Genomic DNA, 243,793 nt, shown 5'->3' on the forward strand with positions numbered 1-243,793 from the left:
TTACACACACTCCCACAAAAGCTTTCCAAACAATGAATTGAACACCTTAATCACCCTAAGCTCATTTGCAATCAGAAAATAGCAAAAAACTGTTCAACAAATTCCTTACCTGTTTTGAAGCACAGTGTCTGAGTAGCTACAAAAAACACAGCTGAAATTCTGCTACAATGGAAAAGCTCAAAGTTAGTCTCCTGAACATCTCAAATGCACTTAGTAATGCTGCAAGCTATAAATAGGCAAGCTAATACTATGTTGCTATATATACAATAACTCATACAAAGCTGTTTTGAAACAAAACATTTAACACCTTAATTACTCCATGCTCATTTGCAATCCGACAATAGCAAAAAACTGTCTAAGAAAATCATTACCTGTTTTGAAGCACAATGTCTGATTAGCCACTAAAAACACAGCTGAAGTTCTGCTATAGTGAAAAAGATCAAAGTTAGTCTCCTGAATATCTCAAATACACATAGTAATGTTGCTTTTAATAATGCTACAAGCTATAATTAAGCAAGCTAATACTGTGTTACTATATATGCACACACTCCCATAAAAGCTCCTCCCCCAACAAGAAATGTAACACCTTAATTACCCAATGCTCATTTGCAATCAGACAATAACAAAAAACTGTCTAACAAATTCCTTACCTGTTTTGAAGCATAGTTTCTGAGATACTACCAAAAACACAGCTGAAGTTTTGCTACAATGGAAAAGCTGAAAGTTAGTCTCCTGAATATCTCAAATGCACTTAGTAATGCTGCAAGCTATAAATAGGAAAGATAATTCTATGGTGCTATATATACACACACTCCAACAAAAGCTTTCCAAACAAAATAATTAACACCTTAATCACCCTATGCTAATTTGCAAGCAGACATTAGAAAAAAAACTGTTTAACAAATTCCTTACCTGTTTTGAAGCACAATGTCTAAACAGCTACCAAAAACACAGCTGCAATTCTGCTACAACGGAAAAGCTCAAAGTTAGTCTCCTGAATATCTCAAATGCACTTAGTAATGCTGCAAGCTATAAATAGGCAAGCTAATTCTATGTTGCTATATATATATATACACACACTCCCACAAAAGCTTTCCAAACAAAATAATTAACACTTTAATCACCCTAAGCTCATTTGCAATCAGAAAATAGCAAAAAACTGTCTAACAAATTCCTTACCTATTTTGAAGCATAGTGTCTGTCATGGTCTTACCTTCTTGCTGTTCTCCTTCGTTTGACATGTGCTGGCGGCCATCTTCGTTTCTGGGTTTCTTGTAGCCTCCCACCCTGCGGCTTCTCCTTCCCACTGGGAGGAGCTGGATGCCTAGCTCATATATATAGGAGGTCTGTGGCTTCAGTTCCTTGCTTGGTCCTCCTGTGTTCACATGCTTCTAAGACTGCTGCTGCTTCTGGTTCCTGATCCTGGCTTCGTCTGACTACCCTGCTGGTTCCTGATCCAGGCTTCGTCTGACTACCCTGCTGGTTCCTGATCCAGGCTTCGTCTGACTACCCTTTCCGGTTCCTGACCTCTGGCTTCGCAAGACCCCGCTTCGGTTTAGCCATCCGTTTGGACTTTTGCCTTACAGCTTGATTTTCAATAAAGCCTTCTTATTTCCACTTACCTCTTGTTGTACGTCTGGTTCATGGTTCCTTGACATTAGGACCAAGCCATGAATTCTGACGGTACAGGGCCATCCTCGCTACCTACGCTGGTTGCCAGACTTGATCAGCAGGATCACCTGTTGGGTCGGTTCGCTGTGGCGTTGCAAACCCTGCTTGAACGCACGGCTCATTTAGCTTCCGTTGCCGATGGGTCGGTTGTCGCTCCTGGGCCCGCTCCTACTGCCGCTCCGGTTGTTGCGCCAGAGTCTACCCCGACACCTGTTGCTGCGCCTGCGGTGTTTCGGGGTATGACCGGTTCTGCCCCCCTTCCACAGCGCTTTGGGGGAGAGCCAACTCAGTGCCGAGGTTTCCTTAACCAGGTGGGCATTTATTTCGAGTTGCTGCCACATGCCTTTCCTACTGAGAGATCAAAGGTGGGCTTCTTGATCTCGCTGCTCTCGGACAAGGCCTTGGCCTGGGCCAGCCCTTTATGGGAGAACAACAATCCGGTGGTTGCCGAGTTTTCCGGTTTTGTTGCTTCTCTTCGGAAGGTATTCGATGTGCCGGCTCGTGGTGCCTCTGCTGCGAAGCTCCTTATGTCCATCAGACAGGGTTCACGATCCGTAGCTGAATACGCCATTGAGTTTCGTACCCTGGCAGCAGAGGTGGGCTGGAATAATGAGGCTCTGGTCGCTGCTTTCTCTCATGGTCTCTCGGATGCCTTGAAGGATGAGGTTGCAGCTAAGGACCTACCAGTGGAGCTCGAGTCTCTTATTTCTTTCCTGATTTTGATTGACACCAGACTCAGGGAGAGACCTTCCTTTAAGGAGAGCCTGCGGAGGTCTTCTAACAGATTGGCGCCTACGTTTGCTGTCCCACCCGTGCCTCCCTCTCCTCCCACGCCTCCTGGGGATGACTTGTCTGGGGGTGAACCCATGCAGCTGGGGTTTGCTCGCCTGTCCGAGGGGGAGAGGGTACTCCGGAGACGCGAGGGCCGATGCATGTACTGTGGTCTCGGTGGGCATTTTCGGTTGGCATGCCCGAACCGTCCGGGAAACGCTCGCACCTGAGATCCTGTCGGGGGCAGATCTTGGGTGGAGTCTCCTCGTCCCCGGTTTCCCGTGTTGACAAACCACTGATTACTGTTGTCCTCTCCTGGGTCGGGGGCTCGGTGACGACCCAGGCGTTGGTGGACTCTGGTGCTGGTGGTTTGTTCATTGATAGTGTGTTCGCTGCCGCCAATTCCATTCCTCTGCAGCCTCGAGGTTCCCCACTGGCTCTTGAGGCGATAGACGGCAGACCCCTTCTGCCGCCACACGTGACTCATGAGACCCTTCCAGTGGGGATGGCCATTGGTGCCGTTCACAGAGAGTCGGTCTGTCTCCAGGTTATTTCGTCTCCACACTACTCGGTGGTCTTGGGGTACCCCTGGCTCCAGAAGCATAATCCGACTTTCGATTGGAGATTGGCCGAGATCCTCTCGTGGTCACCGCAGTGTGGGGCTAGTTGCATCCATGGGCCTGTCAAGTTGCTGTGTACTTCCTCGGACTCTCTGTTGCCTCCTGAATACGAGGAGTACCGGGATGTATTCGATAAGGTGCGTGCGGTTGCCCTACCTCCGCACCGCCCATACGATTGTGCCATAGAGTTACAATCTGGTGCCGTTCCTCCTCGTGGCAAAGTCTATCCACTGTCGGTAGCGGAGAATGAGGCCATGGAGGAGTACGTGAGGGAGGCGCTTTCACGCGGACACATTCGCAAGTCCTCGTCCCCGGCAGGGGCTGGATTTTTCTTTGTGAAAAAGAAGGGCGGTGAGTTGAGGCCTTGCATCGATTACAGGGGTCTCAATCGCATCACGATCAAGAACGCTTACCCGATACCCTTGATTTCCGAGCTGTTCGATCGCCTCAAAGGGGCCACGGTCTTTACCAAACTTGACCTGAGGGCGACATATAACTTTGTAAGGATCAAGGCGGGCGATGAGTGGAAGACCGCGTTTAACACCAGGAGCGGTCATTATGAATCCTTGGTTATGCCCTTTGGGTTGTGCAATGCGCCCGCAGTCTTCCAGGAATTCATCAACGATGTTTTCCGTGACCTGTTGCAGCAGTGTGTGGTGGTCTATTTGGATGACATCTTGGTATATTCGGAATCCATGGAGGCCCACATTCTGGATGTCAGACGAGTGTTGCAACGGTTACGAGAGAACAAGCTGTTCGGTAAGCTTGAGAAATGCGAATTTCACCGATCCCAGGTAACCTTCTTAGGTTACATCATTTCCGCTGAGGGGTTCTCCATGGATCCTGAGAAGGTTTCGGCTGTCTTACAGTGGCCCCAGCCCAGTGGTCTCCGTGCCCTGCAGCGCTTTTTGGGCTTCGCCAATTATTATCGGAAGTTCATCAGGGACTTTTCCATGCTAGCCAAGCCTCTCACGGATCTGACCAGGAAGGGCAGTAATCCCCAGGTCTGGCCGCTCAAGGCCATCCGAGCTTTTAAGGCTCTAAAGTCCGCCTTTGTGTCGGCTCCGATTCTGTCGCATCCCAACCCTGGGTTGCCTTTTGTCCTCGAGGTGGACGCGTCTGAGACGGGAGTAGGCGCCCTTCTGTCTCAGCGTAGAACACCAGAGGGTCCTCTGCTTCCTTGTGGGTTTTACTCCCGGAAACTGTCTTCCGCGGAGTGCAACTATCAGATTGGTGACAGGGAGTTATTGGCCATCGTGCAGGCCCTTAAAGAATGGAGGCACTTGCTCGAGGGCTCGGTGGTTCCGGTTCTCATCCTGACGGACTACAAGAATCTGACCTACCTCTCTGAGGCCAAGAGATTGACACCACGTCAGGCCAGATGGGCTCTGTTCTTGTCACGTTTTAATTACGTGGTCTCCTACCTACCCGGTTCCAAGAACATCAGAGCGGATGCCTTATCACGGCAGTACTCCGAGCTGTCCGGGGAGGAGTCGATTCCGACTTCGGTCATACCTCCGAATCAGATCCTGGCCGCCATTCGCACCAGCCTGACCTCTCCCCTGGGTGAGCAGATTTTGGCGGCTCAATCTGGTGCTCCTTCTGGGAGACCCAACGGCAGATGTTTTGTGCCTGAGGAGTTGCGCACTCGGTTGTTGCGAACCTACCATAACTCCAAGGCCGCGGGGCATCCTGGAAAGAATCAGCTGTCCTGGGCTGTTTCACGTCTGTTCTGGTGGCCTTCTCTACGTTCCGACATCGCCGCATATGTAGCGGCATGCTCCGTTTGTGCCCAGAGTAAGTCCCCTCGGCACCTTCCGTTAGGCCTTTTGCAACCCATAGCCACCGGGGAGCGTCCATGGTCACACCTGGGGATGGATTTCATTGTGGACCTCCCTGCATCCCGAGGCCATACGGTCATTCTCATGATTGTGGATCGGTTTTCCAAAATGTGCCACTGTGTTCCTCTCAAGAAGTTACCCTCTGCACAAGAGTTGGCCACGATTTTTGCCAGGGAGGTCTTCCGGTTGCACGGTTTGCCCAAGGAGATTGTGTTGGATCGGGGGAGTCAGTTTGTGTCCAGGTTCTGGCGCGCCTTTTGCTCCCAGTTGGGGATTCATCTCTCTTTCTCCTCGGCCTACCACCCTCAGTCCAATGGGGCCGCAGAACGATCCAATCAGGCCTTGGAGCAATTCCTTCGTTGCTATGTCTCCGATCACCAAGACAATTGGGTTGACCTCCTGCCTTGGGCTGAGTTTGCCAGGAACACGGCGGTGAACTCTTCCTCTGGGACGTCTCCCTTCATGGCCAATTATGGGTTCCAACCTGCCATGTTACCGGAGATATTCTCTCCCCAGGATATTCCGGCTGTGGAGGATCACCTTTCCGTCCTACGTGCTTCTTGGGTACAGATCCAGAGGTCCCTTGAGGTCTCTGCGCAGCGCCAGAGACTTCAGGCTGATCGCAGACGAGCGCCCGCTCCTTCCTACCAGGTCGGAGACCGCGTATGGTTGTCCACCCGCAACCTCAACCTTCGAGTGCCCACTCCCAAGCTGGCGCCTCGCTTTGTTGGTCCCTTCCGAGTGCTTCGCAGGGTAAACCCGGTAGCCTATGCCCTTGCGCTTCCTCCTGGCATGCGGATCTCCAACGTGTTTCATGTCTCCCTGTTGAAGCCACTGGTGTGTAATCGTTTCACTTCCTCGGTTCCTCGGCCTCGTCCGGTCCAAGTGGGCAATCGTGAGGAGTATGAGGTGAGCAATATCCTGGACTCACGCCTGGTCCGTGGTCGGGTACAGTTTTTGGTCCATTGGCGTGGTTATGGTCCAGAGGAGCGTTCCTGGGTTCCCTCCGCAGATGTCCATGCTCCTGCCTTGCTCCGAGCCTTCCACGCACGCTTCCCTCAGAAACCGTTCTTGACTCCGCGGAGGAGGGGCCCTTGAGGGGGAGGTACTGTCATGGTCTTACCTTCTTGCTGTTCTCCTTCGTTTGACATGTGCTGGCGGCCATCTTGGTTTCTGGGTTTCTTGTAGCCTCCCACCCTGCGGCTTCTCCTTCCCACTGGGAGGAGCTGGATGCCTAGCTCATATATATAGGAGGTCTGTGGCTTCAGTTCCTTGCTTGGTCCTCCTGTGTTCACATGCTTCTAAGACTGCTGCTGCTTCTGGTTCCTGATCCTGGCTTCGTCTGACTACCCTGCTGGTTCCTGATCCAGGCTTCGTCTGACTACCCTGCTGGTTCCTGATCCAGGCTTCGTCTGACTACCCTTTCCGGTTCCTGACCTCTGGCTTCGCAAGACCCCGCTTCGGTTTAGCCATCCGTTTGGACTTTTGCCTTACAGCTTGATTTTCAATAAAGCCTTCTTATTTCCACTTACCTCTTGTTGTACGTCTGGTTCATGGTTCCTTGACAGTGTCTGAGTTGCCACTAAAAACACAGCTGAAGTTCTGCTACAGTGGAAAAGCTAAAAGTTAGTCTCCTGAATATCTCAAATGCACTTAGTAATACTGCACTTGAGAATGCTGCAGGCTATAATTAGACAAGCTAATACAAATTTAACACCTTAATTTCCCAGTGCTCATTTGCAAACAGATAATAGCAAAAACCTGTCCAACAAATTCCTTACCTATTTTGAAGCATAGTGTCGGAGTAGCCACCAAAAACACAGTTGAAGTTTTGCTACAGTGGAAAAGCTCAAAGTTTGTCTCCTGAACATCTCAAATGCACTTAGTAATGCTGCAAGCTATAAATAGGCAAGCTAATACTATGTTGCTATATACAGACGTGGACAAAATTGTTGGTACCCTTTGGTCAATGAAAGAAAAAGTCACAATGGTCACAGAAATAACTTTAATCTGACAAAAGTAATAATAAATTAAAATTCTATAAATGTTAACCAATGAAAGTCAGACATTGTTTTTCAACCATGCTTCAACAGAATTATGTAAAAAAATAAACTCATGAAACAGGCATGGACAAAAATGATGGTACCCCTAACTTAATATTTTGTTGCGCAACCTTTTGAGGCAATCACTGCAATCAAACGCTTCCTGTAACTGTCAATGAGACATCTGCACCTCTCAGCAGGTATTTTGGCCCACTCCTCATGAGCAAACTGCTCCAGTTGTGTCCGGTTTGAAGGGTGCCTTTTCCAGACTGCATGTTTCAGCTCCTTCCAAAGATGCTCAATAGGATTGAGGTCAGGGCTCATAGAAGGCCACTTTAGAATAGTCCATTTTTTTCCTCTTAGCCATTCTTGGGTGTTTTTAGCGGTGTGTTTTGGGTCATTGTCCTGTTGCAAGACCCATGACCTGCGACTGAGACCAAGCTTTCTGACACTGGCTAGTACATTTCTCTCTAGAATTCCTTGATAGTCTTGAGATTTCATTGTACCCTGCACAGATTCAAGACACCCTGTGCCAGACGCAGCAAAGCAGCCCCAGAACATAACAGAGCCTCCTCCATGTTTCACAGTAGGGACAGTGTTCTTTTCTTGATATGCTTCATTTTTTAGTCTGTGAACATACAGCTGATGTGCCTTGGCAAAAACTTCGATTTTTGTCTCATCTGTCCACAGGACATTCTCCCAGAAGCTTTGTGGCTTGTCAACATGTAGTTTGGCATATTCCAGTCTTGCTTTTTTATGATTCGTTTTCAACAATGGTGTCCTCCTTGGTCGTCTCCCATGTAGTCCACTTTGGCTCAAACAACGACGGATGGTGCGATCTGACACTGATGTTCCTTGAGCATGAAGTTCACCTTGAATCTCTTTAGAAGTCTTTCTAGGCTCTTTTGTTACCATTCGGATTATCCGTCTCTTAGATTTGTCATCAATTTTCCTCCTGCGGCCACGTCCAGGGAGGTTGGCTACAGTCCCATGGATCTTAAACTTATGAATAATATGTGCAACTGTACTCACAGGAACATCTAGTTGCTTGGAGATGGTCTTATAGCCTTTACCTTTAACATGCTTGTCTATAATTTTCTTTCTGATCTCTTGAGACAGCTCTTTCCTTTGCTTCCTCTGGTCCATGTCGAGTGTGGTACACACCATATCACCAAACAACACAGTGATTACCTGGAGCCATATATATAGGCCCAATGGCTGATTACAAGGTTGTAGACACCTGTGATGCTAATTAGTGGACACACCTTGAATTAACATGTCCCTTTGGTCACATTATGTTCTGTGTTTTCTAGGGGTACCATCATTTTTGTCCATGCCTGTTTCATGAGTTTATTTTTTTACATAATTCTGTTGAAGCATGGTTGAAAAACAATGTCTGACTTTCATTGGTTAACATTTATAGAATTTTAATTTATTATTACTTTTGTCAGATTAAAGTTATTTCTGTGACCATTGTGACTTTTTCTTTCATTGACCAAAGGGTACCAACAATTTTGTCCACGTCTGTATACATACACTCCCACAAAAGCTCTTTGCAAACAAATGTAACACCTTAATCACCCTATGTTCATTTGCAATCAGACAATAGCAAAAAACTGTCTAACAAAACCCTTACCTGTTTTGAAGCATAGTGTCTAAGTAGCCACCAAAAACATAGCTGAAGTTCTGCTACAGTGGAAAAGCTCAAAGTTATTCTCCTTAATATCTCAAATGCACTTAGTAATGCTGCAAGCTATAAATAGACAAGCTAATACTATGTTGCTATATATATACACACACTCCCACAAAAGCTTTCCAAACAATAAATTGAACACCTTAATCACCCTAAACTCATTTGCAATCAGAAAATAGCAAAAAACTGTTTAACAAATTCCTTACCTGTTTTGAAGCAGTTTTTGAGTAGCTACCAAAAACACAGCTGAAATTCTGCTACAATGGAAAAGCTCAAAGTTAGACTCCTGAATATCTCAAAAGCACTTAGTAATGCTGCAAGCTATAAATAGGCAAGCTAATACCATGTTGCTAAATAAACACACTTTCCCACAAAAGCTTTCCAAACAAAAAATTTAACACCTTAATCACCCTATGCACATTTGCAATCAGACAATAGCAAAATACTGTCTAACAAATTCCTTATCTGTTTTGAAGCATAGTTTCTGAGAAGCCACCAAAAACACAGCTGAAGTTCTGCTACAATAGAAAAGCTGAAAGTTAGTCTCCTGAATATCTCAAATGCACTTAGTAATGCTGCAAGCTATAAATAGGAAAGATAATACTATGTTGCTATATATAAACACACTCCCACAAAAGCTTTCCAAACAACAAATTTAACACCTTAATTACTATATGCTCATTTGCAAGCAGACAATAGAAAAAAACAGCTTAACAAATTCCTTACCTGTTTTGAAGCACAGTGTCTGAGTAGCTACAAAAAACACAGCTAAAATTCTGCTACAATGGAAAAGCTCAAAGTTAGTTTCCTGAACATCTCAAATGCACTTAATAATACTACACTTGAGAATGCTGCAGGCTATAATTAGACAAGCTAATACAAATTTAACACCTTAATTTCCCAATGCTCATTTGCAAACAGATAATAGCAAAAAACTGTCCAACAAATTCCTTACCTGTTTTGAAGCAGTGTCTGAGTAGCTACCAAAAACAAAGCTGAAATTCTGCTACAATGGAAAAGCTCAAAGTTAGTCTCCTGAATATCTCAAATGCACTTAGTAATGCTGCAAGCTATAAATAGGCAAGCTAATACCATGTTGCTGTATATACACACACACACTCACACAAAAGCTATTTTCAAACAAATTTAACACCTTAATCACTCTATGCTCATTTGCAAGCAGACAATAGAAAAAAAACAGTTTAACAAATTCCTTACCTGTTTTGAAGCAGTGTCTGAGTAGCTACAAAAACGCAGCTGAAATTCTGCTACAATGGAAAAGCTCAAAGTTAGTCTCCTGAACATCTCAAATGCACTTAGTAATGCTGCACTTGAGAATGCTGCCGGCTATAATAAGACAGGCTAATACAAATTTAACACCTTAATTTCCCTATGTTCATTTGCAATCAGACAATAGCAAAAAACTGTATAACAAATTCCTTACCTGTTTTGAAGCACAGTATCTGAGTAGCCACAAAAAAAACACAGCTGAAATTCTGCTACAATGGAAAAGCTCAAAGTTAGTCTCCTGAATATCTCAAATGCACTTAGTAATGCTGCATGCTATAAATAGGCAAGCTAAAACAATGTTGCTAAATATACACACACTCCCACAAAAGCTTTCCAAACAAAATATGTAACACCTTAATCACCCTATGCTTATTTGCAATCAGACTATCGCAAAAAACTGTCTAACAAATTCCTTACCTGTTTTGAAGCACAGTGTGATTAGCCATCAAAAAACTGTATAACAAATTCCTTACCTGTTTTGCAGCACAGTGTCTGAGTAGCTACCAAAAACCATAGCTGAAGTTCTGCTACAATAGAAAAGATCAAAGTTAGTCTCCTGAATATCTCAAATGCACTTAGGAATGCTGCTTTTGAGAATGCTGCAGGCTATAATTAGGCAAGCTAATACAAATTTAACACCTTAATTACCCTATGCTCATTTGCAATCAGATAATAGCAAAAAACTGTGTAACAAATTCCTTACCTGTTTTGAAGCACAGTGCCTGAGTAGCCACAAAAAACACAGCTGAAGTTCTGCTACAACTTTTCTGCTCTGTAGAAAAGTTCAAAGTTAGTCTCCTGAATATCTCAAATGCACTTGGTAATGCTGCAAGCTATAAATAGGCAAGCTAATACTATGTTGCTATATATACACACACTCACACAAAGCTGTTTTTAAACAAAACATTTAACACCTTAATCACTCTATGCTCATTTGCAATCCGACAATAGCAAAAAACTGTCCAAATCAGCACAATGTCTGATTAGCCACTAAAAACACAGCTGAAGTTCTGCTATAGTGAAAAAGATCAAAGTTAGTCTCCTGAATATCTCAAATACACATAGTAATGTTGCTTTTAATAATGCAACAAGCTATAATTAAGCAAGCTAATACTATGTTACTATATATGCACACACTCCCACAAAAGCTCCTCCCCCAACAAGAAATGTAACACCTTAATTACCCAATGCTCATTTGCAATCAGACAATAACAAAAAACTGTCTAACAAATTCCTTACCTGTTTTGAAGCATAGTTTCTGAGATACCACCAAAAACACAGCTGAAGTTCTGCTACAATGGAAAAGCTAAATATGTTGCTAAATATACACACACTCCCACAAAAGCTTTCCAAACAAAAAAATGCAACACCTTAATCACCCTATGCCCATTTTAAATCAGACAATAGCAAAAAACTATCTAACAAATTCCTTACCTGTTTTGAAGCACAGTGTCTGAGTAGCCACCAGAAAACACAGCTGAAGTTCTGCTACATTGGAAGAGCTCAAAGTTAGTCTCCTGAATATCTCAAATGCACTTAGTAATGCTGCACTTGAGAATGCTGCAGGCTATAATTAGGCAAGCTAATACTGTGTTGCTATAACACACACACTCCCATAAAAGCTCCTCCTCAACAACAGATTTAACACCTTAATCACCCTATGTTCATTTGCAATCAGACAATAGCAAAAAACTGTCTAACAAAACCCTTACCTCTTTTGAAGCATAGTGTCTAAGTAGCCACCAAAAACATAGCTGAAGTTCTGCTACAGTGGAAAAGCTCAAAGTTAGTCTCCTTAATATCTCAAATGCACTTAGTAATGCTGCAAGCTATAAATAGGCAAGCTAATACTATGTTGCTATATATATATACACACACTCCCACAAAAGCTTTCCAAACAATAAATTGAACACCTTAATCACCCTAAGCTCATTTGCAATCAGAAAATAGCAAAACGTTGTTTAACAAATTCCTTACCTGTTTTGAAGCAGTGTCTGAGTAGCTACCAAAAACACAGCTGAAATTCTGCTACAATGGAAAAGCTCAAAGTTAGTCTCCTGAATATCTAAAATGCACTTAGTAATGCTGCAAGCTATAAATAGGCAAGCTAATACTATGTTGCTATATATATACACACACTCCCACAAAAGCTTTCCAAACAATAAATTGAACACCTTAATCACCCAAAGCTCATTTGCAATCAGAAAATAGCAAAACGTTGTTTAACAAATTCCTTACCTGTTTTGAAGCAGTGTCTGAGTAGCTACCAAAAACACAGCTGAAATTCTGCTACAATGGAAAAGCTCAAAGTTAGTCTCCTGAATATCTAAAATGCACTTAGTAATGCTGCAAGCTATAAATAGGCAAGCTAATAATACCATGTTGCTAAATATACACACTTTCCCACAAAAGTTTTCCAAACAAAAAATGTAACACCTTAATCACCCTATGCACATTTGCAATCAGACAATAGCAAAAAACTGTCTAACAAATTCCTTACCTGTTTTGAAGCATAGTGTCTGAGTAGCCATCAATAAACTGTATAACAAATTCCTTACCTATTTTGAAGCACAGTGTCTGAGTAGCTACCAAAAACACAGCTGAAGTTCTGCTACAATAGAAAAGATCAGTTAGTTTCCTGAATATCTCAAATGCACTTAGGAATGCTGCACTTGAGAATGCTGCAGGCTATAATTAGGCACGCTAATACAAATTTAACACCTTAATCACCCTATGCTCATTTGCAAGCAGACAATAGCAAAAAACTGTTTAACAAATTCCTTACCTGTTTTGAAGCACAGTGTCTGAGTAGCCACCAAAATCACAGTTGAAGTTCTGCTACAGTGGAAAAGCTCAAAGTTAGTCTCCTAAATATCTCAAATGCACTTAATAATGCTGCAAGCTATAAATAGGCAAGATAATACTATGTTGCTATTTATACACACACTCCCACAAAAGCTATTTTCAAACAAATTTAACACCTTATTTACCCTATGCTCATTTGCAATCTGACAATAGCAAAAAACTGTGTAACAAATTCCTTACCTGTTTTGAAGCACAGTGTCTGAGTAGCCACCATAAACACAGCTGAAGTTCTGCTACAGTGGAAAAGATCAAAGTTAGTCTCTTGAATATCTCAAATGCACTTAGAAATGCTGCAAGCTATAAATAGGCAAGCTAATACTATGTTACTATATATACACACACTCCCACAAAAGCTCCTCCCCCACCAACAGATTTAACACATTAATAAACCTATGCTCATTTGCAATCAAACAATAGTAAAAAATTGTCTAACAAATTTCTTACCTGTTTTGAAGCACAGTGTCTGAGTAGCCACCAAAAACACAGCTGAAGGTCTGCTACAGCGGAAATGCTCTAAGTAGGGTTGGACGAACCGTAAAGTTTAGGTTCGTACTGAACTTTAGGATTTTTGGACCCCGGACTCGAACCCGAACATTTTAGTAAAAGTTTGGGTTCGGTGTTCGGCGGTTTCTTGGCGCTTTTTGAAATGCTGCAGAGCAGCCAATCAACAAGCATTTAACTGTCTGACCTTAGAAGCCATCACAGCAATGCCTACTAATGGCATGGCTGTGATTGGCCAGAGCAACATGTGAACCAGGCTCTATATAAGCTTGAGTTACATGGCGCTGCATGTCACTCTGCTGTTACAAGTGTAGGGAGAGGATGCTGCTGGACTTGTGATTTCAGGGAGAGAATAGGACAGAATCTAACTCAGCGATCTACAAATAGTTAAGTGGGTGTAGGGCACAATCGTTTTACCCTGCCCTCATTAACCAAAAAAACCTAACTTTTAAAATTCTGTTAGTTAGGTGGGTGGCAGCCATTTTATGAAATCTCAGTGCACCAGCATTGCATCTGAGATTTTGGGACATTGCAAATCACCTTTTTGAAAACTACAACATATGGATTATAAAGTGTGTAATTTAAGGTAGAAATACACCCATCATTTTCTGGGGTTTTAAAAACAATTTTTATTACTAAAAAACTGCATTTTCCTGATCTGTAAGTGTTAAATGCAAGTTTAATAAATATAGCTTTCATATTCTGTTACCAAAAAAAAAGACTTTTTCGGCAATCTACAACATCTGGATTAGTCAGGCATTTGAAATACAGCCATCTAAAATACATCAATTTTGTGCAAATAAATATTTAATTTAGGCCTACACTGGTTCATGCCCTGTGAGATACTCCCTCTACATACAGGGGTTTGATTCAGGCAATTGAAATACAGCCATTTGAAATACAGCCATTTTGTGAAAATAAATATTTAATTTTGGCCTACACTGGTTCATGCCCTGTGAGATACTCCCTCTACATACAGGGGTTTGATTCAGGCATTTGAAATACATCCATTTTATGCAAAGAGATATTTAATTTAGGCCTATACTGGTTCAGGCCCTATGAGATACTCCCTCTACATACAGGGGTTTGATTCAGGCATTTGAAATACAGCCATTTGAAATACAGCCATTTTGGGCAAAGAAATATAAAATTTAGGCCTACATTGGTTCAGGCCCTGTGAGATACCCCCTCTACATACAGGGGTTTGATTAAGGAATTTGAAATACAGCCATTTAAAATACATCCATTTTGTGCATAGAAATATTAAATGTAGGTCTACAATGGTTCAGGCCCTGTGAGATACCACCTCTATAAACAGGGGTTTGATTCGGGAATTTGAAATACAGCCATTTGAAATACATCCATTTTGTGCAAATAAATATTTAATTTAGGCCTACACTGGTTCAGGCCCTGTGAGATACCCCCTCTACATACAGGGGTTTGTTTCAGGCATTTGAAATACAGCCATTTTGGGCAAAGAAATATTATATTCAGGCCTACACTGGTTCAGACCATGTGAGATACACCCTCTACATACAGGGGTTTGATTCAGGCATTTGAAATACCGCCATTTAGTGCACCAATATTGAATTCAGGCCTACACTGGTTCAGGCCATAGGAGATACACCCTCTACATACAGGGGTTTGATTCAGGCATTTGAAATACAGCCATTTGAAATAAATCCATTTTGTGCATAGAAATATTAAATGTAGGTCTACAATGGTTCAGGCCCTGTGAGATACCACCTCTATAAACAGGGGTTTGATTCGGGAATTTGAAATACAGCCATTTGAAATACATCCATTTTGTGCAAATAAATATTTAATTTAGGCCTACACTGGTTCAGGCCCTGTGAGATACCCCCTCTACATACAGGGGTTTGTTTCAGGCATTTGAAATACAGCCATTTTGGGCAAAGAAATATTATATTCAGGCCTACACTGGTTCATGCCCTGTGAGATACTCCTTCTACATACAGGGGTTTGATGCAGGCATTTTAAATACAGCCATTTGAAATACATACCGTATTTTTCGCCGTATAAGACGCACTTTTTCCCCCCCAAAAGTGGGGGGGAAATAGCAGTGCGTCTTATACGGCGAATGTAGCCGATTTTGCTTAGTTTTCAATGATACACCCGCCGCGATGCCGTGCGGCGGGTATATCAGCTGTGAGGGAGGAGGGGCTGGGGGCGGCATCTGCATTTATAATGACAGCGGGGCCCGTGCAGTGACTGTATTCTACTACACGGGCCCCGCTTACTGTACAATCATATCCCTAATACCGTAGTTAATTGTTGTGTGCACTGCATGTAAAAGCATAATGAGCGATGATGAGCGCTATTACTTACAATTAGAAGCGCTTGCCGTTCGGAGCAGGGAGGAGGGAGGAGGCAGGAGGCAGGCCGGGAGGACGGGCGCTGGCAGTGTGAGTCATACGTCACGCGCCTGCGCCGCCTGCTTCATGAATGAAGCAGGCGGCGTGGGCGCATGACGGATGACTCACACTGCCAGCGCCCGTCCTCCCGGCCTGCCTCCTGCCTCCTCCCTCCTCCCTGCTCCGAACGGCAAGCGCTTCTAATTGTAAGTAATAGCGCTCATCATCGCTCATTATGCTTTTACATGCAGTGCACACAACAATTAACTACGGTATTAGGGATATGATTGTACAGTAAGCGGGGCCCGTGTAGTAGAATACAGTCACTGCACGGGCCCCGCTGTCATTATAAATGCAGATGCGACCCCCACCCCCATTATAAAAGCAAATGCGACCCCCACACTTATGGAGGGGAACTGTGGATGACACATAGCATAAGATGCTATATATGTGTCATCCACAGATCCCCCCCATAACTGTCATACACAGATCCTCATAACAGCGCCATCCAGAGAGGATCCCCTATAAGTGTCATCCACAGATCCCCCATAACAGTGCGTCATCCACAGATCCCCATAACAGTGCATCACCCACAGACCACAATTAGTTCAAAATATTTTTTTTCTTATTTTCCTCCCCAAAAACCTAGGTGCGTCTTATACGCCGGTGCGTCTTATACGGCGAAAAATACGGTACATTTTGTGCAAAGAAATATTTAATTTAGGCCTACATTGGTTCATGCCCTGTGAGATACTCCCTCTACATACAGGGGTTTGATTCAGGCATTTGAAATATCGCCATTTGGTGCACCAATATTGAATTCAGGCCTACACTGGTTCAGGCCATGTGAGATACACCCTCTACATACAGGGGTTGGATTCAGGCATTTGAAATACAGCCATTTGAAATACAGCCATTTTGTGCAAAGAAATATTTACTTCCGGCCTACACTGGTTCAGACCGTGTGAGATACGCCGTCTATATACAGGGGTTTTATTCAGGCATTTGAAATACAGCCATTTGGTGCACCAATATTGAATTCAGGCCTACACTGGTTCAGGCCATGTGAGATACACCCTCTACATATGGCGGTTTGATTCAGGCATTTGAAATACATCCATTTTGTGCAAAGAAATATTAAATTTCAAATACAGCCATTTTGGGCAAAGAAATATTTAATTGAGGCCTAGTCTAGTTCAGGCCATGCGAAATACACCCTTTACATACTGCCTTTCTATTCTACTATTAATTAAACACCCATTTAGGGCAAGATCCTAAATTCGAAAAATATGAGGAAATCGTCAAATAAGGGACGTGGCCAAGGTCATTGTGCTGCTGGTGGAGCTCCTGTTGCAGGGAGAGGACGTGGTCGACCTGTGCCCGCGACACGCACAAGTGAAACCCCTTCCTCAGGTGCGAGTATGCGACAGAACCTGCTGCGGTATTTGGTCAGGCCTAATGCGGCTCTACGAATGGTGAGGCCTGAACAAGTACAAGCGATAGTAGATTGGGTTGCTGACAGTGGATCCAGTTCCTTCACATTGTCTCCCACCCAGTCTCCTGCTGAAAGACCACAGTTGGCACCTGCAGCCGATGTCCATCAGTCTTTCACTTCACCCCCTTGCAAATCAGCCAAGCAGTTTGAGCCCCAAGTCATGCAGCAGTTTCTTCTGCTTTTTGATGACTCGGTTAGCAGAGTTTCCCAGGGCCATCCACCTAGCCCTGTCCCAGAAGTAGTAGAGATTCAGTGCACCAATGCCCAACCACTTATTTTTCAAGATGAGTACATGGTGGTACCAGCACAGCAGAAAAAAAAGCAGGGTGCAAAAGCAGAGCGGCCGTCCTCTAGACAGTACGCCTCCTACTGCCTACCGCAGCAAGGGACCGAGCACACCAAAGCCAGCTCCAAGGAGTTCCCTGGCGTGGCAGTTCTTCAGACAATGTGCTGACGACAAGACATGAGTGGTTTGCACGCTGTGCAATCAGGATCTTAAGCGAGGCATAAATGTTCTCATCCTGAGCACAACCTGCATGACCAGGCATTTAAGTGCAAAGCAACAGCTGCAGTGGAGTAGACAACTCAAAAACCAGGCTCCTGCTGCTTCCACTTCTTCTGCAGTCTCGGCCTCTTCATTCACCTCTGGAGTGACAGTGTCACCTGCCACCCCGAAAACAAAGGATCTGCCAGCAACACCAACACCTGGGTCACCAAGCATCTCCACAATGTCCCACGGAAGCGTTCAGCTCTCCATCTCCCAAACGCTGGAAAGGAAGAGGAAGTACCCCCCTAGCCACCCGCGATCCCTAGCCCTGAATACCAGCTTTCTAAATTACTGGCCTTTGAAATGCTGTCATTCCGTCTGGTGGAGACGGATAGTTTTAAAGGCCTTATGGCGGTGGCTGTCCCACAGTACGTCGTGCCCAGCCGCCACTATGTTTCAAGGTGAGCCATCCCTTCCCTGCACAACCAAGTAGGGGACAAAATCAGGTGTGCACTGCGCAACGCCATCTGTGGCAAGGTGCACCTGACTACGGCTGCGTGGACCAGTAAGCACAGTCAGGGACATTATATCTCCATAACAGCACACTGGGTAAATGCAGTGGTGGCTGGGCCTGAGGCGGATAGCAGTTTAGCATGTCCTTCCACCACCGAGGATTGCAGGGCGCTTCAGTTTGCCTCCTGTTGCTTCCTCCTCCTACTCTGCTTCCTCATCCTCTACCAGCTTCCCATCTGGTCAGCGTAACACATTCCCCACCATTTTCAGCACAGCCAGGGATAAACGACAGCAGGCAGTTTTTAAAACTTATCTGTTTGGGGGACAAACCCCACACCGCGCAGGAGCTGTGGACGTGCCTTGAACAACAGACCGATGACTGGTTTGTGCCAGTCAGCCTCAAGCCAGGCCTGGTGTGCGATAATGGGCAAAATCTCGTAGCAGTTCTGGGACTAGCCGATTTGACGGACATCCCTTGCCTGGCGCATGTGCTGAATTTGGTGGTGCAGAGATTCCTTAACAATTACCCCGATATGTCAGAGCTGTTGCATAAAGTGCGGGCTGTCTGTGCGCGCTTTTGGCTGTTCTCACCCTGCTGCTGCTCGCCTGTCAGCGGTGCAACATAACTTCGGCCTTCCCACTCACCGCCTCATAGCAGACGTGCCCACAAGGTGGGACTCCACCCTGCACATGCTGGCCAGACTGTGCGAGCAGCAGCAGGCGATAGTGGAGTTTCAGCTGTAGCACGCACGGGTTAGTCGCTCGGCGGAACAGCACCACTTCACCAACAGAGACTGGGCCTCCATGCGAGACCTGTGTTCCTTGATGCGCTGTTTCGAGTACTCCACCAACATGGTCAGTGCCGATAACACCGTTCTCAGCGTTAATATCCCACTTCTATGCCTCCTTGAAAAAACGCTCCTGGCGATGATGGAAGAGGATCTGGCACAGGAGGAGGAGGAAGAGGGATCATTTCATAGGGTTTCCAGCCAGTCATTCGCAAATGGCTCAGAGGGTGGGTTCCTGCATCCATAAACCCAAGGTAAACAATTGTCAAGCCAGGGCACAGTTCTGGAGGATGAGGAGGTGGAGGATGAGGAGGAGGCGATGGAGGAAGAGAAACCATGTTCACAGCAGGGTGGCACCCAGAGCAGCTCATGGCCATCACTGGTGCATGGATGGGGGAATACAGAGGACACAGACAATACACCTACCACAGAGGACAGCTTTTCGTTGCCTCTGGGCAGCCTGGCACACATGAGCAATTACATGCTGCAGTGTCTCCGCAACGACCGTTGAGTTGCCCACATTCTAACTTGTGCTGATTACTGGGTGGCCACGCTGCCGGATCCCTGTTACAAGGACAACATACCGTTCTTAATTCCGTCACTGGAGCGTGATCGTAAGATGCGCGAGTATAAGAGCACGCTGGTAGACGCGCTGCTGGTGGCATTCCCACCTGACAGCGGGGGCACAGTGGAAGCACCAGGCGAAGGCAGAGGAGGAGGAAGAGGTTGCCAACACAGCTGGGGCACCGCCAGCACCTCAGAAGGCAGGGTCAGCATGGCCGAAATGTGGAAAAGCTTTGTCAGCACGCCACAACAACCAGCACCACCAGCTGATATGGAACGTTTTAGCAGGAGGCAGCAGTTCACCAACATGGTGGAGCAGTATATGTGCACACGCCTACACGTACTGAATGACTGGTCTGCCCCATTCAACTTCTGGGTCTCCAAATTGAGCACATGGCCTGAGCTTGCCCTTTACGCTTAGGAGGTGCTGGCCTGCCCTGCAGCCAGTGTATTATCTGAACATGTGTTTAGCACAGCAGGGGGCGTCATCACAGATAAGATCAGCCGCCTGTCCACAGCCAATGTGGACAAGCTCACGTTTATTAAAATGAACCAGGCATGGATCCCTCAGGACTTGTCTGTACCTTGTGCAGAATAGACATGTATACCGGCACTAAGCAGCCATTGTTATACTGCAGCGCAATTGCTCATGTTTGTATTTTGGATATTTCACACTCTTTTGGAGTGTACCTTAATTTTAAAAAATTAAATTAAAACCAAAAACCTGTGTTGGCTATCTCGTACTCCTCCCCCACTACGTCCACCGCCTCCTCAAACTCCTACTCCATATGGAACTCCACCTCATAAATGAATTTTTTTTTGTACGTGTTTTATTTTATATCATTTCACTACTTTGTCATTTACATTTTCTGGTGAACTTCACCAATGTTTGGGTTTATAGTACCACTGCTGTACCTAGTATGCCAGTTTCAAAATAAATAAATTGTCATTAACATTTTCTGCTGGAATTAACCAATTTTTGGGTGTATAGTACCAGTGCTATACCTAGTAGGCTGGTTAAAAAAAATCAAAAAAATCGTCATTAACATTTTCTGGTGAAATTCACCAATTTTTGGGTGTATAGTACCACTGCTATACCTAGTAGGCTGGTTAAAAAAGAATAAATAAAAATTGTCATTAACATTTTCGGGTGAAATTCACCAATGTTTGGGTGTATAGTACCACTGCTATACCTAGTATGCCGGTTAAAAAAAAAATTGTCATTAACATTTTCTGGTGAAATTAACCAATTTTTGGGTGTATAGTACCACTGCTATACCTAGTATGCCGGTAAAAAAAAAAATTGTCATTAACATTTTCGGGTGAAATTCACCAATTTTTGGGTGTAAAGTACCACTGCTATACCTAGTAGGCCGGTTAATTATTTTTTTTTTATTGTCATTAACATTTTCTGTTGAAATTCACCAATGTTTGGGTGTATAGTACCACTGCTATACCTAGTATGCCGGTTAAAAAAATAAAATAAATTGTCATTAACATTTTCGGGTGAAATTCACCAATTTTTGGGTGTATAGTACCACTGCTATACCTAGCATGCCGGTAAAAAAAAAAAAAAGAAAAGTCATTAACATTTTCTGGTGCGTGGATGGGGGAATACAGAGGACACAGACGATAGGATCCCTGTTACAAGGACAACGTACCGTCCTTAATTCCGTCACTGGAGCGTGATCGTAAGATGCGCGAGTACAACAGCACGCTGGTAGACGCGCTGCTGGTGGCATTCCCACCTGACAGTGGGGGGACAGTGGAAGCACAAGGCGGAGGCAGAGGATGAGGAAGAGGTCGCCAACGCAGCTGGGGCGCCGCCAGCACCTCAGAAGGCAGGGTTAGCATTGCCGAAATGTGGAAAAGCTTTGTCAGCATGCCACAACAACCAGCACCACCAGCTGATATGAAACGTCTTAGCAGGATGCAGCATTTCACCAACATGGTGGAGCAGTATGTGTGCACACGCCTACACGTACTGAATGACGGGTCTGCCCCATTCAACTTCTGGGTCTCCAAATTGAGCACATGGCCTGAGCTTGCCCTTGACGCTTTGGAGGTGCTGGCCATCCCTGCAGCCAGTGTATTGTCTAAACGTGTGTTTAGCACAGCAGGGGGCGTCATCACAGACAAGGGCAGCCGCCTGTCCACAGCCAATGTGGACAAGCTCACGTTCATTAAAATAAACCAGGAATGGATCCCTCAGGACTTGTCTGTACCTTGTGCAGAATAGACATGTATACCGGCACTAAGCAGCCATTGTTATACTGCAGCGCAATTGCTCATGTTTGTATTTTGGATATTTCACACTCTTTTGGAGTGTACCTTAATTTTAAAAAATTAAATTAAAACCAAAAACCTGTGTTGGCTATCTCGTACTCCTCCACCGCCTCCTCAAACTCCTACTCCATATGGAACTCCACCTCATAAATTAATTTTTTTTTGTACGTGTTTTATTTTATATCATTTCACTACTTTGTCATTTACATGTTCTGGTGAAGTTCACCAATGTTTGGGTGTATAGTACCACTGCTGTACCTAGTAGGCTGGTAAAAAATAAAAATAAAATTGTCATTAACATTTTCTGGTGAAATTCACCAATGTTTGGGTGTATAGTACCACTGCTATACCTAGTATGCCGGTTAAAGAAAAAAAATATATAATTAACATGTTCTGGTGAAATTAACCAATTTTTGGGAGTATAGTACCACTGCTATACCTACTAGGCCGGTTAAAGATAAAAAATATATAATTAACATTTTCGGGTGAAATTCACCAATTTTTGGGAGTATAGTACCACTGCTATACCTAGTAGGCCGGTTAAAAAAAGCATAAATAAAAATTGTCATTAACATTTTATGGTTAAATTCACCAATTTTGGGGTGTAAAGTACCACTGCTATATCTAGTAGGCCGGTTAAAGAAATAAAAATAAATTGTCATTAACATTTTCGGGTGAAATTCACCAATTTTTGGGTGTATAGTATTACTGCTATACCTAGTAGGCCGGTTAAAAAAGAATAAATAAAAATGGTCATTAACATTTTCAGGTGAAATTCACCAATTTCTGGGTGTAAAGTACCACTGCTATATCTAGTAGGCCGGTTAAAAAAAATAAAAAAAATAATTGCCATTAACCACTTCCCATCTGGGCCATTTGCCCCCTTCCTGACCAGGCCTAATTTTGCAAAACTGACATATCTCACTTTATGTGGTAATAACTTTGGAACGCCTTTATTTATCCAAGTCATTCAGAGATTGTTTTCTCGTGACACATTGTACTTCATGATCGTCATAAATTTGAGTCAAAATATTTCACCTTTATTTATGAAAACATCCCAAATTTACCCAAAAATGTGAAAAATTCGCAATTTTCTAAATTTCAATTTCTCTGCTTTTAAAACAGAAAGTGATACCTCATAAAATATTTATTATTTAACATTCCCCATATGTCTACTTTATGTTGGCATCATTTTGGAAATGTCATTTTATTTTTTTAGGACGTTAAAAGGCTTAGAAGTTTAGAAGAAATTCTTCAAATTTTTAAGAAAATTGCCAAAACCCACTTTATAAGGACCAGTTCAGGTCTGAAGTCACTTTGTGGGGCCTACATAGTGGATACCCCATAAATGACCCCATTGTAGAAACTACACCCCTCAAGTTACTCAATACTGATTTTACAAACTTTGTTAACCCTTTATGCGTTCCACAAGAATTAAAGGAAAATGGAGATCAAATTTTTAAATTTCACTTTTTGGGCAGATTTTCCATTTTAATCCAATTTTTTCTTTAACACATCGATGGTTAACAGCCAAACAAAACTCAATATTTATTACCCAGATTCTGCGGTTTACAGAAACACCCCACATGTGGTCGTAAACTGCTGTATGGGCACACGGCAGGGCGCAGAAGAAAAGGAACTCCACATGGTTTTTAGATGCCATGTCCCATTTGAAGCCCCCTGATGCACCCTTACAGTAGAAACTCCCAAGAAGTGACCCCAGTTTGGAAATTAGGGGATAAGGTGCCAGTTTTATTAGTACTATTTGTGGGTACATATGATTTTTTGATCATTCATTATAACACTTTATGGGGCAAGGTGACCAAAAAATTGGTTGTTTTAGCAGTTCTCTATTTATTTATTTTTACAGCGTTCACCTGAGGGGTTCAGTCAAGTGACATTTTTAAAGAGCAGATTGTTACGGACGTGGCGATACCTAATATGTATACTTTTTCTCATTTATTAAAGTTTTACACAATAATCGCATTTTTGAAACAAAAAAATTATGTTTTAATGTGTCCATGTTCTGATAGCTATAGTTTTTTTTATTTTTTGAGAGATTTTCTTATGTAGGGGCTCATTTTTTGCGGGATGAGGTGACGGTTTTATTGGTACCATTTTATGGGACATACGCGTTTTTGATCACTTGGTGTTGCACCTTTTGTGATGCAAGGTGACAAAAATTGCTTGTTTTGACACAGTTTTTATTTTTTATTTTTTACGGTGTTCATCTGAGGGGTTAACTCATGTGATATTTTTATAGAGCTGGTTTTTATGGACGCGGCAATACCTAATATGTATACTTTTTTTTATTTGTTTCACTTTAACACAATAATAGCATTTTTGAAACCAAAAAATGATGTTTTAGTGTCTCCATGTTCTAAGAGCTATAGTTTTTTTTATTTTTTGAGAGATTTTCTTATGTAGGGGCTCATTTTTTTGCGGGATGAGGTGACGGTTTTATTGGTACCATTTTGTGGGACATACGCATTTTTGATTACTTGGTGTTGCACCTTTTGTGATGTAAGGTGACAAAAATTGCTTGTTTTGACACAGTTTTTTGGTTTTTTTTTTTACGATGTTCACCCGAGGGGTTAGCTCATGTGATATTTTTATAGAGCTGGTTTTTACGGACGTGGCAATACCAAATATGTCTATTTTATTTTATTTTTTCTATTTTAATTTTTTTTTTATTCCTTACTTGGGGACCTTTTTTTTCACATGTGAAACTTTTTTTTATTTTATTTTTTTCAACCCTTTATTTTTTTTTATTTTTTTTTACACTTTTCGTCCCCCATAAGGTCATACAAGACCTCTGGGGGACATTTGCTACAGCATGATTCTGCGCTGTACAGCCTCATAGCAGGGCTGATCGAGGTCTCTGAGAGACCTCACACAGCTCCTGCACGCTCCGGTCCCGGCAGTCACATGACCGCCGGGCCGGAACAGGAAGCTTCCACAGCGCTTCCTGCTCTGCAGACACAGCGCTCAGTGAGCGCTGTGTCTGCAGCGATCTAGAAGGCAGGGACACTTGGGCACTGTCCCTGCCTTATCTCCGGGTTGCCCTGCTGTCACTGACAGCGGGCAACCCGATCAGCAGCTGCACGATTAGCATGCAGCTGCTATTTCTGAAAGGACGTTTTAAAACGTGCTTTCAGAAATAGAGGTCCACCCATAGGACGTTTATATCCTATGGGCGGACTTAAAGCGGTTAACATTTTCTGGTGAAATTAACCAATTTTTTGGTGTATAGTACCACTGCTATACCTAGTATGCCGGCTAAAAAAAAAAAAATTGTCATTAACATTTTTGGGTGAAATTCATCAATTTTTGGGTGTAAAGTACCACTGCTATACCTAGTAGGCTGGTTAAATATATTTTTTTTAATTGTCATTAACATTTTCGGGTGAAATTCACCAATGTTCGGGTGTATAGTACCACTGCTATACCTAGTATGCCAGTTAAAAAATAAAAATAAATTGTCATTAACATTTTCGGGTGAAATTCACCAATTTCTGGGTGTATAGTACCACTGCTATACCTAGTATGCCGGTAAAAAAAAAAAGAAAAGTCATTAACATTTTCTGGTAAAATTAACTAATTTTGGGGTTTATAGTACCACTGCTATACCTAGTAGACCGTTAAAAAAATACATTTTCTGGTGAACTTCCCCAATCTTTGGGTTTATAGTACCACTGCTATACCAACTATGCCAGTTTCAAAATAAATAAATTGTCATTAACATTTTCTGCTGGAATTAACCAATTTTTGGGTGTATAGTACCAGTGCTATACCTAGTAGGCTGGTTAAAAAAAATAAAAAAAATTGTCATTAACATTTTCGGGTGAAATTCACAAATTTTTAGGTGTATAATACCACTGCTATACCTACTAGGCTGGTTAAAAATAAAAATAGATTGTCATTAACATTTTCGGGTGAAATTCACCAATGTTTGGGTGTATAGTACTACTGTTATACCTAGTATGCCGGTTAAAAAAATAAAAAATTGTCATTAACATTTTCTGGTGAAATTAACCAATTTTTTGGGTGAATAGTACCACTGCTATACCTGCTAGGCCGGTTAAAGAAAATAAATATATAATTTACATTTTCTGGTGAAATTAACCAATTTTTGGGTGTATAGTACCACTGCTATACCTAGTAGGCCGTTTAAAAAAGAATAAATAAAAATTGTCATTAACATTTTCGGGTGAAATTCACCAATTTTTGGGTGTATAGTACCACTGCCATACCTAGTAGGCCGTTTAAAAAAAAATAAAAAATTGTCATTAACATTTTCTGGTGAAATTAACAAATTTTTGGGTGTATAGTAAAACTGCTATACCTAGTAGGCTGTTTAAAAAAATAAAATAAATTGTCATTAACATTTTCGGGTGAAATTCACCAATTTTTGGGTGTATAGTACCACTGCTATACCTAGTAGGCCGGTTAAATTTTTTTTTTTTAATTGTCATTAACATTTTCGGGTGAAATTCACCAATTTTTGGGTGTATAGTACCACTGCTATACCTAGTAGGCCGTTTAAAAAAAAATAAAAAATTGTCATTAACATTTTCTGGTGAAATTAACAAATTTTTGGGTGTATAGTAAAACTGCTATACCTAGTAGGCTGTTTAAAAAAAAAATTGTCATTAACATTTTCGGGTGAAATTAACAAATTTTTGGGTGCATAGTAAAACTGCTATACCTAGTAGGCTGTTTAAAAAATAAATAATAAATTGTCATTAACATTTTCGGGTGAAATTCACCAATTTTTGGGTGTATAGTACCACTGCTATACCTAGTAGGCCGGTTAAATTTTTTTTTTTAAATTGTCATTAACATTTTCGGGTGAAATTCACAAATTTTTAGGTGTATAATACCACTGCTATACCTACTAGGCTGGTTAAAAATATAAATAAATTGTCATTAACATTTTCGGGTGAAATTCACCAATTTTTGGGTTTATAGTACCACTGCTATACCTACTAGGCTGGTTAAAAATAAAAATAAATTGTCATTAACATTTTCGGGGGAAATTCACCAATTTTTGGGTTTATAGTACCACTGCTATACCTAGTAGGCCGGTTAAAAAAAAATAATTGTCATTAACATTTTTCGGGCTAAATTCACCAATTTTTGGGTGTATAGTACCACTGCTATACCTAGTAGGCCGGTTAACAAAAAAATAATAATTGTCAGTTACATTTTCTGGTCAAATTTACCAATTTTGGGGTGTAATATACCCCTCCTCTACCTAGTTGACAGCTTAATAAATTTCATTAATTTTTATTTTACATTTTCGGGCGACAATAAGCAATTGTTTTCTGTCATAGACCCCAGCTCTACCAAGTAGACAGATTAATTCATTTCTGTAATTTTTCTGTTACATTCTTGGGTTGACATTATACAATTTTAGACGTGAATAAACCCACTGTGAAGCATAGTGTCTAAGTAGCCACCAAAAACACAGCTGAAGTTCTGCTACAGTGGAAAAGCTCAAAGTTAGTCTCCTGAATTGCTCAAATGCACTTAGTGCTGCTGGACTTGAGTATGCTGCAAGCTATAAATAGGCAAGCTAATACTATGTTGCTATATACAGTCATGTGAAAAAATTAGGACACCCTTTGAAAGCATGTGGTTTTTTGTAACATTTTTAATAAAAGGTTATTTCATCTCCGTTTCAACAATACAGAGAGATTAAAGTAATCCGACTAAACAAAGAAAACTGAAGAAAAGTCTTTTCAAGATCTTCTGTAAATGTCATTCTACAAAAATGCCTATTCTAACTGAGGAAAAAGATAGGACACCCTTGCCCCTAATAGCGAGTGTTACCTCCTTTGGCTGAAATAACTGCAGTGAGATGGTTCTTGTAGCCATCTACCAGTCTTCGACATCGGTCTGAGGAAATTTTACCCCACTCCTCAATGCAGAACTTTTTCAGCTGTGAGATGTTTGAGGGGTTTCTTGCACGTACAGCCCTTTTCAAGTCACCCCACAGCATCTCAATGGGATTCAAATCTGGACTTTGACTTGGCCATTCCAGGACTCTCCATTTCTTCTTTTTCAGCCAATCTTTGGTTGATTTACTAGTATGTTTTGGGTCATTGTCATGTTGCATGGTCCAGTTCCGCTTCAGCTTTAATTTTCTAACTGATGGTCTCACATGTTCTTCAAGCACCTTCTGATACACAGTAGAATTCATCGTGGATTCTATGATGGTGAGCTGACCAGGTCCTGCTGCAGCAAAGCAGCCCCAAACCATGACACTTCCACCTCCATGCTTCACAGTTGGTATGAGGTTCTTTTCTTGGAATGCTGTGTTTGGTTTACGCCAAACATGTCCTCTGCTGTTGTGTCCAAATAATTCAATTTTGGACTCATCTGTCCAAAGAACATTATTCCAGAAGTCCTGGTCTTTGTCAACTTTATCTCTGGCAAATGTCAGTCTGGCCTCGATGTTTCTCTTGGAAAGCAAAGGTTTCCTCCTTGCACACCTCCCATGCAAGTTAAACTTGTACAGTCTCTTTCTGATTGTAGAGGCATGTACTTCTACATCAACAGTAGCCAGAGCCTGCTGTAGTTCTCGAGATGACACTTTAGGGTTTTTGGAGACCTCTTTTAGCATCTTGCGGTCTGCTCTTGGGGTGAACTTGCTGGGGCGACCAGTCCTGGGCATGTTGGCAGTTGTTTTGAAAGCCCTCCACTTGTAGACTATCTTCCGGACAGTGGAATGGCTGATTTCAAAATCTTTTGAGATCTTTTTAAATCCCTTCCCAGACTCATAGGCTGCTACAATCTTTTTTCTGAAGTCCTCTGACAGCTCTTTTGCTCTCACCATGGTGCTCACTCTCACTTCAACAGTCAGGAGCACACCAAACTAAATGTCTGAGGTTTAAATAGGGCAAGCCTCATTCAACATGCAGAGTAACGATCTACTAATTATGTGCACCTGGTGTGATATACCTGTGTGAGATCTGAGCCAATTTAAGAGGGAATACATGTGAGGGTGTCCTATCTTTTTCCTCAGTTAGAATAGGCATTTTTGTAGAATGACATTTACAGAAGATCTTGAAAAGACTTTTCTTCAGTTTTCTTTGTTTAGTTGGATTACTTTAATCTCTCTGTATTGTTGAAACGGAGATGAAATAACCTTTTATTAAAAATGTTACAAAAAACCACATGCTTTCAAAGGGTGTCCTAATTTTTTCACATGACTGTATACACACACTCCCACAAAAGCTCCTCCCCCACACACGTCTATGCTAATTTTACCTTTTTGTCTATGTCATGTCTGTCAGAATCAGGTTTTGTGTATGTGCGTTATATTTATAGGTCATCAATATTAAAAGCCTGCAGAACCCCTTTAATTACTTTTCAGTTTTGATAGAGGTATTTAGGTGTAAGGCTACTTTCACACAGGCGGCAGGACAGATCCGACAGACTGTTCACCCTGTCGGATCCGTCCTGCCGCAATTTTGCTGTGCCGCTGGACCGCCGCTCCGTCCCCAGCGACAGGGGCAGAGCTCCGGCACAGCACGGCAGTGCACTGCAGAAGGCCGCCGGACTAAAAATACTCTATGTCCAACTTTTTAGTCCAGGGGCCTCTCACCGTGAACTGCCGTGCTGCGCCGGAGCTTGGCCCCCGTCCCCACTATAGTCAATGGGGGCGGATCGACAGTCTGGCGGCACAGCGAAATAGCAGCAGGACGGATCCGACAGGGTGAACAGCCTATCGAATCCGTCCTGCCGCTAGTGTGAAAGTAGCCTAAGCGAGCAATACAGCATCAACTGCAATCAGAGTAAGTTCAAGATCTGTTGTGTTATAAACATAGACATGCGTATGGAATTATTCAAATATTTAAATAAAAAAAATTGATTTCACTCAGAAGTAATAGATTTTCTTAGTCCTTTGACAGCAGCATATGGTGCAGACCTGGGCCCAAGCGATATAAATCAGTGCACGTATGTCGGTTATTAATCGGCAAAGAAGCATTCATTTGTAATTTAATTTTATGACTTTTTTATTTTTTATTCATTCTATATACATGTGTATACTAATTTTACCTTTCTTTCTATAAGTTATGTTGGTCAAAATCAGATATTGTGCATTTCTGTCATATTTATGGATTTGGACACGGTGTGAGAATATAGAGGATGAGAATGGAGGCAGTTAAGAGAGGAGGATGTGGAGGTTGCTCCCTCTGCAGTGTCCTCTTTATATATAATGCCCCCCAGCAGTGCCCTCTTTGTATATAATGCGCCCTGCAGTATCCTCTTTATATATAGTGCCCTCTTTGTATATAAAGAGGAGCTCTGCTGGGGGCACCTTGGCACTGTTATTTCTAGAGTACATTATTTGGAGCATTGGGGAGCACAGTGTTGGGGTAGGAGCAGGATAATACTGTTGGGAACCAGGAAAGGGAGGATGATGGAAAAGTGATGAATAGGGGTCATCGGATTTGTGTCCTGGCACCAGAATAAATATTGGGGTATGCTGTGCTACTGGCCCCGAATTGTGGATGCAATCTGCATCGATGGCCACAGACGGCACAGGCTCCTGCGGGCACCAGGTGAAAACTCATACCGTGCCAAGAACCGCCACTAGATGGAGCCCTCTTCCTAATGTTGTTGTAACCGCCTTCGGTTCCTGTAGCTCCGCACCCTTCAGGTATTCAGCCCCCTCCTCTCCGCTACCCGCAGGCGCTCCTCTGCTCCAGCTGTAGACAAGCCGTTAGGTTACTATGACAACAACAACCACTGCGTTGTTTATCCCTAGGTAGTGTCTGATTGGCCAACAGCCTAATCACGTGATTTAAATAGCCCAATGAATGGCAAGCAACGAGTTAATGCTGCCAATGGCACATAGCCTTAATAGGTGTATGTACAGGTATGAGAACTCGTATAAAACACACAGTACAGAAAACTGCCACTAGGTGGAGCTGTTATGTTGATATCGTCCTCGGCTAGTTTGAAAACCTGCTTTCCTCCTTGTAGATCTGCGCCTGCCTCTCCCTTTAGGTGCTGCTCCTGTCCTCAAACGTTATTCTCTTGCTGTAGTCTTGTGCATGGGGGCGTGGTTTAAAGGGCTAATGAGCAGAGCAAATCGAGGAGTGTGGGCGGAGCTTCGCAGTGACAGGTCTGATGCGACAGCAAGGAGGCGGGGTTATTACTTAAAGAAACAAGCATCCTATTGCAGTGTGATCGAAGTGTTTTGACTATCATGGTATTGTGAAAGAAACAGTCCCCAACCGAGAATCTTCCCTAACTCCCCAAGGGCCAGATGTCTGGTGTGCCATGCCATGCCTGAGAATCTACCCTTAAGGGGCCAGATGGCTGGTGTGCCAGGCCCTGACTGAGAATTTACCCTAAGGGCCAGATGTCTGGTGGGCCAGACACTGACTGATAATCTACCCCAAGGGCCAGATGGCAGGTGTGCCAGGCCCTAACTGATAATCTACCCCAAGGGCCAGATGGCAGGTGTGCCAGGCCCTAACTGATAATCTACCCCAAGGGCCAGATGGCTGGTGTGCCAGGCCCTGACTGATAATCTACCCCAAGGGCCAGATGGCAGGTGTGCCAGGACCTGACTGAAAATCTACCCTAAGGGCCAGATGGCTGGTGGGTCATGCCATGCCTGAGAATCTACCCTAAGGGCCAGATGTCTGGTGGGCTAGGCCCTGACTGAGAATCTACCCTAAGGGCCAGATGGCAGGTGGGCCAGACACTGACTGATAATCTAACCCAAGGGCCAGATGGCAGGTGTGCCAGGACCCGACTGAAAATCTACCCTAAGGGCCAGATGGCTTGTGTGCCAGGCCCTGACTGATAATCTACCCCAAGGGCCAGATGGCGGATGTGCCAGGACCTGACTGAAAATCTACCCTAAGGGCCAGATGGCTGGTGAGTCATGTCATGCCTGAAAATCTACCCTAAGGGCCAGATGTCTGGTGGGCCAGGCCCTGACTGAGAATCTACCCTAAGGGCCAGATGTCTGGTGGGCCAGGCCCTGACTGAGAATCTACCCTAAGGGCCAGATGTCTGGTGGGCCAGACCCTGACTGATAATTTACCCCAAGGGCCAGATGGCAGATGTGCCAGGCCCTGACTGATAATCTACCCCAAGGGCCAGATGTCTGGTGGGCCAGACCCTGACTGATAATCTACCCCAAGGGCCAGATGGCAGGTGTGCCAGGACCTGACTGAAAATCTACCCTAAGGGCCAGATGGCTGGTGTGCCAGGCCCTGACTGAGAATCTACCCTAATGGCCAGATGGTTGGTGTACCAGGCCTGACTGAGATGCTACCCTAAGAGCCAGATGGCAGGTGTGCCACAGTTAACTGGCCGACATTCCTGACAGCCTCTTTAAAGTGAGGTGCATGTTCAACAAGAATTTGGCAAAACAGAAATTACCAGCCAGGCAAGAAATTGTAGGGATCATTATGTAACAACTGTGTATTTAGAGTAATAAAATGAATTTAGTGCTGCTAAATAAAAGTTAAAAAAAAAAGTTTGTAATTTATGTTTTATGTTGTATATTTTACCTTCCAGTTTAAGGGAGGAGAACAATGTTTTCATAGTACAAAATTTTTGCACCTGATCTTTCTTATGAAAAAAATAAAATAAAGTTGTAGTCATGTATCACGTGTCTAAGGACACAAGAATGATTCACTGTCTCTTTCACCTGAAATAGAGGTATTTGAGAATTTAAGATATAACATTTTTTGGGGAGAGATTCCTTCTCTGGATTGCGTCATTTCGCAGCATGTGCTCTCTGATGCCCACCTGTGCGACTCACCCATTCAGCTGCTAATTTCTCGATATAAAGCAAGATTAGGGAGACCAAGGCATTGGCTGCAGCTACCATTTACCAAAAGCGTATACCAGGGATCAGTAACCTTTGGAACCCCAGCTGTTTTGAAACTACAACTCCCAGCATGCACATTTGTTCAACTGTTCTCAGAAATCTCATAGAAGAGAATGGAGAATACTAGGAGTTATAGTTTAACAACAACCGGAGTGCCAAAGGTTGCTGATCCGTGGTGTAGACTATTGTTGTGTCTAATGCACAACACTATGAGGAGAGCCTCCTTAAAGGGGTTATCCGACCCCTGAAATGCCCCCAATATGCCCGGGCCCCTCCCACACAATGTACTTACCTTGCTCCCCGGCACCCGAGTCGCTTCTGAAGCCCGAGCGGCCGCCGCTGCATCCCCCAGTCGCGCGGATTAAAACATCCGGCGTCGGCTGGAGGCAGCCAATGGCAGGCGGTGACTGTTTCTGAAACTTCTATTCATTTCTATGGGTGTTATGGAAGCAGAGTAGCACTGCTTGATCAGATAATTCCATAATCCCAGCCAGCTTTGGTTAGTGTTGGGCGATATACTGGTATTCACGATTTACTGCGGCATTAGGAAATGGCGATATCGCCATTTATTAATTACTGCAGTATTTTAGTGATGCCATAGGGGTGGTCACACTTGCGCTGACCTCTTATGAAACTTCCACGTATGGCCGTCTGTGCACAATACCCATTAGTTCCCACAGCAGCCACCGCCTCTTCACTTCACCATGACTCTGCCCACCGACCCGAGAACAGTGACTCATCAGCCAAACCACGGCCACCCCGAAGGCACTGACTCGTCTGACATACCCAAGCCAGGCAGACGTCAGCAGTCAATGAGAGAGGCGAAAAGATGACGGCATCCTCACAGGCCTGGCTTGCCCTGTACCATTGTTCATGGTGGAGACTGTAAACGCCAGTATCAACATTTGTTGCCAGGCGCATTGTTTTTTTCAGAGGCATCTGAAGCATTGGCCAATAGAAGCTACTTACAAAAGTGACACTGGAATATACAACTTAGGAGGAGGACTGGACGATTTTATGGCCCCCTCAACAGTATTATACAATTACCGTATTTTCCAGCGTGTAAGACGACTTTCTAACACTAGAAATTCTTTTCAAAAGTCGTGGGTCGTCTTATACGCCGGGTATACTCAGATCCGATTGTATATTCTAACCACCAGGCGTTCCCATGGTGACGGGGAGGCTTGCCTAGGGGTTAGAATATACAGGGCCACGCCGCTCACAGGAGTACATTTATAAACTGTAATCCGTAACTTTAACTTTAAATCAGCGCTCATCTCTTTACTAGGGTACCTTACTCTCAGCTCTGGTAACAGGCAGTGCGGGCGACGCTTACTCACTGACGTCACGTGCCTGCTCCTCCCACTAGGAGTTACGGATTACAGTTTATAAATGTACTCCTCTGAGCGGCGGGGAGGGGGATCTGTGGATGGCACTGTCATGGGGGGGGGGGGGGGGAAATCTGTGTATGGCACTGTTATGGGGAGGGGGATCTGTGGATGGCACTGTTATGGGGGGGGGGATCTGTGGATGGCACTGTTATGGGGAGGGGGATCTGTGGATGGCACTGTCATGGGGGGATCTGTGGATGGCACTGTTATGGGAGGGGGATCTGTGGATGGCACTGTTTAGGGGGGATCTGTGGATGGCACTGTTATGCTATATAGTGTCATCCATAGATCCCCCCATAGCAGTGTCATCCACTGATCCCACTCCCCATAACAATACCATCCACAGATCCCCCTCCCCATAACAGTGCCATCCACAGATCCCAGTCAGTTCCCGGGACTGGAGAAGATCATCTTGAAGACAGGGAGGGCTGGGCATTCAGGGGTAGTCTTATATGGTGAGTATAGCCCAAACTCTATATTTAAAATTAAAAGGTTGGGGGTCGTCTTCTAATCCCCAGTCTGAATGTATACGCCCAGTCGTCTTATACGCTGGAAAATACGGTACATTATATACTGTGACAGTATATGCAGTGACACTGTAGGAAACGGACAAAGCGACTGCCGGGTCTAGTGTAAGATAATTATCTTCACTAGCCACAGGAGTGAGGCTTGCATGGGAGAAGGGGGATGCGGTGGGGCTCAGTCATTTCTTCTTATGCCACTGACATGTTCCCTAAATTTAGGCACAATGGTGTTCAAAAAGTTGCTAACCGGGGATTTGTGATTTGTGACTTTTTTAAGCCAGTTTCTGGTGTAGGGTGTCATACATAATACATGGCTCCAACTATGTTAATTGTACCTTACTATAAATCAATCAGTAAGGATTATACAAGCTTTGCTCTGTAAGGATAGTTTCACACTAGCGTTAGACATGTCTGGATCCGGTATTACCGGACACTACCTGATACCAGCTGGCCCCATTAACTATACTGGGGACTGGCGGAGATGTCCACTTGGCCGTTCCGCAAAAAAATGTGAACATTTCCTATTATTGTCCGTATTACGGATAAGGATAGGACAGTTCTATATTGGCCGACCTTTCCATCCCACAAAATGTGGAATGCCGTGGGCTAGTATCCGTGTTTTGCCAATGGTCGTGTGCAAGAGCCCATATAGTGTAAGATCACATCCTATAACACTTCCAGATATTCTTACCTAATGTTGCATTGTCTCTTCCATCTTGGGTTATTTGTTGGAAAATTCATCTTTCTGAGCTGTCTTGACCCTTGAGCACTGTTTCTGTCCAAGCCCATCCATTAAAAGATATGGAGGCGACAAGGCATATATACAATGATCCAATATGGTCTTATTTGCTGCAAGTAGCCATCTTGGAGGTGTATAGAGCAGTGGTTACATGATGGCACCCCATACATGGCGAACAAGCCCTAGACAGCCCAGGCAGATCACCGATAGAAAGGATCACTTGATCCGCTGACAAGCAAGAAGAGCTCGCACAGTTTTGGAGCCCATCCAGACACTCTTGTACTCTCATTACACACCGATCTCTGCCCAGACTATTTCAGGTGCATAGCAAAGGGAAATTTGGTGACACAGCACCCTTTACGTGTCCTGCCATTTACAGCCAGCCACTATCGCCTTTGTTTGCAGTGGTGTCGTGAATGAGAAACTTGGACTGCTATGGACTGGAACCATTCAGCGATGGATCGACGATGGTCCGGTTTGAGTATGAGACTTTGTGGTGAACGCTTGAACCCTGTCTTTGCTGTGGAGCAGCACTCTGCCCCAACTGATGGTGTGATGATCTGTCACCTCTTGTAGTGATACAGGGGACAATATCAGCTCAGCTATATGTGCACATGTGTTGTCTCTCATGGCAGGGCTTCCAACTGGAATTTTTCAGCAAGATAATGCTTGCCACACACAGCAAGGGTTCCCCAAGAATGTTTCCGCCAGATTGCAACATCACCTTGGCCAGCCTGGTGACCAGATTTATTTCCAATTGAGGATTTAAGGGACCAGCTGGGACATCAGCTTCAGCAACTTATTAGCGTGCAGGATCTACAGGCCCAGCTGCAAAATCTATGGGCAAATGTGCTGAAGGATTGTCACGGAATGTGTACAGGTAACAAGGCAAAGCAACATGTATAAACGACTCGCTGGATCCAAAAACTAAGGAACCAAGGGAGACCCCTGCAGAAGACCTGGCACTTTCCCTGGCTGCTCAGCCTATGCAAAGATCCTAATGGTGGAGGTTTGCATATCCACGAACCTTGACTATAAAGCCCTGAGCACCCTACTATAGTGAGGGGACACGACCACCGGCTCCCTACACAAGACACGGAGGGAGTCAGGGTCATCTGGGATCCAGCAAACAGATATTAACATATAAAAGTACACTTAGCTTTGAAGCAAACAGGAGGACAGATCAGCGTGCACACACACTCCAGGAAGTAATATAAGCCGCCCAGAAAAGCATTCTGGGGAGGCATTTAAAGGGAAGCAATTAAGACATGACAGCTGAGAGAGGCTGACGAGAGGAGGAGCTGAATACCACAACACAGAAATTCAAGGAGGAGGTTCTGAAAGGCCTCTGTCAGAGCTTCTCAGCTGTCTGGTTGTGACAGTACCCCTCCCTCTACGAGTGGACTCCGGACACTCAGAACCCACCTTCTCAGGATGGGACCTATGGAATGCCCTGATGAGACGAGAGGCCTTAATGTCCGTCACTGGGACCCACATCCTCTCCTCAGGACCATACCCCTCCCACTGAACAAGGTACTGAAGAGAACCGCGGACAAGACGAGAATCCACAATCCTAGAGACCTGAAATTCAAGATTCCCATCAACCATAATCGGAGGAGGAGGCAAAGGCGAGAGTACAATGGGTTGAACATAAGGTTTCAATAAGGACTTATGAAAAACATTATGGATCTTCCAAGTCTGAGGAAGATCAAGACGGTATGCAACAGGATTGATGACAGACAGGATTTTGTAAGGCCCAATAAACCTAGGACCCAACTTCCAGGAGGGAACCTTCAATTTGATATTCTTGGTAGACAACCACACCAGATCACCAACATTCAGGTCCGGACCAAGCACACGTCTCTTATCAGCCACACGCTTATATCTCTCACTCATGCTCTTTAGATTATCTTGAATCTTTTGCCAAATAGATGACAAAGACGAGGAGAATCTGTCCTCATCAGGTAAACCAGAAGACCCCTCTCCCGAGAAAGTCCCAAACTGTGGATGAAACCCATATGCACCAAAAAATGGTGACTTATCAGAGGACTCCTGACGACGGTTATTTAAAGCAAACTCAGCAAGGGACAAAAAAGAACACCAATCCTCTTGATTCTCCGCCACAAAACAACGCAGATATGTCTCCAGATTCTGATTGACGCGCTCTGTCTGGCCATTCGACTGCGGGTGGAAAGCAGAAGAGAATGACAACCGAACCCCCAAGCGAGAACAGAAAGCCTTCCAGAATCTGGAAACAAACTGCGTGCCCCTATCAGAGACTATGTCTGAAGGAATACCGTGCAACTTGACAATGTGATCAACAAATGCCTGCGCCAGCGTCTTAGCATTGGGCAAACCAGGAAAAGGGATGAAATGCACCATTTTGCTAAAACGGTCCACCACCACCAGAATCACAGTCTTCCCCGAGGAACGAGGCAGGTCCGTGATAAAGTCCATGGACAGATGTGTCCAAGGACGGGAAGGAATGGGTAAGGGAAGGAGAGGACCTGATGGCCGTGAATGAGGGACCTTGGCACGAGCGCAAGTCTCGCAGGCTGCCACAAAACCCTCAACCGACTTACGAAGCGCAGGCCACCAGAATCTCCGAGCGATGAGATCCAGTGTGGCTCTTACCCCCGGGTGCCCAGCAAGGACCGTATCGTGGTGTTCTTTAAAAATCTTGTGTCTTAAAGCGAGAGGCACAAACAACCTCCCAGGAGGACAAAGATCAGGAGCCTCTGACTGGGCTGCCTGCACCTCTGCCTCCAATTCAGGAAAAAGAGCAGAGACCACCACACCTTCAGCCAAAATGGGACCCGGGTCTTCAAAATTCCCGCCTCCCGGAAAACAACGTGACAGGGCATCTGCCTTCACATTCTTAACTCCAGGGCGGAACGTGACAACAAAATTAAACCTAGAAAAGAACAACGACCATCTGGCCTGTCTCGGGTTCAGACGCTTGGCTGACTCCAAGTAGGCCAGATTTTTATGGTCAGTAAATACGGTAATAGGGTGTCTGGCCCCCTCTAGCCAATGGCGCCATTCCTCAAAAGCCAACTTGATGGCCAACAATTCCCTATCTCCCACATCGTAATTTCTCTCTGCGGAGGAGAGTTTTCTTGAGAAAAAGGCACACGGTCGCCAATTGGCAGGAGAGGAACCCTGAGACAAGACCGCCCCCACACCCACCTCAGAAGCATCAACCTCAACTATGAAGGGTAATGAAACATCAGGTTGCACCAAGATGGGAGCGGAAGCAAAACTCTCCTTGATATCAGAAAAGGCCTTACGCGCCTCTACTGACCAAGAAGAAAAATCTACCCCCTTTCTGGTCATATCAGTGAGTGGTTTAACAATAGAAGAATAATTCAAAATGAACTTCCTGTAATAATTGGCAAAGCCCAAAAAACGCATCAGCGCCTTTTGATTCTCAGGAAGCTCCCACTCAAGCACAGCGCGGACCTTCTCGGGGTCCATGCGAAAACCAGAAGCGGAGAGAAGAAACCCCAGAAATTGAATTTCTGGAACCGCAAACACACATTTTTCCAGTTTCGCATATAATTTATTCTCCCGCAGGATGAGCAAGACCTGACGTAAATGTTCCTTATGAGTTTTGAAATCGGGAGAAAAAATCAAAATGTCATCCAAATACACCAATACAAATTTTCCCATCAAATGATAAAAAATGCTGTTCACGAAATGCTGAAAAACGGCTGGGGCATTCATCAAACCAAAAGGCATAACCAAATTCTCAAAATGGCCCTCAGGGGTATTGAAGGCCGTCTTCCATTCGTCCCCTTCTCTGACCCTGACCAGGTTGTATGCCCCTCTTAAATCTAATTTGGAAAAGACTTTAGCCCCAACAACCTGGTTAAACAGGTCCGGGATCAGAGGAAGCGGATAAGGGTCACGAATTGTGATATTGTTCAGCTCCCTGAAATCCAGACAAGGTCTTAAAGAACCATCTTTTTTCTTAACAAAGAAAAAACCAGCGGCAACAGGTGACTTTGAGGGTCGTATGTGTCCCTTTCTCAGACTCTCAGAGATATAAGTACGCATAGCGATCCTCTCAGGTTGGGAAAGATTGTATAAACGAGATTTAGGCAGCTTGGCGTCTGGGATGAGATTAATAGGGCAATCGTACTCCCTGTGCGGGGGCAAATCCTGAACTCCACTCTCAGAGAAGACATCCGAAAATTCAGAGAGAAAAGATGGTACAGTCTTAGTAGCAACCTCAGAAACAGATGTCGTGAGGCAATTCTCTCTGCAAAAGTCACTCCAACCATTTATTTGCCTTGCTTGCCAATCAATGGTGGGGTTATGTTTAGTGAGCCAGGGTAGCCCCAACACTAGAGGAGTCGGCAAACCGCTAAGGACGAAACATGACACATCCTCAACATGAGCATCACTCACAATTAAACGGATATTGTGAACTATGCCCTTTAATGACTTCTGAGAAAGTGGAGCGGAATCGATAGAAAACACAGGAATATCCTTTCTCAAAGCGCACACCTGGAAACCATGAGTTATCGCAAAGTGATTATCAATGAGATTAACCGCTGCTCCACTATCCACAAAAATCTCACAAAAAATGTTCTTGCTCTCTAGCGCCACCCTAGCCGGCAGGACAAAACGGGAACTACAAGCAAACGGAAAATCTTCAATTTCCGCCTCAATCCTGCCAATAGTAACAGACGGAACATTTTTCAAAGATTTTTTCCTCTTTGTTTCTTTATTATACCCAGAGAACTGCCTGAATCTCCTAGAGGGACAAATATTTGCCAAATGATTAATACCTCCACAACAAAAACAAACCCTCTCATGCGGGCTGAATCTTCTATTGTCAGAAGCAATCAACCCCAGCTGCATGGGCTCCTGCTCAGAAGGGGCTGACAGCGACTGAGACCCCTGCGCAGAGAATGGGACCGCTGCACAGTCCTGGGACCGAGTATGACAGGAAAGAGAGATCTCTCCTCTCTCTCTAAGACGCCTGTCAATACGAACGGCCTGAGACATAGCAGAGTCCAAAGAAATAGGCCTTTCATGAAAGGCAAATGCATCTTTCAATCCCTCTGAAAGACCATGGCAAAATTGACTTCGGAGTGCAGCATCATTCCAACCAGTATCAGCTGCCCAACTCCGAAATTCTGAGCAGTATATTTCTGCGGATTGTTTACCCTGGCATAGGAGACGTAGTCTAGACTCCGCCAGAGCAATACGATCCGGATCATCATATATCTGACCCAGGGCTAAAAAGAATTCATCCACTGAACGGAGGGGCCGTGCCCCCTCCGGCAGCGAAAAGGCCCAGGACTGAGCGTTACCCCTGAGCAGCGATATAATGATCCCCACCCTCCGTTCCTCATCACCAGAAGAATGGGGAAGAAGGCGAAAATGGAGTTTGCAAGCCTCTCTAAAACGCACAAAATTCTCACTACCCCCGGAGAACGTATCCGGGAGCGAGATCTTAGGCTCAGAACAAGCTCCATGAACGCAAGCTGAACCGGTCACTTGAAGCTGAGACAAAGTCTTACGGAGGTCAGCTACCTCCAATGAAAGACCCTGGAAGCGTTCAGCCAAAAGTGAAACCGGATCCATGCTTAAGACGGTTTTGGCGGCTTATAATGTCACGGAATGTGTACAGGTAACAAGGCAAAGCAACATGTATAAACGACTCGCTGGATCCAAAAACTAAGGAACCAAGGGAGACCCCTGCAGAAGACCTGGCACTTTCCCTGGCTGCTCAGCCTATGCAAAGATCCTAATGGTGGAGGTTTGCATATCCACGAACCTTGACTATAAAGCCCTGAGCACCCTACTATAGTGAGGGGACACGACCACCGGCTCCCTACACAAGACACGGAGGGAGTCAGGGTCATCTGGGATCCAGCAAACAGATATTAACATATAAAAGTACACTTAGCTTTGAAGCAAACAGGAGGACAGATCAGCGTGCACACACACTCCAGGAAGTAATATAAGCCGCCCAGAAAAGCATTCTGGGGAGGCATTTAAAGGGAAGCAATTAAGACATGACAGCTGAGAGAGGCTGACGAGAGGAGGAGCTGAATACCACAACACAGAAATTCAAGGAGGAGGTTCTGAAAGGCCTCTGTCAGAGCTTCTCAGCTGTCTGGTTGTGACAAGGATACCATACACAACCTGTATGCCTCAATGCTCATTCGTATCTCATCTTGTATCCAGGCTAAAGGAGTCCCTATGGGGTACTAGAGCGTCCTTTCAATTGTATAGTTTTCCCCAATAAACATCCTTTCACTCTAACATTGCAATCACTTACATCCTCATTATATTCACACATATAATGTTTTGTTCAATTCTAATAACTCCTCCTTGGTGCATTAGTTTTTATTTTTCAATGAGTATATGTACTGTATATCATTGACATGGTATGCACAATGGTAACACTTTTACTATTGTGGCAGCAACATTTTTGTGCCAACTGTCGCATCACATGTTAAAGGGAACCTATCGACTTTATGCTGACCTCACTAAGAGCAGTATAAAGTAGTGTCAGACACACTAATTTATGTGGTGTGTCATTCATGAGCTTAAAGGCTATGTACACCTTCGGAGGCATTTTTAACAAATGATTGCATGTTACTCATTTTTGGCTAAAAATATTTTTTTTATTTGGCCTTTATTAAAAATATTGAGCTGTTCTGTCACAAAAGGTTAACAGTTTTTCTAATAAACCTCATCTCTAAACTACTAAGAGGTCATAAACACATATTTAAGCCACATTCTTATCAGTAAGATAAGGACTGAGCTATAATGAGTATTTATAAGGGCAAAGATCAGAGATAAAGAGTCCGTCTGCTCCTGGTCTGACGAAAAAGACAGAAAATCCAAAGGGTACTTCTAAAGCATGTCAGTGGTTGCATGTCATGTAAGTGGTTGCTGTGAGCTAACATAATAATCATTGCAGCCAGGGCCTCGAAAAGAGTCCCAGGAGGCTGGGAAGAGTTCTAGTTATTCATGATCTCATGCTGTCCCTTCCTACCTGCGGATGACTGGCTGCTCTCTCCAAGGGATAAATGTAAGGAGATGACTGTCAATCATCAGAAGGTGGACGGGAAAAGCATGAGATTATTAATAACCATGACTCTTCGCAGCCTGCTGTAATTCTTATCCAGGGCCCTGCTGCAAAGATTATGATGCAGCCACTTTAAGCTCATGAATGACAGACCCCTGAAATTGGTGGGCCTGTCACTACTTTATGCTGCTCTTGGAGACGTAAGCATAAAGTTGATGACAGGTTCCTTTGAAATATATTTATAAAGCAAGGAAGCCCAAAAAAAAATATTCACTGTGTCTCACAGGCGATAATTAAGATGCACAATTTTTCATCCAAATTTTGTTACAAAACTCTGTTGCAAAGTAAGCCAAGCAATAGGTGGTATAAGCTTATAAATTTTACAAAGGATTAGTGTCACGGGGCGCCAAAGGCGCACTCGGTCTCCCATCAGCCGCAGACCTCCTTCTTAGCTTCGGGAGCAAGGATCTGTGTTTGGCCTCGTTCCCAGGGCGACTTTGCTAGTTGGGAGGCTCCCTGCTCCTAGGTCTGCCTTGAGTGCTGAGCTGATCACTCGGTGGTCGACTTGTCTGTCTGTTGGTCATGTGATGCTGGCCATGTCACATGACCCTCAGACCCCACTATAAATACAGGCAGCCTGCTGGCCACAGGTTGCCTGTTAATTCTAGGTTCCTGGCTATTTGTTGGACTACTGAATACTCACCTGATCCTGTTCCCTGACGATCCTTTGCCTGCTCCTCCTGTACTCCGCATTCCTCCTGGTATTGTGACCTCGGCTCCCACCTGACTACTCTTTGCGGACTCCTCTGGTACTTCTCTACTCTCCTGCTATTTGACCCCGGCTTCTCCTGACCATTCTTTGCTTAACCCTTTGTACTGCGTAGCTCTCTTGGCTCCGTTCACGTTCCATATTTTGTCTTGTCTGTCTTCCCTGCACATATCCTAAGTAAGGGACTGTCGTCCAGCTGTCCCCTGTCATCAGGACTCGTGAGGCAAGTAGGCAGGGCCAGGGGTGAGGGTGGAGCGCAGTGGTCACTATCCTTCCCCCTGTGTGTGTGTGGACGTGACCGTTACAGATTAACAGGCCCAATAACCACTTTATCATGAATCCTCTTGTGACCCTGACTGACCGTGTCTCTAACCTGACAGAGATGGTGCAGGAGCTAGGAGAGAAACTCTGTTCTTTTGAGTTAGGGCAAGGTTCTTCCGCTCCTCAGTTTGCGCCCCGTGTCCTCGGGTCCCGAGAGACAACGCGTGGGTATTATAATTTCTTTACTACATGGTGATCCCCAGGACTGGGCATTCTCGTTACCTCCTGGGGCCAGTTGTCTAACTTCTGTGGAGGTTTTTTTTCAGGCCCTGGGTACCCTCTATGATTAACCAGACAGGGCCCTGGTAGCCGAGATGGCTCTTAGGGCACTGGTTCAGGGCCATCTCCCTGCGGAGGAGTATTGCACCCAATTCAGATGGTGGTGTGTCCCCTCAGGATGGAATGAACCAGCCCTGAAGAGTCAGTTTAGGTTTGGTCTGTCTGATAATTTAAAAGATCTATTAGTCAGTTATAAAATTCCAGAGACCTTAGAGGAGATGATGACCCTAGTTGTCCGACTTGACCGACGAGTTAGAGAGAGACGACAAGAACGACAGTTCTGTTTTCAGATGGTGGTCCAGCCAGAGGCCTTTTCCAAGGACAACACTGAGGTCTCTACCGAGGAACGCATGCAGGTTGGCATGACCCGGGGTAATCTTTGTCACAGACGCAGAGAGTTCTTCTACTGTGGAGATCCTGGCCATTGGATCAACAAGTGTCCTAAGAGAGTCCTCCCTGACAAGTCTCCTAAGGCAAGACAACCTAAAGACCAGATACACCCTGATTTTTCTAAATGTAAGCTTTTGGTACCCATAACAATTTCTCTAGGGGTTAATATGTGGCCGGGTAAGGCCTTTATTGATTCCGGTTCAGCGGCCAGCTTTATTGACTGTGAATATGCTAGTAAATTGGGTATTCCAATGTTTGCTTTACCTACACCTATATATGTCATTGCTATTGATGCTACTCCCCTGATTGGTGGTACGGTGAGGTCATGTACCTCTGAAATGTCTCTAACCGTGGGTGGGTGCCACTCTGAGAGATGTTCTCTTTTAGTCCTGGAGAACCTACCGGTTGAGGTGGTACTAGGGTTGCCTTGGCTCTGTTTACATAACCCCACAATAGATTGGTCCAAAGGAGAGTTGGTGAAATGGGGGCCTAAGTGTGACTCATGCTTGTCTGTGGTCCAGGCTGGGGTTTCTGTAAGGTCTAATACATTACTCTCAGTTATTAAGGAATATTCTGCTGCATTCTCATCCCCTACTCCAGAGGTTCTACCCCCCCCCCCCCAGACCTTATGATTGCGCCATAGAGCTAATAGAGGGTGCCAAATTTCCTAAAGGGCAAATTTCTAATCTTTCTAAGCCCCGAACGCAAGGCTATGGAAGATTATATTAAGGAGAGCCTTGCTAAAGACATATTAGACCTTTAGTCTCTCCTATGGGAGCAGGGTTTTTCTTTGTTAAGAAGAAGGATGGTGGTCTTAGGCCTTGTATAGATTACCGGAGATTAAATAAAATCACTGTCCAAAATAGATACTCTCTCCCATTGATTCCGGATTTATTTAACCAGGTTCTGGGGGCAACCTTGTTTTCCAAGATTGACCTGAAAGGGGCATACAATCTAATCCGAATCAAGGAGGGAGACGAATGGAAGACAGCGTTCAATACTCCGATAGGACACTTTGAATATCAGGTGATGCCTTTTGGACTCAGCAATGCCCCAGCTGTGTTCCAAAACGTAATGAACAATATTGTTAGGGAGTTCTTCGGTAAATTTATTATTGTCTATCTTGACGACACTTTGATATTCTCTCATGATTTCGAATCTCATGTGTTTTTATGTCAAACAAGTATTAGAGGTGTTGAGGGAGAACCCGTTATCCGCTAAGCAAGAAAAATGTGTCTTTGGTGTACAGGAGATACTGTTTCTAGGGCATGTTCTGACTCCTCATGCCTTTAAGATGGATCCTGGTAAGGTTTTGGCAATTAAGGAATGGGTAAGGCCTTCACCCTAAAGGCCTTACAACGGTTTTTGGGTTTCGCTAATTACTATCGAACCCGATCCGAACTTCGTCCCGAACCCGAACCCCATTGAAGTCAATGGGGACCCGAACTTTTCGGCACTAAAACGGCTGTAAAACAGCCCAGGAAAGGGCTAGAGGGCTGCAAAAGGCAGCAACATGTAGGTAAATCCCCTGCAAACAAATGTGGATAGGGAAATTAATTAAAATAAAAATTAAATAAATAAAAATTAACCAAAATCAATTGGAGAGAGGTTCCATAGCAGAGAATCTGGCTTCCCGTCACCCACCACTGGAACAGTCCATTCTCAGATATTTAGGCCCCGGCACCCAGGCAGAGGAGAGAGGTCCCGTAACAGAGAATCTGTCTTCATGTCAGCAGAGAATTAGTCTGCATGTCATAGCAGAGAATGAGGCTTCACGTCAGCCACCACTGCAACAGTCCATTGGCATATATTTAGGCCTAGCACACAGGCAGAGGAGAGAGGTCCCGTAACAGAGAATCTGGCTTCATGTCAGCAGAGAATCAGTCTGCATGTCATAGCAGAGAATGAGGCTTCACGTCAGCCACCACTGCAACAGTCCATTGGCATATATTTAGGCCCAGCACACACACAGGCAGAGGAGAGAGGTCCCGTAACAGAGAATCTGTCTTCATGTCAGCAGAGAATTAGTCTGCATGTCATAGCAGAGAATGAGGCTTCACGTCACCCACCACTGCAACAGTCCATTGGCATATATTTAGGCCTAGCACACAGGCAGAGCAGAGAGGTCCCGTAACAGACAATCTGGCTTCATGACAGCAGAGAATCAGTCTGCATGTCATAGCAGAGAATGAGGCTTCACGTCACCCACCACTGCAACAGTCCATTGGCATATATTTAGGCCTAGCACACAGGCAGAGCAGAGAGGTCCCGTAACAGACAATCTGGCTTCATGTCAGCAGAGAATCAGTCTGCATGTCATAGCAGAGAATGAGGCTTCACGTCACCCACCACTGCAACAGTCCATTGGCATATATTTAGGCCTAGCACACAGGCAGAGCAGAGAGGTCCCGTAACAGACAATCTGGCTTCATGACAGCAGAGAATCAGTCTGCATGTCATAGCAGAGAATGAGGCTTCACGTCACCCACCACTGCAACAGTCCATTGGCATATATTTAGGCCTAGCACACAGGCAGAGCAGAGAGGTCCCGTAACAGACAATCTGGCTTCATGTCAGCAGAGAATCAGTCTGCATGTCATAGCAGAGAATGAGGCTTCACGTCACCCACCACTGCAACAGTCCATTGGCATATATTTAGGCCTAGCACACAGGCAGAGCAGAGAGGTCCCGTAACAGACGATCTGGCTTCATGTCAGCAGAGAATCAGTCTGCATGTCATAGCAGAGAATCAGGCTTCACGTCAGCCACCACTGCAACAGTCCATTGTCATAAATTTAGGCCCAGCACCCAGGCAGAGGAGAGAGGTCCCGTAACAGACAATCTGGCTTCATGTCAGCAGAGAATTAGTCTGCATGTCATAGCAGAGAATCAGGCTTCATGTCAGCCACCACTGCAACAGTCCATTGGCATATATTTAGGCCTAGCACACAGGCAGAGGAGAGGTTCATTCAACTTTGGGTAGCATCGCAATATAATGGTAAAATGAAAATAAAAATAGGATTGAATGAGGAAGTGCCCTGGAGTCCAATAATATATGGTTATGGGGAGGTAGTTAATGTCTAATCTGGACAAGGGACGGACAGGTCCTGTGGGATCCATGCCTGGTTCATTTTTATGAACGTCAGCTTGTCCACATTGGCTGTAGACAGGCGGCTGCGTTTGTCTGTAATGACGCCCCCTGCCGTGCTGAATACACGTTCAGACAAAACGCTGGCTGCCGGGCAGGCCAGCACCTCCAAGGCATAAAAGGCTAGCTCTGGCCACGTGGACAATTTAGAGACCCAGAAGTTGAATGGGGCCGAACCATCAGTCAGTACGTGGAGGGGTGTGCACACGTACTGTTCCACCATGTTAGTGAAATGTTGCCTCCTGCTAACACGTTGCGTATCAGGTGGTGGTGCAGTTAGCTGTGGCGTGTTGACAAAAGTTTTCCACATCTCTGCCATGCTAACCCTGCCCTCAGAGGAGCTGGCCGTGACACAGCTGCCTTGGCGACCTCTTGCTCCTCCTCTGCCTTGGCCTTGGGCTTCCACTTGTTCCCCTGTGACATTTGGGAATGCTCTCAGTAGCGCGTCTACCAACGTGCGCTTGTACTCGCGCATCTTCCTATCACGCTCCAGTGCAGGAAGTAAGGTGGGCACATTGTCTTTGTAGCGTGGATCCAGCAGGGTGGCAACCCAGTAGTCCGCACAGGTTAAAATGTGGGCAACTCTGCTGTCGTTGCGCAGGCACTGCAGCATGTAGTCGCTCATGTGTGCCAGGCTGCCCAGGGGTAAGGACAAGCTGTCCTCTGTGGGAGGCGTATCGTCATCGTCCTGCCTTTCCCCCCAGCCACGCACCAGTGATGGACCCGAGCTGCGTTGGGTGCCACCCCGCTGTGACCATGCTTCATCCTCATCCTCCTCCACCTCCTCCTCATCCTCGTCCTCCTCGTCCTCCAGTAGTGGGCCCTGGCTGGCCACATTTGTACCTGGCCTCTGCTGTTGCAAAAAACCTCCCTCTGAGTCACTTCGAAGAGACTGGCCTGAAAGTGCTAAAAATGACCCCTCTTCCTCATCCTCCTCCTCCTCCTCCTGGGCCACCTCCTGTTCCATCATCGCCCTAAGTGTTTTCTCAAGGAGACATAGAAGTGGTATTGTAACGCTGATAACGGTGTCATCGCCACTGGCCATGTTGGTGGAGTACTCGAAACAGCGCAACAGGGCACACAGGTCTCGCATGGAGGCCCAGTCATTGGTGGTGAAGTGGTGCTGTTCTGTAGTGCGACTGACCCGTGCGTGCTGCAGCTGAAACTCCACTATGGCCTGCTGCTGCTCGCACAGTCTGTCCAGCATGTGCAAGGTGGAGTTCCACCTGGTGGGCACGTCGCATATGAGGCGGTGAGCGGGAAGGCCGAAGTTACGCTGTAGCGCAGACAGGCGAGCAGCGGCAGGATGTGAACGCCGGAAGCGCGAACAGACGGCCCGCACTTTATGCAGCAGCTCTGACATGTCGGGGTAGTTGTGAATGAACTTCTGCACCACCAAATTCAGCACATGCGCCAAGCAAGGGATGTGCGTCAAATTGGCTAGTCCCAGAGCTGCAACGAGATTTCGCCCATTATCACACACCACCAGGCCGGGCTTGAGGCTCACCGGCAGCAACCACTCGTCGGTCTGTTGTTCAATACCCCGCCACAACTCCTGTGCGGTGTGGGGCCTGTCCCCCAAACATATGAGTTTCAGAATGGCCTGCTGACGTTTACCCCGGGCTGTGCTGAAGTTGGTGGTGAAGGTGTGTGGCTGACTGGATGAGCAGGTGGAAGAAGAGGAGGAGGAAGCCGAGAAGGAGGAGGTGGCAACAGGAGGCAAAGAATGTTGCCCTGCGATCCTTGGCGGCGGCAGGACGTGCGCCAAACAGCTCTCCGCCTGGGGCCCAGCTGCCACTACATTTACCCAGTGTGCAGTTAGGGAGATATAGCGTCCCTGGCCGTGCTTACTGGTCCACGTATCTGTGGTTAGGTGGACCTTGCTACAGATGGCGTTGCGCAGTGCACACTTGATTTTATCGGATACTTGGTTGTGCAGGGAAGGCACGGCTCTCTTGGAGAAGTAGTGCCGGCTGGGAACAACATACTGTGGGACAGCAAGCGACATGAGCTGTTTGAAGCTGTCTGTGTCCACCAGCCTAAATGACAGCATTTCATAGGCCAGTAGTTTAGAAATGCTGGCATTCAGGGCCAGGGATCGAGGGTGGCTAGGTGGGAATTTACGCTTTCTATCAAATGTTTGTGAGATGGAGAGCTGAACGCTGGCGTGTGACATGGTTGAGACGCTTGGTGACGGAGGTGGTGGTGGTGGTGTTGGTGGTACATCCCCTGTTTGCTGGGCGGCAGGTGCCAACGTTCCTCCAGAGGCGGAGGAAGAGGCCGAGGCGGCAGCAGCAGAATAGGCCGAGGCGGCAGCAGCAGAAGAGGTAGCAGGGGGAGCCTGAGTGACTTCCTTGGTTTTAAGGTGTTTACTCCACTGCAGTTCATGCTTTGCATGCAGGTGCCTGGTCATGCAGGTTGTGCTCAGGTTCAGAACGTTAATGCCTCGCTTCAGGCTCTGATGGCACAGCGTGCAAACCACTCGGGTCTTGTCGTCAGCACATTGTTTGAAGAAGTGCCATGCCAGGGAACTCCTTGAAGCTGCCTTTGGGGTGCTCGGTCCCAGATGGCGGCGGTCAGTAGCAGGCGGAGTCTCTTGGCGGCGGGTGTTCTGCTTTTGCCCACTGCTCCCTCTTTTGCTACGCTGTTGGCTCGGTCTCACCACTGCCTCTTCCTCCGAACTGTGAAAGTCAGTGGCACGACCTTCATTCCATGTGGGGTCTAGGACCTCATCGTCCCCTGCATCGTCTTCCACCCAGTCTTGATCCCTGACCTCCTGTTCAGTCTGCACACTGCAGAAAGACGCAGCAGTTGGCACCTGTGTTTCGTCATCATCAGAGACATGCTGAGGTGGTATTCCCATGTCCTCATCATCAGGAAACATAAGTGGTTGTGCGTCAGTGCATTCTATGTCTTTCACCGCTGGGGAAGGGCTAGGTGGATGCCCTTGGGAAACCCTGCCAGCGGAGTCTTCAAACAGCATAAGAGACTGCTGCATAACTTGAGGCTGAGACAGTTTCCCTGGTATGCATGGGGGTGATGTGACAGACTGATGGGGTTGGTTTTCAGGCGCCATCTGTGCGCTTTCTGCAGAAGACTGGGTGGGAGATAATGTGAACGTGCTGGATCCACTGTCGGCCACCCAATTGACTAATGCCTGTACCTGCTCAGGCCTTACCATCCTTAGAACGGCATTGGGCCCCACCATATATCGCTGTAAATTCTGGCGGCTACTGGGACCTGAGGTAGTTGGTACACTAGGACGTGTGGATGTGGCAGAACGGCCACGTCCTCTCCCAGCACCAGAGGGTCCACTAACACCACCACGACCATGTCCACGTCCGCGTCCCTTACTAGATGTTTTTCTCATTGTTATGGTTCACCACAACAACAAATATATTATTTGGCCCAATGTATTGTATTCAAATTCAGCGGGATATAAATTTGAGGCCTAGTATTTAGGCGCTGGGTGACAGGTATGGATTTAGTGACAGAATTAGACTTGGAAATGCACAGAAGCGTGTGTGTGAAGTTATTCTGAATGACCCAATGTGCACCTTGAATATTATATACCCTTTTTGGGATAGATTTCAAATAGCTCTGATATAGCAGGAACCACTAAATTATGAAATTACTAAATTGGGAATTGTACTTCAACCCAGAACAAAAAATGTGCTTTGACGGACACTAAATATCTTGCCCAGCAACAACAGTACAGCGGTGGGTAACGAGAGATTTAGAGGGATTTAAATTTGAGGCCTAGTATTTAGGCGCTGGGTCACCGGTATGGATTTAGTGACAGAATTAGACTTGGAAATGCACAGAAGCGTGTGTGTGAAGTTATTCTGAATGACCCTATGTGCACCTTCAATATTATATACCCTTTTAGGGATAGATTTCAAATAGCTCTGATATAGCAGAAACCACTAAATTATGAAATTGCTAAATTGGGAATTGTACTTCAACCCAGAACAAAAAATGTGCTTTGACGGACACTAAATATCTTGCCCAGCAACAACAGTACAGCGGTGGGTAACGAGAGATTTAGAGGGATTTAAATTTGAGGCCTAGTATTTAGGCGCTGGGTGACAGGTATGGGTTTAGTGACAGAATTAGACTTGGAAATACACAGTAGCGGGTGTGTGTGAAGTTATTCTGAATGACCCAATGTGCACCTTCAATATTATATACCCTTTTTGGGATAGATTTCAAATAGCTCTGATATAGCAGGAACCACTAAATTATGAAATTGCTAAATTGGGAATTGTACTTCAACCCAGAACAAAAAATGTGCTTTGACGGACACTAAATATCTTGCCCAGCAACAACAGTACAGCGGTGGGTAACGAGAGATTTAGAGGGATTTAAATTTGAGGCCTAGTATTTAGGCGCTGGGTCACCGGTATGGATTTAGTGACAGAATTAGACTTGGAAATGCACAGAAGCGTGTGTGTGAAGTTATTCTGAATGACCCTATGTGCACCTTCAATATTATATACCCTTTTAGGGATAGATTTCAAATAGCTCTGATATAGCAGAAACCACTAAATTATGAAATTGCTAAATTGGGAATTGTACTTCAACCCAGAACAAAAAATGTGCTTTGACGGACACTAAATATCTTGCCCAGCAACAACAGTACAGCGGTGGGTAACGAGAGATTTAGAGGGATTTAAATTTGAGGCCTAGTATTTAGGCGCTGGGTGACAGGTATGGGTTTAGTGACAGAATTAGACTTGGAAATACACAGTAGCGGGTGTGTGTGAAGTTATTCTGAATGACCCAATGTGCACCTTCAATATTATATACCCTTTTTGGGATAGATTTCAAATAGCTCTGATATAGCAGGAACCACTAAATTATGAAATTGCTAAATTGGGAATTGTATTTCAACCCAGAACAAGAAATGTGCTTGAACGGACACTAAATAACTCGCCCAGCTACAGCACTAGGGACAGATTTAGCTGGATATAAATTTGAGGCCTAGTATTTAGGCGCTGGGTGACCGGTATGGATTTAGTGACAGAATTAGACTGGGATATGGCCAAAAAATGAACAGACTATTGCTGGTTAAATGCACTTGGTGTGACAGCTTCACCCTGATGTAGGCTTTAGCCAAAAAACAACCACACCATTGAGGGTTAAATGCACTTGGTGACAGGCGCAGCTTGCCCCTGATTTTGTATATGGCCAAAAAATGAACAGACTATTGCTGGTTAAATGCACTTGGTGTGACAGCTTCACCCTGATGTAGGCTTTAGCCAAAAAACAACCACACCATTGAGGGTTAAATGCACTTGGTGACAGGCGCAGCTTGCCCCTGATTTTGTATATGGCCAAAAAATGAACAGACTATTGCTGGTTAAATGCACTTGGTGTGACAGCTTCACCCTGATGTAGGCTTTAGCCAAAAAACAACCACACCATTGAGGGTTAAATGCACTTGGTCGCAGCTTGTGCTGGCGCACCACAAGACACAAAATGGCCGCCGATCACCCCAGAAAAATGAGACTGACAAACGGTCTGTGCAGCCTAAAAACAGTGAGCAATTGAGGATCAGCAGCTCAATGATCCACAGCTGCAGATCGATCAGTTAATCAAGTCCTTTGGAGGAGTTAATCTGCCTAATCTCGCCCTACTGTCGCAGCCGCAACCTCTCCCTACGCTAATCAGAGCAGAGTGACGGGCGGCGCTATGTGACTCCAGCTTAAATAGAGGCTGGGTCACATGGTGCTCTGGCCAATCACAGCCATGCCAATAGTAGGCATGGCTGTGATGGCCTCTTGGGGCAAGTAGTATGACGCTTGTTGATTGGCTGCTTTGCAGCCTTTCAAAAAGCGCCAAGAAAGCGTCACAAAAGCGCGAAGAAAGCGACGAACACCGAACCCGAACCCGGACTTTTACGAAAATGTCCGGGTTCGGGTCCGTGTCACGGACACCCCAAAATTCGGTACGAACCCGAACTATACAGTTCGAGTTCGCTCATCCCTATTGCTAAACCATTTACCGACCTTACTAAGAAAGGGGCGGATTTGGAGAATTGGTCTACCAAGGCCATTTCTTCATTTGAAACATTTAAAAAAGGCATTTAGTAGGGCTCCCATTCTGATCCAGCCTGATCAGGAGAGACCCTTTATTGTGGAGGTGGATGCGTCCGAGGACGGCGCAGGAGCAGTCCTTTCACAAGGTCCTGCTAGCCTCACTAACCTGAGACACCCTCGGAGCCACTTGGGAATGACTGGCCGGAAACCCTACGAAATGATCCTTCTTCCTCCTCCTCCTCCTGTGCCACATCCTCTTCCATCATCGCCAGGAGCGTTTTTTCAAGGAGGCATAGAAGTGGGATAGTAACGCTGAGAATGGCGTTATGAGCACTGGCCATGTTGATGGAGTACTCGAAACAGCGCAACAAGGAACACAGGTCTCGCATGGAGGCCCAGTAATTGGTGGTGAAGTGGTGCTGTTCCATCGAGCGACTCACTCGTGCGTGAACAACCTCCATGCCAGGTTCTTTCAAAAGCCGGTGTGCACGTGTACCTAGAATAATTGATGCTGTTTTGAAGGCAAAGGGTGGTCTCACCAAATACTGATTGGATTTGGATTTCTCTTTTTCATTCACTTTGCATTTTCATAACTGATAAAAATAAAGTATTAACAGGGTCATCCAGGATGTTCCAAACATTTGGAGAACTAACCACAGATCTTCTGTAGATGTTGGCTTGGTCAAATCCTTCTGTCTCGTCGTGTAATCCCAGGCAGATTCGAAGATGTTGAGATCAGGGCTCTATGGGGGCCATATTATCACTTCCAGAACTCTTTGTTCTTCTTTACACTGAAGATAGTTCTTATTGATATTAGCTGTATGTTTGGAGTCGTCGTCCTGCTGAATAAATTTAAAGGGGTTTTCTTAGACTTATATAAAGATTATATAAAGATGATCTATCCTCTAGATAGGTCATCAGTATCTGATCAGTGGGAGTCTGACACCCGGGACCCCCACAAATCAGCTGTTGGAGATGGCACAGGTGCTCACAGTAGCGCCACAGCCTTCTCTCTGCTCAACAAGAACAGTGCTGTTCCATTTGATGGTGCCTAGTCCATGTGACTGATGAATGTGAGGTAGAATGGCTAAGGGAAAGCTGAAAGAAGGCTGTAGCTCTACTGTGAGCGCCATTGCATTCTCCAACAGCTGATTAGCTTTGCAGCATTTTTCCACACCTGCCTGCAACATTTGCATAGTACTGTATTTCTTATGCGTTTGCAGTTCTGTTATGTGGGTTTGTCATCTATACAGTATAGTAAGTATTCTGGGGGACACGTAGAAGGGGACAGATACTTTCTCAGGATACTGTAAACACCGAAGTATAATATTAATGTCTGTACTCCACCTATCATAATGCTGTACACATTATAGTAACTAGGTAGAATCTTGGTTTAAGATTCTTCTGTTTTTTGGGGAACCTAGAACTGTAGATAATGTGTGTTTTACTTACAGAAAACCCTTCCATGGACTTTAAGGAACTTGTACAAGAATTCCAGCGTAGGCAAGGTAATTATGCTCTTATTCTACGTATTGAGATTCCCTTTGTAAAGAGAGCAAATAGTGGCAATAAGGTGAGAAAGGCGCTAGGGTGAGTATGTCAAGTGAACATTAAATCCGCAGAAAGTAAAAAATGGTTTGCTCACCTATTTAGGTTGCACCAAATTTGGCACAACCACAGTGAAGGCCAAATAGAAATAGTTAACGGTTCATGCAGCCTGAACTTGTCCAATCGCCTAGGGCAGGAGCCACAGCGCCAATCAAGTAGACAGTAGAATAAGAGAATGCCGGACCATAGAAGCCAAACGTGCGGACACCAAGGGGTGCACTTTCGAAACCAGTTGATGAACAAAATTCTATTTATTTATTGAACTATTTGAGCTCAAATTAAAGGCATACCAGTGGCTGTTGTATCTGCATCCTTATACAGTAATTTGAATTCACCATGGGGCATTTATAGTGACACGATGGGCAGCAGTCAACAACTGGCAAAGCTAGTAGTAAAGCTGATACATCTCAGTGCCATTACATTTCAATGCTTCAACTGCTTACCCTGCTTTTGGCTCCATGGAATAGCTACATACCCCACATGTCTGGTATTTACAAACTGTGGGGCAGTGATGATGTACAGTACAGTATGTACTCTGCAGCCAGTAAGTTGGTAACTTCCGCCCAGTGGTGTGTTCGGTGACGTCACCGGCTCTGAGGGGCGGGCTTTAGCTCTGCCCTAGCCGTTTTACTGGCTAGGGCAGAGCCAAATCCCGCCCATCAGTGCCGGTGACGTCACCGGGGTTCCTGTCAGCCCCATGGAGAGCCCCGGTAGGTCACCGGAACTCTGAAAAATGCCTTTGCCCTGTGCAATTTAGCGCAGGGCAAAGGAGAGCATCGGAGCATGAACTGCTCCGATGCTCATGTCAGGGGGGCTGCCGGGGTGAAAATGGAGGGCTGTCCAGGTTCAGCTCTGAACCTGGACAACCCCTTTAATTGCAGCGTCTCCTAAAGGATCTGTGTTAAATCTACTAAATCCGTATTTCATCCCTTTAAAAATGATTACTTAATACCCGGTGTGACACGTACAAAATAATCCGCTTACATCAAACATCTCTACCTCGCTTAGATTGTGTATAAATATAGTTATACACACAGCGTGGTACAGATGTATGATCTCACCGGATGATTTCATATATATATAGTACAGACCAAAAGTTTGGACACAGCTTCTCATTCAAAGAGTTTTCTTTATTTTCATGACTTTGAAAATTGTAGATTCACACTGAAGGCATCAAAACTATGAATTAACACATGTGGAATTATATACATTACAAAAAAGTGTGAAACAACTAAAAATATGTCATATTCTAGGTTCTTCAAAGTAGCCACCTTTTGCTTTGATTACTGCTTTGCACACTCTTGGCATTCTCTTGATGAGCTTCAAGAAGTAGTCACCTGAAATGGTTTTCACTTCACAGGTGTGCCCTGTCAGGTTTAATAAGTGGGATTTCTTGCCTTATAAATGGGGTTGGGACCATCAGTTGCGTTGTGGAGAAGCCAGGTGGATACACAGCTGATAGTCCTACTGAATAGACTGTTAGAATTTGTATTATGGCAAGAAAAAAGCAGCTAAGTAAAGAAAAACGAGTGGCCATCATTACTTTAAGAAATGAAAGTCAGTCAGTCCGAAAAATTGGGAAAACTTTGAAAGTGTCCCCAAGTGCAGTCACAAAAACCATCAAGCGCTACAAAGAAACTGCATCTTGCAGCGGCATCCTATTCCATCCGGTTTGCGTTTAGTTGGACCATCATTTATTTTTCAACATGACAATGACCCCAAACACATCTGTGTAAGGGCTATTTGACCATGAAGGAGAGTGATGGGGTGCTACGCCAGATGACCTGGCCTCCACAGTCACTGACCTGAACCCAATCAAGATGGTTTGGGGTGAGCTGGACTGCAGAGTGAAGGCAAAAGGGCCAACAAGTGCTAAGCATCTCTGGGAACTCTTTCAAGACTGTTGGAAGACCATTTCAGGTGACTACCTCTTAAAGCTCATCAAGAGAGTGCCAAGAGTGTGCAAAGCAGTAATCAAAGCAAAAGGTGGCTACTTTGAAGAACCTAGAATATGATATATTTTCAGTTGTTTCACACTTTTTTGTTTGTATATAATTCCACATGTGTTAATTCATAGTTTTGATGCCTTCAGTGTGAATCTACAATTTTCATAGTCATGAAAATAAAGAAAACTCTTTGAATGAGAAGGTGTGTCCAAACTTTTGGTCTGTACTATATATATATATATATATATATATATATATATATTTAATGTGTCTTTTTGTTTATATATACTTAAAATGCAAGCATCATTCAGTATTTTAGTGGAAAAAGAAATGGTGGCTCTCTCACTGGTCCACTTCTGGAAAGGTGCACTCCCCACAGCACTCTCAAATGCTGGTGTAAAGAAAAAATGGTAGAATGGGAGTTGGGGGTCACTCAAATATTAGGCAAAACACACGATATAAGTAATCCACATAAATTTTATAGGCTTGAATATCACCACATTACGATATTACACATAAAACATTTCATAAAACACAACATTAGTTGAACACAGTATCATAAAATAAAATAAAACTGGAGTAAAATTATACACCGCACTAATAAGATCACACTAAAAGATCATAAACTGTGGACCTATATTTCAACAACACTAAGGGTCTCTGAATACTATAGGTGCTGATATAATTAGTTGTAAGCAATTTGCTGCAAGTTCTCTAGTTCAGAGGCAACTATAGCTGATGAATCGCAGGTTCTATAGTCCTGAAACAGTTGCATTTGACAAATCACAAAATGTCAGTGAATCCAAAATATATACGGTACTTTACCGCTCCCGTAGCTGATCCGCTTGTATGTCAGGTTAGCTGATGGAACGCTCTGCTTTGAGCTGTCAGGACCTGTGAGTCGGCTGTAAAATGAAGTTCCCCGGATATTTGCTGTAGGCGGTGGTATTTGTATTACCGCTTTGACCTTCCAGGACCTAGGTGGCGTCCCACGTGGTTTACTGGGCGGTCAGGTGTTTCCAGGCGGGGTTTTCAAACTTCTGCAATATAACAAACTTGCTCCGTACTCATATGTACATCCGATTGTATATTCTTCTTAATGGTCCCTCACTGTCATTCACCAAACGCGTTTCGGGGTAAGAAGACCCCTTCCTCAGTGGTTTGACAGTAGAGGTGTGAGGCCCCAGTTTATATAGTGTTCATAATTGGTAAAAATGGGGTGGGACATGGATTCAACCATGGGTTGGACTAGTGAGGGACATCATGAAGACCAGGAGTTAGGATCCAGATATTCAAAGTACATCTCTTCTTATAAATCTCAATATTAATAGATTCATCATTCTGTTTAGCCTTTCATGCGGTGTGTTTCACTTTAATACATGAATATAACTTATATAAGATAAAACCAGTAAAATCCAGAAAAAACGCATGTGCGGTTTTTGTGCGTTTTTTGTGCGTTTTTGATGCGTTTTTCTCGGAAACTATGTTAAAATGGATCTATGCATAAAACTAAATATATATATTTATAAAAAGTATAAAAAATATAAGTTTTTTTCTAAAATGATGTAGAATGAGTTCTGACATTGCGAGGATATTAGATAGGGTGTCGGTACTATTCTCCAGTTCAATAACTTGATTTCAATAGCTTGTTTGAGTATATCGGTGTAAAGGGGGAAGCTGAGCTGACGGGAGAGAGAGATCTGGGTGCTGATAAACAGCCAAACACAGATGTCTCTGTCCCCCCAGGCCAGACGACCCTGCTATAAAAATGCAAATAGTTCCATGTCAGCATTCAAACCTTTCGGTAACAAAGTATTAAATTCAAATATCCTTTTAGATTCTATTCTAGACATCTGGAGGATATGATTGCCTCCTCTCCATGTGTATTTAACTTTCTCTAGTGCCATATATTTGAGGCTAGATGGATCACTATCATGATGATCTTTATAATGTTTAGATAGTGAGTGTAGTTCATATCCCTTTTTAATATTTGCGACATGTTCCGACACCCTCTTCTTCAAAGTTCGTTTTGTCCTTCCAATATACTGTTTACGGCATGGACATTCAATTAAGTATATAATACTCGTTGAGTCGCATGTCAAACCTTCTTTAATATCCATAGAGAATGAATTCTGCGTCGACTGGGCTTTAGAGGTTTTTTTAGGGAAATTAGTAATTTTGCAGTTGGAGCATCGTCCACATCTGAAAAAACCACTAAACGACAACCAATTTTGTTTTTCTGCTATAGTATTTTTCTTCTTTTTTACCGATGGGGCAACTTTGAGACCCAAGTTGGGAACTCTAGTATATGCTATTTGAGGTGAGGTGTTCAAGAGGGGGCCAACTATCTTGTCCCCAAGCAGATGATGCCAATGTTTTTTGATTATTCTCTCCATGCCTTTGTACTGTGCATGGAAAGGTAGAATCATTCTCAAAGAATCCTCTATTGCTTCCCTCTGCTTGGGGACAAAAAATTCCTCCCTCTTCATTGTTCTGACTTCCTCCAATGATCCCTCCAAAAGATGGATAGGGTATTGTTTCTCCATAAATTGTTGTTTTAGTGTTTCTGCTTCCGTCTCAAACTGTGAATTATGGGTACAGTTACGTTTTATTCTTCTAAATTGACTTTTTGGCACATTGGTCAGCCACCTGGGTAAGTGGCAACTCGTATATAATATGTAACTATTTTTATTTACTGATTTTTGATACGTGTTACATATGAGTTTATTATCTTGTACTGTAATATTGAGATCTAGGAATTGTATGTTCGCCACACTAGTAGTGGAGGTAAATTTGAGGTTCCAATCATTTACATTTATATCTTCTAGAAATGACGACAGTGCTGTAGTTGTATCTCGCCATATAAATATCACGTCATCTATGTATCTTCGCCATAGTACCAGACCCGCCCCCAGTATTGGTCTGATGGTGGTGGCCTCCCACTGGGCCATAAATAAATTAGCATAACTGGGGGCGAATCTGGTACCCATGGCTGTTCCTTTCCTTTGTACATAGAATTCCTCATTAAATGAAAAGTAATTATGTGTCAATATATATTGAACTCCCTCTATCGTATACAATATCTGTTCCTCTTCCATAGCATTGTGGGTCATAAGTTGTTCACGTAGGGCCCACAAACCCAATTTGTGGTCAATTATTGTATAAAGTGAATTAACATCCAGGGTACCCAAAATCCATCCATTATTAAACTCCATCTCCTCCAATGTTTTAATAATATCGGTGGTATCCTTTATATATGAAGGTATATTTTTGACCGCAGGTTGTAACAATCGGTCTATATACCCTGATAAGTTTGAGGAGATGGAGTTGATCCCAGATATTATGGGTCTCCCTGGTGTTTTTTTAGGGTTTTTATGGATTTTTGGAATACAATATAGAATTGGTAATCTTTTCTCAGTACCCATAATGTATTTGGCCTCCTGTTCCAAAAGGATCCCAGATTCCGTGCCCTTCTTACAATATTGTGTTAATACTCTAAAATAATCTTCTGTGGGATCTCGTTTTAATTTCGTATAGGTGGTCTCATCCTGTAATTGTCTTAAACATTCCTGATTGTAGTCTTCTGTATTTAGGACCACTATAGCGCCTCCTTTATCCGCTGGTCTGATGGTTATATTATTAGCGGATTGTAATTGTTTGATGGCCTCAGTCTCTTTCTTAGTGAGGTTATTTTTTATATTATATCCTTTTAGTCTTCTCAAATCATTTTCTACACATTTTTTAAAAGTTGCCATATGATGGCTAATCTCTTGTTTTGGATATTGTTTAGAACTCATTTTTAATCCTGTATGTGCATATTTTTTATTGATAAAATCACCATTCATTTCTTTTGTTATGGGGTTCTTTATAAATATTTTTTCAAACAAAGTTTTCGAATAAATTTTTCCACCCCTATATAGGTGGAAAATTTATCTAGCTTAGTGGTTGGAGCATATTTCAAACCTTTATTGAGCAAGTTTTTTTGTGCCTCTGTAAGTTCAGTATTGCTCAAATTAACTATGTTCGATATGGGTTCTGTTTCTCGTATCTGCTTCGTCTTACAATGTCTTCCCCTTCTGATCTTTCGTCTCCTCTGTGTGGTTGTGTCTTCCTGTATGTCCTCGATTCGTAATCCTGTACTGGGTAGTGAGTCTGTGAGGAGTAGTGGTGATTGTGGATTCCGTCTGTATGGTAATTCCTTTACTGGTGTTTGTCGGTGTCGTAGGTTGTAATGATGTGTCTGTCTCTGATCCCTCCCTACTTTCCTTTTTGGTGATGGGGTCCGGACTTTTTTCATTTTGGTTTTGTGATGTGGGGGTGTGTAATCTAAAAAAAGGGGTGATGAGAGTGATTCAAATCTATTACTAGTAGGGACATTATATGTATTCATATGTTCCTTCTTATTAATATCCTGTTGTGTTTGTGGTTGTGTGTAATGATTTTGATAATCATTATTAATGTCTTCTACCGTACTAACATTTTGGACATCAATAGGATTGGAGTTTCTCAATTTTTTTTGATTTTTTATATATGATATCTTTCTCTAGGGCATCTAAATTTCTACATATTCTTTGTTGCCATTTATGTACTTGTTCATTACTAGGGAATTGGTCTGTCACCTTCCTCAAATCAGTTATTTGTTCTACAATATCAGCCAAAATCTGTGTACGTCTGTTTATAATCATATGGATTAGGCTGATTGACTGTGTTTTGAGGAAGGTGTCCCATTCTCTTTTGAAAGTGTCATTCATTAGGTCTGAAGCTGGAGTTTTGGTTAATATTAACCCTTTGGGAACAAGACCACTCTGAATATATTGGTTAAGTGCTCTTATTTCCCATTTATTTCGCAATTGTTTTTGAACTAATTTTTCTAGCTTGCCAAATGTATCATCAACATTTCTTGTGGAATCATCGTGGTTCTCCACCGATGTATCAAAATTGTAACTATCAATTGTCTTGTACTTAGTATCCATGTGTTGCCAAATATCCATGATGGATCAGTGGGAGCTCAACCAATGAGAGAAACAGGTACAATAGTGGAAAAAGAAATGGTGGCTCTCTCACTGGTCCACTTCTGGAAAGGTGCACTCCCCACAGCACTCTCAAATGCTGGTGTAAAGAAAAAATTGTAGAATGGGAGTTGGGGGTCACTCAAATATTAGGCAAAACACACGATATAAGTAATCCACATAAATTTTATAGGCTTGAATATCACCACATTACGATATTACACATGACCGCCCAGTAAACCACGTGGGACGCCACCTAGGTCCTGGAAGGTCAAAGCGGTAATACAAATACCACCGCCTACAGCAAATATCCGGGGAACTTCATTTTACAGCCGATTCATTAGGTCTGAAGCTGGAGTTTTGGTTAATATTAACCCTTTGGGAACAAGACCACTCTGAATATATTGGTTAAGTGCTCTTATTTCCCATTTATTTCGCAATTGTTTTTGAACTAATTTTTCTAGCTTGCCAAATGTATCATCAACATTTCTTGTGGAATCATCGTGGTTCTCCACCGATGTATCAAAATTGTAACTATCAATTGTCTTGTACTTAGTATCCATGTGTTGCCAAATATCCATGATGGATCAGTGGGAGCTCAACCAATGAGAGAAACAGGTACAATAGTGGAAAAAGAAATGGTGGCTCTCTCACTGGTCCACTTCTGGAAAGGTGCACTCCCCACAGCACTCTCAAATGCTGGTGTAAAGAAAAAATTGTAGAATGGGAGTTGGGGGTCACTCAAATATTAGGCAAAACACACGATATAAGTAATCCACATAAATTTTATAGGCTTGAATATCACCACATTACGATATTACACATGACCGCCCAGTAAACCACGTGGGACGCCACCTAGGTCCTGGAAGGTCAAAGCGGTAATACAAATACCACCGCCTACAGCAAATATCCGGGGAACTTCATTTTACAGCCGACTCACAGGTCCTGACAGCTCAAAGCAGAGCGTTCCATCAGCTAACCTGACATACAAGCGGATCAGCTACGGGAGCGGTAAAGTACCGTATATATTTTGGATTCACTGACATTTTGTGATTTGTCAAATGCAACTGTTTCAGGACTATAGAACCTGCGATTCATCAGCTATAGTTGCCTCTGAACTAGAGAACTTGCAGCAAATTGCTTACAACTAATTATATCAGCACCTATAGTATTCAGAGACCCTTAGTGTTGTTGAAATATAGGTCCACAGTTTATGATCTTTTAGTGTGATCTTATTAGTGCGGTGTATAATTTTACTCCAGTTTTATTTTATTTTATGATACTGTGTTCAACTAATGTTGTGTTTTATGAAATGTTTTATGTGTAATATCGTAATGTGGTGATATTCAAGCCTATAAAATTTATGTGGATTACTTATATCGTGTGTTTTGCCTAATATTTGAGTGACCCCCAACTCCCATTCTACAATCATTCAGTATTTATTTAAAAGGCACCGTCCATTTCATACACCCCCCACGTAATTTGCATGGGATTATAGATTATATATATACAGACGTGGACAAAATTGTTGGTACCCTTTGGTCAATGAAAGAAAAAGTCACAATGGTCACAGAAATAACTTTAATCTGACAAAAGTAATAATAAATTAAAATTCTATAAATGTTAACCAATGAAAGTCAGACATTGTTTTTCAACCATGCTTCAACAGAATTATGTAAAAAAATAAACTCATGAAACAGGCATGGACAAAAATGATGGTACCCCTAGAAAACACAGAACATAATGTGACCAAAGGGACATGTTAATTCAAGGTGTGTCCACTAATTAGCATCACAGGTGTCTACAACCTTGTAATCAGCCATTGGGCCTATATATATGGCTCCAGGTAATCACTGTGTTGTTTGGTGATATGGTGTGTACCACACTCGACATGGACCAGAGGAAGCAAAGGAAAGAGCTGTCTCAAGAGATCAGAAAGAAAATTATAGACAAGCATGTTAAAGGTAAAGGCTATAAGACCATCTCCAAGCAACTAGATGTTCCTGTGAGTACAGTTGCACATATTATTCATAAGTTTAAGATCCATGGGACTGTAGCCAACCTCCCTGGACGTGGCCGCAGGAGGAAAATTGATGACAAATCTAAGAGACGGATAATCCGAATGGTAACAAAAGAGCCTAGAAAGACTTCTAAAGAGATTCAAGGTGAACTTCATGCTCAAGGAACATCAGTGTCAGATCGCACCATCCGTCGTTGTTTGAGCCAAAGTGGACTACATGGGAGACGACCAAGGAGGACACCATTGTTGAAAACGAATCATAAAAAAGCAAGACTGGAATATGCCAAACTACATGTTGACAAGCCACAAAGCTTCTGGGAGAATGTCCTGTGGACAGATGAGACAAAAATCGAAGTTTTTGCCAAGGCACATCAGCTGTATGTTCACAGACGAAAAAATGAAGCATATCAAGAAAAGAACACTGTCCCTACTGTGAAACATGGAGGAGGCTCTGTTATGTTCTGGGGCTGCTTTGCTGCGTCTGGCACAGGGTGTCTTGAATCTGTGCAGGGTACAATGAAATCTCAAGACTATCAAGGAATTCTAGAGAGAAATGTACTAGCCAGTGTCAGAAAGCTTGGTCTCAGTCGCAGGTCATGGGTCTTGCAACAGGACAATGACCCAAAACACACCGCTAAAAACACCCAAGAATGGCTAAGAGGAAAAAATTGGACTATTCTAAAGTGGCCTTCTATGAGCCCTGACCTCAATCCTATTGAGCATCTTTGGAAGGAGCTGAAACATGCAGTCTGGAAAAGGCACCCTTCAAACCGGACACAACTGGAGCAGTTTGCTCATGAGGAGTGGGCCAAAATACCTGCTGAGAGGTGCAGATGTCTCATTGACAGTTACAGGAAGCGTTTGATTGCAGTGATTGCCTCAAAAGGTTGCGCAACAAAATATTAAGTTAGGGGTACCATCATTTTTGTCCATGCCTGTTTCATGAGTTTATTTTTTTACATAATTCTGTTGAAGCATGGTTGAAAAACAATGTCTGACTTTCATTGGTTAACATTTATAGAATTTTAATTTATTATTACTTTTGTCAGATTAAAGTTATTTCTGTGACCATTGTGACTTTTTCTTTCATTGACCAAAGGGTACCAACAATTTTGTCCACGTCTGTATATATATATATATATATATATATATATATATATATATATACAGTCCTGATCAAAAGTTAAAGACCACTTGAATAATGTAAAAAAATCATATTTATCATGGCTGGATCTTAACAAGATTCCAAGTAGAGCTTCAACATGCAACAAGAAGAAATGAGAGTGAGACAAAAAATTTTTGAGCATTCAATTTAATGAAAATAACAAATAAACTGAAACAGACTGTTTTTCAGCTGATCAAAAGTTTAGGACCCCATGCCTTTAAAAGGTAAATCTGTGCAAAGATGTGGATTCATTGTCATTTTCTGTCAGGTAGTCACACATTGTGATGGCAAAGGCAAAAAAACTCTCTCTTTTTGAACTTGGTCGGGTTGTTGAACTGCATAAGCAGGGTCTCTCACAGCGCGTCCCACCTCAGCAGCGATGGCGCTCTTTTTGGTATTTTTTTATAAATAAAAATTATTATTTTTTTACTTCATTTTACCAGTGTCATAAAGTACAATATTTGACGAAAAAACTATCTCAGAATGGCCTGGATAAGTCAAAGCGTTTTAAAGTTATCAGCACTTGAAGTGACACTGGTCAGATTTGCAAAAAATGACCAAGTCCTTAAGGTGAAATAGGGCTGAGTCCTTAAGGGGTTAAAGATATATTAAAGTTTTAACAAGCAAATAATAAAGTCTAGTTTTAAACAATAGACAATGTAAAATGCTGTGACGCACTGGATCAAACAGGATCAAATGAGGTGCTCTCAGAAAAATAGATTCACCCAATCTACTCAGCAAAAGACAATCTAGAAATCAAAGGTACTGGGCACTCTGGGATATGGGACCAATATTGAATTTATTAATTAAAAGTTTGTGCTAGACAATAAAAATCCAAACAATTGTAAAACAATTTCAATCATAAAAAAATCAAATCAAAACACCATAAAATATCATAAAATATCTAATAAAACAATAAATATAGCTAGTGGCTAATTCGCATTGAAAATTCCAATCACTAACAGCATTCAGAGGTGTAAATCCATTTCATTTGAATAAACAATCCGAATTTCCTATATGGAGATAAGGTTTGCAGGAGCAATTGGATCGACAAAGTCCGAATTGGATCGACAAAGTCCGATTTAACCACTTCAACCCCGCTAGCTGAAACCCCCTTAATGACCAGGCCACTTTTTACACTTCTGCACTACACTACTTTCACCGTTTATTGCTCGGTCATGCAACTTACCACCCAAATTAATTTTACCTCCTTTTCTTCTCACTAATAGAGCTTTCATTTGGTGGTATTTCATTGCTGCTGACATTTTTACTTTTTTTGTTATTAATCAAAATTTAATGATTTTGTTGCAAAAAAATGACATTTTTCACTTTCAGCTGTAAAATTTTGCAAAAAAAAACGACATCCATATATAAATTTTTCGCTAAATTTATTGTTCTACATGTCTTTGATAAAAAAAAATGTTTGGGCAAAAAAAAAAATATGGTTTGGGTAAAAGTTAGAGCGTTTACAAACTATGGTACAAAAATGTGAATTTCCGCTTTTTGAAGCAGCTCTGACTTTCTGAGCACCTGTCATGTTTCCTGAGGTTCTACAATGCCCAGACAGTAGAAACCCCCCACAAATGACCCCATTTCGGAAAGTAGACACCCTAAGGTATTCGCTGATGGGCATAGTGAGTTCATAGAACTTTTTATTTTTTGTCACAAGTTAGCGGAATATGATGATTTTTTTTTTTTTTTCTTACAAAGTCTCATATTCCACTAACTTGTGACAAAAAAAAAACTTCCATGAACTCACTATGCCCATCACAAAATACCTTGGGGTGTCTTCTTTCCAAAATGGGGTCACTTGTGGCGTAGTTATACTGCCCTGGCAATTTAGGGGCCCATATGTGTGAGAAGAAGTTTGCAATCAAAATCGGTAAAAAATGACCGTTGAAATCCGAAAGGTGCACTTTGGAATGTGTGCCCCTTTGCCCACCTAGGCTGCAAAAAAAGTGTGACACATCTGGTATCGCCGTACTCAGGAGAAGTTGGGGAATGTGTTTTGGGGTGTCATTTTACATATACCCATGCTGGGTGAGAGAAATATTTTGGCAAAAGACAACTTTTCCAATTTTTTTATACAAAGTTGGCATTTGACCAAGATATTTATCTCACCCAGCATGGGTATATGTAAAATGACACCCCAAAACACATTCCCCAACTTCTCCTGAGTACGGCGATACCACATGTGTGACACTTTTTTGCAGCCAAGGTGGGCAAAGGGGCACATATTCCAAAGTGCACCTTTCGGATTTCGCAGGCCATTTTTTACACATTTTGATTGCAAACTACTTCTCACACATATGGGCCCCTAAATTGCCAGGGCAGTATAACTACGCCACAAGTGACCCCATTTTGGAAAGAAGACACCCCAAGGTATTCCGTGAGGGGCATGGCGAGTTCCTAGAATTTTTTATTTTTTGTCACAAGTTAGTGGAATATGAGACTTTGTAAGAAAAAATAAAAATAAAAAAATCATCATCATTTTCCGCTAACTTGTGACAGAAAATCAAAATATGGGGTGATCACCCCCCTGTCATTGATTACCCCCCAGTAAGGCTCCATTCAGACGTCTGTATGATTTTTACGGATCCACGGATTCATGGATCGGATCCGCAAAACGCATACGGACGTCTGAATGGAGCCTTACAGGGGGGTAATCAATGACAGGGGGTGATCAGGGAATCTATATGGGTGATCACCCGCCTGTCATTGATCACCCCCCTGTAAGGCTCCATTCAGACGTCCGTATGTGTTTTGCGGATCCGATCCATGTATCCGTGGATCCGTAAAAATCATACGGACGTCTGAACGGAGCGTGACAGGGGGGTGATCAATGACAGGCGGGTGATCAATGACAGGGGGGTGATCAGGGAGTCTATATGGGGTGATCAGGGGTTCATAAGGGGTTAATAAGTGACAGGGGGGGTGTAGTGTAGTGTTTTGTGGTACTTTACACAGCTACCTGTGTCCTCTGGTGGTCGATCCAAACAAAAGGGACCACCAGAGGACCAGGTAGCAGGTATATTAGACGCCGTTATCAAAACAGCGTCTAATATACCTGTTAGGGGTTAAAAAAATCACATCTCCAGCCTGCCAGCGAACGATCACCGCTGGCAGGCTGGAGATCCTGTCTCTTACCTTCAGTTCCTGTGAACGCGCACGCCTGTGTGCGCGCGTTCACAGGAAGTCTCAGCTCTCGCGAGATGACGCGTATATGCGTCACTCTACGCAGAGCTGCCGCCTCCGGACCGCAGATCTGCGTTAGGCGGTCCGGAGGCGGTTAAATTACACCAAAGTTCGGATAAATAATAATGTCTTTTCCACTAATCGGCTTGCATGAAAGTACTTGAAGAATATTCTTACAGCGGCGTCCCGCTATATATACTTCTCAGTGGCGTCCCACTGAGACTAATCTGTGTATGCCAACACACGAAAAATTGGAACAGTCTTACCATTCGGTGTAGCTGAATGCCTGTGTCTTACTCTGGACATTGGTCTTGGTATATATTCGACCGTGGTCTTTCGAGTTGTGACGAATATTTGAGTCTGTTAATTCCACACCGGCCGCTTGTTTGCACCTGAATAAAACTCACTATGTGCAATCTTTCTCAAGCTTCCGAACATTTTTGTGGATGCAGGCACTGATTTTACCAGGCAATATTCTTCATCATTAGTCCATTCGTTATAGTTGGATCCTTTTGGGAAAGGGGGGGGGGTTGGAACCAGACGTGTTTCGGGGTCAGTGGTTACTTTCCCCCTCCACTACCCCTCTTTTATAGGGGATGTGATGTCATCTCCCCTCCAATTTGACTCCTCCTGCTGTCAAGACATTGGTCCATTTGAATCAAAGTTACTCCTAATGTCATCTCCAGGTGATTCTTATCACTCTCTCCACTTGCGAACCAATCCTACTTTTCATTGTTTTAAAATATCCTGGCAACATCAACAATAAAACAGTTTCCATATGTATAATATAAAATTAGTTGGTCTAAAGCACATAAATAATCGCAATGGAGTTCCACTGCAATAAAAATGTGCCCTTTATTTTAAAAAGTCTTTTTCCAAAAAAGTCTGTCTTAATACCACTTCCATTTATTGACATACATTTACTTTTCTTTTGGGATTATACATGTCTTAGCAACATCCGAAAGAAAAAAACCTTCCATACACTTATACTATAATACATATTCTATCTTCTGCCAAAAAAACGCACATATGTTCCCCATGCGGTTTTGATGCGATATTAGTGCGTTTTCTACTAAAATCCACTATAGGCAAAATATGGCTTGATCTAATATAATTGGCAGTCTCATGGGACTCTACTATACTTTATATTCGATATTAACCAATATTCACGTTGTGCAAATATCAAATACGAATTTCACTGTAGTGTAGTGGAATTAACAGACTCAAATATTCGTCACAACTCGAAAGACCACGGTCGAATATATACCAAGACCAACGTCCAGAGTAAGACACAGGCATTCAGCTACACCGAATGGTAAGACTGTTCCAATTTACTATTTATCGTGTGTTGGCATACACAGATTAGTCTCAGTGGGACGCTACTGAGAAGTATATATAGCGGGACGCCGCTGTACGAATATTCTTCAAGTACTTTCATGCAAGCCGATTAGTAGAAAAGACATTATTATTTATCCGAATTTTGGTGTAATTTAAATCGGACTTTGTCGATCCAATTCGGACTTTGTCGATCCAATTGCTCCTGCAAACCTTATCTCCATATAGGAAATTCGGATTGTTTATTCAAATGAAATGGATTTACACCTCTGAATGCTGCTAGTGATTGGAATTTTCAATGCGAATTGGCCACTAGCTATATTTATTGTTTTATTAGATATTTTATGATATTTTATTGTGTTTTGATTTGATTTTTTTATGATTGAAATTGTTTTACAATTGTTTGGATTTTTATTGTCTAGCACACACTTTTAATTAATAAATTCAATATTGGTCGCATATCCGAGAGGGCCCAGTACCTTTGATTTCTAGATTGTCTTTTGCTGAATAGATTGGGTGAATCTATTTTTCTGAGAGCACCTCATTTGATCCTGTTTGATCCAGTGCGTCACAGCATTTTACATTGTCTATTGATATCTTTTTCACCCTTGTGAGAGCACGGATCAAAACGGGATCATGGATTTGGGACCATATTGAACTAAAAAAACAGAAGGTAGATAATTTCCTTTTTGATAAAATAGACTCAACTACTAATGAAGAGATGTGGAATGTAACAGAGGTTTTTGGGGATTTAGAAGTGTTATTAACTCGCCAGTTAAGACAAAGGTGGGAAATTAAATCCTTAAAAAGATGTACAGAGATCAATCAGATCCCAAAGGGTTTAAGATTATTTAAAACCCCGGCTCAAGATTTCCCATTCAATTTAACAAAGAATGGGAAAATCTAATTACATGATCAATCAGTAGCGCTAACTAATTTAATAATCAAAAGGCGGATAGAAATATTGGAAGAAATCACTAAGAAAATCGCTGAGATTAAAATTGTAGTTGATAAATTTGTGATAAATGACGAATTGAATACCTTACAGTCCAAGCTGTGTCAAAATTTAGACAAAGCAGAACGAGAAATAATGGATAAAAAGATGAAAAAATTTAATTATAATAAAAGGAATTATAAAGAAATACAGAATCATGGAACAAATGGAGGAGAAAAGAGTATTGGACCTAACCAGGGGACCAAAAATTTGAGGATCACTAACACTATAGAGTTAGATAATGTAGAACACACTGAATATACTATACCTACACGCAATAGGTTTGATATTTTAGAGGAGAGGGAAATTTTTTTAGACCAGACTCCCACCCCCCCCCATCACAAAACACGCACGAAACCAAGATCACCAATAATGAGACCACAAACACCTTACCCGAACACCCCTATAGATCACCATTACAATTTAAGGAACAGATCACAACCATCTTATCACCAACACAAAACACAACCGACAGGGAAAACACACAATTATCACAACAATTATTACAGTCAGAATTACGGTCCCAGGGAGAGACAATACGGGAGAGAAAGGGGAAGACAAGGAGAGGAGGAAGGAAGAAGGCGGCATTATCCCAGATAAATGAATGTACTGTGGATAATGACTCCATTATCAATTTGAGTTCCATCAATTTGTCTATCACACAGAGTCAATTTTTGAACAAGGGGTTGAAATTTGCTCCTACAATAAGATTGAACAAATTTGAAACCTTTATAGGGATTGAAAAATTTATGAGAAGACTCTGCCTAAAAAAATACTTCTTGAAAACTCCAATGGTTAGGGAAGATGGTCAGGTAGACCAACAAGACCAATTTATACATACATCTTTGAGGAATAAATCCCAAAAATACCCTAGGAATGAATTGAGTCAAGAGATGATTACTTTCAAAAAGTGTGTGGAAAATGATTTACGGAAAATTAAAAACCCAAGGAAATATGTACGACAAAATCTAACAAAAGAAGAAATAACAGCCTTAAAGACACTCCAAAAAAATAATGATATTGTAATCCGCCCCGCAGACAAAGGGGGGTCAATAATAATTCAGGATACCGTTAAATATAATGCAGAGTGTTTGAGACAACTGTCTGATAGAGAGACGTATACGAAATTGAAAAAAGACCCCACCAATCAGTATTACCATGAGCTGTTTGAATTTTGTGAAAAAGGAAAAAGAATAGGCATTTTAAAAGAGCAAGAATATAATTTCATTTTAAATAAACATCCACTTATACCGTTTTTTTTTACTGTATACCCAAGATCCATAAAGATGCAATTAATCCACCGGGACGTCCAATTGTGTCAGGAATTGACTCACTGACCTATAATCTTTCGCACTATATCGATGTACTTCTACAACCAAGGGTTAAGAATATGCCCTCGTACACAAAAGACACGACTCACATTATTGAGGTAATAGAGAAGATTGAGTTCCAGGAAGATTGGATTATGGGGTCATTGGACGTTCAATCATTATTACGGTGATTAATCACACACAGGGTAAACAGGCGGTAGCCAATCAGTTACAACAGGAAGGAAGACTGACTCTGGAACAGATTGGATTTTTAATAGATGGAATCGATTTTATCTTATCCCATAATTATTTTAATTTTAATGGTGATTATTAGTTACAAACACAAGGGACTGCCATGGGCACCAGGTTCGCCCCCAGTTATGCTAATCTATTTATGGCCAATTGGGAGGAGCACGTTGTGGCCCCCAGACTGGGGACGGACCTGGTGCTATGGCACAGATACATCGATGAAATCTTTTTTACTTGGAAATCAGGTAAAAATGGATTGGATGCTTTTTTAGAAAATATTAATAGTAATATATTTAATCTTAAATTCACGGGTGTAACAAGCAAGGAACGTTTGGAGTTTTTAGATATACTAATTTATGTTGAAAATACGAAATTGAAAAGTTGCACCTTTATTAAGCCATCTACTAGGAATAGCTACATACTCTATAGTAAATGCCATCTTCCTAGTTGGCTTATCAACATCCCCCAAGGGCAATTTCGTCGAATAAAACGGAATTGTTCTACAAATGATCAATTTGAATTTGAAGCCACTAAAATGAAGAGTGAGTTCATGAAAAAAGATTATCCAGTTACATTATTAGATGGAGCACTAAAAAAGGTGAGGGACATGGAACGAGCTAGCTTTTTTGGAGTAAAAAATCAGAAGGAACAAAAAGATGATCTGCCACGAGTAATATTACCTTATAGCCAAGACCACAAAAAGATCAAAACTATTATACAGAAACATTGGCCTATATTGCAAAAAGATAAAATAATAGGGTCCTCCATTCCTATTACCCCATTGATTACATTTACTAATGTCGCAAATCTGGGTACTAAAGTAGCACCAACTACTAAACAAGATGTACTTTTTTAGGTGCGGGCAGTGCAATAATTGCAAAATTACTGCCTTCCCTCGAGTTACTAAGGAGGTAATATCCACTACTAATAAATATAAACATATAATTAGATATTTTTTATCCTGTAATTCTGAAAATGTGATATATGTTATTGAATGCCCAAGCAAACGGCAATATGTGGGGAGGACCAAAAGGTTATTGAAAAAGCGAATATCGGAGCATATTGCGAATATTAAAAAAGGGATCCATCAGGGATTACGTTTTCAGCAATTGATAAAGTGGAAAAGGATTGGAGAGGTGGCAATCATATTGCCAAGATGTCTAGGTTGGAAACCCAACGAATTTTTGAGTTGAACACCATGAAACCAGGCAGTTTAAACGCAGAGTTTGAACTTTTTGGCTTCCTCTAGACATCCTGGTGGGCGCCCTCTGCTGATGGTCAACTTAGCCGAGTGTTGTTTCTAGCCCGGCTGGTTTTCCCTTGGCAGGGGGCCCCCACCACACTCTACACTACAATGAAATTCGTATTTGATATTTGCACAACGTGAATATTGGTTAATATAGAATATAAAGTATAGTAGAGTCCCATGAGACTGCCAATTATATTAGATCAAGCCATATTTTGCCTATAGTGGATTTTAGTAGAAAACGCACTAATATCGCATCAAAACCGCATGGGGAACATGCGTTTTTTGGGCAAAAGATAGAATAAGTATTATAGTATAAGTGTATGGAAGGTTTTTTCTTTCGGATGTTGCTAAGACATGTTTAATTCCAAAAGAAAAGTAAATGTATGTCAATAAATGGAAGTGGTATTAAGGCAGACTTTTTTGGAAAAATACTTTTTAAAATAAAGGGCACATTTTTATTGCAGTGGAACTCCATTGCGATTATTTATGTGCTTTAGACCAACTAATTTTATATTATACATATGGAAACTGTTTTATTGTTGATGTTTTAAAACAATGAAAAGTAGGATTGGTTCGCAATTGGAGAGAGTGATAAGAATCACCTGGAGATGACATTAGGAGTAACTTTGATTCAAATGAACCAATGTCTTGACAGCAGGAGGAGTCAAATTGGAGGGGAGATGACATCACATCCCCTATAAAAGAGGGGTAGTGGAGGGGGAAAGTAACCACTGAGGAAGGGGTAACATAAGACCCCGAAACGCGTCTGGTTCCAACCCCCCCCCAAAAGGATCCAACTATAACGAATGGACTAATGATGAATAATATTGCCTGGTAAAATCAGTGCCTGCATCCACAAAAATGTTCGGAAGCTTGAGAAAGATCGCACATAGTGAGTATTATTCAGGTGCGAACAAGCAGCCGGTGTGTGGAATTAACAGATATAAATATAGCATCACTGGATCCATGCGATGCAGCTATAAATGAAGGAAGAGTGGACGCAGAGATGTTTTTTACACAGTGTGATAATGAAAGCAGCACACAAGTCATGAGTATCAAAGCCCTTGAATCAAAGATCATAAATTTGGCAGAAAGGGAAATGCGCCTGTTCTGGACTGTTCACTCCCTGCAATCCTACGTGGCCCAGAATAGAGTCCCTAGAGGACTTCGGGTATACAAACAAGTGTCCCAGTTTAACGACGACCCGGTTTTAGTGGAACAATGGAAAACCATGCACCTGGAACACTCCTTTGCTACCTGATGCGACTAGTGTTGTCCCGCAATCAAAAGGAATATAACACAGTGATTCTGGAGTTAAATCAAGTCAAAAATGACTTGAGAATGAGACGCACGGAGAATCGATACAAAGCATTTATGAAAAAACTGGAAAAGCAGCTAATACCTATACAAGCTGCAATAAAGGAACGTAAGAAAGATACGTTTTTACGGGATAAGAGTGACTTTGATAATAACTGCGTCTTTGACTGGAAACCTACTAAACAGCGATACAGTGACAGAGGCCGACGTAAGAGGAATAGGCGCCCACGCGACTATTGGACCTCCGAGTCCGACTTGAGCACCTCTGAGGAATTTAACAGCGCTACAACCTACATGAAGAACAAGCGAGCCAAGAAGCAGCAGCACAACAACCCCCTTTAGGAGAGGTACACTAAGGGGGAGGACAAGACGCAAGACCATAAAGGGGCGGATACAAGCGGAAGCAAGTGGCGTGGAGACGATACTAGATGTGGGTGAGATAAATCAGCTTTCACCAGGTCACAATGTGGTTAATCTCACAGACATTGTTCTGGACAGTGACTGCCTCTCATTATTGTCCAAAGGTCTTAATTATGGACTGATATCTGAATTTAATGTGGTGAATTTTGAAGTAGACATGTTCAAAGCTATAAGGAAATTAAATCTGCATAAACATTTCCAAACGTACAAGTATACTACAGAACATGTCCAGATAACACCATCTGCACCTATAGGTCCATTAGGCTTTCATTTGGCACATGGGGTAGAAGAGCTGGATAGACAGTTAGTTCTCACACTGTTAGACCTGGAGAATAGTGGGGACTCTGAGGTACAGACACATATGCAAAAATCAGAACCCTTTAGACAAGGAATTAAATCCACGTTTACTCCCCCCTTGTCAGCTGGAGGTAGTCTGGATCTCTTTTTCAAGCAAGTCTTGAAGGAAACCAAAGCACTGATATACCCACAGACTCAGTCTAATCTCAGTGCGGGTGAGCACAGGGCTCTGGCTTGGCTTGAGAAATGCAAAGAGATCATAGTCAAACCAGCCGACAAGGGGGGGCAATGTGGTAGTTATGCATAGGACATGTTACATGCAAGAAGCTTATAAACAACTTAAAGATATCAATACCTATGCCCCCCTCACCTCTGACCCCACTCCCAAATATCAACAGCAACTAAGAGCATTATTGTGGAAGTATGTTGACAGAGGTTTTCTAACTAAGCGCATAGCCGAAAAGCTCTATCCCCAGTTCCCTATCAAACCTGTGTGGTATATAGTACCCAAGATCCATAAATCGCTGGTAAACCCACCTGGGCGCCCCATAGTGTCAGGGAACGGTTCTCTGACCGAACCCCTGTCCCAATATTTGGATTGGATGTTGCGCCCAGTGTTAAAAGGGGTCCCTTCCTATTTGGAAGATACCACATGAATTTTTGGAGCTTCTGAAGGATGTACAATGGCAGGACGGCTTTTATTTAGCCGCGCTAGATGTGGAGAGTCTATACACCAGGATTCCACAGGAACTGGGGATAGAGACGATTAGGGACATTCTGCGCAGTATTAGCAAAAGTGACGAATATGTGGATTTCGTCACAGAATCCCTCTCATTCATATTGACACATAATGCCTTTACTTTCAATCAGAAATGGTTCAAACAATTGTCAGGCACAGCAATGGGGACACCTGTCTCATACACCCTGGCTAATTTATTTTTAGCTATTTTTGAAGAGAGGTATCTCTACAATGTCCAGAATCCATTCATTCGATATATCAAGGTTTTCCTTTGATATATCGATGATATATTCATCGTCTGGACGGGTGATCTGCATACATTTAGTGCATTCGTGGAATATTTGAATCAAGCTAACAATATGAACATGCGGTTCACCAGCACAATCAGTGCGGAGGAACTGGATTTTCTTGATGTCAAAGTGAGGGTTAAAGATGGTCAGCTAAACCCCACTATTTACAGAAAAAGTACATCCACGAATGCACTATTACATTATAAAAGTTACCACCCACCCCACGTAAAAACCGCCATTCCTTATGGCCAATTCATGCGTCTTGCTAGAATTGTGAAAGATGACACTGAGTTTAAAGAGCAATGTGGAGACATGAAGAGACGATTTTTACAGAGGGGTTACCCGGAGAAGATAATAGATAACGCATATCTGAAGTGCTTGCACAAGAGAGAGGTTCTGGGTAGGGACATCCACACGAAAAAGAGGAGACAACAAAATAATGATGGCGAGCGTAGAGCGGTGTTCACATTCGACTTTTCACCAATGGCTTCCACTATCAAAACAGTGATCTTGAACAATTGGCAGATGCTGCAGAGGGATCCCTCCCTGGCAGCCAGGGTAGACAACCCTCCCATTGTCAGTTTTCGCAGAAGTAAAACTATAGGGGACGCTGTTGTCAGGAGCAACCTCCCCCGTCCAGTTGATAACTGGCTGGGTAGGAGTGCTCCCAGTGGAAACTTCGCATGTGGACACTGCTCTATGTGCGCACATGTATACAAGCAGAAGTATCTGCAGCTGGGGCATGTAGGACATGTAGTTAAACAATTTATACACTGCAAGACCCAATATGTTGTGTATGCGATTTTGTGCCCATGCGGGAGATTTTACATTGGAAAGACACACAGGTGCCTATATGTACGTTTCAGGGAACACAAAAAATCTATTATCACCAGAAATGGAGCAACTAGATTAATTGAGCATATACATAATGAACATGCAGGGAGCAGTGAAATTTTGAGATGTGCAGGTATAGAAGTGGTCCACACCCCCATGAGAGGGGGGGACAGAAAACGCATTCTCCTGCAGAGAGAAGCTGCATGGATAATCAAAACACAGGCCATGGGCCCTCTAGGGTTAAATGACAAGAATTACTTAGCTGTTTTCATTTGATTGGTTTTAGCACACATATGTTTTTTATACCACTTGATTGTAACCAGTGACGTGTATGAGATGGGGGTATTTCTAGCCCCCTCCTCCTTCACGTCACAGGAGGCTTGACAAAGCGCAACACAGCGCGAAACAGCTGTTGCCTGTCCATTCACCTGTGTCCTGTCCGCATCCACGATGTGTATTTGAAAAATAAAACTGCAAACAGCAACTTTGTGACCAGTGGTGAGTGCCGCGGCGCTTTTTTTCTTCTGCTATCAGACTCAAATATTCGTCACAACTCGAAAGACCACGGTCGAATATATACCAAGACCAACGTCCAGAGTAAGACACAGGCATTCAGCTACACCGAATGGCAAGACTGTTCGAATTTACTATTTATCGTGTGTTGGCATACACAGATTAGTCTCAGTGGGACGCCACTGAGAAGTATATATAGCAGGACGCCGCTGTACGAATATTCTTCAAGTACTTTCATGCAAGCCGATTAGAGGAAAAGACATTATTATTTATCCGAATTTGTTGATCCAATTCAGACTTTGTCGATCCAATTGCTCCTGCAAACCTTATCTCCATATAGGAAATTCGGATTGTTTATTCGAATGAAATGGATTTACACCTCTGAATGCTGCTAGTGATTGGAATTTTCAATGCGAATTAGCCACTAGCTATATTTATTGTTTTATTAGATATTTTATGATATTTTATGGTGTTTTGATTTGATTTTTTATGATTGAAATTGTTTTACAATTGTTTGGATTTTTATTGTCTAGCACACACTTTTAATCAATAAATTAAATATTGTTCGCATATCCGAGAGTGCCCAGTACCTTTGATCTCTAGTTTTAAACAATCATAACACAATATGTGATAAAGGTTATATCAAGTGCAAATCACACTGTAACTGCATATTTCCCTGTGTATTTGACACTGCACAGCACCACGTCTCTTGTCCTGTATACATGACACTGCACAGCACCACTTCTCTTGTCCTGTATACCTGACACTGCACAGCACCACTTCTCTTGTCCTGTATACCTGACACTGCACAGCACCACTTCTCTTGTCCTATATACATGACACTGCACAGCACCACTTCTCTTGTCCTGTATACATGACACTGCACAGCACCACTTCTCTTGTCCTGTATATATGGCACTGCACAGCACCACTTCTCTTGTCCTGTATACATGACACTGCACAGCACCACTTCTCTTGTCCTATATACATGACACTGCACAGCACCACTTCTCTTGTCCTATATACATGACACTGCACAGCACCACTTCTCTTGTCCTATATACATAACCCTGCACAGCACCACTTCTCTTGTCCTGTATACCTGACACTGCACAGCACCACTTCTCTTGTCCTGTATACCTGACACTGCACAGCACCACTTCTCTTGTCCTGTATACATGACACTGCACAGCACCACTTCTCTTGTCCTGTATACATGACACTGCACAGCACCCCGTCTCCTGTCCTGTATACATGACACTGCACAGCACCACTTCTCTTGTCCTGTATACATGACACTGCACAGCACCACTTCTCTTGTCCTGTATACATGACACTGCACAGCACCACTTCTCTTGTCCTATATACATGACACTGCACAGCACCACTTCTCTTGTCCTGTATACCTGACACTGCACAGCACCACTTCTCTTGTCCTATATACATGACACTGCACAGCACCACTTCTCTTGTCCTATATACATGACACTGCACAGCACCACTTCTCTTGTCCTATATACATAACCCTGCACAGCACCACGTCTCTTGTCCTGTATACATGACACTGCACAGCACCACGTCTCTTGTCCTGTATACATGACACTGCACAGCACCACTTCTCTTGTCCTGTATACCTGACACTGCACAGCACCACTTCTCTTGTCCTGTATACCTGACACTGCACAGCACCACTTCTCTTGTCCTATATACATGACACTGCACAGCACCACTTCTCTTGTCCTGTATACATAACACTGCACAGCACCACTTCTCTTGTCCTGTATACATGACACTGCACAGCACCACTTCTCTTGTCCTGTATACATGACACTGCACAGCACCACTTCTCTTGTCCTGTATACATGACACTGCACAGCACCACTTCTCTTGTCCTGTATACATGACACTGCACAGCACCACTTCTCTTGTCCTGTATACATGACACTGCACAGCACCACTTCTCTTGTCCTGTATACATGACACTGCACAGCACCACTTCTCTTGTCCTGTATACATGACACTGCACAGCACCACTTCTCTTGTCCTGTATACATGACACTGCACAGCACCACTTCTCTTGTCCTGTATACATGACACTGCACAGCACCACTTCTCTTGTCCTGTATACATGACACTGCACAGCACCACTTCTCTTGTCCTGTATACATGACACTGCACAGCACCACTTCTCTTGTCCTGTATACATGACACTGCACAGCACCACGTCTCTTGTCCTGTATACATGACACTGCACAGCACCACTTCTCTTGTCTTTCTTATATGGCGCTATTCAGTTCTCTTGTCCTGTATATGACACTGCATAGTCCCACTCTGCACAGCACCACTTTTCATCACTTTTTGCATCAAAACGCATTGCACCTGCGCGGAAAAAACTGAACAACTAAACGCAACCGCAGACAAAACTGACTGAACTTGCTTGCAAAATAGTGCGAGTTTCACTGAAACGCACCCTGAACGCATCCGGACCTAATCCGTCACACTCGTGTGAAACCAGCCTTACTGTGCTGCGTTACTTCTCTTGTCCTGTGTATATGACACGGCATAATATAACTTCTATTGTGCTTTATATATGAAACTGCACAGTAAAGGTACAGCCAACCATTCAGGTTTCTGCATGCAGCTTTGGAAACCAAAATCGGGAGTAGATCATAAAAAGAGAGAAAAATATAAAGGGAAGATACAAATTCTCCTCTCCTGGTTTTGGCTTACAAAACTGCATGCAGAAACCTGACTATGTGGCCATACCCTAACACTTCTCTTGTGTTGTATATATGGACACCGCACAGTAGCATTTCTCTTTTCCTGTAGATATGATACTGCACAGTACAACTTTTCTTAATTTATTTTGGTCACTTATTTTATGGTCTGGTCAATGTTTTTTTTAAATTTTATTTTGTAACAATTCTGATGATTGAATCAGGACACAGTTTGGATTAACACTTTACTACTGTATTATCTATACAACACCCATCATGTACGGGCAGGTCCATAAATATTGGGACAACGACACAATTTGAACATTTTTGGCTCTATACACCACCACAATGGATTTGAAATGAAACGAACAAGATGTGCTTTAGGGTCCATTCACACATCCTGTTTTTTTTCATCCTGAAAAACGGTCCGTTTTTTGCGGATCCGTTGTTCCTGAAAATGTTTCCGTATGTCATCCGTATGTCATCCGTTTTTTGCGGATCCGCAAAAACGGAAACATGTATACATTTCAATAATCAAATAAAGTTGTTTGGATTTCTTTGAAAAAAAATTGAAAAAAAAAAAAAAAGTTATGTGTTTCCAGGAACGGAATCCGCAAAAAACGGATGACATACGGAATGACATCCGAATGTCATCCGTTTTTTGCGGATCCATTGACTTTGTATTGTACCAGGATCCGATTTTTCAGGACAAGAATAGGACATGTTTTATATTTAAACGGACATGCGGAACGGAACAACGGAAACGGACAGCACACATTGTGCTGTCCGATTTTTTCCAGGACCCATTGAAAATGAATGGGTCCAGATCTGGTCCTGATCTGTTCCTGAAAAAACGGAACAGATCAGGAAAGAAAAAACGGACGTGTGAATGGACCCTTAACTGCAGACTGTCAGCTTTAATTTGAGGGTACAGTATTTACATCCAAATCAGGTGAACGGTGTAGGAATTACAACAGTTTGCATATGTGCCTCCCACTTGTTAAGGGACCAAAAGTAATGGGACAATTGGCTTCTCGGCTGTTCCATGGCCAGGTGTGTGTTATTCCCTCATTATCCCAATTACAATGAGCAGATAAAAGGTCCACAGCACATTTCATTTCTGCTATTTGCATTTGGAATCTGTTGCTGTCAACTCTCAAGATAAGATCCAAAGAGCTGTCACTATCAGTGAAGCAAGCCATCATTAGGCTGAAAAAAAAAAAACATCAGAGAGATAGCAAAAACATTAGGCATGGCCAAAACAACTGTTTGGAACAGTCTTAAAAAGAAGGAACTCATCAGTGAGCTCAGCAACACCAAAAGACCTGGAAGACCATGGAAAACAACTGTGGTGGATGACCGAATAATTATTTCCCTGGTGAAGAAAACACCCTTCACAACAGTTGGCCATAATCAAGAACACTCTCCAGGAGGTAGGTGTATGTGTGTCAAAGTCAACAATCAAGAGAAGACTTCACCAGAGTGAATACAGAGGGTTCACCACAAGATGTAAACCATTGGTGAGCCTCAAAAACAGGAAGGCCAGATTAGAGTTTGCCAAATGACATCTAAAAAAAGCCTTCACAGTTCTGGAACAACATCCTATGGCCAGATGAGACCAAGATCAACTTGTGCCAGAGTTATAGGAAGAGAAGAGAATGGAGAAGGAAAGAAACTGCTTATGATCCTAAGCATACCACCTCATCAGTGAAGCATGGTGGTGGTAGTGTCATGGTGTGGGCATGTATGTCTGCCAATAGAACTGGTTCTCTTGTATTTATTGATGATGTGACTGCTAACAAAAGCAGCAGGATGAATTCTGAAGTGTTTCAGGCAATATTATCTGCTCATATTCAGCCAAATGCTTCAGAACTCATTGGACGGCGCTTCACAGTGCAGATGGACAATGACCAAAGCATACTGCAAAAGCAACCAAAGAGTTTTTTAAGGGTAAGAAGTGTAATGTTATGCAATGGCCAAGTCAATCGCCTGACCTGAATCCGATTGAGCATGCATTTCACTTGCTGAAGAAAAAACTGAAGGGAAAAAGTCCCAAGAACAAGCAGGAACTGAAGACAGTTGCAGTAGAGGCCTGGCAGAGCATCACCAGGGATGAAACCCAGCGTCTGGTGATGTCTATGCGTTCCAGACTTCAGGCTGCAATCGACTGCAAAGGATTTGCAACCAAGTATTAAAAAGTGAAAGTTTGATTTATGAGTATTATTATGTCCCATTACTTTTGGTCCCTTAACAAGTGGGAGGCACATATGCAAACTGTTGTAATTCCTACACCGTTCACCTGATTTGGCTGTAAATACCCTCAAATTAAAGCTGACAGTCTGCATTCATTTCAAATCCATTGTGGTGGTGTATAGAGCCAAAAATGTTACAATTGTGTCGATGTCCCAATATTTATGGATCTGACTGTGTGCTCAGTTTATGATATACTTCTCCACAAGTGGACTGTACAGCTTAAATTATTTATTCCTTATTTTTTCAAGGAAGGAACTCTACTAAAAAAGGAAACTCACATACTCCGAACCCCCTCCCTTCCAGTGCCACAACACCTATCCACCCTGCCGCTGCAGCAATGACTTGTGCATTTACCACATTTAACCACTGAGGCCAGTGATTGGCTGCAGCACTCATATGAGGTATACAGATGCACTTGCTTGTAAGATGTATGAACATCATCACTGCATTCGGTAAAATGAAGCCCAGTGGGGGAGGGAGAGCTGCACTGGAATAGAGAAGGGGTGGGACAGTGAGTGTCAGTTTTTATTATTCTAATGTCATGTCTGCAATTACAAAAAAAGTTGGACAACCCCATTTATATTAGCACTCACTTTCAAGCTTCCTCTTCCTGGCCCCACCTAAGAGCATCATGCTCCAGTCAGTTTTCCAGCCAGACCTTTGCCTTGGGTTCCACTTGCTGCTCCCTCAGCATTTTCTTCATCTGTGTCATGGCCAAGGGACTTGATCTCTCTAGAGAAAAGAGTTGCCCAGAAAAGGGACGTATGCCCAAGAAGCATTTTGTTGCCAAATTACCTTTCTTACTAGGTCCTTCTCTTCATCCCTTGAATGCAAAGTTTACGCACCCCTGCATTTTCTGATTTCATTACAGGGCCCTGACGAAGACCCTGTACATGACCAGCCACCTATGGACTGGTGTCTGGGATCATAGTTCCTACTGTTCTCCCACTGGACCAACTAGGAGGCGACTGCCCCAATATCTGCCCAAATCTACCCTTTGCCACTGGGCCAACTGCAACTGTGGTGTCCATTGTCACAGCAAAGAAAAATCACACAGTGTGAACATCACACTGATGAGCAGCTAAAAATGTGCACAACTGCAATGTAATTGATAGGTCTGTTCTAGAACTGCAGGTCCTGTTATGTCACAGTGCTGTGATGGGAGATCACACACATGCGGCACAAAAACTCATGCACACAAAGGTTTACTGTAAATTTGTATCTTTAAAAGTTAGGCTATATATGCTGATGGCTGCGCACAAATATACAGTATATACAGTATATGCAGTATGTGTTCACCTGTGCTTACCTGTACACTATGTACAGTGAGGAACCGATACACATGTACACATCAGACTATAGCAAGAAACGGAGGATAAACAATTTTTTTTTTTTTGCAGTCAAAAAAACTTTATTATTTATAGGAGATTGGAAAAGCAAATTAATTCATAGATTTTAGAGAGGTTTTTCTGTGAAGGGTTTTCCAGGCTACTGATATTGGTGACTTATTCTCAGGATAGATCATCAATATCCGATCAATGGGGGCCAGACAACCCGTACCCCCACTGATCAGCTGTTTCCTGCAGCCTACAGCAATGGAGTTAGTATTTTGAATAAAACAGGAAGCACAGCGCTGTACAAAGTGGCCATGCTGGGTTACTGCAGCTTCCCATTGATGTGAATTGGGTCTGAGTTGCAGTAACCGAGCATGACCACTAGGCTTTGTACGCAGCTCTGCTTCCTGTTTTAATCAAAATACTTATTCCATTGCTGGAGGCTGCAAGAAACAGCTGATCAGTGGGGGTGCGGGTTGTTTGGCCGCCATTGATTAGATATTGATGACCTATGCTGAGGATAGTTCACCAATATCAGGAGCCTGGAAAACCCCTTTAAATCGTGTTTCCCACTATAAATGTTCTTGGCATATTGATTATCTGATCTCAACAAAAAAACATGGAATCTCAACCAGGCTAGGATGGCCATAATAAATGTTATGATATTTATATCTAAACATAACAGTAAACTGTGGAATAATAAGGTTCCATTAGTAAAAAGAAAATACTTGAAGTTAAAAAAAATCGTAACAATTAGAAGAGTAAGGAAGGATGCCAAGGTGCAAAAGTGCCAAGGTGCAAACGTTTTCGATGTTGAAAATCTCATATCTTTCGCCATACTGGACACCTGTAAAAAAAAAAAAAAAAAAAAAAAAATTAATACTTTATATTAAGAATACTTAAATATCAGTGAACCTTAAAGGAGTTGTCCATTCCTTTTATATTTATGGCCTATCTATAGCTATCTGTTCAGCAGGGGTCTGACACCCCCGACTATCAGCTGTTCTGCAGTAGCCCCCGCATCGGAAGTAGGTGCAGTTCTGTCCACTGTATGGTGGATGGAGCTGCTCCCATTGAAGCAGGGAAGGAGCTGCTCACAACAGCTGATCAGTCTGGTGTCTGTTGTCGGAATGCGACGATCAGATATTCATGGAATATGGATGAGCCATCAATATAAAAGGACTGGACAAACCCTTTAAAGGGAATGTATCATGCTATCTGTTATTAAACATAATGGGGCACATTTAAATAAGGCTTTTAGAGCACAAAGCTTTCATTATAAAGTCACAAATGATAGTGCATGTCGTATATACACCAGAATTTGAATTATTTTTGTGCTTCTTGAAGCTATAATCAAAAAAGAGTGAGAGGTCAGATCTGATGTATGTCTGCGCTCTGGATTACCTGGAGTCAACACATAAATCAGAAAGGATAATCCTAAAACGTAACATTTAATTAGAAATGCAGATAAAAATAGTTAAATCCTAAATATAGTGTGCAAAGACGAACATTGGGATAAAGGGTCAATAACCACTAATCAATGATGCCAATGATAATCCCAAATGAAACAAGTTTCTTCTTGAAGCAATTCAAGAGTGATGAGACAAGGGGCTTGGCTTAGCTGGAGGGACATGGCTTTCCATGGGCCACTGGATTAACTATAATTTACGCCAGCAACCGGGATAAATTATAGATGAAGTCTTCTGCTAGAGTTGAACTGGCATAGATTCAACTTTCTGGCTCATGGATTGCTAGAGGAGTGCCTATATATATATATATATATATATATATACTGCAGTTTTTACACTTTCTGTGACGTAGAAATCAATTCTCAGCAGTCATTTCATTAACATCACAGGAAGGATTACAATAAAGGGTAACAACTATATTATAAAGTTGACGACAAATAACACAGGATCCTGTATGCCTAGACAACAGATTTCTTTGTCCCTGTGTTTGCATAGTAACAGAGCAGAGCAATGGTTCAGGCAAGATGGCAGTCTCATAATTAGGTAAAAAAATATAAAAAATCTCCAAGAAAAATAAATAAATAAGAATAAGTTCTAGTATATGGTTTTAATTAAGAAAAACAAATACATGTAGGTGATACGTTCTATTTAAAGAGTGGACTAAAATACAAAAAAATATGCAAAATTTATGTAATATACTTACCTTACAGTTCCATCACTGTTCTTTTCCTTTGTCCAAGCAACTTCGTATTGACAGTCCGGCATAATGGGGTGTCAATTAAAAAAATAAAATGTCACATGACCACTGTGACCTATTACAGCATAACACGGGGACATTTCATCCATAATGGCATAGCTCTGGCAAAAATTAACAGTTCACCTTTTTCACTTTATGGGTGATCACTATGGATGATATGTCATAACACCAGTTATTCAAGATGGAACCCCCGGGAGATCAAGGAAAAAATGTGTGACTGGGTAATGTGTCATGCAAAATGGTTTAAATCACATTTTATGTTAAATATATTTTGAAATAATTTTTGGTGATGTTATTTTTTACTTTCCATGTCTGTATTTGGAAAAAAATAATAAAATCTTGAAGTTTTTGCACTGACCACTAAGTCTAATAGCTTTTTGGTCTGTACAGATCACTTTCCAGCAGTCATCTTATTATCATCACAGACAGGGTTACAATGACAGACATCACCTATATATGGGTAACACATTCACAATGAATGATGGTCACAGCTTATATGCTCCTTCTTGTACAAGGACCTCTACCATAAAAGTCAGTGGGGGACAATCATCAAGACTGGCGCAACCATATGCTAGTCGTGATCTCCCTGCACTAGTGAGAGATGCCATAGTTTATTAAGAGGCAGATGTCCCTTAATAAATTAAGTGCATATTTGCCCTGCCGTGCGCCGGAAACTAAAGTCTACGTCAACTACAGGCTGGTGTAGACTTCAGTTATAATTTCTGCCCCTACTGGCAAAAGTTATAATAAATCCAATGGGCCGAACGAAAGCCCGCTGCCTTCGCTAAGGCTACCTTCACACTAGCGTTTTGGCTTTCCGTTTGTGAGAGCCGTCATGGGCTCTCAGAAGCGGTCCAAAACGGATCATTTTTGCCCCAATGCATTCTTAATGGAAAAGGATCTGCTCAGAATGCCTCAGTTTGCCTCCGTTCAGTCACCATTCCGCTCTGGAGGCGGACACCAAAACGCTGCCTGCTGCGTTTTGCTGTCCACCTGACGAAGCTAAGCCAATGTAAGTCATTGGGGAAGGATCCGTTTTCTCTGACACAATAGAAAACGGATCCGTCCCCCATAGACTTTCAATGGTGTTCAAGACGGATCCATCATGGCTATAGATGACATAATACAACCGGATCCATTCATGACGGATGCATGCAGGTTGTATTATTGTAACGGAAGCGTTTATGCAGATCCATTACGGATCCGCAAAAAACACTAATGTGAAAGTAGCCTAAGCCTCACCCCTTTCTCAGCACTTCAGAAAAGTGTGCACCATAATTTGTGACTTTTTATGCCACTATTACGGCGTAAACATGTTGGTAAATATCTCTCAATGAGTCCCCTCCAGTCTCTTGTGTCTATGGACCATGGTGACTGGTGTAAAGCATCCCTCTAAATACTGTCAATAACATCTCAGGTAAGATGGCAGCCCCCATCATCAGCAAAGAAACGGTCCTAATGCGCAGGTGCACGCTGCCATGGCTGAAAACAGAGGGAAAAAAAGAATGCAGCAGCACCCTGCAGTATAATAATGCCAGAGTCACAAAAATATTATAATGCTAATGCTACGCTTATTTATAAAGTGATATGCTTGGCAAAGGCATTTTGTACAAAATCATCTGAGCCCGTCTGACAGTCGTTAAGCCGATCTCTGTAAGACAGGTCCTAACACTAAATTTTACCTGTTATGCGCCATAATGGCCGCCATAAAGTTCAGGAAGTGTTGGATCCACATGCATGCTTTACCATTTACCACGCCATTTACCATTTTTGGTGCCAAAATGGCCTCCATTACTTACAAGGAATGCAGGTACCAACATGCATGCCGAGCCCACTCCACACATTTCCTTGTGCCAGACAGCTACCAATGAATGTAGTGAGAGCAGGCCACAGCTTTATACTGAAGCTAATTAGCCCCCATCATCATGTTCAGGAAATAGAATAAAAATAAAAAAAATCTAAAATCAGAAAATAAAAACAAAATCAGAAAAAAATGCCACTACTGAAAGACAAAAATTGGCACATTCATTGAAACAAAGTTTTTTGCCGGAATTGTGGTGCAATAAGTAAAATGGCGATTCGTAGGCCATGTTCCTTTTCCAGTGAAGCTCTGTCCCCTATTCTGCTAAGTATCACCCTCCTGTCGAGGATGTCCAAAAGAATTGTAGAAACCCTAGATGCACCAAATTGTGCCTGTAAGCGCTACTTTTTAGACAGATTTTTGGCACAGTCACATTAGTAAATCTGGGCCATAATTCTAATTGGAGAATTAGTATTTCATTCTTCAGTCTAGTTGGAGCCTGTCAGTTTTAATAGCAGTAATTAAAATGCAGATATATTATGTTAACAAAGTGAAGGTTTTTTATTAGTTTGAGAAAATTGCATGCTTTATATATAGCCTTGATGTACATCATCATCCTTGGGCTTTGTATACTAAGCAATTCTGATCAAAAAAAGAACAGTATCAGTGCTTCCAGGTCACTGTACTTTAAAGATCTTAGAATAAATCAATAGCATGAGAGAACGCAAGGAACTTTGTAATATATCTATTTAGACAAAAAAAATTCTCTGCCATGGGCATACTAGTTCTCACAAAGGCCCCATAGAAAAACTTACTTCTCTGACAAATGTTCAGATTTATTTCACACAGAGTAAGTTTTAATTTAAAATCTGGAATAAAAAGCATTGCTCTCCACCTCAACAACTTATTCTTATTTCTATGGTGGAAATAGTGGAACAGGTGCTTCACAACTATGGAACTCATTTTGAGCACTATAGTTCTCAATATATTTACACCAGACAAGTGGTGTACACCATAGCAGCGTCGTCGTCCCCCCCCCCCATAGCAGTCGCATGGTCTGCAAATGTTGAAGGTATACCACTGTTCTCCACTTATAATTCTCAATTCCACCTACCACCTTCATTCTAAACTGTTTACTCACTCTGAATTCACTGCTAAATCCATCTTGGGAGATGAGATTACATGCTACCTATAGAAGTCTACGGAGAGAGAAGGATTCGAGGGACAGAGACCCACACAGACATACTGCTGTAACTATAGTACGGTTTTTACTGTATTACAGCTACTGGATTTACAACTACACTGCTCAGTACCTCTCTATAATGGCCTCCATGCTGAATGTACTGTAGAGACATAGGGAAGCAGGATACTCTCTAGTTTCTCCATGTCACCGTAAATATATGTGCGTCTTGCCAAAATTACCACAAGTATGTGTAATAGAAAGATTGTTGCTTTGGTATTTTACCTGCACATCTCCATGAAGTCTTCTATAATGCAGATACCACCATTGAAGTAAATATTGCAAAGAATGATGCCAGTATTAAGGCTATTATTGATTTTTCAGACTGAATAAAGACCGAGGTGGATGCTGAATTCAATGTTGTGGATGAGTTGGATGCTGAATTCAATGTTGTGGATGAGTTGGATGCTGAATTCAATGTTGTGGATGAGTTGGATGCTGAATTCAATGTTGAGGATGAGGTGGATGCTGAATTCAATGTTGTGGATAAGGTGGATGCTGAATTCAATGTTGAGGATGAGTTGGATGTTGATTTCAATGTTGAGGATAAGGTGGATGCTGAAATGAATGTTGAGGATGAGTTGGATGTTGATTTCAATGTTGAGGGTGAGGTGGATGCTGAAATGAATGTTGAGGATGAGTTGGATGTTGATTTCAATGTTGAGGGTGAGGTGGATGCTGAAATGAATGTTGAGGATGAGTTGGATGTTGATTTCAATGTTGAGGGTGAGGTGGATGTTGAATTCAATGTTGAGGGTGAGGTGGATGTTGAATTCAATGTTGAGGGTGAGGTGGATGTTGAATTCAATGTTGAGGATGAGGTGGATGTTGATTTCAATGTTGTAGATGACGTGGTCACTGGCAAAGGTTGAGACATCGTGAGATGAGAGATATCTGTTAAAAGAACAAGAATTATTGGAAATAAATACTTTTGGCCATACAGTTTAGAATATCTGTCTGGCTCAATAATCTTTTAATTATTTTCATAAAGTTTTTTATCTTATGACTTACATATGGAAAATAGATTTTAGTTTTATATTTTTTTTATTACCATTTCTGTGCAGAATATAATTTAATTGTAAAGAGTCACTGTACTGTCACACAATTTAATTACATTTAATAGATAACAGTGTAACTAGCAAATTTCCAAAACACTTCATTTACAACATATGTCTGCATGCACCTAAAAAAAAAAGGTGTAAAGGCATGGCCACTAGGGGTCTCACTTCCACCTCCACTACATGTTTTTAGGCAAGATCCATTCCTGGTAACAGAGACACAAAAGACAGTACAGAAGAAGCGGGAGAGAGTCAGAGCTATTGTAGCTGAGATCCTGAGCCTGATAAAGTAACTGCTTCTACAGCTTTTACAAATTATAGAAGCCTCCTGTGTGTCTGTAAGTCTGATTTCCTCCTCCTTATCTCTTCTGTGAGGTCCAGAGATGAAAACAAACATAGTGGAAAGTAAAGGAAAGGATGTCACAGCAGTACAGTTCTGGCAGATTCCACAGAGGGGAGACACTCCCTGCTTGTGAAAGAAATGCATCTAGCTGTGCAGCTGAAACAGGCAATAGAAAGGATGGAAAAGACATTAAGGAAACCCAAAAAGACAGTTATGACTGTACAAAGAAGCACAGCCAAGTTTTTTGAAAATTTAGGTAAGTTTTAAGGGTCTGGCACAGCCATTTTCAGAACCATTGAAGTCTATGGATCTATTCATACAGCCATTTTTTTTAAACAGGCCTTGGATATCGGCTGTCTAAAAATAGGACTTCCTATTTTGTTCATATTTACAGACCGACAGCCCCCACATCATTTAAAGGGCTCGTTTTTATTTGGCATTTTTCAGAAAGGCTTCAGTGAAAAAATGGCAGATACAAATTGACAGTTTTGCTGTTTTTAACCGCTTGCCGTCACGGTAACGCCGATAGGCGTCCGGACGGCAGCGCTCTCAGGTATCAGTGACGCCTATTGGCGTCATCTCGTGAGACCTGAGATTTCCTGTGAACGTGCGCTCACAGGCTTGCGCAGTTCACAAGTTTAACTACAGCCTGCCAGCGCTGATCATTGGCTGGCAGGCTGTAGATTTTTTTAGATAACCAATCAAATAGGTATATCAGACGCTATTTTGTAAATAGCGTATTATATACCTGCTACCTGCTCCTCTGGTGGTCCCTTTTGCTTGGATCGACCACCAGAGGACACAGGCAGCTCTGTAAGTAGCACCAAACAGCACACACACATTATACCACCCCTGTCGCTTATTAACCCCTGATCACCCCATATAGACTCCCTGATCACCCCCTGTCATTGATCACCCCCCTGTAAGGGCCCCTTATCACCGCCAGTTACTTAGCTACTTGTTAGGTAGTTAGCGCCCAGCCCACTGCACCGCAGTCACTGATTAGTCGCTGATTAGCGTTATCGCTGTCGCTAATCAGCACTAGTACTTTATTGTATCTGTAAGTGATCAAGACTGATCACAATCAGATCTATATCAGTACATTAGGGTCACCTTAGGCTCTACAAAAAAACGCAGTGTTCGCCCGATCAGGCCTGATCTTGTGCCCACACTTGCGTTCAGTCTGCCCCTCCGCAGTGACAGAATTTATTTTTTCTGATCACTGCAAAAACACTGTAAAATCACTGCGGCGCCATAAAGATCACTTTTGAGCTTTTTGGATCTTTATTAGCGATCGCAGCTTTACTTCGCAAGCACTCCTTTTTACTAGGCAGGTGTGCTCTTTTTCATGGGTAGTCTCAGAGGAATACCCCCTAAATTTAGTTAGCCCAAAATGTCAAAAAAGGGGCATTTTTACGCATTTGAATTCCAAACTACTTCTCACGCTTTAGGGCCCCTAAAATGCCAGGGTAGTATAAATACCCCACAAGTGACCTCATTTTGGAAAGAAGACACCCCAAGGTATTCCGTGAGGGGCATGGTGAGTTCATAGAAGATTTTTATTTTTGGCACAAGTTAGCGGAAATTGATTTTTATTTTTTTTACAAGGTCTCATATTCCACTAACTTGTGACAAAAAATAAAATCTTACATGAACTCACCATACCCCTCACGGAATACCTTGGGGTGTCTTCTTTACAAAATGGGGTCACTTGTGGGGTATTTATACTGCCCTGGCATTTTAGGGGCTCTAAAGCGTGAGAAGTAGTTTGGAATCCAAATGCGTAAAAATGCCCTGTGAAATCCGTACTCATTGGAATTTGGGCCCCTTTGTGTACTTAGGCTGCAACAAAGTGTCACACATGTGGTATCGCCGTACTCAGGAGAAGTACGGCAATGTGTTTTGGGGTGTATTTTTACATATACCCATACTGTGTGTGAGAAATATCTCTGTAAATGACAACTTTTAAAAAACATTTATACAAAGTTGTCAATTTACAGAGATATTTTTCTCACCCAGCATGGGTATATATAAAAATACACCCCAAAACACATTGCCCTACTTCTTCTGAGTACGGCGATACCACATGTGTAACACTTTTTTGCAGCCTAGGTGCGTAAAGGGGCCGAAAGTCCAACAAGTACCTTTAGGCTTTACAGGGTTGCTCACAATTTAGCCCTGCCCAAAATGCCAGAACAGTAAACACACCCCACAAATGACCCCATTTCGGAAAGTAGACACCCAAGGTAATAACTGAGGGGCATAGTAAGTCCGTGGGAGATTTTTTATTTTTTTGCCAGAAGTTAGCAGAAATGGAAACTTTATTATTATTATTTTTCCTCAGAAAGTGTAATTTTCCGCTAACTTGTGATTATTATTTTTTTATCATACATGAACTCACCATGCCCCTCCGCGAATACTTTGGGGTGTCTTCTTTCTAAAATGGGGTCATTTGGGGGGTATTTATACTATTCTGGCATTCTAGCACCTCAAGAAACATGACAGGTGCTCAGAAAGTCAGAGCTGCTTCAAAATACGGAAATTTACATTTTTGTACCATAGTTTGTAAACGCTATAACTTTTGCGCAAACCAATAAATATACACTTATTGGATTTTTTATATCAAAGACATGTAGCACAATAAATTCTGACACAAACTTGTACAGAAATGTAATTATATTTGAACAATTTTACCAGAAAAGTTAAAAATACACTTTTTTGAGAAAATTTTGGTCTTTTTGGATTAATATCAGAAAAAAAAGAAAAATATTAGCAGCAATCAAATACCACCAAAAGAAAGCTGTATTTGTGAGAAGAAAAGGAGGTAAAATTCATTTGGGTGCCAAGTTGCATGACCGAGCAATAAACCGCTAAAGTTGTGAAGTGCCGATTTGTAAAAAAGGTCCTGCTCACTAGGGGGGTATAAACCTGTGGTCCTAAAGTGGTTAACAGCTTTTGTTTTCGCTGTCATGTGAATGTAGACTTTTACAAAAATCTAGGCAGCTGTATAGCTTGAAGCTGTGGACCAAACTCATGCATGTGACTGATACTTTTTGGCAGTGGCACTTTATATGGTTGTTTTGCCATTTGTTTGGCCATATATTCTGTTAACACATCACCTTACAGATAGGTTTGATAAAGGCCAAAATAGGATTAGAACATAGGTATTATAGTATAGGTTCATCTCAACTACTCAGAGTAGATAAGGCTACTTTCACACTAGCGTTCGATCGGATCCGTCTGCATTATATTAGCTAAAAAAAGCTAAGTGTGAAAATAGCCTTGGACGGATCCGTCCAGACTTTCAATGTAAAGTCAATGGGGGACGGATCCGCTTGAAGATTGAGCCATATTGTGGCATCTTCAAACGGATCCGTCCCCATTGACTTACATTGTAAGTCTGGACGGATCCGCACGGATCCGCACGCCTCCGCACGGCCAGGCGGACACCCGAACGCTGCAAGCAGCGTTCAGCTGTCCGCCTGTCCGTGCGGAGGCGAGCGGAGCGGAGGCTGAACGCCGCCAGACTGATGCAGTCTGAGCGGATCCGCTCCATTCAGACTGCATCAGGGCTGGACGGCTGCGTTCGGGTCCGCTCGTGAGCGCCTTCAAACGGAGCTCACGAGCGGACCAGCGAACGCTAGTGTGAAAGGAGCCTAAACTAAACAGATAGAGCAATGTAAGCAGGCTGATATGAGGAGGAGCTTTGGAACAACTCTGAGACTGCACTGATTTTACTAGGTTACATCACTCCATCACCTTTACTTTTTATAATTCACAAACAAATTCTTGCATTAAAACTGAACTTTATCTTTAACGTCCACTTGAAGGTGAAGAGCCACATCCAATTGAACAGTTACAACTAGGGATAAGCAAATCGACTTTGGATGAAACATCCAAAGTCGTTTCGCATAAAACTCTGTTTCAATACTGTACGGAGCAAGCTCTCCGTACAGTATTAGAATGTATTACCTCAGATGAGCCCAAGTTATTTCCCGAACTCGGGTTCGGTTCCAAGGTACCACTTTTTTACAGTATAAACCAATTTCTGAAGTTATTATGCAAAGTCTCGCAAGACTTCGCAAAGTAATAACTTCGGCTCTTTAGAGCCAATACATTGTAATACTGTACGGAGCATTCGTTCTGTACCGTATTGAAACTAAGTTTTATGTGAATCGACTTCAGATGTTTCATCCGAAGTTAAGTCGCTCATCCCTAGTTACAACCATTATAAACCAATTGATATTGGCTGATCTGAGGCTATCTACTCCTATTTCTTTATGTTTCTCACTGGTTAGCTCAGTCACTCACGCAGCTTCCATTCTGATTCTGCCAGCTTGGACTACTTGAGCCTCTCCCTTTTAGACATCTACTATGTCTCTTTTCTATTTGGAAGTCCCTCAAATGCAGTCAGTCCTCTCGTCTGACTGACATTTTGCCATTGACTGCCATCAGTGGGGTACGACTAAGAACACACCTGTATTCGAAACGCGTCAACTATGCTAGGGTGGAGAATTGTGTCATTTGCTACAAGAAGAAATAAAGTGCAACGAAGTTTCATCACTAGTGCTGGAACAGTTTTTTCCTATCTGCCATCAATGGGAGTCTGACTACATCCTCATCATATGTTTATGTAAATAGATCGGCACTCACAAATATAGGGGTCACGCAAATTCAATAAAAAATTCTATTTAAAATGTATTCATTAAAATTCCATATACATTAAACTTGCACAGTACGTATTGGCCAATACTCAAAAACGGATTCAGAAGGATTGTACAAAAAATATATCAAACTGAGTGGTTCTTGAAACAGTTTCTAAAATCAAATCAAAGGCTCATGTACAAAAACTCTGGTTAAATCCGAACATGCACATATTAATCATAAAGCTGGAGATTCTTCAAACATTATACTGGTTCAGTGTACACACTTGTTTAAACTCCCCTTATTGAATGATCGTAGTTGTTCTTCGATCAAAGTTCGCGTGATGTATTTATGCGAACTTTTTGATCCAAAAAATTCGATATAGACACTTAGTGTAGCAACGTTCATGAGGTGCACAAAATTCGATATAGACACTTAGTGTAGCAACGTTCATGAGGTACTCACGATTTTTCATTGTGAGTGCCGATCTATTGACATCTACTACTATTTACATAAACATATCTCATTTGGTAAACGGGGGCTTACATTTGATTGTGCACCTAGCCAGAATTCCCTCCATTCAGTAGAGCCATCTTTATCAATTAGTTTTGTTTGATTCAACATCCTTATCATAGTCTACCAAGCATAGTGCCATACATTATATAGTGGCTATGCTTGGTACTGCAGCCCAGGCCCATTCATTTGAATGGGAATGATTTGTCACATAGGTTATATGACTTGCGAATGTGATGTCATTGGCCTCACTGGAGTGCTGCAGCCTCTTCAAACAACTGATCGGCGGAGGTGCCAGGAGTCAAACTCCCATTGATCACATATTGATGAGCTATCCTGAGGATAGATCATCAATATTTTACTCCTGGAAAACACCTTTAAGTAAATACATTTGTGACGTACCTTCCATGGATATCGAAATGAAAGCATCTCCTCCTTTCAGGAAGTCCCTTCTATAAAGCCATTCTTCAGCCGTAAAGAGATATTCTCCATTGCCACCAGTTCTATTGTAAGCAGTCCCATTGGGATATGTATATTTCTGGCCATTCACCGCAGGATTATCCCACACATAATAACGATCTGAAAGCAGATAAAATCCACTATCAGTATGTAAACATTCAATATCATTAACAAGTACAGTTAGAGGGGTTCTCTGAGCTTTTTAGGAAATCCAACCTTTCTCTTGTCATGTGGAAGAAAGATAGGTTATTAGTATTTACCCCTTCATCGCATCATCAATGCTGCCATCTCCGCTCCACTCAGGCACTCTGCATGCTCTTCCACTCGGGTCACGACCAGATGTATGCCCTTCTCTTCCTGTTCAGTTTCATTTACAGAAAAGTACTAAATAACCTATCTTTCTTCAGGACAGAAGAATGGTCAGATTTCACAAAAAGCTTAGGGAACCCCTTAAAGGATTAGTTATATGAATGCAGGGCCAGGATGACGGGCAGGCGAGAATAGGTGCCCATCTAGGACACCTCCTCATTACCAAAAAGGGTGCGCACACTCGGGGGATAAGAGTGACAAGGGAGGGAGGGGGGGGAGAAGAGAGTGACAAGGGAGGGGGGGGGGGGAGAAGAGAGTGACAAGGGAGGGGGGGGGGAGAAGAGAGTGACAAGGGAGGGGGGGGGGAGGAGAAGAGAGTGACAAGGGAGGGAGGGGGAGAAGAGAGTGACAAGGGAGGGGGGAGAATGCCAGGATTCATCAGGCTCAAATTGTGCAAGAGTTGTTCAGGGAGCATAAGACATCATTTTCACACAGGGATTGGCCACCACAGAGTCCAGACCTTAACCCTATTGAGATTCTTTTTTTATTTTTGTGGCGATTTTTTTGGGGACAGGCAGTGTATATATATATATATATATATATATATACACACTCACCTAAAGAATTATTAGGAACATTCGTTAGAAATGTTAGACCATATTGATAGGATAGCATCTTGCAGTTGATGGAGATTTGAGGGATGCACATCCAGGGCACGAAGCTCCCTTTCCACCACATCCCAAAGATGCTCTATTGGGTTGAGATCTGGTGACTGTGGGGGCCATTTCAGTACAGTGAACTCATTGTCATGTTCAAGAAACCAATTTGAAATGATTCGAGCTTTGTGACATGGTGCATTATCCTGCTGGAAGTAGCCATCAGAGGATGGGTACATGGTGGTCATGAAGGGATGGACATGGTCAGAAACAATGCTCAGGTAGCCCGTGGCATTTAAACGATGGCCAATTGGCACTAAGGGGCCTAAAGTGTGCCCAGAAAACATCCCCTACACCATTACACCACCAGCCTGCACAGTGGTAACAAGGCATGATGGATACAAATTCGGACTCTACCATTTGAATGTCTCAACAGAAATCGAGACTCATCAGACCAGGCAACATTTTTCCAGTCTTCAACAGTCCAATTTTGGTGAGCTCGTGCAAATTGTAGCCTCTTTTTCCTATTTGTAGTGGAGATGAGTGGTACCCGGTGGGGTCTTCTGCTGTTGTAGCCCACCTTTCTTTCCCATTCTGACATTCAGTTTGGAGTTCAGGAGATTGTTTTGACCAGGACCACAACCCTACATGCATTGAAGCAACTGCCATGTGATTGGTTGACTAGATAATCGCATTAATGAGAAAAAGAAAAGGTGTTCCTAATAATTCTTTAGGTGAGTGTATATACCTGCACATTTATACATATATACACACACATATATATATACAGTACAGACCAAAAGTTTGGACACACCTTCTCATTCAAAGAGTTTTCTTTATTTTCATGAATATGAAAATTGTAGATTCACACTGAAGGCATCAAAACTATGAATTAACACGTGGAATTATATACATAACAAAAAGTGTGAAACAACTGAAAATATGTCATATTCTAGGTTCTTCAAAGTAGCCACCTTTTGCTTTGATTACTGCTTTTCACACTCTTGGCATTCTCTTGATGAGCTTCAAGAGGTAGTCACCTGAAATGGTTTTCACTTCACAGGTGTGCCCTGTCAGGTTTAATAAGTGGGATTTCTTGCCTTATTAATGGGGTTGGGACCATCAGTTGCATTGTGGAGAAGTCAGCTGGATACACAGCTGATAGTCCTACTGAATAGACTGTTAGAATTTGTATTATGGCAAGAAAAAAGGAGCTAAGTAAAGAAAAACTAGTGGCCATCATTACTTTAAGAAAAGTCAGAAAAATTGGGAAAACTTTGAAAGTGTCCCCAAGTGCAGTCACAAAAACCATCAAGCGCTACAAAGAAACTGGCTCACATGCGGACCGCACCAGGAAAGGAAGACCAAGAGTCACCTCTGCTGTGGAGGATAAGTTCATCCGAGTCACCAGCCTCAGAAATCGCAGGTTAACAACAGCTCATATTAGAGACCAGGTCAATGCCACACAGAGTTCTAGCAGCAGACACATCTCTAGAACAACTGTTAAGAGGAGACTGTGTGAATCAGGCCTTCATGGTAGAATATCTGCTAGGAAACCACTGCTAAGGACAGGCAACAAGCAGAAGAGACTTGGGCTAAAGAACACAAGGAATGGACATTAGACCAGTGGAAATCTGTGCTTTGGTCTGATGGGTCCAAATTTGAGATCTTTGGTTCCAACCACTGTGTCTTTGTGCGACGCAGAAAAGGTGAACGGATGGACTCTACATGCCTGGTTCCCACCGTGAAGCATGGAGGAGGAGGTGTGATGGTGTGGGGGTGCTTTGCTGGTGACACTGTTGGGGATTTATTCAAAATTGAAGGCATACTGAACCAGCATGGCTACCACAGCATCTTGCAGCGGCATGCTATTCCATCCGGTTTGCGTTTAGTTGAACCATCATTTATTTTTCAACAGGACATTGACCCCAAGCACACCTCCAGGCTGTGTAAGGGCTATTTGACCATGAAGGAGAGTGATGGGGTGCTGCGCCAGATGACCTGGCCTCCAAAGTCACCGGACCTGAACCCAATCAAGATGGTTTGGGGTGAGCTGGACCGCAGAGTGAAGGCAAAAGGGCCAACAAGTGCTAAGCATCTCTGGGAAGTACTTCAAGACTGTTGGAAGACCATTTCAGGTGACTACCTCTTGAAGCTCATCAAGAGAATGCCAAGAGTGTGCAAAGCAGTAATCAAAGCAAAAGGTGGCTACTTTGAAGAACCTAGAATATTACATATTTTCAGTTGTTTCACACTTGTTTGTTATGTATATAATTCCACATGTGTTAATTCATAGTTTTGATGCCTTCATAGTCATGAAAATAAAGAAAACTCTTTGAATGAGAAAGTGTGTCCAAACTTTTGGTCTGTACTGTATATATTGTAATTCCACGGCACTCCCAAAGCTGTGGTACAAAAGTAGTGTTCTTTAATCACCAAAGCGACGTTTCAGTCCTCTTACTGGGACTATTCACAAGCAGTGGAAAAAGTCACAGTAAGAGGACTGAAATGTTGCTTTGGTGATTAAAGAACACTACTTTTGAACCACATCTTTGGGAGTGCCGTGGAATTACTTTATTTTTATCTACACTGGATGTTTGGATCACGTCCGTAGCCGCTGACACACCAACCTAATTATTTGTGGATTGTTGTGCTGCTTTAATTGCACTATAAATATATATATATATATATATATATATATATATGTATATATATATATATATAGTGACCAAGTGAGAGGTTTCATCTGGGAAAACAGGTATTTTCCTCCCAGCATGTGCTTCTGGGCTGATTTACAGCCAGGTGAGTTCAAATACCAGACCGGATTTTAAATGCCTGTCCGGGTTTTGGCAGCACCTGGCTGTCCTTAAATAGGCAGCTGGGCTCAGAAGCCATGTCTCTGTGTTGGGATCTGGGAGCCTTGTGTCAGGCTTGATACCTGTTTGGTGTGAAAACAGGTTGGTGCTGCTATTCTCAAGGACTCTTTGAGGCAGAATTGCCGCATGGTGTGAATAACCACCAACAGTGTTCCCTCTAAGCTGCGCGGGTGCGCGGCCGCACAGCAATTATTGTGCCCCCGCACACAAGTTTAATAAGTCCGCTCAGCGCACCCGCTCGCAAAATGCCCACACTTGCCCACACTATTTATGACTTCTTCAACACTTCCTCCTTCCGTGAGCAGCTCAGCGGGGCGCCGCCTACTACATGTTCCCACGCTACTGCTGCCTCCTCCTTTTCTAACTGAAGAGGAGGACTGAGCGCAGCAGTGCACAGCACAGCCACAGGCAGAGGTAATGTGGCGGTCTGATTGAGAGAAGGGAAGGGCCCCGCTGCAGTGCTAATGTCCCCCGGCCCCATAAATCTCACTGCTGTGAAGGTGGAGGAAGGAGCAGCAGTGTTTTTGAAATTCTAATGTATTCCATCTCAATCCTCACATCCCGGATATTTCCCGCCCCAAAGCAGTCACCCTGAGTCTGACACCGCCAGTGCGCCACAGTAATAAGGGGGGACCGCTAATATTTATTAAACCGGACACACTCCGACCTTGACAAGAGGCATTCTGGGGCGGTGCCGGTAAGGTCTGTTCCCCACAAGGAAAAGTCACTTTGTGGAGTTTTGGAGACCAGGATACCGGTCCTATATGTGGATGCATGCAGCAGAGCTGAGCTTCTTAGAGTAGTAGAGCCGAGCTTGTTAAATGCAGCAGGGCAGAGCTTGTTAGATGCAGAGCAGGGCAGAGCTTGTTAGATGCAGAGCAGGGCTGAGCTTGTTAGATTCTGCAGAGCTGATCTTGTAATGTTAGGTGCAGCAGGGCAGGTGCTTACTGTATATGTTGGGGTACAACGTGAAATCCTACTGTGTCCTGACTCCTTACATTGGACTGTAGCCGCATGTACCGACTGTTCACAGCACAGACACTGCGGCCTCAAACAGTCCATTTACAAACCAAGCTCTGCTACATCTGTTCACAAATCTCTGTGTGCCTATACTGCAATAATATATATTTTTTTTGTTCTATCCGCTTCTAGAAAAGCTGGGTGAAAGCCAATATTGCTGCCATTCCGACTTTCACCCAGCTTTCCCAGACCGCAGAACAACAAACCCTGAGGAGCAAACGTCGGGTGCACCTCTGCCGGTATGTGCATTCCACCGAGGCCTTCTCCACACAGCTGGGGGGGGGGGGGGGGGGGTAGATATAGCCAGGGAGGCTAAAGTGAGTCTCTCTGGAACAGCTTTGCATTCCCTTCAGGTTTTGCATTGGCAATGTTACTTGTCTCAGCCAAGGAAAATGGGGGAAAAAGTAACATATATAATTATATACAGGAGATGCACAGGTTATACCAGCATGGTCCATATCACTGTATACAAGAAGATGTATAACTTATACCAGCTGTACATATATAATTATATACAGGAGATGCCCAGGTTCTGCCAGCATGGTCCATATCACTGTATACAAGAAGATGTATAAGTTAGACGTCCTAGCCAGTGTCAGGTTAGCACTTAGCAAGGTCTTTCTTCACTCTGCAGGAGACATTTTGTGTGCGGTTCTGTTCTGACCCTTATGTTAAAACATAACTTTCATTTGATTGCTTTAATACCTAAAGGAAAAAAAATAATTTAAAAAACCTGCTGTTTCTCTAGATGACCTTATATTGATAGTAGTGTTAATAGAGTCTCAAGGGTCTATAAAAGCAGCTACACTATTTTTACAGACCTTTGAGACTCTATTACCACTACTATCAATATAAGGTCATCTAGAGAAACAGCAGGTTTTTTAAATTATTTTTTTCCCTTTAGGTATTAAAGCAATCAAATGAAAGTTATGTTTTACCATAAGGGTCAGAAACTGGGTTTTGTTTAGCCTCTTGGTTAATAGTTTTTCTTTGTAAGTTCTCTGGATCAAAGATTTTTTTCCCCTGTATGGTTTTTATATGGAGAGCAATGTCCAGTGATCACAGAGAGGACTATACTGTATATTGTACGGGATGGTGCAGGGGTTATACTGTATTGTATGGGATGGCGCAGAGGTTTGTATGCTCTTTGAAGTGACAATTATCTTAGGTATTTCTATCGCCCACCTTTGATAGCGCTGTGCCCAGCTCTGAGCCGACCCCACTCAGCAGCTGCCAAGGCTTAGAGGGAACACTGACCACCAACACCGCAAGGTGACTTTTTGCTTGTTTATGACTGCTTGTTTTGTCACTTGCCTAAAGTGTGAATAAAACACTGAACTGTTTGATTAAAATAACTTGTTGTTGCCTCTATACTGAGTCCGCTAATCCTGTCTACCAGAGCGAGTCCCCACAATAGGATGCGGGCAAGAGCAGTGGGGCTGGCGTGAACGCCGATATTTTAGGTTTCTGCATTTTTCAGGCACGGTTGTATGTCGTACATTAAACCAGCTGTATTACAACCAGTGCCCAATGACAAAATGGAGGCTGTTCTGAAGGCCCTCATGGAGGCTAATCTGCAGCAGAGAGAGACAACATGCAGCAACATGAGGCTAATAAGCAGCAGCAGGAGACTAACCAGCTGCTGCTACAACACGTGATGTATTTGCAGACAGCAGGAGCAACCCTGAGCTTCCACGATGCCCAGAAAGCAGTCCGTGCCGCGATTCCTGAGATGACCTCCGCAGACAACATCGAAACCTACCTGGGGATGTATGAGAAAGTGGCTACCCCGTGACCAGTGGGCTGAGGTCGTCGCTCCATTCCTGGCATCCTGTCACACCGGGCGGGATCTCAGGCATACAGATAAACCAGCAAACCAGGCTCTAGGCGAGAAGCAGGGGAAGGGTCACCTCCTAGCAAATCCCGGACTTCTCTCCCTGCTCTGCTCAGCCCACATTCAAACCTTGATGGTAGGAATGAAGTGTCCTCGTGCCTGGGCTAAAACACCCTAGATTCCCATAGATGGTAAAAATGGGAATAGGAGCAGCCTGCTCGCACAGAACCTGGATGGGAGAGATGACACCAACACAACCAAGCAAACAACAAAAACTGAAAACCACACTTATCTTTTCTGAGCTGGAACTGGCAACCTTCCCTCCTTGCTTCCAAGGCCAGAATGATTTCTATTACCCGCTCAGAGCACTGGGATAGAGTGCTATTTAAACTAATGACCCCACCCAGTGCACCTGATGGGAGGCGGATCCAGCACGGCTCCAAAACAGAACACTAAACACGTGCTGCTATTCTGGCTGACCTCCGTACATAGTCAGAGCAGGACATGACACATCCTATTCCTAGTGGGTGCATTTCGACTTGCCAGATGATCAAGCGGCCGACTACCAAAAAGTAAAGGGTGAGATTTTGGCAAGACTGCGGTGAATGTGTTGGTCCGGGCCCAGCGGGTACATCAGTGGGGGTTTTAGTCAGCTGAGCCTGTGAGGACCCAGTATTATGACTTAGTCCACCTCTTTCAAAAGTGGCTACAGCCTGATGTGCCGAGTCCCCCGGATATGCTGGATAGACTATTAGCCGATATGCTCTGGAGGGCTTTCCCATACCCTCTCCAGCACTGGATAGGTCAGGTGTCTCCTGGCAATGCCCTTGAGATGGTGGACCTGGTGGAATGCTATGAAGCTACCAGGAATCTAAAGGAGGGTTCTGTCGGGAGGGGGGTCGGCAAACCTCGGAAATCTCCAACCAAGGCCCGGAGATTTGAGCTGATAAAACATCCCCCCCCCCCGGGATGTAACCACTGCGGACCTGGCTCCGATAATCTGCTGGCTGTGTCAGGAGCCTGGCCCATGGACACTAACTATGGCTACTGTCAGTCGCTATATGCCAGGAGGCTGTGTGCAACAGGTACCCCAGAGTCTCTAGTTCAATTGTGCCAGGTGGAAGTGGAAGACACTCCGGCCGAGACTCTGCTGGACTCAGGGAGTATGGTGACCCTAGTAAGACCTAGCCTGGTGCGGTCCACTGAGTATATTGGGCGAAAAGTCGGGGTGATGTGCTTCCATGGAGACTTAAAAGACTACCGCACCACGCTGGTGTGCCTAACCACTGTGGCCGGTAGATGGATCCACGAGGTGGCTGTCGCCACAAATCTACATTATGAACTCATAATAGGGAAAGACTTCCCGGGCTTCCCAGCACTGTGGTCTGTTATGAGAATGACTGATACCCATGAGACAGGGATAACCCTAGCAGAGTGGCCCGCTTAGGGGGAGACCAGAATCCTGGGAACCTGAGACCGAAGGGCCAGCGGTAGGGGTGACTGCCACTTCGGTGGAAGAGGGGGAGACAACCCCGCTAAGTGTGATGGTGGGAGACGTGGAGGTCCTGAATTTGCAGACCTCAATGTCTCTGGGGATAATTTTGGTACCGCCAAACGTCAGGACCCAACCCTATCCCGCTCCTGGGAAAATTTGTTAATAGTAGATGAACCACAACAACCTGGGGCAGAGTCAGTGTTTCCCTGTTTTGTGGTTCATCAAGATATGTTGTATTGGGTAAGCCAACTACAGGGTGAGCTTATTGAACAGTTGGTGGTCCCCAAGGCTTATCACAAGCTTTTGTTAGATCTAGCCCACCAACACGCTCTCGGGTGTCACCCGGGGCTGCAAAAATCTCAGGATCGTATTCTACAGCAGTTTTACTGGCCCAGCATATTCAAAGAAGTGGAAGAGTTTTGTAAGTCTTGCCCGACCTGCCAGATAACTAGCCCCCAGCCACATTTCCGTAGTCCCCTAGTACCTCTCCCGATTATCGAATTACCATTTGACCAAATAGCTATAGACCTCATAGGCCCAGTACCGAAGTCCGCCAGAGCGCATCAACACATCTTAGTCTTTCTAGACTACGCCACTCAGTACCCGGAGGCAGTGCCACAGCAACATACCTCGGCCAAACTCATAGCTAAGCAGTTAATGGAGATGTTTTCCCGAGTAGGACTACCTAAAGAGGTTCTGACCGACCAAGAGACCCCTTTTATGTCAAAGGGAACTCTATACGTTTCTGCACATAAAACAACTACGGACGTCCGTTTACCTTCCGCAAAGAAGACAGCCCGCGGCCAGGTTTTCTAGGAGAAAAGGTATCGGCCCCTCTGTCTGATGCAAGAGAGGTGGCTGCCGCAGTAAAAATTGCTTACAGCCTCTCCTCTAAACAGACTCAGGAGGCCAGGGAGTTTGTTAGTCGGAACATGGATGTGGGCTGTCTTCTGTACAGGTTTCCCTATCTTTTCACTGTTTGAGTAAATTCACATGGTAAACCTGCTTCAGCTTTCGCTGCCATGGCTGGTGTACCTTGTAGTTTACATCTCCAATTTTCTCGAGTACCTCCTAGGGCCCCTGCCACCTAGCTAGGAACTTACTGTCCACGTTTGGCACCAGAAGCAAAACCCGATCACCCGGGTTAAAGATCCGGACCCGAGCCTGCTGATTATAGACCCGACTCTGGGCTCGCTGAGCTGCCTCCATATGCTGCCTAACAAGAGGCAACACTGTCTCTATCCGATCTTGCATCTGGGTAATGTATGTACTTCATGACACTTTTATGTGGAATGGATTGTTGTTGGCCACGTCCAAGAGACCACAAGGGTGTCTGCCATATAGCAGTTCAAAGGGCGAGAACCCAGTAGAGGCCTTGGATACCTCCCGCACTGCAAACATGAGATAGGGCAGAAGGAGGCACTACCTTTTTCAACATATTTTTTAATGTTTGGTTTAACCGTTCTACCAGACCATCCGTTTGTGGAAGGTAAACGGATGTCCGTAGTGGTTTTATGTGCAGCAACTTACAAAGTTCCATCATCACCTTTGATATAAAAGGGGTCCCTTGGTCGGTCAGAACCTCTTTAGGTAGTCCTACTCGGGAAAACATCTCCTTTAACTTCTTAGCTATGAGTTTGGCCGAGTTATGTCGCAGTGGCACCACCTACAGGTACCGAGTGGCATAGTCTAGAATGAAAAAGATGTGTTGATGCCCTCTGGCGGACTTTGGTACTGGGCCTATGAGGTCCATAGCTATTTGGTCAAATGGTACTAATCGGGAGAGGTACTGGGGGACTACAGAAATGTGGCTGGGGGCTAGTCATCTGGCAGGTCGGGCAAGACTTACAAAACTCTTCCACTTCTTTGAATATGCTGGGCCAGTAAAACCACTGTAGAATACAATCCTGAGTTTTCTGCAGCCCCAGGTGACCCCGAGAGCGTGTTGGTGGGCTAGATCTAACACAAGCTTGTGATAAGCCTTGGGGACCACCAACTGTTCAATAGGCTCACCCTGTAGTTGGTTTACCAGATACAACATATCTTGATGAACCAGAAAATGGGGAAACACTGATTCTGCCCCAGGTTGTTGTGGTTCACCATCTACTACTAACACATTTTCCCAGGCTCGGGATAGGGTTGGGTCCCGACGTTGGGTGGTAACAAAATTATCCCCGGAGACATTGATGTCTGCCAATTCAGGACCCAGCGGCAAGTCCTCCGTGTCTCCCACCATCACACTTAGCGGGGTTGTCTCCCCCTCTTCAACCAAAGTGGCAGTCACCCCTACCGCTGGCCCTTTCGTCTCAGGTTTTCCAGGGTTCTGGTCTCCCCGGAGTTGGGCCACTCTGCTAGGGTTACCCCTGTCTCATAGGTCATGGGATCAGTCACTCTCATAACAGGCCACAGTGCCAGGAAACCCGGGAAGTCTCTCCCTATTATGAGTTCATAATGTAGATTTGTGGGGACAGTCACCTCGTGGGTCCATCTACCGGCCACAGTGGTTAGAGACACCAGCGCGGTGGGGCAGACTTTAAGGTCTACATGGATGTGCATCACCGACTTTCCAGCCAGTATACTAAGTGGACCGCAACAGGGTAGCCCTTACTAGGGTCACCATACTCCCTGAGTCCAGCAGAGCCTCCGTCGTAGTGTCTCCCACTTCCACCAGTCACATGTGATCTAGAAATTCTGGGGAACCTGTTGCACACAGCCTCCTGGCATATAGCGACTGATGGTAGCCATAGTTAATGTCCATGGGCTCAACTTGATGGGGACAGTCAGCCCTTACATGGCCAGGCTCCTTACACCACCAGCAGACTATCGGAGCCAGGTCTGCAGTGGGTACATTCCGGGTGGGTTTTATCAGCTCAAATCTCCAAATATGGGGTGGAGATTTCCGGGGTTTGCCGTCCACCCTCCCGACAGAACCCTCCTTTAGATTCCTGGTAGCTTCATAGCATTCCACCAGGTCCACCATCTCAAGGGCATTGCCAGGAGACACCTGACCGATCCAGTGCTGGAGAGGGTATGGCAAAGCCCTCCAGAACATATCGGCTAATAGTCTATCCAGCATAGCCAGGGGACTCAGCACATCAGGCTGTAGCCACTTTTGCACAAGGTGGAGTAAGTCATAATACTGGGTCCTCCCAGGCTCAGCCGGCTAAAACCCCCACTGATGTACCCGCTGAGCCCGGACCAACACATTCGTCCCCCTTGCCAAAATCTCACCCTTTACTTTTTGGTAGTCGGCCGCTTGATCATCCAATACACCCACTGGGAATCAGATGCCAGGAATGGAGCGACCACCTCAACTTACTGGTCACGGGTAGCTTTTCCCTGATGGCCACTTTCTCGTACATCGCCAGGTAGGTTTCGATGTCGTTTGCGGGGGTCATCTTAGGAATCGCGGCAAGGACTGCTTTTTCGGGCATTGCTCCTGCTGTCTGCAAAGCCATCACGTGTTGTAGCAGCAACTGGTTAGTCTCCTTCTATTGCTTATTAGCCTCGTGTTGCTGCAGGTTTGCCTCTCTCTGATGCAGATTAGCCTCCATGAGGGCCTTCACAACAGCCTCCATTTTGTCATGGGGCACTGGTTGTAATACAGCTGGTTTTATGTACGACATACAACTGTGCCTGAAAAATGCAGAAACCAAAAATATCGACGTTCACGCCAGCCTCACTGCTCTTGCCTGCATCCTCCACCAATTGTGGGGACTCGCTCTGGTAGACAGGATTAGCGGACTCAGTATAGAGGCAACAACAAGTTCTTTGGATCAAGCAGTTCAGTGTTTTATTCATACTTTAGATAAATGGCCAAACAAGGATTAATATTCAAAAAAAAAAGTCACTTTGGTGGTAATTCACACCATGCAGTATTCTGCCTCAAAGAGTCCTTGCTGATAGCAGCTAGTGATGAGCGGGAGGTGCCATATTCGATTTCGCGATATTTTGCGAATATTCGAATGAATATTCGTGTTATATACGTCGAAATCGAATATTCGCAATTATTCCAATTATCGCGAATAATATGCGATTTATTTTTCGCGGATTGCGATTATTTATCTTGATAGTATAAGGCAACGTTCCTATGCTAATTGACTATGGCTAGGCTATGTGTATTTTACGAAATTTCGTAATATTGCTCTAACTTCGTCTCTTAGAATATTACGAATATTCTAAAAGAAGAAGTTAGAGCAATATTACGAAATTTCGTAAAATACATATATAGATTGTAATTTAGCTAATATAGTGCTATAATCCCTTTTTTTTCCTCAAATTTTTTTTTGCCTCTTCTGAACTTAAGTTTTGTAAAATATGTACACTATTAAAAAATATTACTATAGCAGTATATTAGCTTAAATACAATCCATGTGTATTTTACGAAATTTCGTAATATTGCTCTAACTTCGTCTTTTAGAATATTCGTAATATTGCTCTAACTTCGTCTTTTAGAATATTACGAATATTCTAAAAGACGAAGTTAGAGCAATATTAAGAACATACGCAAAAGTCGAAATTGCGATGCGAGTAATATAACACGAAATAATCGCATGAAGATTTCAACTTAGCACTGCTATATTCCATATTCTAGCCTAATATGGAATATAGCTGTGCTAAGTTAGCACAGCTATATTCCATATTAGGCTAGAATATGGAATATAGCAGTGCTAAGTTGAAATCTTCATGCGATTATTTCGTGTTATATTACTCGCATCGCAATTTCGACTTTTGCGTATGTTCTTAATATTGCTCTAACTTCGTCTTTTAGAATATTCGTAATATTCTGAAAGACGAAGTTAGAGCAATATTACGAATATTCTAAAAGACGAAGTTAGAGCAATATTGCGAAATTTCGTAAAATACACATATAGATTAGATTGTAATTTAGCTAATATGGAATATAGCAGTAAGTTGAAAACGCCACTGACTGGAGCAGCCAGGAAGCCAGGAATCCAGAGGACAGGTAAGAACAACTTAAGGGAAGTGGGAAAGAAAAAAATATAACAATAAAAAAAAACGAATATTCGATTTCGCGAATATATAAAACGATATTCTAAATATTCGCGAAATCTCGAAATTGCGATATTCGAGAAAAAAAATCGCAATTCGAATATTCGCGCTCAACACTAATAGCAGCACCAACCTGTTTTCAGCCAAAACAGGTAGCAAGCCTTTATCCAGACACAAGGCTCCCAGATCCCAACACAGAGACATGGCTTCTGAACCCAGCTGCCTATTTAAGGACAGCCAGATGCTGCCAAAACCCGGCATTTAAAATCCGGTCCGGTATTTGACCTCACCTGGCTGTAAATCAGCCCAGCAGCACATGTTTGGAGGAAAATGCCTGTTTTCCCAGTATATATATATATATATATATATATATACATACATACATACACACACACACACGCCCTATAAGACGCACCGGCCCATAAGACGCACCTAGGTTTTTGAGGAGGAAAATGAAAAAAAAAAATTGAACCAAAAGGTGTGCTTTTGGTGGGTTTTGAACTAATGGTGGTCTGTGGATGACACTATTTTGTGGGGTGGCTGGCACTCTTATGGGGGCATCTGTGGATGGCACTGTTATGGGGGCATCTGTGGATGGCACTGTTATGGGGGATCATTGTGGGGGCATCTGTGGACTGCACTGTTATGGGGGCATCTGTAGCTCACTACGTCATGCACCTGCGCCGCCTGCTTCATTCATAAAGTTGGCGGAGCAGGCGTGTGATGTAGTGAGCTACGCTGCGATCGCCCGCCCGGCCTCCTGACTGCCAAGAAGTTAGTAGTAAGTAGTACAGCGCTGGATTTAAGATGATTTGAATACTTTAACAATACCCACAAGTTAGATATGATTATACTACAGTGAGCGGGGCCCGGTGTAGTAGAATACAGTGAATGCACCAGGCCCCGCTGCCATTACAGAACCAGATGCTGGCCTCCAGCCCCTCCTCCCTCTCAGCCGATACACCCGACGGTCGCAGCAACACTTTTGAGGGGGAAAAAGTACGTCTTATAGGGCGAAAAATACGGTATATATTATATATATATACACACACACATATACATATGTGTGTATATATATATTTATACAGTCAGGTCCATAAATATTTGGACATCGACCATTTTGGCTCTATACACCACCACAATGGATTTGAAATGAAACAAACAAGATGTGCTTTACCTGCAGACTGTCAGCTTTAATTTGAGGGTATTTACATCTAAATCAGGTGATCGGTGTAGGAATTACAACAGTTTGCATATGTGCCTCCCACTTGTTAAGGGACCAAAAGTAATGGGTCAATTGGCTTCTCAGCTGTTCCATGGCTAGGTGTGTGTGATTTCATGCAAAACTCCAAAAATGGACCAGACAAATTTACTGGCACCTTCAAATTATTATTTGGTTGCACCCTTTGGAAGAAATAACTAAAATCATTTGTTTCCAATATCCATCAACAGGCTTCTTACACCTCTCAACTGGCGCTTTGGACCACTGTACTTTTGCAAACTGCTCCGGGTCTCTCATATTTGAAGAATGCCTTCTCCCAAAAGCAAATTTTAAGATATTTTCACAGGTGTTCAATGGGATTTAGATCCAGACTCATTGCTGGCCACTTCAGAACTCTCCAGCGTTTTGTTCTTATTCATTTCTGGGTGCTTCCTAAAGTATATTTGGGATCATTGTCCTGCTGGAAGACCCATGACCTAGGACGCAACCCCAGCTTTCTGACACTGGCCCAAAAGCCTTAGGTAATCTTCAGATTTCATGATACCTTGCACACAGTCAAGGCACCCAGTGCAAGAGGCAGGAACACAACCCCAAAACATTTTTGAACCTCTACATTATTTGACTGTAGGTACTGTGTTCTTTCTTAGTATGCCTCATTCCATTTTCAGTAAATAGCAGAATGATGTGCTTTACCTCTTTCTTGGTCTCATCTATCCACAAGATGTTTTCCCTGAAGGATTTTGGCTTACTCATACATTTTGGAAAACTGCAGTCTAGCTTTTTTATGTCTTTGTGTCAGCAGTGGGGTCCTCCTGGGTCTCCTGCCAGGGCGTTTCATTTTATTCAAATGTCGATGGATAGTTCGTGCTGACACTGATGTACCCTGAGCCTGTAGGACAGCTTGAATTTCTTTGGAACTTCATTGGGGCTGCTTATCCACCATCCGGATTATCCTGCGTTGCAACTTTTCATCAATTCTTATCTTCCATCCATGTCCAGGGAGATTAGCTACAGTACCATGGGTTGTAAACTTCTTGATTATGTTGCGCACCGTGAACAAAGGAACATCAAGATCTCTGGAGATGGACTTGTAACCTTGAGATTATTGATATTTTTTCCACAATTTTGGTTCTCAAGTCCTCAGGCACTTCTCTTCTCCTCTTTCTGTTTTTCATGCTTAGTGTGGCACACACAGACACACAATGCAAAGATTGAGTCAACTTCTTCCCTTTTTATCTGGTTTCAGGTGTGATTTTTATATTGGCCACAACTGGTACTTGCCACAGGTGAGTTTGAACGAGCATCACTTGCTTGAAACATGCTTAAAAAAGGCGTTTACCCACAATTTTAAAAAGGTGCCAACAATTTTGTCCGACTCATTTTTAGAGTTTTGTGTGAAATTATGTCAAATTTGCCTTTTTTTCTCATTTTTTGTTGTTGTTGTTCCAATACACAAAAGGGAAATAAACATGTGTAATTGTAATCATTTCCTGGGAGAAATACTTGGAATTCTTGGAAAACATTTAAGGGGCGCCAACACCTTTGGCCATGACTGTGTATCTATATTGTGTCAATGTGAACATTGAGGTGTTGTTTCTCCAGGTTCCAGTCCGGGACTTGAGGCATGCTCATGTCCAGGGATCCTATTTAATCCTGCTACTGGATCTTGGGTGTGGATCACTCTGGAGTGTCTTGTGAAGCAGAGTCCTGGTGAGTGGTCTCAGCCGGGTGGGCTGAGGGGCCACGAGGCTAGACGATAGCGTGAACTTTGAGGGATGCGGTGACGCCTGTGAAACAAGGATCACGAGGCCAGAGTTTGGAGGACTACTGGGCCACAATCCCCCAAAAGGTATTGAAGTGTCACAGTCTGGAGGTTGCTGGACTGAATGGCTGAGGAAAGCCGCATTTGTGTTCCATGTGAACAGGGCTCTCTAGGTGAGTCAGGGATACACTTATGTGTTTAGTTAGAACCTAGCTGGGCAAGGGTTTGTTATTTTGTCCAATAAGTTGAAGCTGCAACTTCTCAACCTGTGCTTTACTAAAGTGTCGGAAATAAAGCAATCGTTACCGGCGTCCTCTGTGGCCAACGAGGATGCCAGTAATTGATTTGAATGGGCTCAGCCTCGCTGAAGAGGCTGAGAACATTCAAAGTGCAATTCTTATTTTGGCCACCAGATGACAGGCCAACATAAGAAATGAGAATGAGTCCAGTTTAAAAATACATGATTGTTCAAAATTAAAAATTAAAAAATAGATTTTGTAGTATCATATGTGAGCTTCAAAATCATTACAAAAAATTAAACTACTGTTAAAAAAAATTTAAAAAATATCAAAGTTTTAATTATCCCAGTTTTCGTGTAATAAAAATATAAATACCTAAATCACAAAAATATAAACGTCATAGGTATTACCATGGCCAAAAACACCCCTACTATTAAAATATAAAAATATTTTTCCAATACGGCAAATGCTATAACGGAAAAATGGTCAAAATGTATGAAATGTGATCAAAAAGTCACATGTACTCCAAAATGGTATCAATAAAAACTACAGATTGTCCGACAAAAAATAAGCCACTACACAGCTCAGTAGCTTTAACAAAAAAAAAGTTATGGATGCCAGAATATGACAAAGTTTAAATTTATTTTTGCACTATTTATACATAAAAAAACCTATACATATGTGGTATTGTTTTAATCGTAATGACCTAGAGGATGAAGGGTATGGTTCAGTTTTGCTGCAAACTGAACACCGTGCAAATAAAACCCATAAAATGGTGGATGAATTGCGTTTATTTTACAATTCCACATCATTTGATATTTTTTTACCGCTTCCCATTGTATGTCATAATTAATGGTGGGATTAGAAAGTACAGTTTGTCCCGCAAGAAATAAGCCCTCATACAGCTATGTGAATGGAAATATAAAAAATGTATGGCTCAAGGAAGATAGGGAAGAAAAATTAAAACTCAAAAACCTCTGGTATCCTAAGGGTTAAGTTTACCCTGCAGGCACACGTGAAAATAGTCAAGTGTGCCTGCTGAGGAAGGAGCCGCCCAGGAAACTGGACAAATGTGTACAGTTAGGGGCACATCAAAGGCAGAGTATCAAAAGACACCAGCACTCGTGCACTGCCTACAGACATCCTTGCACGCCTGCATGCAGGACCATTTGAGAGCAGGCTGTAGCTGGCCAGCTAAGACCTGTCCTAGGTTGCTAATACGGCTTATATGTTTATACAGCTAGACCTGCCAATAACCTTAATACAGTTCCTATGTTTATATGTTAAAGACAAAAGCAGAGTTATTTACTATGACTTCATGGTTTTGGATGTCATGTAACAGTTATTTATTGTGTTCTCAGGAGCAGAAAAGATAATATGCCTTTAAGATTCATTCTATGAATGCAAGGTAAGCTCAATGACACTGCAGACACAACAGAAAGCATAGAGTTAAACTGTTGTTACTGCCCAGGAGTCTTGACCAATCATAGCCCGCCTCACACTGAGCAGGAGTCTAGACTAATCACAGCCAGCCTCACACACAGATGAAATCCCCTAGCTGGAATCATTATTCACCAGAGAGAGGAGCTGAACAGACACACAGTTCCAGTCAGAGTTCAGTTTTATGGGAACAAGAGGCCAAAATAGGTATTTAGAACAGTTATATACTGTTCCTATTGTTAGTATTGTGATTAGACTGTATACTGAACCAGTTATGTGTTTACTTACAGTTCCACTGAACTGCTCATATGAGATCAAATTGCAAATTATGAACTTCTCAAATTGCGACCAAATTGCATAAAAGTAATCTGCAAACTGCTCAAAGCAATTGTACAGAGCAAACTGCAAACCAAGTACAGCAAGTAGAACTATTGGTTAAACCTCAGATATACCTCTCAGAGAGATCATAAAGTGCTTAAATAACTTAAAGTGAGAGTACAGATACTAAAAAGAGAAATATATCCACCATTTTATGTTGAACTACAATATTGAACAGTTGAACCGCCATCTTATGCATACCACCATTTTGTGATATTTTATTCAACACGTGTTTTGTACATGGACTATTTGCTGCGGAGGCGGCAGTGTTATATATGAAGAAAAGTTGATGTTAATAAAGAAGTTATTTCAAGCATTTGGTATTACTAATGGTGTTAGGAATATAGCAGTAACGGCAGGGTGACACGGTCAGGTTTCTGCATGCTTTTAGAAGCCAAAATCAGGTGTGGGTCATAATAGTAGAGAAAGTATAATGGACAGATATGACTTGTCTTTTTTTTATTCACTCCTGGATTTGGCTTCCAAAACTCCATCAGGAAACCTGCACGTGTGGTCGTATCTAGTGTTGGGCGAGCATGCTCAGCCGAATATCACGTGTGCTGGAGTCAGTGTATTTAAATCTATATTAGCCTCTATTTCTGAAAAGTTTCTGGTGGGATTCAAACTCACTACCTTCTACATTACAGCCAGGAATGTTAACTACTGCACTGCAGAGCTGCATGGCCAGTTACTTAAGGCCAGTTACTTAAAAAAAAAAGAGACTTCTGCTGTTACTAGTATTAAGTATTCATATACAGCAGAAGTCTCATTTTTTTTTTTTGTAACTAGCCATGCAGCTCTATAGTGTAGTGGTTAAGATTTGGCTGTAATGTAGAAGGTTGTGAGTTTGAATCGTGCCAGAAACTTTTCAGAAATAGAGGCTAAATTAGATTTAAATACACTGGGTGTCCCCAAGCACCGATTCCATATATGGACATAGCTATATATGGAGTCAGAGCAGGGACTCCTAAGCCGAACTAGAGTTCCCACACCCTCCCCTCTTCAGAGCAGGGGGTGCCTGGTTTAATGCTCGGGTTCTCCCATTGACTTCCATTGTGCATCGGGAAGTGTTCTACACAAGCATTTTGGTGCTTGACCAACACTAGTCATATCCTAATGGACTCCTGTGAAATTATATTTCTATGTGTAATTATTGCACAAGGAACAACTTACAAAAGAATATATAGATTATTTGACATAGGGTAATAGTGACATGATATAAAAGCTAAAAACCATACAAGTTAAAACAATATAGATAACACAACTAGGGATGAGTGGACCGCTGAACGTCCAGGTTCGAGGGGCTCAGCCTAACTTTGTTTCAAAGTTTGATTCTGGTTCCGAACTTGACTCCAAACAATGAACCCCAAAAATGGTTCTAGAAAGAGCTAGAGGGCTGCAATAGGCTCCAAAGTGTGCGTAAAAACTGTACAATTGCCCTGCAAACAAAAGTGGATAGGGAAAAGACAAACCTCATTGACCTAAAATGACATAAAATACATAAAAATAAACAACTGCAATCTTGAACCAAGAGGCAGAGGTCCAAATGGAGTAGGAAGTTGAGGAGGCTGTGTACATGGCAGCAAAGGCGGGGGAGGAAGCCAACACTCCTGTTTTCTTTTTTGCCCATGTGTACGTCAATTCTGTGTCAGCCATAAGGTGCCAGTTTGGTGCTTGTATTTACTGGGTTAAAACTGGGTAAAAAATTTCACCTCAGTTATGGATCTCACACCTCCCCTATCGGGGGACTATATATATATATATATATATATATATATATATAAAAAAATAATCTTTCTCCTACTACAGGGATGTTCTAAATTTCAAAAAATTGCCAGTGTCAGGCTACTTTCACACTAGCGTTCGGGGCTCCGCTTGTGAGTTCCGTTCAAAGGCTCTCACAAGCGGCCCCGAACGCTTCCGTCCAGCCCTAATGCATTCTGAGTGGACGCGGATCCGCTCAGAATGCATCAGTCTGGCAGCGTTCAGCCTCCGCTCCGCTCAGCAGGCGGACACCTGAACCCTGCTTGCAGCGTTCGGGTGTCCGCCTGGCCGTGCGGAGGCAAACGGATCCGTCCAGACTTACAATGTAAGTCAATGGGGACGGATCCGTTTGAATATGACACACTATGGCTCAGTTTTCAAACGGATCCGTCCCCCATTGACTTTCAATGTAAAGTCTGGACGGATCCGTCTGAGGCTACTTTGACACTTAGAATTTTTTTTACAATATAATGCAGACGGATCCGTTCTGCACGGAGCCACCGTCTGCATTATATGAGCGGATCCGTCTCAGACGGATCTGCTCTGAACGCAAGTGTGAAAGTAGCCTCACAAACACACTCCACAGAGGAATTTACTCTCCTACAACAGTTAGGCCGATGAAGGGGCTGTCCCTAATTTTTTTAAATAATTAATGTCTTTCACACACACTTCACAGAAGAAATTCCTCTCCTACAACAGTTAAGATGGATGAAGTAGCTAGTTAAGATGGATGAAGTTCCTATTTTTTATATTTTTTTATTTATGACTTTCACAGACACACTCCACAAAATAATTTCCTCTCCCATTTGGATGGATTCAAAATGGGTCCTCTTATTAATGTTCTTACTTTTTTTTTGGGGGGTGGGGGTGAAAGGATTGGTAATTGTGGACCACCAAACATAGGGAGATGGCAAAGAAAACGTACAAACTGTGCTGGAGTACAACAATGGCTAGGTGCACCCAGTATACTTCTCGACTTTGCCAATATAAGACATAACAATCTTGAGCCTGGAGGCAGAGGTCCCAGTGGAGGAGAAGGCGGATGGTAAAAGCTTTTCCACATTTTGCTCATGCTAACCATCCCTTCTGAGGTGCTGACGGTGCCCCTGCTGTGTTGGCGACTCCCTCCTCCACCGTGTCCTCCTCGTGCTTCCACTGAGCCCCCGCTGTCAGGTGGGAATACCATCAGTAGCGCCTCTAACAGCATTAGCTTTTACTCGTGCATCTTCCATTCACGCTCCAGTGACAGAAGTAAGGACGGCACATTGTCCTTATAGCGGGGATCCAGCAGGGTGGCCACCCAGTAATCAGTACTGGTTAGAATGTGGGTAACTTGGCTGCCATTGCACAGGCACTGCAGCATGTAGTCGCTTATGTGTGCCTGGCTGCCCAGAGGCAAGGACAAGCTGTCCTCAGTGGGAGGTGTATTGTCTGTATCCCCCAGACATGCTCCAGTGATGCCTGTAAGCTGATTTGGGTACCAACTTGCTGTGAAGGGGGATCCTCCTCCTTCTCCTCATCATCCTCCTTATCTTCCAAAACTGTGCCCTGGCTTGACAGTTGGGTACCTGGCCGCTGTTGGTGCAGGAACCCACCCTCGGAGCCACCTGTGGACAACTGGCCTGATAACTGTGGGAATGATCCCTGTTCCTCCACCTCTTCCTCCTGTGCCACATCCTCATCCATTAGCGCCTGAAGCGTTTTTTCAAGGAGACATAGAAGTGGGATAGTAAGGCTGATGATGGCATCATCACCACTGACCATGTTGCTGGAGTACTCGAAGCAGCGCAACACAGCACACAAGCCCCGCATGGAGGCCCACTTGCTGGTGATGAAATGCTGCTGTTCCGCAGAGCAACTCACCCGTGAGTGCTGCAGTTGAAACTCCACTGTCACCTGCTGCTGCTCGCACGATCATCTCCTGCAAGATGGAGTTGCACCTTGTGGGTACGTCACATGTGAGCAGAAAGGCTGAAGTTATGCTGCAGCGCAGACAGGCGAGCTGCAGCAGGGTGAAAACACCGAAAGCAGGTACAGACGGCCCTCTCTTTCTACAGCAGCTCTGATATATCTGAGTAATTCTTGAGGAACCTCTGCACCAACAAGTTCAGCACATGCGGCAGTCAAAGGATGTGCATCAAACTAGCTAGCCCTAGAGCTGTTAAGAGATGTCTCCCATTGTCGCACACCACCAGGCCTGGCTTGAGGCTCAGAGACACCAATCACTCATCGGTCTGTTCTTCCATGCCCGCCCACAACTCCTGCGCGGTGTGGGGTCTTTTCCCCAAACATGAGTTTCAGAACAGCCTGCTGTTGTTTCCCCCTGGCTGTGCTGAAGTTGGTGGTGCAGGTGTTGCGCTGACCTGATGAGGAGGCAGTACAGAAGGAACCGGAGAAGGAAGCAGAGTAGGAGGAGGAGGCAACAGGAGTCACCGAGAAACGTCCCGCAATACTTGGTGGCGGTGGGACAAGCGCCAAACAGCTGTCAGGACCAGCCGCCACTACATTTACCCAGTGCGTAGTTCTTATATAATGTCCTTGCCGATACTTACTGGTCCACGTGTCAGTGTTTATGGGGACCTTGCCAATGATGGCCTTGCGCACAATGCACACCTGATTTTTTCCACCACTTTTTTGTGCAGGGCAGGGATTGCCCACCTTAAAAAGTTGTGGTGGCTGGGAACCACGTACCATGGGACAGCTGCTGTCATTACATTTTTAAAATTGTCTGTCTCCACCAGACAAAATGGCAGCATTTCAAAGGCCAGCAGTTTTGAAATGCTGGCATTCAGGGCCAAGGCTCGGGGGTGTTTAGGGGGGTACTTCCTCTTTCTCTCCGGTGTTTGTGGGATAGACAGCTGAACGCTTCCATGGAACAGTGTGGACATGCTGGGTGGTGGTGGTGTGGCTGCCACATCATCTGAGGTGTGGCAGGTGCCCCTGCCCCTCCAGAGGAGGGGGAAGAGGCCGAGATTGCAGCAGAAGAGTGAGCAGGAGGAGCCTCTTATCTTTTGTGGTTCTTTAGGTGTCTACTCCACTTCAGCTCATTCTTTGCGGTTAGATGCCAGATCATGCAGGGGGTGCTCAGGTTGAGAACATTTGTTCCTCGCTTTAGACTCTGACTGCACAGTGTGCAAACCAGCCGTGTCCTGTCGTCAGCTTACTGCCTGAAGAATTGGCCATGCCAGGGAACTCCTTTCCACCGACTTTGGTGTGCTATGTCTCTTGGTGCGTTCGGCCGTAGCAGGTGTACTGGCTGGGGCACAGCAGCTCTGCTTTTGCACCCTGCTCCCTCTTTTGCTGTGTAGCTGGCACTGTGTGCCCCCCTCCTGCGCACGTCACTGGAATGACCTAAATGCCATCTAGGACCTCAACATCCGCCCCATAGTCTTCCAACCACTCCTCACCCCTGCACTCCTGGCTGGTCTGCACACTGCAGAAAGCCCCAGCAGTTGGCACCTGTGTTTCATAATCAGAGACGTACTGCAGTGGTTCTCCCAGGTCCTCACCCTCAAACATAAGTGATTGGGCATCAGTGCACTCAATCTCTGTCACTTCTGGGGCAGGGCTAGTTTTCAGCAGTGGACCTGGTGGAAAACAATGTGAAGGAACTGGAGGCACTCTCAGCCATCCAATCTACCACCGCCTCTTCTTGTTCTGGCCTCACCATTCTTAAAGCGGTATTCGGGACTACAAAATGTTGCATAACATCCTGTCACCTGCGTACACCAGAGAAAGGTGTTTCATTTGGGCATGTAGCTGGCACAGATCGACAACGTTCTCACCCTGCAGCAGGAGCTCCACCACCACAAACACCAGAAACACCATGGCCACGTCCCCTAGTTGATGCTCTCCTCATTTTGTTACAGTCACCCACAAAATTGCCTGACAGACGAACAATTGTGTATCCATGTTACGGATGTAAAAGAGGTGTTTGGAAAAAAATAAATTGGTAGGAACTCCTGGCTCCGGCCCCAGGGATGTAGAAGTGTGGCGCAGGAGGATACATGCCAATCCAAACCTATCCTCTACTTACGGCATACATCTCGCCCTGTCTCCCATGCTGGAGGGACCCAGACCTGATTCTGCCACGGATCAAGGCTGTATGGATTGTTTCATAATGAAGAAGGGGGCAAAGAACTCTGCAGGGACCGGCCACTCTAAATCAGCGAGACTCACCAAGATGGAGCTGCCTTCCCTGACGGCCTCAGTACTAGAGAACCAAGTGGACTCTGAACTATAAGACCATGAGGGCTCACAGCAGGTACCAGTAGACTAGCTGAACTGGTAGCCCGGAGCATGGCCACGGATATTTCAGAGACCCTGGTCCGCACAGTGGCAAGCACATTGCAGAGCCTGCTGAAAGAGATGCAGGAACAGGGTCAGCAAATAACAGAGCTAGAACGGCGGGTCTTAATGGCAGAGACTGATACAGAATATGCACGCATCAAGGTGCAAGATGCCCAAAAAGAATCAGGCATTGTGGTCAAAGGTGGGAGGGAGGGAGATTCTCAGTCCAGATGCCAAGGACTCCTTTAATGCCACTCCAGGTCTTGCCAACTTTTGATTCTCCAGCATGCGGCTAGTCTCCTGGAGCGTGAAGGGGTAAGATCCCCACAAAAGCGCACCCTGGTTTTGCAAAATTTAAAGCGAGTAAAGGCAGATATCGCAATGCTGCAGGAGACTCATCTAACTGCAGAGGATTTTAGGCATATGCAAAAGTTGTGGGTGGAAAAGGTGTTGGGATCTCCGGCAAGTCAGGGTAAGGAAGGAGTGCTGATCCTTTTGCACAAACGTGCGCAATTACAAGTACTAGGGGATGATCATAATGCGGAGGGCCGTATGGTAAAGGTGTTAATCTCTACCCCTATGGGAAATTTCAGCCTTTATAACCAGTATGGCCCCAACGGTTCTAACCAATCCTTCTCGTCTATGGTAACGAAGCTGTTGACGGGAGACCTGGTCCCCCTCAAAGTGGTAGGAGGTGACTTGAACACGGTACTTCATGCCAGGGAAGATAGAAGAGGGAATCTACGGGCCAATGTGGTACCGAGGGCAAGGGACACCGTTTTACCTACCTTTTTGGCCACTAATGATCTGATAGATTATTTGGAGGAGGGAGCACCCAGACAAAGAGAATATACTCACTACTCCCATGCAGAAAATACATGGTTGAGGATAGACATTTTGCTTACCAGCTCTCAGCTGGAAAGAAGGGTAGCATCTGCTGCCATAGAGGATCTGGTCATCTCTGATCATGCCCCCGAGTTTATATGGCGGTTCCCTGCATGGCGATAGGAAGATGAGGAGTTCCGGAAGATCCTACGGGGATAGTGGATGGAGTACGCTTCTGACAATGCAGCCCCTGATGGTCAGGCAGCCAAGTTCTAGGAAACCTCTAAAGTGGTCCTGCGAGGTCGCCTGATATCATATGCAAACACAGTATGCACAGGCTAGTACTGCAATGAGAGAAGCATATACAAGATTCACAAATTACCCTACATCAGCTCACAAAACTTCTTGGGTCATGGCAAGTGCAACATTCGAACAGATCCTGACAGATAAAGAACAGTATAGGGGCTCTATCAGGAACGCTAAATGCTTTTGGTTCGGGAACAAGATGGGTAGGCTGATGTCCAGTTTGGCAAAGGGAGCATTAGGCATTAAACCAGTGACCAGCCTGAGGTCGGAAGGGGGTCAACTGACCTCTAACCGTAAGGAGATTAATCATATTTGTCACTCTTGCATTCAGGCCCTCTACTCAGGAGACTCTTGACTCACAAAGGAAGGCTGGCTTCTTGGACCATCTCTCCCTTCCAAAACTCTCTACCGAGCAGTAGGCATCCCTGAACAAAGCGATCACATTGATGGAGGTACAGGGGGTGATTAAGGTGCTACCTGCGGGGCAAGGCACTGGGTCCAGATGGGTTCTCAGGGGAGTATTATACAAACTGGATTCCAAAAAAGTTGGGACACTAAACAAATTGTGAATAAAAACTGAATGCAATGATGTGGAGATGGCAAATGTCAATATTTTATTTGTAATAGAACGTAGATGACAGATCAAACGTTTAATCCGAGTAAATGTATCATTTTAAAGGAAAAATACGTTGATTCAAATTTTTACGGTGTCAACAAATCCCCAAAAAGTTGGGACAAGTAGCAATAAGAGGCTGGAAAAAGTAAATTTGAGCATAACGAAGAGCTCGAAGACCAATTTACACTATTTAGGTCAATTGGCAACATGATTGGGTATAAAAAGAGCTTCTCAGAGTGGCAGTGTCTCTCAGAAGCCAAGATGGGTAGAGGATCACCAATTCCCACAATGTTGCGCAGAAAGATAGTGGAGCAATATCAGAAAGGTGTTACCCAGCGAAAAATTGCAAAGACTTTGCATCTATCATCATCAACTGTGCATAACATCATCCGAAGATTCAGAGAATCTGGAACAATCTCTGTGCGTAAGGGTCAAGGCCGTAAAACCATACTGGATGCCCGTGATCTCCGGGCCCTTAAATGACACTGCACCACAAACAGGAATGCTACTGTAAAGGAAATCACAGAATGGGCTCAGGAATACTTCCAGAAACCATTGTCAGTGAACACAATCCACCGTGCCATCCGCCATTGCCAGCTGAAACTCTACAGTGCAAAGAAGAAGCCATTTCTAAGCAAGATCCACAAGCTCAGGCGTTTTCACTGGGCCAGGGATAATTTAAAATGGAGTGTGGCAAAATGGAAGACTGTTCTGTGGTCAGACGAGTCACGATTCGAAGTTCTTTTTGGAAATCTGGGACGCCATGTCATCCGGACCAAAGAGGACAAGGACAACCCAAGTTGTTATCAACGCTCAGTTCAGAAGCCTGCATCTCTGATGGTATGGGGTTGCATGAGTGCGTGTGGCATGGGCAGCTTGCATGTCTGGAAAGGCACCATCAATGCAGAAAAATATATTCAGGTTCTAGAACAACATATGCTCCCATCAAGACGTCATCTCTTTCAGGGAAGACCCTGCATTTTTCAACAAGATAATGCCAGACCACATTCTGCATCAATCACAACATCATGGCTGCGTAGGAGAAGGATCCGGGTACTGAAATGGCCAGTCTGCAGTCCAGATCTTTCACCTATAGAGAACATTTGGCGCATCATAAAGAGGAAGGTGCAACAAAGAAGGCCCAAGACGATTGAACAGTTAGAGGCCTGTATTAGACAAGAATGGGAGAGCATTCCTATTTTTAAACTTGAGAAACTGGTCTCCTCGGTCCCCAGACGTCTGTTGAGTGCTGTAAGAAGAAGGGGAGATGCCACACAGTGGTGAAAATGGCCTTGTCCCAACTTTTTGGGGATTTGTTGACACCATGAAATTCTGATTCAACATATTTTTCCCTTAAAATTGTACATTTTCTCAGTTTAAACTTTTGTTCCGTGATTTATGTTCTATTCTGAATAAAATATTAGAAGTTGGCACCTCCACATCATTGCATTCAGTTTTTATTCATGATTTGTATAGTGTCCCAACTTTTTTGGAATCCGGTTTTTAAGATCTTGAAGGATCAGATTGCTCCCAGTTTGGTGAATTGCTATAATTATTGGTTACAGGGCCAGCAACTCTTAGACGTGACTAATCTGGCACATATCCAGTTGTTGCTGAAACCAGATAATGATCTAACGCCCCCAGGGTTCTACCGCCCAATATCCTTAATTAATGCGGATGTAAAGATAGTATCTAAGTTAATGGAAAATCACCCTGCTTCTATTCTCCCCCACCTAGTGTGATCCCACTAAGTCGGCTTTGTGCAGGGACGGTCTGCACTAGTCAACATTAGAAAGGTATTGACTGTTTTAGATGAGGTGAGGGTGAATCCAGGGTGTCACTCCCGACCATCCCTGCTTACGCTGGATTTGGAAAAAGCTTTTGATAACATTTGGTGGGGGTGGATACCATTAAATTCACAAGCAGCTTCCGCTCATTCATGTGTGGCCTTTACCAATCTCCTAGGGCTCGAGTCTGCATGGGTAGCACTCTCTCTGACCCCTTTATACTGAGAAAGGGAACACATCAGGGTTGCCCTCTCTCGCCACTCTTGTTTAATCTAGCATTTGAGCCCCTGGCCCGGTGTCTGCATCGTGAGGTCGCCATATCGGGTGCAGCAGTGGGAGATGTGGTCCGATTGGCTGCTTTAGCCAACAATATCCTCTTGTTTCTAGAGGACCTAATCAGGGATCTGAAAAGAATCTTTGAGATTCTGGAGGAGTTCGGGCAGGTGGCAGGTTTTAGGGCAAATGCTTCAAAGAGCGAACTTCTTTGTTTAAAGGCCAATCTCACGTCAGCGGAACTGTCCCAAATGGGACCTTCGGTCTCTTTATCAAGGAACTATATCAAATATTTGGGAATATTGGTGGGTAAGATGCCAGAATCCCTTTACCACCTCAATTATCACCCTTTAATCAGGAAGATGGCGAGGGAACTTAAAGGCTGGGATAATTTACCATTATCACTCTTGGGGAGAATCTATTTAGTTAAGATGATATCCTTCGCCCGACTGCTATATCTGCTTCAGACAATTCCTCTACTTCTCACGCATAAATATGTATCCAGTCTACAGAAGGCGTTTCCGGCCTTTATATGGAGAGGGAAAAGACCCCGAATCTCTATTGTTAAGTTGTCCCTTCCAAAATCTCAGGGTGGCATAATTGGCTATCCCCATTACAGGGGTTACAATCTGGCGTGCCTTATAAGACATGTCTCAGACTGGTTAGGTCACACATTCCATTAATAGCCTGGAGAGTAACCTTGCAAGGCCATGGGATTTGGCTTCCCTGTTGCACCTTCCTTACTCAGATCTCCCGGGAGACATTAAGCAGTGTTTGGTCCTAAAGGACTATAGCGGCATGGAAGGAGGTCCGACGTCGATTTAAAGTGTCATATCAGATCTCTAAGTACTTGCCTTTATGGCAGAACCCATGGTTTTCTCAGGGAGATATGGTACAAATAAAATGTTTGTGAAGTGGAGGGAAGGGGGATAACAACGCTGAAGGCTTAAAGGGGTTGTCCGGGATCAAACTTATTTTTTTTAAAGTGGATCTAGGAGGATGTCTAGGGCGGCTCTCCCTCTGGTTGGAGATGGCAAGGTGCTCCAAACTGATGTCGCACTCTGTTCACCAAAATCAAATAGTACAAAAGGAAGTGAGTGGGCACTCTTATAAATGGATTCACATAGACTCAATATATGATGTGTCACTAAAATGTATTTATTAAATGGATGTAGGTATAAAATATAGCTAGAAATATATAAAATGTATATATAGAAAATGTCCGGACAGATATCTCCCAAAAAAAAAGAAAAAAAGGCAAATATATCTAGAGTAAAGCAATAGCAACACTGCGGTTATTCAGCAAGGTATGGGTATCAGCTATTAAACTTGTAAAATAGCTACTGAAATACAGGTTCTGAGATCAAGGCAGAGCTCATTCCAATCTCAAGCAACAATAGTCCAATAAATCATAAAAGTAATCTCGTGAACAAGTATCCTTAGAAACATAGTGTAAAAAATATATAATTCCAAATCTGTGCAACATTTATAATTACAAATCTGTTTTTTGGAGATATCTGTCCGAACGTTTTATATATATACATTTTATATATTTCTAGCTATATTTTATACCTACATCCATTTAATAAATACATTTTAGTGACACATCATATATTGAGTCTATGTGAATCCATTTATAAGAGTGCCCACTCACTTCCTTTTGTATTTTTTTTTTTTTTACATTTTACTCACCTTTAGTAGCCAAGTCTATGTTCCTAAGGTGGTTTGAGGTATCTTTTACACTGGAGCATGGCTCCTAAAGTCCTGAACACATGGTTTACATATCTGTTTATCTGTTCCTTCACTTCCTGCCGCACTGCACTGTGGGTCCCAGTGCTTCTCCTGTCTAACATCATGTCCCTGCACCCACCCCCTCATACATATTCATGCATCCTGCACAACCTCCACTCCTCCTTCGATCCGCCCACCTCATACATATTCATCCTCTTGCCTCATATTCCTCCCCCATATGTACGCCCATAAACTTCTCCTTGCTCTATCTCTGGCATCTGTCATGTGCTCAGTGTTTACAGAGCTTAGAGACAATCGGACAACATCACACTGTAAGGGGCACGCTCCCACATGTATCCATAAACATACCTGACATCATCACACTATAAGGGGCATGATCCCACATGTATCCATAAACATACTGGACACGTCACACTGTAAGGGACACACTCCCACATGTATCCATAAACATACCGGACACCATCACACTGTAAGGGGCACGCTCCCACATGCATCCATAAATCATATCGGACACACGCACACTGTAAGGAGCACGCTCCCACATGCATCCATAAACATACCGGACACGGTCACACTGTAAGGGGCACACTCCCACATGCATCCATAAACATACTGGACATGGTAACACTGTAAGGGGCACGCTCCCATCTATATATATATATATATATATACAGTGCTGCCCAAAATTATTCATCCCCCTGGCAAATTTTGACTTAAAGAGGACCTTTCACCGATTTTTACACTATGAACTAAGTATACAAACATGTAGAGCGGCGCCCGGGGATCTCACTGCACTTACTATTATCCCCGGGCGCCGCTCCGGCGGAATTCCTCCTTTCTAAAGCCTTCTGCCCCATTAGCTAGTAATTCTGATGGGAGGAGTTTTCTATGCTAACAAGCATAGTAATCCTCCTCCATTCATTGTAATACTGAAGGACCAGTGACATCACCGACTGGGGGCGGGGCTTAGCGCGATGTCGGCCGGACAAGTTACAGCCCCTCCAACCTCTCTGCATAATTATCTAGACTGCCAGTGACATCACCGGGCTCCCTGAGCAGAGGAAGAGGAGTTGGAGAAGCACCGTTGGTTGTCATTGGAAGAGTTACATAGTCAATTTAAGGTTCCGGTCACTAGCTATTTGCCTTATGCACAGATCAAAATGTTTTGTGGGAACCGCCTCAGGGACCAGTCTCAGGAGCTGCAGAAGAACGATTCGATGAGTATATCAAAGGGGGTCAGGTACGATGGTCCATAACCTGATTATACAGGGGCCTTTTGTCTCGTCTGTTGGAACCCACGTCTCTGACAAGGCTTTCAATCATGGAGTAGGATCTTGGAGGATGATGGTTTACCAAAAGAGATTGTGGAAGGGATGGATAGTCTGTAAAGCAGTTATCAATGAACATTGGAGGGAATCTCACTTTCGTTTCATACATAGGGCTATATATGCCTTTAATATCCCACCACATCCAGCGGCCCTACATCGATTGGTAGCATGCCCTAAATGTTCTCTCTCAGCAGCGGACTTATACCATTGCATGTGGCAATGCCCCTCAGGCATTTCTTTCTGGACAAACATAATAGCTTATATCCGAGAGATCTGGGGTGTTGAATTACCATTGGTCGCCCAGGTCTTATTGTTTTACGTGGCCCCTGAGACTGGTCCTTTCCCATTGATTGTGGTGGCAGTGCTTCTGGTGGCAAAGCAAACATTGCTCAAGTCCTGGTTAAGGCCTGAAGTTCCCTCGGTACATGAGGTGACCAACCAATTGGCTTTATACATGCATCATGATAGAACATATGCCCTGCAACATAAGGTTACCAAAATGGCCCCTTTTAAAAAAAAATTGAAGAAGTATATAATAGCGTCTCACGACAGGGAAGCCATTAGCCTTATTGTGACACCGTTTAAATATACGGAATGGTACCTAAAGGCTGATATAAGGTTGGGTGCTTTAAAAGTGTGTTGATTTTCTCTGAGCCACATGACTGGCGATCTATAAGAGTGTTGGTGGTGTGAGATCATTGGCATCTAGGCTGGGGGGAGGGAGTAGGGAGGGATTTAATGGGGGGAAGGGAATGTTATTTGTCAATCTGTGGATCCTGGCGATATGGACAGCGAAAAGCTAGTCCACACGTCTATGTTATTGTATGGTACAGTATATGGAAAAATGGCAAAAAAATAAAAAATACACACTGAAAAAATTAACTAGCTGAATAAGTGTTATATATCTCTTTGACGGTGGCAAGTACAGTGTATTTTGAACCCAAAAAAATAGGTAGGTCACACCGACCAAATTAAACGGCTGAATAACTGTTAAATATCCCTTTGACGGTGGTGTGTATTCGAGACAAAAAAAGGTAGGACACACTGACCCAGTTAACTGGCTGAATAACTGTTATATATTCCTTTGACGGTGGCAACTACAGTGTATTTTAAACAAAAAAAAAAGGGAGGTCACACCAACCCAATTAACCAGCTTAACTGTTATATATTCCTTTTATGGTGGCAAGTACAGTGTATTCTAAACCAAAAAACAGGTAGGTCACACCGACCCAATTAACAGGCTGAATAACTATTATATATTCACTTTAACGGTGGCAAGTACAGTGTGTTTTAAAGAGGTTATCCATGACTATGAAAAGCTTCCCCATATGCTTGGCCACTCACAATGAATATACTTACCTGGCTCCCCGTGCCACTCCTGGTTCCCGCCGCTGCTGCTTCTCCTCGTGCGTGGATGAAAACATACAGTGTCAATGGCAGGAGGTGACAGGGAAGAGCCTCTCTAGTGTCACCAGCGATGCTCGGGAGGGTCATCACCATTCCCGCCCACCTGCTCCCCCCAACACTGGATGTTTTAATTTGCGCATGGGAAGAAGCTGCAGTGGTGGTGTGGGGACCACAAGCGGCACAGAAAGTGGGGAGCCAGGTAAGTATATTCAATGTGAGGGGTCCGGCATATGGGGAGGCTTTCTGTAGTCTTGGATAACCCCTTTAAACAAAAAAAAAGGTAGGTCACACCAACCCAATTAACTGGATGATTAACTATTATATATTCCCTTTGATGGTGGCAATTACAGTGTATTTTAAACAAAAAAAGGTTGGTCACACCGACCCAATTAACCTGCTGAATAACTACTAAATATTCCTTTGACAGTGGCAAGTACAGTGTATTTTAAACAAAAAAAAAAAAGGTTGGACACACCGACCTAATTAACCGGCTGAATAACTATCATATATCCTTTGCGGTGGCAATGAAAGTTTTTTTCACCCAAAAATAGGTATGTCTCACCCACACAATTGATAGACTGGTTAACTATTATATCTCCCTGTCACTGGTGCAAAGGAGTAGGATTGCACCGAAAAAATGGGTCACCCTCAGACTGAACAGCATGATCAAGTATGGTATTTCTGTCTCACTGGCGCAAAGGAGCTGTATTGCACCCATCAGTAATGCTTACAGGTCACCTTCAGACTTATAAAAAAAAAAAAATGAAGGCCTAACACTCTCCCTGCCTACAGCAGAGTCCTTTCCTTACACTAGTCAGAGCAGAATGGCGGCGCCCCATGTGATCCAGCATTTATGCATGCATGGTCACATGGTGTGCCGGCCAGTCATGGCCATACCAATACTAGGCATGACTGTGATCGTTTCAACAAGCTGTATTTAAAGCGCGAGCAACGAACCTGGACACGGACTTTAGCGCCCAATTCCGAGTTCGGTACACAGACACCTAAATGTCCGGCACGGTCCTGAATGTGGCGGTCCGGGGTCGCTCATCTCTAAACACAACCCAGAGAAAAACTAATTATGCAATTATATAACTACATAGACTATAATTTGCATATTAAACTTACAGAATTCATTAGGATCAGTAGTAATACTCTTCATATTTGATGTCCGTTCTTGAGCATTTGGGTTTTGATCGATGAACTCCACTGTGACTTGTCTCCAGGGACATGGCCATTGAAGAGTAGCATCATTCGCTCCTGATACCAAATATACAAATGTTGCAATGTTGAATGGCAAACCTGACCAAGGATATTCTGTTAAGGATATCTGGTATGCATATCCATCTTTGGAGTAGTATGGGGGACTAAAAAGAGAACTTTTTAGCAAGTCAGGTGTAAAGTTTCTGATGTGCCAGACATTCTGAGGGCATTCTGTTTCTGACAAATTGATGTCATCAATTGAAAATCCTCCAGCGGAGTCGCCGCCTCCTTTTATTCCTTGAAATACAAATCTAAATTTGTTTTTTGCACTTAGTTTAGAATGGTGAATCTGCCAGTAATCAGCGGGTGGACCTGAAAAATAAAATGACCAAAATAATGAATATTCTCACTTACATGATCACACATTTACTACAAAACATAGTTACATAAAAGTGCATAGACTTAATGGAATTCCCCATCTCTTCTCTGTATAGAGAAACCTGAACATTTATGAAATAGTATTGAATGACTTATTAAATAATACATTTCTAAATAACAATACATTGGGTCTTCATTTCCTTAGCACCATTCAAATAATAGCAGAGGCCACTTCTAACTTGGATTTGTATGTATATTTATGAGAAACCCTATATACAACACCATATGGAAGCTCAGATATTGTTATACATGCTAAGAATATCCTGAAAAGGAGTCCACATGTTATAGTATGTACTATATCCTGTTCTATGCTGATTAATTTCATAATGTATATTAATGGAGGTAGGATCTCCAAATCTCCTAGTTCCTCTGACACAATCAATTAATGGCTGCCTGAAGTTACCACTAGGGGTATTTAAGATAGATTTATTGTATTGCTTTCAATAGGTGCTGCATAAATCTATATGCAGCAATATAATGATCCAAGCACAAAAATAAGTCAACATCTATCTGTCTGTAAGGGAGCAAAATTCAAGTGGCTGTCAAGTTTGGATAGCTTTTAGCTGTGAGAAAGTTCCCCACTCAAATGAAGTGGTAGAGGGTATGACCATGACGTGGTCAGAGGGGAAGACCAGCATTCCCGGATTCCCAGACAAGTTAACCTTTCACATGAGTCTGCGTCCTCGGGATGTGGAACCAATGGAAATCTATGCTAAGAGCCATTTGCTCCATGTACCACCATTTAAAGGGGTTTTGTCACTTCTGAAAATAGCTTTATTATGTTGAAAAAAAATTAATACAAGCCACTTACTAATGTAATGTTATTGTTCATATTGCTTCCATTCCTGGCTGGATTCATTTCTCCATCACATTATACACTGCTCGTTTCCATGGTTACGACCACCCTGCAGTTCGTCAGCGATGGCCATTCCTACACACTATAGAAAAAAACACCAGCCTAATGTGTGCTCCCATGGTCCCAGCCAGCAGAGAGGCCGGTACTTTTATACTCCTATAGCGTGCAAGCACGGCCACCGCTGATTGATCACATGGTGGTTGTAACCATGGAAGCCAGCAGTGTATATTGCAAAGGAAAAATGAAGCCAGCCAGGAAAGCAAGCATAATGGATAATAACAATACATTAGTAAGTGGCTTGTATTAACTTTCTCTACATGATAAATGCCACTTGCTGAAGTGGCACAACCCCTTTAAGGCCCCTTTACACTTGCAGGTGGAGAGGGTCAGTGGCGGGAAGGAAGAGTTCCTTCCAGATAAACCCCTGCTCGCCAACGGAGGTGAAGACCTGCATTTACATGCAGTGATCTCCTCCACTGTGTGGAGAGGAGTGATTGCTACTGCTATTGCTCATCCCCATACAGATTCATTGTTTCTGGGGAGCAGATCGCTGTTTAGACAGCACTATCTGCTGCCCAGAAACTATATTTTAGTTGTCCCCATGAACTAATCTTTCAGCCGATGAACAAGCTTTTTCGGTTGATCAGCAGCACCTTTACATTGGCAGATTATTGGGAACGAGTGTTTGTACAAACATTCATCCCCAATAAACTGCCCAAAAAAAGGGTCTTAAATCTTGTATGCCACAGGCTACTCTGGGACTGTGGTTTACAGGATAGGTGCATGCTGAGGATGCCAGTGTCTCCGCACAGGTGGTGCATTGACTGCATTGTGCTGCCAGCACTGAGACACAAGTAATGGGAGACTGTACATTTGTGATACTGTAATTATTGTAGTCCTAACTAGAGGGTATTGTTACTTTCAGGTGGAGGGGGGCATTATGAGGAGCATGATTACTATGTGGGGCTTAAAGGTTGCAATAAGTGGGTTTTAAAGGGGTGCTATTCATGTTTGGTGGGAACTAAGAGGAGTGCTGTTGCTATGGAATACTGTTGCTGTGTGGGACCTACTAATGCGCTAGCATTGTTTGGGGCACTAAGAGGATAACAGTTTCTATCTGGGGTTACAAAAAGGAGCACCGTTACTGATTGAGAGCTAAAAAGCGCAATCTTGCTGTGTGAAGCACAAAAAGGGGGTAAAAGTGAGGTATTATTGCCATCTGGGGCATTGTTGGCATTTGGAGAACTACAGTGGGATGCGAAAGTTTGGGCAACCTTGTTAATCGTCATGATTTTCCTGTATAAATCGTTGGTTTTTACGATAAAAAATGTCAGTTAAATATATCATATAGGAGACACACACAATGATATTTGAGAAGTGAAATGAAGTTTATTGGATTTACAGAAAGTGTGCTATAATTGTTTAAACAAAATTAGGCAGGTGCATAAATTTGGGCACCACAAAAATGAAATGAAATCAATATTTAGTAGATCCTCCTTTTGCAGAAATTACAGCCTCTAAACGCTTCCTGTAGGTTCCAATGAGAGTCTGGATTCTGGTTGAAGGTATTTTGGACCATTCCTCTTTACAAAACATCTTTAGTTCATTCAGGTTTGATGGCTTCCGAGCATGGACAGCTCTCTATAAGTTAAACCACAGATTTTCAATTATATTCAGGTCTGGGGACTGAGATGGCCATTCCAGAACGTTGTACTTGTTCCTCTGCATGAATGCCTTAGTGGATTTTGAGCAGTGTTTAGGGTCGTTGTCTTGTTGAAAGATCCAGCCCCGACGCAGCTTCAGCTTTGTCACTGATTCCTGGACATTGGTCTCCAGAATCTGCTGATACTGAGTGGAATCCATGCGTCCCTCAAATTTGACAAGATTCCCAGTCCCTGCACTGGCCACACAGCTCCACAGCATGATGGAACCACCACCATATTTTACTGTAGGTAGCAGGTGTTTTTCTTGGAATGCTGTGTTCTTTTTCCTCCATGCATAACGCCCCTTGTTATGGCCAAATAACTCCATTTTAGTTTCATCAGTCCACAGCACCTTATTCCAAAATGAAGCTGGCTTGTCCAAATGTGCTTTAGCCCACCTCAAGTGGCACTTTTTGTGCTGTGGGTGGAGAAAAGGCTTCCTCTGCATCACTCTCGCATACAGCATATCCTTGTGTAAAGTGCGCCGAATGGTTGAACGATGCACAGTGACTCCATCTGCAGCAAGATGATGTTGTAGGTCTTTGGTGCTGGTTTGTGGGTTGACTCTGACTGTTCTCACCATTTGTCGCTTCTGTCTAGCTGAGATTGTCTGCCACTTCGAGCCTTAACTTGAACTGAGCCTGTGGTCTTCCATTTCCTCAATATGTTCCTAACTGTGGAAACAGACAGCTGAAATCTCTGAGACAGCTTTCTGTATCCTTCCCCTAAACCATGATGGTGAACAATCTTTGTCTTCAGGTCATTTGAGAGTTGTTTTGAGACCCCCATGTTGCTACTCTTCAGAGAAAATTAAAAGAGGAGGGAAACTTACAATTGACCCCCTTAAATACTCTTTATCATAATTGGATTCACCTGTATATGTAGGTCAGGGGTCACTGAGCTTACCAAGCCAATTTGAGTTCCAATAATTAGTTCAAAAGGTTTTGGAATCAATAAAATGACAACAGTGCCCAAATGTATGCACCTGCCTAATTATGTTTAAACAATTATAGCACACTTTCTGTAAATCCAATAAACTTAATTTCACTTCTCAAATATCACTGTGCGTGTCTCCTATATGATATATTTAACTGAATTTTTTTTTATCGTAACAACCAACGATTTATACAGGAAAATCATGACGAATAACAAGGTTGCCCAAACTTTCGCATCCCACTGTATAAGAGTATGATGGAAAAGAAAGGATCTAATGATGTCTGGATCTTGTGCAGTGAAAAGTCACGAGAAGGAGAAATGTAATTGCATTATTTTTCAGATGGGGTGTGTGTGTAGGGCAAAACGTACAGCACAGACCAAAAGTTTGGACACACCTTCTCATTGTTATTTTTATTTTTTTATTGATAGGTCATATTGTTGCTGAGGAGATTCGTTGATGAGAACTCAGGGGCAGCTAGGGCTTACTGAAGCTCTGATTGGGAAACAATGTACTGTGCAATCAAAATTCCCTTTACACATCCTTGCATTTACCCATCTTGTCTGTGCATCACAGGATTAGATTGTTGATTTTAACACACTCCTGCTGATCTCATGGTAATAACAGGTGATTGTAACTGGGAGGGTTACGAGTGAGTCCTCGGGCATGACTAGAGTCCTATGGGCTCCAAGACAAATTTTTGACCTGGCTCCCCCATCCCCTAAGCTTGTTGCTTGGTCTAGTAGGGGTCCATAAAGATATACAGTATAGACCAAAAGTTTGGACACACCTTCTCATTCAAAGAGTTTTCTTTATTTTCATGACTATGAAAATTGTAGATTCACACTGAAGGCATCAAAACTATGAATTAACACATGTGGAATGATATACATAACAAAAAAGTGTGAAACAACTGAAAATATGTCATATTCTAGGTTCTTAAAAGTAGCCACCTTTTGCCTTGATTACTGCTTTGCACACTCTTGGCATTCTCTTGATGAGCTTCAAGAGGTAGTCATCTGAAATGGTCTTCCAACAGTCTTGGAGTTCCCAGAGATGCTTAGCACTTGTTGGCCCTTTTGCCTTCACTCTGCGGTCCAGCTCACCCCAAACCATCTCGATTGGGTTCAGGTCCGGTGACTGTGGAGGCCAGGTCATCTGGCGCAGCACCCCATTACTCTCCTTCATGGTCAAATAGCCCTTACACAGCCTGGAGGTGTGTTTGGGGTCATTGCCCTGTTGAAAAATAAACGATGGTCCAACTAAACGCAAACCGGATGAAATAGCATGCCGCTGCAAGATGCTGTGGTAGCCATGCTGGTTCAGTATGCCTTCAATTTTGAATAAATCCCCAATAGTGTCACCAGCAAAGCACCCCCATACCATCACACCTCCTCCTCCATGCTTCACGGTGGGAACCAGGCATGTAGATCCATCCGTTCACCTTTTCTGCGTCGCACAAAGACACGGTGGTTGGAACCAAAGATCTCAAATTTGGACTCATCAGACCAAAGCACAGATTTCCACTGGTCTAATGTCCATTCCTTGTGTTCTTTAGCCCAAACAAGTCTCTTCTGCTTGGCACCTTAGCAGTGGTTTCCTAGCAGATATTCTACCATGAAGGCCTGATTCACACAGTCTCCTCTTAACAGTTGTTCTAGAGATGTGTCTGCTGCTAGGACTCTGTGTGGCATTGACTTGGTCTCTAATCTGAGCTGCTGTTAACCTGCGATTTCTGAGGCTGGTGACTCGGATGAACTTATCCTCCGCAGCAGAGGTGACTCTTGGTCTTCCTTTCCTGGGGCGGTCAGCATGTGAGCCAGTTTCTTTGTAGCGCTTGATGGTTTTTGTGACTGCGCTTGGGGACACTTTCAAAGTTTTCCCAATTTTTCGGACTGACTGACCTTCATTTCTTAAAGTAATGATGGCCACTCGTTTTTCTTTACTTAGCTGCTTTTTTCTTGCCATAATACAAATTCTAACAGTCTATTCAGTAGGACTATCAGCTGTGTATCTGTCATGGAACCATGAACCAGACGTACAACAAGAGATAAGTGGAAATAAGAAGGCTTTATTGAAAATAAAGCTGTAAGGCAAAAGTCCAAACGGATGGCTAAACCGAAGCAGGGTCTTGCGAAGCCAGAGGTCAGGAACCAGAAGGGTAGTCAGACGAAGCCTGGATCAGGAACCAGCAGGGTAGTCAGACGAAGCCTGGATCAGGAACCAGCAGGGTAGTCAGACGAAGCCAGGATCAGGAACCAGAAGCAGCAGCAGTCTTAGGAGCATGTGAACACAGGAGGACCAAGCAAGGAACTGAAGCCACAGACCTCCTATATATATGAGCTAGGCATCCAGCTCCTCCCAGTGGGAAGGAGAAGCCGCAGGGTGGGAGGCTACAAGAAACCCAGAAACCAAGATGGCCGCCAGCACATGTCAAACGAAGGAGAACAGCAAGAAGGTAAGACCATGACAGTACCTCCCCCTCAAGGGCCCCTCCTCCGCGGAGTAAAGAACGGTTTCTGAGGGAAGCGTGCGTGGAAGGCTCGGAGCAAGGCAGGAGCATGGACATCTGCGGAGGGAACCCAGGAACGCTCCTCTGGACCATAACCACGCCAATGGACCAAAAACTGCACCCGACCGCGGACCAGGCGTGAGTCCAGGATATTGCTCACCTCATACTCCTCACGATTGCCCACTTGGACCGGACGAAGCCGAGGAACCGAGGAAGTGAAACGATTACACACCAGTGGCTTCAACAGGGAGACATGAAACACGTTGGAGATCCGCATGCCAGGAGGAAGCGCAAGGGCATAGGCTACCGGGTTTACCCTGCGAAGCACTCGGAAGGGACCAACAAAGCGAGGCGCCAGCTTGGGAGTGGGCACTCGAAGGTTGAGGTTGCGGGTGGACAACCATACGCGGTCTCCGACCTGGTAGGAAGGAGCGGGCGCTCGTCTGCGATCAGCCTGGAGTCTCTGGCGCTGCGCAGAGACCTCAAGGGACCTCTGGATCTGTACCCAAGAACCACGTAGGACGGAAAGGTGATCCTCCACAGCCGGAATATCCTGGGGAGAGAATACCTCCGGTAACACGGCAGGTTGGAACCCATAATTGGCCATGAAGGGAGACGTCCCAGAGGAAGAGTTCACCGCCGTGTTCCTGGCAAACTCAGCCCAAGGCAGGAGGTCAACCCAATTGTCTTGGTGATCGGAGACATAGCAACGAAGGAATTGCTCCAAGGCCTGATTGGATCGTTCTGCGGCCCCATTGGACTGAGGGTGGTAGGCCGAGGAGAAAGAGAGATGAATCCCCAACTGGGAGCAAAAGGAGCGCCAGAACCTGGACACAAACTGACTCCCCCGATCCGACACAATCTCCTTGGGCAAACCGTGCAACCGGAAGACCTCCCTGGCGAAAATCGTGGCCAACTCTTGTGCAGAGGGTAACTTCTTGAGAGGAACACAGTGGCACATTTTGGAAAACCGATCCACAATCATGAGAATGACCGTATGGCCTCGGGATGCAGGGAGGTCCACAATGAAATCCATCCCCAGGTGTGACCATGGACGCTCCCCGGTGGCTATGGGTTGCAAAAGGCCCAACGGACGGTGCCGAGGGGACTTACTCTGGGCACAAACGGAGCATGCCGCTACATATGCGGCGATGTCGGAACGTAGAGAAGGCCACCAGAACAGACGTGAAACAGCCCAGGACAGCTGATTCTTTCCAGGATGCCCCGCGGCCTTGGAGTTATGGAAGGTTCGCAACAACCGAGTGCGCAACTCCTCAGGCACAAAACATCTGCCGTTGGGTCTCCCAGAGGGAGCACCAGATTGAGCCGCCAAAATCTGCTCACCCAGGGGAGAGGTCAGGCTGGTGCGAATGGCGGCCAGGATCTGATTCGGAGGTATGACCGAAGTCGGAATCGACTCCTCCCCGGACAGCTCGGAGTACTGCCGTGATAAGGCATCCGCTCTGATGTTCTTGGAACCGGGTAGGTAGGAGACCACGTAATTAAAACGTGACAAGAACAGAGCCCATCTGGCCTGACGTGGTGTCAATCTCTTGGCCTCAGAGAGGTAGGTCAGATTCTTGTGGTCCGTCAGGATGAGAACCGGAACCACCGAGCCCTCGAGCAAGTGCCTCCATTCTTTAAGGGCCTGCACGATGGCCAATAACTCCCTGTCACCAATCTGATAGTTGCACTCCGCGGAAGACAGTTTCCGGGAGTAAAACCCACAAGGAAGTAGAGGACCCTCTGGTGTTCTACGCTGAGACAAAAGGGCGCCTACTCCCGTCTCAGACGCGTCCACCTCGAGGACAAAAGGCAACCCAGGGTTGGGATGCGACAGAATCGGAGCCGACACAAAGGCGGACTTTAGAGCCTCAAAAGCTCGGATGGCCTCGAGCGGCCAGACCTGGGGATTACTGCCCTTCCTGGTCAGATCCGTGAGAGGCTTGGCTAGCATGGAAAAGTCCCTGATGAACTTCCGGTAATAATTGGCGAAGCCCAAAAAGCGCTGCAGGGCACGAAGACCACTGGGCTGGGGCCACTGTAAGACAGCCGAAACCTTCTCAGGATCCATGGAGAACCCCTCAGCGGAAATGATGTAACCTAAGAAGGTTACCTGGGATCGGTGAAATTCGCATTTCTCAAGCTTACCGAACAGCTTGTTCTCTCGTAACCATTGCAACACTCGTCTGACATCCAGAATGTGGGCCTCCATGGATTCGGAATATACCAAGATGTCATCCAAATAGACCACCACACACTGCTGCAACAGGTCACGGAAAACATCGTTGATGAATTCCTGGAAGACTGCGGGCGCATTGCACAACCCAAAGGGCATAACCAAGGATTCATAATGACCGGTCCTGGTGTTAAACGCGGTCTTCCACTCATCGCCCGCCTTGATCCTTACCAGGTTATATGCCGCCCTCAGGTCGAGTTTGGTAAAGACCGTGGCCCCTTTGAGGCGATCGAACAGCTCGGAAATCAAGGGTATCGGGTAAGCGTTCTTGATCGTGATGCGATTGAGACCCCTGTAATCGATGCAAGGACCTCAACTCACCGCCCTTCTTTTTCACAAAGAAAAATCCAGCCCCTGCCGGGGACGAGGATTTGCGAATGTGTCCGCGTGAAAGCGCCTCCCTCACGTACTCCTCCATGGCCTCATTCTCCGCTACCGACAGTGGATAGACTTTGCCACGAGGAGGAACGGCACCAGATTGTAACTCTATGGCACAATCGTATGGGCGGTGCGGAGGTAGGGCAACCGCACGCACCTTATCGAATACATCCCGGTACTCCTCGTATTCAGGAGGCAACAGAGAGTCCGAGGAAGTACACAGCAACTTGACAGACCCATGGATGCAACTAGCCCCACACTGCGGTGACCACGAGAGGATCTCGGCCGATCTCCAATCGAAAGTCGGATTATGCTTCTGGAGCCAGGGGTACCCCAAGACCACCGAGTAGTGTGGAGACGAAATAACCTGGAGACAGACCGACTCTCTGTGAACGGCACCAATGGCCATCCCCACTGGAAGGGTCTCATGAGTCACGTGTGGCGGCAGAAGGGGTCTGCCGTCTATCGCCTCAAGAGCCAGTGGGGAACCTCGAGGCTGCAGAGGAATGGAATTGGCGGCAGCGAACACACTATCAATGAACAAACCACCAGCACCAGAGTCCACCAACGCCTGGGTCGTCACCGAGCCCCCGACCCAGGAGAGGACAACAGTAATCAGTGGTTTGTCAACACGGGAAACCGGGGACGAGGAGACTCCACCCAAGATCTGCCCCCGACAGGATCTCAGGTGCGAGCGTTTCCCGGACGGTTCGGGCATGCCAACCGAAAATGCCCACCGAGACCACAGTACATGCATCGGCCCTCGCGTCTCCGGAGTGCCCTCTCCCCCTCGGACAGGCGAGCAAACCCCAGCTGCATGGGTTCACCCCCAGACAAGTCATCCCCAGGAGGCGTGGGAGGAGAGGGAGGCACGGGTGGGACAGCAAACGTAGGCGCCAATCTGTTAGAAGGCCTCCGCAGGCTCTCCTTAAAGGAAGGTCTCTCCCTGAGTCTGGTGTCAATCAAAATCAGGAAAGAAATAAGAGACTCGAGCTCCACTGGTAGGTCCTTAGCTGCAACCTCATCCTTCAAGGCATCCGAGAGACCATGAGAGAAAGCAGCGACCAGAGCCTCATTATTCCAGCCCACCTCTGCTGCCAGGGTACGAAACTCAATGGCGTATTCAGCTACGGATCGTGAACCCTGTCTGATGGACATAAGGAGCTTCGCAGCAGAGGCAGCACGAGCCGGCACATCGAATACCTTCCGAAGAGAAGCAACAAAACCGGAAAACTCGGCAACCACCGGATTGTTGTTCTCCCATAAAGGGCTGGCCCAGGCCAAGGCCTTGTCCGAGAGCAGCGAGATCAAGAAGCCCACCTTTGATCTCTCAGTAGGAAAGGCATGTGGCAGCAACTCGAAATAAATGCCCACCTGGTTAAGGAAACCTCGGCACTGAGTTGGCTCTCCCCCAAAGCGCTGTGGAAGGGGGGCAGAACCGGTCATACCCCGAAACACCGCAGGCGCAGCAACAGGTGTCGGGGTAGACTCTGGCGCAACAACCGGAGCGGCAGTAGGAGCGGGCCCAGGAGCGACAACCGACCCATCGGCAACGGAAGCTAAATGAGCCGTGCGTTCAAGCAGGGTTTGCAACGCCACAGCGAACCGACCCAACAGGTGATCCTGCTGATCAAGTCTGGCAACCAGCGTAGGTAGCGAGGATGGCCCTGTACCGTCAGAATTCATGGCTTGGTCCTAATGTCATGGAACCATGAACCAGACGTACAACAAGAGATAAGTGGAAATAAGAAGGCTTTATTGAAAATAAAGCTGTAAGGCAAAAGTCCAAACGGATGGCTAAACCGAAGCAGGGTCTTGCAAAGCCAGAGGTCAGGAACCATAAGGGTAGTCAGACGAAGCCTGGATCAGGAACCAGCAGGGTAGTCAGACGAAGCCTGGATCAGGAACCAGCAGGGTAGTCAGACGAAGCCAGGATCAGGAACCAGAAGCAGCAGCAGTCTTAGGAGCATGTGAACACAGGAGGACCAAGCAAGGAACTGAAGCCACAGACCTCCTATATATATGAGCTAGGCATCCAGCTCCTCCCAGTGGGAAGGAGAAGCCGCAGGGTGGGAGGCTACAAGAAACCCAGAAACCAAGATGGCCGCCAGCACATGTCAAACGAAGGAGAACAGCAAGAAGGTAAGACCATGACAGTATCCACCTGACTTCTCCACAACGCAGCTGATGGTCCCAACCCCATTTATAAGGCAAGAAATCCCACTTATTAAACCTGACAGGGCACACCTGTGAAGTGAAAACCATTTCAGGTGACTACCTCTTGAAGCTCATCAAGAGAATGCCAAGAGTGTGCAAAGCAGTAATCAAAGCAAAAGGTGGCTACTTTGAAGAACCTAGAATATGACATATTTTCAGTTGTTTCACACTTTTTTGTTATGTATATAATTCCACATGTGTTAATTCATAGTTTGATGCCTTCAGTGTGAATCTACAATTTTCATAGTCATGAAAATAAAGAAAACTCTTTGAATGAGAAGGTGTGTCCAAACTTTTGGTCTATACTGTATATCTTTATGGACCCCTACTAGACCAAGCAACAAGCTTAGGGGATGGGGGAGCCAGGTCAAAAATTTGTCTTGGAGCCCATAGGACTCTAGTCATGCCCGAGGACTCACTCGTAACCCTCCCAGTTACAATCACCTGTTATTACCATGAGATCAGCAGGAGTGTGTTAAAATCAACAATCTAATCCTGTGATGCACAGTCAAGATGGGTAAATGCAAGGATGTGTAAAGGGAATTTTGATTGCACAGTACATTGTTTCCCAATCAGAGCTTCAGTAAGCCCTAGCTGCCCCTGAGTTCTCATCAACGAATCTCCTCAGCAACAATATGACCTATCAATAAAAAAATAAAAATAACAATTTAAAGTGTACCGGAGGTTTCAAAAATGTTTGCATAATGGCTATGCTTTTTTGTACAATCATTGTTGTGAATGAATGTGTGTTTTTTGGGCTTCCCTAATGTCTCTTTCAGCTATATTATGTCCTGTATTGGCTGCACAGCTAGATGTATGTCTCTCATAAGCAGGGGATGTCTCCCTTCTGTGGAATCTGGCAGCACTGTACTGCTGTAATATCCTTTCCCTTACTTCACACTATGTTTGTTTTTAGCTCAGTTGCTCACCGAACAGATAAGGAGGGATACATTACACTTGCAGACAGAAGGCTCCTTTAATTTTCAAAAGCTGTGTAGAAGCAGTTCTTTTATCAGGGTCAGTAGCTAGCTCTGACACAACCCCATTTCCTGTGACCCATCTTCTGAGTCTCTGTTACTAGGGATGGATCTTGCCTGACAACAGGCACTGGACTGCAAAGTAGGCGGAAGTGAGACCCCTAGTGGCCATGACTTTACAGCTTTTTTCAGGTGGATGAAGTGCAGACACATTTTGTCAAATTCAGTGATTTAGAAATTTGCTATTTACACCATTCTCTATTAAATTAAATTCAATTGTGTGAAAGTACAGTGACTTGTTTAATAGATAAGCAATTCTATTACTTCTTGATTCTCAAATTGGCTTGAATAAGCTGTCTAGTTCTACTGTTATTGGGGTGTCCACCTTGTTTAATAGGTAAGCAATTCTATTACACCTTAATTCTCAAATTGGGGTGAATGAGCTAATTTTACTGTTATTGGAATGTCATCCTTGCTTAATTGATAAGCAATTTGATTATGTCTTGATTCTTAAATTTAAGTGAATAAACTGTCTAGTTCTACTCTTATTGGGGTGTCCAACTTGTTTACTAGATCAACAATTCCATTAAACCTTCATCCTCAAACTGGGGTGAATAAGCTTTCTAATTTTACTGTTATTAGGAGTGTCCACCTTGTTTAATAGATAAGCAATTCTTTTACTTCTTGATTCTAAAATTGGCATGAATAAGGTGTCTAGTTCTACTGTTATTGGGGTGTCCTCCTTGTTTAATAGCTAAGCAATTCTATTACGCATTGATTCTCAATTTGGGGTGAATGAGCTATCTAATTTTACTGTTATTGGGTTGTCCACCTTGTTTAACAGATAATCAATTCTATTAGGCCTTGATTCTAAAATTGGGTTGAATAACCTGTCTACTTCTACTGTTAGTGGGGTGTCCACCTTGTTTAATAGATAAACAATTCTATTTCACCTTAATTCTCAAATTAGGGTGAATAACCTCTCTACTTCTACAAATGCAGTTAATGTTACAGTACAGTATGTCCAACAGACAGCTGCCAGGGCCCTCCAAAGGAATGGGCAGTGTAAAATATGTTGCTGGAGCTGACAGAAGTAGCAGCAGAAGAAGGGGGGTGGTAGTGTAAGTAACATAAGTGATCAGCAGACAGTAGTGGATGATGTAGCCAATCGCACATAGGAGCTGTGTGAAGAGGGGGCTTCATCATATTCAGGGGGTTAGGGTGACAGCTTGCCAATGAGACATTGGCAGGGTGGTAGTGTGCAGCCGAGCCAGTAGGGTGAAAGCGTGGCCGTGAGCCAGCAGGGTGGCAGTATTGTGGGATCTGGAGCCAAGCGTGCCCAGGATAGACCATCTGCTACTCAGGAGCCTACCTGTCCAGAAACAACTAGTGGTGAACGACTTCATAGAGGCAATGGCAGGCAGTCAGAATGTAGTGGTGGGTGTAAAATGCCATACTCGCCGGTATGGGAATTTTTTATCAAGTTGCTTGAGAACATCAGCATGGACGTATGTAGGATCTGTGGGCAGAAGGTAAAGTGCAGCCAGGGTGCCAGGGAGGAGCCTCACTAGAAAGTGACCTGGGAAAACCTTGGCGCTAATGTAGTGGTACAGCCGGTCGCATCTTCCAGTGGCCCGCACTCCTTCTCCAGCAGTCAAGGCTCCACGACTGTCAGACGTACCCGCTACAAGTGGCAGGAGATCGGTGAGACTGGCAACACGTGGTCTAATCTGACATGTTTTCCGTTTGGATCAAATGACATCTGTGTTGTTTCTGGTGCTTGCCACAACTTCTTTCCCCATGTGTGGCTATTAGGGTAATTTAATCTTCTCTATTTTTAGTTGCTTCTCCCACAATGCTGTGCGGTTTATAGGTTCTGTTTGGACCTTTGGATAGATTGTGGTTGGATCTCGGCTGAGTTCCTGGTGCTTCCATTGTTCCTTTGAAGTTAAGTCTTTCCTTTCCCTTTAGAATTTTGTTTGGGTTCTGTGTGTTGCATTTCCCTATTGTTTGTATTAGGCCTGAAGGAGACTGCTGTTCGTCCTTCCTTTTGGAGGAACAGGTAGTCTCGTCCCTGCCATTAGTACCAGGGTCTTGATAGGACTTGATAGGATTCTGGGTATTCCTGTGTATGAACTCGCCTACCTTTGGGGTCTGTTCATACTGTAGTCAGTCAGGATTTTGGTTAGGGTTTTCACTAGGAGATGTCCATTTTCCTTACCTAGTTCTCAGTCCTGATTCCCTGTCCCCCCCTTCCCTCCTATGCTCGGTGTGGTGTTTCCCTCCCACACCGAAGCGTGACTTAGCAGAAGGGAGCTGTATTTTATTCCTATTGTCTACTGGTCCTGATGCTCCTCCTACTCCTCGTCACGTGTTTCACAAGCAATCGATCACCAATGCGATTGCAAAGAAATAAGAGCATGATTGCACTCATCCAATGGCGTAGAAGCTGAATGTGTTCCTGGCCAAGTTGCTGGTACTACGATCCCTCCCTTTCCATGTGGTTGACTGCACATTTCAGAAGACTGATGGTCTGTGTCGAGCCAACATGGAGAGTCCGAAGCAGCCACTACTTCTCTGAAAAAGTTGATCTAGCCCTGCATACGTACATACAGCAGAATGTGGGCCAGTCCTTGAGCCTGTCGATGTCTGGTGCAGTTCAATACACAATATATATACTGGGTAAATGTGGTTCCTGCCCAGCCACACCAGCACCCTGGCCAGGTGATGGCAATGCGCCTCCGCGTTCTCATGCTGAGATTTTTGTGCCAATGTCCTCCTCTGCCTTTTCATCCTCCACCTTGTCCTTAGTCTCCATTGTAGGCACAGTTTGGAGTCCTCCAGCATATCACCTATGTAAGTGGTAGAGGCAGAGTGGCAGAGTGGTAGCCTCGAAACCAGAAAAGAGTGGCAGGGAGTAGGTAAGTATAGATCTTTTGACAGATCCCACTGGGGGAGGGGGAATTTAAAAAATATATCTTGCACAACCCCTTTAACTTAAACCTGTATACTATATGTCAATAGATAAATTGATCATGCAATTTTTTAGAGGCGAAATTCTGTAAGATGTTTTAAAACATCCTTGAAGAGATAGTTACTAACCAACTAACCACCTGGACGTAAACAACTGGTTAACCTTCCTTAGAACTACCACAGCTTGCTTGAGTGACAACGTTCTCTGGTTCCTGTTCATTTGTGAAGGTGTTAATGTTTGGTGGTTTGGAATTGACTAAAGGACTTTTCACATTCATTTTTCCTTACTTGGGAATTGTAACCCAGCATGTGCTATTGTGGACCCATGGACAAGACAGGTGTCACATGGTTCATACAGTTATCAGGGAGAGGTCTAGACACAGGAGATTAGAATACACAGTTGCAGAAACACTTTCAAGGGAACTAGACAAGCTAGGAACATTATTGCTCAGGCACCCTTCCATAGGGGAAGGTGCAATATATACCCCAAGGAACTGCTGTAATAGTCTGGGGACATATTATCCCATGCACATGCTGGCCCTTAAGAGCCGGAGGTGGCTGCTGCAAGTGACACAGACCGCATTGTAGCAGGAGAGGTGAGTACTCTGATGGCCTTGACCACTGAGAGATGAGAGATGTTTGGAGCCAAAGACTGCTAGCCTTGCATACATTGTTATGCATACATTTTATGTTTGTGTCCTCTTTTTTCACAAAAGGTAGTAAAAATTTATATTTTTACTGTACAGTTTCTTAACGAGATTGTCTAGCTTTTAGTAAGCGATGGCCTTCCTCAGGATGGGCCATAATTAACTGATCTTCAGGGGCCTGACACCCGCTCATAGGCTGTTTGAGTGTAGTTCCTGCGCTGGAAGACTACAATACACTGTCAACTGTGTAGTGGACAGAGCTTGTCACTGGCACGCTGCTCCCATTGACGTCAAGGGTAGCACCATTGTAGTAATGAGCTCTTTTTTTACTGCATTCAAATAGATATGCACTACAGACAGCAAAAGCAATATATGAACAACCCATTTAGACTGTGTTCTAACTCTGTCATTTATTGCTACCCACCATGACTTGATGCTGTATCTGTTAGATTTGTATATTGATTTTGATTCCAGGTAGAACACAACATGGGCTCCTTTATAACCATAGATCCTGTGTTCTCAAAACCTTTTTAATGTAACCCTGTGAAGTTACACAGGCTGCATTATCTGAAATGCCCAGTAGATGGCAGATGGACTCAGTATGCTGTTAATAAAACATTGAGCTTTGGTCACATGATTGTGACATCATCGAAGGTCCTGTAAGCTTTCCAGAAGTTACTACGTGCTCAGCCAGAAAAGGACATGTGTCTGAGAATGTGGGAGACTGCAGCACAGAGATGGAACCTTGCTGAGAGAACCTGCTTCACCCAAGATCACACCTGCTGAGAGAGAGGCCTGCTGGCAAAGACAAGCGCTGAGTCCAGACGTCTGGTGAATCCAGTGAGAGGAGACTGCTGCTGACTGACCTGGCTAATCGTGTTGTGAGGGTAAGCCAAACCTCTCCCTGTATCACCACAGGGCACCTGTCTCCTCACTCACAGTAAAGACTCTGAGGTCCAGTGACGGACATTACACAGCTCAGGCTGCTTCAGTGACCCTGCAGAGCAGGACTTATAAGGGCCCCAACTCTCCCATGTGCACCAACGGCCACTAGGGCGAAGATAAGCGGGTGGGACACAGGCGTGCTTGTGGGTGGGTGAGGAAAATCCACATTGCATTGTTACCTGTATTACTCTATTGTATTTTCCTATGTATGTTGGTTAATTTGCTGCTTACTATATAAAGTTAATTCCAGTTAGGCTGTGTCAGTCTCATTGCACTAAGTATGTTCCCAGTGGGATCCCACATCCCTACCCCGGATGCTCCACTGGGTGGAGGCACTGCCGCAGACATGTACCCCAGCTCCCAGATAGCGGAGGCTCAGGATCCGCCTGTCAGGCATAGTGAGTTAACTAGGGTTAGGGACCCCAAAGACACTAGGGGGCGCCTTCAAAACCCCGTTACATGTGGAGGCACTGCTGAGATGAACTGGGGTACAACCAGTGAGAATAAGTTAAGTCCTCAGGCCACTCCCTCCTTTGCAAAAGAGTGGGCCCAGCAAAGAAATGTACCATTACAGCAAGCTGTGATGTTATGCAAAGTCCCATCCTGCTGTGAGATGAATCACGTCATCTTGTGTGTAGAAATTCGACTGGGAATAGAAATGGCGACCGTCAGGGATATCCTGCAGGATTCCGGAGGCCAAACTTACATGTTAATATATTGTCATACGGACTTGGGAGACCATGAGATGCCTACCAACGTTCATTTATATGGAGCCCCGGATGAAGGATGCTCCTTAGTGTACGCTCTCCTTGATAAGAAAGAAGGGGTCTCACTGCAACAACCCTTTAAATTAGAACAGAGAGATTATGTCACAGAAAATTATTCTAAGCTCCTGACTCCCATCTCCGGAAATACCGGAGCCATTCCTAAACAAGCTGCCCATCCTCCTAGAGGACAGGGGATGATTACTCCTAAAGCAGAATCTCATCCATCTACAGCATTACTGAAACCAGACAACCCTGAAGTACGCACCCTGCCTACAGGAGGTAGTGATGTATCGGACATACTACAGAAACTCTCAGAAGCCATAGTGACGGCAAACCACACTCATAGTTACCGCAAACTAAAGGTGTTTTCTGGGAATCAGCCTGTTCCTTCAGGAGAAGAGCCTTTTGAGGTCTGGAAGGATAATGCTATGCAGTTGTTGGAGGAATGGTCTTGTACGGATACCATAAAGAAACAGCGGTTGGTGGAGAGTCTCCGTTTTCCCGCTACAGACATGATAAGACTGTACAAGGGAGTAAATGGGCAAGCTACTGTGCACGACTATCTACAAGTTTTACAGGATGCTTATGGGAGATCAGAAGATTTGGATGATCTGTTGGTTAAGTTCCTAGCCACTAAGCAGAAGGAGCATGAAAAAGCCACTGACTATATCAACCGGTTACAGCTATCGCTTGGAAAGTTATTCCATAAAGGAGCAGTCACTGCCTCTGAGTTGGATGCTCGGCTATCTAAGCAAATTCAGAGAGGTGGTTTGACCAATAATCCAGTTATGATCCTGCTGAGAGCCAAGTTGGATGATAAAGTTCTGCCTTATTCCACATTAATAAATACAGCCAGGAGATTGGAAGATCAGACGTGTCCACCCCTACAGAAGGAGAAAGAGGATACAGAACTGTCAGCTCTTAGGAAGAAGGTGGCTGAATTGGAGCTCTTATGCAAATCACCACCAGAGAGAGCAGATCCTCCCCCTGGAAGTGGGGGGCAACACAGGAAGACTCAGAAAAAACTGTTTCCTGAGGATTCACCCCGCCGAGGGGACTGCTTTAAATGTGGAAAGTCAGGGCATTTTCAGCGGGAGTGCCCTGCGAATTCCATGGAGGTGGATGTGGAGGTGCTGGCAACCGAGCTTGAGGAGACTCAAATGACCAGGTCTTACAAGCGACGGAAGACCCGGCCTACATATAGTTTATCTGTAGGGGCCAAGATTGGGCCAAAATCTTTGATACACGTGCAAGTAGAAGGAATTCATGCTTCAGCATTACTAGATACAGGTTCTCAAGTCACCATTATCTACAGAGACTTCTATGAACGTCATTTGAAACACATTCCTATGGAACCTGCAGGAGAGTTTCAGCTATGGGGCGTTGGGTCTCAAGCTCAACCTGTGGAGGGATGCATAAAAGTGACCATAACTATTCCCCAGTTAAACACCGGGATGATATGTCCTATGGAGCTGGAAGTTTTGATATGCCCTGCAGCCAAGAAAGTGTGTGCCCCAATAATATTGGGTACTAATGCAAAGATGGTACAGGATGTATTCAAGGCCTATCTGACCGAAGTGGGAGACGTCTCCTTAGACCGATTGATGGAGGTCAGCCCTGTCCTAGGAAAAGAGTGTAGACGACTAGCCCTTGAAACAAAACCAGGGTCGTGCCACTATTCAGGAACAGAATCCGCATTTGTGAAGCCTGCTGAGACCAAGACCTTACGAGCCATAGCCTCAATGCACCATGAAATGTTGGGGGGAACTGGACAATACCTTATTGAGTCTCTGCCTGAAGAGGATCAGAAGAAGGGGTGGACTCTCATACCTGAGGTAAAAGATTGGCGAAAAAGGTGGTGTCGGAGTTTTCCTGTGATGGTACAGAATTTAACCCCCACAGAAATCCGGATTGATCGTCATCAGAAGATTGGCGTGATACACCTTTTAGATCAAGTTTCGTCCATCATGTCTGTGAGTGCAGAACAGAAGGATCATGTGAAAGCACCTTTAGATTTTGATCTAGAAGATTCTCCTCTACCACAGCAGTGGAAAGACAGCCTTCGTTCAAAACTGGCCACCCGAGAGGGAGTGTTCTCCAGAGCAGAGATGGACGTGGGGTGTTCTAAGAGTGCCACCCATGCTATAAGACTTGCTGATCCTACTCCTTTCAGAGAAAGGTCAAGAAGAATACCCCCTCGAGATGTGGAAGATGTCCGGGACATACTCCAACAGATGGAAGGAGCAGGCATCATCACAGAGTCCCGGAGCCCCTATGCCTCACCTATTGTGGTAGTGAGGAAAAAGAATGGTTCAGTTCGGCTATGTGTGGACTACCGTACTCTGAACAAGAGGACTGTGCCAGATCAGTACACTTTGCCCCGGATAGAGGATCTTCTGAACGCCCTATCTGGCAGCCAGTGGTTCAGTGTGCTTGACTTGAGGTCTGGATATTATCAGGTACCCATGAAGAAGGAGGATCAGGAAAAGACAGCGTTCATCTGCCCTTTGGGGTTCTTCCAGTTCACCAGAATGCCACAGGGAGTCACAGGAGCTCCTGCTACTTTCCAGAGGCTGATGGAGAAAACTGTGGGGGATATGAATCCCAAAGAGTGTCTAGTGTATCTAGATGACCTAATTGTCTTCGGGAAGACACCAGAGGAGCATGAACAAAGATTGCTAAAGGTGTTGGATCGACTTCAAGCTGAAGGCCTGAAGCTATCAGTGGACAAATGCCGATTTGCCCAGAACTCTGTCACTTATGTGGGGCACATAGTCTCCGCTGAAGGAGTAGCCACAGATCCTGCTAAAATTGAGGCAGTGTTGAATTGGCCAAGACCAAATAACATCAGTGAGTTGCGGTCCTTTCTCGGATTCTGTGGTTACTACCGAAGGTTCGTGAAAGACTACTCAAAGATTGCTCGAGAGTTACATGACCTACTGAAGATTACCTCTGACGTAAAGGGTGCTAAGGCACTATATCCTAAAGATCCCTTTGGAGAAAAATGGACTTCAGGATGTGAAGATGCCTTTCTGACATTGAAGAAGAGACTTACAGAAGCTCCTGTCTTAGCCTATGCAGACCCTGAGAAACCATATATCCTCCATGTGGATGCCAGTATGGAGGGCCTAGGGGGTGTACTGCACCAAAGTTATCCAGAAGGATTGAGGCCGGTGGCTTACATAAGTAGAAGTCTTACAGGTGCAGAGAAGAACTATCCAGTCCATAAATTGGAGTTTCTGGCACTCAAGTGGGCCATCGTGGATAAGCTGCATGACTATTTGTATGGAGCAACATTCGAAGTAAGGACTGACAACAATCCACTTACCTACATCCAGACTACAGCTAAGCTGGATGCCACAGGACATAGGTGGTTGGCCGCCTTGTCAAGCTACAGTTTCAGCCTGAAGTACAAGCCTGGGCCCAAGAATGTCAGCGCAGATGCCCTGTCCCGCAGACCTAGACTCCCTCCTCACCAAGAAGAAGAGGAGTGGGAAGAGATCCCTGGGCCGGGGGTAGGAGCCTTTTGTCAGATGTATGTGGTGGCCGAGAGTCAAGAAGAATTTGCCGAGCTAAGAGGGATAGACTCCATTAGCCACTCTCCAGAAGCCGTGCCTGAGGTGTTCCATGCTCCGGTCATGCTTCAACAGTGGTCCAGTATAACCACAGAAGACAAGAGGAAGGCTCAAGCGCAGGACTGGTATATTGGGATAGTTATCAGAGCCATGAAGACTAAGAATCCTAAATTGCTGACTTCTCTACCTGTGAGTCAAAGAGAATTATACCGAAGAGAATGGAGCCGACTACATCTCGAAGATGGAGTACTCTATAGGGTTGTGAAGTATCATGATCACCCTGACAGAAAACAGTTGGTACTACCGCACAGACACCGTGGCATGGTCCTGAGAGCTCTCCACGATCAACATGGGCATCTCGGGGTGGACAAGACCTATGGCCTAGTACAAGATCGGTTCTATTGGCCTCGCATGAGGGAACATGTCGAGCAACATGTAAAGACATGCAGGAGGTGTATCCAGAGGAAGACCCTGCCTGTGAGAGCTGCCCCTATGGGTCATCTGAAAAGTACGGGACCCATGGATCTTGTGTGCATGGACTATCTCTGCATTGAGAACGATACAGCGGGAATTGGAAATGTGCTGGTGGTAACGGACCATTTCACCAGATATGCTCAAGCCTTCCCCACTAAAGATCAAAAGGCTGTGACTGTAGCCAAAGTCCTTTGGCAGAAGTATTTTATTCACTATGGACTACCCAATCGGATACACTCTGATCAAGGTAGAGACTTTGAGAGTAAGTTGATCAAGGAGCTGTTGGACATGTTGCAGGTGCAGAAGTCCAGAACCACACCTTATCATCCGGAAGGGGATGCACAGCCAGAACGATTCAATAGGACCCTCCTAGATATGCTAGGGACTCTCAAGCAAGTCGAGAAGCGGTCTTGGAGTAAACATGTGGAAGCCATGGTCCACGCATACAATTGTACAAGGCATGAATCTACAGGGTTCTCACCCTATTTCCTAATGTTCGGAAGAGAAGCTCGATTGCCGATAGATGTCCGTTTGGGAGTGTCTCCTGATGGAACAGATTCAACTTCACACTTTCAATATGTGAGGAACCTCAAACAAAACCTTCATCGGGCCTATGAGTTGGCTACCCAAGCTGCAGCAAAAATGGAAGAACGGAACAAAAGAAGGTATGATTCTAAGGTGAGATATCGGGAGATTCAAGCAGGGGATAAAGTTCTTCTCCGGAATCTAGGTGTGCCTGGAAAACACAAACTGGCTGACAGATGGAAAGATATCCTGTTTGAGGTTGTGTCCAAACTGGAAGGACTGCCAGTGTACAACATTAGGGGCCCGGAGGGCCGAATAAAGGCTTGGCATAGAAACCATCTGCTTCCAGTTTTGTATGCTGATGAAGAGGAAGAGAGTAGTGAAGAACTGGAGGAAAACCCAGCCGAGAGTCCTGGAAATGGGGCAGAGGAGACCCCGGGAACTCCCAGTGCAGAGGACCAGTGGTGGTCATCACCCGCAGAAGAAACACAGCAATTGCCTCCTTTAACTCCTGTGGTTTCACAAAGTCCTGAAATCTCTCCTGGGTCACAAAGTTCTCCAAGGTTGAATCCAGAAAGTCCATGTTTTGTGCCTGGAACTTCCCTTAGAGACTCTACTTCGAGGGCAGGAGTTGAAGTTCCACAGTTGATGTCCCAAGATCCTCTCCCACAGCGAGAACTGAGACACAGCACCAGAGTGCGGCAACCCCCTAGGACCCTAGTTTATGATAATATAGGAGAGCCCAGTTATGCCCCGCTGACACAAGCAGCATCTAAAATGGCCACTTTCCTACATGCACTAGCTGAAGTGGTAAATGTTAGCGACTCTTTACCCTAGATAACTAGCTAGCTAGGATGTACTGTGTTAACTGTACTGTATGTATGCTAAACCTTTTTTTTTCTGTTGAGTTTTTGTTAAGCTCCCTGGCTAGGACTTGCCAGTGGAAGGCAAGTATTTTCAAGGGGGAGCATGTAACCCTGTGAAGTTACACAGGCTGCATTATCTGAAATGCCCAGTAGATGGCAGATGGACTCAGTATGCTGTTAATAAAACATTGAGCTTTGGTCACATGATTGTGACATCATCGAAGGTCCTGTAAGCTTTCCAGAAGTTACTACGTGCTCAGCCAGAAAAGGACATGTGTCTGAGAATGTGGGAGACTGCAGCACAGAGATGGAACCTTGCTGAGAGAACCTGCTTCACCCAAGATCACACCTGCTGAGAGAGAGGCCTGCTGGCAAAGACAAGCGCTGAGTCCAGACGTCTGGTGAATCCAGTGAGAGGAGACTGCTGCTGACTGACCTGGCTAATCGTGTTGTGAGGGTAAGCCAAACCTCTCCCTGTATCACCACAGGGCACCTGTCTCCTCACTCACAGTAAAGACTCTGAGGTCCAGTGACGGACATTACACAGCTCAGGCTGCTTCAGTGACCCTGCAGAGCAGGACTTATAAGGGCCCCAACTCTCCCATGTGCACCAACGGCCACTAGGGCGAAGATAAGCGGGTGGGACACAGGCGTGCTTGTGGGTGGGTGAGGAAAATCCACATTGCATTGTTACCTGTATTACTCTATTGTATTTTCCTATGTATGTTGGTTAATTTGCTGCTTACTATATAAAGTTAATTCCAGTTAGGCTGTGTCAGTCTCATTGCACTAAGTATGTTCCCAGTGGGATCCCACATCCCTACCCCGGATGCTCCACTGGGTGGAGGCACTGCCGCAGACATGTACCCCAGCTCCCAGATAGCGGAGGCTCAGGATCCGCCTGTCAGGCATAGTGAGTTAACTAGGGTTAGGGACCCCAAAGACACTAGGGGGCGCCTTCAAAACCCCGTTACATAATATTTACGATTACAGATGAGCGAATTATTCAAAAATTTGATTTGGCTGCTTCGCTGAATTTTACAAAACAATTTGGTTCATGACAAATTACTTTGTCACAAAGCAGATTTCTTTGTAAGTAGTGGGTGCAATGGGCATCTGATATAAAAAACTGAGTGTACAATAAAAAAAGAAAAAAAAAAAGTCATACTTACCTGATCCATTTGCTCGCAACAGGCCAGCCGCTGCCATCTTGCTTCAAGATCTGGCGTGGCCCGTGGTGAAGTCATACGTCACTCCACATGGGATTTTGTGTGAGATCTTCCAGCAAGATGGCGTCGGCCAACCCGTCACGAGCAAATGGATCAGGTAAGTATGATTTTCTTTTTGATTTTTTTTTTACACTATTTCAGGTTAAATTGATTTGCTACCACGAAGCACGAGGAAATATGGGAACTTTGATTCGCTCAACACTATTGATGATTCTAATTGAACAAATAACATAACTTCAAAAATATACCAGAAACAGGCATACATACAGACTCATAGATGGACAGATAGACAAATTACCAGTTACAGAGTTGACAAATGTCATATTGCCGTTGGGGGAATCATTGGTGTATTCCTTGATCCAGATGTTCAGTTGGTCACTCTCGTTACCGCTATGATAGTAAAAGAATTCCAGGCACTGAAATCCTCTCGCTGCGTAGAAGAGTCTACTTTCCAGTATAGCTTCATCCCCAGTCTTGCCTATGCTTGTGTTGAAGTGCATAAAATATCCTACAATAATTAAATAAGAAAAAAATAAAGTTACGAATGAGACTTATGAATACTTTGTTAAGATGCATGAATTTATGCTATGACAGGTTAAAATGTACAAAAATAAAATAAGTTGAATACCATCGTAATTTTTTTGCAAAGCACTAGACATGTTAGACAAATTTTGTTAGACAAACTTCTTTTTGCCACCTCATGCACAGTGCACTAGTAAAAATAGGGTGTACAGCATTTTGTCACTTCTCATAAAGAGGTTGTACGGCCTTTAAACTTTATATTTTAACCTAAATCAGCATGAAAAAACTACACATGCGAGTCACATTATTATGATGCAGCTGCTGGAGCGTCCGTGGGGAGAATCCATAGAGTGAACATGATGATCAATGTGGTCCCACAGATGATCAATTAGGTTCATGTCTGGAGAATTAGGGGGCTAGTACTTGGAAGTCTTGGTCATGCTCTTCCAACCAAGGTCAGACATTTCTAGCTGTGTGACAAATGATGTCGAGTGAAGACAATCAGCATGTATGGGTGTATGTGATCTGCAGGGATGGATTCATACACAAATCGGTGAGAATGATTCCACATGGATGGGTGTGCCCAGAGAATGCCATGGAAATATTCCCCAGACCATAATGCTGCCATCACCAGCTTGTGTTCTTCCAGTAATGGTTGCAGGGTGTTTGTTCTCTAATGTTTCTCTCCTGACACGTCAACATTATTTGTTCAATGAAGCAGAAGATGTGACTCAATGGAGAAGGCAATCATGTGCCAATCAGGATAGGTGCAATTCCAATACTGCTGTGAAAATGGAAGCAATGTCTGCTTTGGAGCCACATACGCAGTAAGGTTCGCTGAACTGTTTTAGACACACGTCTAGAAGCCCTGGTTCATTTTGGTGGTGAGCTGCTCCACTGTAGCATGTCGGTCCATCCTCCCACACCTTTGTAGCCGATGTTCACTTCTCATATAAGTGGCATGTGGTGCTCCTCAGTTTCCACACCCCTTATTCATAATAGTGCCATTTGTCCATTCAAAATACACTTTCACCACAAGGAGCACGAGAGCAGTTCACAAACTGTGCAGTATCAAAAATATTTCCAACCTTGGCCTGAAAGCCAATAGTCATCCCTTTTTGCAATTCTGATAAAATCGCCCCTTTTAACCATTTACTTCATTATGGTACCCCTTGGTGTCTACCTAATGAGTTGGGCACACATGCTCAGTTCCATTCTCAACTGCAATAAGCTCTGACAGTTATAGGGCGAGAGCTACAACAGAAAGGACATGACCCCCTAAGCTGAAGCAGAATGGACACACCCTCTATGCTACAGCAGAAGGGGCATGCCCCTTAGCTACCAGTCTGAAGAGAATCTAGCAGAGCAATTGGGGTAATGAATTGGGTCGTCTCTGGATCCATGTGAGGTACAGGGCTGGCTCTGGGTTTGTTCGAAAGAGATTATCATGTACTACAGTATATCTGATTTTTACATCATTCATCGCATAACCCCTTTAACCTTACTTCTTTTTCTAGGCAGTTTTTAAAAAGTGTCTAAAGTGCATTATAATTTACTTGGCATTTTTTTAAATAAAAATTGCTCACTTCTTAACAGCAGCATCAACCAACCATGGTCAAGGCTGTGGGCTTCTAAAGTAAGAAGCAGATCTTTTTTTGGAATGGGAGGTGCAGCTGTAGGATGAGATGCGATTGTACAGTGTTAGGGCTCATGCACACAGCCGTTGATCGGCTGTTCTGTGCATTGGGGACCACAATTTGCGGTCCTCAATGCACAGGCAACATCCGTGCAAATTCCACAGACAGATCCAGACCCATTCAACTTGAATTGGTTTCGTGGTCCGTCCGCAAAAAAAGTAGTGCATGCACTACTTTTTTGTGGTGCGGAGGCACGGACAGAAACCCCACGGAAGCACTCTGTAGTGCATCCATGCGGGTCCGTGCCTCAGTTTCGCATCGACCTTCCAGATTCCATGTATTGCGGTCCCGCTGTTTGCGGGCCACAATAGAGGCACGGCCCAGCAATGGCCGTGTGCATGAGCCCCAGTGGCATGCCTAGGGTGTTTGGCACCCGGGGCCGGTCCTTTCTCTGGCACCCCCCCCCCCCCCAATACTATAAAAATTTACCCCCTCACAGTAGTATTGCCCTCATTGTACAACCTTCATAGTAGTTATGCCCAAAATTGTGCCCTCTCACAGTAGTTATGCCCTCTCCGTTCCCCTTTCACAGTTGTAATGCCCTATATGTGCCCCCTTCAGAGTAATAATCCCCATTGTGCCCCCTTCAGAGTAATCATCCCAATTGTGTCCCCTTCATAGTAAGAATCCCCATTGTGCCCCCTAGTCCTCCAGACCCCCATTAGACCTCCAGACCCCCATTAGACCTCCAGACCCCATATCTGACGACCATAAGACCTCTAGACCCCCCCAGTCAGACCTACAGACCCCTCCAATCAAACCCCTATTAGACCTCCAGACCCCCATTAGACCTCCAGACCCCCCCCAGTCAGACCTCCAGACCCCCATTAGACCTCCAGACCCCCAGTCAGACCTCCAGACCCCCAGTCAGACCTCCAGACCCCCAAACAGACCCCCATTAGACCTCCAGACCCCCAATCAGACCCCTATTAGACCTCCAGACACCCAATCAGACCCCCATTAGACCTCCAAACCCCCAATCAAACCCCCAGTCAGACCTCCAGACCCCCAAATCAGACCTCCAGATCCCCAAAAAGACCCCCAATAGACCTCAAGACCCCCCAGTCAGACCTGCAGACCCCCCAGTCAGACCTGCAGACCCCCATTAGACCACTCCAGACCCCCAGTCAGACCTACTGACCCCCCCAGTCAGACCTCCAGACCCCCCAGTCAGACCTCCAGACCCCCCCAGTCAAACCTCCAGAACCCCCCAATCAAACCTCCAGACCCCCCCAGTCAAACCTCCAGACCCCCCCAGTCAAACCTCCAGACCCCCCCAGTCAGCCCTCCAGACCCCCCCAGTCAGACCTCCAGACCCCTCATAGACCGCTCCAGACCCCCCACTAGACCTCCATATCAGACCTCAGATCAGACTGCAAAATAATAAAGTAACTTACCTCTCCTGTCGCCACTCTCCCTGTCCTGGCTGTCTTTGTCTTCGCAGGGCCCGCGCTGCACTGCAGTCATCTGACCTCCTGCAGCGCCAGGTCAGAGTGCGCTCTGTACTTCCTGACGCTGCAGGCAGCCAGGACACAGCAGTGCGGGCCCTGAGAAGAGCGAGCAGGAGGAAGAGTAAATACTGTACAGCGCTCACGCCGCTTCTTTCTCCCTCCTCCTGCAGACTAGTGAGCGCTTTCATTATGGAAGCGCTCACTAGTATTCTCTTTATAAGGGAAAGCAATGAGTGCTTCCATCTGTATTGATGGAAGCGATCATTGCTTCTGTTCTGGCACCCCCCTGAGACCCCCCCCCCCCCACACTGGCACGCCACTGAGCCCTTAGATCCCATACTGAAGAATATAAAGAAGAGAAGAAAGCTCCATCTGCTAGTCAAAGCTGGCCTTACACTGGATGGTGCCCTGTGTGATACCTTCTGTTGGTGTCAAAAGGTATACATATAACCATGTTAAACAGTGCCAAATTGTAAATGTTGTACAGTAAAGATCCCAAATATCTATACCATATGATGACCAAATAACACATCCACAAAATTGCTGAAATAACAATGCTAAATGGTGTCATTGCCACCTTACACTTTACAGAGCCCAAGTATCAGTGCTGCAGGTGAACTAAGGAGAAAAAATAAAAAAACAAATACTTGCTTCCATGCCTGGCTCTGTGTAACCTGGCCTTCTAGAATGACCCCCATTTCTTAGCTCTATTGTTTGTATATATAACGGTGTGCAGCCATTTTGATTTTTGTAATTATGTTTGCTTCATGGATATGCACCTGTGATTCTGAAGGTTCTAGTCTCAATTTTCTTGCAATATATTGAGGGTAGCACCTCTTTTAGACTGAACATGCCCATCTACCTGGGACTTCTGAGCAGAGTATGTTTGTAGCTGGTTCCTACACTGCCCTGAATATTGTAGGCTTAAGTAAGTCCAAAGAGAGGCAGTATATTTAGTGTTAGGGACCCATCTGCGGAAGCCACCTTGACGCCTGGTAGATGGGCCCGACACGTATGTGCGCTAAGAACCTCCATTACTCATTTATAGTCTGTATTGTACCACTTTTATCTAGAATGACCCCCATTTCTTAGCTCTATTGTTTGTATATATAACAGTGTGCAGCCATTTTGTTTTTTGTAACCTGGCCTTCTGTGATGAAGACTTGCCCCACGTGACCACTGCAGTCCTTGATGCAGCAGCCACATGGGACGAGGCTGGGTTGTACAGTGACTGCCCTTTTGGAGCAGGAAAGAGAGCCAGAAAATCACCAAGGCATGAAAAAAAGTATAGGGGGAATTTCTCATCCCCCTAACACGACTTTCCTGGCATAAAAAAGTCACAAAAGTGTGAGGTGGAGAGGGATAAAGCATGCCGATACTGAGTGACGGACTGGGGTGCCTAGGGCCGACCAGTAAAATGTATTTTGGGGGCCCACGGGCTGGATAGATTCAGATATTACCTGCTCACACAGCAGCAGACTCTACAAGGTACTGGCTGGCGGCCTCTGTACTTATAAGTTATCTCAGCCACTTTATCACATCTACAGTTGCAAGAAAAAGTATGTGAACCCTTTGGAATAATATGGATTTCTGCACAAATTGGTCATAAAATGTGATCTAATCTTCATCTAAGTCACAACAATCACAGTCTGCTTAAACTAATAACACACAAAGAATTAAATGTTACCATGTTTTTATTGAACACACCATGTAAACATTCGCGGTGCAGGTGGAAAAAGTATGTGAACCCCTAGACTAATGACATCTCCAAGAGCTAATTGGAGTGAGGTGTCAGCCAACTGGAGTCCAATCAATGAGATGAGATTGGAGGTGTTGGTTACAGCTGTTCTGCCTTATAAAAAACACACACACACCAGTTCTGGGTTTGCTTTTCACAAGAAGCATTGCCTGATGTGAATGACACCTCGCACAAAAGAGCTCTCAGAAGACCTACAATTAAGAATTGTTGACTTACATAAAGCTGGAAAGGGCTATAAAAGTATCTCCAAAAGCCTTGCTTTTCATCAGTCCACGGTAAGACAAATTGTCTATAAATTGAGAAAGTTCAGCACTGCTGCTACACTCCCTAGGAGTGGCTGTCCTGTAAAGATGACTGCAAGAGCACAGCGCCGACTGCTCAGTGAGGTGAAGAAGAATCCTAGAGTGTCAGCTAAAGACTTACCAAAGTCTCTGGCATATGCTAACATCCCTGTTAGCGAATCTACAATACATAAAACACTAAACAAGAATGGATTTCAGGGGCGGATACCACAGAGGAAGCCACTGCTGTCCAAAAAAAACATTGCTGCACATTTACAGTTTGCAGAAGAGCACCTGGATGTTCCACAGCAGTACTGGCAACATATTCTGTGGACAGATGAAACCAAAGTTGAGTTGTTTGGAAGAAACACACAACACTATGTGTGGAGAAAAAGAGGCACAGCACACCGACATCAAAACCTCATCCCAACTGTGAAGTATGGTGGTGGGGGCATCATGGTTTGGGGCTGTTTTGCTGCATCAGGGCCTGGACGGCTTGCTATCATCGAAGGAAAAATGAAATCTCAAGTTTTTCAAGACATTTTGCAGGAGAACTTAAGCCCATCTGTCCACCAGCTGAAGCTCAACAGAAGATGGGTGTTGCAACAGGACAATGACCCAAAGCATAGAAGTAAATCAACAACAGAATGGCTTAAACAGAAGAGAATACGCTTTCTGGAGTGGCCCAGTCAGAATCCTGACCTTAACCCGATTGAGATGCTGTGGCATGACCTCAAGAAAGTGATTCACACCAGACATCCCAAGAATATTGCTGAACTGAAACAGTTCTGAAAAGAGGAATGGTCAAGCATTACTCCTGACCGTTGTGCACATCTGATCTGCAACTACAGGAAACGTTTGGTTGAAGTTATTGCTGCCAAAGGAGGTTCAACCAGTTATTAAATCCAAGGGTTCACATACTTTTTCCACCTGCACTGTGAATGTTTACATGGTGTGTTCAATAAAAACATGGTAACATTTACTTCTTTGTGTGTTATTAGTTTAAGCAGACTGCGATTGTCTATTGTTGTGACTTAGATGAAGATCAGATCACATTTTATGACCAATTTGTGCAGAAATCCATATCATTCCAAAGGGTTCACATACTTTTTCTTGCAACTGTATAATCATAAACTGGGTAGTTTCTTAAATAATCTACCCAGTTTTTTAAATGAAGATAGGCTGGTTAAGGTGCTGTACACTGACTATCTGTATGTAGTACAGCGAGTCTACTGTGTTATGTTCCATTTGTGCAGGGAGTGGGAGACTAGGGATTCACCTGTACCCCTCTAGGCCAGCTACAGCCTGCCACTACTGGACTTTGTACTGGACAATAGTAGCTTTCAGCTTTGTTACATACATTTAGGGAAGACCCTTTTCTGACCCAGCATGGCTGTGCCCAGTGTACAAAGCTCAGTTGAACAAAATTATAGGTTTAGAGTAGGACCTGCCTGATTGAGACCACCTTGGTGTGGTTAGGGGGGCACAGATGTGTTTTGATCAAAATATATTGGCTGAAAGTCTCAGATATTATCATATCAGAGTGAGGGCTAGTCCATATATGTTTGCATCTATTGTATGAGTGCATTATTTTCTGTGATTTTTCTTTTATAAAATCAGAAGCCATGTCAGAGTCAGCAGGTAAAGGTCATTGATCTAGTGAGGCTTAGGAAACCAACCACAGGCACCTGTGGCCAGCAGCTGCCTGGTAAATAGCCTCCGGAGGCGTGTGATGCCAGCACAGAGTCTGATTGGTCCAGCTTCCTAGTTCCCTGATAGTTTGAGCAGCCCCACTGAGATGAGACTGAGGAACAGAAAACGAATATGCATACTATCGTTTACCAGCATATGGCAATATGCCTTAACACATTACAGTACAAAGCTATGCAAACATAAACATGGGCATGAAGTACAGGTTACATTCAGCACAGCATATCAATATAAATGAATATACATCCTGCAATGTTAACAAATGACCTCAACATACCAGCGATGCCACATTAAGTCTGGGTGTGGAGGATGATTAAATATGATGTATGTCCTTCAGTTGATCTTGGAAAAAGATGGCTGCTATGAACTGACCCGATGGTGTCACCAGAATCATAGGTGACAGATACAGTGGCTCTCATAGGATGGGAAATACCAAGGATTAAATGGTAGCTACCTAGGAACTGTTTGAACTAAAGGCCATATTCATGCTATAACAGCACGAATACAATACACACTAAATAGTAACTGCTGAAGGAATGATACACCTAAATATACTTAACCAGACCACCAGTTGTCTAGATACGTCCAAGCGGTACACAGTTAACTCTGCATAAAAAACAATGTAATGTTTAAATGCTTCCCAAAGGTTTTGTATGATATTATGGGGGGCACAAAGTGTAAAATAAAATAAAAAGATACAAAAAATAATAAAAAAATGCCACCAGCCCTGTCCCCAGCAAGTGTAAACTCTACAAGTCACAGCTTGTACTGTTTGGTATCTCACAGTGTAATATGGAATGACTACAGATATTACCTGTGCCTTTTCCCATATGTGTATGGTCTGTGTTTGGTCCTTCTGGTACACTGGAAACATACTCCCAGTCAGTATTGTCATTTGTGCTCTGAATCATGCCACATATGTCGTCTGATTCAAAGCTACAGGAATCCAGGAATGTTAAGGAAGAAGCTGGAAAATGAAACACAAACGCAATAAAAATACAGGAAAGTCTATCACATGTAATATAAAGACTATATATATATATAAAGAGGGCATAAAGGGCAACAGACACATGCAAAAAAAAAAAATACTGTATCTGGCAATGCTGACAAACAGCATGTGATTACCTGCTCAAATTCCTGATGCTGGACTATACATACACAGTAGCATTATCTGGGGCCACTGACACCACAGCACTTTTGAGATTAAAATATTGTAATAGTATTACTTTGTGCAATAAAGGAGACAGTGGCACAATATTAATATTATTGGTTTAGCTTTGTGGTTCATTAACACTGTGTTAGGGTACTTTCACACTGGCGTTTTTCTTTTCCGGCATAGAGTTCCCTCCTAGGGGCTCTATACTGGAAAATAACTGATCAGTTTTATCCCCATGCATTCTGAATGGAGAGCAATCCGTTCAGGATGCATCAGGATGTCTTCAGTTCAGTCTTTTTTACTTTTCAGGACAGATAATACTGCAGCATGCTGCGGTTTTATCTCTGGCCAAAAAAACTGAATACTTGCCTGAATGCCGCATTCACATTTTTTTCCCATAGGAATGTATTAGTGCCGGATCTGGCATTCAAATTGCTACATTGACGGTTCTGCATGCGCAGACCTTTAAAAATGTGAAAAAAAATAAATACCGGATCCGTTTTGCCGGAAAAATGGATCCGGTATTGCAATGCATTTTTCTGACTGATCAGGCATTTTTCAGACTGATCAGGATCCTGATAATGCCTGATCAGTCAGAAAAAAGGACATGTGTTTCCATACAGTTTGCCGATCATGCAGGCAGTTCAGGCAATGGAGCTGCCTGCTGGAATCAAACAACGCAAGTGTGAAAGTACCCTTCAAGGGAACCTGTCACCTGGATTTTGGGTATAGAGCTGAGGACATGGGGTTGCTAGATGGCCGCTAGCACATCCGCAATATCCATTCCCCATAGCTCTCTGTGCTTTAATTGTGTCAAAAAAAACGACAAAAAAAGAGGCTACTAACGTTTCCGGAGCCCAGCCACGCCCAGTGTAAAGGAGCCCAGCACCGCCCTGCATACTCCGAATCTCCTCCTTGCTCCCTGATGTCACAAAGCTAGAGTGCCGTAATCTTGCGATGTGCGAGCTAGCGCATGAACAGTGTCGGCATAGTGTTTCTTCCCTATGCTGGGATCAGCCTCAGGGAACGAACTGCGCATGTGCTAGCTCGCACATCGCAAGATTATGGCGCTCTAGCTTTGTGACGCGGGGAGCAAGGAGGTGATTCGGAAGATGCGGGGCGGTTCTGGGCTCCTTCACAGTGGGCGTGGCTGGGCTCAGAGTCAGAGACTGCTGGACTCATCTAAGGTTCATTTACATGTATATCAAATAGTTTTTGTTACATAATAAAAGCACACAGAGCTATGGGGACTGGGTATTGCGGATGTGCTAGCGGCCATCTAGCAACCTATGTCTTCAGCTCTATACCCCAAATCCAGGTGACAGGTTCCCTTTAAACATACAAACATAAATTGGTATTGAATTACTTAGTGGGTCAAATCTCCAAAATGACTAACACAGTATGACAAGCCAGAATACTCTGTCCTCCACACATATAGATTAGTTACCAGTACAGGACACAGACAGTCCACAGTGCAATATTTTGTTCCCCCCACAGTGGTACTGCACTTGCTGCTCCGTTCACCAACAATTTACAGATGATCAGTGGGGTCTCCACCCTTCATACAGCCAATTTGGAAGGAATCTGATTAGTCTGTTTTGTCACTTTTTTGCTAGGAGGGTCATCATAATAATGTACATCGGAATACAGAAGTGTTTCTGTGTATTATGTGAACAAAAGGGATCACATGTTCAAGTAAAACAAATCAAGTAAAAAACACCAAAAGATTACCTTTTTCCGTCAGTGAATATGTTAATTTTAATTGAAAATGTATATATAAAAAAAACATACATAATTGGCATTGCCACGTTCATAATGACTCATAAAATAAAATGATCACATTTTTATGTTGTACGATAAAAAAAAGATTAAAAAAAAGAAAAGTAGCAATCAAAAATGTGCATGTAAACAGAAGTGGCACCAATGAAAGCTACCACTCGGCTCATTAACAACAAGCCCTCACACAGATTTAAAGTTATGCACCTTTGAATGCAGTGATACGGGGGGAAAAAATGAAGAAAATGAATTTTTTATTTTTTTGCAAAAGTAGAAAAACAAGTAGAAAACGATATAAATTCAGTATTAGCACCGACCAACTAAATATAGTCATTATATCACATACCACACAGTGAACGGCATAGAAACACAAACCAAAATACAATTGCTGAATCACTGCATTCTTTCACTCTGTCTCCCCAAAAAGCTTCTTTAAAAGCTGTATAATACATTACATGTACTCCACAATGATGCCATTAAAAGAGATAACGTGTCCCAGAAACACAGCACCTCATAAGCGTATGTCAACAGAAAGGTTATGACTTTTGAAAAAAGGAGATGAAAAAACAACAGTGAGGTTGTGTTTTTAAGGAGGTATTCCGGTCCATGGGATAAAGGATAACTATTAGATTGGTGGGGGTCCTACCCTCATGATACCCTGAAATGAATAGAGTGGCAGGTCAGGCATGAACTGCCACTCCATTCACCTCTATGCGAGTTCTGTAAATAGTCGAGTTCTGTACTTGATAAAAGTCAAAGTAAAAGTCTCTTATGCGTTGCCTGGAATCTTAGCGCTGCTGATCCTAAAAAGTTACGTGGGTCAAAGTCACCAGGTAATTCTCTGTAAATCTTGTATAGGACCGCTCTGCTGAATTTCTCCACCATAGGGCTCGTTTCTGGTAACTCGGACATGGAAGAAAAGGACTTGAATCCACAAGAACTCGCTCCCTCAATCCTCAATCCACATTTACTATCTTGCGAACCCTTTGGTGTCCTACAGGTTATGTGGATTGAGGGAGCGAGTTCTTGTGGATTCAAGCCCTTTTCTTTCATGTCCGGGTTACCAGAAACGAGCCCTATAGTGTAGAAATTCAGCAGCACGGCCCTGTACAAGATTTACAGAGTTCTGTACTTGGCTGTCTCTGAGAACTCCCGTAGAGATAAATGAAGTGTAGGTGCACATGGTCAACCTGCCACTTTGTTCATTTTGGGGGCTCTGCAGGGTTTGGGGTACCCATTCTTGTGGTAGTGGGGGTAGGACTTGCATCTATCTAATAGTTATTCTCTATCCTGTGGATATGGGATATCTTTTAACTACTGGAATGCTTCTTTAAAGGGGCTGTCCCATATCAACTTTTCTAAGGTGAGATGGGACTAAGCACCATCAGCCAGGTGACCAGTAAACAGCAGATCAGTCTGTCGCTCTGCTGTTTTCCCTAGTTCACATTGCAATGCATGGGAGCCAAGTAAACAGCGTAGTATCGGCCCCCACTGCTGTTTCAATAACTTTTAAGCAACGTAGCTTGTTGTGCTGTTCTGTGTGCCTGGTTCCTGTTCTTTGCTGTTTCCCAACCACCTCGTAGATGGGTCTTAGTCCCATCTCACCTTAGAAACGGGAAGATAGGACAACCCATGTAATTGTTTAAACTGCATTGATGATTTGCTCTGTATAAAAATGTAAATGTGGGGGGTTCAGTCAGCACAACCCTGTATGCAGGTGCACATTGCTATGGCGAAATACACATACAAACGCAAAAACACAAATGCAATCGCACTCTGCAACCAGCACTCTGCCCTGCCTTTATGCTGGATGTTGAATGAGAAATCACAGAAGAAATGCACCAAACGGATATGCCACTGACTATACTGGCTAGTCATAAATGCAGATATTAAAAGCTGAGACTTTCGCCAATATATTCCTGTCAGGAAGATATCGGAGCCCACATGCACCACGTCACGGCTCTCAGCATAGCAAGGGGTCCTATCACTACGCTACCTATGGTGTGCACAAGGTCTGAAGGTGATGTAATCCAGCTCACAGCCAAGCTTCCACACAACCGCCCAGCAGGACAACTAGTGCAATGTGAACAAAGCCAGACTGTAAGCCACACCCATATCAGACCGTGTGATGGAGGTTACCAGGTGCAAAGGAGAGTGTTTAAATGCCAGGTAAAGGCACATACACTACATATAAAACAAGACAAAAACACAGAAATATAGTGGCAAATCTGGGGGAGCTGCTCAACCCCTAACACTGTAGCGTGTTTTTCATTGGGGGAGCAGTCCCACCGCATGTGGACCGCAGCAAACGACTATCCCCAGCAAAAAATATTTTGCATACGGTGGAGGATGTCGGCGCGGTCCACATGCACCACAAAGGCATCCTACACAAAACGGAGCATTGTGCGGATGAAAATATAATCATAAATCACAGAAGAAATGCACCAAACGGATATGCCACTGACTATACTGGCTAGTCATAAATGCAGATATTAAAAGCTGAGACTTTCGCCAATATATTCCTGTCAGGAAGATATCGGAGCCCACATGCACCACGTCACGGCTCTCAGCATAGCAAGGGGTCCTATCACTACGCTACCTATGGATGTTGAATGAGGCATTAGTGTACATTTTAGCCAAAGCGTAATAAGCCACTCACCACGTCAAGGTCGCCTCTATAAGTGGTCCCTAACACTAGTTCCTACCTGTAATGGGCCATGACAGCCACACAAAGTCCGGGGAGCGCAGGTACAGCATGCACGCCAGGCACACTCTGCTTTTAACCCTGTCCGGTGCCATAACAGCTTCCATCGGATCCAGGGATGCAAGTACCAACATGCATGCTGAGCCCACTATATACTTCTCCTGGAGCCAAATGGCTACTGGTAGGCGCTATAAAAGCAGACTCAGTTTTATACTGACTTTAAAACCAGCCTCCAGGGCAGACTAACTGGTCAGGTGTGCATGGCTGCTTGGAGATCGCCACGCCTCCAATATATACTAGTCATGCACACCTGACCAGTTAGTCTGCCCTGGAGGCTGGTTTTAAAGTAAGTATAAAACTGAGTCTGCTTTTATAGCGCCTACCAGTAGCCATTTGGCTCCAGGAGAAGTATATAGTGGGCTCAACACTGGATACGATGGAAGCTGTTATGGCACCGGACGGGGTTAAAAGCAGAGAGTGCCTGGCGTGCATGCTGTACCTGCGCTCCCTGGACTTTGTGTGGCTGTAATGGCCCATAACAGGTAGGAACTAGGGACCACTCATAGAGGCGACCTTGACGTGGTGAGTGGCTTATTACGCTTTGGCCAAAATGTACACTAATGCCTCATTCCACATCCAGCATAGAGGCAGGGCAGAGTGCTGGTTGCAGAGTGCCATTGCATAAAAAAGTAAATGTTCAAAATGTTAAATAAATGTGAACAGGTCCTCTATAGAAGGAGGGTGGGCCATCAAAGTAATTTCCCATGGTGGGCCCAATGCTGTCCAGCCTGAAACTGGCTGTATGATGAATATACAAATGTCTTAAAAGAGCAGGCAGGGATGAAAAACGCATGAACACTTTTTTCAGAATATTTACTTACAACAGTTGTACAGTCGATTTAACTTTAAGGCATCTTTGGCACTTAAATCCATTTGCTTCCCGACAAGATTATTGAACGCAGCTTTCTTTGTTTGAAGTGTTGGATTGCCAGTGGCAGAGAACGCTGTACTGGAGTAATGCATGACAGATGTGTAGTCATAGGGAACGCCTAGAAACGTGGTCTCTGTATCACTATACGAAAAAAAATTATGATCCATACCTTAAAAAATAAAACAAAAACAAATTAGTTGTAAATGTCTGTTTCTAACAAAAATGGCTAAAATGGGCTTTTTGCAAGGGCGTTACTAGAGGGTGCAGGGGCAGTAGTTGTACCTGGACCCTAGAATAAGTGCCACGTGGGAGGCCCAATTACAGATATTGCATTGAAGCCCAAGAGTTTCAAGTATATCCCCTCCCGTTAATCCTCTATTTTGTCTGCAGTTTATGAAAATAAATAATATATGACAATAATAATTAACACTTTAATGACCTATGATATAACTATATATAACAGCATCTGAGTGGTTAGACAGACAGAGAGGGGGCTACCTCTGTCCCCCAATCCACCCACTGCTACCTAGTTGTTGAGTGCTTGGCATTTTTACTGCAACCACAGGCCTGCCATGTTCAGACACCTAAACAGCAGACAATTTGAGCTCACCCACCTCTTGTGTGCCGCATGCACGGCCAGGACTTTTCAGGAAAATAAACCAAGGTCCGTACACAGCTAAAATTCACTTTTATTCAAGGCATTATAATGTACAGGAACAAGAGCCGATGCAGAGGTTTACACGTTTCGACACAAGGTCTTAATCATAACCTGATTCAACAGGAGTTTAACCCACTTCTTAAATCCTATGCTCCCCTCATAACGTAGGCTTCTTCACACGTCTACATAATTAAATTAATTACCAGAGTCTACGTCATGGGCAACCATATTAAAACACATATAAACATAAAAAATACAAAAATACAAAAAATGGAGTTATTCAATAGAGATGTCGCGAACATAAAATTTTCAGTTCGCGAATGGCGAATGCGAATTTCCTCAAATGTTCGCGAACGGGCGAACCGGTCGAACCACCATAGACTTCAATAGGCAGGCAAATTTTAAAACCCACAGGGACTCTTTCTAGCCACAGTAGTGATGGAAAAGTTGTTTCAAGGGGACTAACACCTGGATTGTGGCATGCCGGAGGGGGGTCCATGGCAAAACTCCCATGGAAAATTACATAGTTGACGCAGAGTTGGGTTTTAATCCATAAAGGGCATAAATCACCTAACAATCCTAAATTTTTTTGAACAACGTGGTTTAAAACATCCAGTGTGTGTATACGATCAGGTATGATGTTGTATCTATCAGGTAGTGAAAGGGTTACGCCCGCTTCACAGACATTGACAGACCAAACTCCCCTTTTAATGCACCACAAACAACCGCCAGTGGCCACAGTACAGTCTGTGTGGGCCAGACACTCACTGGCTTACAACTGCGATTATATTTATTACAGAGAAAAAAAAAAAATGACTTTAGTTTTATCTGCAAGGTTTTGTGACACCCTGTATGAATGATGTGCACACAGTACAGTCTGTGAGCCTGCAGCCTCTCACTGTCTGGCAACTGCGATTATATTAAAAAAAATAATAATAAATTGACTTTTTTTTTATCTGCAAGGCACTGTGACACCCTATATTAGTGGTGTGCACACAGTACAGTCTGTGGGCCTGCAGCCTCTCCCACACGGGCAGGCAACTGCAATATATATATAAAAAAACAGACTGGTGTACCAGCCCTAAAAAGGGCTTTTTGGGGGGCTGTCAGGACGCTGTCCTTACAGCAGATGAGGCTGTGGACACAGAACACTGCCCTAGCTATCGATTTCCCTATTAAATCAGCAGCAGCTACACTGTCCCTCCTCTCACTAAGACTGCAGCTTCCGAATGAATCTAAAATGGATGCTGTCGAGGAGGTGGGAGTGTCTGGGAGGGAGGGTCTGCTGCTGATTGGCTGGAATGTGTCTGCTGACTGTGAGGTACAGGGTCAAAGTTTGCTCAATGATAATATATAGGGGTGGACCGAACATCGCATATGTTCGCCCACCGCGGCAAACACGAACAAGCCATGTTCACCGCGAACTGTTCGCCGGCAAATAGTTCGGGACATCACTATTGTTCAATATTTATAGATTAGATCCTGTCTATGATCCAGACCTTTTGGTACCCTACAGTCTAGCATCAGAATCCAGTATGACTCGTGGTTCAGGATCTTCCTATTCAAATTACCTCCTCTATGTGAGTGAAACACTCTTTCGATACCCGTTATTTACAAACTATTTGAATTCCTTTTATGTATCTCCTTAAAATGTTTTGATAACATGGAGATATTACCGTAAAAAAATTTTCATTGAAAATGTCCCAAAAATGTTTGCGCATACAGGTTTTTAGGCTGTTGGACGTGCAGCAAACATATTGAAGACTGCATTGTTTGCAAGTTGCTACATAAATAACATTGGCAGTATTGCAATTTATATAGGTTTTAATCTTATGGTTTTCTCCTAATAAAATTACCAGTTTTAGTATATGAACATAACCTGCAATTATTGTGGCTGCACTTGTAGCAGTCTGTAGTTTTTAGCCACATATGCATTTTTGGGGGGTTATCTAAAAATAGACTCCGAGAGTGTGTGCCTTCCTGCTGACTACCCTAATCCCTGGTTCTAAAATTGCCCGCAATTTGTCATTCTGAAAGAGAATAGGGAGATATCTATACACATCCTCATGACCTGTGCAAATTGACAGATGTACGTTGCTACTGGTCATTTGTTTATCCTTTTTATTTATTTATTTTTTGTATCTCATGACGGATCAGTTCATTTCTGTTAATTGGTTTAGTTTTTTTATGATTTAGAACCTAATCTGAATGTCCTCTATTTTTAAATCTCAAATGCAATTTCTTGCTTTCTTTTTCAAAAGTTGCATTATCTGTACAATTACGTTGCAGCTTAATACTTTCACCATTCCAGCAGGTTTCTTTTCTATAATGATTGGTCATAACTTCCTTTTCCGTTAGTTGCAATCTGATGAGTAAAATGCAGGTTTATGTCATTTTTGTTAATGTATCACACAAAATGTGTGAATTCCAGGTCAGTGGAGTTCAATACCAATCAAGCCATCAATAAATCTGCCATTGGCAGAAACCAGTTTACTTAATTAATTAAATAAAACTCTTCCTAATGGGCCATGTAGATATTTGCAAACAAGGGAAAAATGTAGCACCCATCGATGTTCCCCTCTGCAAATAAAAAACTTCCATTAAAGGAGAAATAGGTATGGTATTAAACTCCACTCCACTGACATGAAAATAAAATCTTTCAATGCTGGGCTATACACGTATGTGCTGTACATGTTCTAATGAGGTTTCAAACATGAAAGTCCCAAATGGTAGGGAATGGAGGGGCATAGTGCCGTGATGTCACACATGGCTCCCTTAAACCGTTCCACTCCAACCATATCAAGTACATGTTTTGTGTCTCTGATGTAGCTGGGGATCTTCTGGACTAGATGCTGGAGAAAATGGTAAACCCAAGCCCCCAATTGCTCCCAAGACCACATATACCTGCCTCAATGGGTCTAAGTGGTGGTGTGAAGATACCTTTGTGGATCTTTGGTAGTGAGTGGAACACTGGAATTGGGTAACTGCTTCCTGGATGGTTTTGTCCTACCCCCCTTTGCCGATTTTTGGTTGATCATCAATTGTGTCTGAATCAGTTATATCCAGTTTTCTCAGTCCACTTCCAATTTGCACAAGTTACAAAGATAGTGCATAGATATCTCTCCATTTTCTTTCAGGATGACAAATTGTTGGCAATTTTAGAACAAGAGATTAGGGTAGTATGTAAGAAAGGTGCCCACACTGGGAACCACACTCTCTTCATGTCACAAACTTACCTGTCTAGGCTGCAGCATTGAAATCTCCAGCTTTAGCGCAACTGCACCAGGAGAGACGCGCTGCTAAGCCACACCCCCTGGTAGTGCGGCAGCCTCCTTAGCAATAGGATGCAATGCTCCATTTCTCTCCACAGAGGGTGTATGTTGGAGGAGACTAACAGTGGGTTGATTGCTCAGATGCTTTATTCCCATATGCTAGTGTTCTGACTAATGGAGTGCCGAGTCATGACCGATCTAATTCTGATCCTGGTACTTGGTACTTTATTTAAACCCCTTCCTGGACATATACCAGTGCCATTGATAGTCTTGTTTGGGCTCACTAGCTAGGTTACTGGTTCTTGGATTTGTTTGGATTTGTTTGTGCTTTTGACCTCAGCTTGTCTTTTGACCACTCTGTCTCACGTGATTTGTACTGTGCATCTCATCTGGTATTTGATCTTGGCTTGTCTTTTGACTACTCCGTCTCTCGTTTTTGTACTGCGTTGTCCGCCTGGTTCTGACCCATTCACGTATGACTATTCCTTAGTGCTGTTTTTTTTTTTTGTTGGTGTTTGTCTGTCTCTGCAACTTAGTAGCGTAGGGACTGTCTACTAGTTGCAGTCTTGCTACCTAGGACTTCAACTGCAAGTAGGTAGGGAAAGTTGACTGGCTTCCAGGTCAGGGCTCACTGTCCGTGTCTGTCCCTATCTACAAGCATTAAATTCCGAGACGATTTTTAGATGACTCCCAAAAAATGCATACGTGGTTAAAAATTACAGGCTGCTACAATAAATGGAGGCTATACTCATACGGTATATTAAAACTGCTAATTTTATTACTTCTAGTGTTACAGGTGAAAACCATAAGATTTAAACCTATATAAATTGCAATACTGCCAATGTAATTTATGTAGCAACTTGCAAACAATGCAGTCTTCGATATGTTGGCTGCATGTCTAACAGCCTAACAACCTGTATGCGTAAAGATTTTTTTGACCTTTCCAAAGAACAAGCAATTAAAATCTCAATGTTATCAAAACATTTTAAGGAGATACATAAAGGGAATTTAAACAGTTTAGAAATGATGGGTATCAAAAGAGTGTTTTGTTCGCATAGGGGAGGTGTCACGGATCAGCGGATGTGAACCCACTGTGCCACTGACTGGCTATGCTCTGGAGGAGAGTGTCTAAGCAACTATCTGGTATTCACCAGAGCCTCAGATGGTGAGGATGCAATTGAGCCATTAGGGTAGTTGCCAGGGGCTACTGCAGAGCAACCAGTCAGTGGCAGCTGGTCCAGGTGGACCAGGGAGTACCTGAGCAGGTACCTGAAGTATAAGCAGAGATTTAAGCAGGACCAACGGTGCAAGGCCGAAGGATGAGACAGAGGTGTCGTCAGACAGGCAGGAGGTCGGGGCAGGAGGCACAGGTCAGACAATCGGAGTCGGCAACAGAAGACTCAAAGCAGGCAGGGATGAGACGACAAGCAGAGTCCAGGAACGAAGTACAAGATCAGAAGCACCAGTGGCTATCAGACTCTTTAGCAAACACTAGGACCTTGACACTGAGGCATCTGGGAAAAGGGTTGAACCACTTAAATACCTGCAGGAGAGCCAGAGTTGGTCAGCAAGGTCACCTGACCTAACCCAGCCCGCCCAGGGAGTGATGCATGCCGCCCCTAGAGCAGGGTAACAGGACACCAACCGAACTCAGGCGGAATCCTCAGAAGCAATATCACTTATGTAAACAGAGTGTCCCGGACTGCAGCGGTAATCAGGGGAACAGCGGCGCACCGCAGCCGCTGTTTTTTTAAATTTATTTTTATAAAGACATGTACATTTGTACCCGAAACACATCAATTCAGCAATAGAAAAGTCCATATTTACAATAGATAATTACAGTTTCAGGTTTATCAAAACAGCTAAATTTTCTGTGCTTAAAAAGCTATTTTCAAATTTTAAATTACCCACCCACCACCCTTAGGGAGAAGGAGGGGGACGAAACAAAAAAAAAAAACTTATCCATTTTTTCCATACTTCAACAGAGTTGCCCCTAATATACAAGTTACTGGATCTTCGGATATTTGGACCTTCAAAAATAGAAATACAGTCTCTGCTATTTCTGTTCAATATCTGAACAATCTGGGACATCTCCAGAAACAATGTATTAAATCTGCATTCTCTCCCCTACATTTTGGGCACTTGTCCGATGCTCTCACGCCCATTCTTTTCAACATCCATGGGGATCGATGTAACCTATGAACTATAAAAAACTGTGAAATCTTATGTGAACCCCTATCCAAAACCCTAGCATAACTTCTAAGAGCGTCTTTCCATTTCTCTACCGTAAAAAATTGTAGTTCATTTTCCCATTTTTTCCGGGCAAGTATTGTAATCCGTTTTTTCTTTCCCTCCATCAAAATCCTGTATCTTTTTGCGGTTGTTCCTCCTCTTTCACCCCCGTTAGTAAATTTATACAATCTATCAGATTTTTACCTTCTATATTTTTTATCCTGCTCCACTGTCCGCAACGCATTCCTTAGCTGAAGATATTTATACATATCCTTTTGGGGGATCCCAAACTCCCTAGCCAATGTATTAAAAGCTTTCAGTTTATCCTGTTCAAATATCTGGCCTAGATATTTCATCCCTTTTTTTTCCCGCAGCCGCTGTTACAGGAGGTGATTTCAAAAGAAAGATCCTGAACCGGGAGTTGTACTGGATTCAGGTGCTTGACTGTAGGGTACCAAAAGGTTTGGCTCATAGACAGGATCTAATCTATGAATATTGAACAACTCCATTGTTTGTATTTTTTATATGTGTTTTAATGTGGTTGCCCATGACGTAGGTTCTGGTATTCAATTTAATTATGTAGACATGTGAACGAGCCTATGTCATGAGGTGAGCATAGGATTTAAGAAGTGGGTTGAACTCCCGTTAAATCAGGTTATGATTAAGTCCTTGTGTCGAAGCACATAAACCTCTGCATCAGCTCTTGTTCCTGTACATTATAATGCCTTGAATAAAAATAGATTTTAGCTGTAGATGACAGTGCTGGAAAGAGGGTTTATTTTCATGTTAAGACACCTACTATACTCTGCCTCTGGCTCTACCAGGATGCCAGTAAAATAACGATATAATGCAGTGCAGAAGTATTGCAGTGTATTGTGCAATGTAAAAACAAATATTAAAGGGGTTGTGTCATCTGAAACATTGATGGCATTTTGCCAGGGCTTCTGGGGCCCGCTCCTATCCCTAGAACAAGGTCCCCAAAGTGAAGGAGAGCACACCAAGCATGTACGCCATACTCTCCATTCACTTCAATGGGAGTTCTGATAACAGCCAAGCGTCTTAGCTATTTTCAGAGCTCCCATAGAAGTGAATAAAGAGTGCACTGTGCATGCACAGCCATCTCTCCATTCACCTGGACTCACCTATGAGACTGCCGGAAATAGGTGAGCTAGCGCTCGGCTATTGTTGGAACTCCCATAAAAGTGAGTGGAAGGTGGCCATGCTAGCGTGGTGTGCTGTCCTTCACTTTGGGAGGCCTTTCCTGGAGATACGAGTGGGCCCCACATTAATTACTGCCATAAAAAAATACAACTTAGGCTACTTTCACACTGGCGTTTCTGGGTCCGCTTGTGAGATCTGCTTCAGGGCTCTCACAAGCGGCCCAAAACAGATCAGTTCAGCCCCAATGCATCCGTTTAGAATGCATCAATTTGGCTGCGTTTGGTCTTCGTTGCGTTTTTTAGATGGTCACTAACACGCAGCTTGCAGTGTTTTGGTCAGCGTCTGATTATGCAGAGCCAAACGGATCTGTCCTGACTTTGCATTATTCATTAAAAAAAAGTCTAACAGGTCCGTTATAAACGGATACAAGCGTTTGCATTATTGGTGCGGATCCGTCTGTGCAGATACAAGACTGATCTGCACCAAACGTGAAAAAGTTGCCTTATTTAACAAAAAACTAACTTTCAAACTTTTAAATCTGAGTCTCACTTCCTTCTGGGATTCGTGTCCCCACCTATCCCTTGGTTGAACTTGATGGACGTTTGTCTTTTTTCAACCGTATTAACTATGTAACTATTTCGACAGAAAAATAAAAAAAGTTTTGGTTTTTGGAAGGGATAGATGGAGGAATGTAAATGTCATTGACAAAACTGGCATAGTCCTGTAACAGGTAAAAGACATTCAGATAGGAGGCATTATGTTATTGGTTTGTAATACTGTATACGCATTTCATATTGAGACTAATCTGATTCTTTAACACTTACCAAACTGAATATTTTTCCACAAGATGGTCACATAGTCATCCCGGTCAGATCGCGATTGCTCATGATAAAATCCTAGTGCGTGCAGGACTTCATGTTGAACTATTTCTACTGTGTCACAACCAGGGCCAATAGAAAGTTGCTGTTTTCCATTCTGCATTCCAACATATGAGTAACATCTAAAGAAGGATATATAAAATATATGATAATAAATGAATTAACAAATCAACATTAATGATTGCATGTTTGGCTTAAGTAACCCATTTACAATTTTACAAAGTGATGGTCTGTCTTTAGAATAGGCCTTCACCAGCTGATTGCATAGTTACCAACTGTCTCAAATTTGGCGGGACGGTCTCTGATTTTTAGAGACAGTCCCTGCAAATTCGCACAGTTCTGGGCTAGAAAAGCGGGTGTTCCCAGGCAGGATCCCAGGGTGTGGCTTATATGCCTCAATTTTACAAACTGAAGCGTTGCTAAGTGTGTGATTGGCGATCCCCTGCCAATCAACTGCTCAGTTTTAGCTCTGCTGCCGGAACTACATACTGTAGCTTCATCTACCATGTAGTGGGCAGCTCTTGTCATTGCAGTGCCGCTGCTATTGCATAGAACCAAGGGTAACCTCTGCATGTTCTCCGGGTGTTTAGGTGGGTTTCCTTCAGGTACAACAGCTTCCTTCCACACTGCAAAGACATACTGATTTTGATTCTGATGCTATATACATATATAAATGTTTTTAACCTCCTAGCAGTCAGGGTCGTCTCTGCTATGACGCGAGATGAGCACGACATCATTGCAAACTCCAGTGGCGGGCCTCAGGTGGCGAGAGTTCTTGATCACGTGATCGCATCGCCTGAGACTTCATGCATAAAGTCACAGTGATGTCATTGAAACCGCCTGTGTCAGGAGTCATTACAGGTTGGATCACTATGGCAGGTGGGGCATTACAGGCTAGAGCAGTACATGGGCCATTACAAACTTGAGTGCTTTAGGAGAGCTTTACAGGATGGAACACTAAAGTGGGGCATTACAGGATGGAACACTACAGTGGGGCATTAAAGGATGGAACACTACAGTGGGGCATTACAGGCTGGAGCACTACAGTGGGGCATTACAGGATGGAACACTATGGCGGGGCATTACAGGATGGAACACTACAGTGGGGCATTACAGGATGGAACACTACAGTGGGGCATTACAGGATGGAGCACTACAGTGGGGCATTACAGGATGGAACACTACAGTGGGGCATTACAGGATGGAACACTACAGTGGGGCATTACAGGCTGGAGCACTACAGTGGGGCATTACAGGATGGAACACTACAGTGGGGCATTACAGGATGGAACACTACAGTGGGGCATTACAGGATGGAACACTACAGTGGGGCATTACAGGCTGGAACACTTCAGTGGGGCATTACAGGCTGGAGCACTACAGTGGGGCATTAAAGGATGGAACACTACAGTGGGGCATTACAGGATGGAACACTACAGTGGGGCATTACAGGATGGAACACTACAGTGGGGCATTACAGGATGGAACACTACAGTGGGGCATTACAGGATGGAACACTACAGTGGGGCATTACAGGATGGAACACTACAGTGGGGCATTACAGGATGGAACACTACAGTGGGGCATTACAGGATGGAACACTGCAGTGGGGCATTACAGGATGGAACACTACAGTGGGGCATTACAGGATGGAACACTACAGTGGGGCATTACAGGATGGAACACTACAGTGGGGCATTACAGGATGGAACACTACAGTGGGGCATTACAGGATGGAACACTACAGTGGGGCATTACAGGATGGAACACTACAGTGGGGCATTACAGGATGGAACACTACAGTGGGGCATTACAGGCTGGAGCACTACAGTGGGGCATTACAGGCTGGAGCACTACATGAAGGATATTACAGGCTAAAGCATTACGGGGGGGGGGGGGCATTACAGGCTGGAGCACTACAGGGGGCATTACAGGCTGGAGCACTACAGGGGGCATTACAGGCTGGAGCACTACAGGGGGCATTACAGGCTGGAGCACTATGGGGGGCATTACAGGCTGGACCACTACAGGGGGGCATTAAAGGCTGGAGCACTACAGCTGGGCATTACATGCTAAACACTACAGAGGAGCATTGCAGGCTAGAGCACTATAATGGCATTATAGGAGAAATTATAACTACTGGGGCACTATATGGGCCTTATTACTACTGGGGGCTCTGTAGGGGTGCCTTATAGAGGGGCCTTGTTACTGCACTATGGGGAGCTTATTGCTACTAGGGGCATTATGGTAGCCTTATTTCTACTGAGGGTACAGTGGCGGCATTATTATTGGGCCATTTGTCATTTCAAGGTGCACCCCTGCTAGCAGTCACATTAAAATAAAATAAAAACTCCCTAAAATGTAATTTTAGATTATAAATGTAAGTTTTGAGTAAATAAAGTTGACACATAAGTTCAGGTTCCTTAAGCAACTACAGTATATCTCTTAATTACCCAGCTAATTTTACCCATAAATACCCTCTCTTAACTTAATTTTTTCTTCATTGTAGCAGAATGGGGGCTTTTTTTTTTGTGGGACACGTTGTACTTTGTAATTACACTATTTAATATTGCATATGAAGTAGTGAGAAGCTGGAAACAAATTCTAAATGGGGTGAAAAATGCAATTGCGGCATTGTTTTATGGGTGTTCCCTATGTAGTAAAAGTGACATGTTAACATAATTCTGCAGAACAGCAATTCCAAATTTTTATAGTTCTTTTAAATACTTTAAAGCAAAAAACAAAAACTTCTTTCTTTGTATTACCATATTCATAACTTTTTATACTTATGTCTACGGAGATGTGGAAAGTATAATTTTTTTTGTGGAGTGATCTGTCTTTTTTATCAATACCATTTTGGGGTATGTATTACTTTTTGATTTTTATTCACTTTTGGTTGGGGATTGAATCAGAGTGATAAAGCAGAATATTTAAGTTTGCCTGTCAAATTTGGCAAAACCTGCTGGAACCAAGAGAAACGCCACTTCTTGTACGGATGCAAGTTGATTGAAGTAAAGCTGTTGAACTTTATAAAAGTCTGGACTCGACTATTTCTCAACCTCCACTATTACTCTTCCCCTTTATTGCTTCTGAGCCTAACCCTGGGGATCGACAGTATCCAGGTAGGAGCACCTTGACACACACAGAAAACTATTGAGGCCCCACCATACCACTCAGCATTTCGATAAACCTGGGACACGATCGGCCCTGGGGGAAGGGGGGCGGCACGTTGCAAATGTCGAGATCTCTGGGCCCATGTGTAATGACCGGCGTCACGCACAGGGAGGGAAAAGGGAAAGCCCTGCCCAAGGGAGAGGGAAAGGTGGTGACCCCTGACTCACCTTGCGGCTGGCACCTGACTGCCCTGACGTCCCTAGACGGGTTCCTCACCAGTGCGGCGATCATGTGCCTAAACCCTGGCTTTCCCTAAAATGAGCCCTAGATAGTGAACGGGCCGGTGGGATCGCTAGTCCTCACCACTGACACTAAGAGGGAAACACCAGGGAGAGGACAGACAATACAGACAAACATATAAACCCAGGTGGGCGACCACAGCAGACCACAAAGGTCCAACAGGGATCCGGAGGGAAACGTTCTGGACCAACAACCAGAGAACGCAGCAACACAGCTCCAGTGGGTCAGTATAGATGTCCAGGCAGGAAGCTCTATATCTGGCAACCAGAGAAGTGTGAGAGGGGAATATAAGGAGGTTGGGAGTGCTGGACAAGGAACAGCTGAGGAGAAGGAGCTACGGATCCCTGAGTGAGCCAAAAAGGGTTGCAAAGCAAACCCAGAAAGCTACCATAAGGAAACAGCCCTATCTTACATAGAGCGCGCAGCCAACCGCTGCGACTTCCTGACCCCGGGTATAACGGAGTCAGGCGTGGGTCTTGACACCCTCGTGACACCATGTGTGGTACAGGGCTGGTTCCAGCCTTGTTAGAACTCTACTGTCAAGTATTATATGATTCGATAAAAAAGAAAGACAGCTCACCACCTTGTAAATTCGCTTGCACGGGACGGGATCACTCCCACTACAAAAATCAAAATAAATCCCAGCAGGCGTATCGATTTTTCTTCAATGCTTTATTGATCCATACACAGATTGCCCGTCCAGCCTTCCTCAACTGCATGTTAACAACTGAAGATATCACATATTTATAGGCTTAGTCACATGGCCCTGCCAATCAATTTAATCAGGAAGTGACATCAAATCACAGTTAGTATAAAAAAAACACATTTGTAACACCCTTGCGAATACTACGATGAACAGGTACCCTTATTAATATTTATAACAAGAGTCTCCTCCCATCATGGTCGTGTCATAGTAGTCTGCAAGGAAACATATAAAAATCTTATTAAAAACACATCACTTCATAATCCCTATTCAGACCCTTGGGATGTAAAGTGTCAAGGGTGTGGATCCAGAACGCCTCCCTTTTGAGTAACAACTTCTTCAGATCCCCCCCTCTCCGTGGTAAATGTACACGCTAAATTACTTGGTATTTCAATTGTGATATGGAATGATTGTGATTATGGAAATGTAACGGTATAGGGAATAAAAGATTCTTGTTCCTTATTGTCGATTTGTGTTTGTTGATCGGGTCCTTTACTTTCTGCATTGTCTCCCCTATATACAACATGCCGCAAGGGCACTTGATTAAATATAAATATACGACATTTGTTGTTTAACATGTATCATAACCCTTGATTTTATAGGATTTTCCTGTCTGTGGATGTTGAAAATACTGACCTTTCTGCACATTGCTGCATTGCATACAGTGGAGACAAGGGACAGTGCCTCCCTTCTGATTAGTAAGTGTACCCTGTAATGGGGCCTTCTCCATAGTGCCAATATCCGAGCGAACGAGATGATCTCTCAAACTGGGATTGCGTCTATTGCATATAAGTGGTGGGTTTTTAAATTCCACTATAGTGGGGTACGCCTTCTCCAAAACATGCCAGTGTTTGCGCACCACATTATCCAATTGATGATTCAATGGGTGATAATTATGTATAAGTGCTATGCGCTTACTGTTATCTCTTGATGGAGCTCGTACCCCACTAGCACTTATTGCTGTGGATAACATTTCAACCTCTCTCCAGAAATCGGGACGTCATCTCGTTCACCCTCATATCCTGCATTTTCGAATCTGTCACAATCTTCCTCACTCTCATATACTGAGATTTTGGAATAATTTTTTAAGAGAAGGAGGATGTGCACTGCGATAATGCAGGATACTATTCCTGTCTGTATTTTTTCGATATAAATCAGTGCATAAAATTCCCCCTTCCTGCTTGAGTATTGTGACATCTAGAAAATGCACAGATGTCTGGTCATATGTAATGGTAAATTTTAATTCCTCCCAGACCCCATTCAGATATTCAAACAGATGGAGGAGGGGTGCAAGTGGCCCCGCCCATACGCAAAAAATGTCGTTGATAAACCTTTTCCACACCAGTGCGAATTTTTGAAAATATTCATTCGGATATACAAAGCACTGTTCAAACGACGACATATAAATATTTGCATAGGGCGGGGCCACATTCGCACCCATCGTCATCCCACGCTGCTGTACGTAGAACTGATCTCCGAAGAAGAAATAGTTCTCATAAAGAACTAAATTCAACAAATCGAGAAAAAAATCACTGTAGTTCAGCAGAAAAATGACTTTGCTCTAGTGCAGATGTAATTGCCGCTATACCTTTTTGATGTTCAATTGACGTATATAAGCTCACTACGTCAATGGTTACCAACCAACTGTCCTCAGGTATATCCTCCAAACCTCTAATCACCAGCAAAAAATTAGACGTATCCAAAAGAAAAGAACGGGTATTCTTAACTAGAGGAGTGAACGCTTTTTCCAACACTATTGCCAAAGGTGATAGCACTGAATCGATCGAAGCCACAATGGGTCGGCCCGGTGGATTGATCAAGGTTTTATGCACCTTTGGCAATATGTAGAAGACAGGTGTCACCTGTGAGTGATTGACCAAAAATTCGCTCAACTTCTCGTCGATGATTCCCTGAGCCTTATATTCGATCACCAACCCCATGATCTTTTCCTTCATTTGAAAAACTGGGTTGTGATCCAACTTCCTATCGGTGTCAGTGTCGGACAGTTGGCAGTAAACTTCTTGTAAATATTGAACCTTTTCCATGATGACAATGGATCCGTCTTTATCGGCGGGTTTCACAATAAGGGACTTATCCCCCATCAAATCGTGCACAACCCAGTTTTTCAAATGAAGGAAAAGATCATGGGGTTGGTGATCGAATATAAAGCTCAGGGAATCATCGACGAGAAGTTGAGCGAATATTTGGTCAATCACTCACCGGTGACACCTGTCTTCTACATATTGCCAAAGGTGCATAAAACCTTGATAAATCCACCGGGCTGACCCATTGTGGCTTCGATCGATTCAGTGCTATCACCTTTGGCAATAGTGTTGGAAAAAGAGTTCACTCCATTAGTTAAGAATACCCGTTTGTGAGCTTATATACGTCAATTGAACATCAAAAAGGTATATCGGCAATTACATCTGCACTAGAGCAGAGTCCTTTTTCTGCTGAACAACAGCGAGTTTTTTCTCGATTTGTTGAATTTGGTTCTTTATGAGAACTATTTCCTCTTCGGAGATCAGTTCTACGTACAGCAGCGTGGGACGGTGATGGGTGCGAATGTGGCCACGCTCTACACAAATATTTATATGTCGTCGTTTTAAGAGTGCTTTGTATATCCGAATGAATATTTTCAAAAATTCGCACTGCTGTGGAAAAGGTTTATCGACAACATTTTTTGCGTATGGGTGGGGTCACTTGCACCCCTCCTCCAGCTGTTTGAATATCTGAATGGGGTCTGGGAGGAAATAAAATTTATCTTCCTTCTCTTAAAAAATCGATTCCAAATTCTCAGTATATGAGAGTGAGGAAGATTGTGAAAGATTCGAAAATGCAGGATATGAGGGTGAACGAGATGATGTCCCGATTTCTGGAGAGAGGTTATCCTCGTGAAATGTTATCCACAGCAATAAGTGCTAGTGGGGTGCGAGCTCCATCAAGAGATAACAGTAAGCGCATAGCACTTATACATAAATATCACCCATTGAATCATCAATTGGATAATGTGGTGCGCAAACACTGGCATATTTTGGAGAAGGCGTACCCCACTATAGTGGAATTTAAAAACCCTCCACTTATATGCAATAGACACAATCCCAGTTTGAGAGATCATCTCGTTCGCTCGGATATTGGCACTATGGAGAAGGCCCCATTACAGGGTACACTTACTAATCAGAAGGGAGGCACTTTCCCTTGTCTCCACTGTATGCAATGCAGCAATGTGCAGAAAGGTCAGTATTTTCAACATCCACAGACAGGAAAATCCTATAAAATCAAGGGTTATTATAAATGCGAAACAACAAATGTCGTATATTTAATCAGGTGCCCTTGCGGCATGTTGTATATAGGGGAGACAATGCAGAAAGTAAAGGACCGGATCAACAAACACAAATCGACAATAAGGAACAAGAATCTTTTATTCCCTATACCGTTACATTTCCATAATCACAATCATTCCATATCACAATTGAAATACCAAGTCATTGAGCGTGTACATTTACCACGGAGAGGGGGGGATCTGAAGAAGTTGTTACTCAAAAGGGAGGCGTTCTGGATCCACACCCTTGACACTTTACATCCCAAGGGTCTAAATAGAGATTATGAAGTGATGTGTTTTTAATAAGATTTTTATATGTTTCCTTGCAGACTACTACGACACGACCATGATGGGAGGAGACTCTTGTTATAAATATTCATAAGGGTACCTGTTCATCGTAGTATTCGAAAGGGTGTTACAAATATGTTTTTTTTTTTATACGAACTGTGATGTGATGTCACTTCCTGTTTAAATTGATTGGCAGGGCCGTGTGACTAAGCCTATAAATCTGTGATATCTTCAGTTGTTAACATGCAGTTGAGGAAGGCTGGACTGGCCGATACGCGTCCTGTGTATGGATCAATCTGTGTATGGATCAATAAAGCATTGAAGAAAAATCAATACGCCTGCTGGGATGTATTATATGATGACTGATTTTATTTTTTAACATCACTCATGGCATAACCCCTTTAAGCCTTTTTTTTTTCAGTTTTATTGAAAAGCCTGTAACAGAATTTCACTGACCCAAAAATGCACCAATAGTCTTTAAAGGCTTTAAACTACCATCTGGCTGCAGATCTTCAAAAAAAAATAAAAAAAATAGCTGGAAAAATACAAGAAACAAGGCATTTTTTTCTTTAAAACCATCCTTAAAGAGGACCCATAAGCTCTCATGCAATGTCTGTATTAGTAACTATGCAAGTAGCCTGCTTAAAGATGTTTTCAGAACACAAGGAAATCCAGCCCCATTTCTTCTTTTAGTAAAATGCTTTACTTACCCATTATCTCTGAACACAGATACATAATTGTTTTCACCATTCCAGGGTTTAAAGTCAATGCAAGTCTTCAGTCGGTAGCGCTCAAAAGCTTTCAGTATAACGCCTTTCGCATTTATTTCTATTTTTAAAAAAATCATATACTGTAAATTGTAGTAAGAGCCAGCAAAATATTTTTCTTAAGAACATATTTATATGACCTTATAGTCATACTCCTAGAATTAGGACCATGAGTACAACAAACCTACGGTATTCAGGGGAGTTAGTCTGTATTTACAATAACTACAAATACTATCTGTAACTCAGTGAGCAAGTTACTAGTAGTATATGAGAGTGGCAGCAGCCGCTTTCTAAATCAATGCTGTTCCCAGTACATTCATTATGTTTAATATATTAAACATTTATTATGTGTTCTTTCCCTTTTAAGCTCGTTGTTCCTCATGAGTCAAGCAAAGTTTGCCTGGTTTATGTTATAGCTGTGTCCGCCTGATTCCTTCTGGAACCCTAGAGTGCCCCCCCCCCCCCCCCTAAACGCTTACTCACTGTGTGTGCATGAGGTAAGCCGGACTCGCTCTTTTTCAGGATTTACTCAGCTTTTTACTCAGAAATCCTGCTCCTAATCGCTGACCATCCCATCATATCCTGCTCTCAAATCTCAAATAGGGCAGCAGAAATCACCTTCCACCTTCACTTGGAATAAAGGTGATCAGACCTGAAATACCCCCCCCCCCCCTCAATGGCCGTAAATCAGTGCATAACTTTTAAGTCACACGTAAACAGTTCCTATCCATTTACAACTCTGCATATACTAGGACAAATTTACTAATCCTGCCTTAAATGTACATAATGTAAACTTAATCCAAAAATGAGCCAAATTCAGGATGGTTGAAAAACTTGTTGCAGGGCTAAACCCATTGTCTAACTGTGTTACACCTATTGATTGGCTTACTTTGCAACAGAACTTTATAGCAAAATGATGGAGCAATTTGGTTCAAAATGCTCCTCTCATTGAAATATTCACAGAGTTGGATTTTTTTTTGAGGGGGGGGGGTGGCTTTGCTTTATAAATAAGTCTAAAACATGATACAACAAATGAGCTATTTATGTTCATTCTTGAATACTAATTCTGATTGAATAGACATTAAGGTAGTTATATAAAGTACTTACCAAGACTGTTTTCTAAGTAGTATGGGACTATCAGTGGCCATCTATACTGCGGACTAATAATTGCATTTCTTGTTCTCTAAGGTAACAAAAAAAAAATACAATTAGTGCAAAATGCTCTTAATCTGAAATCTAATTAAAGAGTAACTAAACCTTTGAATGAAAGTTTAATATGATGTCCCTAATTCCCCCCAAAAACTTTTTCCAATATACTTTATTTATAAATTTTGTATTTTTCTTAGTGTTTTCCCTACCTAAAGCACCCCATTTACTGTGCCCCTAAAACTCAGCAGTCAGCAGTGTACGGAGTGTAAAATATATGAATAGGGCCACAGCAGCTCTGTAAGTATGGGCAGGTACAGATCATAGGCGTGCGCAGCCTATTGCATTAGGGTGTGCACCCTAAAGCACAAACACACACACTGCGCACGTGTATTATTATTTATTATTAAAGAGCCATTCATTCCATAGCACTGTACATATGAAAATGTATGAATATGTATGTATGTATGTATATATTATATACACACACACATACAGTTATATTACCCCTGTACATTATACAGGGGTAATATAACTGAGGAGGGCTATCAGGGGACAATTATACAGGGGGTAATCTAAGTTATATAAACCCTGTATATTGTCTGACAGCCTCCTCAGTTATATTGCCCCTGTATAATAATGTACCCTGATACCCCTTAGTTATATTACCCCCTGTATCCTGATACCCCTCAGTTATATTATATAACCGAGGGGTATCAGGGTACATTATACAGGGGAGGGATAGCACTGTGGGACAGGGTACATCATTCTTTTTTATAATGCGTTATGGGTCCCGGACCGGAGCAGCTGGGCACCAAGTTCCCTTCCAACACTATCACGCTGCACCGCCGCTGTTCTCGCCTCACTAGCAGGCGCCCGGGGCAAGCAGCGTGACGTCAACTCAGACGGGTCCACTCCCAGCCTGCGCCTGCACAGCACACACGGCTCTGCCTCCGCCGGGTCCGCCCCCCTATGTGAATTAATAGCTGCTGCCCGCCGGCAGTCCGCAGCCAGGTATTGTCATTTACAGTGCGGCAGCTCCATTTACCTGTCCATGGTGTGTTGCGGACCTGCAAATTGCAGTGTGCTGTCCGCATCCGCATTTGCGGAGCACGGCCCTGATCTTCGGTTCCGCAGCTCTGCAAAAGATAGAACAAGTCCTATTCTTGTCTGCAGCTTGCGGACAAGAATAGGCATTTCTATAGGGGTGCCGGGTGGGTGTGTTGGATCTGCAACACACCCACCCAGCACCCCTGTAGAAATGCCTATTCTTGTTCGCAAGCTGTTGACAAGAATAGGACATGTTCTATCTTTTGCTGAGCTGTGGACCCGAAGATCAGGGCCGCGCTCCGCAAATGCGGATGCGGACAGCACACTGTGAGCTGTCCTCATCCATTCCGTCCCTATAGAAAATGAGTGGGTCCACACCCATGCGGACCCATTTGCGGACGTGTGAATGGAGCCTAAGGGCTCATGCACTCGACCGTATGGCTTTTTCAGTGTTTTGCAGTCCGTTTTTATGGATTCGTTGTTCCGTTTTTTGTTTCCGTTGTGTTTCCGTTTTCTTTCCATTTTTCCGTATGGCATATACATTATAGGCCCCATGCACACGGCCGTTGTTCACGGCCGTGTGCGGGCCGTGGAACCGCGGCCTGGATCCCTCCTGAGAGCAGGAGCGCACGGCGTCACTGGTTGCTATGACGCCGTGCGCTCCCTGCTGCCGCCGCAATACAGTAATACACTGGTATGATCTATACCAGTGTATTACTGTTCTGTGCCGGCAGCAGGGAGCGCACGGCGTCATAGCAACCAGTGACGCCGTGCGCTCCTGCTCTCAGGAGGGATCCAGGCCGCGGTTCCACGGCCCGCACACGGCCATGAACAACGGCCGTGTGCATGTGGCCTTACAGTAATTACATCGAAAAAATTGGGCTGGGCATAACATTTTCAATAGATGGTTCTGCAAAAACGGAACGGATACTGAAGACATACGGATGCATTTCCGTATGTGTTCCATTTTTTTTGCGGACCTATTGACTTGAATGGAGCCAAGCACCGTGATTTGCGGACAAGAATAGGACATGATTTATCTTTTCATGGTACGAAAATACGGAAATACTGAAACTGAATGCACACAGAGACACTTCATTTTTTTTAATGAACTATTGAAATGAATGGTTCAGTATATGTACCGCATACTGAACTAAAAAAAACGGCCAGTATACTGAACGCAAAATACTGTTGTGTGCATGAGACCTTAAAGTGGAATCAGCGGGGGGCACCCGGGAGTACGGAGGTGACAGAAACTAAATTTTGAGGCTTGATTAGGGCACACCCGGCACACCCCGTGCGCACGCCTATGGTACAGATATTGCTGCTCCTGACCGTGCTCCCCGGAAGATTACTAACTCCTGGCATAGCACATGGGTACTCTGTACACATGTACTATGCCAGGGTTAGCTGAGCGGAGCGGGTTCCTGCTTCTGCCTGCTCCACTAAGGGTACTTTCACAATAGCGTTATTGTTTTCTGGCATTGAAATCCGGTAAAGGGTCTCAATACTGGAAAAAAACGTATCAGTTTTGTCCCCATGCATTCTGAATGGAAAGCAATCCGTTCAGTATGCATTAGGATGTCTTCCGTTTTGTCCCTTGTATGGTATTTGACCGGACAAAATCCCAGAACACTACCGCATTCCATTGAAATGTATTAATGCCGAATCTGGTACCAAGTGTTCCAGAAATTGCCACATCGCCGGATTCGGTTTTCCGGTCTGCACATGCGCAGTTCTTTCTAGCTTTGAAAAAAATATATACCAGATCCGCTATTCCAGATGATCCCGGAAACACGGATCTGGTATTTCAAAGCAAAAGTCTAACGGATCCAGATCCAGAATTAAAAGATATCCGTTTGCATACGGATTTCCGGATCCGGCAGGCAGTTCCAGCAACAAAACTGCCTGCCGGATTCTTCTAATGCTAGTGTGAAAGTATTCTTAGCTAAGAGTCATGTCATGTCAGCACTTAGCTTAGCGGATCAGGCAGAAGCAGGGACCCGCTTCGCTCAGCTAATACTGGCATAGCACATGGTTATAGGGTACCCATGTGTTATGCCAGGAGTTAGTAAACCTCCGGGGGGCACAGGCAGGAGCAGCAATGTGTGCTCCTGCCTGTACTCCCTGCACTGCTGCAGCCCCATAGATTCCACACTGCGTACTCTGTCACCGCTCAGCTGTCAGTGGTGTACGGAGAACTGAGATTTAAGCGCACAGTGAATGGTGCGCTTTAGGTGGGGAAACCACTAAGAAAAAATACTAAATTAGTAAATAAAGTATATTAGAAAAAGGTTTTTTAGGGCATTAGGGACTTCATATTAAAATTGAATTCAAAGGTTTAGTTACTCTTTAAATAAATAAATACATATATAAAAGGATAAAGTAGCTAATGCTGAAATAGTAATTAACCAAATGTATGGTGCAACTTGCAGTATTATCCTCACTAAGGGCTTTCACACGACCGTGCCGTGTTTTGTGGTCCGCAAATTGCCCGTGTGCCTTCCGCAATTTTCGGAACGGAACAGGAAGCCCATCATAGAAATGCCTATGCTTATCTTCAAAACCGACAAGAATAGGACATGACTCATAATTTTTGCGGGCCCATGGAACGGAGCAACGGATGCAGACGGCACATGGAGTGAATGGGTCTGCACATGAGCCGCGAAAAATGTGGGCTCGGATGAGGACCAAAACCATGGTCGTGTGAAAGAGCCCTTAGGGGGAGATTTATCAAACTGGTGTGAAGTAGAGCTGGCTTAGTTGCCCATAGCAACCAATAAGATTCCACCTTTCATTTTCCTAAGGACCTATTAAAAATTAAAGGTAGAATCTGATTGGTTGCTATGGGAAACTAAGCCAGTTCTACTTTTGATAAATCTTCCCCTTAAATCCTTGAAGACCAGGCCTTTTTGACCAGATACCTTTTTGCGTTTTAATGCACATGGTTGTTTAAAGGGGTTGTCTCTTCTGAGACATAGGTGACTTTCGCTAGGATATGCCACCAATGCCAGATAGGTGTGAGTCCCAGAGGTGGGAAAAATGGATAAAAATGGAAAATTTGCCCAAAAATTGAAATTCAGAAATTTTATCTCCATTTGCCAATAACTCTTTTGGAACACCTAAAGGGTTAACGACGTTTGTAAAATCTGTTTTGTATACCTTGAGGGGTGTAGTTTCTTAGATGGGGTCACTTTTATGGAGTTTCTACTCCTAGGGGTGCATCAGAGGGCCTTCAAATGGGACATGGTATAAAAAAAAACTGTCCAGCAAAACCTGCCTTCCAAAAACCGTATGGCATTCCTTTCCTTCTGCGCCCTGCCGTGTGCCCGTACAGCGGTTTACGACCACATATGGGGTGTTTCTGTAAACTACAGAATCAGAGCCATAAATAATGAGTTTGGTTTGGCTGTTAACCCTTGTTTTTTAACTGGAAAAAAATTATTAAAATGGAAAATCTGCCCAAAAAGTAAAATTTTGAAATTGTATCTCTATTTTCCATTAATTCTTGTGGAACACCTAAAGGGTTAACGATGTTTGTAAAATACATTTTGAATACCTTGAGGGGTATAGTTTCTTAGATGGGGTCACTTTTATGGAGTTTCTACTCTAGGGGTGCATCAGGGGGGCTTCAAATGAGACATGGTGTCCAAAAAAACATGTCTAGCAAAATCTGCCTTCCAAAAACCGTATGGCATTCCTTTCCTTCTGCACCCTGCCGTGTGCCCGTACAGCGGTTTACAAACATATATGGGGTGTTTCTGTAAACTACAGAATCAGGGCCATAAATATTGAGTTTGGTTTGGCTGTTAACCCTTGCTTTGCAACTGGAAAAAAATTATTAAAATGGAAAATCTGCCAAAAAAGTGAAATTTTTTAATTGTATCTCTATTTTTCATTAATTCTTGTGGAACACCTAAAGGGTTACCAACGTTTGTAAAATCAGTTTTGAATACCTTGAGGGGTGTAGTTTCTAGAATGGGGTCATTTTGGGGTGGTTTCTATTATGTAAGCCTCGCAAAGTGGCTTCAGACCTGAACTGGTCCCTAAAAATTGGTTTTTTGAAAATTTCAGAAAAATTTCAAGATTTGCTTCTAAACTTCTAAGCCTTGTAACATCCCCAGAAAATAAAATATAATTCCCAAAATGATCCAAACATGAAGTAGACATATGGGGAATGTAAAGTAATAACTATTTTTGGAGGTATTACTATGTATTATAGAAGTAGAGAAATTAAAACTTGGAAATTTGCAATCTTGTACAAATCTTTGGTAAATTTTGTATTTTTTTTTAAAATAAAAATGCATATTTTTTTACTTCATTTTACCAGTGTCATGAAGTACAATATGTGACGAAAAAACAATCTCAGAACGGCCTGGATAAGTCAAAGCGTTTTAAAGTTATCAGCACTTAAAGTGACACTGGTCAGATTTGCAAAAAATGGCCAAGTCCTTAAGGTGAAATAGGGCTGAGTCCTTAACCCTGCTTTCACACCTGAGCGTTTCTCAAACGCGCATCAAACGCGCGTTTTTGACGCGCGTTCTTGACGCGTGTTTTTTGTAATAGTAAACGCGCGTTTGACGCGCGTTTGTGTCATTGACTGCAGTGTCCTATGGCCACAAACGCGCGTCAAAACGCCCCAAAGAAGCTCAAGTACTTGTTTGAGCGTCGGGCGTTTTACAGCGTGATCTTACGCGCTGTAAAACGCCCAGGTGAGAACCATTCCCATAGGGAAGCATTGCTTTTCATGTGTTGAGCGTTTTACAGCGCGTTTGAACGCGCTGTAAAACGCTCAGGTGTGAACTTAGGGTAAGGGATTATAAGGTGGGTTTTTGGAAATTTTCTTAAAAATGTTAAGAATATCTTCTAAACTTCTAAGCCTTCTAACGTCCTAAAAAAATAAAATGACATTTACAAAATGATGCCAACATAAAGTAGACATATGGGGAATGTTAAGTAATAAATATTTTATGAGGTATAACTTTCTGTTTTAAAAGCAGAGAAATTGACATTTAGAAAATTGCACATTTTTCAAAATCTTTGGCAAATTTGGGATTTTTATCATGAAGTACAATGTGTCACGAGAAAACAAACTCAGAATGGTTTGGATAAGTAAAAGTGTTCCAAAGTTATTACCACATAAAGCGACACATGTCAGATTTCTAAATTAGATGTGGTCACAAGGGTATCAATCACCCTTGGTCATGTAAGGGTTAAGGAAAGCTGTGCAAAATATAAAAATTTTTTTTAAAACTGTAGTTCTTTTTTTTTTTAATTTGCAAATGGACACCACAATAAATTATTAAAATATGTTCCCTATTTTGTCAGTCATTTTGAAATGATATAATAGGTAAAGTCTCATGTGAACAGGGCAACTTATTTTTATTTAGATATATATGCCTCATAATATTTTCCTCAAGAGGTCATAAAACGTCCTCACGCTTAAATTTTTTATTTTGCACTCTTCTATTGTAACTGGGGCACTCATAGGAGAAAAGGGAAGGGGGTTGCATCTTACACAGGCAGAGCTAATGCATTAAGACCCAGCAGCTCTGCTATTTATTTTATTTGCATATATATCACCAACATATTACATATTACGCATAAAGGAGGGTATCATACACACATTTGAAAAATTATGATTGATGGCCTGCTGGTGACCCTCAAACATTAGGAGCAAGGGCCTGCTGATCTGACCATCTAAAACATTAGGGGTGAGGGCCTGCTGACGCTTTGGTGACTCTAGATAGCCTGGGCCTGATCGCACGTCCCCGTGACGTCGACGATCCATTCGGATGTCTGCCCTATCAACTTTCGATATTATTTTTAGCGCCAACCTCGGTGACCACGGGTACGGGGAATCGGGGTTTGATTCCGTAGTGGGAGCCTGAGAAACAGCTACGGCTACCACTTCCAAGCAAGGCAGCATGAGTCCAAATTACCTATTAGGTAATGCAGGTGAGCTGACCCTCTAAAAGATTGTAGGTGAGGGCCTGCAGGTGAGCTGACCTTGTAAAAGATTATAGGTGACGGCCTGCTGGTGAGCTGACCCTCTAAAAAATTATATGCGAGGGCCTGCAGGTGATCAAACCCTCTAGTATGCGAGGGCCTGCTGCTGAGCTGACCCTCTAAAACTTTACGGTTGAGGGCCTGCTGCTGAGCTGACCATTAAAAAAATTATGGGAGAGTGCCTGCTGCTTAGCTGACCATTTAAAAAAAATGACAGTATTTAAAGCAGGCCGGGTCGCCTGAATACTTCAGCTAGCAATAATGGAATAGTTCTATTTTGTAGGTTTTCGGAACTGGGGCCATGATTAAGAGGGACGGCTGGGGGCATCCGTATTCCGCCGCTAGAGGTGAAATTCTGGGATTGGCGCAAGAATGTTTTCATTAATCAAAAAATGAAAATCGGAGGTTCGAAGACGATCAGATACTGTTGTAGTTCCAACCATAAACGATGACACCGTCTACGGAAAAAGTACACTGTATGTCACAGATAGATTTTAGAAGCGCACACGTTACACTGCAGATGTGGAGCTGGTAATGTCACTGTCCGCAGCAGACACCGTCTACAGAAAAAGTACACTGTATGTCACAGATATTTTTTGGATGCGCACACTTTATGCAGGAGATGTTGCGCAGCTAATGTCACTGTCTGCAGCGGACACCGTCTATGGAAAAAGTGCACTGGATGTCAGATATTTTTGGGATGCGCACAATTTACACAGGAGATGTGGCGCAGCTAAGGTCACTGTCCGCAGCGGACACTGTCTACGGAAAAAGTACACTGGATGTCAGATTTTTTTTATGCGCACACTTTACACTGGAGATGTGGTGCAGCTAATGTCACTGTCCACAGCGGACACCATCTATGGAAAAAGTACACTGGGTGTCAGATATTTTGTGGATGCGCACACTTTACACTGGAGATGTGGCGCAGCTAATGTCACTGTCCGCAGTGGACACTGTCTACGGAAAAAGTACACTGGATTTCAGTGATATTTTAGGGATGCGCACGCTTTACACACGAGATGTGGGGAGGATAATTTAACTGTCCGCAATGGACACCCTCTACGGAAAAAGTACAGAGGATGTCACTGATATTTTTTGGATGCGCACACTTTATACAGGAGATGTTGCGCAGCTAATGTCACTGTCTGCAGCGTACACCGTCTATGGAAAAAGTACACTGGATGTCAGATATTTTTGGGATGCGCACACTTTACACTGGAGATGTGGCGCAGCTAATTTCACTGTCTGCAGCGGACACCGTCTACGAAAAAAGTACATTGGATGTCAGATATTTTTGGGATGAGCACACTTTACACTGGAGATGTGGCGCAGCTAATGTCACTGTCCGCAGTGGACACTGTCTACGGAAAAAGTACACTGGATTTCACAGATATTTTAGGGATGCACACGCTTTACACACGAGATGTGGCAAGGATAATTTAACTGTCCGCAATGGACACACTCTACGGAAAAAGTACAGAGGATGTCACTGATATTTTAGGGATGCGCACACTTTACACAGGAGATGTAGCGAGGATAATTTTACTGTCCGCAGTGGACACCCTCTACGGAAAAAGTACACTTGATGTCACTGACATTTTAGGGATGCGCACACTTTACACAGTAGATGTGGCGCGGATAATTTAACTGTCCGCAGCGGCCTATTAGACGCTATTTAGTGCAGGATACGCTAAAAATATTTATTGCTGCTGTCACACACAATAGTCCTTAAAAGGACTTTGGGGGCTCTGAAAAGTTTTTGTAATAAAAATCTTCCAATAACACTCCGTACACTGTCTTTCCCTTCCTATGCTCAGCTCTCCCTGACTAAGACTGAGCCTAACACGTGTCATCGGGTGCTTTATAGCACCTGATGACGCATTCTGGCCAGCCAATCACTGTAATGCCAGCAGCCAACATGGCTACAGCATTACAGTGCATGCCAGTACCTCCCTGTACATGTATTGGCTGCTTAGCAGCCAAGAAACGTGTGGGAAGAAGACTCGGACGAGTACCGCCGTGTGCCGAGCATCGAGATGCTCGAGCCAAACAGGTGTTCGGCCGAGCATGCTCGATCATCACTAGTCTCAAAGTGCCCAGTGGGCCGTGTATAACTGTTATAGGAGCCCAAGCCCGCTATTTTGCTTGTTCCTTGTATCTCCTTTTGGTCTTCCAGTCTGCCCTCTAGACTGTGACACCACTATCCTCCAACTCTGCCCCACCGGTCAGAGTTGTCTCTCGGCCTTGTCCCTGGCAGAAGGCATTCCTAGGCGTTCCTGTACACTCCCAGCTGGGGAACTTTGAGAACTCATTTGAATATGAATAAACGTTATTTTTCTGCAGTTCTGAAATGCGAATAATACTAAGAAAGGTATGTGTTTTTTTGTGTTAGACAGCACTATATAGCATGAATTATATATATATAATATAACAGGGTTACATATAGTATGAATAGCTGACAGATTGCACACAGTTGCAAAAATATAAAATAAAACATCAGTACTTACTGAATCTTGCTTAATGTCACCTTCAAATAAATTCAACCCAGCAGCTTCGAACAAAAAAAAAAAATGTAATTAGTTTTACATAATTTAATAAACTAATGACAGGTTTACATGTCAGCTTTACATACCTATATTGATGCCAGGAATATCCGTATGTTTTGGAAGAAGTCTGACATCTTCTGCAAAGGGAAGTGTAAAAATTATATCAATGTAAAAAAAAAAAGGCTGCTGCCCATCAAAAATCAAGTCATCTCTGAAATAGGTTGTCATGGCAAATTAAATATTTCCTGCTCATCTACCGCCCATTCCTGCTGTTTGAGTAGTACTAAAAAGACTTCTATTTGAATATAATTTTGTAGTATTGGGGCATTTTAAGGTGGCATGATTACTATGTGGGGGCACTAAAGCGCCATTTTTACTGTGCGGAATCTTACAGAGGGAGCATTATTACTATTTGGATGGCACTAAAGGGACACTTGAGTAGTGGGCTACTTGTGACTTAGAGCCACAGAGCTGCATTTATGTTTTAATGGGGTTCTCCAGGAATTCAGAAAATAAAATTACAGAAAATTATAAAATATTTTTTATTTAATTGTAAATATATTCCAATACTTTTCATTAGTTATAATGGCTCATTTTGACTGGGTAGCAATTATCAGGAAAAATAAAATGGCTGCCGTCCTATTACAGGGGTGTGGACAACTACTTGTCGAAGGACTAAAGCGGGGTCTCAATCTACTTGTCCCTCATGACAATCTACTTGTCCTGATACAAAAAGTAATTTTAAATCAAAACCATATTTAAGTGAATCCCTTTGATGTACATGCCACACTGGGCCAGTAAATCCCTTTAATATACATGCCATACTGGGGCAGTGAATCCCTTTAATATACATGCCATACTGGGGCAGTGAATCCCTTTAATGTACATGCCATACTGGGCCAGTGAATCCCTTTAATGTACATGCCAGTATGGGGAAGTCCCCCCCTATTCATGGAGGGTGAGTGGCTGGAAGTTGGAACCTGGCAGCACTCCTATTGACACTTCAATGCCAGGGAGAAGAAGCAGAGCAGCAGCCTGACAGCAGAGCATAGCTGACCCAGAGCAGTCACCACACACACTACCTGCTGGGCTATCTATCACGGCACGGGCTGCCACCATGACAGGAGCTCCTACTACAGCCGCTGACTAACGTGTGCCTCCGCTGGGAGCTGACTTCCGGCCTGCACAGGAGCGCTGATAACAAGTGATGGGAAGTTCGGATCTTTTAGGTGAATCGGTTCATTTGAATCAGCTCATTCAAATGAACCGATTTATGAATCGGATCTTCGGTTCACTTGCTGAGTCACTGACTGCTGAGCTGACTCGCAAGTGAACCGAAGACTCTAGGTGCCGGTGCGCATGCGCAGATGCTATACAGTCGATTCACAATCACTTGCTGCTGCTGACTCAGTGCAGTCGGCTCTTCAGCTCTCTAATTAGTAATGAGTGAGTCAGGATCTGGAAGAGAGATTTATTATAGTGATAGTGAAGGGAAGCTGAGGCCGGACAGGAGGACGCAGGACAGGAGTCAGAAGCTGTCACTGTGGTGTGCAATGTGCATTGTTACCCACAGTGACAACAGTCTGACACTGATATTAGTACAATGAACCAAGTGAAGTGATGTGAACCCACCCTTAGTTATATAGCTACTTAAAGGGCTTCTGTCACTCCACTAAATTCATATATATTTTTTTCGGTCTCCCTACAATCCTTATGCTGCGATTTCTTAATATATATAGCTATCACACTGTTTGGTTCAGTAGTTCTATCAAAAAACTGACTTTTATATTATGCAAATTACCTCTCTAGCAGCAGGTAGGGCGGCTACCTGCTGCTAGCAGCCGCATCCTCCATTCATAATGACGCCCCCTCCTCATGTTGATTGACAGGGCCAGCGGACGCGCTAGTCCTCTGACTGGCCCTGTCTGCGTTTTAAATCTCGCTCCAGTCTTCAGTTGGCGCAGGCGCACTCAGAGGAGGACGCTCGCTCGGCCGCTCCATCCTCAGTGCGCCTGCGCCGGGTGTACATGTGACGTCATCGGCACAGGCGCGCTGAGGATGGAGCGGCTGAGCGAGCGTCCTCCTCTGAGTGCGCCTGCGCCAACTGAAGACCGGCGCGAGATTTAAAACGAAGACAGGGCCAGTCAGAGGACGAGCGCGTCCGCTGGCCCTGTCAATCAACATGAGGAGGGGGCGTCATTATGAATGGAGGATGCGGCTGCTAGCAGCAGGTAGCCGCCCTACCTGCTGCTAGAGAGGTAATTTGCATAATATAAAAGTCAGTTTTTTGATAGAACTACTGAACCAAACAGTGTAATAGCTATATATATTAAGAAATCGCAGCATAAGGATTGTAGGGAGACCGAAAAAAAATAATGAGTTTAGTGGAGTGACAGAAGCCCTTTAACTGAATGAGATGCCTTTAACATATATATCTCCTGACAAGCCAATTTGATCCTAAAGGGTTAATTTAATGCAACCTGTAATCTAAACTCTTGTGTCATCTGTCACTTCTCCTATCCCTTAACTGTTCTACAGTCTGAGGCTCTTGGCTCTTTTAACTCAACGAATCGAATGAGTCACAAACTAAGGCCCCATGCACACGGCCGTGTTTCACGGCCGTATGCGGGCCGTGGAACCGCGGCCTGGATCCCTCCTGAGAGCAGGAGCGCACGGCGTCACTGGTTGCTATGACGCCGTGCGCTCCCTGCTGCCGCCGCTATACAGCAATACACTGGTATGATCTATACCAGTGTATTACTGTACTGTGCCGGCAGCAGGGAGCGCACGGCGTCATAGCAACCAGTGACGCCGTGCGCTCCTGCTCTCAGGAGGGATCCAGGCCGCGGTTCCACGGCCCGCATACGGCCGTGAAACACGGCCGTGTGCATGGGGCCTAAGTCGGATCTTTAGATTCTTTTAACTTGTGACTCATTCGATTCATTTCTATTCTTAGACTCCCTGCACTTGTGTGACTCAGACAGAGCTGCTAGTGTGCTTGCCCCGCCCCCTCAGCTCTGATTGGTTGGTGGGCGGGGAGGGGTGGGGCTGGCAGAAGCCAGCTTCCACTCTAAGATCATATTACGCTCCTCCCCGTCCCTCCCTCAGGCTCCCTGCTGCCAGAGTCTCTGCATTGTCTGTGTGACTGAGCTGAGCCGTTTCAAACGGATCGGATCAGTCAGCCCTGCTACTTGCCCGCAGGGCTAAGCTACCTGCACAAACTACCTGCCCAGCGCCCGTCACTGCATGTCCCGGGCGTCGGGCGATAGGAATTCCACACCCCTGTATTAGTAAACACAAAACCTGTCCTAATCACACAGCAGGACAAGTTACTTTAGAAGCTATAGGCCCCTTTCACAAGGGCGCGTTTTCCGCTCGGGTGCAATGCGTGAAGTGAACGCATTGCACCCGCACTGAATCCGGACCCATTCATTTCTATGGGGCTGTGCACATGAGCAGTGATTTTCACGCATCAGTTGTGCGTTGTGTGAAAATCGCAGCAAGCTCTATTTTGTGTGTTTTTCACGCAATGCAGGCCCCATAGAAGTAAATGGGACTGCGTGAAAATCGCAAGCAAGTGCGGATGCGGTGCGATTTTCACACACGGTTGCTAGGAGACGATCGGGATGGAGACCCGATCATTATTATTTTCCCTTATAACATGGTTAGAAGAGAAAATAATAGCATTCTTAATGCAGAATGCATAGTAAAATAGGGCTGGAGGGGTTAAAAAAAAATTAGAAATGTAACTCACCTTAATCCACATGATCGCGCAGCCCGGCTTCTCTTTTGTCTTCTTTCTTCAAGACCTGGGTAAAGGACCTGTGATGACATCACTGCGCTCATCACATGGTCCATTACATGATCCATCACCATGGTAAAAGATCATGTGATGGACCATGTGATGAGCGCAGTGACGTCACCACAGGTCCTTTACCCAGGTCCTGAAGAAAGAAGACAGAAGAGAAGCCGGGCTGCGCGATCAAGTGGATTAAGGTGAGTTCCATATTTTTTTTTTTTCCAACCCCTCCAGCCGTATTGTACTATGCATTGTGTATTAAGAATGCTATTATTTTCCTTTATAACCATGCTATAAGGAAAAATAATACAATCTACCCAGCACCAAACATGCCGATTTTTCTCACGCGTGTGCAAAACGCATTACAATGTTTTGCACTCGCGTGGCAAAATCGCACATTTTCCAGCAACGCACCCACATCTTATCCGGGCAAAAAACATGACGCCCGTGTGAAAGAGGCCATAGAGCTGCCTCATCCTCCCATCTGCTGTACTCATCAGATATTATGATCCTGAATACAGCTGATAAGATCTTCAGCTGAATCTCTGTAGGAATGGAGGGCATAAGGAGACATGAAGTACAGAGGGGACAGAGGGTGAGGAGTGTCACTAATGAGCAGCAGCACTTTTATGCAGTAGGCTACATTACCACAGCCCCACATTACCATAGTATGTCTTGTCCGTCCTCTCTTTACTTCAGCTATCTCCGTATGAACTCCATTCCTACATTCAGCTGAAGATCCTATCAATCATCTGTATTCAGGATCATAATCTCTTAAAGTAGAGCAGAGTAGAGGATAGGGCCACTTTCACACTAGCGTTTTTACTGGTTCCGACAGGGTTCAGCAAAAACGTTTTCATTACTGATAATACAACCATATGCATCCGTTATGAACGGATTCGGTTGTATTATCTTTAATCTCTTACAGACACAGGGCGTACAGGTACGCCCTGATGTCCATGGCGGGCAGTGATCGGAAAAATGTGCTTGCTCAAATCATTCAGCAGGCACCTTGGCTAAATGCACGGGGGGTCCCGTGACCCCCCCCCCCATGTTGGTGATGGCCACAAACCGCGGGTCAATTCAGACCTACGGTTTGAGGCTTTTCTAAGTTGCAGCGGCGGCTGGCGGCGGTGTCATCGGGTCCCCGTGGGGCTCTAGGGGGGACCCGATGGCATGAAAGGCAATGCAATGCCTTCCTGAGGCATCAGCACTGCCTTCCTGTGACGAGCCTGTGAGATCCAGCCCCCTGGATCTCACATGCCGGAAGCTGTATGAGTAATACTCACTGTATTACTCATACAGCAAATGCATTCCAATACAGAAGTATTGGAATGCATTGTAAAGGATTAGACCCCCAAAAGTTGAAGTCCCAAAGTTGAAAAAAATAAAGTGAAAAAAAGTTGAAAAAAATAAAGTTTTCTCCCAAAAGAATTTAAAGTTTCAAGTAAAAATAAACAAAAACATCATTTTCCCCAAATAAGTAAAATTGGTAAAAAAAAAATAGGGGGGGGGGGAGACATATTAGGTATCGCTGCGTCAGTATCGACTGGCTCTATAAACATATCACATGGCCTAACCCCACAGATGAACACCGTAAAAAATAAAAACTGTGCTAAATAAACCATTTTTTTGTCACCTTACATCACAAAAAGTGCAACAGCAAGCGATCAAAAAGGCGTATGCCCACCAAAATAGTACCAATCTAACCGTAACCTCAACCTGCAAAAAATGAGCCCTATCTGAGACAATCGCCCCCCAAAAAAAAAAAATATGGCTCAGAATATGGAGACACTAAAACATAATCTTTTTTGTTTTAAAAAAGCTGTTATTGTGTAAAACTTACCCAATATGTATACTTTTTATTTATTTATGTATCACCGCGTCCGTATCGACCGGCTCTATAAATATATCACATGGCATAACCCCTAAGATGAACACTGTAAAAAATAAAAATGGTGCTAAATAAACCATTTTTTGTCACCTTACATCACAAAAAGTGTAATAGCAAGCAAGCAAAAAGTCATATGCACCCCAAAATAGTGCGAATCAAACAGTAATTTCATCTCTCAAAAAATGAGACCCTATCTAAGATAATCGCCCAAAAACTGAAAAACTATGGCTCTCAGACTATGGAAACACTAAAATATGATTTTTTTTGTTTCAAAAATGAAATCATTGTGTAAAACTTACATAAATAAAAAAAAGTATACATATTAGGTATCGCCACGTCTGTGGCAACCTGGTCTATAAAAAAAAAACACATGATCTAACCTGTCAGATGAATGTTGTAAATAAACAAAAAATAAAAACTGTGCCAAAACATCTATTTCTTGTTACCTTGCCTCACTAAAAGTGTAATATAGAGCAACAAACAATCATATGCACCCTAAGATAGTACCAACAAAACTGCCACCCTATCCCGTAGTTTCTAAAATGGGGTCACTTTTTGGGAGTCTCTACTCTAGGGGTGCATCAGGGGGGCTTCAAATGGGACATGGTGTCAAAAAACCAGTGCAGCAAAATCTGCCTTCCAAAAACCGTATGGCATTCCTTTCCTTCTGCGCCCTGCCATGTGTCCGTACAGTGGTTTACAACCACATATGAGGTGTTTCTGTAAACTACAGAATCAGAGGCATAAATATTGAGTTTTGTTTGGCTGTTAACCCTTGCTTTGTAACTGGGAAAAAAAATTATTAAAATGGAAAATCTGCAAAAAAAGTGAAATTTTGAAATTGTATCTCTATTTTCCATTAATTCTAAAGGGTTAACAAAATTTGTAAAATCAGTTTACAAAGTGACTTCAGATCTGAACTGGTCCTTGAAAAGTGGGTTTTTGAAAATTACAGAAAAATTTAAAGAGTTGCTTCTAAACTTCTAAGCCTTGTAACGTCCCCAGAAAATAAAATGTCATTCCCAAAATGATCCAAGCATGAAGTAGACATATGGGGAATGTAAAATAATAACTATTTTTGTAGGTATTACTATGTATTAGAGAAGTAGAGAAATTGAAACTTGGAAATTTCAAAATTTTTCCAAAATTTTGGCAAATTTGGTATTTTTTTATAAATAAAAATGATTTTTTTTAACTCAATTTTACCAGTGTCATGAAGTACAATATGTGACGAAAAAACTATCTGAGAATGGCCTGGATAACTCAAAGCATTTTAAAGTTATCACCACATAAAGTGACACTGGTCAGATTTGCAAAAAATGGCCTGGTCCTGAAGGTGAAAATGAGCCTAGTCATTAAGGAGTTAACATACCCAAGACGGATACATCATGAACTCCATTGAAAGTCAATGGGGGACGGATCCATTTTCTATTGTGTCAGATTGTGTCACAGAAAACGGATCCGTTTTGCTCCGCATCCCAGGATGGAAAGCAAACTGCAGCATGCTGCGGTTTGCTCTCCGGTATGAGAATGGAACGGAATGCATTTTGGAGGAGGATTTTGGAGGGTGTGCTTTGCGGTGTACGAGTGGCTGAAGTGATTGCAAAGCTTCCTGGCCAGTTTTGTTAGTTTGACGAATTTTCGGTGGCAAATCACGTTAAAAAACAGCTATTTCCTGGCTGCAGAGAGACTGTATAGTGGTGTAGAACACTGTGCCTTGAAGTAACACGCATAGAGAGACTGCTGTGGTAGTGAAACAATACTGTGAGTCAGTATGACACGCAGATGACAGGCGTCACTCTTAGAATCACTGCACACTTCACTTTTTTGGGCAGTTATGGGGCCAAAACTGACCAAATAACTCAAGTATGAACTCAATCTTACAGGTCGATGTTAGCGTCAAGAAGAGGTGCACTTCCTTTACACCATCGTAAGCTGATTCCACATACATGTCTACAGAACCTGTTCTATTAAACGCTTATACAAGTAGAGCCCCCCCGACAGAGTGGAGAGGGTGTCAGCAGTAAGTTTGTGTTGACGTCACTGATTATTTTGCCCTTCCTCTGATTCGTCAGAACAATAACCCCAAAAAAAGGATCCTGTCTGTTGAGCCTTCACTCGGTCAGCATTTGGTCAGTAATCCATCAGTATTGCTAAAGCCCAAAAAAACCAGGAGTGGATCCAAAACAGAGATGACACATGGAATTTTTGAATGTCTTCTGTGTTTGGTACACACTCCTGCTTAAGGCTACCAAATCATAAGCCAATTCTGATGCAAAATAGGGGCCATGTCATACAGGCCTTACAGCTGCTACATAGACAGGATTTGTTGTGCATCTCATTTTTCCTTCCTTCTGACAGATCAGAAGAAAGGTCAAATAAATGATGATGTCAACCAGGCCAAAAAGGCAAAATAGTGGCCCAGTCATGGAGTGGGGAGGGTGGGAACAGCATGAGAAATCCTAAGAGGCCCAATGACAGAGTGGTGAGGTGGCAGCAGCATGAGGAGACCAGAGAATGGCCCAGTGAAGTAGTGTTGAGGTGGCAGCAGCATTAGGAGACCACAGAGTGGTGAAGTGGCAGCAGCATGAGGAGACCACAGAGTGGCCCAGTGACATAGTGTTGAGGTATCAGCAGCATGAGGAGATGACAGTGTGATAAGGTGGCAGTAGCATGAGGAGACCACAAAATGGCTCAGTGACATAGGGTTGAGGTAGCAGCAGCATGAGGAGATTACAGTGTGGTGAGGTGGAAGCAGCATGAGGAGACCACAAAGAGGTGAAGTGGCAGCAGCATGATGAGACCATAGAGTGGTGATGTGGGAGCAGCATGAGGAGGCCACAGAGTGGTGATGTGGCAGCAGCATGAGGAGACCACAGAATTTTGATGTGGCAGCAGCATGAGGAGACCACAGAGTAGTGATGAGGCAGCAGCATGAGGAGACCACAAAGTGGCCCAGTGACATAGTGTGGAAGTGGCAGCAGCATGAGAAGACCACAGAGTGGCCCAGTGACATAGTGTTGAGGTAGCTGCTGATGGAGCTGGTACTGCTCCTGCCCCCCCAGCAGCCATGCAGTGGAACGTGAGCACAGAGGGCCCTCCTGGTCATAGCTGCGTGAGGATGGGCGATGGCGCACATACGTAGGCAGTGGCCAACTGACTACATAGGATGTCTTGATAGTAGTTCAGTTTGTCCTCCCTCTCAGTGGGTGTAAAAAAAGGCTTCCATTTTGGACCGGTAGCAAGGGTCTAACATGGTGGAAAGCTAGTAGTCAGCCCTCTGCCGAATGGTGACAATTCAGCTGTCACTACGCAAGCAAGTGAGCATGCATCGGGCTATTTTCGCAAGTGACTCGGAGGGACTCCCTGCCTCCATCGCCACTGCATACTGCCACAGTGTGTCTGGGTCCTCTGCCTCATCTTCCTCATCACCCTGTAGCTCCTCTGGCTGCTCTTACTTCTCCTCTCCTGTCCCCTGTGTAGAAAAACCACCCATTTCTCTAAACATTGCGTGTGCTCCAATTTCCTCCTCCTCCTCTAGTCCAGCCCCCACAGGGCTCATGTGGCTGTGAGATGTAGTCTCCACGTCTCCTGTCCCCTGGCCAGCCAGATTTAGCATCATCTGTTCCAGGACATGAATCAGTGGAATGACATTGTTCATCCCGTAGTCCTGGTGACTGACAAATAAAGTGGCCTCCTCAAAGGGCCTGAGCAAATGGCAGGTGTCACGCATGAGCTGCCTCTGGCTAACATCGAAATTACACAGGGGAGTACCTCTGTCCGCCTGTGTCATAAGAAATCGTTTATGGCCTTTCTCTGTTCATATAATCGGTCCAACATATGGAGGGTGGAATTCCAACAGGAGGAAACGTTGCATATTCTGCCGCTGCAGCTCAAGGAGGGTGTGCTTTGTGGTGTCCGAGTGGCTGAAGTGCGTACAAAGTTTCCTGGCCATTTTCAGGATGTCTTGCAGATGGGGTGAAGACTTCAGGAACCGCTCTACAACCAAATTCAACACTTGCGCCATGAAGGGCATGTTCGTCCCGTTGTCGGTCACAATGGTTCCGATTTTGAGTTGTCAAGGAGAAAGCCAGGATTCGATTTCTTTGATGAAGGAAATGGAGCAGTTCCAGGCAAACTAGGTGCAAAACAGCATGACACCGCCGTGCCCTGCACATGTAGTATGCTGGAGGGGCACTGTGAATTGTCCCTGCAGTGGAGGCTGAGGACACAGTGGAGGATGATAGGCAGAGGTGGACATTGTTGCAGGACCAGCAGCCTGAGAACTTGGAGGCGAAAGCAGCGTTACCTGGCCAAGTTGCTGGTGTGGGGAGCAGGAGCATCAGGACCAGCAGATGATGGAAAGGACAGACAGCTCCCTTCGGCTGAGGTTGTGGAACCTTGACTGCATGAAATTGGGTGCTTTCCACCGGGTGTTGTTGCGGCATGCTGGACCACCATATCGAAGCTATGGTTCTCCCAGGCCACTTTATTGTAATGCTTCATGTGACGCAGGGCCGTGGTGCCAACATTGGCACCCTGGCCACTTTTTGCGTTCTGCCCACAAATTCGGCAAATGGCCATGTTCACCTCCTCCGGCGGCCTAACAAAAAATTGCCATTACACCGAGTATGGCATTTTCCCCCCAACACTCCTGCTACACCTGCCTCGGTAGGCTCCTGCAAAGTGGGCATGTTTGGCTCCCGACCTACCACTGCTGCCACCCTGCTGACTCACTGCCACACTGCTACCCTGCTGGCTCAGCCGCTGCCTCACGCACAAGCTGCTACCCTCTTCTCCTGATGATGAGGATGATGAAGCCCCTTCTTCACCCGGCTCCCAAGTGCGATCGGCTACATTATGATCATCATCCGCTACTGTCTGCACGTCACTGATGTCCCCCTCAACAGTCTCAGGAGCCTGACCGCTCGCAACACCTGCTCCCACACGACTCTCATCATCACTACTTGCCCGCCTAACGGAGGAAGTAGCGGATGTCTCCTCCAGATCTTGGCTGGGCAGTAGCTGCTGACTGTCCTCTAGTAACTCGTCCTCGCTGAAAAGTGGAGCCGAGCCTACGGCATATAATACTTCTCGCTCTGAGTGAACTGAAAATGACAGCAGAAGTTTCAGGACAGGAGGGGGCACAGGGCCTGCTCCCGGGCCATGCCAACTAAGCATCATGTCAGAGGAACCCACAGACTCTTGGCTGGGGGTGTCTGATGTCACTTGCGACGAAGTTGAAGACCGAATCAACCATTTATGCACCGCTGGGTTGCTGGTCAAGACATGACCGCTAGATGACACCAGGAGCTCAGGCCTCTCGCTGTGACTCCTGCTGCTACCCCCCCCCCCTTCTGCTGCCTGCGACAGAAACATTTTGCCCACTGCCCTTTCCCTTTGAATGACCTGTCATCTGTCTCTATGACATACTTTACAATAAAAGAATTAAAATTAGTACTATGTTACTTCACCGCTGAATGGCAATTAAGACATATATATTTTTCTGATTTAATAAACTACCCTCCCCCCAAAAAAAATATAACAATTCACCGCAGTCCGCAGAAGGTCAATTAAGACGTATTAGTTTTCCTATAACTATGCCCCCCCCCCCCCCCAAAAAAAGAAATATAACAATCACAATTCACTTTTCTGTAGAACTGCTAATGGGACATACAGTACATATTTCCTTTTTCTATACCACGTAAATGGCTGTAGTACAATGTAACTTCACCGCTGAATGCCAATTATGACATATATATTTTATTTTCTGATTAATAAACTCCCCCCCCCCAAAAAAAAAAATCACAATTCACCGCAGAAGGTCAATTAAGACGTATTCTTTTTCCTATTAATACACCCCCCCAAAAAATAAAATAAACAATGTAAACCACCCCCCCCCCCAAAGAAGTAAAACTATGTAAAATTAACGCAGAATGGCTAATAGGATGTACGTATCTTTCCTATTAATACACCCTGTAAGTGGCTGTATCACACAGAACTTGCACCCCAATCACAAGCAAGGTTTGCTGGAATTAGTGATGTATCATATAGTGCAAACAACCTAAAAGCAGCATTATAACTGCAATTTCGATCCCCAATTAGTGCAGCAAGGTGTAATAGAATCACTCCTATTAACCAGGCTGTACACTCTCCTATTGCACCCTGTTCTCCTTTTATAGTGTATACAGTTGCAAAAAAAAGTATGTGAACCCTTTGGAATGATATGGATTTCTGCACAAATTGGTCATAAAATGTTATCTGATCTTCCTCTAAGTCACAACAATAGACAATCACAGTCTTTGCTCCAAGTCCTAACACGTACAGCAACCATTTTAGGAAGAAATGTGATTCGTTACCACGAAGCGTGAGGAAATTCGGATTCCGAGTGAATACATTTTTTCCTGAAATTCAGATCGAATTCCACTTCGTCAACTTCGATTCACTAATCTCTAATCTGGAGGAAAGAACAACCATCTGTCTATGTCGTGGAATGTATACATCTACCTCAAGGCAGCTGATAAGCAAAGTGTTCTATTGGTTTACTAAAGTGGACTCCTCTTTCTTTTATCACCTATTTGCACCCAAGAGTTCTGAAGTCACAAATCTAAGTGACCTTACCTTCCATGCACCTTAAACCCTATACCACCAAGGACACCTACACTACCATCCAGCAGGAGAACCCCTTAAACCTAGAGTGCGCCGCAAAGGAACCTGATGCCTTCCTTCCCATTACTGCACGCTGGTCCAGGCAGCTCTGCTAAACTGTGAGTACCAACTACTACACCCATGAGGCCACCACACTCACGCACGTCCCTGCGGCCCGACCACTGCACATTTGGTCATGTAGATGAGGCTTAATCCACTCTTGGCTGCATGTGCTTAGAAACGATAGAGAGCTGAACTGAAGTCAACTCGCTGTAGTCAAACAACTGTGATGCAAACTACATTCGTGCCTTTTGTACAAGTTACACAATTGCTTTGGTAATTACAGGTGGTTATAGGTTTTTCTAATAAAATACTATGTAAAGTAGGGAACTATATGTTTTAATATAATAAAGAAACTGTTGGTTAGTATTTAGTCGAGATGAGCGAATTTGTAGAAATTTGATTTGCATGCGATTTGGCTGAATTGGCCAGTGGATTAAATTCAGGTACCCACTCTCTCTTCTTCCTTCTCTCTCTTTATGACAATATGAAACTTACATTTCATTATCTGTGGCATGAAGAATCTGGATTTTTTTGTGTCGTGCATTTAAGGTTTTGCCATATAAATAGCAAATTATCAAATGGGCATCTTGAGCAGATGTATGTATTGGGGCATAACTACACCTTTTATTTGCTTAGTCACACCCACAGATATTGCCAAAACTGGACAGTTTCACTGCTTCATTCCTCCACATTATAGTCCTTTTTTTTAATTTGTGGTAAAGCTTAGCATATGCTATACAGTATATGCCCTACCACTCCCAGGTCTCTGATTGAGGAACATGACTTCATTACTTCCTGAATACTCTAAGTTGTTGAGCTGCAACACCGCAACACAGCTCATGGACAAAAGTGGCGCAAATTATGGGGTAAAAACATATATACTGTACAACCACTTTATCCCTTTCCTGATCTCCGTTGTAATAGTACGGCAGAAGTCGGGTGCTGCGGGTGCCATAGCCACCGGGTTTCTGCTGTTTCATACAGCAGACACTTGGGGCTAATGCCTGTGATAGGTGGTAATGCTGATCGCAGGAATTTAACCCCTCAGATGCCGTAGTCAAATGTGACCATGGCATCTGAGAGCACAAAACTCAGAAGCGCTGTGCTTCCAGGCCTTGAATGGCTCCCCCATGCGGTGATCAGGGGAGCCGTTTGTTGACTGTGACAGGCGGGGGACTGCTGAGGCTCCAATGCTTTTCACAGGAATATTCCAATGTAGGCCTGCAGGTGGCAGCATTAAATTGGAATATACTGAATGTTCTATTTATCATTGGATTTATTTCCATTGATATATAGAAGTGGCAGTCTAAGGATTGCATGAAGTTAGGTTCTTGGAGGCGTAAAAGAAAGTTAAAAAATACGTTTTAAAAAATATTTAAAAAAATACAAAAATATTAAAATTAAAATCTCCCTCTTTCCCCAGAATAAAAATAAAAATAAACACAAAAAAAATACCATATGCATCACGGCATGCGAAAATGCTCATACTATTAAAATTATTAGAAGGAGTTAACTTTACTGCAGTAATTGTCTCTGGGTTGACACGTATTATTGAAGTACTAAAAATTAACATTTTTTACTTGTCCTTAAAATCTTAACCAGAACTGACATGATTAAAAATATCAGCCGTGTCTGCACTGTCAATGGTAATGATCTGAATGTTATTGTGAGACCACTAGAGGGCAATCTTCACTTGTGGCTGTCTGACTAACTCCACTATCTCCGCACAGAATCTCCCGTGCTCTATTTGGTGCACACTGTTTGTTTCACAGTGCGCTACCTGCTGATAGCGAATGCCCTCCTAGTGTTCACTTGTTACTTAGAAACATAGAATGTGTCGGCAGATAAGAACCATTTGGCCCATCTAGTCTGCCCAATAAGTCACTTCACTGCCCATACCCCTGAAGATGCCAAGTGTTTGGCGAAACATGTCGGGGGGCAGAGAGTGATACATGTTACATTTTAGTCAGCCAGTGTCATGCAAAGCAAGGAGCTCCGATACATTAACAAGTAACAAGTGAACACTAGGAGGGCATTCGCTATCAGCAGGTAGCGCACTGTGAAACAAACAGTGTGCACCAAATAGAGCACGGGAGATTCTGTGCGGAGATAGTGGAGTTAGTCAGACAGCCACAAGTGAAGATTGCCCTCTAGTGGTCTCACAATAACATTCAGATCATTACCATTGACAGTGCAGACACGGCTGATATTTTTAATCATGTCAGTTCTAGTTAAGATTTTAAGGACAAGTAATAAATGTTAATTTTTAGTACTTCAATAATACGTGTCAACCCAGAGACAATTACTGGTCCTAGTGACCAATTGTAAATAATTAGTCTGTCATGTCTCAACACGTATTAGTGGGTCAAATGAAAATAAAGCGAACTTTACTGCAGAGCACAGCTCCCTCCCCAAATTACAATCCTGGTAACTGAAGTCTACACTCAGGGGGTCAAGCAGGTTCAATCAGTAGATAACTCTGCAGTTTTAAACATGCAGAAAGTCTAAACACAATGAATGAGCCATATACAATATCCTTTAAATTCATTTTTGAGGGGTGCTGTTTTGTGTTCTTTGCTTTATTTACATATTTAAGGACGTATTACAGTTGCCCCATGATTTTTCTTTTTACGTTGGAGAAGCTTGTGAGGATATGTCTCTGATTTGAGGCTTATTTGTCAAGAAAAGAATAAAATGGAGGTTTGCCACCTTCTGGAAGAGTTGTTACTTTGAAATCCTCATCTTATACAATGACCATGAAGACAATAAGGTCTCTTTCTGATATAGCTGTTTTTACCTAATATTGTATTGTATTGCAATGGCCAGTTGTGAATTCCCTTTAAACCCAGTGATATATGTAGTATTAGTTTTTATAAAACATCTCTAAACTTTTGCTGCTATATTAAAATTAGAATTTAGAAATTCAAGCAAACTCACCAGGCTTTTGTGGAAAAGGCTGAAATAAAATAAAAATATGTGTATTACCACTTTTGTATTACAATTTTGGTCATCTTTAGAGTCTGTTCATGTTTGTATAGTGCCCTCGTAATAGAAGACGCCATAATGCAGTGCCAGATTCTTGATATGGATTCCATCAACTTATATGGTTCTGCGTATGAATATAACATTTGAGCAAAGCATGCTATATGGCACAACAGAAAGCCCCATATGGCTCTTTTACCACACAATGCGCCACTCTGTGCTAATGTACAGAGCTATTCTCCTCTAAAGTCTCTGTATGTACAGCATCCAATAGAACATGCAACAATTTTTTGAGTCAGATTAATATGAAATAATATAAACAAAGCTCTGTATGCCTATGTATGACATTTGATGCATAGGGTGGTACAGTAAAGCCCCTGCACTTCTATAGGAGCTCTGTCTTTATAGAGATATATAACAGCCCTGGCATTACTGCCGTAGTCAGTTCTTAAAATATAAATTTTAGATATATTCTGAGTCTATGCTATGTTTTTGAGGAACAGCGACACATCGTAAGTACTTCTACATTTAGAGGGGATTCTCTTACCAGACCACAGGCGACCTGTAGAAAAGCAAGTATTAGGAGCACATGGAAATCCATTGACAAGTGAGACCTTCATGAAATCACGAAATAAAAAATGTTGGACACTTCTTTTTAAACCATATCAGTAATTTGCATACATAATTTTATACAAGTAGGAAAAACCATTTTGTGTACTAAACCTTCTCATAAAACCATCTTAAAGATTTCTTCTTGCTCTTGAACGAGGAAGAAGTAAATTCTCAACACAATACAGGTGTGTTAACATGTTTTATTTTTATGACTGGTGAAATGATTAACATTTTATGTATCATCTTTTACATTCTTTATGGTAACTCTGACCCTGCAAGAATATTGAACAATGTTCATGTATGACAAAGTTGTAGCCAGTTTTTAATTTTAAAGTGGTCAACCATTCTGGGGATTTTCTATTAGCTCTCACTACTGTTGAGCATGAATATTCGAATTACGAATTTTAATCTCTAATATCGGCACGTCGAGAATTCGCAAATATTTAGAATATACTGCTGTACATTCGTAATAACGAATATTATTTTTATTTTTTTCCATATGAACATGATTCTTCCCTGCTTCTTGCTTGTGGGCCAATGACTCATTGGCCCACAAGCAAGAACTTGGGAGGAATCATTCATGTTCAGATGGGGAAAAAATGACGACTATTATAAAAAATTCTTTTTTTTTTATATTCGCTATATTGGTATATATTCTTTTTTTTAGAATATTACGAATATACAAAAAAAAAAATATATAGTAATATAGCACCGGACACTGATCCATCCCTACTTTTAGCTTGTGGGCGAATATGTAGAATTTTGATGGAAGGCATGTGTCACTGACATTCCTGGCCTCGGTGAGGTAAGAGACGGTAGTTTTAAGGGTCAGCGGCAGCTAGTGCTGACTGACACTGTTTTTTGTTAGTATGGCTGTAAAGCCGATCCAGGCCGGCTCTTACTGGGAGTAGCCAAAGTGCTGGGTGGGTGGTTTCTCCCCACGTTCCAGGCCAGGTCTTTTTGGCCTATATAAAAAACCCAGCCAGCAGTCTCAGTTGTGTGTGGTTTATCCTCCATCTGACAGAGAAGCTGGGGAGTCTCTGTGTTTTGGGACCTGTGAAGTTGTGCTGTGCTAAAGGGCTGAGAGCTGCATGCCAGGAAACAGGTCCCTAAAGCCTGCTGTGGACTGCGGGTGGAAAACTGCTAACCAGGTGAATATTTTGCTCTATGGACATTGCATGGTGTGAACAAACACTAAGACTTAAATGTGAATAAACACTGAACTGTTTAAGTTAAAGACTTTGTGATTGCCTCTGTACTGCGTCTGTTTACCAGAGCAAAACCCCACAATTGGTGTTGGATGTGGGCAAACACAGTAAGGTAAGCCTGAAGGCCGAAAAGTTTTTTGTTTTTTCTGGGCACAAGTGCATGTCCTATATTAAGCCGGCAAGGTGTCCTCGGATAAAATGGAGGCAGTCATGAAAGGCCTCGTGGAGGCTAACTTGCAGCAGCGGGATTTATTATATTGACCTTCTACTAAGCATTCTGTATTAAAGAATGCTATTATTTTCCCTTATAACCATGTTATAAGGGAAAATAATACAGTGACTAGACTTTCAACCTAGCAACCATGAGTGAAAATCGCACTGCATCCGCACTTGCTTGCGATTTTAACGCAGCCCCATTAACTTCTATGGGGCCTGCGTTGCGTGAAAAACGCACAAAATAGAGCATGCTGCTATTTTCACGCAACGCACAAGTGATGTGTGAAAATCACCGCTCATGTGCACAGCCCCATAGTGAATGGGTCCGGATTTAGTGCGGGTGCATTCCGGTATTTTGAATGCCAGATCCGGCCGTAATACATTCCTATGGGGAAAAATGCTGGATCCGGCATTCAGGCAAATCTTCAGCATGCTGCGGTTTTATCTTTTGCCTGATCAGTCAAAATGACTGAACTGAAGACATCCTGATGCATCCTGAACGGATTACTCTCCATTCAGAATGCATGGGGATAAAACTGATCAGTTCTTTTCTGGTATAGAGCCCCTAGGACAGAACTCAGTGCCGGAAAAGAAAAACGCTAGTGTGAAAGTACCCTAAAATATTAAGTTTAAATCCCCCCTTTCCCAATTTTACATATAAAATATATAAACAATAAATATATAAACATATTACATAGCGCTGTCCAAACTATTCAATTATTAAAAAATATCTCCTATGCGGTGAGCATTCGCCATTTTTTAGTCACCTTGTCACCCCAAAAAATAGGATAGGACTGTTCTATTATGGGCCGAATGTTTCATAAAATACGAAATGCTGCTTTTTTTGGTGTTTTTTTATTTTTTTATTGCGCGGTATTGTGTATCGCAATACTTTTTTATGGTGATGGATGATCCCGCCCACAGAAACCGAGGGTTTAAAGCCCAGGGACCGCCCCCACATGTTAAACCTGCACGCCACCCCCTGAAGACGCCGATCTAAACGTTCAGGTCAGAGAGGTAGGGATCCCAGAGTGGAAGAATCTATCCAGACATTTATAGTTAGAACATACGAGTAAGGGTGAGAGACCTGAAAAGCAATCAGGCACCCCACCGGGATATAGTGTATCTAAACAAAAGATACATCCATAATGTTAAAAAATATAAATTCCCACCTCTCTATTCCTGAGGAATTTTAATTTGTTCCCAAAGAGTTCTATAAGATTTTAAGAGTGTGTATCACTGAATAATTATCCTACTTAAAACTTAACTTTTAGTCATTATTAGTTAAAAATAAGTCCCACAAAAATAATGTGTATATTTATGATAACTGCATAGGTCAGATACTATGGACTTAAGTACAATAAGACACAGGGTAAGTATGCAATCTCAGGTGCTCGGATTTGGACCAGAGGGAATTCTAAATCTCTTAATTAATTTTTTTGGCTGTACAGACACTGGGAGCTATTTTTAGGGATAGGACAACAGGGACAGCCGTCGATAAGTGGGGTCGCCTCCTTTGAGGTGATTCTCCCGCATTTAGGCAGGAGACCTCTCCGCTTTTAGGCAGAATCTTAATAGCCTGGTAGGGATATTTATCTCCCCAGCATCTGCCTTTTTCCTACCCTGCACCAGAAAAACCGTTCATCTCAACACTTTTTTATCAAGATCTCTATGGACCTTCCTACTACGTCTATTTTTGTTGTGGTATAATTCATCTCCATACAACGAAAATATCATCAAACCGTGAGTGGGACCCCTGGTCCAAATCCGAGCATACTGAGACTTGCTTATTTACCCTGTGTCTTATTGTACTTAAGTCCATAGTATCTGACCTATGCAGTTATCATAAATATACACATTATTTTTGTGGGACTTATTTTTAACTAATAATGACTAAAAGTTAAGTTTTAAGTAGGATAATTATTCAGTGATACATAGTTTATATTCCTACATTGTATACATATTTTCTACTGTGAATTTATTTTTATTTTTTTAAGATTTTAAGAGTATTTAATAAAGAATTATGTTTTATATAATACTAGTCAGAGAGGTTTGCAAATGCTACGCTTAGGTCCTAGAGACCTTTGAACCTTACAGTATATTATATATAGCGTCGCAACCTCCTGAGGGACCTATAAGTTTGTTGGTTGAACAAGTTTGACGCATATCACATGCCCCGAGTGGATGGGCTTATTGAGAAGTTGGGCCAAACCCGGTATTTTTCTGTGTTGGACCTCACCAAAGGGTACTGGCAGGTGTCCTTGACGGAGGCTGCCAAGGAAAAAACGGCTTTTATCATGCCAGAGGGTCTGTATCAGTACAAGGTATTGCCCTTTGGTCTACTTGGCGCTCCCACCACGTTTCAAAGGCTAATGGACATTGTACTCCGTCCACATCGTTGCTACAGTCGCCGCACCATTGACATAGAAACATAGAATGTGTCGGCAGATGCGAACCATTTGGCCCATCTAGTCTGCCCAATATACTGAATACTATGAATAGCCCCTGGCCCTATCTTATATGAAGGATGGCCTTATGCCTATCCCATGCATGCTTAAACTCCTTCACTGTATTTGCAGTTACCACTTCTGCAGGAAGGCTAGTCTATGCATCCACTACTCTCTCAGTAAAGTAATACTTCCTGATATTACTTTTAAACCTTTGCCCCTCTAATTTAAAACTATGTCCTCTTGTAGCAGTTTTTCTTCTTTTAAATATTCTCTCCTCTTTTACCTTGTTGATTCCCTTTATGTATTTAAAAGTTTCTATCATATCCCCTCTGTCTCGTCTTTCTTCCAAGCTATACATGTTAAGGTCCTTTAATCTTTCCTGGTAAGTTTTATCCTGCAATCCATGTACTAGTTTAGTAGCTCTTCTCTGAACTCTCTCCAAAGTATCAATATCCTTCTGGAGATATGGTCTCCAGTACTGCGCACAATACTCCAAATGAGGTCTCACTAGTGCTCTGTAGAGCGGCATGAGCACCTCCCTCTTTCTACTGGTAATGCCTCTCCCTATACACCCAAGCATTCTGCTAGCATTTCCTGCTGCTCTATGACATTGTCTGCCTACCTTTAAGTCTTCTGAAATAATGACCCCTAAATCCCTTTCCTCAGATACTGAGGTTAGGACTGTATCACTGATTTTATATTCTGCTCTTGGGTTTTTACGCCCCAGGTGCATTATCTTGCACTTATCAACATTAAATTTTAGTTGCCAGATTTTTGACCATTCCTCTAGTTTTCCTAAATCCTTTTCCATTTGGTGTATCCCTCCAGGAACATCAACCCTGTTACAAATCTTTGTGTCATCAGCAAAAAGACACACCTTACCATCGAGGCCTTCTGCAATTTCGCTGATAAAGATATTAAACAATATGGGTCCCAGAACAGATCCCTGAGGTACCCCACTGGTAACAAGACCATGGTCTGAATATACTCCATTGACTACAACCCTCTGTTGTCTGTCCCTCAGCCACTGCCTAATCCATTCAACAATATGGGAGTCCAAGCACAAAGACTGCAATTTATTGATAAGCCTTCTATGTGGGACAGTATCAAAAGCCTTACTAAAGTCTAGATAAGCGATGTCTACTGCACCTCCGCCATCTATTATTTTAGTCACCCAATCAAAAAAATCTAAGATTAGTTTGACATGATCTCCCTGAAGTAAACCCATGCTGTTTTTCATCTTTCAATCCATGGGATTTTAGATGTTCCACAATCCTCTCCTTAAGTATGGTTTCCATTAATTTCCCCACTATTGATGTCAGGCTTACTGGCCTATAGTTGCCCGATTCCTCCCTACTACCTTTCTTGTGAATGGGCACAACATTTGCTAATTTCCAATCTTCTGGGACGACTCCTGTTACCAGTGATTGGTTAAATAAATCTGTTAATGGTTTTGCTAGTTCACCGCTAAGCTCTTTTAATAGCTTTGGGTGTATCCCATCAGGCCCCTGTGACTTATTTGTATTAATTTTAGACAGCTGACTTAGAACCTCTTCCTCTGTAAAGACACATGCATCAAAAGATTCATTAGTCTTCCTTCCTAACTGAGGTCCTTTTCCTTCATTTTCCTTTGTAAAAACTGAACAGAAGTATTCATTGAGGCAGTCAGCTAGTTCTTTATCTTCTTCCATATACCTTCCTTCTTTTGTTTTAATTTGGTAATTCCTTGTTTTAGTTTCCTTTTTTCATTTATGTATCTGAAGAATGTCTTATCGCCTTTTTTCACTGACTGAGCTAATTTCTCTTCTGCCTGTGCTTTAGAAGCTCTTATAACTTGTTTGGCCTCTCTCTGCCTAATCTTATAAATTTGCCTGTCATCCTCGTTTTTTTTTTTTATAATTACTAAATGCTATCTTTTTGTTTTTAATGATTTTGGCCACTTCTGCTGAGTACCACAGTGGTCTCTTCCTTTTTTTGCTTTTACTGACAAGCCTAATGCAATTATCTGTTGCCTTCAATAGTGCCACTTTTAAGTAGTCCCATTTCTCCTGGACTCCATTGAAACTGTTCCAATCTGATAGGGACTCGTATACCACTAATCTAATTTTAGAAAAGTCAGTTTTTCTAAAATCTAAAACTTTTGTTTTTGTGTGGTGTGACTCAGTCACTGTACTTATAGTAAACCACACTGACTGGTGATCACTAGATCCCAAGCTTTCCCCTACAGTAATATCAGATACCAAATTCCCATTTGTGAATACTAAATCTAAAATGGCCTCCTTCCGGGTTGGCTCCTCAACTACTTGCTGTAGAGATAATCCCAGTAGGGAATTTAGAATATCTGTACTCCTGGCAGAACTAGCTATTTTGGTTTTCCAGTTTACATCAGGAAGATTAAAGTCTCCCATAATGATAACTTCCCCTTTCAATGTCATTTTAGCTATTTCCTCAACTAGTAGATCATCTAATTCTTTGACTTGGCTAGGTGGTCTATATATCACACCTACACGAGTTACCTTATGATTATCAAGCTGCAAGGTAACCCAAACTGACTCTAAATTGGTCTCGCTAACTTGTATTAAATTAGATTTTATGCTATTTTTAACATACAGGGCCACCCCTCCCCCTTTTTTGCCTTTTCTGTGTTTCCTATATAGAGAGAACCCTGGTATTGTTATATCCCAGTCATTGCTCCCATTGAACCATGTCTCAGTAACAGCCACTAAATCTATATTCTCAGATGCCATTATAGACTCAAGTTCATTGATCTTATTCCCTAAACTGCGAGCATTTGTAGACAAGACTCTGAGCTTGTCATTTCTTAACCTATGTGCTACTGGAATCTTCTGGCATTGTTCCGGGGGACTGCTAGATTATCACTCTTTTGCCCCCCTTTCCTAGTTTGAATGCTCCTTAGCAAATACTTTGAACTGTTCACTGAGGACATTAGTTCCCTTGAGAAAGATGTAAACCATCTTTCTTGTACAGTTCTTTTCCATTCCAACGAGAGCTAACATGAGACACAAAGCCAAACCCTTGGTTCAGACACCATTCACCAAGCCATACATTGAATTCCTTAATGCGCATCTTCCTGTCATGCTGAAGGTTATGCACAGGCAAAACTGCAGAGAATGAAACAGTCGATGCAACCTCCCGTATATCATTTACCAAGTGTGTGAAAAGCTTCCTTCACCTTTGAAACCTCATTGCAAGCCAGATCATTTGTCCCAAGATGGACAATAACATCCACCTCCCTTTCCTGCTTTGCTTGCCTAACAATATTAAGGATACGTCGTCTATCCCTGCTAGCGGTAGCACCAGGGAGACATCTCACAAAACCATTTTCCTCAAACTTCACACCTCTTTGTACTCACCCACTGTGTCTGAGCCATCCTCCATGTTGCTCTTGCGCTCTGAAAGTGCTGCAAATGAATTATGGAGAGCCACAGACTGTGGGACATGTCTTCTATCAACAACTCTCAGTCTACCAGAACCTGCAGTAACCCATCTTCCATTTCTAGGGGGCCTCTGTGGCAGTGGCATTGCAAAATTCCCAGCCTGAGTCTGTTTAACAGTTAATTTACAAATCTCAGATTTCAAAAATGCTATTTCCTGCTGCATTATGGAGAGCTGTCTACAGATCAGACAGCATCCAAACCTCCGAAGAGTTGAACCTGAAATAAAAGCACAATTCCTGCACTGAACCAGGTCTGTCAGAGGGGAAAGATTTTTAAACAAATAAACCCTACTTTTTTAGATTGTATCCACCCCCAGATTACCTCCTGAGTATCTCCTGAATATTTCAGATAAACTTAGTAATGCTGCACTTGAGAATGTTTCTATATTTTTGAGGCATGTTTCTATGTTGACAGGCCTTTTGAAGGGACGCAAGTCAGTGATGGTTCAGTGGAATGAGCAGGTGGAAAAGGATTTCTCCGCTTTGAAGTCTGCCCTGTGTGGTTCCCCGGTATTGGTGACACCTGACTTCAAGAGGGAGTTTGTGGTACAGACCGATGCCTCTGAAGTAGGCCTCGGAGCTGTACTCTCTCAGACATCAATGGGGAGGAACATCCATTGTTTTCCTGAGCCGGAAGCTTACCCCAGCCGAGACTAAGTACAGTATAGTGGAGAGAGTGCCTGGCCATCAAGTGGGCACTCGAGTCTCTCCGCTATTATCTGTTGTGGAGAAAGTTCCGTCTGGTGACCAATCACTCCCCTCTCAAGTGAATGAGCCAAGCCAAAGAGAGGAATGCTCAGGTCACCAGATGGTTCTTATCTTTACAAAACTTCAAGTTTTCTGTGGAACACAGGGCAGGCAGGTTACAGGGAAGTGCAGATGCCCTGTCTCAGGTACACTGTCTGGCGGGTGTTCACCCCCTCAGGGTTGAACAAAGGGGGAGGTATGTAGGAAGGCGCAAGGGGCCATCATTGATGGAAGGTATGTGTCACCGAGATTCCTGGCCTCGGTGAGGTAATAGCCTGTAGTTTTAAGTGTCAATGGCAGCTTGTGCTGACTGACACCGTTTTTTTGTTAGTATGGCTGTAAAGCCGATCCGGGACGGCACTTACTGGGAGTATCCAAAGTGCTGGGTGGGTGGCTTCTCCCCACACTCCAGGCCGGGTATTTTTGGCCTATATAAAAAATCCAACCAGCAATCTCAGGTGTGTGTGGTTTATCCTCCATCTGACAGAGAAGCTGGGGAGTCTCTGTGTTTTGGGACCTGTGAAGTTGTGCCGTGCTAAAGGGCTGAGAGTCGCATGCCTGGAAACAGGCCCCTAAAGCCTGCTGTGGACTGCGGGTGGAAAACTGCTAACCAGGTGATTTTTGTTCTATGGACATTGCATGGTGTGAACAAACACTAAGACTGTGAACGGTCTATTTTGTTTTTCCTTATGTGTGAATAAACACCAAACTGTTTAAGTTAAAGACCTTGTGATTGCCTCTATACTGTGTCCGCTAGCCTGTCTACCAGAGCAAAACCCCACAATATCATAATTAGTGTTGTTTCAGCACCGTAGTGCTCGGGTGCACGGGGGCTCGGGCTGAACTCATCGTGATATTCGGCACTTGAGTATAATGAAAGTCAATGGGAGAACCCGAGCATTTAACCAGGTACCCCTTAATCTGAAGAGGGGAGGGTGCCTGGTTCATATGAAAATGTCATAAATTGTTGGTAACACCACCAAAATAGTTCTGTAACAGCATGGGGAGGATGTATGGATGCATCTTGGACTCACTGGTTGCTGCTGGCAACTGTGTTGTTCAAATAGTGCGCCACTTTTACATAATGACAATAATACGCACAAAACCAAGGGAGAAAAAATTGATAGAAAACATTCTTTCCTGAATATTTACTTGTATATAAAGTGCAAGTGCTGCCAAAAATTACAAGGAAGAGGCACTCCAATACACCCTTAGTTACACATAAAGGAGGGCATCATACACACCCTTTAAAAATTATGATTGACGGCCTGCTGGTGACCCTCAAAAACTTAGCATTTACGGTGGAACACAGGGCAGGCCGGTTACAGGGAAACGCGGATGCCTTGTCCCAGGTTCACTGTCTGGCGTGTGTTCACCCCCTCAAGGTTGAAAAAAAGGGGAGGGGGTATGTGACACAGTGAGAGATTTGGTCTGGGAAAACAGGTATTTTCCTCCCAGCATGCGCTGCTGGGCTGATTTACAGCCAGGTGAGGTCAAATACCGGACAGGATTTTAAATGCCAGGCAGCTGGGCTCAGAAGCCATGTCTCTGTGTTGGGATCTGGGAGCCTTGTGTCTGGGTGAAGGCTTGCTGCCTGTTTGGCGTGAAAACAGGTTGGTGCTGCTATCAGCAAGGACTCTGAGGCAGAATTGCCACATGGTGCGAATTACCACCAACACCGCAAGGTGACTTTTTGTTTGAATATAACTGCTTGTTTTGTCACTTGCCTAAAGTGTGAATAAAACACTGAACTGTTTGATCCAAAGAACTTGTTGTTGCCTCTATAGTGCGTCTGCTAATCCTGTCTGCCACACTACATGTAGATGCCTTTTATTATATTCAGAGAAGAAAAAAACTAGGGAATGATAAATAAAAATAATAACCTACATCACTGATGCCCCACTGCGGCCCTCCAGCTGTTGCAAAACTACAACTCCCATGATACCCAGTCAGCCTACAGGAGGGCATGGTGGGAGTTGTAGCATGGGCATGTAGCAAGGCATGGTGGTGGGGGGGGCACAGGTTGAGCATCCCTGATCTACATGATTCAGGTTGCTACTTATAATGCATACATAATCTAAAACAAAACCTCTTGGAACATAATAGCTATATCAAGGGATTTCAGAATGCATTAGGCCCCTTTCACACAAGCGAGTTTTCCGTGTGGGTGCAATGCGTGATGCGAACGCATTGTGCCCACACTGAATTCGGACCTATTCATTTCAATGGGTCTTTGTACATGACCATTGGTTTTCACGCATCACTTGTGCGTTGAGTGAAAATCGCTGCATTCTCTATATTCTGCGATTTTTCACGTAACGTTGGCTCCATAGAAGTGAATGGGGCTGCGTGATACGATGCATTTTTCACGGATGGTTGCTAAGAGATGTTGTTTATATACCTTCAGTTTTTTTATCACGCGCGTGCAAAACACATTAAATCGCATTGCACCTATGTAATAAAAACTGAACAACTGAACGCGATCGCAGGTAAAACTGAATGAACTTGCTTGCGAAACGGCACATTTTTCACTGAACGCATCTGGACCTATTTTGCTCACGCTCGTCTGCAAGGGGCCTTATACCTTGAACCTGCTCCTGACACTTAAAATAACCGCAGGAGAGATGCCTATTATGCTGCATCATATGGTGACAAATCAACAGTCACACTGTTTCATACTCATCCGATGAGGTGGATCTGCTAGGCCTCTTATCTAGTAGACCTGTACATCTTAAAGTAGCTTGGATTGGTGGTGATGCCAAAGCAAAGCAGGGAGGTTGATCACTGCTGGTGTGGAAGTGTAGGCAGTGCTGGAGTGAACTGTAGACTCATGTAACAGAGGTGAACTCACAGATATAGCAGAGCTGACGACCAGTATAGTAGGACTGAAGGGTAAGTGTAGCAGAGCTGAACGGCCGATGTAAGTGGCAAACTTTCATTGGAGGCAGACCATGCAACTGCTACAGGGTGACATGTGCTGAACTCCACCTTTTCCAACAAAAATACATAGAATTTTCATGCAGCCACCACCAGAGTCAGTTCAATGTAAAGAGATTATTTCAGCTTCAGTTTCAGTAGATGGTATCTTGGAAATCAACGAATGAACTCAGCATCCAATAAAAGACTGTGAATACTTAAACATGTATGTGTTCCGGGTCTGAAAATAGTGACCCCTAATTAGATTCAGACTGGCCCACAGCATCTCAACCAGCCTATATATCCATTTAAAAACTTGGTAGATTATTTAACAAACTATACAGTATATTATTATCAATGCATCAGGTTGCTAAGATCATTCCGTATACGGAACCGTTCATTTCAATGGGTCAGCAAAAAAACCGGAAGGTACTCCGTGTGCATTCCGTTTCCATATTTCCATATATCTGTTCCGCAAAAAAATAGAACATGCCCTATCCTTGTCCGCATTACGGACGAGGATAGTACTGTTCTATTAGGGGCCAGCTGTTCCGTTCTGCAAAATATGGAATGCACATGGATGTCATCCATATTTTTTGCGGATCTGTTTTTTGCGGATTGCAAAATACATACTGTCGTGTGGAAGAGGCCTTAGGCATAGGAAGCCCAGCTAGCATCCTTTTTCATAAGGGATCCTGAACAGTGATGGTCAGTTCGCAGTGTTTGCCAGCAAACACATGCGGGCTGCTATCTTTAGTAAGGTACAGTAGACTCACCCATCTGGCGATGCACAGGTAACCCCCTACCTGTGCCTGTGCCGGGAGCCAATCTAAAATCAAATGCAGTCCCTGGGAGCAGGCAGTTCTTAGAACAGCCCGATGAAGGCCCCCGGCGGCTGTTCTCGGAACTGCCTGCTTCCGGTGACTGCAGTAGTTAACATTCTTGGCTTTAATGTAGAAGGTTGTGAGTCTGAATCGCGCCAGAAACTTTTCAGAAATAGAGGCTAAATTAGATTTAAATACACTGACTCGAGCACACGTGATATTCGGCCGAGCATGCTTGCCCAACATTAGATACGACCACACATGCAGGTTTCCTAATGCAGTTTTGGAAGCCAAATCCAGGAGTGAATTAAAAAAAGTCAAGTCGTATCTGTCCATTATACTTTCTCTACTATTATGACCCACACCTGATTTCGGCTTCTAATACCGCATGCAGAAACCTGACCGTGTCTGTTTTAGGCATATGAAAAAGGATACTGGGAGGAGCTTGACTCTGCCTCCTTTCTTAATGCTCTGTTCTCTTACGTTCTGACGTGTGTATTAGGATTAAGACTCGACCCACTGCGTACTAATAAAATTTATTTATTGAACACTACAGTCTTTCGTTACAATTATTGTCTTACCCTCAGTGGGGCAGTGAAAGGGTTAATCCTATAGCCAGCTTATTGCAGGGAATGAATTACTCTAAATGCAGAGCAAAAAAAGGTCTAATGTGTTATAGCACAGAGTCAGGGAAAGGGTTAATGTAAAGGATTACCTTCAATGCAGGGAAAGGTTTAACCCATGAAGCTATGTGGCAGGGCAATGAAGCAGGGAAAGGGTTCAGGGCTGATTGAGGCAGGGAAGGAGTTAATTATGCTGACAGCGGGGAAAGGGTTAATGGAGTAAATAGTACTTAGACCAGCATATGCTCGTTGTATAGGGGCTTCCAGGGGGTAGATGCTAGTCTCTAAGGGGTTCCAGGGGTCTGCTTGTCTGAGGGGATGATTCTTGCTTGTTGCCCAGGGAACATTCTAGCTTGTTGTGGGACCACTCAGCTCAACTGATGAGTGCTCCACCGTCTCGTTACTTAAATATGGCAGGGGATGTGTGGCAGGCGCAGCACTATGAAGTGCCTTTTGCGCTGTGGCATTAGAAGAATTTTGATATCTCTAACCTTTTAGTCCAACCAGGCGGGATTCAAACTCGCAACCTTCTACATTACAGCCAAGAATGTTAACCACTGCAGTCACCGGGAGCAGGCAGTTCCGTGAACAGCCGCCGGGGGCCTTCATCGGGGGTCTGTTCTCGGAACTGCCTGCTCCTGGTGACTGCATTTGATTTCAGACCGGCTCCCGACACAGGCACAGGTAACTCCCAGGATGGGTGAGTCTACCTTACTAAAGATGGCAGCCCGCATGTATTTGCTCGCGAACACTGCGAACTGACCATCAATGATCCTGAATTCTTAAAGTCGCTGCAGGGACCTCCATTTAGCAAGCATCTTGCACTGTCCTGCTGCTGTCTGCCACTGTGTCAGAAGATAATACTTGCATGTAACTTTACAAATTTAACTAGCGGGCCCAAGGTTGCCTAGTCCGACATTGCCCCTACTCGTGGCATAAAATCATAAAGAAAGCAGAGAACCAATTTAAAATTACAAATAACCATTAGTTGTTCATTACCAATTCATATGACAAAGTAATTGGTTGCTAAACAGTTGCACCTGTTGCTCAGTCAAAAAACCAGCTAGGTCACTGTTCACGTAGCATAGTGCTAAATAGTTATACTTGTTGTTCAATCATTAAATGTCAGGGTTCACATGGAACAGTATTTGGCCTCTAAACAATTGCATTGGTTACTCATGTAAAACATAGATACTGTCTGTGTAAATCCCACACTTTCTGAGGGCCTCATTGTCAAAATGCCTATCCTTGTCCGCAAAATGGGACATGTTTTATTTTGTTTGGCTGCGTGATGTCTGCATTACTTGTGGCCCAGTAGAAATCTATGGTTCTGTGTGCGATCTGCAACCGAAAATACAGTAATGTGAATGAGGACTAAAATAAAAAAAAAGCATATCTTTGCCAGAAATCTGGGGTTTTGTGCTTTATGTTGCCTGAGAGTGATTGTCACACAAGTACTGGGAAACAGGGTGGGGCAGGGCGGGGCCCCATACTAAGTTTTGTTAACCTCTTCAGGACACATGACGTACCGATACGTCATATTGTCCTGGTACTTAAGGACACATGACGTACCGGTACGTCATTTATGGTTCCGATCACCGGCGGGCGGTGATCAGAACCCCGTGCCTGCTCAAATCATTGAGCAGGCACCTTGGCTAGATGCGCCGGGTGGTCCTGTGATCCCCCCATATCGGTGATCGCAGCAAACCGCAGGTCAATTCAGACCTGCGGTTTGCTGCGGTTTCGGAAGTTTTCAGAAACTTCAAATAAGAAACTTCAAATTGACACTCTGCTTGAAACGCCTGACATCTGTGCTGGCACAGATGCCATGCGTTTAACCCCTTCCATGTCGGGGTCCGTAGGGACCGCTGTATGGAAAAGGTTAAGAGGGATGGAGCTCCCTCCCTCTCCCATCGGGGGCTGCTGTGCCTTTTCAGCCCCCGATGGAAGGGGAAGAGGGCCCCCCTCCCTCCCTATCACCCACTGCTCTGCTGTGGCAGCGAGTGATGGGTACCATGGCAACCGGACGCCTTCACAGGCATCCGGCTGTCCATAGTACTGATCAGAGGCTGTCCATGGTGCTGATTAGACTTCTGCTAAAGGCAGAAGTCTAATCAGACTTTATAAAGTGAAAATACAGTACAGTACACTATATAGCTTACTGTACTGTATTATACAGACATCAGACCCACTGGATCTTCAAGAACCAAGTGGGTCTGGGTCAAAAAAATAGAAAAATAAAGTGAAAAAAAAAAGAAGTAAAAATAAAAAAACACATTTATCACTGATTAAAAAAATAAATAAAAATTCCCTAGACATGTTTGATATCACCGCGTCCGTAACAACCTGATCTATAAAACGGTCATCTTACTTTACGCGAACGGTGAACGCCATAAGAATAAAAAATAAAAAATAAAAAACTATGATGATATTGAAATTTTGCCCACCTTACTTCCCAAAAAAGGTAATAAAAGTGATCAAAAAAGTCGCATGTACGCCAAAATAGCACCAATCAAACCGTCACCTCATCCCGCAAAAAATGATACCCTACCTAAGATAATCGCCCAAAAACAGAAAAAACGATGGCTCTCAGACTATAGAGAAACTAACCCCTCAGGTGAATACCGTTAAAAAAAAAAAACGGTGTAAAAAAACAATTTTTTGTCACCTTATATCACAAAAAGTTTAATAGCAAGCGATCAAAAAGTCATACGCACCCCAAAATAGTGCCAATCAAACCTTCATCTCATCCCGCAAAAATCATACCCTACCCAAGATATTTTGCCCAAAAACTGAAAAAACTATGGCTCTCAGACTATGGAGACACTAAAACATTATTTTTTTTGTTTCAAAAATGAAATCATTGTGTAAAACTTACATAAATAAAAAAATAGTATACATATTAGGTATCGCCGCGTCCGTGACAACCTGCTCTGTAAAAATATTACATGATCTAACCTGTCAGATGAATGTTGAAAATTACAAAAAATAAAAACGGTGCCAAAACAGCAATTTCTTGTTACCTTGCCTCACAAAAAGTGCAATATAGAACAACCAAAAATCATATGTACCCTAAACTAGTACCAACAATACTGCCAACAGTTTCTACTCTAGGGGTGCATCAGGGGGGCTTAAAACGGTCCAGCAAAATGTGCCTTCCAAAACCGTATGGCATTCCTTTCCTTCTGCACCCTGCTGTGTGCCCGTACAGTGGTTTACGAATACATATGGGGTGTTTCTGTAAACTACAGAATCAGAGACATAAATATTGAGTTTTGTTTGGCTGTTAACCCTTGCTTTGTAACTGGAAAAAAATAATTAAAATGGAAAATCTGCCAAGAAGTGAAATTTTGAAATTGTATCTCTATTTTACATTAAATCTTGTGGAACACCTAAAAGGTTAACAAAGTTTGTAAAATCAGTTTTTAATACCCTGAGGGGTGTAGTTTCTTAGATGGGGTCACTTTTATGGAGTTTCTACTCTAGGGGTGCATCAGGGGGGCTTCAAATGGGACATGGTGTCAAAAAAACCAGTCCAGCAAAATCTGCCTTCCAAAAACCATATGGCACACCTTTCCCTCTACGCCCTACTGTGTGCCCGTACAGTAGTTTACGGCCACATATGGGGTGTTTCTGCAAACTACAGAATCGGGGCAATAAATAGAGCATTTTGTTTGGCTGTTAACCCTTGCTTTGTTACTGGAAAAAATTTATTAAAACTGAAAATTTGCCTAAAAATTTAAATTCTAAAATTTCATCTCCATTTGCCAATAACTCTTGTGCCACACCTAAAGGGTTAACAAAGTTTGTAAAATCAGTTTTGAATACAGTACCATGAGGGGTGTAGTTTCTTAGATGGGCTCACTTTTATGGAGTTTCTACTCTAGGGGTGCATCAGGGGGGCTTCAAATGGGACATGGTGTAAAAAAAAAAACAGTCCAGCAAAATCTGCCTTCCAAAAACCATACGGCGCACCTTTCCCTCTACGCCCTACTGTGTGCCCGTACAGTAGTTTACGGCCACATATGGGGTGTTTCTGCAAACTACAGAATTGGGGCAATAAATATAGCATTTTGTTTGGCTGTTAACCCTTGCTTTGTAACTGGAAAAAAATAATTAAAATGGAAAATCTGCCAAAAAGTGAAATTTTGAAATTGTATCTCTATTTTACATTAAATCTTATGGAACACCTAAAAGGTTAACAAAGTTTACCCTGAGGGGTGTAGTTTCTTAGATGGGGTCACTTTTATGGAGTTTCTACTCTAGGGGTGCATCAGGGGGGCTTCAAATGGGACATGGTGTCAAAATAAACAGTCCAGCAAAATCTGCCTTCCAAAAACCATACGGCACACCTTTCCCTCTACACCCTACTGTGTGCCCATACAGTAGTTTACGGCCACATATGGGGTGTTTCTGCAAACTACAGAATCGGGGCAATAAATAGAGCATTTTGTTTGGCTGTTAACCCTTGCTTTGTTACTGGAAAAAATTTATTAAAACTGAAAATTTGCCCAAAAATTTAAATTCTAAAATTTCATCTCTATTTGCCAATAACTCTTGTGCCACACCTAAAGAGTTAACAAAGTTTGTAAAATCTGTTTTGAATACAGTACCTTGAGGGGTGTAGTTTCTTAGATGGGCTCACTTTTATGGAGTTTCTACTCTAGGGGTGCATCAGGGGGGCTTCAAATGGGACATGGTGTCAAAAAAAACAGTCCAGCAAAATCTGCCTTCCAAAAACCATACGGCGCACCTTTCCCTCTACAGTAGTTTACGGCCACATATGGGGTGTTTCTGCAAACTACAGAAATGAGGCAAGAAATATAGCATTTTGTTTGGCTGTTAACCCTTGCTTTGTTACTGGAAAATTTTATTAAAATGGAACTCTTGTGCAACACCTAAAGGGTTAACGACGTTTGCAAAATCAGTTTTGAATATCTTGAGGGGTGTAGTTTCTACAATGGGGAGATTTTTGGGTGGTTTCTATTATGTAAGCCTCACAAAGTGACTTCAGACCTGAACTAGTCCCTAAAAAGTGGGTTTTTGAAAATTTCAGAAAAATTTCAAGATTTGCTTCTAAACTTCTAAGCCGTGTAACATCCCCCAAAAATAAAATATCATTCCCAAATTGATCCAAACATGAAGTAGACATATGGGGAATGTAAAGTAATAACTATTTTTGTAGGTATTACTATGTATTATAGAAGTAGAGAAATTGAAACTTGGGAATTGGCAATTTTTTAAAAAATTTGGGTAAATTTAGCATTTAAAAAAAAATAAAAATGATTTTTTTTTTACTTCATTTTACCAGTGTCGTGAAGTACAATATCTGACGAAAAAACAATCTTAGAATGGCCTGGATAAGTCAAAGTGTTTTAAAGTTATCACCACTTAAAGTGACACTGGTCAGATTTGCAAAAAATGGCCTGGTCCTTAAGGTGAAATAAGGCTGTGTCCCAAAGGGGTCAAGGAGCCCTATGAGATATGTGTCCCTGGGCAATGTATCAGGCAGCTTGTGAGTGGAGATACAGGGAACAACCTGTACAATAATTTAAACTGGGGGCACTATTGGGGGCATTTTATATACAGGGGCGCACTGCTGGGGGGGATTTCATACATAAGGTGGCCCTTTTGGGGGTATTTTATAGTGGAAAAACAGCATTGGGGGGGATTTTAGGTATAGGGGCACTATTGGTGGGATTTTGCATACAAGGTGGCGCTGTAGGGGACCTTATATATATTGGGGCTACTGTGGGACATTATAGACCCTGAGAGCATTACAGGGGGGCCATAATAGACATTAGGGAAACTGCGGGTTGTACTGAGGGCACTGCAGGGGTTGGGATACAAAAAAAGAAATTAACCATTGAAATTCATCCTTTTTTTATGGCCTTTTTTAACAGCCATGAAAAATGGATAAAAAATGGCAATAAAAACTGACAAACGGCCAGCAAATAGATGCCCACACTGATGCAGAATAGCCATGAAAAACTGACAGTGTCCATTTTTAACTTCACTGTCGTGTGCATGTAGCCTTATTCTCTAATGAAGTCTACAGAGAATGAAGAGAATGGAAAACAGCGAATAGAGTCAGCTTTTGCCATTTAGATGGGAATACTCACTGGCGTACTGTCCATATAGGCAGACTAGACAGTTGCTATGGGGCCGTAAGTGTGAAGTGCCCGGCTGAATGGCCGTTAAAAAATTATTTTTTATTATTTTAACGGCCATTTATATTATATTATTTTATTTTTTATTTGTTTTTCAAGAGGTAGAAATAGGTCTGTTTGAGGACGTCAAGACTATATTTGAAGTCTCCATATGACAATGTTGAAGCCATACATTACTAAGACATGCCTGTATCTATGGTATAAATGACTGACAGAGACAGACAAGGGGGTCGTCTTTTCACTCTCACGTCTGCTGGGGGTTGTTGTTGCTGAAGATCATGGAAGACACATGGAGCCTGAAAGGAAGTTCCTACCCTTCAACAATGATATTTTAAGGACATTCATATTCACGCATGGACAATAGACTAAGGCCTCCTGCACACGAATGTGTGCTGCCCGTTGCCGTATTGCGGACCGCATTTGCAGATACGCAATACTAGGGCGCCGTTCCGTGGGCATTTTGCATCACGGATGCGGACCAATTCACTTCAATTGGTCCACAAATTCGGAGATGCAATTTGCGGGCCGCAGCACGGCCACGAGCGCACACTTTCGTGTGCAGGAGGCCTAAGACTTTTCCTAAACTATTTTTATAAGTAATCAACTTTTATGAAGACTGAAAATAAATCACATTATTCATTTTTTATATAACTCTTATTTAATCCTGGTGATGAGTCCTCCTGGTTTTCGTTACTCAAAATAATGCATACACTATATTTGGAGAGGATTACTAAATCAGTTTGATATTTTTCATATACATATTTATATTACATTTGGCTATATATTAGAATGGCCCTGCCCCCTTTCCGACCTAAATGGACAGCTCCCTTCTTCCTGGTCCCTGTAGCCATCTTCCCAATATACCGAGCTGGTCGATAAGGCTGAGTTCACATCAGCTTTTGTGATTTCCGTTCTGCTCTTTGTTCTGTTTTCAATCCGTTCGGAAAAAGAATCAGATTGATTCATAACGGACCCCTTTTTTTCCGTTTTGAAAACGGATTGCAGTAACGGATCCGTTAAAAACGGATATAAAAATGTCCGTTTGATCCGTTATGTCAATCAATTTACGGATCTTTTTTTAAATTTTTTTGTCCCTCCCACATTTTCATGCTTTAAATTTAACTAAAGGTGCTAGATTATTTGATTTTGCATCTCTTTGCTGGAAGTGGAACTATGCTACCTGCTCATGTCCTTTCTTCAGTGGACTATATGATTTGGAAACTCAGACACATGATAATGGCTTGCATACGTCAAAGAAGACGGCGATATTGGGTGCATCCCATTACATCGGCCCGAATGACACGCGGTGTGTTTTCTACACTTTTTCAAGAACTTCGAAAACACCCTGAAAATTTCCATGTAAGTGTCTCAAGCTTTGATGACCTTGTCCAACGTTTGCATAGACGATTAAGAAGCAAGGATACAGAATTTCTTCGGAGTGTAACTCCTGAAGAACGACTGATTGTCACTCTGAGGTATGAATTATTCTACTTATCACCATCATCATTCCTTTTTTTTTCCTAGTACTTTTTGTCACACCATTTTTTTTTGTATACATATTTTCAATTAGGCCCAATTAAGATAAAATTTTAAAATATATTGAGAGTATGGGATTTTAATCAAATATGTCAAGAGACAATATTGCATGGACGAACAGATTTTATAGGCCACTGGTACTGGCCCTATGTGTGGCGGGGTGATGGTTCACATTGACTGTGTTACACCAATGTTTACATTTTCTGTTTAGTACTTTTAGTTAATGGAAGCCTGAAAAGTTGTATACCATATTTTCTATAAATCATGGGTAAAATACATAGTCTTTCACCAAAGTTACTGTGATCTACTATATGGTCATTTAGATTTTTAGCTACCTGGTGTTAATGAACGGAAAGTTGTTGTACTTTATGAAAACTGTCATAATTGAATTTCTACATTAGGTATAATATGTGATACTTATGTTTTTGTTTCCTAGGTTTCTGGCCACAGGTGAAAGTTTTTTAAATCTTCATTTTCAATTTAGTCTTGGAAAAATCAACCACTTCTTATTTAGTTAAAGATACCTTCCGGGCAATATGGAATCTTCTGCGTGAATGTAAAGGATCCTCCTTTTTTAAGTATAAAAAGTATTTCTCTGTCAAAATAATGGCTATAGCGGTTGCACAGTACAAATTTGTGGCTGTTGACATTGGAGCTTTTGGACGAACCAATGATTCTCATGTTTTTTAAAAATTTTGTATGGGAAGAAGTCTATACTCTGGAAACTTTGAAATTCCTGAGCCTAGGCCTTTACCTGGTACTTCAAACCCAGCTCTACCATTTGTTCTTGTTGGAGATGAAGCTTTTCAAATGTGTGGAAATTTACTTAAACCATATTCTAGCCGTGGTTTAACCTATCCTAAAAGAATTTTTAATTACCGCCTGACTCGCGCCAGAAGAATGGTAGAGTGTGCATTTGGCATTCTGGTTGCAAAATGGCGAATATTAACTAGGCCAAGACAATTACAAATAGAGGCAGTGGATGACGTTATAAAAGCATATGTTGTGTTGCACAATTATGTACTGACTAAAGAGCCTTTGCTTTTAAACCCCATGTCAGTTTCTACACCTGGAGATACAGTTCAAACTGGGCCATGATCAACAACTGCTGTGAATTGCATACGGGATAATTTCCCGACTATTTTATCTCTTCGGCTGGATCTGTGCCTTGGCAAGATGAGCATATTTAAATTTGTCAAAAACATTCATGCTGTGCACTTTTATGTTTTAGATTTGATTTAATTTAATTAACAGTATTGTTAACTATAGTTAAAAAATAAATAAACAGTTATACAAATTGTATATTTTCTTGCAGTTAATTATTCCATAGACAGCATATCATCATAATTTACATAGTTTCATTTATTTGAATGATGTTGCTATATAGGAGCCTGGTTCATAATTGAGGGGAGAGTCGATCAGTATGCATTGGTCAACCACCACTGATTGACTGTGGTGTTACGAACAAATCTTCATCGAGGTTGACACGCGTCTCCAACCAGCATGTCTTCTGTTATTGTCCAATTTTTGGGGATTGATTGTCTTTATATTTTGCTTATAAAAACCTGCCTACATGCTATACCCCACACAAATGTTAGGAAAAAAAAGTTTCATAATTAAAAAGAAATAATAAAGAGAAAATATCAGTCAAAAAACTAAAGTGTTTATTTATGATTACTCTTTCAAAAAAGTATCCAACTTTGACATTGTTGTACAAAAATATTGAATATTAAATTAATTATAAAAGGCTTTATAAAAAAGTGCACCAATATGGAATATGGGACTAGATATCACATATCGGAGATAAATACTGAAACACAACTGAAATGCTACTTTTGTTGTAGACCTGATCTATAGTAGACAATAATGTGATGTGAAATAGATAGCTAACAATAAGTTGGCTATATCCCATAACTGAAGGAACAGATAGGGTTCTTTCACACAAGCCAGTCCATTGTGAGAATCTGGCTCTGTCTGTGATTGTGATCGTGATCCTCCTCTCTAGATGACGTGAGCGCATACTATTATCATGGTCGATACTGCTATGTGCTTGCTTCATCATACCGACAGCTTCATGTCAGCATTATTATGTAAAAGGTCAAGCAGAGGCACATATCATTCGTAGTCATGATAATGCTATGCTCTCCAGCAAATGTACAATGGTGGATCACGCTACAGAGCAAGATTATTGCAATTGACTCACTAGTGGAAAACAGGCCTTTACAGAGAGCTAATTATACACAACCCGTATATCCAAAAAGATAAGGTCCTTAAAAGAAAAAGAAAATAATAAAAGTGCAACATTAACAACGTTTTCAAGGTTAAAGAGGATCTTTCACCACTCCTTACATTCCTAGTTTACTAGCTTCATGCATTCCCCACGTACTAACAATTCTGGAGCATCTATTCTTATGACTGTATGTTGTCCCATTCCTTTATTATTTCTACTAGAAGTTATGAATTGCATTAGCTTTTAGTAAGGGTACAGAGGGTAACAAGTTGGGGGGGGGGGGGGGTGTACCTTCACAGTCTGAAAATGGCAGTGCCAATTGGATAGACTGAGTCTGTGCAGGAACACCCCCAACTGGTTACCTCCCCTCTGTACCCTTACTGAAAACTAATGCAATTCATTCATAACTTTTAGTAGAAATAACAGCGGAATGGCACAACATAAGAATAGATGCTCCAGAATTGTTATTACATGGGAAATGCATGTAGCTATTAAAACAGACCTGTCAGGAACGGTGAAAGGTCCTCTTTAAGGATAATTTCCTTGTACAATATGGTACTGAACAGTCCCATACCAACTCCAAGGACTATGTACATATCAGTGATAGTAAATAGCACCTGAACTACTACTTGACTTCAGGAACAGCTATATATCAATGATTACGACCAGATCAGTAATGACAGTTTCAATACCAACATAGAAAAAGCTTCTATAAAAGTTACTATAGAAATAAAAGGGCAACAGTTTGGTCAAAACCAACATAGTGCATAAAAGTGCAAAAATATCACCAGTCTTCAACTGGTCCTTATGGAATTAAAAGTTATTATAGAAAAAAAGTGCAACCGTTTTTTCACAAGCCAACGGTTCGATAAAAGTGCAAAAATATCCTCAGTCATCAACAAGTCTTTACGGAATATGGGACTACTCAACCAACATTGACTATATAAAAAAACTTTAAATTGGTTGTATATTTTTTGTTATTGGTAACCAATGTCTTTGCAACATGATTAAATGTCACTTATATAGTCTTTGTAGAAATTCTACAGAATTTTCTATATTTTCAAAGTTATGCCCCCTGGTTTGACAAGTCTTTTGTGCTGTCCACACAGAAGTCCTGTCCATAAAATGGCTGGTGCTGGAGGGTCACGAGATCGGGCAAATCATCTCTGTGTCATGTCTCTTCCAATCAAATACACAGCACCTGCCATCTGCACTAGTTCTGTTTGAAGTTTAGTTCATGTGCAGTGTATTTGAATTGAGATGACATCACATGGAGGTTACATGACCCTCCATCAACGGCCAGGAACTCTATGTGGACAGCACAAAGGCATTGTAAATAGGGGATCATAACTTATGAAATGTAGAAAATGGTGGTGATTGTCCACAAGGACTATATTAGTAAGTGTCATACAATCATGTCAAAGACACGTGGGTCAATCCAGAAAGTGGCCAACCCCTTTAAGGACTGGGCCCTGATCGGTTATAGCGTGTGAAATCGTACGTCGGTGTGTGACTCGATCACTTGTATGTAATGATGGAGATTAGTTCACACTCAGTTGGCTGTATTTCTTACCCACCTGATGAGGTATTCAGTCATAACTGTTATCAATAGAGATAAGTGAATTTCTCAAAAGTTCGATTCAGCTAATTTGCCGAAATTCACGAAAAAATTTACTTTGTGACGAATTACTTTGTCACGAAGCGCATTTTTTTGTAATTAGAGAGTGCAATGACAGGGAGCTGCGTTAGAGCCGCCCCCGTCATTGTACCCCTCAGATGCCACGTTCATGCATGATCGTGGCATCTGAAAAATTAACATAAACATTTTTTTTATCAAACTTACTGCCTCCATTTGCTTGCGATGGGCCAGCCACCGCCATCTTGCTTGAAGATCTCAGGTGAAATCCTGTGCGGCGCAATCGATTTGCTGACACGAAACACGAGGAAATTCGGCTTCTAGGCGAATCGAATTTATCCTGAAATTAGGATCTAATTCCACTGAATGGGATTCGATTTGCTCATCTCAAGTTATCAACACTAAATTTGGTTTCACCCTATTGTAGTTGTTGAGTGTTTTGCCCCACTCCTGGAGCATCAGTAGTGGACCCAAGATCTTTATCACTTTGGTCAAGGAGGGAAAGCATAAATGACTCTTGAGGTCTGTGATATTCACCCTGCGGATGGTGTTGTGGAGTATGAATGGGATTGGAGTCAGAACCAGAATGGTATGGAAGGGATTGGTTGGAGGAAGGGGTAGGAAAAGAGGTGGGAGTTGGAAAAATAGAGGGAGAACTAGCATCTTGCTGGCGGATTGTAGAAGTAGTAGACATAGAAGTCAAATCAGGACTGTGTGGCTGAAAGAAGGAGCTGGTCATGTTTGAGAACTGGCACTGGATTGTGATTATGAAGGTGATGGAAAAGAGACAAAGGAAGGCGAATGGGATTGGGAATGGCTTAATGACTGGGGCAGTCGAAAGGTAGAAGGTGATTGATAGGTGTGGGATGGGTTTGAGATGGGGTAAAGGTGTGGGACATTGGGTAAGGGTGGTGGTGGGACAGGGGATGGGTTTGGGACGGTGGAAGGGTTTAGGATGGGGGATGGGTTTGAGATGGGGTAAAGGTCTGTGACATTGGGTAAGGGTGGTTGGGTTTGGGACAGTGGAACGGTTTGAGATGGGGATGGGTATGGGACCGGGATGGGTGTGGGACGGGGGGTGGGTGTGGTACGGGGGATGGGTGTGGTACGGGGGATGGGTGTGGTACGGGGGATGGGTGTGGTACGGGGGATGAGTGTGGTACGGGGGATGAGTGTGGTACGGGGGATGAGTGTGGTACGGGGGATGAGTGTGAGACGGGGGAAAGGTGTGTAGGACGGGAGAAAGGTGTGTAGGACGGGGGAAAGGTGTGTAGGATGGGGGAAAGGTGTGGGACGGGGAAAGGTGTGAAATGGGGGAAAGGTGTGTGCCACAGAGTAAGAGCAAGCAGGTGGTGAAGTCATGGCTGTTGGAAAGGAGGTGGCTGGGGAATATGACTAGGGTGGAGGACACGACTGGGAAGGGGGTAGATGTTGAATATTCCAGACTGTTTGAATCAATGTCACTCTACAATCACAATTCTGCTCTGGAGTCATGTCATCCATCCAATGACTTAACATTAATAGAAACTGCTGATTAGGGTTAAGGGGTTCTGGATGGCCAACTCCCTTCATCTGCCAGAGCATGGTTGTTAACTCTTGCTTATATCGAGTCTGCTGTACCTCTAATTTTATTAAACAATCTCGAAAGATTTGCGCGAGATCATCCAAGACTCTAAGTTGTCTCCGAACTGATCTCGGCCTACTTGATACTCTCTAAGGAAGAAGTAATGAACTGGCGAGTATCATCAATCATGGCACATATTTGTGGTTGGCGGCCTTGTGACTCCAGAGCAGAATCATGTGAAGTAGAGGGTCCAGAAGCTAGATCAGTAGACGGTCCAGAGACTTGTTCGGTTTCAAAATCATGTTCAACAGGGTACTGTAAATTAAAAGAAAAATACATCTCCATAATCTCAGTAGGCATCATAGAATATTCAATCTACTAAAAGAGGACCTGTCACTCACGTGCGCAGCTCGAATGAATGTCGAAGGAATTGGAGATAGGGTCCATATTGATAAGGTGTTCTCCTTGAAGCCCCAAAAACACTTGGTGCTGTTCGATCAGGATTGAGGTCACGCATAAAGCGATCATGTATTGACCTCCAGCGTGTCGATATAAAATCAGCTAAAAAATAATTATGAGAAATAAAAAATTGTTCTATTTTAAAACTGTAACAAAACTATGGAATACTGCTGTAGATATGGTCTTCTTTCAACAGCGCTGGTTATATAGGATGGCATAGATACTGCTGCCCCTGCCTGTAGAAAATCTGCACTAATCCTGAAATATTTGAAGGAAAGACCACGGCACTCTCAAATGCTTAAAATAAGCATTTGATGTAACAGCAAAAAAGAGAGTGCCGTGGTCTTTCCTTCAAATACATGAACTTTGTATACCACTGAGCACCTCCCTGCACACATCCTGAAATAGGCCATAGATAATAGTCTTTTGGTTTGTTTTAGGCCTGGAACAGCAGCAATATCTGCTTTGGAAACCTCCATGTCCTCCGAGAATACTAATTGGCATTTCAATGTTCTTCATAGGCAAAACATAAATGCAACAATATAATAATATTTGCAAAGGCAGGTGCACTCTGCGGTCTTACTAAACCATCAAACTGATGTTAAAATTGAGAGATTAGCCAACATATCTTACTGTGGAGGACATGTCTGAGCCCGAGCACCGCGCCAAGGTTTCTCAAGTAGCTTGGGTCCTAACACTCACCTACCTGTGCCGTTTGGGCAATACCAGGGGCCAGTGGGCAAATTACCGGAGCGTGGGGTCCGACTTACAGACAACTCACCATTTACCTTCAGCATGTAGTCCATGCTAGCAATGGACGGAGGGAGGAGTCTGCAAGTCCCACTAAAGATTGGGTGATATGGCCTAGGCCTCGCAGGTGCACCTAAAGGTAGCCTGTGGATGGAAAACAGGCACATTCAAATTGGAGTTTATACACCTCCAGGCATCTCTATATACAAACAAACTGAAAAAATGGCATGGTGCTAAACATGGAACTAAAAAAATTAATACTTATATTAAATATACCACATTGCATTTGAGCCTGATGGCTCAAATCGTTCCATGTGGGTACCATACTGGCATAAACCTCTTGCCATAGCCGATGAGTGGTGTTATGGCCTGAGTGTTGGGGGTCTGATTGGTCCCATAAAGCTGGCCTTGCTTCTACTAGCTGTATTAGCAGCTCACAGTTTATGTTTGGGACAAATAGACTTTCTTCCTCGTCCACGTCTTGCTGTCTATTACCCCATTATATTTAAAACAAATCTTAACATTAATTTAAAAATTTATACAGAACATGGTGATTCTGCCATTACTGCCCACATCATAAGACTGTTATTGTAAAATAATTATGACCAAATATTTTATTTTCTTCCTGCTTTACCCAATGTGTGTGTATGTGTGTGTGTATATATATATATATATATATATATATATATATATATACACACATACACAGTACAGACCAAAAGTTTGGACACACCTTCTCATTCAAAGAGTTTTCTTTATTTTCATGACTATTAAAATTGTAGATTCACACTGAAGGCATCAAAACTATGAATTAACACATGTGGAATTATATACATAACAAAAAAGTGTGAAACAACTGAAAATATATGTCATATTCTAGGTTCTTCAAAGTAGCCACCTTTTGCTTTGATTACTGCTTTGCACACTCTTGGCATTCTCTGGCATTCTTGGCATTCTCTGAATGAGAAAGTGTGTCCAAACTTCTGGTCTGTACTGTATATATATATATATATATATATATATATCTATATGTATCTTTGTTTACATGTGTGTGTGTGTGTGTGTGTATGTTTCTAGGTTTTTCGTTTATCTGTTGTGTGAAATTCAAAAAATTTGAATATCGTGCAAAGTTAATGTTTTTCAGTAATGCAACTTAAATGGTGAAACTAATATATGAGATAGACTCATTACATGCAAAGTGAGATATCTCAAGCCTTTATTTGTTATCATTTTGATGATTATGACTTACAGTTTATGAAAAGGGGAGTATAACAATGCTCTACTGCTATGCTCATTTATGTCAGCCTGGAAACATGTACATTCATACTCTCAGAATGTTTTCCAGATTAGAACAGGTGTTCAGTGGTACATACAGTACAGACCAAAAGTTTGGACACACCTTCTCATTCAAAGAGTTTTACTATGAAAATTGAAAATTTACACTGAAGGCATCAAAACTATGAATTAACACATGTGGAATTATATACATAACAAAAAAGTGTGAAACAACTGAAAATATGTCATATTCTAGGTTCTTCAAAGTAGCCACCTTTTGCTTTGATTACTGCTTTGCACACTCTTGGCATTCTCTTGATGAGCTTCAAGAGGTAGTCACCTGAAATGGTTTTCACTTCACAGGTGTGCCCTGTCAAGTTTAATAAGTGGGATTTCTTGCCTTATAAATGGGGTTGGGACCATCAGCTGCATTGTGGAGAAGTAAGGTGGATACACAGCTGATAGTCCTACTGAATAGACTGTTAGAATTTGTATTATGGCAAGAAAAAAGCAGCTAAGTAAAGAAAAACGAGTGGCCATCATTACTTTAAGAAATGAAGGTCAATCAGTCTGAAAAATTGGGAAAACTTTGAAAGTGTCCCCAAGTGCAGTCACAAAAACCATCAAGCGCTACAAAGAAACTGGCTCACATGCGGACCGCCCCAGGAAAGGAAGACCAAGAGTCACCTCTGCTGCGGAGGATAAGTTCATCCGAGTCACCAACCTCAGAAATCGCAGGTTAACAGCAGCTCAGATTAGAGACCAGGTCAATGCCACACAGAGTTCTAGCAGCAGACACATCTCTAGAACAACTGTTAAGAGGAGACTGTGTGAATCAGGCCTTCATGGTAGAATATCTGCTAGGAAACCACTGCTAAGGACAGGCAACAAGCAGAAGAGACGTGTTTGGGCTAAAGAACACAAGGAATGGACATTAGACCAGTGGAAATCTGTGCTTTGGTCTGATGAGTCCAAATTTGAGTTCCAACCACCGTGTCTTTGTGCGACGCAGAAAAGGTGAACGGATGGACTCTACATGCCTGGTTCCCACTGTGAAGCATGGAGGAGGAGGTGTGATGGTGTGGGGGTGCTTTGCTGGTGACACTGTTGGGGATTTATTCAAAATTGAACGCATACTGAACCTGCATGGCTACCACAGCATCTTGCAGCGGCATGCTATTCCATCCGGTTTGCGTTTAGTCGGACCATCATTTATTTTTCAACAGGACAATGACCTCAAACACACCTCCAGGCTGTGTAGGGGGCATTTGACCATGAAGGAGAGTGATGGGGTGCTGCGCCAGATGACCTGGCCTCCACAGTCACCGGACCTGAACCCAATCGAGATGGTTTGGGGTGAGCTGGACCACAGAGTGAAGGCAAAAGGGCCAACAAGTGCTAAGCATCTCTGGGAACTCCTTCAAGACTGTTGGAAGACCATTTCAGATGACTACCTCTTGAAGCTCATCAAGAGAATGCCAAGAGTGTGCAAAGCAGTAATCAGAGCAAAAGGTGGCTACTTTGAAGAACCTAGAATATGACATTTTCAGTTGTTTCACACTTTTTTGTTATGTATATAATTCCACATATGTTAATTCATAGTTTTGATGCCTTCAGTGTGAATCTACAATTTTCAGAGTCATGAAAACTAAATTAAAGAAAACTCTTTAAATGAGAAGGTGTGTCCAAACTTTTGGTCTGTACTGTATGTACAGAGGACAATAAAACTTTTCATTTGGATAACTACCTACCCTTTTCTACTGGCTTTCACAGGCTTGGCTGCTAATAGTTCAATCGACATGTTCTTCTCTGCATCCCAAAATGGCGACTAGCAGCGGTCACATGATCCTCACAGGTTTTTGTTTTGTCTCTTCCTGTCTTTTGTTGAAAGTTTCCGGTTGTTTCTGCGCATGTAGATACCGAAAAAACGGACAATATAAATGTAATGAATAGAAAACTAATATTTAGCAATTACTTAATATCCGTCTGTCATTGACTACAATGAGCGGGAAGGGACATTCCATCATGAATCCGCTTTTTTGGACGTAGAAAAAATACTACAGACAGGACTTTTTTTTCCGTCCTAAAAAGTGGTTTCAGAACGGATTGGCAAATAACGAACACAAACAAATGCATACATATGTCAACTTTGGTCTATGGGCGTGATAACGGATATATTTTAATATTTTTTTTTTGTCTACTTCCGGATGGACAAGAGGAACGGAAAGGCTGAACGCTGATGTGAACTCAGCCTAAGCAGGGAGATGCTGTGTTCCCTGCTCTGCTTATTGACCAGCTGAATTTTTAGGGCCATGACCAGATCTGTCCGCCACTCTTCACTCTGCTGCTTCACTGCCTGATGCGACCAGCATCATTACAGCAGCAGAGCTCCATTACAGAGAGGAATCCCGGCAAGTTCAGCAGAGCTTCACTGCTCTGGCCTCCTCCTGACCAGTGACCTGCAGAGGTAGGGATTAAGAGCTCTTTAACACAAGCGGATCCCGTGTGGGTAAGGGCTCATGCACACGACTGTTGTTTCATTCCGTGTCCGTTGTTCAGTTTTTTTTGTTTTTCTGCTGGACCCATTGACTTTCAATGGGTCTGTTGAAAACTCGGCTAATGCACGGTTTGTCACCCGCGTCTGTGATCCGTGGTTTCAGTCCGTCCAAAAAATATAACCTGTCCTATTTTTTTCACGGAAAAAGGTTCGCGGACCCATTCAAGTCAATGGGTCCGTGAAAAAACGCGGAGGCACACAAGATTGTCATCCATGTCCGCGCTTCCGCGTCCGTTTTTTTCCTATCATTTGCATGGCAAACTTTACTTAGATTATTTTTTACTTTCCTTCATGTCTGGAGATCCTCCAAAAATAAAGAAACACACACGGAAACAAAAACGGACATGGATCACGGAACAGCGGAACCCCTTTTTGTGAACCGCAAAAAAATACTGTCGTGTGCATGAGGCCTAAGGCTACTTTCACACTTGCATTTTGGCTTTCCGTTTGTGAGATCCGTTCAGGGCTCTCACAAGCGGTCCAAAACGGATCCGTTTTGCCCTAATGCATTCTGAATGGAAAAGGATCCGCTCAGAATGCATCAGTCTACCTCCGATCAGTCTCCATTCTGCTTCGGAGGCGGACACCAAAACGCTGCCTGCAGCGTTTTGCTGTTCGCTTGACGAAACTGAGCCAAATGGGTCTGTCTTGGCACACAATGTAAGTCAATGGGGACGGATCAGTTTTCTCTGGCACAATAAAAAACGGATCCGTCTCCCATGGACTTTAATGGAGTTCATGACGGATCCGTCTTGGCTATGTTACAGATAATACAAAGGGATCCATTCATGACGGATGTATGTGATTATATTATTGTAACAGATACGTTTTTGCAGATCCATGACAGATCCGCCCCAAAACGCAAGTCTGAAAGTAGCCTTATCCGCTGTGTGAAAGAGAGCCAAGCCTCGTTCAGGACAGCAGAGACACGGAGCATTAACATGACTGATAATGCTCTTTCCTTTTCTGCGACCTTTTTACTAAAAAATCACGGGCGACAACTTTATCTCACTGTGATTTTGTAGTAAAAAGGTCACAGAAAGGCAAAGAGCATTATCAGTCATGTTACTGCTCCGCGTCTTTGCCCCTCATTGCCCTATTCCGAATGGCGTGTTTCTAATAGGGCAATAAGAGACATAGACTGAACCCTCTATGTATATTTTTCTAGATAGATATATATAGAGAGAAAAAATGAGAGCTCTCTCTCTCTCTCTATAAATTATATATATATATATATATATATATATATTACACACATTATATATATATATATATATATATATTTATC

At 43.4% G+C, this 243,793-nt stretch overlaps 1 protein-coding gene across 1 annotated transcript; it reads right to left on the reverse strand.

Moving 5' to 3' along the window:
• Nucleotides 1-89,633: 89,633 nt before the first annotated feature.
• LOC122939334 (meprin A subunit beta-like) lies at nucleotides 89,634-238,729 on the reverse strand. The gene is made up of 14 exons (XM_044295403.1): nucleotides 238,712-238,729; nucleotides 237,611-237,779; nucleotides 195,976-196,026; nucleotides 195,851-195,894; nucleotides 186,243-186,318; nucleotides 185,079-185,196; nucleotides 176,588-176,763; nucleotides 168,391-168,609; nucleotides 162,688-162,840; nucleotides 154,752-154,961; nucleotides 130,124-130,570; nucleotides 100,588-100,593; nucleotides 96,347-96,523; nucleotides 89,634-90,280 (listed from the first exon to the last, which is right to left on the reverse strand). Exons 1-14 carry the CDS (start codon nucleotides 238,727-238,729, stop codon nucleotides 89,634-89,636), a joined length of 2,511 nt encoding a protein of 836 aa, XP_044151338.1.
• Nucleotides 238,730-243,793: the final 5,064 nt, after the last annotated feature.

This window comes from Bufo gargarizans, chromosome 5, assembly GCF_014858855.1.
Source record: "Bufo gargarizans isolate SCDJY-AF-19 chromosome 5, ASM1485885v1, whole genome shotgun sequence".
In the NCBI taxonomy this organism is placed as follows: Eukaryota; Metazoa; Chordata; class Amphibia; order Anura; family Bufonidae; genus Bufo; species Bufo gargarizans.

What these genes read in the sequence shown, in the direction of transcription:
- LOC122939334 (XM_044295403.1), bottom strand. An exon ending in GTGGAAAAATATTCAGTTTG is followed by an intron (nt 168,610 to 176,587) that starts GTAAGTGTTAAA and finishes TTATTTTTTAAG; the next exon opens with GTATGGATCATAATTTTTTT. An exon ending in AAATCGACTGTACAACTGTT is followed by an intron (nt 162,841 to 168,390) that starts GTAAGTAAATAT and finishes TTCATTTTCCAG; the next exon opens with CTTCTTCCTTAACATTCCTG.